This window comes from Tachyglossus aculeatus, chromosome 4 (assembly GCF_015852505.1).
Source record: "Tachyglossus aculeatus isolate mTacAcu1 chromosome 4, mTacAcu1.pri, whole genome shotgun sequence".
NCBI classification, from domain to species: Eukaryota; Metazoa; Chordata; class Mammalia; order Monotremata; family Tachyglossidae; genus Tachyglossus; species Tachyglossus aculeatus.
In genome coordinates, this window is record NC_052069.1 from 113,971,174 (window position 1) to 114,259,531 (window position 288,358).

The window sequence follows — 288,358 nt, forward strand, 5'->3', positions numbered from 1 at the left end:
CAGAGCTTAGTGCGGCAGAATCGGTGGGAGAGAGACTGAAATTCAATCGTATTTACTGAGCGCTTACTGTGTGCAGAGCACTGTACTAAGCGCTTGGGAAGTACAAGTTGGCAACATATAGAGACAGTCCCTACCCAACAGTGGGCTCACAGTCTAGAAGGAAATGAAATGAAATATTTGAGGGGCAAACAAATGGACCTTAGGTTTCACGGTGAAGGGTCCCCGGTGCAAGGGGTCCAGATGGGATGGAAGACTTGTGGGATAGCCAGAGTGGGAGCACTGAAGCCATGAGACCCAATTTCCCAACTCCGAACCTGGCACAGAATCTCTCTCCTTGAGAGACTTGGTCTGAATTCAAAGCACGTGGGCATTGAAGAGATTCAAAGTTGTGAGGGGGCTTCCTTCCTAAACATTGGAAGCATCCAGCTCCCACTCAGATGGTTGGGGTTCCTGTGTGCCCCCCGATCCCTTTTTCAGTCAGCAAGGTAAGGCCAGCTGCCTCCTACCAAGAAACTCCCCAGAATCAGAGGCAGAGGCGGGGCAGGTTCCCTGCTTTCTCCCTCTTCTGAGTGGCAGGGGGATGTGAAGGATGCAGAGGAGAGAATGAGAAGGTATCCCTCCACCCAAGATCAGAGGCATCCCCAGAAACCTCCTGTCCATCCATCAGTACAGCCATGGAAAGAAACAGACCCACAAAGGCATAGAAGCCAGGATGCCAGCCCCAGCTTGTTTCGCCACCCACTCTAAATAAATACCAGACTCTCCAGGGCAGAGTCGTCTGGTTGCAATTTCTCCAATTTCCTTCTATTTCAATTGTTTTGATGGTCCAGGGGCTGGGAGATAGCTGACTGGAAGAGACAGAGCTTCCTTCCACCTGGCTGCCGGCATTACCCTTTCCTGCCTCAGGGAACTGAAAATACCCAGAGTCCCGTCTTCCCTGGGGTGGCTTTAGCTTGGAAAAGTACTAGAAGTAGGAATCTTACCTTGGAGTCGGGAGGCCGGGCTTCATACCACTCTGTGTGATCCCAGGCAGGGCTTTTCCACTTGCCGTGCTTCACTTTTCCCTGGCTGTAACCCAGAAAGAGCTGGGTCTGTTTGGAAAGGGCATAGTGTGTCCTGGCCTTCCACTCTGCTGGTACCTGGTAAGTGAGAAGTTTAATGGATCAGTGCCTGGTCAGGAGTTAAGAGTACAGAAGGGACATCTTTGGGGCTCTGTCCCAAGCAGGCAAAGGGCAGGTAAAGTAGGGGTGCTGCCTACTGGTTAGAACAGAGCCTGCCCACTCTGCTGAGCTCAACAAATACCCCCTAGCAGGACCCCCAATCTCAGTGCCATCTCTAAGTCAAAATGTTTTGACCCTTCTTTGCCATGTTTCCTAGGGAAAGCGAACTAACAGCTGAAAGCACTTCGAGTTCTCCGCAAAGGACCCTGAGAAGCGGGACTTTATTAAGCAGGAAACACACCCTCTCATCCCTCCTCTCACTACACAAACCTCATCAAAGCCCTGGTCTTCCTCAACAAGCCTGAAGGGTATTTCCTGCCAACCTTGGGGCCAATGGTATCTGGAGGAGGATTTAAAGGAGACTTCTTTTTGGAGGCTCTATTTACTGACAGTCTTCCCCCTAGCAGGATTAAAATGCAATGGTGTTTTCCTATCAAGAACGAAAACACACATGCAAACCCCAACATTTAGATAGCAAGTGACCACATTCCCCCCAATTTAGAGCCTGGTATTAAGCAGATACTTTCACTACACCTTCTAATGAAGACCAGAGTCACCTGGAGAAGACACTAAGGCTGATGAGGAACTCCTGGGCTCCACTACATATTGGATGCAGTGCTCTCTGATAGGGGGCTCCTCAGAAAAGAACAGAGAGTGGTGGTGGTGGTAAAGAACACTGTGAATATTTACAACTTTTTTCTGCCTCCAGAGATAGTTTTTATAGCATTTGTTTTGGGGGTGGAAGTAAATGAATTTTGAGCACTGCTCCTAGCATCCTGGGCCCTAGCAACACTAGGAGGAATTTTCTCCATCCTGTCAGAGGACTCTGCCCTTCTCCTTTCTGCCTTGCCTGGTTCTGCTCAGCAGCAAAAGCCAGGTTACTGCTAACTATACAGGAGGTTTTGTACCTTTTCTCCATCTCCACCCTTCTTCGTGCCCAAGTGGGAAATACATTCATCCCTACGCTAAACCTGTTCAAGGTGACACTCCCTCACCTGCATCCCCTTCCCTCCCCTCTGCTCTGGGATGGGGAAAAGTCCGGGGAGCTGGAGTAGGAAGTCTCCCAATCAAGGAATTCAAGGTCTGCGGAACTAGCTTGTGAGTGAATGCACTCCCAGAATCCCACCCATTCTCTGCCGCCTAGTTTCTAGAATCAAACTCAAAGCCGAGGGCCGGATGAGTGACTCCTCTCCTGACCTAAAGAAGTGGGATGATGACCTGGGGGGAGGAAGCCGAGGGACAACGAGGTTGATGGGGCACCCAGTACCCAGGACTGATCGAACCGGCCCCCCGAACAGATGCTAGCTCTTGAGATCCCACTCCTGCCTCTTTGCATGCAGTACAAACTAGTTTTTTAGACTCTGGCCAAGCTGGGTCGCTGGACCAGCTGTTTCCCCTCACTTTAGCTCCCCCCACAGAGGGCACGATGGGTATGAGAGCAGCAGCCCCCTGTACTTGTGGTTTTCAAGCCAGTTAGGACCAGATTCCTGCCCGAAGACCCTGTGGCAAGAACTACCTACGGCCTGGGCAGGGGCTTAGACCTCCAGTGATGTACATTCAATTGTTGATTTGAACTACTGAACAGAGTGTGATGTTTCCTAGTACCATAAGTAGAGGTAATGTGTGATTGGTGTCAAATGCTGTTTATGTGATGCTGTCATTCCTCGGCTCCTTCAATAAAGGTACTTAATAATAATAATAATAACAATAATAATTGTATTCATTAAGAGCTTACTCTGTGTCAGGCACTATTCTAAGTGCTGAGGTAGATACAAGATAATCAGGTTGGACACAGTCCCTGTCCCACGGAGGGCTCACAGTCTTAATCCTCATTTTACAGATGAGGTAGCTGAGGCACAGAGAAGATAAGTGAATTGCCCAAAGTCATGCAGCAGACAAGTGGCGGAGAGGGGATTTCTCTTTCTCACACACATACACACAGTTTAGTTTCCAGTGGTTCAGGGCCACTGTCCCCTTCACACGTGTGTGCACACACACACACGTATTCATTCATTCAATCGTATTTATTGAGCCACTTACTGTGTGCAGAGCACTGAACTAAGTGCTTGGGAAGTACAAGTTGGCAACATATTAGAGATGGTCCCTACCCAACAGCGGGCTCCCAGTCTAGAAGGGGGAGACAGACAACAAAACAAAACATATTAACAAAATAAAATAAATAGAATAAATATGTACAAATAAAATAAATAGAGTAATAAATACGTACAGGGCCTGGCCTCATTTCAGTCCAGCCCCAGCAACCCTGAATCACCATCAGCTTCCCCCACCCCACCCCCAACGCTGAGGTGTGGTGTCTCCCAGAGCCACTGTCCCTCCAAAACCACCTCAACTGCAGCTTGGGATTGATTTTAGAGCCATGTGTTTCCCCAGTGCCTTGGTATTTTGGGGTGCCCCTCTCCCCAGACCACGTGGCTCCAAGATGGCAGATAGGGACTCAAGGTGGGCCCTCTCAGAGGAGGGACCAAGAGTGATTAAGGGGGACCATTGGAGATGGAGCGATGCCAAATTCCTGCTCAACTGCCAGTGAGAAGCCACGGAGTCTGACCAACAGCATGGGACCTAATGATGATTGGTGCCTGGTGGGATCATTCATTCATATTTATTGAGTGCTTACTGTGTGCAGAGCACTGTACTAAGCGCTTGGGAAGTACAAGATCAGGGGAGGCCAAAGGGAGATGACTGTTCAAACTCTGGCCTGGTGACCTCATGCTGAGCCCTCCTAGGAAGGAGTGGGATTGAAGATGCCTGACTTGGAGTGACTTGTTAACCCGGTGTTCTTTACCCTATGCTTTTCTGGGAGTCGTAGCAAGGATTTGTTAAGTACCCTACTAAGAACTGAGATAGATACAAAATAATCAGATTGGACCCGCTCCCTGTCCATGTAGGGGGAAGAGCACGCAGTGAATCCTCATTTTACAGATGAGGAAACTGAGGCCCAGAGAAGTTAAGCCACGTGCCCAAAGCCAAACAGCAAGTAGCGGGGCAGGGAATATCCTGCTGAATGGCAAAGGCAGCAGAGAACATGTTCTTCCTCCCTGTTTCTTCCCAGGTCCTCCCTTCTAGTGAGCAGAGATGCCACAACTGCCCCTCTCCCATCATCACCAGTGGGGATAGGCACCAAAAGCCACAGCCTGGGTGGGCCGGTAACACTTGGTACTTATTTTGAAGGCTTCTTTAAATGTTCCGCCTGACCTCTCAACGAAGGAGGCTGATAAAGTACTTCAAGCCTCCTCTCCCAGCTAACATTTGTGGCAGTATTTCTTTTAAGCCTTCCAATAGCCTGTCCCTCAAGACTCTTTCTCTTAAAAGCCTCCTTTTGGTACAAAGTGCTCAGCCTGAGCAATAAACCTTCTCGGGAATTTACCTCGACAACATTAAAAGCCCTTCCACTCCGAAACTGGCACTGAATTAATCCCCACAGCTTTCTGATTGACAAAGGCCTTTCCCTCTTCTCAATTTATTGGGAACACAACCCCTTCAGTCAGGGCCACTTTTAGGGAGGGACTTCCCAAGGGCCAAAGCTGAAGGCTGGACTCTCTCCAATGCTACTAGCCTCTACTCTACTCCAAGACCCAACACTGTGGCTGGAGGTGAGAAGACATTTAACTGCCCAAACTGGTCATATTTGGGTGCAAAATCTTTGAGCCTGGAGGCTGCTCATTTAGCTAAACTGGACAAGGATCACTGGCTAGAACAAGGCTCTGAGAGCCAAACTTTTCTGCACTAACCCTCTTCCTTCCCTCCTTTCACTCTCCCCTCACCTCCCAGGATGACAGTTCACTCCTTCCTCGCTTGGTTGCTTCGGCCTCGAGGATACACCTTTATAGGAAAGAATCCTTCAAAGAAACCCTCAATTGTCTGAATCACTGAACATAAGCATCTCTGAGGGACAATGTCTTACATGCGTTATCCATGAAAATACAGATGTGTACCCTTGCCATTTGGGTGAGCGTTGCTCAGATCCCAGTGTCGAAGAAGGACAAGATAAGTGCTTACTACAGTGCTCTGCACACAGTAAGTGTTCCATAAATACCATCGATGGATTGATTGCTACGTCACCTTGCTAACAAGACACACGCTTGTCAGTAGTGGTGATGGTTGTGCTACCTCAATTGGTTTAATTACCCAGACCACTTGCCTTAAGCAGCTCACTGCCCTCCTACAGGAAGCCTTCCTGTAGGAGGAAGGATTTCAATCCTGTAGGATGGAAATTAATTCAATCGCTCAATAAATACGATCGATTGATTGATTCCTGACTACACCAAGAAGCATGGAGGTACTCCCAGAGCCAACTGGACCATCCCTGTACCGAGGAATATTTCTCTCCTTCAGGTGGAATGCGTGCTGGATTATGCAATGGCACACTTGAACTAGAAACTCCTGGGTACCAGTGAGTCAGCTAATAGAACTGGGAGCTGCTGGGATGATACTCTAAGGGATAATGTTCCTTACTCTATACAAGTAGACCGTAGGGGAAAATCCCACCCACTGTCTTCCTCTAGTCCCTAAGATTCAAAAGGCCCTGGTTACCAGATCTTATCCTATCCCCAGTGAGCTGATGACCAGGAGGAGATTCCCTTATTTTGCAGGCTTCAGGTTGGCGGTTCAAATCTCCCTTCTAGCAGAGCTGGGAGAGGTGTGGTGCGGGGAAAAGAAAGAGAGGGGAAAAAAGAGTCCATTTTGCTTCCAGTTTAAAGGGAGTCAGGGAGGGGAGATGGGAAAAGAGGCCGAGGGTCAGAGACAGGGTATTCAGAAGGAGACATTTGCAGTAAAGAGGATTTGAGGCTCCTCTTTTTGGGTCTGGACTGGGAGAAGACAGAGAGCAAAGGGGCCTAGTGGATAGAGTATAGGCCTTGAAGTCAGAAGGGCCTGGGTTCTAATCCCCGCTTCCACCACCTGTCTGCTGTGTGACCTTGGGCCAGTCACTTCACTTCTCTGTGCCTTAGCTACCTCATCTACAAAATGGGTATTAAGACTGTGAACCCCCTGTGGGACATGGACTGTGTCCAAAGTGATTAGCTTGTATCTAACGCAGCACTTCATACAGAGCCTGGCACAAATCAATCAATGGTATTGACTGAGCACTTACTATGTGCAGAGCATTGTACTAAGCACTTGGGAGAGCACAAAACAACAGAAATAGTGGTCACATTCCCTACCCACCATGAGCTTACAGTCTAGAGGGAAAGTGCTTAACAGATACCATTAAAAAAAAAAGAAACGACTGAAGCAAAGACTAGATTAGATGCAACCATCTTAGATGATAATCACAATAATGATGGTATTTCTTAAGCACTTACTATGTGCCAAGCACTGTTCTAAGCACTGGGGTAGATACGGGATAACCAGGTTGTCCCACGTGGGGCTCACACTTTTAATCCCCATTTTACAGATGACTTAACTGAGGCACAGAGAAGTTAAGTGATTTGCCCAAGGTGTCACAGCAGACAAGCGGCAGAGCTGGGATTAGAACCCACAACCTCTGACTCCCAAGCCCAGGCTCTTTCCACTACGTCACACTGCTTCCCATTGTTCTTTCTGAGGGTATTCATTCATTCATTCAATCGTATTTATTGAGCGCTTACTGTGTGCAGAGCACTGTACTAAGCGCTTGGGAAGGACAAGTTGGCAACATATAGACCACATATAGGGGGTACACACACACATACACACATGCACAAAAAAAACCAAAACCCAAACAAATTCAGCTTTAGGAGTCATTAAATCTGAAATGGACTCCTAAGAGTATGTGTGTGGAATTTTTTCTGTGGGTGGGGGTTCATTCATTCATTCAATCATATTTATTGAGCGCTTACTGTGTGCAGAGCACTGTACTAAGCGCTTGGGAAGTCCAAGTTGGCAACATATAGAAACGGTCCCTACCCAACAGTGGGCTCACAGTCTAGAAGAAATGGTAGAAATGATCATACCCTCAAGGATCTTGCAGTCTAGAGGGGACATGGATAGAGCACGAGCATGGGAGTCGAAGGTCGTGGGTTCTAATTCCGGCTCCGCCACTTCTCTGCTGTGTGACCTTGGGCAAGTCACTTCACTTCTCCCTGCTCCGTTCCCTCATCTGTAAAATGAGTCCAAGCTGAGGTCTGTGAGCCCTGGAGTGGCCAATCCCAAACCCAGATGAAGAGCCTGTGGGGGTGTTATTGGAAGATTGGGAGAGAACTGAGTTCATGTGTCGTATGACCATGAAACTCCCCCACTTAGATTTCTAAACTCCTTGAGTATAGGGACTGTGAATTCTACTTCCACTGTGCTCCGTAAGTGTTTCTGTGGAGATGTAACCTCATAAACCTACCTGAAAAGAGCCTTCAGGAGACTGTCCATAACAAAAATCCTCCTCTGTTGCTACTTATATGCAAATTTACAAAGTTAAGAGTCACAGTTACTGGATAATGCTCCTGCACAATTTCAATTTTTTGTGATAAAAAGCACACTCTGCATTCACCCTTTTGTGGATATGAGGGCTGTAGCTATCCTTGCCTGACTAGGCATGAGAAATAGTTATCCCAGTGAGATTCGTCCCCAAGGGAAAAGGGAGGAGAGCAAATATATATATATATAGAGAGAGAGATATAGGCACTTATAGTTCTGATCCAAATGGTATACATTGTGATTTAGGAGTAGCTTTGCTCTGGGCTTCTGGCCTGGCTGGTACAGGTCTTAATTACAGCTGAGGAAGCTGAGGAGATTGGGGCAGTCTTGGTGGATTGGGATCGCTCATACATACGCCTAAAAGTGCTCAAGAGATTGTCGATCCAAATCCCTAGAAATAGTTATTTGGAACTTACTAGGAACCCCAAATGGACCAATCACCCAGATGATCCTAAAACCACTGAGGGCACCTGCCCACTCTGAATGCGGAAGGACTAGAAAAGGTGCCCTCAATCACGCCTTCCTCATTCTATTTGTTCTGACGATTTTGACACCTGTCTCCATGTTTTGGGTTGTTGTCTATCTCCCCCTTCCAGACTGTGAGCCCGTTGTTGGGTGGGGACCGTCTCTATATGTTGCCGACTTGTACTTCCCAAGTGCTCAGTACAGTGCTCTGCACACAGTAAGCACTCAATAAATATGATTGAATGAATGAATGGAGGAACAGTACAAGACACCCATCTGCCTGCATTGGATTGGGAGCAGGCCAGCCTGCAGGCTGAGGTTCCTTCCAGTGCCCGGTTTCTGGAATCCAACTGCGGATTCGTTTGGAATGGTAATGAGCCTCGGACTTCACCTCCATCCTGGCTGTGGATGAGGGCACATTCTGCCTACCATATGTTCAGCCGCCCTCGTGGGGGCTGGCTTCTCATTGCCCTGCCTCTCCTCCCCATCACCGCTTTTCTGAGGAGAAAACGGACAGACCGTTCCATGAAGAGTAGCAGAAGGTCAAGTGGTCCCACAAAGGCTCCCACAGCTTCATAATAATAATAATGATGGCATTTATTAAGCGCTTACTATGTGCAAAGCCCTGCTCTAAGCCCTGGGGAGGTTACAAGGTGATCAGGTTGTTCCTCGGGGTGCTCACAGTCTTAACCCCATTTTTACAGATGAGGTAACTGAAGCCCAGAGAAGTTAAGTGACTTGCCCAAAGTCACACAGCTGACAACTGCCGGAGACCGGATTTGAACCCATGACCTGTAGACTCTGAGCGTCATGTGAGGTGTCTTTCAGAGTCCCACAGGCTCTTCATCTGGGTTTGGGATTGGCCACTCCGGGGCTCATAGAGCTCAGCTTGGACTCATTTTACAGATGAGGGAACAGAGCAGAGAGAAGTGAAGTGACTTGCCCAAGGTCACACAGCAGAGAAGTGGTGGAGCTGGAATTGGAACCCATGACCTTTGACTCCCAGGCTCGTGCTCTATCCATGTCCCCTCTAGACTGCAAGATCCTTGAGGGTATGATCATTTCTACCAGCTCTGTCGTATTGTGCTCTTAGACTGTGAGCCCGTTGTTGGGTACGGACCGTCTCTTTATTATAATAATAATAATAATAATAATAATAATAATGATAATAATGGCATTTGTTAAGCGCTTACTATGTGCAAAGCACTGTTCTAAGCGCTGGATATTATTATTATTATTATGAGCGAAGTGAGGCACGGAGAAGTGAAGTGACTTGCCCAGAGTCACACACAAGCAGGCAACTGACAGAGCTGGGATTGGAACCCAGGTCCTTTGATTCTCAGGCCTGTGTTCTATCCACTACACCCTGAAGAAGAACATATTTCATCTTCTCCCACCCACTTCTGCACTGCCCTTGCACTTGGATTTGCATCCTTCATTCCCTGCCCTCACTCAGGCCCTCAGCACTCATGCACATATCCATAATTTACAAATTAGATCCACAAATCTACAAATCTACATCTCTGCCCCAGCTCTCTCTCCCTCCCTCCAGGCTCGCATCTCCTCCTGCCTTCAGGACATCTCCATCTGGTTGTCTGCCCACCATCTAAAACTCAACATGTCCAAGACTGAACTCCTTGTCTTCCCTCCCAAACCCTGCCCTCTCCCTGACTTTCCCATCACTGTTGACGGCACTACCATCCTTCCCGTCGCACAAGCCCGCAACCTTGGTGTCATCCTCGACTCTGCTCTCTCATTCACCCCTCACATCCAAGCCGTCACCAAAACCTGCCGGTCTCACCTCCGCAACATTGCCAAGATCCGCCCTTTCCTCTCCATCCAAACCGCTACCCTGCTCGTTCAATCTCTCATCCTATCCTGACTGGATTACTGCATCAGCCTCCTCTCTGATCTCCCATCCTCCTGTCTCTCCCCACTTCAATCCATACTTCACGCAGCTGCCCGGATAGTCTTTGTGCAGAAATGCTCTGGGCATGTTACTCCCCTCCTCAAAAATCTCCAGTTGCTACCAATCAACCTATGCATCAGGCAAAAACTCCTCACCCTGGGCTTCAAGGCTGTCCATCACCTCACCCCCTCCTACCTCACCTCCCTTTTCTCCTTCTGCAGCCCACCCCGCACCCTCCGCTCCTCTGCCGCAAACCTCTTCACCATGCCTCGTTCTCGCCTGTCCCACCGTCGACCCCCAGCCCCCGTCCTCCCCCGGCCTGGAATGCCCTCTCTCCGCACATCCGCCAAGCTAGCTCTCTTCCTCCCTTCAAAGCCCTACTGAGAGCTCACCTCCTCCAGGAGGCCTTCCCAGACTGAGCCCCCTCCTTCCTCTCCTCCTCGTCCCCCTCTTCATCCCCCCCGCCTTACCTCCTTCCCCTCCTCACAACACCTGTATACATGTATATATGTTTGTACATAGTTATTACTCTATTTTATTTGTACATATTTATTCTATTTATTTTATTTTGTTAATATATTTTGTTTTATTCTATTTATTTTATTTTGTTAATATGTTTTGTTTTGTTGTCTGTCTCTCCCTTCTAGACTGTGAGCCCACTGTTGGGTAGGGACCGTCTCTATATGTTGCCAACTTGTACTTCCCAAGCGCTTAGTACAGTGCTCTGCACACAGTAAGCGCTCAATAAATACGACTGAATGAATGAATGAAAGCTCTTTGTACAGTGCTCTGCACACAGTTAAGCGCTCAATAGATACAGCTGAATGAATGAAAGTGCTTAGTCCCCTGCCCCCCACACAATAACCGCTCAATAAATACCATTGCTTCACTGACCAACAGGAAGCCAACCTGAATGCAGAATTGGCAATAAGAGCACAGAGATGGTGGAACTGTGCTGGGGAAGGTGCGCGAGCTCAGGTTGGAGGGGGTGGGTAGACCTTGGAAGCCAGAGGTCATGGGTTCGAATCCCCGCTCCACCACTTGCCAGCTGTGGGACTTTGGGCAAGTCACTTAACTTCTCTGTGCCTCAGTTCCCTCATCTGTAAAATGGGGATGAAGACTGTGAGCCCCACGGGGGCCAACCTGATCACCTTGTATCCCACCCCCGCCAGCGCTTAGAATGGTGCTTCGCACATAGTAAGCGCTTAACAAATGCCATTATTATCAGCGCTTAGAACAGTGCTTTGCACATAGCAAGCGCTTAATAAATGCCATCATCATCACCTGATCCGTCAGGGTGCCGGGGGAGAACCGCATCTCTGCAAGCCCCCTCACTGCTTCTCTGTGACTCAATGACACAGCGTCTCCTGGACTAGCAAATTGTGGCGAGACCTGCTTTCTCCTCAAAGAACACACTCCATGTGGGCCTGTAGTCCTCGCTCCCAAAGGAATCCCAGCCTCTGGAATGTGCAGCAATCATCATCATCATCATCATCATCATCATCATCATCAATCGTATTTATTGAGCGCTTACTATGTGCAGAGCACTGTACTAAGCGCTTGGGAAGTACAAATTGGCAACATATAGAGACAGTCCCTACCCAACAGTGGGCTCACAGTCTAAAAGGGGAAGACAGAGAACAAAACCAAACATACTAACAAAATAAAATAAATAGAATAGATATGTACAAGTAAAATAAATAAATAAATAAATAGATTAATAAATATGTACAAACATATATACATATATACAGGCCGCCGGAGCGGAGTGGGAGACACACTTCAGCCCACAGGAAAGAGAAGCCCTCGAGGGCTTATTTGAAGCCAGGGAGCTGCTCACCCAGGCCGGCCCAGCCCATTTCTCCCAGGCAATACATTGGAATGGAGGGGCACAAGAATCCTCCTGAGGACAGCAATGTACGTAAGATCCCCCTCTCTTTGCCTGTCATGACACAACTCAGCCCTATACAAGCCTCCAGCACGGGTACGAAGCTGTCTGGACACTTTGCAGCTAGCCGTAGCCCAGAGTCAAGCAGGAGGCTGAGGGGACAGCTGGCTTAGCTGTCTTGAGCAGCCAAACTCTTGCCTGGACCCCAAGATTCCTCCCCCCACCTCCAAAATCCTGTCATCTTACAGTCTACCCCTCCCAGGTTTTAGATTGCTGTGGTAAAGATTCCTCTGAAGAGCAGAGTTCCTGACAGTCTTTAGGTAAAAGAGGGATTGGAGCTTGAAGGGGAAGAGAGTGAAAGCTTTCTTTCATTCATTCAATCGGATTTATTGAGCGCTTACTGTGTGCAGAGCACTGGACTAAGCGCTTGGGAAGTACAAGTTGGCAACATATAGAGACGGTCCCTACCCAACAGCGGGCTCCCAGTCTAGAAGGGGGAGACAGACAACACAAAACGTATTAATAAAATAACAAATAAAATAGAGTAATAAATACATACAAACATATATACATATATACAGGTGCTGTGGGGAGGGAAAGGAGGTAAGATGGGGGGGATGGGGAGGGGGAGGACGGGGAGAGGAAGGAGGGGGCTCAGTCTGGGCCCCTGAATGTAATTTGTGGGTCTCAGGGTTTCTAAGTATTTCCGAAAGGGGTGGGATACCCCAACCGTGGGGAACGTGTCTTATTCAGCTGCAATCACTTCTGTTTCAACCGACTGGCCCAAGAGATGGGGAAGTCCCAAGGGCAAGGAGAGTTCTATTCTCCCTCCATTCCACCTCCAGGGAAGACTCCAAAGGAGCTCTTAATTGAAAGGGGACAGTTGGCCCAGATGCAATAGTGCTTAGAGGAATTTTGATCATGTTTCAAATTCCAGGAGCTTTCTATTTCTGTTGGAAAGGTGCGCGGTTTAGTCGCTGAACTGAAGGGCATTACCCAGGCTTATTTACTGTGGAGCGGAAACCAGAGAGCGATGACGCCCTCGGAAGATGATCTAGCCCAAGAGTAGGTAATTATAGCAAAAGCCCAGTAGTCCAAACAATCCACCCTGCCAGGGTCACACGCTATCCGGCTGCATGCCACTCAACCAACCGCAGTACGGCATTCTAGCCCCAAGCTGCCAAAGCGGTGAAAGCAAAAAAAGAATGAAGTAGGATTTCAGGCTAATTGGTACAATCAACTCCTAAGCCTGCTAAGAGAATAAGAACCCTGCAGTCCAGCCTAGCAACCCTAATTAATGGCTCTTGGAAGTTGTGTTCAGCCGACAAGCCCTACCTCAAACCACAGAAGGCTAAACGCTTGGAGACATTGTTAACGGATTGTTTTGAAACTGCGTGATTTTTTGCCTACGGTCTGTAACTTTCTCCCCTCCCCAATTCCTGTGAATCAGATGAAAGCACCTTTCTCCCTGCCCTGTCTCCTCCTCCTCCTGACTCTGGATGCGTGCTTTCCTTCAGACGGCAGAAAAGAGCCTGCAGGCCCCTCCGACAGCTTTGGTTTTTGAGAAGAAGTGGCAAGGGGCAGTGGGAGACTCCCCACCGGGGTGGCCGTGGGGAGCGTCCAGGCAGAAGAAAGATCCAAAATCCCTGTTCGGCCGGGCAAAGGAGCCGCAGGGATTTGATAAAGAGCGGGCCAGCTTCGGATTCAGGTTTGGGAGGCAGGAAGAGGAAAGCCCGGGCGCCTGCTTTGTTCCGGCAAGCGGAGAGAAGCAGAGCGGCCTGCTGGGGAATCTGGCCGAGGAGCTCAACGGCTACCACAGGAAGAAAGGCGGCTTCAGTTTAAGTTTTGGGCGGTGGTGAGGGGACTGGATTCTTCTCGGAGGCAGGAAGGGCACCTCGGTTTCCCTTCAGGGATTCCTCTATCTTTGCCTCCCCCCGCCCCCAGCTTCAGTGAGAAGGTGTTTCCAGACTCTGGCCTTTTCCCCAAACTTAGAAGTAAAAGCAGCTAAGGAGCTTCTGATTTGGGGTTTTGGTTTGATTGGGGGGATTAGCTGACACAAATAGCTCTGTGCAATTTACCTGCCAAGCCTTGCTCTTTTAACTTTTCTGTGCCTCAGTTACTTCATCTGTAAAATGAGAATAAAGACTGTGCACCCCATGTGGGACAGGGACTGTGTCCAACCTGATTAGCTTGTGTCTACCCCAGTGTTTAGAACAGTGCTTGACTTATAGTAAGCGCTTAACAAATACCATCATTATTAGTCTCCTCTAATGGGCTCAGCCACAGGGGTGAAGGGGTAGGGGGCAAGAACAGGGAGTGGAATTAACGTAGATTTGACCAGGAAAAAACCCAAAAACATTGTGCTTTGATTCAAAAAGGAGACGCTCTTATTCAAACTCACTCTAGTGCTCGGGTTCTGAGTGTTTCTCCCTTCCCCTCCCCTAAACTATTCCGGGTTTGTTTGTTTTGTTTTTTTTAGCCATCCCTGTAGCAACATCACTGAGCTGAGGAGGATGGTTGGCCATGAATAAGAATAGGTAGAGCTAGCACGACCAGACTGTAAGTTGGAAGTAGGTGGGGGGCTGAGTGATTCCAGTGGGATAATCAAAGTGTTGACAGACTCCGTAGGGATCGCCTGTGGCCGACATCCAAAACGTGCCCGAGGATGCGTAGTTCCCACTGGGTACCGTGAACAGTTCTCAAAGTTTAAAAACAAGCCAAAATAAAAAAAATCTTGTTCTCCATCCCATTAACACAAAATGCCCCTGGCAGACGATGCTGCTCAGTGTCAAGACGTTATTTCCAGTGGGACTGCTGCCAAGCCAGAGTCCGCCCAAATTTTCCGACAAAAACCTTCCACCCTGGAGCACCGCGGCAGGTGCTTCCCGGACCAATAATCCGACACGAGCCTTGTCAGCCGCACGGGGTGTTTGCTGTAACAAAGCTGCAGTTTCAATTTTCAAGATCTGCTTATATGTATATGGTCTACAAATTAAATCTTCGGTCCCAGCAAATTCCCCTGAAAGAGCTCTCCTGACTTGACAGACTTGAAACGGGACCCATGAACTTACTTTTTCCGACTTGCAAATGCCTAAACCCTTTGGACATGAAAGTCACATTATATATGCAGTAGGCCTTAGCATTCGTTTAAATGGCGGCCTAGGTAATATCGGGAAACCCAGTGCAGAGTAGGTTTTTCTCCTCAACGATTTTTGGATATCTCCTGGCCAAAATAATCCACCTCCTCCTGAAAACGCCAGGCTCGAGACTGCAACTGTTACAGACCTGGGGCCGGGCTTCTCATCCTATTGCATTAGATCGTATCCCGTGGCAGATACAGTGATCTGGGACTGCACATATTCACTGATCTGCTTCATCTGCAAAGACAAGAAGCTTATATTGATGTAACTATAGCAACATTCCCCCCCATCCCTCCACCCCCAGTCCATCTCCCTTCCTTCCTTTCAAGCTGCATCTTACCTGGCTCTACGACTGAATCATTTTCTGTGGAGCTATCCCAAATAATTGACGGCTTTTTATTAATACTACACTGGGCTGAGGGCTTTTTGGCGATCGCGAATCTTCGTGATTTTTTCATTTCGTTGGTGACTTGCGTTCTCCAGTGGCAGCCCTCACTCTGGAGCAGCCAAAGAGTCATTTCATTACAGAGTGGCATCTCAGAACCATAAAAGAAATAAGCATATTTAGAATATAAAAATGTGGATAATGAGATTGGAAAGGGACACAGGAGTCGATAAATTACCCTCCTTTAGAGCAAGTCGCTTTCCACTGGTGCTTCTCACTTACTCTAATTAGCCTCTAAGCCTAATCCAGATTCAAACCCTGATGTCTGGTGGCACAGGACTCTCCGTGGACTAGGGAGGGTGGGGGTGTTTGAATGGTCCCTTTTTCCTTGGGACAACCGCAGTAGAATTGAGACGATGGCACCACAATCTGAGAAGACATAGGCTGAGCTTGTATTGGCAAATGAAAGACAAAAGATACATTTAGACCCAAATTATGTGGCTACTTTGACAGAGAAATCTGCCAAAATCATCCAATAAATTGAAGCCAAGTGCCTTTTTTCAGAATCTGGATTATCCAGATAGTTTGGGTGTGGGGTTAACATGTCTCTAGGCTACGGCAGGTCGGCATTTGAGATCTCACCGGCCCAGTTTTCTCCTAAGAAATGCATCCGAACTTCTCATTAAAAGGAAAATCTCTCCAATTATCGATTCTCCTGTGGTGACCCATCGCTTCTGTTTGTTCAGAAAAACATTGATTCCTCTGAGGCAAGCAGGTGCTGAGGAATCGGAGCAGGGCCTGAGAGGTGAGTCCGGAGAAGGCTTACGCCTCTTGGGACCTCACTCCACCCAGCGTGCGTTCCAAGAGAATGTGCACTTTCAGAGATGAAGTGCTTTACGGAACGGTTCATTTTCAGGGGTTTGGAGGAAATAAAGGGAACCTGGATGAACAATTCCCCTGCCACAGTTGCCGGTTAACGGGTGCGTCAAACTTTGCCGTCTCACCCACAAAAGGACCGAGGTAAACAGAGAAGGCTCACTGCCACAGTTAGGAGAAAAACTCTAGGGTACACTCCCCTCGCCAAGACTGTGCCCTTGGCTAGGCCCATTTCCCAGGAAGCTCCCCATATGGTCACTGATTAATAGCCCTGCACAGGACACCAACTGGCAGGCCATTGTCACAATTCTATGGGAGCCAGGTGGTTTTTGATTTTTTTCAGTATTTGCTTTTCCTTGCCAGAGATGCTGGGGATAAAGGGATGGAAGGGTATCAAAGGAGAGGGAAATACTGACATGATGCATTTGCCGTTAACCCCCCTCTCCAAAAAAGCCAAACAAAACCGGTATTCATCCAGGTGGCTTGCACATTCAAGTTTCATAGCCAAATTTGAGCAATTACACTGATCCGTTAAATCAACTGTCACCAGGCCCGGCCGATTTTAATCCTTAACCTCCTGTCTTGCGGCTCTCTCATCCCAACTGCTCTCTGCCCAAGGTCAGTAAACACTTCCGCATCCTTCCGGCTCCAAGATTCCCATCCTAAAGATATTCCTCTCCAGATTAGTGGAGGGGACAACCTTCTGAAAATATTTATTTTGGAAGCAGATTAAACTCCCCTTAGCAGCTCATTCTCCTGCCTTGCATTGCCAGTCGCCTGCCTCTCAAAGACCAAAGTCACTGAAGCATCCTGATTACAGTTGTGACTGTTAATTGTGTTTATTCGATACACAAAGAGTCTTCATTTGGGTATAACAACCTAAAACAATTTGGCTTTTGAAACCAAAGGGCAGCGCTGCGAAAGCTGCTCAGAAGGGCTGGCAGGTTTAAGTCACTTTCCGGAACTGAATCCTGAACTGTCTCCTCAGCTTTTGTCTGCACAGTACTGCCAATTATATCCCAAGGTAATGTGTATAAAGCTCATTATGCAGTTACACTTTATTTTTTAGGAATAAAAAGATTAAGAGGCCCTATCACGAGCTGTTTTTCTCCAGACAGAGTAATAATAGTCATTAGCTCTCTTCCTCCCTTCAAGGCCCTACTGAGAGCTCACCTCCTCCAGGAGGCCTTCCCAGACTGAGCCCCTTCCTTCCTCTCCCCCTCATCCCCCTCTCTATCCCCCCATCCTACCTCCTTCCCTTCCCCACAGCTCCTGTATATATGTATATATGTTTGTACATATTTATTACTCTATTTATCTTACTTGTACATATCTATTCTATTTATTTTATTTTGTTAGTATGTTTGGTTTTGTTCTCTGTCTCCCCCTTTTAGACTGTGAGCCCACTGTTGGGTACGGACTGTCTCTATATGTTGCCAACTTGTACTTCCCAAGCGCTTAGTACAGTGCTCTGCACACAGTAAGCGCTCATTAAATATGATTGATTGATTGATTATGGGACTTGTTAAGCATTTCCTATGTGCCAAGCACTGTTCTGAACACTGGGGTAGATAAAAAGGAACTGGGTTAGACAGAGTCCCTGCCCCACATGGGGCTTATACTCTTAATCCCCATTTGTGCAGATGAGGTAACTGAGGCCTGGAGAAGTGAAGTGATTTACCCAAGGTCACACTGCAGACAAGTGGCGGAGCCGGGATTAGAACCCAGGTCCGTCCGACTCCCAGGCACGTGCTCTATCCACTAAGCCACAATGTTTTTCCTAGTTTCACAGAAGTGAAACCACCATCGAGGGATCCCTAAAGCACCTGCCTCTGGATCCCAACCACCAGAGGAGGGAAAGAGAAGCGTGGATAGGGCTTCTTTCCCTCTGCCTCAGTGCTCTTTGGCTTACTTAAGCAGCACCCAAGTGGGAGGCAGTAATGGCAACATCGGACAAAGCCCTACCGAAGGTACATCTTCTCTAGGAAGCCCTCCCTGACCAAACTCTCATCTCCCCCACTGTATTGCCGAGTTGTACTTCCCAAGCGCTTAGTACAGTGCTCTACACACAGTAAGCACTCAATAAATACGATTGAATGAATTCTCCCTCCATATCCTTGGATCCGTAGGGATCCATTGGGTCCATATCCTGATATTCTGTTGCTTCCCCTACCTGTAATTTCTTTTAGTTCCTGTCTTTCCTAGTAGACTGTAAAACCCTTGAGGGCAAAGATTGTGTCTCCTTACCCTATTGCACTCTTCTTTTTAATGGTACTTTTAAGCTTGCGTTTACTAGGTGGCAGGCACTGTACTAAGCGCTGGGGTAGATACAAGGTAATCAGGTGGGACACTGTCCCTATCCCACTTGGGGCTCACAGTCTTAATTTTATAAGTGAGGTAACTGAGGTACAGAGAAGTCAAGTGACTTGTCCAAGGCCAAGCAGTAGACATGTGGTGGAGTCGGGGTTAGAACTTGGGTCTTTGGACTTTCAGGCCTGTGATCTTCCCATCGCTTTCCCTAAGGGCTTAGTACAGTGCTCTAGTAAGTGCTGAAAAAATGCCAGATTAATTCATTCATTCAATCGTATTTATTGAGCGCTTACTGTGTGCAAAGCACTGAACTAAGCACTTGGGATAGTCCAATAGAACAATAAAAACACATAGTCCCTGCCAACAGCGAGCTTGCAGTCTAGAGAGGGAGAGACAGACATTAATATGAATAATGATGTTTGGGAGCCCCTCCGTCCACTACTATGGATCCTCTCTCCAGTCCTAGGTGTCGGGACCCCTCCTGTCACCCCACCTTAATGTCTCAGCACCCCACGGGCCCCTGGCCTCGCCCCCAGATTCCCCTCTCCCTTCCACCCCGATTGGGAAGGCTGGCGATTCATCAAATTTCCCACTGGATGTTTGGTGTTCTGTTCCCCATCCACAAGGGAAGCAACCAAGTATACTTATCTAAATGTTCGGGGGTTGGAGTGAATAGCAAAGTGTCAGGGGGGATGAATGAAAGTGTAGAGATGATGCAGAAGGGCAGGAGAATAGGGTGGGGGAAGTAGGTGGTGGGTCAGGGAAGGCTTCCTGGAGGAGATGGCAGCAGGAAAGCTCAAGATCATCAGGAAGCAGAAGCAACCCCACCAGACAACCCTGCGGGGACAGCAGAGAAAGTCCCAACAGTAAATCTGTGGCCCACCTAGTTTGGTAAGTGATCCCCAATACGGCAGCCATCCAAGGATATACTCCATCCTAGAGACATGCTACTGAGGTTCAACTGTTCTTTAAGCAATTTGAATTTCTCAACTGGGTGCTGGTTCACCTCCTATTAGATATCAATCAATCAATCAATCAATCGTATTTATTGAGCGCTTACTATGTGCAGAGCACTGTACTAAGCGCTTGGGAAGTACAAATTGGCATCACATAGAGACAGTCCCTACCCGATAGTGGGCTCACAGTCTAAAAGGGGGAGACAGAGAACAGAACCAAACATACCAACAAAATAAAATAAGTAGGATAGAAATGTACAAGTAAAATAAATAAATAAATAAATAAACAGAGTAATAAATATGTACAACCATATATACATATATACAGGTGCTGTGGGGAGGGGAAGGCGGTAAGGCGGGGGGATGGAGAGGGGGACGAGGGGGAGAGGAAAGAAGGGGCTCAATCTGGGAAGGCCTCCTGGAGGAGGTGAGCTCTCAGCAGGGCCTTGAAGGGAGGAAGAGAGCTAGCTTGGCGGATGGGCAGAGGGAGGGCATTCCAGGCCCGGGGGATGACGTGGGCCGGGGGTCGATGGCGGGACAGGCGAGAGCGAGGTACAGTGAGGAGATTAGTGGTGGAGGAGCGGAGGGTGCGGGCTGGGCAGTAGAAGGAGAGAAGGGAGGTGAGGTAGGAGGGGGCGAGGTGATGGAGAGCCTTGAAGCCCAGGGTGAGGAGTTTCTGCCTGATGCGCAGATTGATCGGTAGCCATTGGAGGTTTTTGAGGAGGGGAGTGATATGTCCAGAGCGTTTCTGGACAAAGATAATCCGGGCAGCAGCATGAAGTATGGATTGAAGTGGAGAGAGACACCTCAGGAAGAGCAGTGTGCCCCAGTGGAAAGAGCAAGGGCCTAGGAATCAGAGGTCCTGCATTCTAACCCTGGCTCGGCCTTTTGTGTCACCTCGGGAAAGTCATTTCACTTCTTGGGGGCCTCAGTTTCCCCCTCTGTAAAATAAGGATTCAATCCCTATTCTCCCTCCTCCTTAGACTGTGGGAGAAGGGCTGTGTCCAACCTGATAAACTTGTATCTACCCCGGAGCTTAGAAGAGTGCTTGACACTTAGTAAGCGCTCAATAAATATCACAATTATTATTATTATTATTACGGCTGCCCGCCCACACCAGCAAGTTCAACGACCAGAAGATACTCCACAGTTACTCTGTAAAAAGCCCGGTTATACTACTTTCCCTAACCACTCCTCAGGGATGATAAGTAGAAACCAACTCTGTGATACGTAAAGAATCCCACAGGCCTACACAGAATCAAGACTGGGTAAACACTGCTCTGAGCCATTTCTGTTCATCCACTCAATCAAAAATCCAGAATAATAATAATAATAATAATGGCATTTATTAAGCGCTTACTATGTGCAAAGCACTGTTCTAAGCACTGGGGGGGCGGTTACAAGGTGATCAGGTTGTCCCACGGGGGGCTCACAGTCTTAATCCCCATTTTACAGATGAGGGAACAGAGGCACAGAGAAGTTAAGTGACTTGCCCAAAGTCACACAGCTGACAATTGGCGGAGCGGGGGTTTGAACCCATGACTTCTGACTCCAAATCCCGGGCTGTTTCCACTGAGCCACGCTGCTTCTCTCGAAGAAGAAACAGAAATGCGGCAGCCCCTGATTCATGACAATTTTTTGTCCCGTCACTCTCCTCTTCCTCTAGATCCCACCTTGGTGTTCCTTTAGCAGAGCTTCACTGAGCCGTACTTTTCTATATGCTTTGGTGAGCAGGCTAGGCATTCCTCTGACAAGTCTACTGGTTTAATAAGTATTATTATCAATGGGCTCGACCCTCTTCCCCAATTTCTACTTTACCAGCCGTCGGCCAGTGTTGCACAGAGTCCAGGCTCTTGTAATGTGCACAAGAATCAGAGTCCCACCTGACAGCCCCTGCTCTGTGGGTGGCGGGGATGGGGGTCTGCAAATGGTAACCATTACCATTTCTAATACACACAAAGACAGCACTCTGGACCGATTCAACGTTCACACGCAAAAAACCGGGACATGCCGCGTCAGATTCAGGTGAACAAAATGTGCTTCAGGACTGACAGGGAGTAGAAGAAAGTTGTTTCAAAGGCAAAGACAGAACAAAGTGAAGCCGGAGGTGAGGCCGGCCGGGAAAGTCCCATTTATTAATGCGATCTCTTCTTGTGCCCTATTGGACTGACGGCCTGAAAGTTAACACAGCTCCGTAAAGCAATCTGGCTACTCCCTTCTCAGCCTAATGCCGAAATCGGATAACAGGGGTTCGGGCTGTGTGGGGGCCAACTGGAGAGTGAGAGTGAGTTTACTCTTCCGCAAGCGGAGGGCCGGGTGGAGGACAGGGGACAGAATCCCGTCACACGGCCGATAACGGCATCGGATGAAACAGATCCCGAAGCAGAAGGGGATTCCCTCAGGATGGAGTGAACCTTGAACCCAGAAACACACGGCCAGTGGAACCCGACTTCGTCCCTGTGCCACCCGCAGGATTGGCATTCACCTTTGTTGCTGGAAAATGCGGATGCATTACAAAGGGCCCGGCCCTCTCCCCTGACTCTGGTAGACCGTATATTTAATTCCTTAATAAAACAAATCCACCAAGTAACCTGGATAAATCTGGAAAAAAAAGAAAGTTGGGTAGAGAAAATTCATCACAGACCCACGTTGATTTTGTCGACACTGATTTATTTAAAAAATACTAAGGGAGAAAGACTGGGATTAAAAAACAAAAACAAACCTCCCCTCCAACCCCCCCCCCCCCAGAACACTGAAAACATGAAGAGTGACATACAGGAACAAAATGTGTTGGACCCACCCACACCCCCCCAAAAAAAAGAAGATAAAACTGCACCATAGGTATTACAGAAAGGACAACAGGGGAAAACTATTTACACATTTATAAAAGGACACGTCTATAAAAGTGTAATACCAAGATACAAATGCTTAATATAGTGGCAAATTATGTTATCGACAAAAGAAAGAAACAGTACCTCATTAGAGAGTCCACAGTTGTGTGTGGATGTGTGTGTGTGTGTGTGTGTGTGTGTGTGTGTGTGTGTGTGTGTTGTGAGTGTGAGATTTGTTTGTCTGAAAGGCAGCTGGTGATGTTTTTACATCTTCAGAGTGTAAGTCACGGCAGTCTGTGAGGGCAAAGAGGTGATGTGAAAATATAAAAGGAATCGAGAGAGGAAACCATTTTAAAGCCATTCCTAACAGAAAAGTAAAATACACGTTAAGGTGATTAGCGTAAAAATCGTATAATGCAGGAAACGCCACAGGGTCACAGGGGTTAGAAGGAGAGGGGAGGGGAGGGCTGATTTTCTTTTGGACTCCGAACCGGTGAGGGGTTAAATGGCACCATTCAGAGTCAGGCCCGCTGTTTTTTGAGGAATGTGCCGAGCCTCAGTGAATCCCCAGCCCATTGCTCTCAGCCCTTTTCCCCAGGCTGGCAGCTGGAGTGCAAGGAAAGGTCAGAGAAAACTGCGCGTGGCTGTCTTGTGAGTCACAGCCTCAGTACTCGGTTATGTTCTTGGGCAGTCCCTGAGGAGGAATGCCCAAGACAAAGGACGGCAGCCTGCTCTTTGAAATACTTTCAGGGAGCGGTGGGGGGAGAAGGAGGGGAGGGGGGAGCGTTAATTGGGTTTATTTTTGAAACAATCCCTGACAAAACCCCAAGAGAAAGATTAGACTGATAAGTGTGGTTCACTGCAATTAAAAAAAGACATTTTTTCCAAACTCTGAGTGTGGTAGGGGTCTCGGGGCGGTCAACATCCCTCTTTTGTGCAATATACGGGGTCCCCGCCGGCTGCTTCCCTCTACCCCAGAGGCTGCTGCCCCGTCAGCCGGCAGATCCTTCAAGGAGGCCGAACGGATACGTCCGCCTAAGCGCCACACCGGAAAATGGCTTGCCACAGACTGCCCGCTCTTTTCACGTGCGTGAAAACCAACCTGAAACGAGTCAGATCTCCACCGTCTCGCTTCTCAGACTGTCACGTGGTGTTTGGAAAACAGAGCGTTAACTCCATGGAAAGGGGAGAGCCAAGAGGCGCAAGGCATCCTGTCAGCCCATCCGACAGCCCTCCGCCCTCCCCATCCCGGGGCCTTCTCTTGGGAGGGGTAGGGGGAAGGTTTGGCCACCTCAGGGGACTTCACGCCCCAATTGGAGTGGCCCTGAACTTTACTGGGAATGGCCATTCCTTCCCTCGGGACGCCCGCGGAAGGGCCGTTGGCCAAAGGTGGGGGGGTGGGAATCACCTTGTATCCTTCTCGGCCTATCCCTCCCTCAGTCGGAATCCGACCACTGACCGCCCGGATCACAACTGATATTATCCCAACGAGCCAAGAGTTCTCCTCTCTGGGAGAAGCCAGCTGAAAGGCCTCAGCCCTTGGCACACGGTTCCCAGTGGGAAGAGTGCGATCCCGGCAGGTGATGTCTCCAAGCTCCCCTCCTGCAGTGTTTTTGAACCTTATGAGTCACAAGAAAAACAAACCCATCGGTTCCCTTCGTGGGACAAGGGAGAGGTGAATGTGGACGAGGCCTTACGGGATGAACTCGGGCCTGTCAACAACGCGCAGGGCGCCGGAGGGAGGAGAAAGACAACCGCCGGACTTCCTCTGCGAGGGGAATGGGAAAACTCGAGTCCGTGTCTGCCTTTCCCGCTCCAACTTAAAGCTCGGTCCTAAAGCCCCATAAACAACAAGGCCCTCGGCCTTTTGACTCGAGGCCCCAGACGTGGGAACTCTCCGAATGGAGAGGGCTCGGGGGGCCTGGGTTCGAAAGGGAGGAAAGTGCATCTCGCTTGCTCGTCCACAGTTTAGGTAGTAATAGGGCTTGTGTTTCCCAGCGGCAAAGTCTGCAAGCCTCGGGTCCATTTCCCCGGACCAGAGGCCCCAGTCCCACTGGTCCGCTCTCAGTTTCTCCTGGCCGTTGACGGATAAGTCTCTGCAGTCCACCTGGACCGGCCCGCCGCTGGCTTTTGCTACCTCTGAACGATGTCACTGATTTCTTTGACCGAGCTGAGGAGTTTGCTAAAGTCTTGGGTGGCCGCGGGGCCCCCGCCAGCGGTGGCGGGGCAGATCTGCAGCTCCCGGAGGTTGTTTTCCAATTTGTTGATGGCCTCTCGGAAGGCGAATTTGTTTCTCATCTGCTGGATGGAGTCCACGTAGTTCACGCAGAACGTATAGAGGTTCTTGCCCGCTTCCAACACCGCGCTGTGGCTGGCCATTTGCTCGGAGTTTTTGGAGATGGCCAGGCACAAGGCGTCCGTGCTTTCCAAAACCACCCCCTTTGTGATGGTGCCGCTGGCAATCCTCTCTGGGGGCTGGCGGGTTTTCCGCAGGGACACTCGGGTGGATATGAGAGGTATGAAGGCGGTGGAAGACTGCTGGTCCCCTCCTAGAGCGGAGGAAGCGGATGGCACGGTGGAGGGCGAGGGGGCCGGAGTCGTTGAGGAAGAGAGCAACAGCTTAGCCGACGACTGCAGCTTGGGGGCCGAAGGGAGGACGGGCTTTTTGGTCCCTTCCCCTACCTGGTTTGGCTTGGCGGCTTCGCCGTTCGCCGGGTCGGCCGCCTGAGACGGCTGTTTGGATTTGGTCCCGGGCCCCGGGTCCCCTGCCGTTTCGTGGCTGAGGCTGTGGCAGTGCTTCCCGGACTTGCCCCCAGAGGATGGTGGGGGTGGCGGAGCAGGTTTGAGCTTCGATAATTTCCCCTTGTCCTTTCCCGCCGACTCCGAAGCGTGCTTGGGCCTCCTCGCCCTGGACTCCTCGGCGGAGGCTTTGCTGTTCCCTACGAAGGCGCCGGGCGAGTTCTTGCTGACTGGCGCCAGGAGGTCAGCGGTCCCGGGGGTCCCCAAGGCCGCAGGGGCCTTTCCGGGCTCGTCCTTGTGGGTCAGGCTGGAGGAAGGCGCCATCGCGATCTGCCTACGGGTGAGTTTGGGCGTCAGGCTGGGAGGACTGGAGCCGGGGCTGGACTCGGCGTCCCTGAAGACGTCGTCGGCCGCTTCTTCGTTCTTCTTCAGCAGCCGGGGCGGGGGGGTCACCGTGCCCCGGGCGGCGACTTCGGTCTTGGTCTCGCTCGTCCGCTTCCGGGGCAAGGCCGGCTTTTCGCTTTTGTGGCCGGCGAACGTGGAGGAGTCGAACTGCCGCCCGGTGGACAGATCCCGGGGCAGGGTGACGGACCGCCACTCGGTGTCCTTGGCCCCGTGGGGCACGCAGGACGCGGAACAGGACCTCAGGAAGCGTTTGCTCGAGTTGGAGTTAGTCTCTTCCTCGTTGGCCGCCAACCGGCTGTTGGTGAGCGTGCTGCACTTTTTCCATAAGTGAGGAGATCGGAAGCCCGAGTTGGCCGACACGCTCCCGTTGGGGAGGCCCGCCCCGTTGCTCGGGCTCTGGAACTTAGTCGCATCGGCCGCGTCCGAGGGAGGGCCGCTGCAGGCCCCGTTAATGAGGTCTCGGGTCTCTTCCTCCCCTCCTGCCTTGCGGTCCGCGGGGCCGTCCATCTCCCGGAAGGAACTGCTGCGTTTTGGCGGCGTCGGGGCCGTTTTCTTCTTCTTCTTGATTAAGGCGCTGAACAGGTTGGTCTTCTTGTCTTTTGGAAGGAGGCGCTCGTCTTCATTCAGCCCACTGTCCTGGGGCGTTCTTTCTTTCCGGGGGAGCAGCGGAGACACGGGAGGCTCGTGGTCCAGCGGATCTGAAACAAATCGGGAGCACCCGAATGGTTGGAGAGAAAAACTCTCCTTTTTCCCTTTCGAGTCCTTATCGTCAAGGCCTGCTACTGAGACACACGCTTCCGGGCCGGGCCAGGCTGCTAATTCATCATCAATCGTATTTATTGAGCGCTTACTATGTGCAGAGCACTGTACTAAGTGCTAATTCTGTTGTATTGGACTAAGCACTGTACTAAGCACTCTACTAAGTGCTAATTCTGTTGTATTGGACTCTCCCAAGCACTTAGTACAGTGCTCTGCACCTAGTAAGTGCTCAATAAATACGACTGATTGATGGAGGCCAGCCCAGTTCCATCCAGTTCAACCCAGCCCAGCCAGGTGATAAACAAAATCTTTTGGGAGGGGGACCACGGGCAAAATCAGCAAAGAAGTTAATAGCTGCCATTCTTACCTTTCCTAGTCCCCGTAATACAGATATCTGTCTTAGAATAATTCTGGGAGTCAAGAGGACCTGGGTTCTAATCCTGGCTCTGCCACTTGTCTGCTGTGTGACCTTGGGCAAGTCACTTTGCTTCTCTGTGCCTCAGTCAGCTCTCTGCAAAATGGGGATTAAGACTGGGAGCCCCACGTGGGATACGGATGTCCCAAGTAAGTAGCTTGAATCTACCTCAGTGCTCCATACAGTGCCTGGCATAAAGTAAGCGCTTAACAAATACCACTTAAAAAAAAAGGCTGGTCTACTTCAACAAATACATTCTTTCACATCCAGAGCTCTGCTTGTCTCAGAACACCGACCTCCTGGGTGCGAGAAGATGCACTTCTGGGTAAACTGACTAACCTCAGGGCCAATGTGTCTGTGGGGTAATTCTCAGGGTTTCTTCCCTGCACAAGCCACACTCCTCCTATGTCTGCCCCTCATTCACTTGGAATAAAGCACCACTCTATTCTTCAGACACGGTTATCTGGCCAAGTGAAAACAACTACAACGCCAGGCAGAAATTCGGAACCTATTACCCTGCGACCAGTCAGCCAGTTGAATGGCCTGAACGGTATAATTTGGGAGGAGGAGGTGCCCGTGCTATGGAGACCCGGTGACAGTGAGCTGCCTCTACTCTGGAAGGAGAGGGGGATGACCTTTTTAAATTTTTAAATGGGAGCTCTTTAAATATGAATCATGGTTTATAATAAATGTATCTGGCGTCCTCAATGTCCCCATTTTTGAATGACAGAAATCTTCACTAGCAGGAATAGGACTGCTAGCAGGAATAGGACTGCTCAGCCAGCACTCTTCAACTCAAAACAGAGGAGCCTGCAGGACAATGCAGGTGGCTCCGGGAAAGGGCAGTATCTGCTGAAATTTCAGCATGGGGGGCAGGAAGGTGGTCCTAACAAGTCATCCACGGAGTTCACTAGCAAGTTCCTTCTTACCCATCAAAATGAATGCTTTCATCAGGTGTTTAATGGCCCAACAAGAGATCTTTTGTTATTTTGTTTTGACTAAAGAAGCTCCACAGCTTTCTCTTGTTTGCTCCCCCCACCCTTTTGTGATAGCAAAAACACCACAGAGAACCACAGCAGACAAGTGGGGAGAGGTGGGGAAAACGGATGGGGCCAGGCTGGGAGGGGTGGTTTTTGTGGAGTCTGTTACTGTTCTTCGATCAATTAATTAATCGATTACTGACCCCCTCCTGAATGTGAAGCAATGCACTAAGCGCTTGGGAGGGTTATGAAAGAGGCAAAATATATTTTCCCTTCCCTCGAACAGAAAAACCTCCAGCGTCTTTGTAGGACGATAAATTCTGAAAATCACGGCTCAACTCAGAACTGCACTCAAGATCTTTTGGAATCTCAACTGTACCGATACCACAGTCCATAATCCTTGACAGGTTCAAGTAGAAAGGCATTGTTCTCTGGAGCCACCAAGACCCTCCAGGCCTGCACTGCAGGGTTTTTGTATTTTTAAGAGCTTTTTTGTTTCAGTGCTTTCTATTAATCTGCTCTTTCTTTTGGCTCAGTATTTATTATTGCTTCATCTGCTCTGAAACAGGAACCACTAACGCTTTGAATAATAGAAAAGTAGATTTTGTTTCTCGCTAAATTTTAGAATGCCTCTGCCTCCGTCTGAAGCGCAATCTGCCAAAGCCATTTTCTCTGTCGTGATTCACGCAGGGAGGCTAGGACACTGCAGTCCCTAGTTCGGTGTTCTACACAAAGCAGGCACTTCAGTCCTGTCGCCGATGATAGGGTCTCTTTCTCCACTGGAAAGTTTCCATTTTCCCGAGGCTGGGCTATCTATTTTGGCAGCGGATCCTTCTCTAGATAGAGCCCAATATATGACTTCCCCTTGTCTGCAAACCTGCCTGACCACGCCCTGTCTCTGGCCGGAAACATCCACCCTCTTCATATCCGACAGACAACGACTCTCCCCCCCAGTTCAAAGCCTTATTGGAGGCACATCTTCTCCAAGTGGCCTTCCCTAAGTGCTCCTTTCCTCTTATCCCACTCCCTTCTGCTCCCTTTATTCACCGCCACCCCCGCAAAGTCAGCCCCACAGCACTTATGTCCATATCAGCCCTTTAATTTATTTATATTCATGTCTGTCTCCCCGTCCAGATTTGTAAGCTTGCTGTGGGCAGGGAATGTGTCTGTTTAGGGTTATACTGTAGTCTCCCAAGCCCTCAGTACAGGGCTCTGCGCACAGTAAGCACTCAGTCAATACGACTAATTGACTGACCCAAGAGACTTACCACATTCTCCTGGGCCTCTGGGATTAGGGGCTTCAGGTGTTTCGTTCGCATCTCGGTTTTCGGCTGCTCTCCTGGATGTCCTGGTTTTGGTTGGCAGTTCCGGAGCCTGCAGCAAGTTACTAACCACACCTCGTATTCCTTTCTTTCCCAGCTCCTTCTCCACCTCTAACAGCATCAACAGAAAGGAAAACAAGAGGCTTACTTGAAAACAAACAAAAAATATGCAACCGTCATAACTGAAGAGGGGCTGATTTTAAACACCGAGTTTTCACATTTTTCAGCCAGCGGGACATCCTCTGCTTGGCTTCCCGAAACAAGCAGCTGGCCACCTCTTTCCTCTGGTTTCCATCATCTCAATCTCCCCTGATCACTTTGTAACCACCCCAGCGCTTAGAATAGTGCTTTGCACATAGTAAGCGCTTAATAAATGCCATCATCATCATTATTATTATTATTAGAAAGTGAAGGGAAGGGCTGTTCCACTGCCAGGGAGCAGTGGAACAAATTGGAGCATGCCCTAGCCTGCATCACCGACAAGTGGCTTTTACCGTCTGATATACTGGACTCCTGGAACATTGTTTCAAAAGCTTGGTGGATTTCAGCAAAGGAGGGTCGGTCGGAAAGACTCCACTGCCAACCTGGAATGAAAGGGGAAAAAAAAAACGAAGAAAAGTCACCGGGGATCGCTCCTCTTGGCCCAGCAGACACATGACCTTTGGACTAGAACTCTAAATGAAAAATTTGTGGAAATACTAGCAAACATTCTGTTTCTGTCACCTCAACACCACCTTTCCCAGGCAAGAATGTCATTAAAACTTCCCTTCCCTCCTACTACAAACATCAGGAACTATAAATAAAAAGAGGATAGAGATTAAAGACCCGGCAGGTGTCTGAAAACTAAGAGTTCCTTCTTACTGTGTATCATATTCGGTTTTACTCCCCCTCACTGCAATTCAACAGGAGCAGGATTTCTCTGTGATGTTCTTCAAGAAGGATTCGGCTTTGGTCAAATTCCTTTTTGGTTCGTTACTTTTGGAAAGGCCCCACCGGTCTGTTTATTATTACTGAATACATTCGGTTCTGCCACAGATGTATGTGTTTTCACTGCATGTTTTGGACAGAACGCTACTGCAGAATCAGGGGGATTACCTTACGACAACATGCCTCTGTTTGACTAGAATGTGATTTGACATTGGAAGAAGCGGTTGTACTTAAGCGTGTGGCATTGGACACAGAGATTCTTAAAGGATGCGAGCCTGGTGTTAGGGGGGCACTGGCTTGAATTCATTCTTGATATCGCCGTGGGGAGACTCACATGCTCTCATGAGTTCATAGACCTTTTCCGGGCAGCCTTCAGGACGCTCCATTCGATAGTCTTTTTCCAACAGCTCGTACACTTGTGACAGATCAATCCCAGGATAAGGGGACATGCCGTAAGTGGCGATTTCCCATAGCAACACACCAAATGCTGAATGAAAGAAAAAAAAAAAAGCCAGGAAGAGGTGGTTGAAAATTTCAATTTAATCAAGGCGAAACCAAGCAGGCCTACTGCACCAACCTTCAACAAGTTAGAACAGTGCTTTGCACATAGTACGCACTTAATAAAAGCCGTCATTATTATTATTATTAAAATAATAATTGCGGTATTTGTTAAATGCTTACTGTCAGGCACTGTACTAAGCACTGGGATAAATACAAGGTAAATGGGTTAAACACAGTCCCTGTCCCACACTGGGCTCACGGTCTTAATCCCCACTTTATAGATGAGAGAACTGAGGCACAGAGCAGTTAAGTGACTTGCCCGAGGTCAAACAACAGACAAGTGGCAGAGCCAGAATTAGAACCCGGGTCCTTCTGACTCGCACGCCCGTGCTCTGTCCACTAGACCAGGCTGCTTCCCTATCTCCTCCGACGTCTACGCTCGCCAGCACCTCAGATGCTAACGCGTTTTAGCAAGCCTCTTCCCGGCACACATCCGAGATACGACAGGGTAAGATTAGACTTTAAATTATCCACGGCCTCAAACCAGAATGCTCTGATAGAAGTAAAGAGCCTTCAAATCTTGTTAAACATATCATGAAGGGAAGTCACACTAGATTAACCAAAGCTGCCTTTGCTGGGCACGAGGTAGACTCCTTGGAACTGTGACAGACCAGCCTGCACCTCAGCTCTCTTCCGGGTTCCATGTTACCGTTACAAAATAAGTACTTTACCTCACGCTACGCTATGGGCCTCCATCGACTGTATGCATGACTTGGGAAGCAACAAGACTAGCAATGGGAGGGTGAGCCGGGAGATGTGGACGTATTCAGCTCAATCGAGAGGCAGTAGTTCTCAAATAAAAGCACGCTTCGTGCACGTGGGTCAGCCGACTCACGGGGACTTGGGAAGCAACAAGACTAGCAATGGGAGGGTGAGCCGGGAGATGTGGATGTATTCAGCTCAATCGAGAGGCAGTAGTTCTCAAATAAAAGCACGCTTCGTGCACGTGGGTCAGCCGACTCACGGGGACTTGGGAAGCAACAAGACTAGCAATGGGAGGGTGAGCCGGGAGATGTGGACGTATTCAGCTCAATCGAGAGGCAGTAGTTCTCAAATAAAAGCACGCTTCGTGCACGTGGGTCAGCCGACTCACGGGGGTGAGGAGCAAACCTGTCAGTTCTCTGCCAAAGCAAATCTGATCCCTAAATTTAGAGTGAAATGATAAAGTTGGAAAGAAGCGAGGAAAACGATCGGTACCCATTGAGAGCTCCTTGGTAAATCATTCCTTCCTTTTTTTAAAAAAATTGCATTTGTTAAGCGCTTACTATGTGCCAGGCACTAAGCGGTGGGGTAGATATACGGTAATTGAGTAGGGCACAGTCCAGGTCCCACATGGGGCTTACAGTCCTAGGCCCCATTTTACATATGAGGTAACTGAAGCACAAAGAAGTGAAGTGACTTCCCCAAGGTCATGCAGCTGACAGGTGGCGGGAGCTGGGATGAGAACCCAGGTCCATGCTCTATCTACTAAGCCACACTGCTTCTATTTGGGGGTAGAGGAGGGAAGGAGTGGGGGTGGGGGAAAAGGGTGGGGGGAGAGAGAGAGAGCACAGAGAGCCCAAGAAAGGGAATAGAGAAAGGAAAGAGGGTGGGGGAAAAGGGGGGAGAGAGAGAGAGAGGGAGAGAAAGAGCAGAGAGCCCAAGAAAAAAACAAAGTTCTCCAACTTCAATTTGACTAGTTTTAGTAGCAGACACGCAGATCCTTACCCCACACATCCGACTTAATGGAAAATTTATTGTAGGCCAGGCTTTCCGGTGCCGTCCATTTGATCGGGAACTTGGCCCCAGCGTGGGCGGTGTAGGTGTCCCCTGTCATTAATCTGCTCAAACCAAAATCTGCTACCTTCACCAAGTGGTTTTCCCCTACAAGGCAGTTTCGGGCAGCCAGATCCCTGGAAGACAACAAAGATCTGCTGGGTGAGGCCCCAAGCTGCTTTTCAGTTTTGGATGTTGCCAACGTAACTGAATCAACCACAACACTGAGAGAGAAGAATTGGGCTAGTTTGCCCTGAACTGCTTCCGACCCTCTTACCCAGATTTGACTTCAGTGAAGTTGCCCGTTTTGGAATCCCTCTGCCCCACCCAAAACGTAAAGCAAACTGCCCGTTCCTTTCTTTTCCCTCTCTCTTACTGCCGATGGGCACCTCAACTCTCCTTCCAAAAGAAACAGGCCCTCTCTCCTTAAAATCAGCCTCCTTTTTTCTACCACATTCACCCAGTGATGAGTGCCCGGCAGTCTGCCTCTTGGAAGTAAAGTATGAAATGGTCGGGCAAACCAGATAAGAGACTGCTCGTCAGCAGCAGATTAAGGAGGTGACCGTTTCTACTTAAGAGAACTCGGTCGTCAACAATCATAGAAAAATTAACTGCGGAAAGGTTGAATTTAATAGGATTTTGGAAACGCATCTTAAGTCTGACAGAACGCAGAGGGAACAAACTCAGCAGTGTAAGGCAAATCAAACGTTGAGAAATCTCAATTTACAGCATCAGAGAGTTTGCTTTCTTGACTGACGGGAGCATTTGAATCGGCCTCTCACGTGAGCCTAAGAAATATGTCATACGAGGAGCCTCTAGGATTTGACCACGATCCTCCTTTTCCTCACTATGAAATCTCATGTTCGGATTTCATACTTCAGTTAATTGGGTGGGAAAGGTCACCGCCGTGGCATGGAGAAGAACATCGGGTAGAAAACACACCAGCAAAGCCCATCAAGCCTCAATCGAAGACATGTCATTCCTCTGCTAGGAGACGGACCATTTCCAGAGGTAAGGAATGCAAAGCACCAACATAATTGCAGCACCCTTTGAAGGTCAAAACTCTTCAGCCTTTAAAACAGCAAAGATGCTTAATTCAGGGACGGAGACGATTCAGATGATAGTGTAAACATCCCCGAACCAAATGATGAGGAAATGAGCAGGGAATGAAATCACGATGAAAGGGCAAAATAACAAGCTTGGCTGCTAGGCGTGACTTTGTGTACAGGCGATGCCGAGAGCTCCGGGAAGAGGTCATTAATGCTGAACGCCGGCCTCAAAGGCACAATGGGCACTCTATTTCACGGGGAACTGTGATTATTAGGAAGGAAACCTTTTATGAGTCTTATTTAATAAGCCACTTAATCCGGAACGGCCCAGAATTGAAATATCCCTTACTCCAGGGATTAACCACTACACTGGTTCAGGGCCCAGGCCTTGCCATATTTAGACTTGGATCTGTGCCCAACAAACTATGCTAAACCAAGAAGCCAGTGCGTGTTTTGGTTTCAAGGGTCGACAACCAGCTAGGTCCCAGGGTTGGAATCTGTCTTTCACGTGGGCAGGGAATGTGTCTGTTTATTGCTATATTGTACTCTCTCAAGTGCAGCGTACAGCGCTTTGCACACCGTTTACATTACCAAGGGCCGTCGATTCGTTTCCGATTCACAGCGACTCTATGGATATATTTTCTCCAGAACGAACTGTCTTCTTCCATATTGCACATGCTGAGCGCTCAATAAATACGATTAAATGAATCCAGCCTACAGAGCTGGAGGCTTTCAGAGGGAATGTCCCGCCACGATGCTGTGACCTTTTTCTTTTTTAATGGCCTTTGTTAAGCCCCTACTATGTGCCAGGTACTGTCCTAAGCGCTGGAGTAGATACACGCTAATCAGGATGGACACAGTCCCTGTCCCACGTAGGGATCGCAGTCTTAATCCCCATTTTAAGGATAAGGAAACGGAGGTCCAGAGAAGTGACTTGTCCGAGGTCGCACAGCAGCTAGTGGTAGAGCCAGGATTAGAACCCAGGACCTTCTGAATCCCAGGCCCGGGCTCTATCCACTGGGCCATGCTGCTTCTCTAAGGGGAATTTGGGGTTCTTAGCGCAGCCAGGAGTTGGAAACTGCCTTTCATGCCTGGAGAGCTAGAGGATTACAGAGGGAATGCCCCCTCATGACGCTGAGGCTTGTGGGGATATGGGGTGCTTAGCACAGTTCATACCTGTGGATGAAGTTTTTCTTCTCCAGGTACTCCATAGCTGAGGAGATCTGAGTGGCCATATACAGTAGCACAACAGCGTTCACCTCCTGCCGGTTACACTCTCGCAGGTAATCCAACAGATTCCCATAGGTCATGAACTCGGTGATTATATAGAACGGGGGCTCCCGGGTACAGACCCCTGTGGAATGAGACATTTAAGCACTCCCCTTGGCCAACTGATTTTCCACTGAGCAACCCTAACGAAGAGGGAACGGATTCGTGGGGTCTGACTTTTGGGAATCTTTCTGAACCCCCCTCAAATTCCAACTTCTAATGTGGGGAAACCGTGTTTCAAGTAAACATTTCTAACAGGGAAATGCCACGGATAGCCGTGGCCTCCATGAGCTGCCACGGAGATCAGAAGGCAAGACCACGTCGGGAACATGTGGTCATTGGATCACATTTATGGGGAAAAAACCTCTATAAATCGATGGAAAAGAGATGTTTTCCCCATCTCTCAAGACGACTCTTGAAAACTATACTTCAATGGTTAATTTTGGATTTCCGTGCCCCGATTTTTTTCGACGCTAGCACAAGAACAGACGAACGTGCAAAAAAAAACTATGCCTCCCTCTTTCAAACGCTGTGTCTTGGGAGACATTAGCTGTCAGAATTTGAAATCTTCCCATGGTAAACAGCTTTTCTGTACCTTAATGGCACCTGTATCACCCCAGAGATTTTAATTAAAAGTTCCTCCGCTTCGAATTTCTCTCACTTACCTAGTAGTTGTACCAAGTTAGGATGCTTGATCTCTTTCATCACTGCAGCTTCTTTCAGGAACTCTTCCACCTCCATAGTGTCCTCCTGCAGGGAAGAGGAGAAAAAGTTTCAGCAAAGGAGAAGTAGAAGAGGGAAAACTGGTTTAAAGTGTCAGGCACAGCTCTGCGTTGCTTTTCTCCACAGTCACGATGCGCCGGTTTGCTAGTGGTGAGGCGCGATCTTTTGTATTTCCTTTCCCATCACTCACTCTTAGCACGAATGCCTCCTCTTCCGCCAGGCAAATCTTCTTAGGGGTGTCAGTTTGCGATGGCTGCTAGGCGCAGTGAATACGTTTCCACGACATGGCATACTGTAGAGGTCTATACCGGACGGAGGGTCACAGTAAAACTGCTCACTATTACCCTGAATCCAAGGCCCTACTACCGATTAAGGGAGAAGGCCTCAAAAAAGCCGTTTTTTATAAAAGATTTACCTATCAGTTTACAACCCGGCATGGAACTCTCTCAAGACGGGGGAAAACAGCCCTGCCTATTCTGAAAAAGTAGTGTGGGAATGAGAGAGGTGACTGGAGAAAATATGATTCAAAACAGGGCAGAAATAGGACACACGGACCTCGTGATTGTTTCATTAAAGGACTCCCTGGAGAAGCCTCTAATTCTGAAATGATCTTTAAAGTTCAATAAACAAGCCCCTTCAGACTACGGCAAACTGTTATAGATTAGACACTAATGGAGGAGATAAAGAAGTCATTAAATTCCCAAATCGCCACAGTGTTTGCATGTTTGGACCGATGTAAAGAGATTGCTACATTTTGGGCGGGTGGGCGCTATAAGTTCATTTTGTTGGTTCCCAGTAACTGCAGACCACTTTCCACTTTAAAAAAACTATTTCGGTTGGACCAGTGACGAGGTGCCAAATGTTTCATCAACGAATGGCATTCATTGAGCATTTATTGTACGCAGAGCACTGTACTAAGCGCTTGGGAAGAACAAGCAGCGTGAGCAGCATGGCTCAGTGGAAAGAGCACAGGCTTTGGAGTCAGAGGTCATGGGTTCAAATCCCTGCTCCGCCAATTGTCAGTAGCTGTGTGACTTTGGGCAAGTCACTTCACTTCTCTGTGCCTCAGTTACCTCATCTGTAAAATGGGGATTAAGACTGTCAGCCCCCCGAGGGACAACCTGATCACCTTGTAACCTCCCCAGCGCTTAGAACAGTGCTTTGCACATAGTAAGCACTTAACAAACACCACTATTATGATTATTAACAACACATGGAATTGGTATATAAGAACCCTGAGCACACGGAGCTTGCAGTCTAGAAGGATCAGCCTCCAACCCTCTTACTTCCCCCTCCTCTCAACAATATACCTTATACATATCTGCACTTACCAATTATTAAAATAATAATAATTATGCTATTTGTTAAGCGCTTACTATGTGCCGGGCGCTGTTCCATGCGCTGGGGTGGATATAAGCAAATCGGGTTGGACACAGCCCATGTCCCACTTGGGGCTCACAGTCCTAATCCCCATTTTACAGATGAGGTAACTGAGGCAGAGGGAAGTTCAATAACTTGCCCAAAGCCATAGAAACACCTCACATCCCATGCCCTCAGTTCTCCTGGATTACAACCCGCTGTGGATAGCTTTTTCTCCACCTGGAACCTCTCTGTCTCCCCCTTCTAGACTGTGAGCCCGCTGTTGGGTAGGTACCGTCTCTATATATTGCCAACTTGTACTTCCCAAGTGCTTAGTACAGTGCTCTGCACACAGTAAGCGCTCAATAAATACGATTGAATGAATGAATGAATCCCTCTTCAACTTTGCCAAGCTCTAACCCTCCCCTCCCGTGAAGCCTTCTAAAAATCCTCTAGACCGTAAGGTCATTGTGGGCAGGGAATGTGTCTATGTATTGCTGTATTGTACTCTTCCAAGCGCTTAGTACAGTGCTCGGCACACAGTTAAGTGCTCAATAAATACGACTAAATGAATGAATGAATACCATTACCACTACTACTACTATTACCACCACCACTACAGAGAAGCAGCGTGGCTCAGTGGAAAGAGCCCGGGCTTTGGAGTCAGAGGCCATGGGTTCTAATTCCGGCTCCGCCAATTGTCAGCGGTGTGACTTTGGGCAAGTCACTTCACTTCTCTGGGCCTCGGTTCCCTCATCTGTAAAATGGGGATTAAGACTGTGAGCCCCCCGGGGGACAATCTGATCACCTTGTAACCTCCCCAGTGCTTAGAACAGTGCTTTGCCCATAGTAAGTGCTTAATAAATGCTATCATTATTATTATTATTACTGAACGATGATGTCATGGGAAACCCAGCTTGACAGCCTCTCCCAGCCCTCCAGCTGAACCAGGGAAAGAGACTGTATCCCAGACACTTTTCTTTTTTTCCCCCAGTGGTATCTGTTAAGCACTTATTATTTATTTTACTTGTACCTATCTATTCTATTTATTTTATTTTGTTAGTATGTTCAGTTTCGTTCTCTGTCTCCCCCTTCTAGACTGTGAGCCCACTATTGGGTAGGGACTGTCTCTATATGTTGCCAGCTTGTACTTCCCAAGCGCTTAGTACAGTGCTCTGCACACAGTAAGCGCTCAATAAATACGATTGATTGACTGATATTATGTGCCCGGCACTGTTCTAAGCACTGGGGTAGATACAAGCTAAGCACATTGGACACAATCCATGTCCCAAATGGGGCTCCCAGGATTAATCCCCATTTTACAGATGAGGTAACCGAGGCACAGAGAAGTGAAGTGACTTGCCCAACGTCACGCAACAGACAAGTGGCAGAGCTGGGGTTACACTTCTCTTCAAATCGCCCCGAAATCTGCACTCTTCTCAGGAGGAAGGCAGAATGGATACTGACTAGTTAGAAATTCCTGACCAGTGCATGAAACAAACATCCCTGTAGCGTTACTAGAATAGATATTCTGAAAGAATTTTTTGAGAGGTTCGGTCAGTCTCCATGAAATATGCTGACATAAGCACCGAGCTGGGTACATGAGACAGAATCGCAGAGGGCCAGATCAACCTTAACTTGTCTTGTTTTGGTCTCCTGGTGTCATTTTAAACCAGTTTACTATTGAAGCGGGACCAGTGAGAACACTTGACAGTTTACTGTTACTTAGAGCAGGCCTCTGAGAGACAAGATTAGAAACTCTGTCAAAACAGTACATTAACCGTGTATATTATTATATTAATATATAATAATTACATTATATTTGTATATATTATGCTAGATATTATATTTCATCATACATCATTATATGTTATAATATATTATATAATATTATATATTAACATATATAATACATTATTTTATATATATGTACTTGTGTACATATGCTTAACATCGTTGAAACATCATTGGAAGCTCCTGTGGGATGACTTAGTAGGTAGAGAACGGGACTGGGAGTGCATTCTAATCCCGGCTCCGCCACATGTCTGCTGTGTGACCTTGGGGAAGTCACTTATCTTCTCTGCGCTCAGTTACCTCATCTGTAAAATAGGGATAAGAGTGTCAGCACCATGTGGGACAGGGACTGTGTCCAACCTGATTAACTTGTATTTACCCCTGCACTTAGAACAGTGCTTGGCACATAGTAAGCACTTAACAAATATCGTCATTATGATGATGATGATGATGGCATTTGTTAAGCGCTGCCTATGTGCAAAGCACTGTTCTAAGCACTGGGGGGATACAAGGTGATCAGATTGTCCCACGAGGGGCTCACAGTCTTAATCCCCATTTTACAGATGAGGGAACTGAGGCACAGAGAAGTGAAGTGACCTGCCCAGAGTCACACAGCTGCCAAGTGGCGGAGCAGGGATTCGAACCCATGACCTCCGACTCCAAATCAATCAATCAATCAATCAATCGTTATTTATTGAGCACTTACTGTGTGCAGAGCACTGTACTAAGCGCTTGGGAAGTACCAGTCGGCAACACATAGAGACAGTCCCTACCCAACAGCAGGCTCACAGTCTAGAAGGGGGAGACAGAGAACAAAACCAAACATACTAACAAAATAAAATAAATAGAATAGATACGTACAAGATAAATAAATAGAGTAATAAATATATATAAACATATATACAGGAGCTGTGGGGAAGGGAAGGAGGTAAGATGGGGGGGATGGAGAAGGGGACGAGGGGGAGAGGAAGGAAGGGGCTCAGTTTGGGAAGGCCTCCTGGAGGAGGTGAGCTCTCAGTAGGGCCTTGAAGGGAAAGCCCGGGCTCTTTCCACTGAGTCACACTGCTTCTCATCATTACTATGATAAAATGGACTCAGAAAAAGAATTCATTTCGGCCCCCATGTCCCTGGACCTTCAATTCTTTGGGGGAATCAACTAATTAGAACGCCCGGCAGAACATTTGGGGTTTGGGCCTAAAGTGATTTGATTTCCTGGGTTGCCACTCAAAGATCGGAGCACAAAAGCCACTGGGGTCATGGCACTCGGGGGCTCAATGCTGCGCTTCACGTACAAAACGGGTACCTCCGGGATCTTGCCTGGTCAAGACAGCTCTGCAGACTGACTTCTCAAACCGAGTCCTATTTGACGTTGGAAAAACCAAACAATAAATGAGCCACAGTGCAAAGGGTTTCGCATATTACCAGCTCCTTTTCTTTAGGCTAAAACAGCGATCTGAGGTGGCGATGAGAGAAAAATAACACAAAATGCCACAACAATGCGGGGAAATCTCTCTGGGCAACAAATATTAAATAATCCCCTAGTTTTCCTTCGGAGAATCAGTGTGGGCTTGCCTCCCCCTGCTGGTGCCAGAAACAGAGCTTTTAAAATAAGCTCTTTTTAAACCATTTTAAACCATTACGTCTCAATAGCTAATTCTTTTAAACCACTTAGTCTGAATAGCTAATTCTTTTTTTTTTTTTTGGGTATGGAAAAACATCTTTTGCTTTCGTCAGAATTTGGGGTATTTTAAGATAAAGTGATACTTTTGGTACATCAGATATTTTTCTTTTATTCACACCTCCATTTTCAGCAATTTAAGAGTTGTCTTTTTTGTCTTCTACCACTGATTTCTTTTCTGTTATAAACATACGCAACCCCCCAGACTGAACTAGTGTCACAGATGGTTACTATATGAAGTAACTGATCTGTCAACCCTGCCTCTGGATCCTAGCCAAAGCCAAAATGGTTGGAGATTTATGGTCGATAAAAAGGGCATAGAGGGCCAAACGAGGGGTCTTAGCCTATTCTGGAGAATGGAGCAAACTACCCTGTCTTCTCTTTGCATTTGTTTATTGGGAGGAGTAATTTCCTCTGGCTTCTCTAGGAATTTATTCCTGTTAAAAGACTGAACCCCTCATGGGCCAGGACTGTGTCCAACCTGATTAGCTTGCATCTAACCCACCTCTTAGAACAGTGTTTGGCACATAGTAAGCGCTTAACAAGCGCCATTATTGTTATTATTATTATTATTACTATTCCCTTTTCCCCAGCAAAATCAATCACAACCAATATCTTTCTGGATGTCCGCTCCAGCTCATAATTTGGTATTTGAAACACTCACACCCAGGAAACTGTTAAAAACTCAACAGCACCCAGGGCTAATAATAACGGCGTTATTAATTAAATGCTTACTATGTGCCAAAGTCTGCGGCTATTGAATTCTACTCTCTGCCCAGGGTGCCCACCTTAAGCAGGTTTCCTGTCATGCCAACAACGGTGGTTCATTCACTCGTCCATTCAATTGTATTTATTGAGCGCTTACTGTGTACACAGCATTGTACTAAGCGCTTGGGAGAGTACAATATAACAACAAACTTACCTGTTCCCTGCCCACAGTGGTTCAAGGGAAAACATCATTTGACCAAGTGATCACTCTTGGAGTCATTTGTCCCCCAAGAAACAACAAGTACAGGGAATGCGTCTGTTTATTGTTATAAAGGGCTCTCCAAGCGCTTAGTACAGTGCTCTGCACACAGTAAGCACTCAATAAATACGACTGAATGGATGGATTAGTGAACAAGGAGATAGGTGGGATCCATGCCCTGAACCAGGTCGGACCCAGATCTCAGTTATCACAGGAGCCAGGAAGGGAAATACTAGCCTCCCCCCATAAATTATCTTCTGAATCGTACAACCGCCTTTCTCTTTTCCAGAGTTCAAGGCACACTGCAAAAAATAACAACTGCGGTATTTGTTAGGAGCTTATTATGTGCCAAACTCTGTGCTGAGCGCTGGGGTGGGCATGATATCATCAGCTCAGACTCTCAGTCCCTGTCCCACCTAGGGCTTGCAGTCCGAGGAGGAGGGAGAACAGGTATTTAGTTTCCATTTTATAAAGGAGGAAATCGGCACAGAGAGGTTAAGTGACTTGTCCATGGTCACGCAGCAGGCAAATGGGATTAGAGACAAGGTCTCCTGACTCTCAGTCCTATGTTCTTTCCAGTAGGTCATGAGGCAAAGTTGCAAATGCTGAGCCCCTAGAAGGGACGGTGAGTTGATTTGCTGCTCCTCTGTCTTAACCAGAACTTGGTGGCATTCAAAAAAAAAGAAATTTTGTAGTTGAATCATCAGAAACAATGCCCCAGCAGTGTGTCCCAGACTGAGCCCCCTTTTTCCTCTCCTCCTCCCCATCCCCTCCGCCCCACCTCCTTCCCCGCCCCACAGCACCTGTATATATGTTTGTACAGATTTATTACTCTATTGATTTTACTTGTACATATTTACCATTCTATTTATTTTGTCAATGAGGTGCATTTAGCTTTAATTCTATTTGTTCTGACGACTTGACACCTGTCCACGTGTTTAGTTTTGTTGTCTGTCTCCCCCTTCTAGACCGTGAGCCCGCCGCTGGGTAGGGACCGTCTCTAGATGTTGCCAACTTGGACTTCCCAAGCGCTTAGTCCAGTGCTCTGCACACAGTAAGCGCTCAATAAATACGACGATGGACCCATTGCCCTCTGGGAGGGGACGTCGTCTTCCATATCGGTCTGGGGGTCTCCGCGGACGCTCGACGGGCCGCCAGGCCGTCCCCTTCCTCACCCGCACCCCATCTCGGCAAAGAAGGAGCCCCCCGGCCCGGCCGATTCGGGATCATGGGAGGATCCCAAGACGGGGGGCCGGGAAAACTTCCGGCTCAAGTGCCATCTGACCCCGATCCTGGTGACATTCCGCCCGCCAGCTCACCCTCGTCCCTCGTCCGACTAATAAACTCGCAATCTGCTCAGCTCTGCCGCTGCTCTCCCCATCCTCACCACGGACGCCGGGGTCCCTGAGCTGGACTCTGGGAGCAGTCGGGTGTGGGCGGGGGGACGCGGAGGTCTTTTTTTTTTAATGCGATGTTAAGCACTCACTATGTGCCAGGGACTGTGCTAAGCGCTGGAGGAGATATAGACTGCAAGCCCGTTGTTGGGTAGGGACCGTCTCTATAGGTTGCCAACTTGTACTTCCCAAGCGCTTAGTAATAATAATAATAATGATGATGGCATTTGTTAAGCGCTTACTATGGGCAAAGCACTGTTCTAAGCACTGGGGTGGGGGATACAAGGTGATCAGGTTGTCCCACGTGGGGCTCACAATCTTAATCCCCATTTTACAGATGAGGTAACTGAGGCTCCGAGAAGTTAAGTGACTTACCCAAGGTCACACAGCAGACATGTGGCGGAGCTGGGACTCGAACCCATGACCTCTGACTCCAAAGCCCGGGCTCTTTCCACTGAGCCACGCTGCTTCTCTACAGTGTTCTGCACAATGTAAGTGCTCAATAAATACAATTAAATGAATGAATGAATGTTACGAAGCTCTCAGAAGGACCTGGGTTCTAATGCGGTCTCTGCCAGATGTCTGCTGTGTGACCTTGGGCAAGTCACTTCACTTCTCTGGGCTTCAGGTGCCTCATCTATAAAATGGGGATTGAGACTGTGAGCCCCATGTAGGACACGGACTGCGTTCAACCTGATTAACTTGTATCTACCTCGGCGCTTAGTACAGTACCTGGCACACAATAAGCGCTTAACAAATAACATTAAAAAAAAAATTAGGTGTCCTGGGTAGGAAGTCCAACAGTCACAGCTCCCCACTTCAAAGCCCTACTGAAGGCTCACCTCCTCAGGGAGGCCTTCCCAGACTAAGCCCCCCTTTTCCTCTGTTCCCCTCCCCTCCCCATCGCCCTGACTCACTCTCTTTGCTCTACCCACTTCTCTGCCCCATAGCACTTGTCTATATATGGACATATTTATAATTCTATTGATTTACATTAATGATGTGTATATATCTATAATTTTACTTATTTATATTGATGCCTGCCTTCCACCTTCTAGACTATGAGCCTATTGTGGGCAGGGACTGTCTCTATTTGTTGCTGAATTGTACTTTCCAAGCACTTAGTACAGTGCTCTGTAAGAGCTCAATAAATACGATTGAGTGAATGAATGAACAACAAAGGGAGCAGAATAATAATAAAATAATAATAATTTTGGTATTTGTTAAGCGCTTACTATGTGCAAACCACTGTCCTAAGCACTGGGGAGGATACAAGGTGATCAGGTTGTCCCATGTGGGGCTCACAATCTTAATCCCCATTTTACAGACGCGGTAACTGAGGCCCAGAGAAGTGAAGTGACTTGCCCAAAGTCACACAGCTGACAAGTGGTGGAGCCGGGATTAGAACCCACGACCTCTGACTCCCAAGCCCGGGCTCTTTCCACTGAGCCACGCTGCAGAAGCAGGGAGTGGGATGGGTGAATAATAATGATGGTATTTGTTAAGCACTTACTATGTGCCAGGCACTCTATTAAGCCCTGGGATGGAGACAAGCAAATCGGGTTGGACACAGTCCCAGTCCCACGGGGGGCTCACAATCTCAATCCCCATTTTCCAGGTGAGGTAACTGAGGCCCAGAGGAGTAAAGTGACTTGCCCAAGGTCACACAGCAGACAAGAGGCTGAGTCAGGATTAGAACTAATAATAATAATAATAATAATAATAATAATAATGATGGCATTTGTTAAGCGCTTACTATGTGCAAAGCACTGTTCTAAGCGCTGGGGGGATACAAGGTGATCAGGTTGTTGCACGTGGGGCTCACAGTCTTAACCCCCATTTTACAGATGAGGGAACTGAGGCTTAGAGAAGTTAAGCGACTTGCCCAAGGTCACACAGCAGACATGTGGCGGAGGCGGGATTCGAACCCATGACCTCTGACTCTCAGGCCTGTGCTCTATCTACTTCACTCTGTGGAGCAGGAGTCCCATCGGGACCAATGACAGGCAGAGGGGTAAGAACAAAAGTAAGGGCATAGACTCCTAGGTGTTATTGGGTGTTTATTATTAATAATAATAATGATAATAATAATAATGGCATTTGTTAAGCGCTTACTATGTGCCAGGCACTGTACTGTTTTCGTTTGACTATTACATCCCTGCTATACTAACGCACAGACTGGGACTGAGGAGAGTCCCAGCTTTCCTCCGACCTCCAAGATGACCACAGACAAGTCTCTTCTCTGGGTTTCAGTTGCCTCATCTGTAAAATGGGTACAAGACAGATTGTCAGCCCAATTTCCCCCATCGACAATCTATTTTAACGTCTGCCTCCCCCTGCGGACAGAGAAGCAGCGTGGCTCAGTGGAAAGAGCCCGGGCTTGGGGGTCAGAGGTCATGGGTTCTAATCCCGGCTCTGCCACATGTCTGCTGTGTGACCTTGGGCAAGTCACTTCACTTCTCAGCCTCAGTTACCTCATCCGTAAAATGGGGATTCAGACTGTGAGCCCCAAATGGGACAACCTGATCGCCTTGTATCCCCCCAGCGCTTAGAACGGTGCTTTGCACATAGTAAGCGCTTAACAAATGCCATTATTATTATTATTCTTAGTGAGCTCCTTCTGCTCTGGGATCACATCTCCTAACCCTTCTGTACTGTACTTTCCCAAGTGCTCAGTACAGTGTTCACCCACAGTCAATCAATCGATCGTATTTATTGAGCACTTACTAAGTGCGGAGCGCTGTATTAAACTCGAAGCAGCACGGTGCAGTGAATGGAGCACGGGACTGGGAGACAGAGGGTCGTGGGTTCTAATCCCGGCTCTACCACTTGTCTACTGTGTGAACTTGGGCCAGTCACTTCACTTCTCTATACCTCAGTTACCTCATCTGGAAAATGGGGATTGAGACTGTGAGCCCCTATAGCTATAATTCTATTTGCTCTGACGATTTTCACACCTGTCTACCTGTTTTGTTTTGTTGTCTGTCTCCCCCTTCTAGACCGTGAGCCCGTTGTTGGGTAGGGACCGTCTCTATATGTTGCCGACTTGTACTTCCTAAGCGCTTAGTACAGTGCTCTGCACACAGAAAGCGCTCAATAAATACGATTGAATGAATTGAATGAATGAATGAATGTGGGACAGGGACTGTGTCCAACCTGATTTGCTTGTATCCATCCCAGTGCTTAGTAAAGTGCCTGGCACATAGTAAGCACTTAACAAATACCATCATTATTCATTCAATCGTATTTATTGAGCGCTTACTGTGTGCAGGGCACTGACTGTGTCCAACCTGATTTGCTTGTATCCATACCAGTGCTTAGTAAAGTGCCTGGCACATAGTAGGCACTTAACAAATACCATCATTATTCATTTAATCGTATTTATTGAGCGCTTACTGTGTGCAGGGCACTGTACTAATCAATCAATCAATCAATCAATCATATTTATTGAGTGCTTACTGTGTGCAGAGCACTGTACTAAGCGCTTGGGAAGTACAAGTTGGCAACATATAGAGACGATTCGTACCCAACAACAGGCTCGCAGTCTAGATTATTATTACTGTATGACAGAGTTGGTAAACACCCAGTAAATACCACTGATTGACTGCTCACCACTGCCTTCTTCCCTCATGTTTTGATCGGATTTTTACATTAGTAGTAATAATAATGATAATTGCAGTACTTGATAAGCTCCTACTACGTGCCAGGCACTGTATTAAGCGCAGGAGTAGATAAAACTTTATCAGGTTGGACACAGTCCCTGTCCGAGGCGGGGCTCACAGTCTCAGATGAGGTCACTGAGGCCCAGAGAAGTGAAGCGAGTTGCCCAAAGTCACACAGCTGACAACTGGCATAGCCGGGATTTGAACCCTTGACCTCTGACTCCAAAGCCTGGGTGGTAAACACATACGGCGCCGGCCAGGCATGGGTGAATTATGCGTTGGCATCAGGGGCTGCTGCCTTTCTGGCTCTTGTCGGAGCCAGCCTGCCCCGTCCTCCCTCTGGGGCTCTGTGAGGAGGGACCACTGCCCGTCTCGCTCCCGGACCCGGCAGGGGCCCGGCACCGTGGATCAGGAAATCTCAGCCGGGGCCTCATCATCATTATCATCAATTGTATTTATTGAGCGCTTACTGTGTGCAGAGCACTGTACTAAGCGCTTGGGAAGTACAAGTTGGCAACATATAGAGACAGTCCCTACCCAACAGCGGGCTCACAGTCTAAAAGGGGGAGACAGAGATCAAAACCAAACATACTAACAAAATAAAATAAATAGAATAGATATGTACAAGTAAAATAAATAAATAAATAGGGTAACAAATATGTACAAACATATATACATATATACAGGTGCTGTGGGGAAGGGAAGGAGGTAAGATGGGGGGGTGGAGAGGGGGACAAGGGGGAGAGGGGGAGCGGGGCCTCGCTTCCCCGCCAGCCACGGCCAAAAGGCCGCATCGCCAAATAGCCTTCGTGTTGCCCGATGGGGCTCCCGCTCCCGTCGGCTTCCCGGTGAGCGGAGGGGAAATTCCCTGTGGGAGGATTAGGAGCGGGATGCAACAGCTGGTTGGGGTTCGAGGCAGATGTGTCCGTGCAGCCCTGGAGAATCATCCTCCACTCCTCCCTCCTGACAGAAACCCAGAAGCAGCAGTGGACGGAGAGGAGAATCACCTCTTCCTCTCTCCCCTTCCTCCTTCTCCCCATTTTCTTCCCCTCTCTTTTCCTCCCTTCACCCCAAGCCTAATGCTTCACCCCCAGGCTCCAAATGAAAAGTGGAGCCCCTGATCAGGGTTCACCAACACCAGCTATAGGTTAAGGACTTTCAGAAATGCTTGCTTTTGCTCACCATTCATTCAGTTGTATTTACTGAGCGCTTACTGTGTGCAGAGCACTGTATTAAGCGCTTGGGAAGGACAAGTCGGCAACATAACCATGGGGAGGAGCCAGTTCTTGGAGTGGTAAGCCCTCCTTTGGTCTCTGGCCATGGCCATTGGCTGGATTTACTAGGCTTTTCCAAACTTCACCATGAATTGCCTCCCTCCATTTTCCTATATGGTTCAACCGACCTCCAATTCGGATAAAAGGAACTGAAAAATAATGCAGGTTAACACTAGGGGCCTCTCTATCCTTATAAAAAAGAAACAGGGATTCAACATCTCCAAAGTCCAACAGAAAATTAGGCAAGCCTCCCTCAGGACCTTAATTATTTCCAATAATTTCAAAAGCCGGCATTAAGGTTTGAATATTGTACACACACTGCACTGGATGAGTGGGCTAGTCAACCGTATCTACTGAGTGCTTACTGTGTGCAAAGCACTAAGCGCATGCTGGATCTGGGTGTGAAAGCCAATGGTCGGCAGTTTCTGCTTGCAGTGAAGGCAAATGGGTAGCTATTTGTGATTTTTGAGCCCCTAAACCCTTGGCTATTCGTTCCCCAGCCACCCGTAGCACTTCTTCATAAGGTATTGCTTCCCCAAATCTGTAATTTATTTTAGTGTGTCTCCCCCACTAGATTGTAAATTCCTTGAAGGCAGGAATCATGTTTACAATCAGGTTTATGAAGTGAAATGCACTCTCCCAAGCATTTAGTTCAAGGCTCTGCACAGAGTAAGCACTTGATAAATATGATACTCTAGACTGCGAGGCGGTTGTGGGCAGGGATTGTCACTGTTTACAGTTGTATCGTACTTTCCCAAGCACTCAGTACAGTGCTCTGCACACAGTAAGTGCTTAATAAATACGATTAAATGAATGAAATGAAAGGTATTTCCCTTTAAAAAAACGATTTTTTTCTGCAGCTTACGGCTTCAAAAGAATATTTTTTTCCATGCTTCTATTCCAACATGAAAGTTTTCAACCTCCTTCTATCTTTCACTCCAATTTCCCAGTACCGATCTCACAGAAGCCATTTAAAATCAGTCAAAACGTAGAAAGGAATAGCTCAGAAATATGATTTTCCCTTCTGAAAATCCTACACGATAAAACTCCACGACAGATCTTCTCGTGCAACAGAACATTCATTCGTCTCCAAAGTTTCATTTTCAGAGTGAAAAATATGGCTCAATTTTCGGGCACATATAAGGTGCAAATCTTAGCAGCAAATCTCACCTCTACCCAAGAGCGAAAGCACCCAAAAAGAACGTAAAGAGTATAGTCCTCACCCCAAAACTTGACAATACAAAGGACTGAAAAGAGCAATTAACGGGCCCAGATGAGCTGCTCGTACTCACTGAAGAGGAGACTTCTAGTAAGGCCCCCCGCCTAATGCTGCCAGGCAATTAGTAAAATTTAAATAGGGGCCCCTCAACAATTCACGCTAAATACATGGAGTGTGCAGTGCAAAGTCAGACGGTCTCTGCACTTACCTTTAAGGTTTTCACAGCCACCGTCAGGCTGTATTTCTTCCATACGCCTTCGTATACTTCTCCATACTGCCCGCCTCCTAACTTGTGCTTCATGGTGATATCTGTCCGCTCAATTTCCCACTTATCGTAGTTGGGAGACACTCCATAGATGGTGGGCTTGTTCCGCTTGGGAGCCGGGTAATGTAAAGTGGTGATCAATCCATCTGCTACCGTTGAGTGGTGGTGGACCAACTCTGCCAGAGTGTTGAAGCGACTCTCCGAGGAGACGTACAGCTGGAAGAAACCAATGAGCGGCCTTCATTCGGACCAAGACGGCACGGTAATAATCATCGTCATACTAACGGTATTTGTTAAGCGCTTACGATGGGAAAGGCACTGTACTAAACGCTGGGGTGGAGACAAGCAAATCAGGCTTGGATAAAGTCCCTGTCTCACACGGGGCTCACAGTCTCGATCCCCGCTTTCCAGATGCCCAGAGAAGCGAAGTGACTTGCCCAAGGCCACACAGCAACAAATGGCAGAGCTGGGATCAGAACCCATGGCCTTCAGACCCCCAGGCCTGAGCTCTAACCACCACACTATACTGCTTTTCAAGCACCAAGCCCTAACAAGGAGGGGTGTCCTAAAATCTCCATTTAATCATTTCAAAAGCCAACTTCTATTTCCAGTGATCTGGTACTTTAAATGTCCATTTACCTGGGCATTAACCAACCAGAACTGATTTAAATAACAAGAAAAAAAATGCATTTCACAGTCAACAGTATTTTTTGAATGCACAGCACTATACTGAGCATCTGGGAGGATAAGCAGAGGAAAGAAATGAGGAGCCAATGGAGCTTTTGGAGAATCGGAGAGAAATACGCAGAAGGACATTGTAGGAGAAAAGATTCAGGCTGTGGAGAGTAACACAGGCCGAAGATGGGAAAGGTGGGCGGTCTCTAGACTGTAAGCTCCTTGTGGGCAGGAAATGTGTCTATTTATTGTTGTTCTGTACTCTCCAATGCACTCAGTACTCTGCACATAGTAAGCGCTCAATAAATTTGATTGAATGAATAGATGAAAAAGAAACCAGAAAGAAGGCTGATAAAGCCATCTTATTGGGAGATGATGAGAACTTAAGCCAGGGAGATGGCTGTCTGGGTGGTAAGGAAGAGGAAGACTTGAGAAATGCTCTGGAGAAAGCATGAGCAAAGTTTAGCGACAAACTGAATGGGAGGAGGATTATCAGACAGCGAGGCGTCAAACATGATGCCAAGGTGGATACGGTGATGGTGTAAACAGATCCTGGGATGTGAGGAAGAGCAGATTTAGGTGGGGAAGACGAGGAGTTCAGTTTTACACATGTGCAATTTAAGATGTCACTCAGTCAGTCGTATTTATTGAATGCTTACAGTGTGCAAAGCACTGTACTAAGTGCCTGGGAGAGTTCGATCTAACAATTGACAGACATTCTGGAGATGTTCTATAGGCAAGAGGAACTCTCCATTTGGCTAACAGGTACTTGCAAATTATAAACCCAGGCCAACCCGAAGAGCAAAGGCCAAAAATACCCAATATACGAGAGATCACTTTCAATTTAGGTTCCCTGGTTTTCAGATTAACAGAAGAAACATGATCAAAAACAGATTTTTCAGACACCAGAAGTGGTAAATTGGATTCCCTGCTTAGGACCTGTAGCTGTTAACCTGGCCGGATGAGAACCTCTTAATCGACTAATCCATCAGTAGTATTTACCGCCTTTGAGCACTTTCGAAGTACAAAGCCTGTGCTAAGTGATTGTGGGCAGGAAACATGTCTACTAACTCTGTTATAGTGTACTCTCCCAAGCGTTTAGTAGAGTGCTCTGTACAGACTAGGCACTCAATAAATATTATTAATAATAATACTAAATAAATATTTATTTATTTACTGTGTGCAGAGTACTGTACTATGCATTTGGGAAAGTAAAATACAACAACATAATACACACATTTCCTGCCCACAACAAGCTTACAGTCTAGAGGGGGAGACAGACATTAAAATAAATAAATGGAATCCACAAAAGGGCGAAATCGAGAAGGGGCAGCAAGGAGATGTCTCCCTGACGCATCAAATGAATATGAAAAAATTTTTCACCCAGGAATTGGTTTTAACACAAAAACCTTTGGGGACTACAAACTTTCTAATTCAATTCTTAGGAATGGGATTCTCTCCCAGAGAGTGTGCTTGACTGAAAGCACAGAGCGAAGGTAACAAGATTCCTGTAGGGTCACCAGTTTTAGCAAGTTCATCGCTGCTGTTCTAATGGGCCATTTTCTTGGCTAGCTACATCTTTCTAATTGCTCAGAGGGGCAGTCTGGTTTAGTATACATGGCCGGCTAATTTTCTTCAAAATAGCTGCACATAAGCCTCAAAGTGAACTGCTTTAGTGATAACTCAAAGAGCCACATGTAAGGACAGATATCTAGTCCTGGAGAAGGAAAAAAAATCTTTGGGTAAAGTGGCCGCAAGATTATCTGCAAGCGCAATTTTTACTTTTAGCTATCGCTAACATTTACTAAGTACTTACAATGTGCAAAGCACCGTACTAAATCATGGGGTAGGGAAATCAAATTCAGAGTCAGTCTTTCCCACAAGGGCTCACAAGATCTCCAAGGGAAAGATGAGACAAAAATGAGATGATATTCTAATGAACAATAAAGACAGGTTCAAAATACTACTTCAAAAATATCAACAGAAAAACGTGTTAACTAAAAACTTCTTTGGAGAGGGGGGTGGTAGTCTTTGGGTAAGTCACCGCGCCAGACAAACTGTTCCTGGTGAGAAACAGCCACCAATAGCTTAAACGTTCTCATTTTTCACACATGTAATCATATTTACTTTGTGCAGAGCACTGTACTAAGCGCTTGGGAGGGTACAATACGATAATAAACAGACATATTCCCTGCATTTTTGTGACGGCAGCTTCTGCCTAACCTCCATGCCAGCAGGGACAGAGGGGGCTCATGGGCTATAGAGTCGGGATAGCAGGTTGGGGGAAACTCTGACCCTCCGACTGCTTAGGCTTCTGCCATTGCCCCCCACAATTTGGTGCCCCACTTTACCTTCCCTTGTCTTTCTCAATGGTAGCCAAGAAACAACATTAATTTAGACCTTCCCTTGTTTTCCTCAATGGTAGCCAAAAACAACATTAATTTGATTCCTCCCCTGTTTCTTCTCCCTGATCACTGGTCCCTCACCTTGCTTCTCGTTAATCTGAGGAAAGGAGACAGGAAAAGAGTTTGTTCCAACCAGATGCTCCTCAGGATATGAAAGCCTCTAGAAATATACCGCTCAGCACAGCAGGCTTTTAAAAAGCCAGTTCTTCCAAGCTCACCGGGGAAAAAAGACTCGTTGCCCCATTTCTCCAAGTGGCAGTGAAATTCTGCAGAAGAGCAGATCTCCCTTAGGTACCAGGAGATTTTAAGTCCACTCTGTCACAGAACACGAATAGTTCCCCTAAGCCCTGGTTTATAAAGAATTGGTCTTGGAATTACTTTATTCCCTTTACTTTGTTAAAGAGATTTCAGAGAGTTATGGCTGTTTCATATAATGGGCCAACTTTATTCCTCCTCAATAATTAAATTGACCATTCCTGTAACTTAGTTAATTTCTCAGCATAAAATTTACATACTGAAATGTATTAAATATTAACACAGCCCTGCTAAAAAACAGCCTGTACATTCTTTTCCTGGACTTGTTCTCATATTCAAGTCTGCTGTCTTTCTCCCTTTTCCTCACATAACAATTGATGATAATAATTGCGGTATTTGTCAAGCACTCTTCTACGCTCCGGGGAAGATACAAGATGATCAGGCCAGAAGCAGTCCCTTTCCCACCCGGGGTTCACAATCTTAAGTAGGAGGGAGAACAGGTACTGAATCCCCATTTTACAGATGAGGTGATCGAGGCAAAGAGAAGTGAAGTGACTCGCCCAGGGTCACACAGTACGCACATGATGGAGCCGGGATTAGAACCCAGGTCCTCTGACTCCTAAGCCACGCTGCTCCTCTGGGCTAGCATCGGGTTGATGGGCTGCATTCTACACCGAGAATTCACGGCATGTAAGGAGCAGAAAGTGAAATTAGCAGCTATGAATGGCATTTTATTTATGCTCTGCAGGAATTTCTATAAACATTCAGAGAGCGTTTCCAGGATGGCCTCTTTCTAATCTTTCACCCAGCCTGAAAGACACTTGTCAAATAAATTCACCAAAAATTCTCTTTAGTCCTGACGAGCAGACCCAGAGACTTAACTGAGCTTAGACTCTTGCAACCTTTGCTGACAGGATGCTGCTGTCACGCTTCTCAAAGTCTCTGTTTATGGGCTGCTTTGCTGAATGCCCATGCTCCCTCTAGGTAGTTCTTTACCACAGTGCCAAGCACTGTGCTAAGCACTGGGATGGCTACAATGCAATCATATTAGATACAATCCCCATCCAACTTGGGGCTCACGTGCCAAGGCGGCGGGAGAATGGGTATTGAATCCCCATTTGCAGCTGAGGAAACTGAGGGCCGGAGAAAATTAAATGACTTGTCCAAGGTCACCCAGCACGCAAAAAGGTGGAGCCAGAATTAGAACCCAGATCTCCTGGCTCTCAGTCCTTTGCGCCTTCCCCTAGGCCCTACTGCTTCTCTTCTGAAAAGTCATCAGGAAGTGGGGTTTTTTTGTTTGCTTTTATGGTATTTGTTGAGCGCTTACTATGTGCCAGGCACTGCACTAAGTGCAGGGGTAGATACAAGCTAATCAGTTTGGACACAGCCCCTGTCCCGCATGGGGCTCACTGTCTTAATCCCCATTTTATAGATGAGGTACCTGAGGCCCAGAGAAGTGAAGTGATTTGCCCAAGGTCCCACAGCAGACAAGTCGTGGAGTTGGAGTCAACGGTAATTATAATGTTTGTTAGGCGCTTACTATATGCCACGCACTGCTGTAAGTGCTGGGGTAGATAAAAGTTAATTAGGTTGCACACTGTCCCTGTCATTCATTCATTCATTCAATCGTATTTATTGAGCGCTTACTGTGTGCAGAGCACTGTACTAAGCGCTTGGGAAGTACAAGTTGGCAACATATAGAGACGGTCCCTACCCAACAGCGGGCTCACAGTCTAGAAGGGGGAGACAGAAAACAAAACAAAACATATTAACAAAATAAAATAAATAGAATAAATATGTACAAATAAAATAGAGTAATAAATAGGGACAAACATATATACAGGTGCTGTGGGGAGGGGAAGGAGGTAAGGCGGCGGGGGGAGAAGGAAGGAGGGGGCTCAGTCTGGGAAGACCTACTGGAGGTGAGCTCTGTCCCAAATGAGGCTCACATTCTTTATCCCCATTTTACAGATGAGGTAACTGAGGCACAGAGAAGTGAAATGACTTGCCCAAAGTCACACGGCAGGCCAGCATTAGAACCCAGATCCTTCTGACTCTCAGGCCCGTGCTTTATCCACGAAGTCACTCTGCTTTTCTGAACTCAGTTCACTACATTCTCGGCCATTTTGCCCATTCAGATTTCTTTGGGCTGTAATCCAGACTGTCTGGCCTCACCTCTCAAGGTGAATAAACTTAAAAAGCCAAGATGCTGCCGCTGACACGCTCTGTGTCCTCTAATACAGCTTTCGTTCAAATCCCGTGTGTGTCAACTCAACGTATCAGACGACTTTCACGACTAATCAAATGAAAATGGAAAGAAAGACCGTTCATCTCTCTCATGGAAAGGAAAAGAGAAAGAGTTGACAAAGCCTTGCAAAGAACTGCCGGAAAGCTGATACTCTACACCTCCCTTAACCCGGGGGGACCTGCTGCCAAAAACCCATAACCCAAAGAAAAAGAAATCAAAAAGCGATCCCCCTTCGAGTTCTACCGTGTCGCCCGAGGGTCCTAAGATTGGAAAAGAATGAAATAATAAAGAAGAACTATGTACTGATAAAGTCCCAGGGAACTGGATTTCTGTGAACTCCAAGGGTTTCGAGCAAATGGAAAAAACGGATTGCTCAATTACGTTGCGGAGCAGGGGCCTGGCCCTTCAGTGTTTTCAGCTCCGAACAACAAAAGCTCTCAGCAGCGGGCTAGTGGCCCAGATCGGTCGATTCTGGGTTGGTTGGCTGGAAAGTGTCATTTTGCAAACCCTCCTGAAACAGCCGGGGGGGAACAGAGGGGAGAGAGGAACGTGAGCCAACAGGGTGGAGGCCGGAGGAAAGTCCTCGGGGAGCTTATCTGCAGATCCGCTGTATTCCAGGGTGATTTTTTTTTAACGTTCGGCTAATACAAAAAACAAGAATAATGAAATGCCGTCAACCCCGGCCTGCCCCTCTTTCCGCCCTTAAACTTTCCTCTGGAAACTTGCAAAGGGGTGAATCAAGGCTCTGCTATGTCAGGCGCACTTTCGGGCCAACGGCAGTTGTTGCACACATTTTTGCAATACCTCTCCCCGCCGATGCTGTTTTCACTCAGTCACAGGATATGATCCCACCAAAGCCATTCATCCCGACTGCAATACTCCGAGATATTAAATTCCTCGGTCGGGCTGACTGACGGCGAGGAGCCTCCAGGCGCGCAGGAGGCTGAAGGGAGGGTCGTCGGGGAGGGAGAAAGGGAAGGGGGTTTGGTTCGGCCAGAGGCCCAATCCGTTTCCCCGGAGTACACGTCAGCAGGCCAAATCACTCCCTCGTGGGCAGCCCGGAATGAAAGGGAGCTGCCCAGTACATTGCGGATTTTCATGTGCGAAAGGGCTTGGGACTTGGCCCCGACTCCTAACGGGACTTTATTTCTGCAAACAGCCCTTTCCACCCGAACGTTTTCAGGATTTTTTTCCCCTTTGAAATCACCTGTCAGCTGGCAAGTTGACGTAGAAGAACCTGCTTGTCTGCAACTATGTCAAAGCACTGCTTAGACATCTGTGAGGAAAAGGAACTATTAAGCTGCCCAATAATGATGGCATTTATTAAGCGCTTACTGTGTGCAAACCCTAATACCCACCTGGACTGCATTCTTGATTGTTTCCTTGGGTAAATGACGCTGTTGAGAGGCAAGCTTTCAATGACAGCAAGCTAACGTAGGGCTACCCTAACCAAGGGGAGAGTTTTGTTTTTTTATGATGCTTCTTAAGTGCTTACTATGTGTCATGCACTGTTATAAGCCCTGGGGGAAGTACAAGTTAATCAGGGGGGATACAGTCCCTGTGCCAGGAGGGGGTCACAGTCTAAGCAGGAGGGAGAACATATATTGAATCCCCATTTTGTAGTAGAAGAAATTGAGGTACAAAGAAGTGAAATGATTTGCTCAAGGTCACACAAGCAGGTCCGTGGCAGAGCCAGGATTAAAACCCGATGGGAAGCAGCATGGCCTAGGGGATAGAGCAACGGCCTGGAAGCAGAAGGACCTGGGTTCTAATCCCGGCTTTGCCACTTGTTTGCTGTGTGACCTTGGGCGAGTCACTTAATATCTCCGTGCCTGTTACCTCATCTGCAAAATGGGGACTGTGAGACGGGGACTGTGTCTAGCCTGATTAGCTCGTCCCTCCCCCAGAGCTTCAAACAGTGCTCAACCCAAAGTAAGCGCTTAACAAATACCATCACTGTTATTGTTATTATTATTATGATTATTATTATTATGATTCCCCAGGTCCTCTGGCTCCCCAGGTCCAAGCTTTACCCACTAGGCCATGCTGCTTCCCTAAAAGGCGTCCTCATGGTCTGGGAGAGCTAATGCACCTCCTAAAGGACCTAACTGATTTCTAATGGAGCAACTTCCAAATTGGGAGAATTTAGTTCAGAGTTTCAGAAGGCGATCACCACCAAAAGTGGAGAGCCGTTACGCCTACAGCGCTGTCACGTGGCGCAGTGGCTCTCGGGAAAGAAAAATAATTTTGGCTTGGGTATTGCTTATTCCCTTTTCGTCATCAGGCACAGGGTAGGAAGGACTATTTCTGATTGCAAGTGAAGAGAAGTTCAGGGAGGCTAGCCTGGTGAGTAACCCAAGGGGATGACTTAGAAGCAGCACGGCGTAGTGGATAGAGCACGGGCCTGAGAGTTAGAAGGTCATGGGTTCTAATCCCAGCTCCGCCACTTGTCTGCCGTGTGACCTTGGGTAAGTCACTTCACTCCTCTGCGCCTCAGTGACCTCATCTATAAAATGGGGATTGAGACAGTGAGCCCCACATGGGACAGGGACCCAATTTGCTTGTATCCACCCCAGGGCTTAATACAGTGCCTGGCACATATTAAATGCTTAACAAACACTATAATCATTATTATTATTATGACTGTCTCCCAAGGACGAAATTGTGTTGGCACGGAGACAAAGTACCACCCTCTTCCTAGCATTAGTATCTAGGGTAATGAAAACTACCACTGATATTTCCATTCTAACCCCGGAAAAGTCTCCTTCTTCGGAAGTTTGGTGCGACATTCGTGAACAAAACTCATCAGCGGGCCCTTTGGACATCCCCTGATCCAATTGCCGACGCTTCCTGCCTCCCCTCCCGTTTTCCTACCTTTCCGTCGGATGCAGTGTTGATCCTGTAGTGGTAAACCCTTCCCTCGTATCTCAATGATATAGACCTCTGGCCTGGACTGCTCTCGCTCTCCCGCACCAGAAAACTCCCATTGATTCCGCTGCTCAGCAGGTACTCGGCTGCATTGCGGGAGACCGGTCCGTGGTACCAAGAATGTTTTTCCAAACTATTCACGGGGGTGATGTAGTTGCTGGGGACCCACCCTTGCCCGTTCTTGGTCTGGGCTTCGCACCATTCCCCGTTGTGATTGTAGCCCAGGACGCGGAGCTTTTCGCCTGGACGAGAAAGACAAGGTAGACTGCAACATACCTTCTTCAACGTACCAGTCCTCCCCCATTTATTCTTCTGGAGTTGCCAGAAGTTGATCACTCAATAGGCTTGAGTTATGTTGCCAACTTGTACTTCCCAAGCGCTTAGTACAGTGCTCTGCACACAGTAAGCGCTCAATAAATACGATTGATTGATTGATTGATTACCCATACTGGCAAAAATGATTAGATTTTATTCCTACCGCTCTGCTTGCATGTGCTAAAACTCAATGCTATGGAGTTCAATCAAAAGATTCACCCGAAAATTGATTCTCAGACGGCTGAATAATCTCGATTCTTAAATTTACGCTGAAGGAATGAAAGTACCGTGGATTGCGGTTTTCAATCATATCGGCCAGGCCGGACCACCACTTTGGGAGTCGGACCTCATTTCTGTGAACAATCTCGTATGAGACACTCGTCCGAAAGAAGCATTCTCCAGAAACCATTTCCTGCACTTTGGGACAGTTTTCAAGTCAAACATAAAGCTATTCTTTAAATGACCAGAGGGATGTTTAGTCAAGCCATAAGTCTGCCAAATTTTCTCTCTTCAAACCACCATGGGTGGCCCACACAGCTCTCTTACCTTTAGTGATGCTTAGAGTGTTGTCTCCACTGGCCACAAAATCATAGAGTGCAACAAAAAGGTTAGGGTCATTTTCACTGGGACCAGCAAGAAGATTTTCCTTAGAGTTCCAACGAGCTGCTTCACTCAGTCCTTGGGGTTCAAAATCAGATGCTACTGGCCTCTGAAGGGCTTCTGGAAGAGAAGGGAGAAAAGGGAGGGAAGAGTGAAGAGAATTGGAAGGAGAGCAAGGGACAAAAACTAGTTTAATTCCCAGTTGAAACAGAAAAACCATCTGATCTTTCCAACCTACGAGTTTCTAGTTTATTAAGTACCTTGACATGTGTAGTCCTCCTGCATGCATGAAAAAAGGCGCCAAAGCTGACTCTTCCCGAATTTTAATTTTGTGGAAAATGTTGAGCACTCTCCAAGTTTGAGCAAGCTGATTAGGTTCCTGCTCCTAAACAATCTTTCACCTTTCTAATACTGTCCGACAATCCAAAAGGAGTCATTTTAGATACATGTCAAAATAGTCAACTCTAATGGACCTATGCACTGCGCACGTGTTGCAACATGCAGAGAAAATGCCTTCCTCCTGCTCAACCCGATGGTACTTCCAAAGCAGGGACAACAAAATAATAATTAATAATAATTGTGGTACTTGTTAAGTGCTACGTGCCAAGCACCGTATTGAGTGCTGGGGCAGATACAAAAAGATCAGGTCCCACATGGGGCTCACGGTCTAAGTAGGAGGGAGAGCAGGTATTGAAACCCCGCTTTGCAGATGGGGGAACTGAGGCACAGAGAAGTTTAGTGACTTGCCCAAGGTCACACAGCAGAGAAGTGGCAGAGGTGGGATTAGAAACCAAGATGCCTGATACCCAAGCCTTGGCTCTTTCCACTAGGCAACACTACCTACTTCTCAAAGCCACCCTCAGTTATCAGGGGCCACTTCCTCATCGTGAAGCTAAGCCAACAGAGAAGCAGTGAGGCCTAGTGGAGAGGAGAGTGTGGGCCTGGAGTCGGAAAGATCTGGTTTCCAATCCCAGCTCCACCATTCTTCTGCTGTGTGACCCTGGGAAACTTACTTAACTGCTCTGTGACTCAGTTACCTCATCTGTAAAATGGGGATTAAGACTACAAGCCCCATGCGAGACATGGATATGTCCAAGCTGATTATCTCATACCTTCCCCAGCGCTTAATATAGCACCTGGCACATCATCATCATCGATCGTATTTATTGAGCGCTTACTATGTGCAGAGCACTGTACTAAGCGCTTGGGAAGTACAAATTGGCAACATATAGAGACAGTCCCTACCCAACAGTGGGCTCACAGTCTAAAAGACATGGTGAGCGCTTAACAAATACCCCCCCCCACAAAAAAAAAAAATGGGGCTTACGTTCATGTTCTGAGACTTTAGGTTTAAGATTTCATGTTCATACTTGCCCTTGTTTACTGGACTACGATGAAAAGGAAAAGTGCGCCCTCATCATTAGGCATTCTAAATTCATTCATTCATTCAATCGCACTTATTGAGCGCTTACTTTGTGCAGAGCACTGTACTAAGTGCTTGGGAAGTACAAATCGGCAACATCTAGAGACGGCCCCTACCCAACAATGGGCTCACAGTCTAGAAGGGGGAGCCAGACAACAAAGCAAAACAAGTAGACAGGTGTCAATATCATCAGAATAAATAGAATTATAGCTATATACACATTATTAATAAAATAAAATAAATAGAGTAATAACTATGTACAAATATACACAAGTGCTGTGGGGAGGGGGAGGAGGTAGGGCAGAGGGAGGGAGTAGGGGCGATGGGGAGGGGAGGAGGAGGAGCAGAGGAAAAGGGGGGGCTCAGTCTGGAAGGCCTCCTGGAGGAGGTGAGCTCTCAGTAGGGATTTGAAAGGAGGAAATGAGGTAGTTTGGCGGATGTGCGGAGGGAGGGCATTCCAGGCCAGGGGGAGGATGTGGAGATGGGAGGAATCTCTCAGCTCCCCTGAGCCCGTCATGGAAGGGGGGAGAAATTAATGTCATTTTGACCAATGGTCTTGTTATCCTTCCCTGCACAACCAGAGAAGGCCCACTCAGCTCTCGGCTAGGGTCCCCTCTTTCCGTAATCGGCCTGGATTCACCTTTGTTCCTACCGTCAACTAGAGCTGCTGGGTTCTCAGCTGGGCCCACTAGTTTCAGAACCGCTCCACCCCTCGGAAAACATGATTCTGAAATAAACTGGGGGCCGTGAGGAACGCAAACCAACTTCGGTGGAAAAAGGAAACTTTCAATTCTGGTATCTTGGTGAAGACACAAGGCCACCAATGGAAAAAAAGGGCTTAGATTATGCCTGTATCAATAGATCCTAGCACATCTATAATAAAGATGATGGTAATAACAATAATAATAATGATAATACTTGCTTAGCATTTACTCTAGACTGTAAGCACGCTATGGGCAGGCAATGTTCTGTTGCATTCCCCCCAGCGCTTAGTACAGTACAACAGAATTAGCAGACATGTTCTGTATCTGTTGTATTGTACTTTCCAAAGCGAGAAGCAGCATGGCTTAGTGGAAAGAGCACGGGCTTGGGATTCAGAGGTTGTGGGTTCCAGTCCCGGCTCCACCACTTGTCAGCTGTGTGACTTTGGGCGAATCACTTAACTTCTCTGTGCCTCAGTTCCCTCATCTGCAAAATGGGGATTGAGACTGTGAGCCCCACGTGGGACAACCTGATTACCTGGTATCTATCCCAGCACTTAGAACAGTGCTTGGCACATAGTAAGGGCTTAACGCCATCATCATCATCATCATCATTACCATCATTACAGTGTTCTGCACTGTATAAATATCAATATTTATCAATATAACCAATTTATATTAATTAATATTAATTAATTAATATATAATTAATATGTATTTTATCAATATCAATTACAAATATAATATTTATCAATATAACAATATTTATCAATATAAGCACTCAATAAATATCATTGATAGATTGATTTACTATGTGCCAAGCATGGTATTAAGCACTACGTGTCTCAGTGGAAAGAGCCCAGGCTTGGGAGTCAAGAGGTCATGGGTTCTAATCCGGCTCCGCCGCTTGTCTGAGGTGTGATTTTGGGCAAATCACTTATCTTCTCTTGGCCTCAGTTACCTCACCTGCAACTGTAAAATAAGAACTAAGACTGTGAGCCTCATGTGGGACAATTTGATTAACTTGTATCCCCCCCCGCCCCAGTGCTTAGCACAGTGCTTGGCACATAGTGAGCGTTTAACAAAAGCCATCATTATTATTATTATTATAAAATAAGCAGATAGGACACTGCCCCACATGGGATCTTGATCCAATTGGTGTGTGACAATGGAGGGGTCAAAAGAGAAAACACACTCAATACTCAACCAACAACATTCATTCATTTATTCAATCGTATTTATTGAGCGCTTACTGCGTGCAGAGCACTGTACTAAGCGCTTGGGAAGTACAAGTTGGCAACATCTTCCAGATTGTGGAATAACCTTGACGATTGTTATGGTACCTATTCCCTAAACATCCCTATTGCATAACCATTTTGAACTGCCACAGAGATGTTTGCCTTTGGCTTCTTAATGTCATGCACTAAAGGCTTATCATCATCATCATCAATCGTATTTATTGAGTGCTTACTGTGTGCGGAGCACTGTACTAAGCGCTTGGGAAGTCCAAGTTGGCAACATATAGAGACGGTCCCTACCCAACAGTGGGCTCACAGTCTAGAAGACTGTGGGATTGGGCTATTTTGGACAGGTATATGCCAACTTGGTCCGGGCTTCCAAACTTCTTATAATTATTACCTAAACTAGCGTCCATTCAAATAACCTAACCGATGGGGTCGAGTTCTGACCCGCAAGAATGGGACAGACAGAAGCGAACTCTCCAGCTTTCCATCCCGGCATTCAAATTATCTTGAAGATGGAAGCAAATTGGACTAGGGTTGGTCCCCTCGTCTTGACCCACGACAATTACTCCGTGGAAACCAATCAATCGTATGTACTGAGCGCTTATTGTGCGCAGAACAATCAATCAATCAATCAATCGTATTTATTGAGCGCTTACTGTGTGCAGAGCACTGTACTAAGCGCTTGGGAAGTACAAGTTGGCAACATAGGGAGACATACAGAGACAGACCCTACCCAATAGTGGGCTCACAGTCTAAAAGGAGGAGTTCTAAGTACTTGGGAGAGTACAACGCAACAGATCTGGTAGATACGTTCCCTGCCCACAGAGTCTAGAGGGGAAGAGAGACATTAATATAAATTATAGACGTAATAAATTATGACATAAGTAGTTATGGATGCAATGAATTATTGATACCACACTCACCAATGACCTCCTCAGCCAAAGTCTGATGGGTTCTACTCTGTCCTAATCCTTCTTGACGGCTCTGCTTTCATCAGCACTGTGGACCAACGCTCCTTGAAACACCACCAGGCTTTGACACCATGATCCTTTCCCGGTTGTCCTTCTACTTCTATGATGGCTCTTCCTCGGTCTGTTTGCCGGCTCCATTTCCACCTCCCTACCCCTAATTCTGGGAATTCCGCAAGGCTCTGCTCTGGTCCCCTACTCCTCTCTCTTCCAGGGAGTTCCACCCTCATTCTTTCAGGGAGTTTAAGCTACAATTCTAACCCCAACCGCTAATCTACAATTCCACATCCATTCTTGCTTTCAGGATATCCCCACTTGGATCAGTCCGTCATCCTTACTGAGCGCCTACTGTGTACTCTCCTAAGCGCTTGGGAGAGTACACTATAACAGCGTTGTGTACTCTGTTGGTAAACACGTCCCTGCTTAGTCTGGAGGACATCCCACCTGCACTCAAACAGCACGATCTAAAACTGATCGTTGCCCCTCGTCCTAACTTTTCCACCTCTGTTCATCATCATTTTCCCTGTCCCAGAAGCCCACAGACTTGAATAATGAATAGAGCATGGGCCTGGGAGTGAGAAGGTCACGGGTTCTAATCCCAACTCTGCCACTTCTCTGCTGTGTGACCTTGGGCAAGTCACTTCACTTCTCTGGGCCTCTGTTACCTCCCCGATGAAATGGGGATTGAGACAGGGAGCCCCACATGCGACAGGTACTGTGTCCAACCTGATTCGTCTGTATCCACCCTAGCGCTTAGTACAGTGCCTGGCACCCCTAAGCACTTAACAAATACCACACATTATTATTATTATTGGTTCATCAGTTTCTTTCAGCTCTTGCATTCATTCAGCTGCTAAACCCGGCCAGTTCTTGTGTGGTGACCTTTCCCGGATGCAATTCTTCCTCTCCTCCCAAACACTGGTCCACCTTCTCATAACACATTGCATCATTCTCCTACTCATCATCATCATCATCATCAATCGTATTTATTGAGCGCTTACTATGTGCAGAGCACTGTACTAAGCGCTTGGGAAGTACAAATTGGAAACATATAGAGACAGTCCCTACCCAACAGTGGGCTCACAGTCTAAAAGGGGGAGAACAAAACCAAACATACCAACATCTCTCAATCTCTTGCATCTCTCCCCTTCAGTCCCTCCAACGTGCCACTGTCCCAGTCATCCTCCTTGCCACGCATCTCTCTGCTCCTCAAAAACCTCCAACGGTTTCTTGGTTGTCTTTACGGCAAGCGAAAGCTCCCACCGGCTCCATCCTTATGATAGATTGGTTCTTTCCCCCCATTACTTCCCAGCTCATGCTTTTCACTCCTCCCAAGTTCATCTTCTTGTTTTCATCTCCCCCATCTTATTTCACCTGCCTTAAACTAGCGGCAGTAATGGTATTTACTATTCCCTGGGAGCGATGGTCTAAGTGCCTGAAAAAGTACAACACGAGGGATGCGCTGTGAATTCCTCTCCTCGACCGAATCCAACAAAATCTTCCCCAAATTCCACATTCGCCTGGGAAGCTGTCCCTGATTGAATCTTAACACCCCAGTCATATTGGCCCAACCCCATCCCCAGCATTTATACATCTCTTTCTTTTCCTCAGATTGATGTATCTCTGCATATTTTATTTGCTTATTTGCTTATTTATTTGGCTATTTTCATCCTGATACACCTGAACTACTTCCTATTATATCCTTGTCCTTTCTCTTGCTCCCAATATTTGTAAATAATTAGTTACCTATCTACCTCTTAAGATTGTAAGCTCCTAGCAGACAGTGAAAATGTGCCTTGCTTCTACTGTACTCTCCCAAGAGCTTACTAGAGTGCTCTTGTTATTTTTATGGTATTCATTAAGCACTAACTGCACTAAGTGTGGGGAAAGATACAAGCTAATCAGGTGGACACAGTCCATGTCCCACATGGGACTCACAATCGTAATCCCCACTTTACAGATGAGGTAATTGAGGCCCAGAGAAGTGAAGCGATTTGCCAATCTTAAATTAAATCTTAACACCCCACTCATATTGGCCCAACCCCATCCCCGGCATTTATACATCTCTTTCTTGTCCTCAGATTGATGTATCTCTGCATATTTTATTTGCTTATTTGCTTGTTTATTTGGCTATTTTCATCCTGATACACCTGAACTACTTCCTATTACATCCTTGTCAATCATCATCATCATCAATCATATTTATTGAGCGCTTACTGTGTGCACAGCACTGTACTAAGCGCTTGGGAAGTATAAGTTGGCAACATATACAGTCCCTACCCAACAGTGGGCTCACAGTCTATTGAGCGCTTACTGTGTGCACAGCACTGTACTAAGCGCTTCCTTTCTCTTGCTCCCAATATTTGTAAATAATTATAGTTACCTATCTACCTCATAAGATTGTAAGATCCTAGCGGACAGTCAAAATGTGTCTTGTTTCTACTGTACTCTCCCAAGAGCTTACTAGAGTGCTCTTCTTATTTTTACGGTATTCATTAAGCACTAACTGCACTAAGTGTGGGGAAAAAGATACAAGCTAATCAGGTGGACACAATCCATGTCAATCAATCAATCGTATTTATTGAGCGCTTACTGTGTGCAGAGCACTGTACTAAGCGCTTGGGAAGTACAAGTCAGCAACACATAGAGACAGTCCCTACCCAACAGCGGGCTCACAGTCTAGAAGGGGGAGACAGAGAACAAAACCAAACATACTAACAAAATAAAATAAATAGAATAGATATGTACAAGATAAATAAATAAATAGAGTAATAAATATGTACAAACATATATACATATATGTATATACACATATACAGTCCCACATGGGACTCACAATCTTAATCCCTACTTTACAGATGAGGTGACTGAGGCCCAGAGAAGTGAAGCGACTTGCCAAGGTCACACAGCGCACAAGTGGCAGAGCCAGGATTAGAATCCGGGTCCTCTGACTCCCAGAATTATTCTAAAACAAATATCTGTACTGCAGGGACTAGGAAGGGTAAGGATGGCAGCAGTTAACTTTTTTTGCTGATTTTGCCCGTGAGATTTTGTTTACCGCCTGGCTGGGCTGAACTGGGCTGGCTTCAATCAGTCAATCATATTTATTGAGCTCTTACTGTGCGCAGAGCACTGTACTAAGGACTTGGGAGAGTACAATACAACAGAATTAGCAGACACGTTCCCTGCCCATATAACAATCTATCCCAGGACTCTTTCCTGCTATTCAATCTTGCATTTCCTCTTGCCGCCAAGACGTATCCACTTGGACGTCTCGCCAACATCCCAAACTCACCACGCCCCAGCTGAATTCACCTTTCCGCCCAACTTTCCCACTTCTGCGGAGAACACCACCAACCTCCCTCTCCCGGAAACCTCAACCTTGATGTCATCCTCCAATCTCCCATTTTTCAGCTCTCACTCCAACTGCTAAATCCCATTCGCGCCATTTCCGGATACGTACCTTCTCCCCGCAAACCAGCCACCATCCTCGTTCAACTCTCATCATATCCCTGTTCATATATGTTCCTCATCATATATGTTGCCAACTTGTACTTCCCAAGCGCTTAGTACAGTGCTCTGCACACAGTAAGCGCTCAATAAATACGATTGATTGATTGATTGATCTGCTATGTCAATACCCTCACCCATCTCCCCACCTCTTTCTTCAGGCTACATCGTAAACTCCCACCAGGGACCCTATCCTTTCACTCAGAAACATCCCATGACTGCCCCTCTCCCTCTGCATCAAATAAAAACTAGAGCATGGCCCTGGGAGTCAGAAGGTCATGGGTTCTAATCCTGGCTCGTCCGCTTGTCTGCTGTGAGACCTTGGGCAAGTGACTTATAATAATAATAATAATAATAATAATGATGGCATTTATTAAGTGCTTACTACGTACAAAGCACTGTTCTAAGCGCTGGGGAGGTTACAAGGTGATCAGGTTGTCCCACGGGGGACTCACAGTCTTCATCCCCATTTGACAGATGAGGTAACCGAGGCCCAGAGAAGTGAAGTGACTTGCCCAAAGTCCCCCAGGTGACAGTTGGCGGAGTCGGGATTTGAACCCACGACCTCTGACTCCAAAGCCCGTGCTCTTTCCGCTGAGCCACGCTGCTTCACTTCTCTGGGCCTCAGTTCCCTCATCTGTAAAACAGGGATCGAGACTGTGAGCCCCATGTGGGACAGGGACTGTGTCCAGCCCAATTTGCTTGGATCCACACCAGTGCTTAGTATAGTGCACGTAGTGAGCGCTTAACAAATACCACAATTATTACATTATTGGCATCAAGGCTTTCCACCAGTTTTCTTTATCGGACTGCAAGCTCCTCGAGGGTCGGGGCTGTCCCTACCAGACTCTATTGTCTCCCGAGCACTTAGTACCTCGTTCTACTCACTGTACCTCGCTCTCGCCTGTCCCGCCATCGACCCCCGGCCCACGTCATCCCCTGGGCCCGGAATGCCCTCCCTCTGCCCCTCCGCCAAGCTCGCTCTCTTCCTCCCTTCAAGGCCCTGCTGAGAGCTCACCTCCTCCAGGAGGCCTTCCCACACTCAGCCCCTTCCTTCCTCTCCCCCTCGTCCCCCTCTCCATCCCCCACATCTTACCTCCTTCCCTTCCCCACAGCACCTGTATATATGTATATATGGTTGTACATATTTATTACTCTATTTATTTATTTATTTACTTGTACATTTCTATCCTATTTATTTTATTTTGTTGGTATGTTTGGTTTTGTTCTCTGTCTCCCCCTTTTAGACTGTGAGCCCACTGTTGGGTAGGGACTGTCTCTATGTGTTGCCAATTTGTACTTCCCAAGCGCTTAGTACAGTGCTCTGCACATAGTAAGCGCTCAATAAATATGATTGATTGATTGATTGATTGATTGATTGATAGTACACGCAGTAAGTGCTCAACAGATAAAACTGACTGACTGACTGGCACATTGACTCTCTCCCAGCTGGCACTCTCCACTCCTCCCAAACTTCCCAAAAGTACCCCGCTTCCCAGATAAACTGACACCACCGCCGTCCTCCAGATCCCTAAAGCCTGCAGCCCCGGAGGTATCTTGCTGCCCCTCTCTTTTTCAACTCTCCTATTCCGACTGTCACCGGATCCCTTCAACCAGGGTACCCTCTCTGCCCGCTGCTGGACTATTCCCTCCACATGCACCCACCAGGCTGGGTACGTGTGGGCCAAGGCTGGCATCAACACCTGCTGCCTGAGTTCCCTATAATTATGGCATTAGTTATTATGTGCCAAGCACTGTACTAAGCACTGGGGTGGATACAAGCAAACCGGGACGGACACAGTCCCTGTCCCACATGGGGCTCTGAGTCTCAATTCCCATTTTCCAGCTGAGGTCACTGAGGCCCGGGGAAGTGAAGCGACTTGCCCAAGGTCGCCCAGCGGACAAGTGGCAGAGTCGGGACTAGAATCAATCAATCAATCAATCAATTGCAGAGCACTGTACTAAGCGCTTGGGAAGTACAAGTACAAGTTGGCAACATATAGAGACAGTCCCTACCCAACAGTGGGCTCACAGTCTAAAAGGGGGAGACAGAGAACAAAACCAAACATACTAACAAAATAAAATAAATGATAATAATAATAATGATGGCATTTGTTAAGCATGTGCAAAGAACTGTTCTAAGCGCTGGGGGGGATACAATGTGATCAAGTTGTCCCACGTAGGGCTCACAGTCTTAATCCCCATTTTTACAGATGAGGTAACTGAGGCTCAGAGGAGTGAAGTGACTTGCCCAAGGTCACACAGCAGACTTGTGGCGGAGCCGGGCTCCGAACCCACGACCTCTGACTCCAAAGCCTGGGCTCTTCCCACTGAGCCACGCTGTAGATATGTACATGTAAAATAAATAAATAAATAGAGCAATGGCAAAATAAATAAATAAATAAATAAATAAATGAATGAATAAATAAATAAATAAATAGAGTAATAGTAAAATAAATAGGCTCTTTCCACTGAGCCATGCTGCAAGTCACTTCACTTCTCGGTGTCTGTTACCTCATCTGGAAAACGGGGACCAGGACCGTGAGCCCCACGTGGGACAACCCGACAACCTTGTATCCAACCCAGCGCTTAGAACTGTGCTGGGAACATAGTAAGCGCTTAACAAATACCATCATCATTATTATTATTATTATTATCATTATTATTATTATTATTATGTGCCAGAACCTTCTGATTCCCAGGCCCGTGCTCTAACCACTAAGCCATGCTGCTTCTGCTGCTTCCCTGTGGACTTCAGGCAGGCTGGCAGGGGAATCATATCCAAACCAGGTTAACGTCCATCTCGCTTTGGGAACTCTGTCTTCTTAGCTCCACCTTCACCCCCAACCATTTTTTCAGCACTTTCTCCCCTTGAGTGCTACTCTTCAACGCTGCCCGATCCCCCAACCCCCAAATACTTAAGTGGGTAGCCTTACACTCTGCCATCTCCCCTATCTGTAATTTCCTTTCCCCTCTGTCCACCCCACTCGACTAAGCTTCTGTGGCAGAGATCGTATTTACCAACATCCCCCAAGTGCTTCGGCCAGTGCTCTGCACACAGTAAGTGCTCAACAAATACTTGGACTGTGAGCCCCATGTGGGACGGGAACCGTGTCCAGCCTAATGAAGTTCCCTGCCCACAGTGAGCTTACGGTCTCGAGGGGGAGACAACATTAATATGAAAGAAATTACGGAGAGGTACGTACGTGCTGTGGGGCTGAGAGAGGGGTGACGAAAGGGTGTAAATCCAAGTGCAGGGGTGACACAGGGGGGAGTGGAAATGAGGGCTCGGTCGGGGAAGGCTTCTTGGACAGTGAAGGCTTTGAAGGAGGGGAGAGTTAAGCGCTTAGTACAGTGCTCTGCACACAGTAAGCGCTCAACAAATAAGATTGAATCAATGAATGACGATCTGTCAGATGTGATTTTAGACTGTGAGCTCACTGCTGGGTAGGGACTGTCTCTATATGTTACCAACTTGTACTTCCCAAGCGCTTAGTACAGTGCTCTGCACACAGTAAGCGCTCAATAAATACGATTGATGATGATGATGTGAAGAGGGAGGGGGTTCTAGGCAAGGGGCAGGGTGAGGGCGAGGCGCTGGCGACAAGATAGATGACCTCAAGGTACAACGAATAGGTTGGCAGCATAAGAGCAAAGCGTGTGGGTTGGGTTGTAGAAAGAAATTGGAGAGGTATAGGAGGGGGCAAGGTAATGGGGTGTTTTAAAGCCAATGGTAAGGAGTTTCTGCTTAATCCGAAGGTGGATTAAGAGGGCAACCACCGCAGGTTACTGTGGAGTGGAGAAACATGAACCGAATGGTTTCGCGGAAAAATGATCCAGAAGTACTCATTGAAGAAGGGGAGACAGAAGGCAGGGAGGCCAGCAATGAGGCTGATGCAGTAGTCGGGGCAGACAGGAAAAGCACTTGGAATAACATGGTAGCAATTAGGATGGAGAGGAAAGGGCAAATTTGAGTGAAGCTGTGAAGACCTAACCAAGAGGATGTGGTGATAGATTGAATATATGGGTTGAACGAGAGAGATTCGTTGACAAACTCCGAGTACGGTGCATTGCCTTCAGGAGGTGCTCAATAAATACCACCGATTGGGCTACGAAAGGTATCAGAACTATGATCCTGGTATAGCATCTTTCCCTAACATTTAGTTCACTGCTTTGCATGAAGCATGCTCTACATACTCCCATATACTCCATTTCTTGCCCTAACTCAAAGCAGTTGGCCAAAACCCTTTAAAGAGAAGCAGCGTGGCTCAGTGGAAAGAGCCCGGGCTTTGGAGTCTACAGGTCATGGGTTCAAATCCCAGCTCTGCCAATTGTCAGCTGTGTGACTCTGGGCAAGTCACTTAACTTCTCTGGGCCTCAGTTACCTCATCTGTAAAATAGGGATTAAGATTGCGAGCCCCCCGTGGGACAACCTGATCACCCTGTAACCTCCCCAGCGCTTAGAACAGTACTTTGCACATAGTAAGCGCTTAATAAATGCCATTATTATTATTATTTTAACTTTTTAAATTATTATTATTATTTTAATTATTATTATTATTTTAACTTTTATTTTATTATTATTTTAACCTTTTAGACTATAAGCCCACTGTTGGGCAGGGACTGTCTCTATATGTTGCCAACTTGTACTTCCCAAGCGCTTAGTCCAGTGCTCTGCACACAGTAAGCGCTCAATGAATACGATTGATTGATTGATTAACTCCCCTGAAAACTCACGGTTGAGAATCACTTCAGTTCGGCCCTAACATGTGCTTTCACGACACGCTTGAGCTAGAATACTGTTGGAGAATTATCACGTCTCGGTTCAGGAACCCGCGCTCATTTGGCTTCGGCGAATGGGATCTCAAGAAATGGTCTGTGTGCACTAGTGTGGCCTTGGGACACGTGTGTTTTCCTGAATGGGGACTTAAAGGGCCACAGAAATATTCAAAGGGATTAGTAATACATATTAACCCTCACATTTGCCTTTTACAGAACTACTATCCCGGCTCTGCCAACTGTCAATCAATCAATCAATCATATTTACTGAGCAATCAATCAATTGTATTTAGAGAAGCAGCGTGGCTCAGTGAGAAGAGCACGGGCTTTGGAGTCAGAGGTCGTGGGTTCGAATCCCGGCTCCGCCACAAGTCTGCTGTGTGACCTTGGGCAAGTCACTTAACTTCTCTGAGCCACAGTTACCTCATCTGTAAAAATGGGGAGTAAGACTGTGAGCCCCACGTGGGACAACTTGATCACATTGTACCCCCCCAGCGCTTAGAACAGTGCTTTGCACATAGTAAGCACTTAACAAATGCCATCATTATTATTATTATTATTTATTGAGCGCTTACTGTGTACTGTGTACTAAGCGCTTGGGAAGTACAAGTTGGCAACATACACAGTCCCTACCCAACAGTGGGCTCACAGTCCTTCTCTGTGCCTCAGTTCCCTCGTCTGTAAAATGGAGATTAAGATTGTGAGCCCCCCGCGGGACAACCTGATCTCCTTGTAACCTCCCCGGCGCTTAGAACAGTGCTTTGCACATAGTAAGCACTTAATAAATGCTATTATTATTATTATTATTATTATTATTATTATTATTACTGCAGCTTCACGTATTTAACTTGGACAGTTAATGGAGAGATTAATGACTCCAATAACAATAATAATTATGGTATTTGCTAAGTGCTGACTATGTGCCAGGCACTCTACAGAGCTCAGGCAGGAAAGCTAAAATATATAGAACGATCCAAAAACTATTGCTGCCGAGTCTGGATTTTCTCAGAAAATTCCCCAATCAGGAGAGATGGGTTGGAAAACACCTGGAATAGGCAGAATGCGAAATACAGCTGGCAGGAGATGACACACCAGGCTGATAGGACACTGCTGATGAATGAGAAGCTCACAAGGGGTTGTTCAGACGATGCGAACGTTCGGCCACAGGAAGAAAAAGGTCCCCCGCTGCTTTCTGATTCAACAGGAAGGCAGGAAATCCAAAGCCATCCTTCCCACTCCCTCCCGGACTTTGCCCCTCTCCGCAAATGTCCGGCTGAAGCCTACGGTGGAAGATCGCGCATTCCCGTCCCGGAATCAGGATGCTGGAGGTGGTGGGGGGGTCTCAGTCCGCCACCAAAATCAATTCCCCGACTGGGCTGATGTTCAAAATTAACTCAGGTTCCCGTTTCATTCCAACACACTTGCTGCTCTGGCAAACGGTAAAAATGGCCACAATTTACTAGGTAAGAGTTGCGCGGAAAATACTGTAATCCTCCTGGTCCAAAGCGCGAGTTTTCTGCAAACACCCCTAAATGAATAATGGCATTTATTAAGTGCTTACTATGTGCAAAGCACTGTTCTAAGCGCTGGGGAGGTTACAAGCTGATCAGGTTGTCCCACAGGGGGCTCACAGTCTTCATCCCCGTTTTCCCGATGAGGTCACTGAGGCCCAGAGAAATGAAGTGACTTGCCCAAGGTCACACAGCTGACAATTGGCAGAGCTGGGATTTGAACCCACGACCTCTGACTCCAAAGCCCGGGCTCTTTCCACTGATGTGTAGACATCAGTCAGTGGTAGTTGTAGAAGCAGCATGGTGTGGTGGATAGAGCACGGCCCTGGGAGTCGGAAGGTCACGGGTTCTAATCCGACGTGAGTTCCTTCTAGGGATCCCTGGGCTCGTGTGAAATAAATACGCTGCTGAACTTGTTATTATTTTTAACGTGGTTGGCTGTAATTTTCTTTCCCTTAATGCTCTCAACTCTTCAAAAATGCTTTTATTATAGTAAATAATAATGATGGCATTTCTTAAGCGCTTACTATGTGCAAAGCACTGTTCTAAGCGCTGGGGAGGTGACAAGGTGATCGGGTTGTCCCACGGGGGGCTCACAGCTTTAATCCCCATTTTACAGATGGGTAACTGAGGCCCAGAGACGTGAAGTGACTGGCCCAAAGTCACACAGCTGACAGTGGGCGGAGCCGGGATTTGAACCCATGACCTCCGACTCCAAAGCCCGGGCTCTTTCCACTGAGCCACGCTGCTTCTCCATTCACAGGTAGAGCCACTTTTAAATCGTTATGGTATATCCACCATCCTGCTACACACTGTTTTTTACACCTATGCACAGTGATGTGAATCAAGAGCCAACCGTCTAAGGTGATCATCATCATCATCATCAATCGTATTTATTGAGCGCTTACTATGTGCAGAGCACTGTACTAAGCGCTTGGGAAGTACAAGTTGGCAACATATAGAGACGGTCCCTACCCAACAGTGGGCTCACAGTCTAGAAGGGGGAGACAGACAACAAAACATATTAACAAAATAAAATAAATAGAATAAATATGTACAAATAAAATAGAGTAATAAATACGTACAAACATATATACATATATACAGGTGCTGTGGGGAGGGGGAGGAGGGGGAGAGGAAGGAGGGGGCTGTAGTAAGCTCTGGGGTGGATACAAGCAAATCGGGTTGGACACAGCCCCTGTCCCACGTGGGGATCACAGTCTCAATCCCCATTTTACAGGTGCGGTGACTGAGGCCTAGAGAAGTAAAGTTGCTTGCCCAAGGTCACACGGCAGACAAGTGGCGGAGCCGGGATTAGAGCATAAAACAAGGATTAGGACCCGAGCGCCGTGGGGCCGGGAGGGGTAATCCCGCAGAGCTGGGCAGGGTTGGCCGATAAAACTGAACACGATCCGAAGAACCATGTTTGGTGCTTTGCGGCACGGAGTTGGAACTTCTTATCTCTTGCTTACTCCTACAGTATTCCTTCCAGGTTGTTAGTCATTCTCGTAGCCGTTTCTAAAAAGTCCTCGGATGCAGAAGGTCTCGGGTCAAGACTTCCCAAACTCGCTCTATTGAACCAAGGTGCTGGGAAGGCAGGAAAATCGCATCTTTATACATTTCAATGGCTGGCGAGTTGCGGTCCCCAGGGAAGGAACGGGATCTGAATCCAACATAAACTTCCCCGACAGTTTCTCATTGGCATCCCTGATCCAGACCTTAGCCTTCCCTACATGGATGCGATTCGTGAGACTGACTGAGTACTATTTATTTTATTTTCTTAGTATGTTTGGTTTTGTTCTCTGTCTCCCCCTTTTAGACTGTGAGCCCACTGTTGGGTAGGGACTGTCTCTAGATGTTGCCAATTTGTACTTCCCAAGCGCTTAGTACAGTGCTCTGCACATAGTAAGCGCTCAATAAATACGATTGATGATGATGAATGTGCCTGCTTATTATCCTTAGTGCTTAGTACGGTGCTCTGCACCCAGGGAGCGCTCAATAAATTCCACTGATCTAGTGAGTGTAGAAGTTAGTTTGAACAATTTCTCCTTTTTTATGATATTTGTTAAGTTTTTACGATGTGCCAGGCACTGCGGGGGGATACAAGCTAGTCAGGCTGGAAACAGTCCATATGGGGCTCCTCTTTTTTATCCCCATTTTACAGATGAGGGAACTGAGGCCCAGAGAAGTGACGTGCCCAGGGTCACTTGTCTGTTGTGTGACCTTGGGCAAGTCACTTTCATTCATTCATTCAATCGTATTTATTGAGCGCTTACTGCGTGCAGAGCGCTGGACTAAGCGCTCGGGAAGTACAAGTCGGCCACCTATAGAGACGGTCCCTACCCAACAGCGGGCTCACTCTGGGCCTCAGTTACCTCATCCGCAACTGTGTCCAACCCGATTACTTTGTACCCACCCCAGGGCTTTGAACGGTGCCCGGCCCGTAGTGAGGGCTTAACAAATACCATTTAAAAGAAGTGGCGGAGCTGGGATTAGAACCCAGGTCTTTTAGACTGTGAGCCAACTGTTGGGTAGGGACCGTCTCTATATGTTGCCAACTTGTACTTCCCAAGCGCTTAGTACAGTGCTCTGCACACAGTAAGCGCTCAGTAAATACGATTGATTGATTGATTGATTGATTGATTCTGACTCTCAGCCCTGTGCTCTATCCACTAGGACACGCTGCTTCTCAGCAGTCTCCCCTAAGGTCTTCCCTAAATCGATGAAACTGTGAGATTGACTGAGGAACGTGTCAACCGGCTCTGTAGTATATTCTCTCCCAAGCGCTTAGTACAGTGCTCTGCACACAGTAAGCGCTCAATAAATACGATTGATTGATTGATTCTGACTCTCAGCCCCGTGCTCTATCCACTAGGACACGCTGCTTCTCAGCAGTCTCCCCTAACGTCTTGCCTAAATCGATGAAACTGTGAGATTGATTGAGGAACATGTCAACCGGCTCTGTAGTATATTCTCTCCCAAGCGCTTAGTACAGTGCTCTGCACACAGTGAGCGCTCAATAAATACGATTGATTGATTGATTGATTCTGACTCTCAGCCCCGTGCTCTATCCACTAGGACACGCTGCTTCTCAGCAGTCTCCCCTAAGGTCTTCCCTAAATCGATGAAACTGTGAGATTGACTGAGGAACGTGTCAACCGGCTCTGTAGTATATTCTCTCCCAAGCGCTTAGTACAGTGCTCTGCACACAGTAAGCGCTCAATAAATACGATTGATTGATTGATTGATTGATTCTGACTCTCAGCCCCGTGCTCCATCCACTAGGACACGCTGCTTCTCAGCAGTCTCCCCTAAGGTCTTCCCTAAATCGATGAAACTGTGAGATTGACTGAGGAACGTGTCAACCGGCTCTGTAGTATATTCTCTCCCAAGCGCTTAGTACAGTGCTCTGCACACAGTAAGCGCTCAATAAATACGATTGATTGATTGATTGATTGATTCTGACTCTCAGCCCCGTGCTCTATCCACTAGGACACGCTGCTTCTCAGCAGTCTCCCCTAAGGTCTTCCCTAAATCGATGAAACTGTGAGATTGATTGAGGAACGTGTCAACCGGCTCTGTAGTATATTCTCTCCCAAGCGCTTAGTACAGTGCTCTGCACACAGTAAGCGCTCAATAAATATGATTGATTGATTGATTGATTCTGACTCTCAGCCCCGTGCTCTATCCACTAGGACATGCTGCTTCTCAGCAGTCTCCCCTAACGTCTTCCCTAAATCGATGAAACTGTGAGATTGATTGAGGAACGTGTCCACCGGCTCTGTAGTATATACTCTCCCAAGTGCTTAGTACAGTGTTCCGTACCCAGTAAGCGCTCCATAGATACCACTAACTGACTGAAAAAGAGTTCGAACAATTTCTCCCTTCTCCCTTTGGTGCCCCCCTCCCCTTCCCCAGCACAAGCTTTTCAAGGATCTGGGGGAAACGGACGAGCGAACTGAACTGTCGCATTCCCTTTAGCTTTCCTCATTTGCCACTGTTATTTTCTTAGCGGTCCACTAGCTGATTCCCTCCACTTCACGGAATATCTCCATCTTAAAATCGATAAAACAGATCCTTTCCAAAGAGTAGGTGGGTTTCGTGTTTTATTTCAAACGCCGTTCCAGCGGGTGAGATCATGCTCCTACTATTCTGAAGCCAGTTTATGATGGTCTCGTATGACCGCGCCATAATATGGGCTTTAGGGTAAAACTGGAATGTCCCATAGCTCTGGGGCCTGATCCAAAAGCAATGATCATTTCATCCCTGTCACGCCTCGCCCTCTAACTCAACAGATAATTCGGAAGGGTAATAAACAGCACCCTTTTCGGGATCGCAGCTGGAGCGTTTCCAGTCATTCAACCGTATTTACCGAGCGCTTACGGTGTGCCGCGCGCCATACTAAGTGTTTGGGAGAGTATGATACAAAGTTCTCTACCAAACAATCAATCAATCAATCAATCAATCAATCGTATTGATTGAGCGCTTACTGTGTGCACAGCACTGTACTAAGCGCTTGGGAAGTACAAGCTGGCAACATATAGAGACAGTCCCTACCCAACAGTGGGCTCACAGTCTAGAAGGGGGAGACAGAGAACAAAACCAAACATACTCACAAAATAAAATCAATCAATCAATCAATCAGTCGTATTTATTGAGCGCTTACTGTGTGCAGAGCACTGTACTAAGTGCTTGGGAAGTACAAGCTGGCAACATATAGAGACGGTCCCTACTCAACAGTGGGCTCAGTCTAGTAGGGAGAGAGAGAGAACAAAACCAAATGTACTCACAAAATAAAATAAATAGAATAGATATGTACGAGTAAAATAAATAAATAGAGTAATAAATATCTCCACTATGTGTGGAACAGTCAAGTGGAGGCCTACCCATTCCACTCCTAGCTTGGGCAGTGGCTAGCGAGTGGAAGGCCATCTGCCACCAAGTCATCATCATCATCATCATCATCAATCGTATTTATTGAGCGCTTACTGTGTGCAGAGCACTGTACTAAGCGCTTGGGAAGTACAAATTGGCAACATACAGAGACAGTCCCTACCCATCAGTGGGCTCACAGTCTAAAAGGGGAAGACAGAGAACAGTGTCGGGCAGCAGTGGCATGGAAGAGGAGACTCAAGGAGATTGCCAACTTGTACTTCCCAAGCGCTTAGTACAGTGCTCTGCACACAGTAAGCGCTCAATAAATACGATTGACTGATTGATTGATTGATTGACTGGAGACTCAAGTTGACTGCACTGAAGGCGGCAACGGTGAACCACTTCCGTATTTTGACCAAGAAAACTCTTCGGAAACACTGCCAGAAAGATTGCAAGATGGAGGTGGGAAATTCTGGGAGAGATGTGTCCGTGGAGTCGCAACAGCATAAGACAAGACAATAAAAAGCACACATAAAGAACCGTAGTTTCTCACCTTGATTATAATCATAATGACTGTTTTTGTTAAGAGCTTATTATGGGTCAAGCACTGCTCTAAGCGCTGGGGTTAGATGCAAGATCATTCATTCATTCTATAGTATTTATTAAGCGCTTACTGTGTGCAGAGCACTCTCCTACTGAGAGCTCACCTCCTCCAGGAGGCCTTCCCAGACTGAGCTCCCTCCTTCCTTCCTCACAAAATAAAATAAATAGAATAGATAGGTACAAGTAAAATAAATAAATAAATAAATAGAGTAATAAATATCTCCACTATGTGTGGGACAGTCAAGTGGAGGCCTACCCATCCCCCCCGCCTTACCTCCTTCCCCTCTCCACAGAACCTGTATAAATGTATGCACATATTTATTGCTCTATTTTCCTTGTACATATTTATTCTATTCATTTTATTTTGTTAATATGTTTTGTTTTGTTGTATGTCTCCCCCTTCTAGACTGTGAGCCCACTGTTGGGTAGGGACCGTCTCTATATGTTGCCAACTTGGACTTCCCAAGCGCTTAGTACAGTGCTCTGCACACAGTAAGCGCTCAATAAATATGATTGAATGAATGAATGAATACTAAGCGCTTGGGAGAGTACAATATCATAATAAAAACAGACACAATCCCTGCCTACAATAAGCTTCAAGTCCAGAGGCTGTACACAGTCTCTGTCTCACAAGGGGCTCACAGTCTTCCTCCCCATTTTACAGATGAGGAAACTAAGGCACGGAGAAGTCAATAATAATGATGGTATTTGTTAAGCAGCGTGGCTCAGTGGAAAAGAGCATGGGCTTTGGAGTCATAAGTCGTGGGTTCAAATCCCGGCTCCGCCACTTGTCAGCTGTGTGACTTGGGGCAAGTCACTTCACTTCTCTGGGCCTCAGTTCCCTCAGCTGTAAAATGGGGATTAAGACTGTGAGCCCCCCGTGGGACAACCTGGTCACCTTGTAACCTCCCCAGCGCTTAGAACAGTGCTTTGCACATAGTAAGCGCTTAATAAATGCCATTATTATTATTATTATTATTACTAAGCGCTTACTATGTGCAAAGCGCTGTTCTAGTCAAGTGACCTGCCCCAAGTCACGCAGCCGATGAATGGTGGAGATGGGATTTAGAAGCCAGGTCCTTCTGGCTCCCAGCCCGTGCTCTATCCGCTGGGCCACACTGCTTCCCAAATCTCGCCCCATCTGTGATGGCTGTGGGCTTGCTCCTTTCCCCAAAGCGAGGCCAGCTCAGCCTGCATCTTTGCACAGCAGTCACTTCACTTCTCTGGGCCTCAGTTACCTCATCTGGAAAATGGGGATTAAGACCGTGAGCCCCCGGTGGGGCAACCTGATCACCTTGTAACCTCTCCAGTGCTTTGCACAGAGTAAGTGCTTAATAAATGCCATCCTCATCATCATGTCACAAGCTCATAAAGAGAGAACCATTCATTCATTCATTCAATCGTATTTATTGAGCGCTTACTGTGTGCAGAGCACTGTACTAAGCGCTTGGGAAGTACAAGTTGGCAACATCTAGAGCCGGTCCCTACAACAGGCTCGCGGCGTCTCTGCCTCAGAGAATTCCCTCACAGAGATAAATAAATAGCATGACCGCAGGAAGGAGCCCGGGCTTGGGAGTCGGAGCATCCGAGCCCTGATCTTGGCTCTGCCACTTAATTGCCGTGGGACCTTGGGCAAGTCGCTTAACTTCTCCGGGCCTCAGTTTCCTCATCTGTAAAATGGGGATTTAATATCTCTTCTCTCGCCTACCTAGACTGGGAGCCCCGTGTGGGACAGGGATCGTGTCCACCCTGACCAAGTTGGACCCACCCCAGCGAGAGAAGCAGCGTGGCTCAGTGGAAAGAGCCCGGGCTTTGGAGTCAGAGGTCGTGGGTTCAAATCCCGGCTCCACCACTTAATAATAATAATAATAATGATGGCATTTGTTAAGTGCTTACTATGTGCAAAGCACTGTTCTAAGCGCTGGGGAGGTTACAAGGTGTTGAGGTTGTCCCACGGAGGGCTCACAGTCTTAATCCCCATTTGACTTGTCAGCTGTGTGACTTTGGGCATGTCGCTTCACTTCTCTGGGCCTCAGTTCCCTCATCTGTAAAATGGGGTTAAGACTGTGAGCCCCCCGTGGGACAACCTGATCACCTTGTAACTCCCCAGCGCTTAGAACAGTGCTTTGAACATAGTAAGCACTTAACAAATGCCATCATTATTATTATTATTAGTGCTATGGTTGGAGGAGCAGCATAGTGTAGTGTGGAGAGAGCACGAGCCTAGGAGTCAGAAGGTCACGGGTTCTAATCCCGTCTCTGCCACCTCTCTGCTCTAATAATAATAATAATGGCATTTATTAAGCACTTACTATGTGCAAAGCCCTGTTCTAAGCACTGGGGAGGTTACAAGGTATTCAAGTTGTCCCACGTGGGGCTCACAGTCTTCATCCCCATTTTACAGAGGAGGTAACTGAGGCACAGAGAAGTGAAGTGACTTGCCCGAAGTCACACGGCTGACAATTGGCAGAGCCGGGATTTGAATCCATGACCTCTGAGTCCAAAGCCCGGGCTCTTTCCACTGAGCCACGCTGCTTCTGCTCTGTGACCTTGGTCAAGAAACTTCACTTCTCTATGCCTCAGTTACCTCATCTGGAAAATGGGGACTAAGACTGTGAGCCCCATGCGGGACAGGGACTGTGTCCAACCTGATTACCTTGTATATAATGATGGCATTTGTTAAGCGCTTACTATGTGCAAAGCACCGTTCTAAGCGCTGGGGAGGTTACAAGGTGATCAGGTTGTCCCACGAGAGGCTCACAGTCTGCATCCCCATTTTACAGATGAGGGAACTGAGGCACAGAGAAGTGAAGTGACTTGCCTAAAGTCACACAGCTGACAAGCAGAGGAGCTGGGATTTGAACCCACGACCTTGTATCAATTCTGGCGCCTGGCACATAGTAAACAAATACCACATAAATTATTATTTTTGGCACATGGTAGGCGCTTCTCAAAAACCACCATTTTGTTGAAGAAAATCTAACAGTTAAATCTTTAATTTATTCATTTTCAGTGCTCCAAACACTCTCTCACACAATATCCACATGTTTGCCTCAAGTACTCTATATCACACACCGAGCACTCACTGTCAAAACAGTCTGTAATGACAAATGGACTGCGGGCATGAAGGCAAACTCAAAATGGAAATTCAAATCTGTAGTCGTTTTTTCCTTGATTCCAAGTTCATGAAATATTATGTCAGAACTAAGAGGCCCCCGGTCAATCATTTAGCACTTACAATAAGAATACTGCATACACAGGAAAATTTACATTTCCAGTTATGAACGGAATCATTGCCAAAACAAAACTTGAGGAGAGCTCAAATAAAAGGCAGGCAAAGTGGGGCGTTTTAAAATGCCAACTGAGGCCACATTAGTAAAGCCAAATTTTGTTCAATGGAAAAATGCACTTTTCTTATTTTAAAAAGCGAGTTAGAATTAGCTCTGCATTTATTATACATAACACCTAATGGAGTGTTATTTATGAGATCATCTCGAAGTACTTTAGACCACTGGCTTGGGGAAATTAATTAAAAGCCCGTAAAATCAAATCAGCCACACAGAGAGAAATGCCCCTAAAAGGGGTAATTAACTAGTGCACGATCATATCAATCAATCAAGCTCATTTGCTGAATGCTTATTGTGTGCAGAGCATTGTACTAAGCGCTTGGGAGAGTACAATATAACAGAATTGGCTATGTTCCCTGCCTGTCTACTATATTGTCACACTATACTCTCCCAGTGCTCTACACATGCGCTCAATACATACGATTGATTGATAACGAGTTTATGGTATCATGCAGGGGGGGTGAGCTGAACTAAAACCCTGGGAAGCCTGGCTCTCAATTTTCTGTACTTGCCACTAATATCGATCAATCAATCAATCAATCAATCGTATTTATTGAGCACCTACTGTGTGCAGAGCACTGTACTAAGCGCTTGGGAAGTACAAGTTGACAACATATAGAGACAGTCCCTACCCTACAGTGGGCTCACAGTCTAAAAGGGGGAGATGGAGAACAAAACCAAACATACTAACGAAATAAAATAAATAGAATAGATATGTACAAGTAAAATAAATAAATAAATAGAGTAATAAATTAATAATGATTATAAGGATGGTACTTGTTAAGCGCTTACTTTGTGCCACGCACTGTGGGGTGGATACAAGGTAACCCGGTTGGACACAGTCCTTGCCCCACATGGGGCTCACCCACATACCCCCATCTTATAGATGAGGTAACTGAGGCCCAGAGAAGTGAAGTGACTTGCCCACGGTCACACAGCAGATTGAGCCCGCTGTTGGGTAGGGACCGTCTCTATATCATCATCAATCGCATTTACTGAGCGCTTACTTTGTGCAGAGCACTGTACTAAGCGCTTGGGAAGTCCAAGTTGGCAACATGTAGAGACAGTCCCTACCCAACAGTGGGCTCACAGTCTAAAAGTCACACTCACACAGTCACACTCTATATGTCGCCAACTTGTTGTTCCCAAGCGCTTAGTACAGTGCTCTGCACACAGTAAGCGCTCAATAAATACGACTGAATGAAAGTGGTGGAGCCGGGATTAGAACCCACATCCTTCTGACTCAGGCCCGGGCTCTATCCGTTAAGCTGCGCTGACTCTGCCTACAAAGTATTTATTGAAAAGTAGGGCATTTTTTCATTCCAGGCCACTGTAAAAGATTTAAAATCCCACCCCCTCTCTTACGTTTAGCCATATGACTGTCTGAAAGCAGTCATTATACATTTCCCGTTCTCTTTCGATGCGTCATCGTGGATGGTAAAACTGCGTCTGTTCTGATGCACTGCAATACCCACGCTGTTATCTTCGTCACATGCGACCGTTCATTCATTCATTCACTCATTCAATCGTATTTATTGAGCGCTTACTGTGTGCGGAGCACTGGACTAAGCGCTTGGGAAGTCCAAGTTGGCAACACAGAGAGACGGTCCCTACCCAACAGCGGGCTCACAGTCTAGAACGGGGGGGGACGGACAGCAAAACAAGACACATTAACAAAATAAAATGAATAAATATGTACAAATAAAATAGAGTAATAAATCCGTACAAACGTATATACATATATACGGGTGCTATGGGGAGGGGAAGGAGGGGGCTCAGTCTGGGAAGGCCCCCAATGTAAGACCACGTGAATATTTTGTTCAGTTACCTAACTAGTACTTCCACGACTCATCCAGGCACTATAATTCAGGTTCACTAGCTGAAAACCATGGAATTTCTTACCATGACTTTTCCACAAGGGCAAGCAATTCGGCCCCGGAGAACTTCTTAAGGCGCGATTATAATAATAATAATAATGTTGGTATTTGTTAAGCGCTTACTGTGTGCCAAGCACTGTTCTAAGCACTGGGGTGGGGGGGAATCTCCTTTCTCTCTCCTTTCCATGAATCATTTGACACCCCCTCCTCGTCTCCTTCCCCCCGTAAGGACCATTATTCCTGCTGGAGGTTTTTGATAATCCAGTCATGGGTTGGTTTGGTTTTTTTTATTTTATTTTTCATTGGTATTTAAGTGCCTGACTATGTGCCAGGCACTGTACTAAGCTCTTAATAGCTCTTCTAGACTGTGAGCCCACTGTTGGGTAGGGACCGTCTCTATGTGTTGCCAACTTGTACTTCCCAAGCGCTTAGTACAGTGCTCTGCACACCGTAAGTGCTCAATAAATACGATTGATTGATTGATTGTTGGGTGGGGACTGTCTCTAAATGTTGCCAACCTGTATTTCCCAAGCACTTAGTACAGTGCTCTGCACACAGTAAGCGTTCAATAAATACGATTGAATGAATGAATGAAATACAAGGTAATCAAGGTTGTCCCACGTGGGGCTTACAGTCTTCATCCCCATTTTACAGATGAGGTAACTGAGGCACAGAGAAGTGATGTGACTTGCCCAAAGTCACACAGCTGACAACTGTTGGGGCCGGGATTAGAACCCATGACCTCTGGCTCCCAAGCCTGGGCTCTTTCCACTGAGCCACGCTGCTTCTCTATGGTAGAGTGACGGTAGAGTCAACTCATGGATTCCCTTTACATTCAAATGTAAAGTTCCTTGGTAATAATGATGGCATTTGTTAAGCGCTTACTATGTGCAAAGCACTGTTCTAAGCGCTGGGGAAGTTACAAGGTGATCAGGTTGTCCCACGGGGGGCTCACAGTCTTAATCCCCATTTGACAGATGAGGGAACTGAGGCCCAGAGAAGTGAAGTGACTTGCCTAAAGCCACACAGCTGACAAGTGGTGGAGCCGGGATTTGAACCCACGACCTCTGACTCCCAAGCCTGGGCTCTTTCCACTGAGCCACCTGGTACTCAACAGAGGGAATTGTTCACCGGAATCAAAGGTTTGGGTGTTGAAAATTGCATAGGGTTGTCGGCAGGATAGCGTTGGAACAAACAGGATGACCGTAACCCTGCCAAATCCCCAAAAGAAAATTCAGTCCTTCAAAGTGGAAAACGGAAAAGCACTGGGTTCAACTCCAGTTGTTCTTGGTGGGAAATGGGGAGGGGGCAAAGTGCTTAGAGAAGCAGCCTGGCTCAGTGGAAGGAGCATGGGCTTTGGAGTCAGAGGTCATGGGTTTGAATCCCGGCTCCGCCCCACGTCTGCTGTGTGACCTTGGGCAAGTCACTTCACTTCTCTGAGCCTCAGTTCCCTCATCTGGAAAATGGGGATTAAGACTGTGAGCCCCATGTGGGACAACTTGATCAATCAATCAATCAATCGTATTTACTGAGCGCTTACTATGTGCAGAGCACTGTACTAAGCGCTTAGTACAGTGCTGATCACCCTGATCACACTGCATCCCCCCCCAGTGCTTAGAACACTGCTTTGTACATAGTAAGCGCTTAACAAATGCCATCATTATTAGTATTATTATTATTATAGATGGCACCATCATCCTTCTTGTCTCCCAAGCCTGTAAACTTGGCGCTATCCTCGACTCCTCTAGCTCATTCAACCCACATATTCGATCCATCGCTAAATCCTATCAGTTCCACCTTCACAGCATCACTAAAATCCGCCCTTTCCTCTCCATCCGAACTGCTACTACGTTAACAATAACAATAATAATTACGGTACTTGTTAAGCACTTACTGTATGTCAAGCATTGTTCTAAGCACCAGGGTAGGTATAAGTTAATCAGGTTGGACGCAGTCCCCGTCCCACATGGGGCTCACATTCTTAACCCCCATTTGACAGCTGAGGAAACTGAGGCCCAGAGAAGTAAAGTGACTTGTCCAAGTTCACGCAGCAGACACGTGGCAGAGCCGGGATTAGAGCCCGGGTCTCTGTGATTCCCAGGCTCGTGCTCTCCAATCACTAATCCTGTCCCACCTTGACTACTGTATCGCCTCCTTGCTTCTCCCCACTCCAGTCCGTATTTCGCTCTGCTTCCTGGATCATTTTTCTATAAAAACATCGGGCCACGCTTCCCCACTGTTCAAACCCCTCCAGTGGTTGCCCATCCACCTCCGCCCCGAACAGAAACCCCTCACCAGGGGCTTTAAAGCAATCACCTTGCTCCCTCCTACCTCACAACTCTACACTCCTGCTCCAACCCAGCCCACACACTTCGCTCCTCCAATAATAATAATAATAATAAGGGCATTTATTAAGCGCTTACTACGTGCAAAGCACTGTTCTAAGCGCTGGGGAGGTTTCAAGGTGATCAGGTTGTCCCCCGTGGGGCTCACAGTTTTAATCCCCATTTTACAGATGAGGGAACTGCGGCCCAGAGAAGTGAAGTGACTTGACCCAAGTCACACAGCTGACAACTGGCGGAGTCGGGATTAGAACCCGTGACCTCTGACTCCAAAGCCCGAGCTCTTACCTGTATATATGTTTGTACATATTTATTACTCTATTTATTTATTTTACTTGTACATATCTATTCTATTTATTTTATTTTGTTAGTATGTTTGGTTTTGTTCTCTGTCTCCAAAGCCCGGGCTCTTACCTGTATATATGTCTGTACATATTTATTACTCTATTTATTTTACTTGTACATATCTATTCTATTTATTTTATTTTGTCAGTATGTTTGGTTTTGTTCTCTGTCTCCCCCTTTCAGACTGTGAGCCCCCTGTTGGGTAGGGACTGTCTCTATATGTTGCCAACTTGGACTTCCCAAGCGCTTAGTACAGTGCTCTGCACACAGTAAGCACTCAATAAATATGATTGATTGATTGATTGATTGATTGATTTCCACTGAGCCACCCTGCTTCTCTATGCCTTCTCAATGTACCTCAATCTCATCTAGCTCGCCGCCAACCTCTCGCCCACGTCCTGCCTCTGGCCTGGAATCCCCTCCCTCTTCATATCTGACACACAATTACTCTCATCACTTCAAAGCTTGATTTAAGGCCCATCTCCCCTAAGAGCTCACCTCCTCCAAGAAGCCTTCCCAGACTGAGCCCCCTTTTTCCTCTCCTCCTTCCCATCCCCCCCGCCCTACCTCCCTCCCCTCCCCACAGCACCTGTATATATGTTTGTACAGATTTATTACTCTATTTATTTTACTTGTACATATTTACTATTTTGTTAATGATGTGCATAGAGCTTTAATTCTATTTGTTCTGACGTCTTGACACCTGTCCACTGGTTTTGTTTTGTTGTCTGTCTCCCCCTTCTAGACCGTGAGCCCGTTGCTGGGTAGGGACTGTCTCTATATGTTGCCAACTTGGACTTCCCAAGCGCTTAGTACAGTGCTCTGCACACAGTAAGCGCTCAATAAATACGATTGAATGAGTGAATGAATGAATAAGAGGTCTTCCCTGACGAAGCCCTCTTTTCCTTTTCTTCCATTCCCTTCTGCATCGCCCTGACTTGCTCCCTTTGTTCACCCCATCCCAGCCCCACATCACATGTACATATCTGTAATTTATTTATGTATACTAATGTCTGTCTCCCCCTCTTAGACTGTAAGCTCGTTGTGGAAAGGGAATGTGTCTGTTTATTGTGATACTGTACTCTCCAAAGTCCTTAGTACAGTGCTCTGCACACAGTAAGTGCTCAATAAATACGGTTGACCGACTGACTGACTGGTGGTGTTTTGCCTCCATTATAAAACTGAAAAAAGATATAGGCTTCTGTTGAAAACCCACCCATACCAAGGTCTTACAGGTGGGAAAAATGGGCTTCAGACAGAGCCTGGGAGTCCGAAGGACCTGGGTTCTAATCTTGGCTCCGCCACTTTTCTGCTGAGCGACCTTGGGCAAGTCACTTCACTTCTCTGGGCCTCAGTTACCGGCTCTGTAAAATGGGGATTAAGACTGTGAGCCCCAGGTGAGGCATAGACCGTGTCCAACCTGATTGGTCTGTTGCGTATTTTTTATTATTATTTCTATTTATTTATAGTAAAGTCTGCATCCTCCTCTAGACTGTAAGTTTGCCGTGGGCAGGAAATGTGTCTACCAACCCTGTTATACTGTACTCTCCCAAGCACTTAGTACAGTTCTCGACACACAGTAAGCATGCAATAAATACCACCGATTGTGTTCTCTGTCTCCCCCTTTTAGACTATGAGCCCACTGTTGGGTACGGACTGTCTCTACATGTTGCCAACTTGTACTTCCCAAGTGCTTAGTACAGTGTTCTGCACACAGTAAGCGCTCAATAAATACGACTGAATGAATGAATGAATGATCTATCCCGGCGCTTGGTACAGTGCCTGGCCCAAAGTAAGTGCATAACAAATACCATTAAAAAAAAAAAAACCCTAGCAGGCCATTAAAAAGGCAGAGACGCACAAGTGGTCAGGAGAGAGGAGAGCCTGCACGTCTCTCTCTCATTCCCTCTCTCACACACAAAAGAACCAAATTGTCTCAATTAATAAAGTAGAATAGAAGCAACCTTAAAACTCTCATTTTTCACTGCACTAAAACAAGCGCGTAACTGAGCCCTTCCAAAGTGGGCCCCAGATTTTTCCCTCTAATTACCTGGAGCTGAAACTAGTGAGATGGTTTTACTAGGCAACGATAATCAATTTACTACGGCATCTAAGCGCCAGAGTTATTTTAGAAACCGGTAGATTTTTTTAAAAAAAAATCCACTGTTCTGGGTGGGGATGTCCTCTGAGTAGGGCAATAAGAAACTGCAGGCCGGGTTTTGGTTCGCCTCAGCGTTGTGCTGAACGCTGAGTGTCCGCTGAACTTTTTTCGGGATGCTTTGACTATGTTACCCAAGCTGAACTGATTCCATTTCGCATGAGGCAGCAGTAGTCTGCCATTTTCAGTTTCCAAGCTACTGATCGGGGTGGGGGGAGTGGGGAGAGAAGAAACTGTATCAGGAGAAGGAATAGAAAATGTCAAACACTAGCCAAGTCATCACTTCCGCCCGTTCCCCTACTCGTCACCGCTCCCCAACCCCAATTAAAATATTTGCCATGGGAATATGCGGGGGTCAGAGGAAGGGAAGATATTTTCCAGCTTAAACCATGGACAGGAAGTCTTGATGATATGCATTAAATCTAGTTTGACGATTGATCGTTGCAGCAAACGAGCAAGAAAAATGAGGGAAGGAGTGCAATTCTCTCAGGTATTCAGCCACTTGAGGAAAATTTTGATGCCAACATTTTAGCAAACTCAGTACTCATTACATAAGAGTGGTTAAATAGTAACTCAAACACCCACAAATGTTTGAAAGACATTGCAAAGGGCCCTCTGCTCTTGACCAAGCGCTTAGTACAGTGCTCTGCTCACAGTAAGCGCTCAATAAATACGATTGATGATAAATACGATTGATGATTGCAACTTATAGTGGTGTCACGCTAGATTTTAAGCCCCTTAAGATGGAGTCTGTTCCTTGTACAGTAGACGAACAAAAAGCAAATTCTATTGGTTGATTTTTCCCTCTCAGTGGTGACCACACGTCTCGACATTTTATTTTTCAGCAGGGAGTGTTTCTGGTGTGGCAAATACCAAGGAAAGGAGTTAATTATTTTCCCACCAGCAAACATATAAAGGTCTTATAAAGACCTCCAAATTTGTTCAGTATGGCCTAGTGAAAAAACCATGGGGCTGGGGAGAGTCAGGAGACCCCAGATTTAGACACAGCTTGCCTATTTGCCCCCTTGGTGATCTCGGGCAAGTCCTTTAAATTTTCTGTGCCTCGGTTTCGTTTTCTGTAAAATGGGGAGAGAATACCTGTTCTGACTGTGCCTCATGTAGGACAGGGATCGTGTCAGGATCTGATTATCTTGAATCTACCGCAGGGTGCAACACAGTGCTTGGCACACAGTAAGGGCTCAACGAATGCCATCACCATCCTCAAAATCATGACGAGAACTCATACGATTGATTGATTGATTGAGCAACATCCTGACTAGAATGGAGTTCTCATCTATGAAGCCAAGACACAATACGATTGATAAAATTTTCTAAATCAAGAGTTCAAAGAATTCTGTGATCTTTGGAGCCACATAAACATTCCCCAAATATGCCAAGAATCCCCTGAAAAAGAACCTGAAAGTGGCCCCTTGAGACAACATAACATTTAAGAGGAATCCACAACACTGTGAGCTGAATACTGCAGTACTGGTATAATAATAATAATAATAATGATAGCGTTTATTAAGCACTTACTATAATAATAATAATAACAATGATGGTATTTGTTAAGCACTTCCTATGCGCAAAGCACTGTTCTAAGCGCTGGGGAGGTTACAAGGTGACCTCAGGTTGTCCCACGGGGGGCTCACAGTTTGAATCCCCATTTTACAGATGAGGTAACTGAGGCACAGAGAAGTTAAGTGACTTGCTCAAAGTCACACGGCTGACAGTTGGTGGAGTGGGATTTGAACCCATGACCTCTGACTCCAAAGCCCGGGCTCTTTCCACTGAGCCATGCTGCTTCTCTACTATACTATACTATAGTATATAGTATACTATACTATGCTTCTCTGGTATAGCATATTAAAGTACAAATGCTGTCCATTGATGGATAAATATACATTTCTACAAGCTTAAAATAGCCAGTTTAAATAACCAGCTATTTCAAAACCAAGCCAAATTTTAAAAGGGCTCCAGGAAGCTGGACATCTAAAAAGTGCCAGAGTTAATATGGCTGTGTGGTTTGGAGGTAAAGCCAAACATGAATCAGAGGAAAACTGTTGGAACTGCCTACATCTGCTCTCACCAGTTTTTCATCCCTTCTTTCTTGCTATTATTAGAGAAGCAGCGTGGCTCAGTGGAAAGAGCCCGGGCTTTGGAGTCAGAGGTCTTGGGTTCAAATCCCAGCTCTGCCAACTGTCAGCTGTGTGACTTTGGGCAAGCCACTTCATTTCTCTGGGCCTCGGTTACCTCATCTGTAAAAAATGGGGATTAAGACTGGGAGCCCCCCGTGGGACAACCTGATCACCTTGTAACCTCCCCAGCGCTTAGAACAGTGCTTTGCACATAGTAAGTGCTTAACAAATACCATTATTATTATTATTATCATTACTTTCTGATTCATAAGCCATGTGGCCTAATAGATACAGCCAGGGCCTGGATTCTAATTCCAGCTCTGCCACTCGGCTGCTGTGGGATCGTGGGCAAGTCGCTTCACTTCTCTGGGCCTCAGTTACCTCATCTGTCAAGTGGGGATTAAGAATCTGAGCCCCATGTGGGACAGGGAATGTGTCCAACCCTATTTGCTTGTATCCACCCCAGTACTTAGTACAGTGCCGGGCATGTAGAGCTTTAGAAATACCGCAATTATTATTGATATTAGGTACTACGAATAATAATGCTATTTGTTACACGCTTACTATGTGCAAAGCACTGTTCTAAGCGCTGAGGGGATACAAGGTGATCAGGTTGTCCCACGTGGGGCTCACAGTCTAAATCCCCATTTTACAGATGAGGGAACTGAGGCCCAGAGAAGTGAAGTGACTTGCCCAAAGTCACGCAGCTGACAATTGGCGGGGCTGGGATTTGAACCCATGACCTCTGACTCCAAAGCCCGGACTCCTTCCACTGAGCCACGCCGCTTAAGTTTCTATTTTGGGATTCTAAACTTACCATGTAAAATACAAGGGTAATAGTGGATTACCCCAAGCTCAGATACCACTCTGGTTTGGGGGAGAGATATCATAAAATAATCATAATAATAAAATATAGCATTTGTTAAGCACTTACTATTTGCCAAGCACTGTTCTAAGCTCTGGGATAGATACAAGGTAATCAGGCTGGACACCGTCCCCGTCCCACGTGGGGCTCACGGTCTTCATCCCATTTTACAGATGAGGGAACTGAAGCACAGAGAAGTGACTTGCCCAAGGTCACAAAGCAGACAAGTGATGGAGCTGGGATTCGAACCCATGACCTCTGACTCCCAGGCACGTGCTCTTTCCACTGAGCCAAACTGATTCCCCAAATACCATTCATTCATTCATTCATTCAATCGTATTTATTGAGCGCTTACTGTGTGCAGAGCACTGTACTAAGCGCTTGGGAAGTACAAGTTGGCAACATATAGAGACGGTCCCTACCCAGCAGTGGGCTCACAGTCTAGAAGGGGGGACGGACAACAAAATAAAACATATTAACAAAATAAAATAAATAGAATTAACATGTACAAATAAAATAAATAGTGTAATACATACGTACAAACATATGCTGTGGGGAGGGGAAGGAGGTATGGTGGGGGAGTGGGGTGAGGAAGGCGGGGGCTCAGTCTGGGAAGGACACCCCAAAACCTGATAGCCTTTGTTTAATAGCTGTATTTTGGTTCAAAAAAAAAAAATGTTGCTTCCTTAAATTGGGTTTGTATCACCTCCTCCTCTGGAGGGGCACCAGAAAAATTCACTGGCATCAGCTCTACAGGGCAATCAAGTTGGGCTCTTTTCTCTGAGACATTAGTGAAGATGAAAAGGTTAAATTCCTTGTCCAGCTGCCTGGCACTGTTTTCCCACACAATTAATGGTCCTCCATCTCTTAAGACATCAACACTTAGATCTCTTTAAAAAGTCTCAGTCAACGAAGAAAACTTATTAGCGGGGACTAGCGCAGGCCTGGGAATCAGAGGACTTTGTAGCCAATGCCGGCTCTGCCACTTACCTGCTGAGTGACCATGGAAACCGCTTAACTGCTCTGTGCCTCCGTTTCCTCAGCTGTAATTTGGGGATCAAATACCCAGTTTGTGAGCCCCAACTAAGTGGGCTGATTATCCTGACCTGATTATCTCATACATCCTCCGGCAGTTCGTACAGACACGTACCAACTGCTTCACAAAGCGCCACAATTATTAATATTATTATTCCCCTTTCTCCTTTGTATTCCCTAACAAAATGCCCTCTTGAATTATGGAAGAGTTCTGGGAGAGGAAAGAACTGCTCAACTCTTAGGCAAATGCAATGTCTCCAAAGCCCTGTTGCAACAAGAGGATTTTCCAATGTGAGTTTCTTTTTTCTAATGGCCAGGATTACACTCCAAGGACCCGCGAAATTTGCCTCCCCTCGAAAATTCCTGGTAAGTGATGTTGCATAATTTCACGTCAGAGAGCAAAACAACCAAACAAAACGCACATCACTTTGTGTTGATCAACAAGACAAGGTTTATAGTGCCAATGAGGAAGGGCAGAAGTCCAAGATCCATTAGGTGTGGGTTCCATTTTATCTTTGCCACTGACTTGCTAAGACGTACCATCTACAGTGTAGGGACAGCCATACCTAACCCAGTGCTCAAGCGCTTAGTACAGTGATCTGCACATGGGAAGTGCTCAATAAATACGATTGAATGAATGAATGAACCCATGGCTATCCCAAAAGGGATATCATGGAGGAGCTACATGTGAAAAGCTCTGCACTCCCGAGGAAATGGGCTCCAAAGGGTAACACATCTCGGCATTCAGAGTGAGGTTGAATATATGGTACAATGGATACCAGAAAGCCTGTGTAAACCACCAATCTCTGGGATTTCTACAACTTGCCACATCTGGCGGCCCCTTCTTCGAGTGCAGCAAGCGTGCAAGAACATCAAATTGGTGTGAGCGGCTGCTTGTAATGAAAATAAACAGCTTTCACCTGTCTCGCTGGAATCTATGGTTTGGATCAGCATACCTGTCACTCCAACGACCCCATCAAAGCAATGAGAAAAAGAAAAACAGCCTGGCAAAGAAATTCGATGCTTTCACCTCTACTGCACCTCTAAAAGAGAAACAACTAGGCGGGAAGTTCATAAAGAAAGAGTAAAAAAAAAAATCTCACTCTTAAAAGACCGGCCGATGGGGCAAGCGCCATTGTCTAACTCCAAAGTAGTATTAAAGACAGGCAGGGTCAAAGTCCCATTTGGGCAGCTCCGAATATGAGGACGAGTGTCCCTATTGGCTCCAACGCAACAGCATAAAGTGACTAATATCAAAGTCATCGTACTGGTCAGTTTCACAACTTTTCACCACTTACTGTCTTTGGTTGGTTTTCCCCGCTGCCCTGAGTAAAACACATAGAGAAGGGAAAGAGGGCGAGAAGGGAGCGGGGGGTGGGAAAGGCAAGGCGGCAGGAAGGGGAGAGCAAAACGCTCCTTGGCAGCGGGCCGGCCTGTAGAAAGAAACTAACACAAGAATCTTTCCGAGGGCTTTGACTCATTCAAAATTCCTTCCTGAATTCTGGGATCATTTCTTTCCCCTCCACGGGGGAAAGAAGATCCTTCTCTAGACCAAATCCACCGTCTGGAGATAGGGCTGGGATGATTTCTTTTTTTTCTGAAGAGCAGAAAGATCACTTGAAATTTTGCAACCATAAATGGTAGAGCCATGTTCTCTTTGTACAGCTACTTAATGGAAATCACATGTTTTCACAACCACGAATCCACATTTTAAACATACAGGCCCCCATTTACCATGTAATTTGGGGAAGTTAGGTTCAGTCCGACAATAAATGAGATTATAAAAGGTTCCGGTTTCATTATGTTTTTAAAGAAATCAAAACTCCTTCTAGTTTCGCAGTTTGACTGTAAGCTCCTATTAAATCGCAAACGACTACTTCGACAAGGTTGAGTGTGATTGTAGCAACTCAAATCCTCTCTCATTGTCTTTTCTAGAGAGTTGTGACTGCCTAATCCGGCTGCTCGCACAATGAGAGGCCACAGGCTTGAGAGGCCTAAGCACAAGGCTCCCGGATTTCAGGAGTCCAAGCTGGTAGGCCTCCGGGAACCCTTCCTTTCTTCGAAACCCACCTCCCAGACCGCCGAACCCGTGCCACTTACCTTCCAAATAGCAGCTGGAGGAAGAGGACAGTCCTTTCTTCGATTTGCATCCAACCAACTTCAAGCAAATCTCCAACATTTTCATTTGTTAGATAGCGTCCTTGATGTGTGCTTTCCCTCCCGCCCTGTCTTTTTGTTTTCTCAAGGGGCGAGCTTGCTCTCTCCCAAACTGATCCCGCGGGAGAGCTGGGCCTCAGCTCTCTTCAAAACCATCGGGGTGCCCCAGAAGGCAGATAATCCGCCGTGCCCATGTTGGCTGGGTCTTTACTCTAACCTTTTTCCTGTTCCCTCTGGGTTGCTCTTTGGGTGGCAGGGGAAAGGAAAAAGAACCAAAACAACACCACCCAAGTTGAAGATGGTTACGTCTTGTGGCAGGTCCGAAACAAGGCCCCTCTGCTTCACATCCTCAGCCCGCGCGAAGCCCTCTTTCTTGCAGGCTGGGAATGAGGGCTGCTCTGCTCGTATTCAACTGCCAACAAAGGGCCCCTCAGGCTTTGGCTGTCTGACTTCATGACATCAGACCAGCTAGTTACGCCCACAAATGCTCCAAGTGGGTGGATTCTTAACCCACTCCTAACTGCACATAAAGCACAAGATTTCTTCCTCTGGGGCTCTTTGAAATTGCCCTTTTTTTGGTCCCCAGTGGCATCTGTTAAGCGCTTACTATGTGCCGGGCACTGTACTAAGCGCTGGGGGAGATACAGTGATGGTGATGGCATCTGTAAAGCACTTACTATGTGCGAAGCACTGTTCCAAGCGCTGGGGGGAATACAGGGTGATCAGGTTGTCCTACGTGGCGGGGGGGAATACAAGGTGATCGGGTTGTCCTACGTGGGGCTCACAGTCTTCATCCCCATTTGACATATGAGGTAACTGAGGCACAGAGAAGTTGAGTGACTTGCCCAAAGTCACACAGCTGACAAGTGGCAGAGTCGGGATTAGAACCCATGACCTCTGGCTCCCAAGCCCATGCTCTTTCCACTGAGCCACGCTGCTTCCCAAGTTAATCAGGTAGGACCCACTCCGTGTCCCATATGGGGATCACAGTCTTAACCCTGGCTTTAGAGATGAGGGAACTGAGGCAATGGAGAAGGGCAAGAAGTGCCCAAGTGACTTAATGGCATTTATTAAGCACTTACTATGTGCAAAGCACTGTTCTAAGCGCTGGTGAGGTTACAGGGTGATCAGGTTGTCCCTCATGGGGCTCACAGTCTTAATCCCCATTTTACAGATGAGGTCACTGAAGCCCAGAGAAGTGAAGTGACTGGCCCAAAGTCACACAGCTGACAATTGGCAGAGCTGGGATTTGAACCCAGGACCTCTGACTCCAAAGCCCGGGCTCTTTCCTACTGAGCCACGCTGACTTGCCCAAGATCATACAGCAGAAAGGTGATGGAGCCGGGAACAGAACCCAGATTTTCTGACCCCTAGGCCTCTTCTGTTTCCTGTAGGCCACACTACTTTTCTACCACTTGTCTGCTGGGTGACACTGGGCAAGTCACTTCACTTTTTGATGGCATTTATTAAACGCTTACTTTGTGCAAAGCGTTGTTCTAAGCGCTGGGGAGGTTACAAGGTGATCAGGTTGGCCCACTGGGGGCTCACAGTCTTAATCTCCATTTTACAGATGAGGGAACTGAGGCCCAGAGAAGTGAAGTGACTTGCTCAAGTCACACAGCTGACAAGTGGCGGACCCAGGATTTGAACCCACGACCTCAGACTCCAAAGCCCGGGCTCTTTCCACTGAGCTACGCTGTTTCTCACTTCTCTGTGGCTCAGTCACCTTGTCTGCAAAATGGGGATTAAGTCCGTGAGCCTCAGGTAGGAACGGGTGATTGGGTCCAACCTGATTTGCCTGTATCTACCTCCAGCTCTTAGTACAGTGCCTGGCCCATGGTAAGCACTTAACAAATACCATTATTACTACAAAATTCCTAGGAAACACCTCAAAAAAAGGGCTGGGAGTCTTTGCCCAGCAGGCTGCTTTTTCCTCTGACAAAAGCTTAATTAAATGTTCTTACATTTGAAGAAAACTCCCAGATTAAGTATGTGCTAATGAAGTTGTACAATTCTCACCTCCATGGAGAGTGCCCTGGTGAGTGACAGGAATGGAAGCCAGGCCCCTCGGTTTCTTGTATTCGGGGCTCAGCCTGAGTCACCCAACTTTTTTGGCTTTTTGTAGTTACAGGCCCAGGCTCAGTAAATTACCCGTGGCTAAAGATTTTGAAAGTTTTAGAGACAAAACTGCATTCAGCGAGGACAAACCACCCTTACTGTTTCTGTTTCTGTACAGGCGTGAAAAGCCCAATTCAGCATTCAATCTCTTTTGCAAACGAAATCGGGTCTAACCAGCCCGTGGCTTTAAAAACTTGCAAGACTTTCATTATTTGGGGGTGCACAAAGAATTCCTCCAGCACTGAAAACCGAGGACACCACCGAAAGTTAACTCTCGCCAAATCCCCCATGCTTTCTCAATTCTTTTGAACCATCAGATGTTTTCTCTCCATGTCAAATGAAGGTTTCTCTAACCCTCCGCCTGGAGAATGCTGCAGCATAATGCAAAATTCCACCACAAACTCACTGCCAAGGCAAACCCTATGCCTTGAGAATGCAGTTGAATAATGCAAAAATTCTACTGGAATTCCAATGGAATTACCTAGTCTCGTCCCATCAATAGTCAGTGAGCTCATTGTGATTAAGACTAACTCACTGGATGCTAGCAGAATACATCTTATGCTCTTTCCAGACAAAGGCAACAACGCCCATTTTTTTGTCCCCACTATTACTGGTCTTGAAAAGTTTTCAGACTCTCCCATTTAGACTTGTGCAAAGGCTAAAGAAAGACTCAAGTTTACGAAGCGCGTGCATTCAATTTTTAGGTCTTTTTAGGAAAGATTTAGAAGAGGAAGGGGTGTGCGAATGATTCATATTCCGAACGGTTTTATCAACTGGACTTGGCCCAAATAAAGGGATCAACTTGCCTAAATCCCCTTCAGGCTCGTGGTGGATTTGATTACTAAGCTCCTCGAGAGCAGGAATCTTCATTTTATGTTTGGCAAAATAGGAACTGAGAGGGCCCAGGTGTTCAAGAAGGAGTTTGGGAAAACCCGGGATGCATGCATCTTAAAGACAAACCAAGGTAATAGTTTTCCAACCTAAGGATCCCCAATCCCTCGAGTTGTCACGGGGAATGAGGCTGTCAACGTCCCAAAAAACTGGCTGGTAGTGGTGGCCATGAAGATAATATTCCCTTTTCCCAGCTACCAGCTTTGTCCTTCACTCCTCTTTCAGCCTTCTAACCATAAAGTCTTTTAGCAAGCTCTCCTCTCCTGCTTGAAACAAAGAAAGGTGCTACTGTCCCTCTTACCTTGTCACAAACCGGGATTATTTTTTTTTTTAGGTGCAAGGCTGATGAGCTCAGGGGATCGGGGATAGAAAAATATGAGAAGCAACTGGCCTAATATAAAGGCACATTTTCTCTTTGCCTTAAACATCTTTCTCCAAATACCTATTTTCTTGAACAACAAAAAAAAGTTGAAGAGGGTAGAGAAGCGGTAAATCTATTTCATCCGGGGCGCAGGAATAGCGTTTTTAATTATTTTGATCAGTTCCGGCCTCTGTTTCAAAGGGCCTCTGATTGGTAGCCCACATCTTTCTGTGTTTGTGATCGATACCACAGAGCACAGCACGTCTGTGTACTTGCTTGCTGCGGATCACAGTTTTTACACTATCTTGTACAGTAATGACTAAAACTTGGAAAAAAAAAAATTCAAGGCCCTCGGCATATTAAGTAATAGGATCCTCAGTTTTGCCTGCCAAAGAAAGCACACAAAAATTCAAGACTGGATTGGATATGGTCAAGAGGGCCAAAGCCAGGGAATATCATAAAGCCTGTTATTAAGCACCGTTTCAGTCTGAAAGAGCTGGATGCCAGTCCAGTTGCTAATACGATAATTGTTCATTAGTGGGCATTTTTGTCGCAGTACAAATCCACTTCTTCTAAGGTTATTACCCTCACTTCTCCTGTAATGTGAGGGCTGGGTTTCTGAGGACTCCAAGACGGAGGAAAACTTGATCCCGCATTAAGAAAAACTCACGCTAGTGCATTCACACACACTTTTGAGCAAAGTTGAGCAAGCGCACACAACGAGTTCTTCTGACACCATCACCCTCTAGACGGAGATATGAAGTGACTTGCCCAAGGTCACACAGCAGACAAGTAGCAGAGCCGGGATTAGAACCCACATCATCTCACTCCCAGGCTCTATCCAACGAAACCATGGTGCTTCCCATATAGTTTGTACTCAATTTGCTTAAGCTCTTTGTTGGCAGGGAATGTGTCTGTTCATTGCTATACTGTACTCTCCCAAGTGCTTAGTACAAGGCTCTGGTGACTTTGGGCGAGTCACTTGACTTCTCTGTGCCTCAGTTCCCTCATCTGCAAAATGGGGATGAAGACGGTGAGCCCCACGTGGGACAACCTGGTTACCTTGTATCTAGAAGAGTGCTTGGCACAGTAAGCGTTTAACAAATACCATCACTATCACACAGTAATTGATCAATAATTACATTTGAATGAATGAACGAATGAATTGTATCCAATCAATCAATCGTATTCATTGAGCGCTTACTGTGTGCAGAGCACTGAACTAAGCACTTGGGAAGTACAAGTTGGCAACAGACAGAGACAGTCCCTACGCAGCAGTGGGCTCACAGTCTAAAAGGGGGAGACAGAGAACAAAACCAAACATACAAACAAAATAAAATAAATAGAATAGATATGTACAAGTAAAATAAATAAATAAATAGAGTAATAAATCTGTACAAACATATATACATATATACAGGTGCTGTGGGGAAGGGAAGGAGGTAAGATGGGGGGATGGAGAGGGGGACGAGGTAGATGAGTGCTGCCGGAAGAATGTTTCCTAATTCCTAGGAGCATCTCATCCAAAATGCACATAGAGCTGAATAAAATTAAATTCATCATCATCATCATCATCAATCGTATTTATTGAGCGCTTACTATGTGCAGAGCACTGGACTAAGCGCTTGGGAAGTACAAATTGGCAACATATAGAGACAGTCCCTACCCAACAGTGGGCTCACAGTCTAAAAGGGGGAGACAGAGAACAAAACCAAACATTCTAACAAAATAAAATAAATAGAATAGATATGTACAAGTAAAATAAATAAATAAATAGAGTAATAAATATGTACAAACATATATACATATATACAGGTGCTGTGGGGAAGGGAAGGAGGTAAGATGGGGGGATGGAGAGGGGGACGAGGTAGATGAGTGCTGCCGGAAGAATGTTTCCTAATTCCTAGGAGCATCTCATCCAAAATGCACATAGAGCTGAATAAACTTTAATTCGGACCCAGGTCTGCCGTTTAGTACCTATCACATTATATTATTAGTCATATTACAACGTTATTACTTCCGGGCAAGGATCGTGGCTATTGACTCTTTTGTGTTGAACTCTCCTGAGCTTTGCTCAGTGTTCTGCACATAGTAAGTGCTCAATAAATGCCACTGCTTGACTGTACTAGCGTTTGAGTACAAGCGCTTAGTACAGCGCTCTGCACACTAGACTGTGAGCTCATTGTGGGCCAGGATTGTCACTATTGTTGTATTGTACTTTCCCACGCGATTAGTACAGTGCTCTGCACACTGTAGTCGCTTAATAAGTATGACTGAATGAATGAATGCACACAGTAAGGGCTTAATAAATATGATCGAATGAATGAAAAGAGTAATTAGACAAGATCCCTGCCCTCAAGGAACTTATAATAGCTCTCTTTGGACTGTAAGCTCGTTGTGGGCAGGGAATGTGTCAGTTTCTTATGATACTGTACTCTCCCAAGCGCTTAGTACAGTGTTCTGCATATAGTAACCGCTCGATAAATGTGATTGAATGAATACAGAGCTCTGCACACAGTAAGCGCTGATTAAATACGATTGATTGATCAAATTAGAGGAAGGAGAAGCAACCAAGTATAAAGACATGGATATAAGTACTGTGGGGGCTGAGGCGGGGGTACGGACTTAAATGCATGGGTGATGAAGTAGAAAGGGAAAAGAAGATGGGGGAGATGACAGAGGAGTCAGTGAAGGCCTCCTGAAGGAGATGTGATTTTAGTAGGGCTTTGGAGATGGGGGCAGGGCAAGTCAGTTCACTTCTCTGTGCCTCAGTTACCTCATCTGTAAAATGGGGGTTAAAACTGTGAGCCCCCCCTGGGACAACCTGATCACCTTGTATCCCCCCCAGGGCTTAAAAAAATGCTTCGCACGTAGTAAGCGCTTAACAAATGCCATCATCGTTATTATTATTATTCTGTCAGATGTGAAAAGGTAAGTTTGTTGTGGGCAGGAAATCTGTTTATTGTTGTATTGTACTCTCCCAAGAGCTTAGTACAGTGCTTTGCACACAGTAAGTGCTCAATACGTACAACTGAATGAATGATGGAGTTCCAATTTATATTACTGATAGCCCCAACCCACTGATTTGGGATGAACACACACTTCTAATATTCTCCCACACAGGGGGATATTTACACATGGACATTTCTGCAGGAATTGCTCCTAGGGTCTGAGATCCACGTTTCTCCAAATGGGCCCTGGAATTAAAGGGGGTTCTCCGGGTCACCAGGGGGTCTCCCAACCCACAAGTTAATACCGGAGGATGAGGCAGGAAGGACAAGAGGTTTTCAAAACTGAAATGGTAGAGGGGAGTTATTGGGAAGGTATTCTAAGGGGAAAGGAAAGAGGAGAAAGACAACACTCAGTCACGTGCCCAAGGTTTGGTTAGGAATTACGGTCTTGAGCCAAAGCGGTGATGTTGAAGTATCATGTTATTTGATGCAATATATGTACTTTTTTTAAATGAACAAGGTCTGCATAGCAGAATGAGCATCTGGTGCTTTCTCCTCTTTCCACTGGCTATATTTGGTCATCATGCTATGCACAGTAAAAGTCGGTTGATAAATGGTGGGGCTACACATGAGGGCTTTGGAGCTCCCTGCAAACACCATTTCTCAAGTCTTGATTTTCATGCCGATGAGACTACCGGTAAACTACATTTAATTCTTAAATCCAATCACTGTACAGAACTCTCAAATTAGTAACTGAGATAAGATCAGTAATAAAGAAAATTGGTTTACAATACTGTGTTTAAAGTGGGCATGGCTAAGCACAACTCCAACGAGCCTTTTCATGTTTACATTAAGTTTCTTGGCCTCTTTAGCAAAACTTTGAAACCCAGGCCAAAAAATTTCTAAAAAAGCTCTAAGGTTTTGGATTTTTTTTGATAACATCACCCTTAAACTGTCCTTAAATGGAACAAAAAAAACCCTTTAAAAATGATACGCCTATATCGCCATTGATAAAATTCTGTATTAAAAAGTAAGTTACTTTGTCACTCCTCTCCTGATTCAGATTTTTTTAAATGGAAAGACAGTTTGGTGAGCAGAAACCCCAACCTACTCAACTAGACATAATTCAGAAACACAATCCTTTTTTTTTTTAATTTTAACAGAAGACCTTTCTATTTACAAAACTCCAGCTCGGCCCAACTATACAAAGTTGTGATGGCTTGAACTGGAGAGAAAATGGTTAACTTTTGCATTCAAGACTGGAGGAATCTGCCAAAGCAGAAGACCAGGCCTGAGAGCTCACGTTACACTGTGGGAGAAGGTGGGGGAGAAAGGCTGGAAGGGAAAAGAAAACAAGTTCTCTGAGCCTCCTCACAGTATAAGACCCAGCAGGGATTAGGCGGTCCATGGAGGAGCCAATATTTATCCAAGTTATCTCCGGGGCAGTTGAAATAGACTGTAAAAGTATACGCTCTCTTGTTATTTGGATCTTTTCAGCAGGTTCAAACTGAACCCAACATACGTAGCAAATTTCTTGGTTAATTGTACCAACAAACAAAATCCTGAAGAAGTGTTTTTGTTTCAGGTTTGTTTTTGCAAAACGTTAAATGCCAATTGGTTTTGTTGACCAGGTTTTAACGGCACAAAGAAGGACAACAGAGCCAGATTTCTTAACTCCTAGCTTGTTCAACAGCCATGTTATCCTTAGGGCAGTAGCGGCACGTAGAAATGAAACTTTCTTTTTTTTTTTAAGTGAGAGATCTGGCATTATTACACAGAGCTAAGCAACGCAAGGCTGTGGTTTACCCCGGAGGAACTGCTCATTAAGCTGAATTTTAGTGATGTCAGGAGGAAATAGCCAGATCAGTGGTCATCAAGTCACTCCCAGATAAAAACTCTACACAAATAGCTAAGGATTAAAAAAAACTCCAAAAACTTTTAAAGCTGCCTAGCAAAAGTTTCACCTCAATTGCCACTTTTTATCACCAGCTGGACCATAAGATCTACATTATTATCACAGCATCTCAAAGATTTGATTTAATAGCCAAGTGATTTTCCCATTCCCTACAGAAGCAATAATTCATGTTTAAGGCACTTCTCATGATGGCCAATCTGGAGCAGTTTTAATACTAAAATTATCTCCCCGAAAAGGGTTAAGGCAACAGTTTCATTATCTCTAGGATAAAAAAAAAAAAGGCAATTCCTTTCTCAGTTTGGTTACAAGGTACAATCGCAGCACCAAAGCACATTTTCCAAAGGTGATCTATTGAACCACGCCTAAATGATTAACATACTTATGTGGCTCTTAGGTTTAAAAATTGAATCTTTCTTTTCTTTTTTTTTTCTTTTTGTCCTTTAAAAAATTACACCCCGTACGTGAAGCTAGCATTCAAACCTACCTTAATACATTCGGAAACCAGATGAGGACTGGAAGCCTGATGTATTGTACCCTCCCAAGCGCTTAGTACAGTGCTCTGCACACAGTAAGTGCTCAACAAATACCAATGATTGATTGATTGACTGATTGAAGCCAACCACAAACACCTTAAGAGGGGTTCTGCTTTCCTTATAAATTGTCAGCAGGATCCCATTTCTCTCAGGACAGGGTCAGGATCAATCAATAATAATAATAATAATGATGGCATTTGTTAAGCGCTTACTATGTGCAAAGCACTGTTCTAAGCACTGGGGGGGGATACAAGGCAATCAGGTTGTCCCATGTAGGGCTCACAATCAATCCCCATTTTACAGATGAGGTCACTGAGGCCCAGAGAAGTTAAGTGACTTGCCCAAGGTCACACAGCAGACATGTGACAGAGCCGAATCAACTGCGTTTGTTGAGAACTTATTGTTTGCACAGCACTGTACTGAGTGCTTGGGAGAATGCAATATAGCAAAATAGCAGACACAGTTCCTGCCCACAGAGAACTTACTGTCTAGAGGGGAAGACAGATGTCAGTATAAATAAATTATAATACATATTATTTATTTATAAATAAACAATAATAAATATTATTATAATAAATAATAACGAATATAAATAACAAATAATATGATAATAAATATAAATAAATAAATAAATATTATTTATTTATGAATGAATGACATATAAATATTAAATCTCTATTATATTATAGTAAATATTATATTTATTTAAATTAAATTAATAAAATATAGGCCTTCCCAGACTGAGCCCCTTCCTTCCTCTCCCCCTCGTCCCCCTCTCCATCCCCCCATCTTACCTCCTTCCCTTCCCCACAGCACCTGTATAGATGTTTGTACATATTTATTACTCTATTTATTTATCTTACTTGTATCTATCTATTCTATTTATTTTATTTTGTCAGTATGTTTGGTTTTGTTCTCTGTCTCCCCCTTCTCAACTGTGAGCCCGCTGTTGGGTAGGGACCGTCTCTATGTGTTGCCGACTTGTACTTCCCAAGCACTTAGTACAGTGCTCTGCACACAGTAAGCGCTCAATAAATACGATTGATTGATTGATACGTACATAAGTGATGTGGGGCTGAGGAAGGGGGGAATAAAGGGTGCGAATCAGGGTGGTGCGGACGGAAAGATGTGCCTTCAATAAGGCTCTGAAGGGGAGGGAGACTGTCAGATATGAGGAGGGAAGGTGGTTACAGGCCAAAGACGGGACCGGGGAGAGAGGTTGGTGGCGAGATAAACGAGATGGAGGTCCAGTGAGGAGACTGGCGCTGGAGGAGTGAAGTGTGTGGGCTGGGTTGGAGTAAGAAAGTAACACATTTTTAGTAAGGTTGTGACAGCATCTGGCCTTTCCCCATCACTTGCGGCTTCCTCCCCCTCTAAACAACAATAATCATCATCGTCATCAATCGTATTTATTGCAGAGCACTGTACTAAGCACTTGGGAAGTACAGATTGGCAACATATAGAGACAGTCCCTACCCAACAGTGGGCTCACAGTCTAAAAGGGGGAGACAGAGAACAAAACCAAACATACTAACAAAATAAAATAAATAGAATAGATATGTACAAGTAAAATAAATAAATAAATAGAGTAACAAATATGTACAAACATACATACATATATACAGGTGCTGTGGGGAAGGGAAGGTGGTAAGATGATGGCACTTGTTAAGCGCTTACTATGTGCCAAGCACTGTTCTAAGCACTGGGGAGGTTACAAGGTGATCAGGTTGTCCCATGGGGGGGGGGGGGGGGGGGGGGGGGGGGGGGCTCACAATCTTAATCCCCATTTTACAGATGAGGTAACTGAGCCGCAGAGCAGTTAAGTGACTTGCCCAAAGTCACGCAGCTGACAAATGGCGGAGTCGGGATTTGAACCCATGACCTCTGGCTCCCAAGCCTGGGCTCTTTCCACTGAGCCACGCTGCTTCTCTAGCTAAACTGTAAGCTAGTTGTGGGTAGGGAGTGTGTCTGCTTATTGTTCTACTGTACTCTCTCCCAAGTGCTTAGTACAGTGTTCTGCATACAGTTAAGCGCTCAACAAATACGACTGAATGAATGGATTCTTCTAGACTGTGAGCCTGCTGTTGGGTAGGGACCATCCCTATATGTTGCCAACTTGGACTTCCCAAGCGCTTAGTACAGTGCTCAGCACACAGTAAGCGCTCAATAAATACGACTGAATGAATGAATGAATTCTTCGATGGACTCTGGGTTGGTCAGTGCCTTAAACTGCGCCAAGGGAGGATGTGAGCCCACTGTTGGGAAGGGACTGTCTCTATATGTTGCCAACTTGTACTTCCCAAGTGCTTAGTACAGTGCTCTGCACACAGTAAGTGCTCAATAAATACGATTGATTGATTAAATACGATTGATTGATGTAATGCCGGCAGGAAGGGAAGCTTGGTCTCTACTTCATTGCACATGAATTCCCCACTGCTTGGCCCTGTTCAAGTTCAGTTGACAACCTCACTAGCCCTCACAATCGCCCCACAACCTGTGAGCTAACTGGAAATTCACAATCCCTATTGTCCCTCTACAGAACTATAGCACTGTGTGACCTTCGAGATGTTTAGTAGAGTTGGACCAACCGCAAACACCAAATCCGTTTTTTTTGTTTTGTTTTTATGGTATTTGTTAAGCCCTCACTATGTGCTAGGCACTGGTCTTTTAAGTACTGAGGTAGATACAAGCTAATCATGTTGGACTGCACACAGTAAGCGCTCAATAAATACGATTGAATGAATGAATGAATGAATGAATGAATGAATGAATGACAGAGTCCCTGTCCCACAGGGGACTCAGTTTGAATCTCCATTTTCCAGGAGAGGTAACTGAGGACCAGAGAAGTGAAGTGACTCTCCATTAGTACAGTGCTAAGTGCTTAGTACAGTGCTAAGTGCTTAATACAGTGCTCTGCACACTGTAAGCACTCAATAAATACGACTGAATGAATGAATGAATGAATGACAGAGTCCCTGTCCCACAGGGGGCTCAGTTTGAATCTCCATTTTCCAGGCGAGGTAACTGAGGACCAGAGAAGCGAAGTGACTCTCCATTAGTACAGTGCTAAGTGCTTAGTACAGTGCTCTGCACACTGTAATCACTCAATAAATATGACTGCAAGAATGAATGGATGATTGAATGACAGAGTCCCTGTCCCACAGGGGACTCAGTTTGAATCTCCATTTTCCAGGAGAGGTAACTGAGGACCAGAGAAGTGAAGTGACTCTCCATTAGTACAGTGCTAAGTGCTTAGTACAGTGCTAAGTGCTTAATACAGTGCTCTGCACACTGTAAGCACTCAATAAATACGACTGACTGAATGAATGAATGAATGACAGAGTCCCTGTCCCACAGGGGACTCAGTTTGAATCTCCATTTTCCAGGCGAGGTAACTGAGGACCAGAGAAGTGAAGTGACTCTCCATTAGTACAGTGCTAAGTGCTTAATACAGTGCTCTGCACACTGTAAGCACTCAATAAATACGATTGAATGAATGAATGAATGAATGACAGAGTCCCTGTCCCACAGAGGGCTCAGTTTGAATCTCCATTTTCCAGGCGAGGTAACTGAGGACCAGAGAAGCAAAGTGACTCTCCATTAGTACAGTGCTAAGTGCTTAGTACAGTGCTAAGTGCTTAATACAGTGCTCTGCACACTGTAAGCACTCAATAAATGCGATTGAATGAATGAATGAATGAATGAATGACAGAGTCCCTGTGCCACAGGGGGCTCAATTTGAATCTCCATTTTCCAGGCGAGGTAACTGAGGACCAGAGAAGCGAAGTGACTCTCCATTAGTACAGTGCTAAGTGCTTAGTACAGTGCTCTGCACACTGTAATCACTCAATAAATATGACTGCAAGAATGAATGGATGATTGAATGACAGAGTCCCTGTCCCACAGGGGGCTCAGTTTGAATCTCCATTTTCCAGGCGAGGTAACCGAGGACCAGAGAAGTGAAGTGACTCTCCATTAGTACAGTGCTAAGTGCTTAGTACAGTGCTAAGTGCTTAATACAATGCTCTGCACACTGTAAGCACTCAATAAATACGATTGAATGAATGAATGAATGAATGAATGAATGACAGAGTCCCTGTCCCACAGGGGGCTCGGTTTGAATCTCCATTTTCCAGGCGAGGTAACTGAGGACCAGAGAAGTGAAGTGACTCTCCATTAGTACAGTGCTAAGTGCTTAGTACAGTGCTAAGTGCTTAGTACAGTGCTAAGTGCTTAATACAGTGCTCTGCACACTAAGCACTCAATAAATACGATTGAATGAATAAATGAATGAATGAATGAATGAATGAATGACAGAGTCCCTGTCCCACAGTGGGCTCAGTTTGAATCTCCATTTTCTAGGCGAGGTAACTGAGGACCAGAGAAGTGAAGTGACTCTCCATTAGTACAGTGCTAAGTGCTTAGTACAGTGCTAAGTGCTTAACACAGTGCTCTGCACACTGTAAGCACTTAATACGACTGCCTGACTGACTGAATGAATGAATGACAGAGTCCCTGTCCCACAGGGGGCTCAGTTTGAATCTCCATTTTCCAGGAGATGTAACTGAGGACCAGAGAAGTGAAGTGACTCTCCATTAGTACAGTGCTAAGTGCTTAGTACAGTGCTAAGTGCTTAATACAGTGCTCTACACACTGTAAGAACTCAATAAATCGATTGAATGAATGAATGCATGAATGACAGAGTCCCTGTCCCACAGGGGGCTCAGTTTGAACCTTCATTTTCCAGGGGAGGTAACTGAGGACCAGAGAAGTGAAGTGACTCTCCATTAGTACAGTGCTAAGTGCTTAATACAGTGCTCTGCACACTGTAAGCACTCAATAAATACGATTGAATGAGTGAATGAATGAATGACAGAGTCCCTGTCCCACAGAGGGCTCAGTTTGAATCTCCATTTTCCAGGCGAGGTAACTGAGGACCAGAGAAGCAAAGTGACTCTCCATTAGTACAGTGCTAAGTGCTTAGTACAGTGCTAAGTGCTTAATACAGTGCTCTGCACACTGTAAGCACTCAATAAATACGATTGAATGAATGAATGAATGAATGAATGACAGAGTCCCTGTCCCACAGGGGGCTCAGTTGGAATCTCCATTTTCCAAGCGAGGTAACTGAGGACCAGAGAAGTGAAGTGACTCTCCTTTAGTACAGTGTTAAGTGCTTTGTACAGTGCTAAGTGCTTAATACAGTGCTCTGCACACTGTAAGCACTCAATAAATACGACTGAATGAATGAATGAATGAATGAATGAATGAATGACAGAGTCCCTGTCCCACAGGGGGCTCAGTTTGAATCTCCATTTTCCAGGCGAGGTAACTGAGGACCAGAGGAGTGAAGTGACTCTCCATTAGTACAGTGCTAAGTGCTTAATACAGTGCTCTGCACACTGTAAGCACTCAATAAATACGATTGAATGAATGAATGAATTTTCCAGGCGAGGACCAGAGAAGTGAAGTGACCTGTCCCAGGGTCACACAGCAGACAAGGGACAGGATTACAACCCAGCTCCTTCTGACTCCCTGCTGCTTCATGGCCGTTTCCTTGAGCAGTCCCATTAGGGTAACCAATGGGTCACAATGATTAATACTTGCCAAGACTGGATCATAAAACAGTGCAGTTTTTACTTTTAAAACAAAGTCCACCTACTAGTTTTGAAGCTCTGCTCGCCTCGATATAACTCCACCAGGTAGAGCATTTGGGACCACTTAGCAAACTGTGATGGGGCTAGTCAATCATTCCAAACAATGAATGTAACAAAGCAAAGAGAATCAAATGCATGGTATTTATTGAGCACTTACTATACGCGGAGCATTGGACTAAGCGACTGGGAGGGTATCATACAACGGAATTGGCAGTCACGTTTCCCAGCCCATGAGGAGTTTACAGTCTAGAGGGGGAGACGGACATTAATAGAAGGGATTTTTCATCTATAATTTAAAGATACGCACCTAGGTGCCGTGGGGCGAACAACAAATGCCCAGAGGTCCCTGATCTAAGTGTGGAGATGACCCAGAAGGGAGAGGGAGTCGGGGAAAAGAGGGCTTAATCAGGGAAGGCCTCTTGGAGGAGGTATGATCTTCAGAGAACTGAGGAACCCTTTAAGAAAGCTCTCAGTACAGTGCTCCTCACGCAGTACGCTAAGTACGATTGAACGAAAGAAAGCAGCTGAACTCAGCCTTGTACAATGTGGTTCTTCAGTCTGTATTACACCCTGCAGCTCAAATATCTCCCTTAAACGACTGAGTGCGTGAGGACACAGGCCGCTCCGGCCTCCTGCACTCTTTCCTTTCTCCTTCCCTCCTCCTTTCCCATCTCCTTCCCTCCTCCTTTCCCATCTCCTTCCCTCCTCCTTTCCCATCTCCTTCCCTCCTCCTTTCCCATCTCCTTCCCTCCTCCTTCCCCATCTCCTTCCCTCCTCCTTCCCCATCTCCTTCCCTCCCCCTTCCCTCCTCCTTTCCTTTCTCCTTCCTTCCTCCTTTCCCATCTCCTTCCCTCCTTCCCCTCCTCCAGGAGGCCTTCCCAGACTGAGCCCCTTCCTTCCTCTCCCCCTCATCCCCCTCTCCATTCCCCCCATCTTACCTCCTTCCCTTCCCCACAGCACCTGTATATATGTATATATGTTTGTACGCATTTATTACTCTATTTATTTATTTATTTATTTAACTTGTACATATCTATTCTATTTATTTTATTTTGTTAGTATGTTTGGTTTTGTTCTCTGTCTCCCCCTCTTAGACTGTGAGCCCAATGTTGGGTAGGAACTGTCTCTATATGTTGCCAATTTGTACTTCCCAAGCTCTTAGTACAGTGCTCTGCACATAGTAAGCGCTCAATAAATATGATTGATTGATTGATTGATTGACTGGGTCAACTAGCTCTCCTATTCTAGAACCTCCCAGTAATTATTTATTTCCCTTTGAATCCAGAAAAAAAACCTCCTGACTTTAGGCTTCTAGGCTCTCCACTACCTCTCTGCTTTGATCGATGGTACTTATTGAGAGCTTGTTAAGTGCACAGCACTGTATTAAGCGCTTGGTAGAGTGAATACCCTCCCTACACACATCTGCCAAGCTAGCTCTCTTCCTCTTTCTTCAAAGTCCTACTGAGAGCTCACCTCCTCCAGGAGGCCTTCCCAGACTGAGCCCCCTTCTTCCTCTCCCCCTCCATCCCCCTCCCCACAGCTCCTGTATATATGTTTGTACAGATTTATTACTTTATTTATTTTACTTGTACATATTTACTATTCTATTTATTTTATTTTGTTAACGTTTTGTTTTGTTGTCCGTCTCCCCCTTCTAGACTGTGAGCCCGCTGTTGGGTAGGGACCGTCTCTAGATGTTGCCAACTTGGACTTCCCGAGCGCTTAGTCCAGTGCTCTGCACACAGTAAGCGCTCAATAAATACGATTGAAAGAATGAATGAGGAGACAGAAATTAATATAAATGAATACATTATGGGATATCATCATCATCATCAATTGTATTTATTGAGCACTTACTGTGTGCAGAGCACTGTACTAAGCGCTTGGGAAGTACAAATTGGCAACATATAGAGACAGTCCCTGGGATATGTACATAAGTGCTGTGGGTCTGAGGGAGGAGTTAATAAAGGTGCAAACTTGAGTGCAAAGGAGACGCAGAAGCGAGTGGGAGAAGAGGAAATGAGAGCTTAGTCAGGGAGGACCTCTTGGAGGAGATGTGCTTTTAATTAAACTTTGAGAGTGGGAAGAGTGGTGGTCTGGCTTACATGGAGGGGGAGGAAGTTCCAGGTCAGATGGGAGACATGGGGAAGGGGTCAATGAGATAGACGGGATCGGGGCTCAATGACCAGCTGCCGCTAGAAGAGCAAAATGTCCCGGCTGCGCTATAGCAGGAGATCAGCGAGGTAAATTAGGAGGGTGTGAGCCGATTGAGGGCTTTAATGCCCATGGAAAGGCCAAGATTACGGGTTTGAGAAATTGGGAGGATAGTGGTCGTGTCTGTAGGGATGGAAACGATGGGGATTTCTGTTTTGGACAGCATAGGAGATGTTAGTGGGACATTCAGGTAATGTCCCAAAGGGAGAAGGAGATGCAAGGCTGTGGAGAAACAGAGAGGTCAGGACTGGAAAGGTGAAATGGGGAATCATCCACTGTTTGATGCAGATGTGGATGGGCAACCAAAGGAGGATCTTGAGGAATGGGAAAACCTGGACAGAACGTTTTTGTAGAAAAATGATCTGGGATGCAGAATGAAGTACTGAGAGCTCACCTCCTCCAGGAGGGCTTCCCAGACTGAGTCCCCTCCTTCCTCTTCCCCTCCTCCCCCCTCCCCATCACCCCCGCCTTACCTCCTTCCCCTCCCCACAGCACCTGTATACATGTATATATGTTTCTATGTATTTATTACTCTATTTATTTATTTATTTATTTTATTTGTACATATTTATTCTGTTCATTTTATTTGGTTAATATGTTTTGTTTTGTTCTCTGTCTCCCCCTTCTAGACTGTGGGCCCACTGTTGGGTAGGGACCGTCTCTAGATGTTGCCAACTTGGACTTCCCAAGCGCTTAGTACAGTGCTCTGCACACGGTAAGCGCTCAATAAATACGATTGAATGAATGAATCCGCGTAGAGACGATAGTTGAAACCGTAGGAGTGTATGAGTTCTCTCCAACATGAGTGTGTTTGAAAGCAGTGAGGAAGGAGCCATTGGAAAGTACTGGAGCAGATAGTTTCTAGCTCAGTAGCCGGGCTGCCATCCAGCTCTTCATCATCATCATCAATCGTATTTATTGAGCGCTTAGTATGTGCAGAGCACTGTACTAAGCACTTGGGAAGTACAAATTGGCAACATATAGAGACAGTCCCTACCCAACAGTGGGCTCACAGTCTAAAAGGGAGAGACAGAGAACAAAACCAAACATACTAACAAAATAAAATAAATAGAATAGATATGTACAAGTAAAATAAATATAATATATAATAAATATAATATAATAACTGTGGTGTTTGTTAAGCGCTTACTGCGTGCCAGGCACTATACTAAGCGCTGCGGCAGAAACAAGAAAATCAGCACGGACCCTGTCCTGCACTGGGCTCACAGTCTCGATCCCCATTTTACAGATGGGATAACCGAGGCACAGAAAAGTGAAGTGACTTCCCCAAGGTCACACAGCAGACAGGTGGCAGTGCGGGGGTAACAGGCTGAGCAGGCCTAATTCATTCATTCAATCGTATTTATTGAGCGCTTACTGTGTGCAGAGCACTGGACTAAGCGCTTGGGAAGTCCAAGTCGGCAACATCTAGAGACGGTTTCTACCCAACAAGGGGCTCACAGTCTAGAAGGGGGAGACGGACAACAGAACAAAACATGTGGACAGGTGTCAAGTCACCAGAATAAATAGAAATAAAGCTAGATGCACATCATTAACAAAATAAATAGAATGGTAAATATGTACAAATAGACTAATAAACCTGTACAAACATATTTACAGGCGCTGTGGGGAGGGGAAGGAGGTAGGGCGGGGGGGACGGGGAGGAGGAGAGGAAAAGAGTCAGAGGTCATGGGTTCGAATCCCGGCTCCACCACGTGTCAGCTGTGGGACCTTGGGCAAGTCACTTAACTTCTCTGAGTCTCAGTTCCCTCATCTCGGGCCAACTCCTGGCCCGGCTCCATCTAGACTGTAAGCTCCTGGTGGGCAGAGAACAAGTCTACCAACTCTGAAGTGCTGTACTCTCCAAAGTGTCTAATACAGTGTTCCGCGCAAGGTAAGCGCTCAACGAATACCATGGATCGATACTCATTTGAACCTCACCAACAAAAATGTATTACTGAAACCTAAGCTTTACCCTTTAGAAAAACTGTATTTCCAAAACTTTCCATGGTCTACAATACGATTTTTTTTAAAAAGAAAAAACAAGCAATAAATGTCCAAGATTGCAAAACTGCCCGTTACTTTCCCGTACCTACCGGTTTTATGGAATATCACACACATAAATCTAAGTCCAACTCGACCAAATTCATCTTGTTGGCTCTGATCCCAAATTATCTAAAATCTATATGCCAACCCTAGGTCACTTGAAACATTAATCATGCAGCGCTGTATTTGGATCAAAAACCTGACAGTAATTTCCTGGGGAAATTTCTAATTAAATCTGCAGCCCACACCTAAATCTCCAAATTAAACGGTTTGCTTTATTAGATGTTGGCCGGACAAATATCCCATACGATTCACGTACTTATTGCATTGCGCCGCACGGGCAGCGGTAGAATTTCCTTCCCGCTGCAGCGGGGCTTGGGCCGACAAATGAGGAAATCGGAGGAAATCGCCGTAAATCCCAGCTCTCATGCCGTCTCGAGCAAATGCAAAATTTCACAACTCCTACGCTTTCAAAACCCTGGGTAAAACCGCGTAACAGCAGCAATGGGCTCTCCCATATCAGCCCATTTGCAAACCAGAAGAAACGGTGAACGGGATCCAAATTCAATCTAACATCCTCTGCAAATAAGTGTTCTTTAAAAGGTACTCTCTCTTTAAGTCAGACGTAAAGGTGGAATAGCAGTGTGCAAAATAAACACCCAGCTCAACTCCAACGAACTCAACTATCTCGCTAGGCTCGTATCCTAACCCAGCCCGCACAATTTGATCCTCTAATGCCAACCTCGATCTCATCTATCCTGTTTCCACCGTTTTTCCCGTGTCCTCCCTCTGGAATAGAGCACCCTCCCCTTTAATATCTGACAGACCACCTCGCTACACACCCAATCCCACGGCACTTATGTCCATATCCTTATACTCTCCCACTCCCCTATCCGTAATTTACATTAATCTCTGTTTCCCCGCCTAGACTTGTCTACCCAATCTGTTCCGCTGCACTCTCCTGGGCGTTTAGTCCAGTGTTCTGCACACAGTGAGCGCTCAATTAATACGATTGACTTCTCCAGAAACATCTCTGGTAACTGCCAAAGTCCACGTGAGGATTCGGGGGCAAGTTGAAAATCATCTGTCTTCAAGTAAAGTACCAAATTAGACTTGTAACTCCTTCTATCCCTCAATAAGCAGTTCCTGTGCATCAAAAGCTTCACAGAGAAGAGGGCTTTTCACAAAGTCCTTGGGTAGCAACAGATCCCTCCATAAACTGAGGGTTTGAAGATTGAGGATGATGGCACAAAGACAAATGTGAGATTCTTCCTTCTCGCCCTTTTCCTTTCCTATGTGGGAAATAGATTAAACCAATATAAGTGGATCACTGCATTTGTCTTACTGCAGTCTAAGTCATCATCAGTAACCAGGCTTTGCATTTCCGCTGGCATGGAGCCTCACGGGGCTTTCCAGCATGAGAAACAGGATACTAGTGCACATAATGGTTATAAGTGATTAGGCTTTGAAGGAGCCTAAGGAATATTTTGTAGAATACTTAGGTTTATGCCACTTGGTCACTCGTTTCCTTTCCTCTCTATTCCCCCCACTCCCCTGAATACACATACATCCTCTCCCTCTCTCTCTCTTTACCTCCCCCGACCCGAGAGGATACAGACCAGGTGAAGAGACGGTGTGAGCCATTAATTTCAGCCATTGTCAAGACAGGGATGGAGGAAAATACTCTCGCAAAAGTTAGTCACTAGCTCAGAGAATTCCTTCTTCCAAAAATAAACCTGATTCTCAATGTGAGAATGGAGGAGGAGGGAGGGGGAAGAGGGTGGAGGAAAAAGGGAGGGAGAGAAGAGGGGTCAGAGGAGGAGTAGAGAGGAGGGAGGGAAAATGGTGAGGAGCGAGGAGGAATAGAGAGGAGGGATTTAGAGAGGAGGGTGAAGAAGTAGGAGATGATGGGAGAGGGAGGAGGGAACTAACTGGAAGGAGTCAAAGAGTTATGGGAAGATGTAGCAATCCCTCTTCTTGCCCACATAAAACTGGACTTTTCCTCTGCCAGTGCTCTCTTGCTTCTTAAAGCCGCCTCCATTGACATCCCCTGGATCGGAAAAAGCAAGCTTCCAAGCCTTCAAATACCAACACATCCCCAGGAACGGAGAGAGATTGGATTGCGCTTATCAAGTTCTTGTCCGCTGCCAAGCATTTGAAGTGGTCCCCGTGGGGTTTGGCGGGGCCCAGGCCATGGGAGGATGATGGGCGGGGTCTGTTTAAACCACAACAAGAAAATGGAAAATAAACACTGGCTTCTATCGGGAAAATTGCTGCTTTCGAATCCTGACTCATATCTTTCACTTCCAGGGAGAACAAGTCATAAAACAATGTGAAAAATGGAGTGTCCGCTACATGGTATGTTGATCTTCCTGCCAATCCATTACGAGGAGATTGTGGTTTTAATCATGCTTTTTCAGGGTGTTTAAGAAACAGATATTATGAGAAGCTGCACGGCTTAGTGGAAAGAGCACAGGCCTAGGAATCAGAGGTCATGGGTTCTAATGCCGCTCCGCCACTTAATAATAATAATAATGGTGGTATTTGTTAAGCGCTTATTATGTGCCAAGCGCTGTTCTAAGCGCTAGGGGGGATACAAGGTGATCAAGGTTGTCCCACATGGGGCTCACAGTCTTAGTCCCCATTTTACAGATGAGGGAACTGAGGCCTAGAGAAGTTAAGTGACTTGCCCAAGGTCACACAGCTGACAAGTGGTGGAGCCAGGATTCGAACCCATGACCTCTGACTCCCAAGCCTGTGCTCCTTCCACTGAGCCACAAAGCTTTTCACACTTGTCCTCTGTGTGACCTTAGGCAAGCCACTTAACTTTTCCGTGCCTCAGTTACCTCACCTGTAAAATGGGGATTGAGATTGTGAGTCCCATGTGGGACATGGACTGTGTCCAACCTATTAGCTTGTATCTACCCCAGCGCTTAGTACAGTGCCTGGCACCTAGCAAATGCTTAACAAACACCATTTAAAAAACAAAAACATGGAAAATATTACTATCTTTAATATAAAAATAAGGATGGTCTAACAATTTTATATACAATTTTAATAAAAAATGGCTTTGTAACTTCAGCCCAGCTCTTAGCTAGCCTGAAAGCAGAGTTCTTTCCTTTGCGTTATGTCCTGAGTTTAGACCACACTTCCCCCAGGGTCAATAAATCCTCCAGTCCAGATGATTTTAATAATAATAATGGCATTTGTTAAGCGCTTACTATGTGTGAAGCACTGTTCTAAGCGCTGGGGGGGGGATACAAGGTGATCAGGGTGTCCCACGAGGGGCTCACAGTCTTAATCCCCATTTTACAGATGAGGTCACTGAGGCGCAGAGAAGTTAAGTGACTTGCCCAAACTCACACAGCTGACAATTGGTGGAGCCGGGATTATAACCCATGACCTCTGGCTCCCAAGCCCGTGCTCTTTCCACAGAGCCACGCTGCTTCTTTTATATCAGCTGCTTTTCATGGCTGATATAAAATGGAAAGCTTAAAATTAAAAGTAGATTGAAAAACCCTCCATCAAAAGTATAAGGATTCTACCTAAATTGTAGGTACAATTTTAAAAACCATGTCCTCTAAGATGCCCTTTAACAATTCAGATAACACGAAACCCAATGTTAAACTGGATTGACTGATCAGACCCAAGCAAACAAAAATGAAGAAATCCAGAGTTAAGAGTAAGTGCCCCATCAAACAGCAAGTCTGGATTGTTTCAGTGTTGCTGAACACAGATTTCTAGACTGGGAGCCCAGTGTTGGGTATGTTGCCAACTTGTACTTCCCAAGCGCTTAGTACAGTGCTCTGCGCACAGTAAGCGCTCAATAAATATGATTGAATGAATGAATGAATTTCGTACACTGCTTCAATTTCAAAATGACTTCTCGCGCTACCTTTTCGGAGTCAAAATTAGGATTCCTCTACTCCAAATGAAGCCCAAGTCTAGTAAGTGTGTACGGCAGTGACTACAGATAACCGATACAAAGCTGTGGCTTTTTTCAGAACCCCAACTGTCAGCTGAGCTACTTAACGAAGAACAGTGGGGGGTCTGCCCCTGCTCTCTCCCCCTCCCTCCAGGCTCGCATCTCTTCCTGCCTTCAGGACATCTCCATCTGGATGTCCGCCCACCACCTAAAGCTCAACATGTCAAAGACTGAGCTCCTTGTCTTCCCTCCCAAACCCTGCCCTCTCCCTGACTTTCCCATCTCTGTTGACGGCACTACCATCCTTCCCGTCGCACAAGCCCGCAACCTTGGTGTCATCCTCGACTCCGCTCTCTCATTCACCCCTCACATCCAAGCCGTCACCAAAACCTGCCGGTCTCAGCTCCGTAACATTGCCAAGATCCGCCCTTTCCTCTCCATCCAAACTGCTACCCTGCTCATTCAAGCTCTCATCCTATCCCATCTGGACTACTGCACCAGCCTTCTCTCTGATCTCCCATCCTCGTGGCTCTCTCCACTTCAATCCATACTTCATGCTGCTGCCCGGATTATCTTTGTCCAGAAACGCTCTGGACATATCACTCCCCTCCTCAAAAATCTCCAGTGGCTACCAATCAATCTGCGCATCAGGCAGAAACTCCTCACCCTGGGCTTCAAGGCTGTCCATCACCTCGCCCCCTCCTACCTCACCTCCCTTCTCTCCTTCTACTGCCCAGCCCGCAACCTCCGCTCCTCTACCGCTAATCTCCTCACTGTACCTCGTTCTCGCCTGTCCCGCCGTCGACCCCCGGCCCACGTCATCCCCCGGGCCTGGAATGCCCTTCCTCTGCCCATCATCCAAGCTAGCTCTCTTCTTCCCTTCAAGGCCCTGCTGAGAGCTCACCTCCTCCAGGAGGCCTTCCCACACTGAGCCCCTTCCTTCCTCTCCCCCTCGTCCCCCTCTCCATCCCCACATCTTACCTCCTTCCCTTCCCCACAGCACCTGTATATATGTATATATGTTTGTACATATTTATTACTGTATTTATTTATTTATTTTACTTGTACATATCTATTCTATTTATTTTATTTTGTTAGTATGTTTGGTTTTGTTCTCTGTCTCCCCCTTTTAGACTGTGAGCTCACTGTTGGGTAGGGACTGTCTCTATTTGTTGCCAAATTGTATTTCCCAAGCGCTTAGTACAGTGCTCGGCACATAGTAAGCGCTCAAGAAATAGGATTGATGATGACAGGGTAGGGGCCTGGGAGTCACAAGGTTTGCTGCCGTTTGTCTGCTGCATGGGGACAGAGTAGGGGCCGGGGAGTCACAAGGTTTGCTGCCATCTGGTTTTGTTCTCTGTCTCCCCCTTTTAGACTGTGAGCCCACTGTTGGGTAGGGACTGTCTCTATATGTTGCCAATTTGTACTTCCCAAGCGCTTAGTACAGTGCTATGCACATAGCAAGCGCTCAATAAATACGATTGAAGATGACAGGGTAGGGGCCTGGGAGTCACAAGGTTTGCTGCCATTTATCTGCTGCATGGGGACAGGGTAGGGGCCTGGGAGTCACAAGGTTTGCTGCCATTTGGTTTTGTTCTCTGTCTCCCCCTTTTAGACTGTGAGCCCACTGTTGGGAAGGGACTGTCTCTATATGGTCCCAATTTGTACTTCCCAAGCACTTAGTACAGTGCTCTGCACATAGTAAGCACTCAATAAATACGATTGATGATGACAGGGTAGGGACCTGGGAGTCACAAGGTTTGCTGCCATTTGGTTTGGTTCTCTGTCTCCCCCTTTTAGACTGTGAGCGCACTGTTGGGTAGGGACTGTCTCTATATGGTCCCAATTTGTACTTCCCAAGCACTTAGTATAGTGCTCTGCACATAGTAAGCGCTCAATAAATATGATCGATGATGACAGGGTAGGGGCCTGGGAGTCATAAGGTTTGCTGCTGTTTGTTTGCTGCATGGGGACAGGGTAGGGGCCTGGGAGTCACAAGGTTTGCTGCCATTTGGTTTTGTTCTCTGTCTCCCCCTTTTATACTGCGAGCCCACTGTTGCGTAGGGACTGTCTCTATATGCTGCCAATTTGTACTTCCCAAGCGCTTAGTACAGTGCTCTGCACATAGTAAGCGCTCAATAAAGACGATTGATGAATGACAGGATAGGGACCTGGGAGTCACAAGTTTTGCTGCCATTTATCTGCTGCATGGGGACAGGGTAGGGGCCTGGGAGTCACAAGGTTTGCTGCCGTTTGTCGACTGCATGGGGACAGGGTAGGGGCCTGGGAGTCACAAGGGGTGCTGCCATTTGGTTTTGTTCTCTGTCTCCCCCTTTTAGACTGTGAGCCCACTGTTGGGTAGGGACTGTCTCTATATGTTGCAGAATTGTACTTCCCAAGCACTGAGTACAGTGCTCTGCACATAGTAAGCGCTCAATAAATACGATTGATGATGACAGGGTAGGGGCCTGGGAGTCACAAGGTTTGCTGCCATTTATCTGCTGCATGGGGACAGGGTCGGGGCCTGGGAGTCACAAGGTTTGCTGCCATTTGGTTTTGTTCTCTGTCTCCCCCTTTTAGACTATGAGCCCACTGTTGGGTAGGGACTGTCTCTATATGTTGCCAATTTGTACTTCCCAAGGGCTTAGTACAGTGCTCTGCACATAGTAAGCGCTCAATAAATACGATTGATGATGACAGGGTAGGGGCCTGGGAGTCACACGGTTTGCTGCCATTTGTCTGCTGCATGGGGACAGGGTAGGGGCCTGGGAGTCACAAGGTTTGCTGCCATTTGGTTTTGTTCTCTGTCTCCCCCTTTTAGACTGTGAGCCCACTGTTGGGTAGGGACTGTCTCTATATGGTCCCAATTTGTACTTCCCAAGCACTTAGTACAGTGCTCTGCACATAGGAAACGCTCAATAATCTCAAAAATCTCCAGTGGCTACCAATCAATCTGCGCATCAGGCAGAAACTCCTCACCTTGGGCTTCAAGGCTGTCCATCACCTCGCCCCCTCCTACCTCACCTCCCTTCTCTCCTTCTACTGCCCAGCCCGCAACCTCCGCTCCTCCACCACTAATCTCCTCACTGTACCTCGTTCTCGCCTGTCCCGCCGTCGACCCCCGGCCCACGTCATCCCCCGGGCCTGGAATGCCCTTCCTCTGCCCATCATCCAAGCTAGCTCTCTTCTTCCCTTCAAGGCCCTGCTGAGAGCTCACCTCCTCCAGGAGGCCTTCCCACACTGAGCCCCTTCCTTCCTCTCCCCCTCGTCCCCCTCTCCATCCCCCCCCATCTTACCTCCTTCCCTTCCCCACAGCACCTGTATATATGTATATATGTTTGTACATATTTATTACTCTATTTATTTATTTATTTATTTTACTTGTACATTTCTATCCTATTTATTTTATTTTGTTGGTATGTTTGGTTCTGTTCTCTGTCTCCCCCTTTTAGACTGTGAGCCCACTGTTGGGTAGGGACTGTCTCTATGTGTTGCCAATTTGTACTTCCCAAGCGCTTAGTACAGTGATCTGCACATAGTAAGCGCTCAATAAATACGATTGATTGATTGATTGAAGCTATATATGCTGGGATGCACATCATTCATTCATTCAATTCTATTTATTGAGCGCTAACTGTGTGCAGAGCACGGTACTAAGCACCGGGGAGCATCCAACGATAAACAGGTACATTCCCTGCCCCCAACGAGCCCACAGTCTTGCAGGGGGAGGCAGACATCAATACAAATAAATTACAGATAAGTACGTAAGTGCTGGCCTAGTGGAAACAGCACAGGCCTGGAAGACCTGGGTTCTAATTCTGACTCTTCCACATGCCTGCTTAGACAAGTCACTTCCCTTCCCGGGAAGTTACCTCATTTGTAAAATGGGGATTTAATACCCGTTCTCTTTACTATTTCAATTGTGAGCCCTCTGTGGGACAGGAACTGTGTCTTACCTGATCATCTTGTATCTCCTCCAGTGCTTAGAACGGTACCTGCTACATAATAAGAGCTATCAAATAGCATTATTATTATTATTACAAATCTAGAATGTGCAATAGCTAGAGTGCTGATGACATCTTCAACTGTTAACTCATGGAAATTAGGGGGAAAGACAATGTTAGGGCTTTGCAGTACAATCAGCGTGAATTAAGAGCTTGTTCTAGGCCAAATCCAGGCTTACCCATTCCATTCCTAGCTCGGGCAGTGGCTAGCAAGTGGAAGGCAAACTGCTACAAGTCAAAACTCACCTGTGCTGGGCAGCAGCATCATGAGAGACAGTTGAGGGTGGAAACTCAAGTTGACTGTGCAAAGAAAGGCAATGGTAAACCACTTCTGAATTTTACCCAGAAAACTCTACGAATACAGTACCAGAACAACTGCAGACGGACAACAGGGAGAGATGTGTCCATGGAGTCACTACGGGTCGGAGACAACTCGACAGAATAAGACCTAATACTCTGCATTCCCCAAACTAGGTGCTCAGTTAATACTGCGGACGATGACGGTTCGGAGGAAAAGGATTCAGGAGGATTTGAAAGACTCGCGAGAGACTCTATCTGCTTTTCACTCGAGCAGCCGGAGAGTCTGATAGCAAAAGGGTCAATCGTTATGTCTGCTGTAAGTCATAATAACCAATCATCTTTGGGATCTGTGGGAGCCATATGGCTTTTCTAAACACTGAAACGGAGGCACATCTGGTGGAATTAATTTACATTTGCTCAGAAGAAAAAGATGTTTTGAGCATTTCATATTATCCATGCGTAAAGATTACTGGTTATTACCAACCAACAGTGGCAGATACTGAGTTTCCCTCTCCAAAATCTGGAAAGATGAGGCATCAGACAGCTTACTTACACCTTGCAGGACATTTTGGATGCCCCGGAGTCTCTGTTGTATCAGCCGAGGGCTTCTGACGACAGGAAAATGGAATGAGGAAGAAGGGTTGAAGAGACACACAGCCTTTATTCTCCTGATCCCATCAATCAATCAATCAATCAATCGTATTTATTGAGCGCTTACTATGTGCAGAGCACTGTACTAAGCGCTTGGGAAGTACAAATTGGCAACACATAGAGACAGTCCCTACCCAACAGTGGGCTCACAGTCTAAAAGGGGGGCTCACAGTCTAAAAGGGGGCTCACAGTCTAAAAGGGGATCAATGGTATTTATCAAGCACTTGTGTGTGCAGAGCACTGTACTTGGAGAGTACAATATAACAGAGTTGTTGGACACGCTCCCTGCCCACAAGAGCTTACAGTCTAGAGTGGGAGAAGATATTAGTATAAATAAATTACAGATATGTACCTAAGTATTGGGTGGCTGAGGGAAGGGTGAATTAAGGGTGCAAATCTAAGTGCCGGGGCGATGCAGAAGGGAGAAGAGGAAATGAGGGCTTAGCCAGGGAAGGTCTCTTGGAGGAAATGTGCCTTCAATAAGGCTTTGAAGGTGGGGGGAGTGATCGTCTGTCGGATATGAAGAGGGAGGGCGATCCAGGCCGGTGGCAGGACGCGGGAGAGAGATCAGGAGCGAGATAGAAGAGTTCAAGGTACAGCGAATAGAGTGGCGTTTAGAGGAGCGAAGTGTGTGGGCTGGGTTGCAGCAGGAAATCAGGGAGGTGTGATAGGAGGGGGTGAGGTGATTGAGTGCGTTAAAGCCTATGGCAAGGAATTTCTGTTTGATGTGGAGTTGGTTGGGCAACCACTTAAGAGGTCCCATGAAGGGCTTAAGCACGATGTCAGTTTCAAAACAAAATACAGATTTTAACATTCTCTCAACTCAAAAACAAAATCAAAATATAAGAGGACGACAGGCTAGAGGCCTTATTTCAAATTCCAAGCCCTCTAAAAAACACATCTGGTTGGCAAATGAAACCCTCTTAGTTCAGGGTTTGAACGTAACTTTCTCTAGACTACAGGCTAGAGGCCTCATTTCAAATTTCAAGCCCTCTAAAACATACCTCTGGTTGGCAAATGAAACCCTCCTAGTTCAGGGTTTGAATCAGCATTATATAAATTAACCACCTTTAATTTTGGAAACTGCAAGCATTATACTGCTACTAATAAATATGATTGAATGAATAATAGTAATCACTACGGTACTTGTTAAACACTTACTATATCATCATCATCATCATCAATCATATTTATTGAGCGCTTACTATGTGCAGAGCACTGTACTAAGCACTTGGGAAGTACAAATTGGCAACATCTAGAGACAGTCCCTACCCAACAGTGGGCTCACAGTCTGAAAGGGGGAGACAGAGAACAAAACCAAACATACTAACAAAATAAAATAAATAGAATAGATATGTACAAGTAAAATAAATAAATAGAGTAATAAATATGTACAAACATATATACTATATGCCAAGAACTGTTCTATGCGCTGGAGTAGATAAAAGTTCATCAGGTGGGCCACAGTCCCCGTCCCGCACGGGGTTCACAGTCTTCATCCCCATCCCCCAATTGAGGTAACTGAGGCACAGAGAAGTCAAGTGACTTGCTCAAGGTCACCCAGCAAACAAGTGGCGAAGCTGGGATTAGAACCCAGGTCCTTCAGACTCCCATGCCTGTGCTCTCTCCACTAAGCCACGCTGCTTCTCAATATAGATTTAGGTATTAACAGAGCAACTGGGGTTTTCTTTTAGGAAAGCAAATGTTTCTCAAGGAACCCTAGAATATTTTCAAAGAGATCCGGTAAAGCAGGTGGGAACACCTTGAAGTTAATGACATTCACCTGTATATATGTATATATGTTTGTACATATTTATTACTCTACTTTATTTTACTTGTACATATCTATTCTATTTATTTTATTTTGTTAGTATGTTTGGTTTTGTTCTCCGTCTCCCCCCTTTTAGACTGTGAGCCCACTGTTGGGTAGGGACTGTCTCTTTATGTTGCCAACCTGTACTTCCCAAGCGCTTAGTACAGTGCTCTGCACACAGTAAGCGCTCAATAAATACGATTGATTGATTGATTCACAAAATGGTTACAGCTGTAGACGTATTTCTACTTTGGACAAGAAGCTCTCCTCTTCTGTGTTGGCAACCAAGTTTGCACGGTAAATGAAACTGCCCACTTTCTTCTTTAGGGTATCAGAAAGGGAACATGTCAACTAAAACCCCGGCCGTACTCCCCCAGTGCTGCATAATTGAAATCAGTCACGTTCTTGCACTTACAGTATCATAAGAGAAAGCAAACAGGAACAGTCACAGGGAACAGACTATTCTGAAGCCATTTCCAGGAACAGGGTTTTGTTTAAACAAAAAAAAAAGCGTATTAAGTGAAACCAGCTGTATTACGGGTCAATACTATCACAAGTGGCCTGCTAAAACCCATCCGCTTCGTAACATCTAGATAATCGCTCTTTTATTGCGTGACCAAGAGTCTCGTTTAGAGAAGAGTGGCTACAGGACCTCGTGAAGAATGTTCTGTGTCTATGGCACAAAATCCTGTCTTCTTCTTGCAGCTTCCTGTATACAACTGCTTAAGAAAATTGCATCTCTATCAAAATGACGGGGCACCTTATATTCATTCATTCATTCAATCGTATTTATTGAGCGCTTACTGTGTGCACAGCACTGTACTAAGCGCTTGGGAAATACAAGTTGGCAACATATAGAGACGGTCCCTACCCAACAACGGGCTCACAGTCTAGAAGAGGGAGACAGACGACAAAACAAAACACATAGGAGTCAAGTCATCAGAACAAATAGAATTAAAGCTAGAATATATAGCTATACTGATGAAAGCTTTTCCTAATGTGTACACGGACCTCTCTTTAAACCGCAAGGCCTAGTGAAGAGAGCACAGGATTGGGAGTCAGGCGGACTTGGATTCTAATCCCAGCCTCAGTTCCCTCGTCTGTAAAATGGGGAGTAAGACAGTGAGCCCCATGTGGGACCCGGACAGTGTCTAATCTGATTAGCTTGATTCTACCCCAGCGCTTAGTACAGTGCCTGGAACATAGTAAGGCCTTAGCAAATAACATAAAAAAAAATACAAGGGAGTCAAGGAGAATAGGGATCAATCAATCAATAGTATTTATTGAGCGCTTACTGTGTGCAGAGCACTGTACTAAGCGCTTGGGAAGTACAAGTTGGCAACATATAGAGACAGTCCCTACCCAACAGTGGGCTCACAGTCTGGGGGATGGGGGATAATCAGATATTTGCTGACTTACTAGGATTTATGGAGAGGATATTCCTCAGGAATGGGGTGATCAGGATTCGGTATTCTGACAAAGACCCGGTTGATGTAGATCATTCAAATGATAACTTCACAATCGATCCATCAGTGATTATTTACTGAGCACTTACTGTGAGCAGAGCACTGTACTAAGCACTAGCAGAGCTGGCAGACATATTCCCTGCCCACCAGGAGTCTAGAGGAGGGGAGACAGCTATTTCGGCAAAAAGGAAACTGACACGAGACACGTGAAGAAAAATAAAACAACTTAAAAGAATGACTTTAAAAAAACTAGGCGCTGTGCTTACGATACTACAGTTATTTATTTTAATGATCTCTCCGTGTCTGAATCCGTTATTTTTCCCCCTGTATCTCTCCCCTCCCGCTTTTTATATTGTGAGTCCAACATGGGCAAGAACCATGTCTGAATTAATGTCTAGGGATTTCCTCCAAAGCAGGCGCTCTGCAAATACTTAATAAATGTGAAGGATGGATGATAAATTCCATAAAACATGGGATCGATTCTAAATGGCTAATCAACACTCATGGACTACCAAAAAGGACTTGTATTTTTTTTTCTGGCGACAACGAAAATTCTAGGACTGTCCAAGCTTGTTGTTAAGTTATGGAGGGATGGGAAGGGATGAGTGGAAAAGATTCCTCATGAGTCTCTCTGATGCTGACTGTTCATTGCGGACCTACTATTTCCTGATCACCTTTTCCATTAGCAGACGCTCTAAAAGTGGGTCCTCTGCGCTCTCTCTCAAATATGAAGCCATCACTCGGTATGGAATGTGTCTGTTACATTGTTCTATTGATGATGATGATGGCATTTGTTAAGCGCTTACTATCAATCAATCAATCAATCAATCGTATTTATGGAGCACTTACTGTGTGCAGAGCACTGTACTAAGCGCTTGGGAAGTACAAGTTGGCAACACACAGAGACGGTCCCTACCCAACAGCAGGCTCACAGTCTAGAAGGGGGAGACAGAGAACAAAACCAAACATAGTAACAAAATAAAATAAATAGAATAGATATGTACAAGTAAAATAGAGTAATAAATACGTACAAACATATATACATATGTGCAAAGCACTGTTCTAAGCGCTGGGGAGGATAAAAGGTGATCAAATTGTCCCACGTGGGGATCACAGTCTTCATCCTCATTTTACAGATGAGGGAACTGAGGCGCAGAGAAGTTAAATTCATTCAATTCATTCAATCTTATTTATTGAGCGCTTACTGTGTGCAGAGCACTGTACTAAGCACTTAAATGACTTGCCCAAAGTCCCACAGCTGACGTGGCGGAGCCGGGATCTGAACCCATGACCACTGTACTCTCCCGAGCACTTAGTACAGCGCTCTGCACACAGTAGGCGCTCAATAAATTTGACTGGCTGACTGGTATTTACTGAGTGAGCGCTGAGCACTGTAGTAGGCGCTTGGGAGAGTACAGTTCAGTAGAGTTGGTTCCACATTCCCAATCGTATTTACTGAGCACTTACTAGGTGCAGAGCACTGTAGTGAGCGCTTGGGAAAGTACGATACAGTACAGTTGATAGAAACGTTCCCTGCCCACAATCAATCATATTTATTGAGTACTCCCTATGTGCGGAGCACTGCACTAAGCGCTTGGGAGGGTACAATCTAACAGAGATGGCAGGCACGTTTTCTGCCCACAATGACCTTATGGTCTAGTTTCCTGTCCATTCATTCATTCAATCATATTTACTGAGCGCTTACTGTGTGCAGAGCACTGTACTAAGCGCTTGGGAAGTACAATCGGCAACAGATAGAGACGGTCCCTACCCAACAACGGGCTCACGGTCTAGAAGGGGAAGAGAGACAACAAAACAAAACACAGAGAGCTTAGGGTCTAGAGGGGGAGACACATTAAAAATAAACTACGGATAAGGGAAATAGCAGAATACAAAGACACGGATTCATTCATTCATTCATTCAATCGTATTTATTGAGCGCTTACTGTGTGCAGAGCACTGGACTGAGCGCTTGGGAAGTCCAAGTTGGCAACATATAGAGACGGTCCCTACCCAACAGTGGGCTCACAGTCTAGAACAGAAAGGACAAACCGAGAAAGAGAAGGAATAGTTTATGTTGAGAGAAAAAATTGTAAGAATTTTCAAACAGTTACCATCATCATCAATCGTATTTATTGAGCGCTTACTATGTGCAGAGCACTGTACTAAGCGCTTGGGAAGTACAAATTGGCAACATATAGAGACAGTCCCTACCCAACAGTGGGTTCACAGTCTAAAAGGGGGAGACAGAGAACAAAACCAAACATACTAACAAAATAAAATAAATAGAATAGATATGTAATAAATAGAATAGATATGTAATAGATATGTACCAGGCCCTTGTTCCAGAAGGAGACATCTGATCCTGCCTCGTCAGTCACAACTCCACTCCCCCGTGACTCAAGTTTTCACCCCAAAGTATCTCAGCAAACAAATCATTCAAATAACGGTATTAAACTGATGTACAATAATTTCAAATTACACGTCCCACGGACTACGTGGACCAGCCCACAAGTCCTTCATTCATTCATATTTATTGAGCGCTAAAGTCTTCGGAGCTGTTGCCGTGAGTCATCAAAAGGAAATCCAGTCGGACACTGGTTTGTGGTGACGTCAGGCTGGGGATGAAGTGACCATCAAGAGCTTAAGGAGCAAAGGTGGTGCAGAATGAAGGGCAGACGGGAGTCAGGGAAGGCCTTTTGGAGGAGGTTTGATTTTGAGTAAGGTTTTGAAGGTGAGGAAAACACTAAGATCCAGCCTCAGCCGGCAATGAGGGCCCGCCACCGAGCGTGGTGAACCAAAGCCTTAGAGCTTTTTTTCCGGGAACTTCCCAGAAACTTCCCAGGAACTGCTGGGGACTTCCACCAAGTCGGTCTCCACGGCATGGAAGATGCAGAGTCAATCACCAGTGGCCGATGACTTGGAGAAGCATTTCTGGACCATCAGCTTAAGAGGCTATACGCAAAACACTATAGCTGTGGAAATGGATGAGGAAGGGATGAGAAAAGAGGTCGTTAATCACGCTGTTCTGTAAACCAATTAGGGAACGAAGGGGGATGAGAAAGCAATGATTCACTTGTTTTCATAAAATCTGGCTCTGAAAGGCAGACTAGGGAAAAAACAACAACGTATTTTTCCAGGCTAAAGTATCTTACACCCCACCATTTTTAAGACTCTACATGAGCTCATTAAAGGTATTAATACATACACCCACCGAGTATCCAAAATGAAATGTAAATATTTTCATTTATCTAGGTTTGAGATGAGAAATAATGCCTATGGGGAGTTAAAACTCAGATTCCCTTTTAAGAGACAAATCAACAGGGCGGCAATATGCTTATGAGCTATTATTGTGATCATTTACTACATTTGTTAAGCATGTATCTTTCCTAAAACACTACACTAAACGCTCGGAAAAGGTTGTGAGCTTGTTATGGGCAGGAAGTGTGACTGCCAACTCTGTCATACTGTACTCTCCCAAGCGCTTAGTACAGGGTTCTGCACACAGTAAGTGCTCAATAAATATAACTGATTGATCGCATCAGCAAAGGCTTGGTGGACAAAAGGATCTGGGTCCTTATTCCGGCTCTGCCGCTTGTCTGCTGTGTGACCATGGGTAAGTCACTTCACTTCTCCGAGTCTCAGTTATCTCATCCGTAAAACGGACTAAGACTGTGGCCAACCTGATTAGCTTGAATCTACCTCAGCACTTTGTACAGTGCCTGGCCTGGACACAGTAAGTGCTTAACAACAACAAAAAAAGTAGCCTCCCAAATCTGTGTGAAGAATTCCCATGGCTCCAAATTCTTAGAGTCGGGAAGTAGGTCAAAAATGACTGAGAGAATAGAGGACTGCATAGTATTTTCGATGCTAAAAGCCCTACATCCAGCCAGAGGAACGACCGAAAGTGCCTTTTGGAAGGTAGTGAATCGCGAATAAAATGAGGAAAAGCATTCCCTAGGAGACTTCCTTTTTGACCCTGCTCTAAAATGACATCGAACATAAGCGCTACCATGAAAAACTCTGAATTATCTGCTTCTCTCACAAAAGGCAACAGTCCATCTTCAAGTCCTATCCTTGTAAACTACTTTCAACTTCTGTGGGGCCTCTCATCCAAGGATCTGAGATTATATTCTCCCGAGAGCTCAGTACAGTGCTCTGCACACGGTAAACCCTCAATCAATACCATCGATTGCTTTTTACACAGACGAGGAACCACTCTGAAGCTGAGGAGCGCAGAGAACAAAAATGGTAAATGGACCAAATTAAACTGAAAGTCGACTCTTCACTGGAAATGCAAAACATTGCCAGGCTCAATAAAACAGCATATTCTAGACTGGGAGCCCACTGTTGGGTAGGGACTGTCTCTATATGTTGCCGACTTGTACTTCCCAAGCGCTTAGTACAGTGCTCTTGCACACAGTAAGCGCTCAATAAATACGATTGATTGATTGATATCTGGAAGCTGAGAGGCTCAACTGAAATAATAACAATAATAATAGCATTTGTTAAGTGCTATGTGTCAAGCACTGTTCTAAGCGTTGGCGGGGGATGCAAGGTGCTTGTCCCACATGGGGCTCACACTCTTAATCCCCATTTTCCCGATGAGGTAACTGAGGCACAGAGAAGTTAAGTGACTTGCCCCAAGTCACACAGCTGACAAATGGCAGAGCCGGGATTAGAATCCATGACCTCGGACTCAAGCCCGGGCTCTTTCCACTGAGCCAGGCTGAATGCTGCGTGACATCACTTGGCTTCTCTATGCCTCAGTCACCTCATCTGTAAAATGGGGATTAAGACAACTCTCAGAGCTATGTGGGATAAGGGATTGAGTCCACCTGATTAGCCGGTACCTACCCCATCGCTGAGAACAAGCGCTGGGGAAATATCATTTAAATATGTCATCATCATCAGTCGTATTTATTGAGCGCTTACTATGTGCAGAGCACTGTACTAAGCGCTTGGGAAGTACAAACTGGCAACATATAGAGACGGTCCCTACCCAACAGTGGGCTCACAGTCTAAAAGGGGGAGACGGAGAACAAAACCAAACATACTACCAAAATAAAATAAATAGAATAGATATGTACGTAAATATGTCGAAGATCACGTTGCAATCGGGAAATTCCCCAGGATAGGCAAAATGGGCAATTGTTGCGAATGGAACAAAAATCATTTCAACAGTGCCCTCCCGTCGTCTTCCCCGAGCCAGCTGGGCTAAAGCAGAAGTGGGCGGGAGGGGTCCGGGGAAAGAACAATTCCATATGTTTTCGAGCGCCTCGTCAAATCCTCGCTTTCTGCGCCTCAAATCGCCCCGCGACTCACCAACGCGGGGGAGCGCGGGGCCCTGTGTCTTTAAACCCAGTTCTCATTTCCATTCCAGGTTTCTGTTTGAGCCCGTTACTGCTCCCCCGGGACGGCGTGGACTTGCTGCCTTTTCAGGATGACGCAAGTGTGCTCTTCTGCACAGCTTCAAAACAGATTGCGAACATTTCCAGGCGAGAGCTGGCTCCAGGGCGACGAGGTCTCTGCGCGGCCCTCCTCCTTAGCGCGCTCTCTCACCATGGGGCAGGTAACGGGGCAAGGTTCGCTTCTGCTCTTTCGCTTCGACATTAGGAGGCCTTTTTCGGTAGCCTTTTTTTCAAGCCCTTCATTTCCAAGTCGCTCTGCCAGTTTCCCGAGTGCCTGACTTGGTCCGTCCGCTTTCCCCGACCTCACGGCCGCCTATTTCACTGTCCGCCCGGGGCCCAGTCACCGCTCTCAAATGGAGTCGCGTGGAAGGGAATTGTAGTTCAGGTGTCACTTGTGATGGATACCTCGCACCACAAATCTGAAACTTTCTCCCCATCTCTCTTTGCTTAGAAAGACTGAGCGAAGAATCATCATCAATCGCATTTATTGAGCGCTGACTGTGTGCAGGGCACTGTACTAAGCGCTTGGGAAGTACAAGTTGGCAACATATAGAGACGGTCCCTACCCAACAGTGGGCTCACAGTCTAAAAGAATCTATTTAGGGGGAATAGAGGAAGATAATTCTCTCACCAATTTAGAGAGGATCCTTCCTCTCCCCCTCCTCCCCGCCTTACCTCCTTCCCCTCCCCACAGCCCCTAAATATATATGCTTGTACATATTTATTACTCTACTTATTTTACTAGTACATATTTATTCTATTTTAATATGTTTTGTTTTTTCTGTCTCCCCCTTCTAGACTGTGAGCCCGCTGTTGGATAGGGACCGTCCCTATATGTTGCCAACTTGTAATAATAATAATAATGATGATGGCATTTATTAAGCGCTTACTATGTGCAAAGCACTGTTCTAAGCGCTGGGGAGGTTACAAGGTGATCAGGTTGTCCCACGGGGGGCTCACAGTCATAATCCCCATTTTACAGATGAGGTAACTGAGGCACAGAGAAGTGAAGTGACTTGCCCAAAGTCGCACAGCCGACAGTTGGAGGAGGCAGGATTTGAACCCATGACCTCTGACTCCAAAGCCCGTGCTCTTTCCACTAAGCCTTCCCAAGCGCTTGGTACAGTGCTCTGCACACAGTAAGCGCTCAATAAATACGATTGAATGAATAACTGAATGAATGAAATAGATTATTCTGACATTTGCTCACACATAGAAGCCGTGTGGCCTACAGGGATTAGAGCCTGGGAGTCAAAAGGATCTGGGTTCTAATTCCGGCTCCGTTGCTTGTCTCCTGTGTGTTTATTCTGACATTTGCTCACACATAGAAGCAGTATGGCCCAGAGGGATTAGAGCCTGGGAGTCAAAAGGATCTGGGTTCTAATTCCGGCTCCGTCGCTTGTCTCCTGTGTGACTTGGGGCAAGTCACTTCACTTCTCTGTGCCTCAGTTCCCTCATCTGTAAAATAGGAATTGAGACCGTGAGCCCCATGTGGGACAGGAACTAAGTCCAACCTGATTAGCTTGTATCTACCCCAGTGCTTAGTACAGGTGCCTGGAACATAGTAAGTGCTTATGTTACCATTAAAATAAATAAATATTTAGCAAAAAGGTGGGGGAACTTCACTCACTCTCACACACAATCACGCTTATGTTAGCATACTCCCTAAGCAGCTAATAAATCAATGAATAGTATTTACTGAGCACTTACTGTGTGCAGTGCTCCCAACTAAGTGCTTGGGAGTCAATAGGCATTTATTGCTCATTTACTGTGTGCAGAGCACTGTACTAAGCGCTTGGGAGAGAACGATATAAAAGAGTTGGTAGACATGTTCCCTTCCCACAACGAGCTTACGGTCTAGAGGGGAAAATCATCTGCAAAGAGATGGTAGTTGAAGCCATGGGAGTGAATGAGACTAAGAGGGTAGGTTGGTGCTTATTTATTAATGGCATTTATTGAGTGCTTACTATGTGCAAAGCACTGTTCTAAGCGCTGGGGAGGTTACAAAGTGATCAGATTGTCCCACAGGGGGCTCACAGTCTTAATGCCTATTTTACAGATGAGGGAACTGAGGCCCAGAGAAGTTAAGTGACTTGCCCAGAGTCACACAGCTGACAATTGGCGGAGCCGGGATTTGAACCCATGACCTCTGACTCCAAACCCCGGGCTCTTTCCACTGATCCACACTGCTTCTGGGAAGTGTACTGTGGCAAGTTGCTAAAGACTGCATTCCTCAGGAGAGGCAAAATTGCAGTGGGAGATCAGCGAGGTTAGGTAGGAGAGGGAGAGAGCTGACTGAGTGCCTTCAATCAATCAATCAATAAATCGTATTTATTGAGCGCTTACTGTGTGCAGAGCACTGTACTAAGCGCTTGGGAAGTACAAGCTGGCAACATATAGAGACGGTCCCTACCCAGCAGTGGGCTCACGGTCTAGAAGGGGGAGACAGAGAACAAAACCAAACATACTAACAAAATAAAATAAATAGAATAGATAGGTACAAGTAAAATAAATAAATAAATAAATAAATAAATAAATAAATAAATAAACAAACAAACAAATAAATAAATAAATAAGAAGTCAATGGGAAAGAGTTTCTGTTAGATGGGTAGGTGGATGGGCAACTACTGAGGGTTTTGAGGAGTGGAAGGATGCGGACCGAATGGTTTTTCAGAAAAATTGCCTGGGCAGCCAAGTGAGGCATGGACTGGAGAGAGAAGAGACAGGATGCAAGGAGGTTAGTGAGGAGGCCAATGCAGTATCCAGGTGGGAAATGAGCGGATCAGAGCGGCTGCTGTTTGGATAGAAGGAAGGATGGATTCTAGAGATACTATGAAGGTAGAACAAACTGGACTTCATGAGAGACCGAATAGGTGGACTGAAGGAGATGGATGAGTGGAGGCAAATAACCAAGCTAAGGGCTTGTGAGACAGGGACGACGGGGTGCTGTCTACAGTAACTGGGGAGATCAGGGGGAGAGGAGGGTTCCGGTTCGGTTTGAGACATGTTATGCTTGAGGGGTCGCCAAGACAGCCAAGCGGAGATGTCCTGAAGGCGGGAGGAAATGCGAGACTGCGGAGGAGGAGAGAGATCGGGGCTGGAGAGGTAGATTCGGGAATCATCTGCGAAGAGACGGCAGCTGAAGTCACGGGAGTGAATTTCATTCTCCGTCATCATCATCATCATCATCATCAATCGTATTTATTGAGCGCTTACTATGTGCAGAGCACTGTACTAAGCGCTTGGGAAGTACAAATTGGCAACATATAGAGACAGTCCCGACCCAACAGTGGGCTCACAGTCTAAAAGGGGGAGACGGAGAACAAAACCAAACATACTAACAAAATAAAATAAATAGAATAGATATGTACAAGTAAAATAAATAGAGTAATAAATACGTACAAACATATATACATATATACAGGTGCTGTGGGGAAGGGAAGGAGGTAAGAAGGGGGGGACGGAGAGGGGGACGAGGGGGAGAGGAACGAAGGGGCTCAGTCTGGGAAGGCCTCCTGGAGGAGGTGACCTCTCCATAGGGCCTTGAAGGGATCGGCTAGCTCGGCGGATGGGCAGAGGGAGGGCATTCCAGGCCCGGGGGATGACGTGGGCCGGGGGTCGGGTGTAGACGGAGGGGATCCAGAATTGAATCTTGGGGCACCCCCGTAGTGGGAGGATGGGGGGCAGGGGAGGAGCCTGTGAAAGAGACGGCCAAGGAGTGGCGAGGAAAACAGGAAGAGAACCAGGAGGGGTCCGTGTCGATGAAGCCAAGGTTAGACAATTTTCCAAGCTCAAAAAGCGTGTTTTTGTTGGCGATGATAATTATGCATATTTGATACTGCTACTTCATTCATTCATTCATTCATTCAATCAATCGTATTTATTGAGCGCTTACTGTGTGCAGAGCACTGGACTAAGCGCTTGGGAAGTACAAATGGGCAACATATAGAGACGGTCCCTACCCAACGCGGGCTCAAGATTTGAGTTAACCGAGCCTCAAAAACTGATCTTAATTGTGCCGTGAAATAATAATCACCTGCAGGCAATTTTTGATATCTCAAAGCCTGACTGTTCCTGCTAAGGATTAATTGGAATTTATTCCTCCTCCTACTCCCTTTTGACTTCCTCATCACTCATTAGCGCATCCACCCAAGCGTGGGCATAAAAAAGGAAAGGAGTTGAAACTCGAGTGATTTTTGCTTATAAGCAGTTCTATTAAGAAGGTTTGGTAGAGAAGGAGGTTGAAGATTTATTTTAAAAATTTTTTTTGGATCACATACACGTTTCAATTATTCATGCTTCCACTGACACAGATCACTGAAAACTCACTGTTTTTTCCCCCACCTCAAATGCTTCTTATTCACTGACCGGCAAACCCTCTATAATAGTACAGATCTGAATTTGGCTACAAACGCTGTAATGCCATTTTCAGTCAATGCCAAATATGAAAAAAAAAATCAGCAGCTCTGCTAAGAAAGTTTGGGAGGGAAGGAAGTATAAACTTTCTTTAAAAATTAGTTTTTTGGATTACCTATACATTTCAATTATTCATGCTTCCACTGACATGGATCACTGAAAAGTCACTGAATTGTGTTTTGCTTTTATTTCCTCAGACGCTTCTAATTCAAAGACTGGAAAACCCTATACATTCATACAGATTTGAACTTGGCTACGAACATTGAAATGACATTTGCAGTCAATGCCAAAAATGAAAAAAAAAAATAGGTGGTTCTACTAAGAAAATCTGGTAGGGAAGGAGGTAGAAATTTTATTTTAAAATTAGTTTTTTGGGTTACTTATACATTTCAATTATTTCATGCCTCCACTGACCCGGATCACTGAAAAGTCACTGATTTCTTTTCTTTTTCCTCAGATGCTTATTTAATGACTGGCCAACCGTATAGAGAAGCAGCGTGGCTCAGTGGAAAGAGCACGGGCTTGGGAGTCGGAGGTCATGGGTTCAAATCCCAGCTCCGCCAATTGTCAGCTGTGTGACTTTGGGCAAGTCACTTCACTTCTCTGAGCCTCAGTGATCTGGAATATAGGGATTAAGACTGTGAGCCCCCCGTGGGACAACCTGATCACCTTGTATCCTCCCCCAGCGCTTAGAACAGTGCTTTGCACACAGTAAGCGCTTAACAAATGCCATCATCATTATTAGTAGTATTATTATTAGTATTATTATTATTGTCAGCTGTGTGACTTTGGGCAAGTCACTTAACTTCTCTGTGCCTCAATTCCCTCATCTGTAAATGGGGATTAAGACCGTGATCGCCGAGTGGGACAACCTGATCACCTTGTATCCTCCCCAGCGCTTAGAACAGTGCTTTGCACATAGTAGGTGTTTAACAAATGCCATCATCATCATCATCATTATGGGACAACCTGATCACCTTGTATCCTCCCCAGCGCCTAGAACAGTGCTTTGCACATAGTAGGCGTTTAACAAATGCCATTATTATTATTATTATTATTATTATTATTATTATTATTATTATTATTATTATTATTCATGCCTCCACTAACCCAGATCACTGAAATGTCCCCGATTTTTTTTTTCCTCAGATGCTTCTTATTTAATGACTGGCAAACCCTATACATTCACACAGATCTGAATTTGGCTACAAATGTTGTAATACCATTTGCAGCTAATGCCAAAAATGAAAGAAAGAAGAAAAATTGACAGTTTCGGCAGGGCTACCCTTTCGAGTCGGGAGGGGTGGGGAGGAGGAGGAGAGGAGGAAGACGGGCTAAACTTTGATTTTCCAAACCTACCCCCTCCAACTGAGACTCCTCCACTGTGGGGACACATCTGGGCATCTGCCCTAACCTGCCTTTCCACGTTTCCATTACTTTGTTATTTTCAGGATTCTTGCTGGGCTCACCTACCATGCAAGACCCTCTAGGTGTCTTAAGGTTCTTTTTTAAAGGTATTTGTTAATAATAATAATAATAATAATAATAATGATGGCATTTATTAAGCGCTTACTATGTGCAAAGCACTGTTCTAAGCACTGGGGAGGCTACAATGTGATCAGGTTGTCCCACAGGGCCTCACAGTCTTCATCCCCATTTTACAGATGAGGTCACTGAGCACAGAGAAGTGAAGTGACTTGCCCGAAGTCACACAGCTGACAACTGGCGGAGCCGGGATTTGAACCCGTGACCTCCGACTCCAAAGTCCGGGCTATTTCCACCGAGCCACGCTGCTTCTCTGTTAAGTGTTAAGTGCTTACTATGTTCCAGGCACTGTACTAAGAGCTGGGAGAGAAACAAAGCTAATCAAGTTGGATGCAGTCCCTGTTCCTAATAATAATAATAATAATAATAATAATAATAATAATAATAATAATAATAATAATAATAGTAATAGTATTTGTTAAGTACTTACTATGTGCCAGCCACTGTACTAAGTGCTGGGAGAGAAACAAGCTAATCAAGTTGGACGTAGTCCCTGCCCCACATAATGATAATAATGACGGAATTTGTTAAGCGCTTACTATGTGCCAGGCACTGTACTGAGCACTGGGATAGAAACAAGACAATTAGGTTGGACACAGTCCCTGGCTCCCGTTCCCGTTCCCATGCATTCAATCGTATTTACTGAGCGCTTACTGTGTGCAGAGCACTGTACTAAGCGCTTGGGAAGTACAAGTCGGCAACATTAGTACAGTGCTCTGCACACAGTAAGCGCTCAATAAATGCGATTGAATGGATGAGTTGCAGATTTCAAAAGGCTATTTTCTCCATCACTACCAAAAGCAGGTCCATTCATTCATTCAATCGTATTTATTGAGCACTTACTGTGTGCAGAGCACTGTACTAAGCGCTTGGGAAGTACAAGTCGGCAACATTAGTACAGTGCTCTGCACACAGTAAGCGCTCAATAAATGTGATTGAATGGATGAACTGCAGATTTCAAAAGGCTATTTTCTCCATCAGTACCAAAAGTAGATCCATTCATTCATGCATTCATTCAATCGTATTTATTGAGCGCTTACTATGTGCAGAGCACCGTACTAAGCGCTTGGGAAGTACAAGTCAGCAACATATAGAGATGGTCCCTACCTAACCACGGGCTCACTCACAGTCTAGAAGGGGGAGACAGACAACAAAAACAAAACATGTAGACAGGTGTCAAAATCAGTACTTCCCAAGCGCTTAGTCCAGTGCTCTGCACACAGTAAGCGCTCAATAAATACGATTGATGATGATGATGATGATCAGAACAAATAGAGAAGCAGTGTGGCTCAGTGGAAAGAGCCCGGGCTTTGGAGTCAGAGGTCAGGAGTTCAAATCCCGGCTCCGCCAAATGTCAGCTGTGTGACTTTGGGCAAGTCACTGAACTTCTCTGTGCCTCAGTTAACTAATCTGTAAAATGGGGATTAAGATTGTGAGCCCCACGTGGGACAACTTGATCGCCTTGTATCCCCCCAGCGCTTAGAACAGTGCTTTGCACATAGTAAGTGCTTAACAAATACCATCATTATTATTATTATTAAATAGAATTGAAGCTATATGCACATCATTAACAAAATAAAATAGATCCAGAGCACTTGTTGCCTGCAAAATACTGTATTGGACCCTTAGGGATCAATCAGAGATAGTACAGGATTCGATCGCTGTTCTCGGAGAACTTAACTGCCAAAAGGACATTAACAAATATAGCATAGTTAGAAGAATATAAAATAAATGCATAACTGCGTAGTGGGTCTGAGATAGGTGCAGGGCTGGAAGACATAACAAGGGACTGAGTGCTTACTGTGTGCTGAGCACTGTACTAAGCGTTTGGGAGAGGACAATATAACAGCGTTGGTAGACACGTTCCTTGTCCATGAGGACCTTCCAGTCTAGAGGGCAGAGAACATGTCTACCCATGCTGTAATAATAATAATAATAATAACAATAATAATAATAATAATAATAATGGCATTTATTAAGTGCTTACTATGTGCAAAGCACTGTTCTAAGTGCTGGGGAGGTTACAAGGTGATCAGGTTGTCCCATGGGGGTGCTCACAGTATTCATCCCCATTTTACAGATGAGGTAACTGAGGCACAGAGAAGTGACTTGCCCAAAGTCACACAGCTGACAACTGCCGGAGTCGGGATTTGAACCCATGACCTCTGACTCCAAAGCCCGAGCTCTTTCCATTGAGCCACGCTGCTTCACGCTGTACTCTCCCAAGCGTTTAGTATAGAGCTCTGCACAGAGGAAGGGTTCAATAAAAATGACTGATTGATAGAGGGGGAGTCGGACATTGAAATAAATTATTGGTGTGCTGAGGGTGGGATGAAAAAAAGGGTATGAATCCAAGTAGAATGCATTTTGAATTCCCAGCAGAATTCTTGTACTTCCTAAGCGCTTAGTACAGTGCTCTGCACACAGTAAGTGCTCAATAAGTACAATTGAATGAATGAATGCAATCTTAGAGGCCGTCAGTGCGGAGTTATTATACGGGGATGGTTTCCCCCTAGAAGCCCCCTCCCAAACATGCAGGTGGCTGCAAACTATTTTGTTGATTAAGTTAATAGTGCTTTGCACATAGTAAGCGCTTAACAAATACCATTTTTATTATTATTAATGCAACTTTTTAGATCGATGGTAATTCTGAAGGAAACCGAGAGAAATTATCGGCCGGCAGTAGGGGAACCCTACACTCCAGCTACAGATCTTTATCCCAGCGTGGAACTGAATGCGGTCAGAAAATTCAGTTATCCAAACAACGCACCGTCCAATTCTGCAGTGATAGATAAGAGAGAAGGAAACACAATTTTAAAAGGTCAGCATACCATTGGGAAGACTTTTAGACTGTGAGCCCACTGTTGGGTAGGGACTGTCTCTATATGTTGCCAACTTGTACTTCCCAAGCGCTTAGTACAGTGCTCTGCACACAGTAAGCGCTCAATAAATACGATTGATTGATTGATTTTGAATACAGACAGTGGCATTCATGTCACCCCCCAGGCTTCAGGACAAATTGAGGTTGTACAGAGCTGGATTGCTGTCTTACCTATATGATTGTGAGCCCTGGATCCCCAGTATAATATACAGCACGGGCCTGGGAGTTGGAAGGAACAGGGTTTTTGTCCTGGCTCTGCCACTTGTCTGCTGTGTGACCTCACACAAGTCGCTTCACTTCTCTGTGCCTCTGTGACCTCATCTGCAAAATGAGGACTAAGACTGTGAGTCCCATGTGGACATGGACTGTGTCCGACCTACCTTGAATCTACCCCAAAGCCAAGGGAGCCCACTGTTGGGTAGGGACCATCTCTATATGTTGCCAACTTGTACTTCCCAAGCGCTTAGTACAGTGCTCTGCACATGGTAAGCGCTCAATAAATACGACTGAATGAATGAATGAATGAAAGGATAGCGCCTGGCCCATAGTAAGCGCTTAACAAGTAATAACAATAATAACAATGGCATTTATTAAGCGCTTACTATGTGCAAAGCACTGCTCTAAGCTCTGGGGAGGTTACAAGGCGATGAGGTTGTCCCACGGGGGCCTCACAGTCTTAATCCCCATTTTACAGATGAGGGAACTGAGGCACAGAGAAGTGAAGTGACTGGCTCAAAGTCACACAGCTGACAATTGGCGGAGCCGGGATTTGAATCCATGAACTCTGAGTCCAAAGCCCGGGCTCTTTCCACTGAGCCACGCTGCTTCTCAAGTACCATAACAAAAAAATAGACACACTACGTTTGGCACGTGAGCGGTTTCATCTCCACGTCAGGTGGCAGGGCAGAAATCCCAAACGAAAAGGAGTTGGCACAAAGCTTCGCTGAGTGGGATGTGGTGAAGAGAACGGGTGATGGAGAGACCAAGGCTCGGCTAATAGTTGCCGCGTGGTCGGCTGAAACGAGATGACCAAAGGTGACCAAGAGAAGGGGGTGCGGGGGGGGTTTCACGTAATCAATCAATCAATCATATTTATTGAGCGCTTACTATGTGCAGAGCACTGTACTAAGCGCTTGGGAAGTACAAATTGGCAACACATAGAGACAGTCCCTACCCAACAGTGGGCTCACAGTCTAAAAGGGGGAGACAGAGAACAAAACCAAACATACCAACAAAATAAAATAAATAGGATAGAAATGTACAAGCAAAATGTAATACAACATGACAGCTGACCCTTGCTAGGGAAGGGAGAGGGGAGGAATGATGGCAGGCCGCAGCCTGGTAACTGTTCCACTGTACTCTCCCAAGTGCTTAGTACAGTGTCCTGTATGCAGTAAGTGCCCAGCAACGTAGTTGTGTGGGGGGCGGCGGGGCCGGCGGAGGGACGGAGGAAGCAGCGGGGCTCAGTGGAAAGAGCCCGGGCTTTGGAGTCAGAGGTCATGGCTTCAAATCCCGGCTCCGCCACTTGTCAGCTGGGTGACTCGGGGCAAGTCACTTCACTTCTCTGGGCCTCCGTCCCCTCATCTGTACAATGGGGATGAAGACTGGGAGCCCCATGTGGGACAACCTGATCACCCTGTAACCTCCCCAGTGCTTAGAACAGTGCTTTGCACATAGTAAGCTCTTAATAAATGCCATTATTATTATGTGAGCCCCAAGTGGGACAACCTGATCACCTTGTAACCTCCCCAGTGCTTAGAACAGTACTTTGCACATAGTAAGCTCTTAATAAATGCCATTATCATTATTATTATTATTAAATACCACTGACCGACTGATGGATTGAGAAGCTTTGAGAGGATCCTGAGACTGAAAAGAATAGCCAGGTGCTACGAAAAATATACGTGGGTCAGTCAGGTCAATGGGGGATGGCCTTTGTGTACGCATAGGGCAGGCAGGGCGATCATTCTTGCATTAGCTTCTTCCCAGCAATGGATACATTTCCCTCCTAACAGCACCGTCTTTAAATCAGAAGGATAACAATAATAATAATAATGGCATTTACTAAGTGCTTACTATGTGCAAAGCACTGTTCTAAGTGCTCGAATGATGCTCTCGTTCACTTTCTCCTATGCAGGAGAGGGATGAGATTTGGCAAAGCTAAGGGGAGAGGGTAATCCCAGATGTGCACTTCCCAGAGGGAAATGAACAGCTTTCCTCAATCCGCTATCTCCAAGGCTTTCCACTTTATTTTTGCCTTTCTGTTGCCTTTCCATTTTTTTTAATGGTATTTGTCAAGCACTTACTATGGACCAGGCACTGTACTAAGAGCTGGAGCAGATACAAGGTAATCGGGCTGGACACAGCCCAGGTCCCACTTGGGGGGTCACAGTTTTAATCCCCATTTTACAGATGAGAGAACTGAGGCCCAGAGAAGTGAAGTGACTTGCTCAAGGTCACACGGCAGACAAGGGGCAGGGCCAGGATTAGAACCCGAAGCCCGCTCTCCATCCACTAGACCACACTGCTTCTCACTAGGCCATCTCTGTCCCAGTCTTTCCATCTAGCCTTATTATCATTATTAGTAGTAGTGGTACTAGTATTACTATTAGGCTTCGGTTCCTCACGTTAAGTCACCTTCTAGTCGTGATTCCTTCTGAGCTGGCTTCTTGTTCGTGCCCTGGTTATTTTTTATTTCATCCATTTATTTTCATTTCCGCACTACCGGAATTGCTCTCCTTCCAGTACAGCCAATTCTCCAACAATGTAGGGGACGAACCCCGGGGGATGCGCAAGTTGCAATACAGAATGAGGGCCATGACCGATGCTAGGGGGCATGATGTTTTCCACCATCACATCACGGTCTAGCCAGAGAGTCATGCACTCGATCATATGTACTGAGTGCTATGTGCAAAGCACTGTACTAAGCGCTTGGGAGAGTACAATACAACAAACACACTCCTTGTCCACAACAAGCTCACAGTCTGGTGGAGGGGGCGGGGGGAAGACATTTATATACCTAAATAAATACAGATCCCTCCCCTTTAACATCTAACAGATCACTATTCTCCTCACCTTCAAAGCCCTTTTGAAGTTACATCTCCTCCAGGAGGCCTTCCCTGATTGATCTCTTATCTCCCCTGCTATTTCCACCTCTTCTGCCACTTTCATTCATTCATTCATTCAGCTGTATTTATTGAGTGCTTACTGTTTGCAGAACACTGTACTAAGCACTTGGGAGAGGACAATATAACAATAATCAGACACATCCCTGCCCACAAAGAGCTTACAGACCAGAGGGGGAGACAGGCATTAATATAAATAAATAAATTACAAATACAAACATAAATGCTGTGGGGCTGGGGGGAACCGAATAAAGGGAGCAAGTCAGGGTGACGCCAAAACAACGTCCCCTATTCAAAACACATGTTACGGGACAGCTCATTCTATTGGACTCAGTGGCCTTTGTTTAACTTCGTCTTAGCCTAACTTTTCTTAAACCCAAGGACCTAAAACCCAATGCTAAGGGAAGCTTATTGGGTGAAACTTAAAGGGGCCCGACAAGCAACCCCAAACTACAAAGGTGAGGAAATTGATAGCTGCTTGAGAGCTGGGATCAAATCTCGTGTTTCTGAGGAACTCTTTTCAGCTATTAGTACAACACCTTGAGCACAGTAGATGTTCGATAAATACCTCCGACTGACAGATGAGACAAGGCGCTGTGTCTTACAGCTGATGACCTCCTCCATGTGACCCAGCCCGTTAAACCGCACCAATTCTCCAAAGACCGCTCGCTAAGAAAATCCGGTAACGACTGCACACAAGACATCTTTTTTTAAAGGGAGTTTAAATGGGGGACTGATCGACTTTACGGAGCAGTCTTTCAGGGGAACACTCATGCTCTAAAATGTTAAGTGATGCCCGCAGCGAGTCCCGATAATACAAGAGCAACGGCTTTAAATAAGCAAACTTCCAGGAAACAAGCTAAGTGGCATACTCTGTGGCCTAATTATGGACCCTCAGAATCAAAACCGAGATATTCTTCCCCTCCCCGCCGCATCTGCTGAGGATTAAGACTGTGAGCCTCATGTGGGACAACCTGATTACCTTGTATCTCCTCCAGTGCTTAAAACAGTGCTTGGCACGTAGTCAGTGCTGAACAAATATCGTCTTTATTATTACTATTCTGATGCTTAACAAATATCGTCTTGATTATTACTATTCTGACCTATAAGGTTACAGTCCAAGCTGGAGAAGTTCATAAGATAAATTGTAAGCTCCTTGAGGGCCGGGATATTGTCAACCAACTCTCCTGTACTCTCAAGTAATCAATCAATGGTATTTAGACTGTGAGCCCCTTTTAGACTGTGAGCCCACTGTTGGGTAGGGACTGTCTCTATATGTTGCCAACTTGTACTTCCCAAGCGCTTAGTACAGTGCTCTGCACACAGTAAGCGCTCAATAAATACGACTGATTGATTGATTGAGTGCTCACTTTGTGCAGGGCACTGTATTAAGTGCTTGGAAGAGTATACTACAATTTGGTAGACACGATCCCTGCCCCTAAGGAGCATACAGTCGAATGGGGGAGACACGTATTAAAGTTCTCCTAAGCACTTAGTAAAGTGCTCTGCACCCAAAAAATGCTCAATAAATACCACTGATGGAGTAATTTGAGTGACTGCTAGATAGTTCTGGGGTTATCATTTTTTAAACCCTTCCACAGCCTCTCAAAGGTATCAGGTATTGACACATGTCTACTGGTATTGACATCTGTCTACTTGTTTCGTTGTCTGTCTCCCCCTTCTAGACTGTGAGCCCGTTGGTGGGTAGGGACCGACACTGTACGTTGCCGACTTGGAGTTCCCAAGCGCTTAGTATAGTGCTCCGCACTCAGTAAGCGCTCAATAAATACGATTGAACTGAATTGACTATCAGGAGATATTTTGGGGAAAGGAGAAAGGTTCACATTTGCCTCTCTTAGGGGATGTCGTTATCGATCCCAAATATTTATTCGATTCCTGCTGCCTGTATTGCGCTGACCTAGGCCCTTCTAGAAACTGCCGCCAAAGTTCTCTCTTTAATCAATCAATCAATCAATCGCATTTATTGAGAGCTTACTATGTGCAGAGCACTGTACTAAGCACTTGGGAAGTACAAATTGGCAACACATAGAGACAGTCCCTACCCAACAGTGGGCTCACAGTTTAAAACGATCACCCATTCCATCGTACGCTAGCGGTCCCAGGACTGCGAGACAGGACGCCTGGGCTCTAGTCCCCACCTCTGGCACAAGTGTGACCTCGGGTAAGTTTCAGCTTCTCTGGGCTTGGTACAGTGCTCTGCACACAGTAAGCGCTCAATCAATACGATTGATTGATTGGACTTGGATTTCCTCAACCGAAAAGCGGGGATAAGAAATCTACTCTCCTCCCCTCTTAGACGGTGAGCCCCATATGGGACTGAAACCGCCTCTCGGCCGATGATCCTTAAAAACTACCTCGGTGCTTAGCATTTCTTAACTCGATGTGATGAGGAAAAACATCTCAAGTGGAGAAGTGCTTCATTTCTCCAATGCTACCTCCGCTCCCACCATTCTCGGTATAAAAGTGCCAACGGTGTCAGATCACATGAAGTTGCTTTGTGGCTTCAACCGGGGACTTTGGGAGATTGCATTGCAGGAATCCACGGGCCAGCCAACTCTGACATAAACACAGCAAAAATGGTGGGGGAGGGCCATAGGCAAAGGAAGATGGAATTTTTATAGTAAACAACTCCGCTGTTGTGAATAACGACTGTTATTAAAATGAGCTGCTGCTTTTCCAGGATCTTTCTCTCTGTTGCTCCCCATCGCCATGGCTACCATTTGAATCATCTTCCCAAATTGCATACACATGTCGCCGGCAACGTTATTTCCACTCGGGAGACTCCAGATCGGCTTTCGCTCACCTGGCAGCGGCTCGGGCCAGATGCTGTCATCTCGGTCCCGACAACGGGGACTGCATTTTTGGAGCGAGTCCTGAAATTAGGAATCAATTCGGAAGGTCCGATTTTAAGGCTGCTCGGGTTCACTTCGATATCTTCGATATTTTAGGAGGGGGGAAAGGTCCGATTTTAAGGCCGCTCGGGTTCGCTTCGATATCTGCAGAGCGACGCGAGGGGGGAGGCGACCAGTTCCGCCCAGGGGCGATCCCAGTGTGACTTTAACTTGCCGCAAGGGATGTGTCGGGAATTCGACGACCGGCGTTCGTGAACCCCTTCTTCTAACACGCTCCGCCAAAGCTCCCAGGCCAAGGAAGCCTTCCAGGCTCTGGCGTGTTTCTGAAAGGCATTAGGTTACGGTTGCGCACGCAGGGTTGGTGAGCATACCTCCCCATACGTACTTCCTGAAAGAGCCACTTATTCATTCCTTCAATGGGATTTATTGAGCGCTTACTGTACATGCAGAACGCTGTACTAAGCACTTGGGAGAGCACAATATAACAACGGACACATGCCCTGCCCACGATGAGCTTGTAGTCTAGAGGGGGGAGACCGTCATTAATATAAGTTCCAGATATCGACATCAATATAAATAAATTACAGATATTTACAGAATGACAGAAGTCTGCCTCCAGGCCAGCTGTTAACGTGGGCTGAAGATTGTGCCACTCTCCTCACACTGCACTGGGCCGCCACTGCACGCACTCGAGGGATTGTCCTGAGATCGCCGGGAGGGCGGCCGGGTGGGTGGGCTCGGTTGCATTATTCTCACCCAGTGAATCCATCTGCGTGGATCCTGGGGCCACAAAGTGAACTGCCGCTTATTGAGAGAACGGTCCCGATATTGGAAAGCGGACTGATTCCAGAGCCCTGAATTCTGCAGAGATGAAAATAAAGCGCAGTGAGTGACATCTGTGCTGACGGACGGGAGTCGGATTGGGGGGAAGGGGCTCCCCCCTTTTCTTGATCTTCAGGGCCCCCGCTATCGACATTTCTTTTCTCTCCTGCTCCAACCTTGTACCCGTACGATTTTCCTTAGCCCTTCCCCCAAAACTATGCTTTTCCGCTTCTTGCCTCTCTTGCCCAGCATATGCAATTGGGAAGGGGAGGGAGAAGCGTTTTCCTTCTCTTTCCTCAGCCCACAGCCAGCCCTCTGGGTTTTTTTTCCAAACAACCTAGAGGCTTTTACTTATTAGTAATAATAATAATAATAATAATGGTATTTGTTAAGCGTTCACTATGTGCCAAGCACTTTTCGAAACACTGGGATAGACACAAGTTAATTAGGTGAGCCCACTGTTGGGTAGGGACTGTCTCTATATGTTGCCAACTTGCACTTCCCAAGCGCTTAGTACAGTGCTCTGCACACAGTAAGCGCTCAATAAATACGATTGATTGATTGATTGATTGATCAGGTGGGGCACAGTCCCCGTCCCACATGGGGCTCACACTCATCCCCATTTTACAGAACTGAGGCACAGAGAAGTGACTTACTCAAGGTCACACAGCAGACAACAACAATAATAATAATGACTTGACACCTGTCCATATGTTTTGTTTTGGTGTCTGTCTCCCCTTCTAGACTGTGAGCCCGTTGTTGGGTAGGGACCGTCTCTAGATGTTGCCAGCTTGAACTTCCCAAGCGCTTAGTACAGTGCTCTGCACACAGTAAGCGCTCAATATGACTGACTGAATAATAATGATAACTGTGGTATTCGTTAGGTGCTTACTGTGTGGATACAAGTAAATCAGGTTGGACCCATTCCCTGTCCCACAGGGCTCCCCATCTTGAGCCCCATTTTGGAGTTGAGGTAACTGAGGCCCAGAGAAATGACGCGACTTGCCCAAGGTCACACAACGCACACGTGGCAGAGCCGGGATTAGAACCCAGGTCCTTCGGAATCCCAGGCCTCTGCTCTATCCACTAAGCCACACTGCTCTGGGCGCCTCTCCTCCACCACAGTCCCTCCGAGCACGGTCTAGAGAACTGCCCCTGCCACTACTCAGGTACTAGAGGGAGGACTGCAGTTTGATGCCCTGCAGGATTGGAGCTAGCCATGGAGGCCCCTGAGTGCGAGTAATAATAATAACAATAATAATAATGCTAATAATACTACTACTAATAATAATAATAATGGCATTTATTAAGCGCTTACTATGTGCAAAGCACTGTTCTAAGCGCTGGGGAGGATACAAGGTGATCAGGTTGTCCCACGCAGGGCTAACAGTCTTCAACCCCATTTTACAGATGAGGGAACTGAGGCACAGAGAAGTTAAGTGACTTGCCCAAATCAATCAATCAATCGTATTTATTGAGCGTTTACTGTGTGCAGAGCACGGTACTAAGCGCTTAGGAAGTACAAGTAGGCAACAAATAGAGACAGTCCCTACCCAACAGTGGGCTCACGGTCTAGAAGGGGGAGACAGAGAACAAAACCAAACATATTAACAAAATAAAATAGAATAGAATAGACATGTACAAGTAAAATAAACAGAGTAATAAATCTGTACAAACATATATACGTATATACAGGTGCTGTGGGGAAGGGAAGGAGGTAAGACGGTGGGGATGGAGAGGGGGATGAGGGGGAGAGGAAGGAGGGGGCACAGCGGATAACTGGGGGAGCCGGGATTTGAACCGATGACTTTGGACTCCAAAGCCCGCTCTCTTTCCACTGAGCCAAGCTGCTTCAAGCCTGGTGGAAAGGGAATCAGAGAACCTGAGTTCTAAACCTGGCTCTGCCAGCTGCTTGCTATTCGACCCTGGGCGAGTCACTTAACTCTTCGGCCTCACTTCTGTTCTCCCTCCTACTTAAACTGAGGGTCTGATGCGGGAGAGGGACTGTCTCCACCCTAATTAGCCTCGGTCTACCCCGGCACTTTTCCCTCTCAGAGTTTCCAATACTCTATCCGTCCCGACTGCAGGAGGGAGAGTCAAGCAGAGGTCTACCTTTTCCATTCCTCGCTGCGGCAGTGACTAGCGAGTAGAAGGCAACCTGCTACAAGTCAAAACTCACCTGTGCTGGGCAGCAACAGCGTGGGACAGAGTCGAGGGCGGAGACTCAAGTTTATAGCAGGGAAGGAGGCACTTCTGGATTTTTACCAAGAAAACACTATGGCTACACTACCGGAATGACTGCGGATGGAGGTGAGGCGTTGCGGGAGAGATGAGTCCACGCTGTTGCTGTGGGTCGGAGACGACTCGACAGCATAAGACAAGACCCCGGAGCTTAGAACGGTGTTTGAGGCCTAATAAGCACTTAACAAATCCCATAAAAATAAAATAAAATAAAAAGGAAGCCCCTAGTGAGCAGGAGACATGGGCTTTGCTTCTGGCGTACCTTCCGAAGAGCTTAGAAGAGTGTTTCTTACTTGGTAGCACTCAATACTAGATTAATTGTACAAGTGTCCCTACAGCAATCTCTAGAGCCCAGGTCCTGACTCCCAAGGCTACTCACTAGCCACTAGGCCACGGTCCTTCTGTAAAATAATAATAATAATGATAATGATAATGATAATAATAATAATAATAATAATAATAATAACATTTGTTAAGCGCTTACTATGTGCAAAGTACTGTTCTAAGCGCTGGGGAGGCTACAAGGTGATCAGGTTGTCCCACAGGGGGCTGACAGTCAATCCCCATTTGACAGATGAGGTAACTGAGGCACAGAGAAGTTAAGTGACTTGCCCAAAGTCACACAGCTGGCAATTGGCTGTACCTGTATATATGTGTGTATATATACATATATATATATATGTATATATATTGCACCTGTATATATGTACATATGTTTGTACATATTTATTACTCTATTTATTTATTTATTTTACTCGTACATATCTATTCTATTTATTTTATTTTGTTAGTATGTTTGGTTTTGTTCTGTCTCCCCCTTTTAGACTGTGAGCCCACTGTTGGGTAAGGACTGTCTCTATATGTTGCCAACTTGCACTTCCCAAGCGCTTAGTACAGTGCTCTGCACACAGTAAGCGCTCAATAAATACGATTGATTGATTGATTGAATTGGCGGAGCCGGGATTTGAACCCATGACCATGGACTCCAAAGCCCGGGCTCTTTCCATTGAGCCACGCTGCTAAATAGGGGTTAAGGCTGTGAGCCTCTCATGGGATAGAAACTGTGTCCAACCTGACTGGCTTGCATCTACCCCAGCTCTTAGTATAATGCCTAGCATATAGTAAGCACTTAAATACCATTTTAAAAAAACTTTGTTTTGACGTATCTTGGACAGTTGACTCTCATGGCTCAGTGGAGTCAGAGGTCACGGGTTCAAATCCCGGCTCCGCCAATTGTCAACTGTGTGACTTTGGGCAAGTCACTTCTCTGGGCCTCAGTTCCCTCATCTGTAAAATGGGGGTTAAGACTGGGAGCCCCCCGTGGGACAACCTGATCAACTCCCCAGCACTTAGAACAGTGCTTTGCACCTAATAAGCACTTAATAAATGCCATTATTATTATTATTGCTGCTTGGTTTTCCACAGGTCTTGTGTCTGCTTATTCTTGTGGGTCGGTCCTACTACTTTCTCCCAGCCAGTCACCTTGCACTGGGATGGTTAAATAACTTAGATGTAGCATATTTTAAAGAACAATAATTGCGGTAATCGTAAGTGCCAAAAACTATACAAAGCGCTAGGGTAGGTACAACATAATCACGTCCTTCAAGGGGCTCGCAGTCTAAGTCAGAGGGAGAACAGGGACTGAATCCCCATTCTGCAGATGAGGGAACCGAGGCACAAAGAAGTGGAGGGACTTGCCCAAGGTCACACAGAAGTTAACGGTGGAGCCGGGATTAGAACCCAGGTCCGTGCTCTTTCCATTAGGCCTTGCCACAAGGGTTGTTTTCCCTACAGTCCCACCTTGGCTGAAATGGTGACAGCATAGTGCCAGTGTTATGCCAGAGCACCATGGCCCAGCAGGTTGTTGCCCCAGTAGCCCCTGCCATCTTATTAAAAATAATAATAATTATAATTATAGTATTTGTTAAGCGCTACTGTGTACCAGGTACTACACTAAGCAGTGGGGTGGATACAAGCAAATAGGGTTGGACACAGCTCCTGTCCCAAAGGGGGCTCACCGTCTCAATTCCCATTTTACAGATGAGTTAACTGAAGCCCAGAGAAGTGACTGTCCCAAAGGGGTCATGGGATTAGAACCCATGACCTTCTGACTTTTCAGTATACCAGGTAATAATAATAATAATAATAATGATAGCATTTATTAAGTGCTTACTATGTGCAAAGCACTGTTCTAAGCACTGCGGAGGTTACAAGGTGATGAGGTTGCCCCACGGGGGGCTCACAGTCTTCATCCCCATTTGACAGATGAGGGAACTGAGGCCCAGAGAAGTGAAGTGACCTGCCCAAAGTCACCCAGCTGACCAGTGGCGGAGCCGGGATTTGAACCCGTGACCTCTGACTCCAAAGCCCGGGCTCTTTCCACTGAGCCACGCTGCTTCTCCAAGTACTTTTCAGGATTTCGGCTGCTCCTATCCATCCCACTGAACGCCCTAGGTAGTGCTTTGATCAGAAACCTTAATCCTCACCCTAATTATTTCTCTTTTTTCCTCCCTCTTCCCCCCTGCCCCACCCCAAGTTGGGAATAAAGGCTAGAGCCCAGCTCTCCAGATTCCAGGAGCCATGCTCTTTCCCCGGAGCCAACGAAAGGATTTACCGGATACAGACCCTGGGACTATGTATAAACACCATTACAACTAGTTCAATGTCGACTGTGGGGTTGATACGGTTAGATATCTGGAATGGGGGGAGGTGGTTGGGTTTAGGAATTTTTCAGAAGATAAATCAAGAAGAAAATATTCATTCATTCATTTAATCGTATTTATTGAGCGCTTACTATGCGCAGAGCACTGGACTAAGCGCTTGGGAAGTCCAAGTTGGCAACATCTAGAGACGGTCCCTACCCAACAGCGGGCTCACAGTCTAGAAGGGGGAGACAGAGAACAAAACAAAACACATTAGCAAAATGAAATAGAATAAATATGTACAAATAAAATAGAGTAATAATAATAATAATAATAATAATAGACTGGGTGCTGTGGATCTGATGAAAGGGCCCTCATCGGGATTAACTGAGGGGTGTTTGAGGACTAACACCCGACAGATCTAAAAACACTAGTCTTGTCTACATGGGACAATCCCTGCCAATGCTAATTTAGTGCATATGATAGGTTTGGCCTCTGCAAATTTTGAACAAATAATTTTTTTTTTAATTTTCCACAGCGAACGTGCGTCATTAGGCTCTGCACCGAGTAAGTGCTCAATATTGACTGATTGAGCAGGCACAGCCGGTGTGAATTTTTTCTTAATTTTATAAGGTTAAAAAATTGGGATCCAAAAAATTAGGATTTAGGGAGAGTTTATAATGTGTGAAATGAATTTACCAACAATTAAGGTGAAGAGAAAGCAATCAATGGTGTTTATTGAGCGCTTACTGCGTGGAGAGTGCTGTATTAAGGGCTTGGGGAAGTACAATACAACAGAGTCGGTAGATAAATTCCCTGCCTACAATGAGTTTACAGTCTAGAGAGAAGGTGGAAAGATAAAAGGAAAATGGGAAACAATCCTTTACGAGATAAGGCCATGTTAAAGCAGTCAGGTATATAAAAACATCCCCAACGCCTAAGGGAAATTAAACAAGTGAATTGGAAGTAAAAATTTTTAAAGAATAAATAAATTCACCTTCCAAAACAAACTACCGTAGTGGATAAAGCCTAGACCCGAGAGTCTTAAGGCTGTGGGTTCTAATCCCGGCTCCGCCACTTGTCTGCTGTATGACCTTGGGCAAGTCACTTCTCTGGGCCTCAGTTACCTCAACTGTAAAATGGGGATTGAGACCAAGAGCCCCACAAGGGACAGGGACTGTGTCTAATAACCTGATTTGCTTGTCTCTCAGTGCCTGGCATATAGTAGGCGTTGAACAAATACCACAATTATTATTATTATTCTTTTTCATGATTCTGGGTGTGTGATTTGGCAGTTGGTAACTACAGATGTTTCTTTTAGAGATATGGCTAGGCGATACAGCGAAGCCAGATTGGGAGAGAGGGCTGTCTTGGGATAAGTGGGTGGAATCGGGAGAATTTTGTTGGCTGATGACTTTTCTTTTCTTGCAGGCCCAAAGATTTCGCTGATCTCTCTGAAAGGTCATGTTGGAGTAATACACAAGAATCTGGCTATGGCCCACTGAATTTAAAGGGACCAGGGGAAGAATACTTTCTCAGTGAAAGGGAAATCAAAACCCAGGTTCACAACACTTGTCCTTGTATCTTTCGCTTGGAATTACATATTTCACAAGGACAGTATATTTTTAAGGTCTCTACGCTGCTTGCTAATAAAACTAGAAACTGGAGCTTTTCAAAAGTACATTTACTACAGCACTCAACCGGCAGCAAATCTCAGGCATCGTTCATTCATTCGATCGCATTTATTGAGCGCGTACTGTGTGCAGAGCACTGGACTAAGCGCTTGGGAAGTCCAAGTTGGCAACATATAGAGACGGTCCCTACCCAACAACGGGCTCACAGTCTAGGAGACGGGCTCACAGTCTAGAAGTCTAGAAGCATTCGATTGACTTCTTCAAAAGAAGTCCATTAAATCTATTGATTGAGTGCTTACTGTGTGCAGAGCACTGTGTTAAGCACTGCAGAGAGCACCATACAACAGAACTGGTAGACAGGCCCTGTCGTGCTTACCAATCTAGAGGGGATGAGCTAGTTCTTGGTACCATTTAGGCTTTGCTCCAAAGAGCAACTCTAGCGCTCAATAAATACGATTGATGATTGATTGAATCCAGATAAACACCCCTGGAAAAATCCTGTCTGCCTGGTTGCTCCTAAGAACGCACTATTACTTCTGTTCAATCACAGACAGCCCCGAAGTTTCTAGGGCAAAAACTACTTTGAGCGGTCAAAATAAAGTGAGGCAGGAATATTCTTATTAGGTGGCTCATTCTAACCCAAAAGGCTTCTATCACTATCCTGGAATTTACAGCTTCTGGGGCCGTCGGGATGAAAACACCTTGCTTTCGGGGTTTTCCCCGACTGCCCCGTGTAGAGAATATGTACCTGGATAATTGTGCAGCCGACAGTCATTCGGGACTGTGCAACTCGGGTGTACCACAGGTATCCCATAACACGTGCAACCACAAATAGGAGCTGCACTGTTTGCTGATGCCCTCCAAGATCAGTGAATTCCACCCCTGATTTATGTCCAGTCACTGCAGGTAAAAATCACTTCCACATCCTCTCTTGCCCCTCTCTTGGAGGAGTAGCGTGGCTCAGCGGATGGAGCACGGGCCTGCGGAAGGCCCTGGCTTCTAAACCTGCCTCCATCACGTGTCTGCCTTGTGGCCTTGGACAAGTCACTTCACTTCTCGGGGCCTCAGTTCCCTCATCGGTCAAAAATGGGGATTAAGAGTGTGAGCCCACTGGGGGAGAGGCATTGTGTCCAACCTGATTAACATGCATCCACCCCAGTGCCCCAGAACGGTGCTTGGCACATAGTAAGCACTTAATAAATACGATTGAATGAATGACTTGTACTACCCAAGCAATTAGTACAGTGCTCTGCACACAGTAAGCGCTCAATAAATACGATTGAATGAATGAATGACTTGTACTACCCAAGCAATTAGTACAGTGCTCTGCACACAGTAAGCGCTCAATAAATACGATTGAATGAATGACTTGTACTACCCAAGCAATTAGTACAGTGCTCTGCACACAGTAAACGCTCAATAAATACGACTGAATGAATGACTTGTACTACCCAAGCAATCAGTACAGTGCTCTGCACACAGTAAGCGCTCAATAAATACGACTGAATGAATGACTTGTACTACCCAAGCAATTAGTGCAGTGCTCTGCACACAGTAAGCGCTCAATAAATACGATTGAATGAATGAATGACTTGTACTACCCAAGCAATTAGTACAGTGCTCTGCACACAGTAAGCGCTCAATAAATACGATTGAATGAATGACTTGTACTACCCAAGCAATTAGTACAGTGCTCTGCACACAGTAAGCGCTCAATAAATACGACTGAATGAATGACTTGTACTACCCAAGCAATTAGTACAGTGCTCTGCACACAGTAAACGCTCAATAAATACGACTGAATGAATGACTTGTACTACCCAAGCAATCAGTACAGTGCTCTGCACACAGTAAGCGCTCAATAAATACGATTGAATGAATGACTTGTACTACCCAAGCAATTAGTACAGTGCTCTGCACACAGTAAGTGCTCAATAAATACGATTGAATGAATGACTTGTACTACCCAAGCAATTAGTACAGTGCTCTGCACACAGTAAGCGCTCAATAAATACGATTAAATGAATGACTTGTACTACCCAAGTAATTAGTACAGTGCTCTGCACACAGTAAGCGCTCAATAAATACGATTGAATGAATGACTTGCACTACCCAAGCAATTAGTACAGTGCTCTGCACACAGTAAGTGCTCAATAAATACGATTAAATGAATGACTTGTACTACCCAAGTAATTAGTACAGTGCTCTGCACACAGTAAGCGCTCAATAAATACGAATGAATGAATGAATGACTTGTACTACCCAAGCAATTAGTACAGTGCTCTGCACACAGTAAGCGCTCAATAAATACGATTGAATGAATGACTTGTACTACCCAAGCAATTAGTCCAGTGCTCTGCACACAGTAAGCGCTCAATAAATACGATTAAATGAATGACTTGTACTACCCAAGTAATTAGTACAGTGCTCTGCACACAGTAAGCGCTCAATAAATACGATTGAATGAATGACTTGTACTACCCAAGTAATTAGTATAGTGCTCTGCACACAGTAAGCGCTCAATAAATACGATTGAATGAATGACTTGTACTACCCAAGCAATTAGTCCAGTGCTCTGCACACAGTAAGCGCTCAATAAATACGATTAAATGAATGACTTGTACTACCCAAGCAATTAGTACAGTGCTCTGCACACAGTAAGCGCTCAATAAATACGACTGAATGAATGAATCCCCTTGTAACCTCCCCGGCGCTTAGAACAGTGCTTGGCACATAGTAAGCGCTTAATAAGTGCCATTATTGTTATTATGACATATAGGATTCTGGGGGAAATGCACTTCACGATACGGCCACTGCTAATACAGCCAAATTCTGGAAGCGTATAATCCCACGGCACAAAGGGACAGAATTCCCTGAGAATTGAATTTGACTGTCTCCCGCACGCTTTATTATTGAAGGACTGCCATCAGGTGGTGAAGCCGTACAGCGGATCCCTTCACCGTGCGTACGCCGTCGGGAACCATCGCACCTTCCCAAACTGGGCAAACTGATAACAACCGGTGGCATTTGCTACGTGCTCTTCCATGTACAACGACCCTAATCTGACACCACCTCTAGCACAGTAAAGAAAATCCCTATTTGTTATGTGCTCCTCCATTTACAAATACCCTAATTTGACACCACCTCTAGCACAGTAAAGAAAATCCAAGTTGCGATAAAGTGTATTTAGTCCTTTTAGACTGTGAGCCCACTGTTGGGTAGGGACTGTCTCTATATGTTGGTTTTTTTTTTTATTAAATGGCATTTGTTAAGCGCTTACGATGTGCAGAGCACTGTTCTAAGCGCTGGGGGGGGATACAAGGTGATCAAGTTGTCCCACATGGGGCTCACAGTCTTAATCCCCATTTTACAGATGAGGTAACTGAGGCTCAGAGAAGTTAAGTGACTTGCCCAAGGTCACACAGCAGACATGCGGCAGAGTGGGATTCGAACCCATGACCTCTGACTCCAAAGCCCGTGCTCTTCTCCACGGAGCCATGCTGCTCTTCAACTTGTTGCCAGCTTGTACTTCCCAAGCGCTTAGTACAGTGCTCTGCACACAGTAAGCGCTCAATAAATACGATTGATGATGGATGGACGTTCAGGCAGGGAGCGGCACATTTCGAAGCCACTGACCCCGCTGACAGAAAGCTTTGCAAACCAAAATACGAAATCCTTTTACGAGTAGGAAGACATTTCAACCCTCAAATATTCCTAGCGGGGGGAAGGGAGGTGACAAGTTATTGTCCTGTTTTACGGTTGGAAAAAATGAGGCAAGCAAATATAGCGCGGCACTTTTTATATTCCAAGAGGTGGCCATTAGGTCTGATGTTCCGACTTGTACTTCCCAAGCACTTAGCACAGTGCTCTGCACACGGTAAGCGCTCAATAAATACGAATGAATGCATGAATGTTCCAAGTATTCAGCTGATAACTATTTTTGAAGGCAAGAAGGTGCACACTAGCACATAATTAAAAAAAAGGGGGGGGGGGGTATTGGACTTTATGTACAGGACTTATTCATACCTTTAAATTATATATTATAAATCATTTATTCATATTAATGTCTGTCTCCCCCTTCAGACCTTAAACTCATTATGGGCAAGGAATGGATCTGCTAATTCAGTTGTACTGTACCCTCCAAACACTTAGTATAGTGTTCTGTACATAGTAAGTGTTTTTTCATAATGGCATTTATTAAGCGCTTATTATGTGCAAAGCACCGTTCTAAGCGCAGGGGAGGTTACAAGGTGATCAGGTTGTCCCACAGGGGGCTCACAGTCAATCCCCATTTTGCAGATGAGGTAACTGAGGCACAGAGAAGTGAAGTGACTTGCCCAAAGTCACACAGCTGACAATTGGCAGAGCGGGGATTTGAACCCATGACCACTGACTCCAAAGCCCAGGCTCCTTCCACTGAGCCACGCTGCTTCACTATATAATCAATACAATACAATCAATACAATCAATAAGTGTTCAATATATACCATTGATGGATTGCTCTTTTCTTCTCTTACATGCTACAATCTACCTCCAATAATTAATTCAGTTCGTGCGCAGTTTTCTTAGAGTTTTCCAGAGGAATCTGGAGGTTTACAGAGATGTCAGGTGCCTTCCTTCAGGAGACAGCCAGTGAGTCACCCTGAGGTCACAGTTTCAAGGTGGTTTGCTCTAGTTGCTGGTTCACCCGTTTTAAGATTATCGACTTTGAAACAATTTAGCAGCAGTGGTAGAAACTTATTTTGACAAAGATCACTTTTTCCCTAATTAGAACATCTGATGCAAGGTATATTTTGCTATTAAACTTTCAGCTCCTCTTTTTTTCAAAAACAAAAAACGGTCTTTGTTAAGCACTTCCTATGTATCAAGCACTTTACTAAGCACTGCGGTAGATGCAAGCTAATCAGGTTGGGCACAGTCCATATCCTACGTGGGGCTCAGTCTTAAATCCCATTTTACATGCGTTCATTCAGTCGCATTTATGGAGCGCTTACGGTGTGCGGAGCACTGTACTAAGCGCTTGGGAAGTACAAGTCGGCAACATAGAGAGACGGTCCCTACTCAACAACGGGCTCACAGTCTAGAAGTGAGGTTGCTTCACAGATGAGGTAACTGAGGCCCAGGGAAGTTAAGTGGCTTCGCAGCAGACACGTGGCGGAGCCGGGATTAGAACCCGGATGATTTCCAGGTCTGTGCTCTTTCCACTTGGGCCACGCCGGTCTTTGTGGGCGGTGATCAAATCCACAAACTCTACTGTAGTAAACTTTCCCAATTAGCACCGTGCACACGGAAAGCACTCAATAAATACCACTGATTGATTACTAGGCAATGAAATGGATTAAGAAGGAGCGTGGTAAAATCTCTTCCCCTAGAAACCTTGAAAAATAGGCTAGCTCGAATCAGACTGAGGTGGCTCTAAGAGTAGGTCTGTTTAAAGGCAAGGGAAGACTGATGGAAAGCTCAGTCTATTTGAATCCACTATCAATCAATAAATCGTATTTATTGAGCGCTTACTGTGTGCAGAGCACTGTACTAAGCGCTTGGGAAGTACAAGTTGGCAACATATAGAGACAGTCCCTACCCAACAGTGGGCTCACAGTCTAGAAGGGGGAGACAGGGAACAAAACCAAACATATTAACAAAATAAAATAAATAGAATAGATATGTACAAGTAAAATAAATAGAGTAATAAATATGTACAAACATATATACAGGTGCTGTGGGGAAGGGAAGGAGGTAAGACGGGGGGGATGGAGAGAGGGATGAGGGGGAGAGAAAGGAGGGGGCTCAGTCTGGGAAGGCCTCAGTACCTTCTCCAAAGGAAGAAAGTTAAAAGATGCTGGCTCCCAATTTCAAAGACAACGAACAACAATTACTAAAATATAAGGCAATTAATATAGGGTGATTCAAAAAGAGTTAAGCACTTTTAAAAATGCATTACTCAGTACCGAGGTTTATTCTATATATGACACGTAGTCAAAAGCAACTAATACATTTTTGAGTGTTCAATTCTTTTTGAATCACCTTGCGGAATCATTTTTCACACCCCACTTGCTAAATCTGGGGGTGAACACTTCCTCTGCACAAGGGAAGCACCAGAGGAAGTTTCTTCAGGAAAAACCAACTCCATTTTAAGAAGATTTAGGAAGCATGTGTACGTTTGGAGACGTTTCTTCTGGACCAAATTTTCACTGACTGCTTCGCATAGACAATTAGCAAAATTAGTCAAACAATCAAGTGAGTTTCTGGCTTCGTTTGAAGCATGTGTACGTTCGGAGACGTTTCTTCTGGACCGAACTTTCACTGTCTGCTTCGCTTTAGACAATTAGCAAAACTAGTCAAACAATCAAGTGAGTTTTTGGCTTCATCTGTGCCTCATTTCTACCATTGTTTTTGCAGAACTCTACTTATAAACTCACCTCTTTCATCGAATTTATAAGTTAACAGCATTTACTGGGATCTGTTGTGTGCAGAGCAATACAGAGGACAATATAGGGAATCATGCAGAAGACAAGAGGGAATCAGGAACAAAGAAAATATTCACAAGCCCACAAGCTGCTTACACTCCAATGCCCTGGTTGGGCAAAGAGCTAAGTGCTCGGCTGAAGCAGTGGGGCCTGGTGGATACAGCTCGGGCCCGGGAATCATCATCATCATCATCAATCGTATTTATTGAGCGCTTACTATGTGCAGAGCACTGTGCTAAGCGCTTGGGAAGTACAAATTGGCAACATATAGAATCAGAATCAGAAGGACCTCGGTTCTAATCCCGGCTCCGCCGCTTGTCCTGCTGGGTGATCTCGGGAAAGTGGCTTCACTTCCTCTGCGCCTCAGTCACCTCATCTGTAAAAGGAGGATTAAGACTGGTAGCCCCATATTTAAGCTTGGAAAAAACGAAGCAAGCAAATATAGGGCGGCACTCGTTTATATTCAAATAGGTTGCCAAGTATTCGGCTGATAGCTATTTTTGAAGGCAAGAAGCTGCACCCTGGCACATAATTCCAAGACATTATGATTGGAATTACATCATAATCATTGGAATTACATTACAATAAACAGGGAATGTCACTATTGTATTGGACTTTCCCAAAGGCTTACAACAGTGCTCTGCACACAGTAAACGCTCAATAGATATGATTGAACGAATGCTCTGCACACAGTAAATGCACAATAAACACCACTGACTGATTTTTCAAAAACTTATAAGCTTCTCATGGGCAGGGAAAACATCTTGTGTTTTTGATATACGTTCCCGGGTGCCTTAATACGGTTCACTCATTGCCTGCACTAGTGGAAAGAGCATGGTCCTGGGAATTGGGCATTGATGTACAGGACTTATTCATACCTTTAAAGTATATATTATATTTCTTTTATATTCTGCGTCCAACATGACTAGCGGGTATCTACCCCAGCGCTTAGCACAGTGACCGGCACAGAATGAGCGCATAACAAATGCCCTAAAGAAAAAAAAAAAAGGAATTTGGTCAGGTTTTCCATGGGGTGCCCATGTTGGTTGCCATGGTTAGGAAACATGACCGTGAACAAGCTAGGGAGAAAGGGAAGGCCAAGTGTGCTTGGTATGTGTATGCGGAATGCGAAAGGGGTCGCATTCCTCAGCGAGCACCAACGCATGCCACGCGTTCCGATGTCTTTGCCTTCTGAGACTCCTGGAGAGAGGTTCCTCGGAAAGCCTGGGAAACTTGCAGTAGGCGATGACCTGCACCCCCTTGGCCTTCGCAATCCGCTCAATGCGTTGCCAAATGCGATTGGAAGAATTAGCTCGATTCTTTACCGCCCCTTTTCTTTCGGGGACAACAACTTTCCACGCGACTGCGACCGGCGTCCCGTTCTCCGGCAATTTCTCCTGATCGCCGCCTCGCCTAATTCTGCTGCCGAGCGAGAATACTAATTACTAGCCTTCCCAATGCAAACGCTCTAAAAAAGCCCCTCCGACTGTACACTGCCTGGAGGTTTGCCGGGTCCTTGAGAAGAACTGTTGGAGAGAGTACAACGACGTGGCGCTTGAAAGTGGTCCACCTCAATTACCAGGTTATTGCTACCATTCATTGCAGATGAGAGTGGAAAGTTTCGTTTATAAAGAAAGGCGGCACTTATAAATTGCTCTGGACTGTAATCGCGTTGTGGGCAGGGAGTGCGTCTCCCAACTCTGCTGTGGCGTCTCCCCCGTCTAGACCGTGAGCTCGTCGTGGGCAGGGAATGTCACTATTGCATTGTACTTTCCCAAAGGCTTACAACAGTGCTCTGCACACAGTAAATGCTCAATAAATATGACTGAACGAATGCTCTGCACACAGTAAATGCACAATAAACACCACTGACTGATTGATTTTTCAAAAACCTATAAGCTCCTCATGGGCAGGGAAAACATCTTGTGTTTTTGATATACCTTCCCAGGCGCCTTAATACGGTTCACTCATTGCCTGCACTAGTGGAAAGAGCACGGTCCTGGGAATCAGGGGACCTGGGTTCTAATCTCAGCTCTGCCCTTTGCTTGCGGTGTGACCTCGGGCAAGTCCCTTAATTTCCCCGAAACCTCGGCTACCTCAGCTGTAAAATGGGGATTCAATGCCTGTTCTCCCCCCAATTTAGGGAAGCTGTAGTGGATACAGCACAGGCTGAGTGACATTGAGCACTCCTCTCCCCCTCTCCATCCTTTCCCCTCCCCACAGCACCTGTATATATGTATATGTGTTTGTATGTATTTATTACTCTATTTTATTTGTATATATTTATTCTATTTATTTTATTCTGTTAATGTGTTTTGTTTTGTTCTCTGTCTCCCCCTTCTAGACTGTGAGCCCACGGTTGGGTAGGGACCGTCTCTACATGTTGCCAACTTGTACTTCCCAAGTGCTTAGTACAGTGCTCTGCACACAGTAAGTGCTCAATAAATACAATTGATTGAATGAATGACATTGAGGAAGTTATTTGGCTTCTCTGTGCCTCTGTCACCTCACCCGTAAATCTTAATATCTGTCGGACTGTGAGCGTCTTGCGGGACACGGACTGTGTCCAATCTGACTAACCTGCACTTACCCCGGAGTTAGTACAATGCCTGGCACATAGTAAGCGCTTAAATACCATTAAAAAAAATTAAAAAATCCTTAAGACTTAGAAGCCCCATGTAGGACCAGAATTATGTCTAACCTGATTATCTAATAGCTAACCCGGAGTTTAGTTTGACGCTTGGCACGTAGTAAGCACTTAAATACCATAATTACTATTAAGAGCAGGAGACTTCACAGTTTGGTGTTTGAGTCCTTTAGGCTCCAAGTAAGCTCCCTGTGGGCAGGGAACATGTCTCCCAAATCTCTCATACTGTGCTCTCCCAAGTGCTTAGTTCAGTGCTCTACACACAGTACGGGCTCAATAATGGGGAGGTGAAAAGAGAATAACCTGAGAGTCCGATGAATCTGGGTTCTAATTCTGCCTCCACGACTTGTCTTTTATGTAACCTTGGGCAAGTCCGTGCCTCAGTTATCTCATCTGCAAAATGGGGATTTTTGTGGGCCCCGCGTGGGATGTGGATTGTATCCAACCTGATCAGCCTGCCCCAGTGTTTAGTACAGTGCCTGGCACAGAGTAAGCGCTTAATACCATAAAAACATAAAAAACAATCGATTAAGTTATCTCAGAACAACCAGGTCGTTCATTCAATCGTATTTATTGAGCGCTTACTGTGTGTTGAGCACTGTACTAAGTGCTTGGAAGGTACAATGCAGCAATAAAGACAGAGAATCCCTGCCCACAACGGGGTTACAGTCTAGAGGGAAAAGTTCAACCGCGTTGGCCGCGAATCGAACCCGGGTCAACTGCCTGGAAGGCGCTACGCTAACCACTATTCCGCCAACGCCACATAGTGTGGTTGTGATGCCACACACGTCAATCATCCTGAGCAATAATTCCTGGAGGTATAAAATCCTAAACCATTTGAAAGATAATTCGCTAAAGATATCAGTATTTGCTTTTGATCCATGTCAAAAAATGTTTCCAGTATAATTTAGGCAGTTCCACAAAATGCTCACCTATAATGTCAGCCTTGTTAGTAATAGCAATAATAGTCGAAGTAGCATGGCTCAGTGAAGCAGCATGACTCGGTGGAAAGAGCCCGGGCTTTGGAGTCAGAGGTCATGGGTTCGAATCCCAGCTCCGCCACATGTCTGCTGTGTGACCTTGGGCAAGTCGCTTAACTGCTCTGAGCCTCAGTTACCTCCATCTGTAAAATGGGGATTACGACTGTGAGCCCCACGTGGGACAACCTGATCACCTTGTATCCCCCCAGCACTTAGTGCTTTGAACATAGTAAGCGCTTAACAAATGCCATCATTATTATTATTATTATTATTATTATTATTGTAATGGTATTTGTTAAGTGCTTACTATATGCCAAATACTGTTCTAAGCAATGGAGCAGATACAAGGTAATCAGGTTGTCCCACATGGGGCTCACAGTCTTAATCCCCATTTTGCAGATGAGGTGACTGAGGCACAGAGAAGTGATTTGCCCAAGGTCACATGGCAGACAAGTGGCGGAGCAGGAATTAGAACCCACAGCCTTCTGACTCCAGGCCTGTGCTTTATCCCATATGCCATGCTGCTTCTCAGAGAAACAGTGCAGTAGGTTTTAATAATAATAATAATAATAATAATAATAGTATTTGTTAAGCACTTATTATGTGCCAAGCACTATACTAAGCTCTGGGGTAGATACGGATAATCAGGTCCCAAATGGGGCGCACAGTCTAAGTAGGAGGGAAAACAGGCATTGAATCCCCATTTTGCAGATGAGGGGACTGAGGCCCAGTGAAGTGAAGTTACTTGTCCAAGGTCACACAGCAGGTAAGTAGCAGAGCCAGGATTAGAACCCAGGTCCTGTCACTCCCAGACCCATGCTCTTCCCATTAGGCTGTGCTTTTCTTTTCTCTTTAGTACTTTAGGCTAGGAATTACAAGCAACTGCTGAACGGTTCAACAGAGATCCAAAACCCGGCTCTTAATTTCTTCAGGGCACCAAATGGACAGCTCTGGAGAAATCAATGACAAGCTTTGGGGCCCAAAGCAAACTTTTCCCATTTCACTGCAATTAAAAAGTTATTTGAAAAAGCAACAAAAATCACCGCTTTGGACATTTGCTCTAGCCCAGCAGCTTGGTATGCCTTGAGGAAGCAAATCAGGAAAATTAGCAAATAAACAAAGACTCAATTTTGCTGGAAGCCTTTGAAAATACAAGCTAATCAAAAGCTAATGTCAGCAACGACGAAAAAAACACACTTGACCTTAAAGACAACGAGCAAAACCAAAACAAAGCCAAGAATGAATGAGAAATGCGTTCACATTTTCCAAACCCAGGATACATAACTACAAAAAACTTACAAATTATCACAAAAAACTCTTCAATTAGCTCACCACTCTCCTCACCTTCAAGGCCTTATTAAAACACCATTTCCTCCAAGAGGCCTCTTTTCCCCTACTCCCTTCACCCTCAGTGTCGCCTGTGCACTTGAATATGCACCCTTAATTAATAATAATAATTATAATTATGGTATTCATTAAGTGCTTACTGTGTGCTAAGCACTGTTCTAACAAATGCCATCATTATTATTATTATTATTATTATTATTCTAAGCGCTGGGGTAGATGCAAGGTCATGAGGTTGCCCCACGTGGGGCTCACAGTCTTCATCCCCATTTTACAGACGAGGTAACTGAGGGGGCTCACAGTCTTCATCCCCATTCTACAGATGAGGTAACTGAGGCACGGTGAAGTTAAGTGGCTTGCCCAAGGTCACCCAACAGACAATAATAATAATAATAATAATAATGTTGGTATTTGTTAAGCACTTGCTATGTGCCAGGCACTGTTCTGAGCACTGGGGGAGATACCAGGGAAATCAGGTTGTTCCACGTGGGGCTCACAGTCTTCATCCCCATTTGACAGATGAGGTCACTGAGGCAGAGATAAATTAAGTGATTTTGGAGAAATCACACTGGAGAAGCAGCGTGGCTCAGTGGAAAGAGCCCGGGCTTTGGAGTCAGAGGTCATGGGTTCAAATCCCAGCTCCGCCAATTGTCAGTGGTGTGACTTTGGGCAAGTCACTTCATTTCTCTGGGCCTCAGTTACCTCATCTGGAAAATGGGGATTAAGACCGTCAGCCCCCCGTGGGACAACCTGCTCACCTTTTGACCTCCCCAGCGCTTAGAACAGTGCTTTGCACATAATAAGGGCTTAATAAATGCCATTATTATTATTATTATTATTACCGCCACAAATTATTTGAACAAAAAAGTATAAAATGGAAAGCCTCCACACACATTCTAAGAATGGAGCTTCGGCACTGCAGAATGACGAAAAAAGTTCAAAGCAAAGTCCCAAAGTCCCTAAGTCCCAAATGTTCAACTTCACACAAGGGTCCTGCCTTCAAACAACTCGATGAGCTCCAACTCCAGAGTTTATAGGTACGGCGGAACCAAAATGGTTGGTGTACTTTTGTCAAAAAAAAAAATCTTATGAGAAAGCCCTCGCTTTGGAGAATGTCCTCAGAAGCCTGAAGCCCACTGGAATACAAGTAGCAAGAAATTCACAAAAGCCCCAGCCCGGCAGAAATGTCAGTTGAAAAGAAACGACCTGGAAGAAAAGTGCTTGAATGGTAATATATTTATATGGGTGTGGAAAACCTTTCGGAATTATGGAATGACAGTCCCCTTAACACCTTATAAATGAACACTTTTATGTAAGTAGACTTCTGGAACTCCAGGTGAGTTGGATTACACATGGTTTGGGTTGCCTACCATTTGAATGTGATTCTTCATAATTATATATACAATACAAACCGCTCTATAATGAATCTAAAGGGAACAATTTTGGGGGGCTTGGCTCCAAAGTTCTTTGTGTAAAAGGACTCTTAGAAATCAATTTAATTACTCAGTGGATTGTCAGAGCCAGTAAAAACCATGGTCAGTTGGGGGTTTTTATAATAAAGAGGCTTTACTCTGATCAACAGACAGGGAAATGCGTCTTAGAAATATGTACTTTTTAAATGCCTATACGTGAATAAAGATCAACTCCAGGGCAAAAAAAAATAGCTAAATATGCAAATACATTATAACTAAATCCAACTTTTTTGGAAAAAGTACTATCAGAGGGAACTTTTTGATCTCTTAATTGGTCAAACAGCAACATTTTAAGGCAGTATGAAAGAAACAGAAACTGTAACATACTTATTAAGATAAGTAAGTCTTTTTCGACTAAATTTACTACCAGAGATTTCACCACCTTTTTAGTACTAATGGACCACTGTAAATCATGACGGCTTTTTAAAGGAATTTCAGTTGGTTAAAGTTGTACTATTGTTTACCAGTATTCAGGTTTCTGATTCCCTTCCCAATCCACTGGACTCATCAATATGGAAAAGAAGTTTTCGGTCTCTTTGAGTGCCTACTCCCTAAGGTTTTACTCTACAGAAAAAGAATGCTAAGAAGTAAGACCCGATGTCTGCAAACCAAGACTGCAGTAATATGAAGAAAGATAATCCATTCACTGTACTGGCTAAAAGCAAATTAACAACAGTTTACCTACATAACTAAGGTTCGATTTGGAAAGTGAGCCAACAGAACAAAAGCTAAAACTCTCTTTGATATAGTCACATTTTCAAATCAGAGACAATGGTTTCTGATCAATCAATGGTATTTATTGAGCGCTTACTATGTGGAGTACTGTACTAAGTGCTTGGGAGAGTACAATACAGCAGAATTAGCATATATCATCATCATCATCATCAATCGTATTTATTGAGCGCTTACTATGTGCAGAGCACTGTACTAAGCGCTTGGGAAGTACAAATTGGCAACATATAGAGACAGTCCCTACCCAACAGTGGGCTCACAGTCTAAAAGGGGGAGACAGAGAACAAAACCAAACATACTGACAAAATAAAATAAATAGAATAGATATGTACAAGCAAAATAAATAAATAAATAAATAGAGTAATAAATATGTACAAACATATATACAGGTGCTGTGGGGAAGGGAAGGAGGTAAGATGTGGGGGATGGAGAGGGGGACAAGGGGGAGAGGAAGGAAGGGGCTCAGTCTGGGAAGGCCCTATCACGAAATAAAAATAATAATAATAATTCTGGTATTTGTTAAGTGCTTACTAAGTGCTTGGCACTGTACTAAGTGCTGGGGTGGATAAAAGCAAATTGGGTTGGACATAGTCCCTGTCCCAAGTGGGGCTCACAATCTCAATCCCCATTTTACAGATGGGGATTTTACATTCATTCATTCATTCATTCAATCCCCACAGAGAAGTTAAATGACTTGCCCAAGGTCACACCGCAGGCAAGTAGTGGAGCCAGAATTAGAACGCATAACCTTCCGATTCCCAAGCCCGTGCCCTATAATAATAATAATAATAATGTTGGCATTTGTTAAGCGCTTACTATGTGCAAAGCACTGCTCTATGTTCTCCCCTCATAGTGAGCTTACAGTCTAGAAGGGGAAGAACAGAGGGCAGAAGTACAATGGCTTATAATCCCTTTTAAGTACACAATTTTGCTCAAAGATACCGTACAGGTCTTCCTAAACAAACTGATTACCAGACTACTAAGGCAATTCCAGAATATTTCCTGGATTGTGTCAGCTCTCCAAGTTGACTGCCCATGTGTCATCCAAACAAGAGACAGAGAGGCAAAGAACTCCATTAATGAGCTGCCATTTGCCTCGGGTGCCTATACTTCAAATCAAGCGACAGAACGCAAGGTTTATGTTACATAGCCAGGAGAGGAGGCCATCTAATTGATGATGATGCAGTTTTCAAGTGTGGGTTGTCCAAATTCTGATGTGCAAACAGGACTTCGAGCCTCAAAAAGCAGCCAAACAAGTAGCATCAGTCCAGAATTCTGACAACGAAACAAGTGACTCCCGATGTAACTGGGATGGTTGGCAAGGTACTCAAATAACTGCCGTAATAACAACAATAATGATGATACCACTTGTGGTACTTGTTAAGTGCTTACTATGTGCCATGCACTGTACTAAGCGCCGGGATAGGCCAAACATCGCTGTGGGGCTCACAGTCTGGAACAGAGCAAGGTATTGAATCCCCATTTTTTAGTTGGGGGAACCGAAGCACAGAGAAGTTAAGTGACTTGCCCAGAGTCGCACAACACTCAAATGGCAGAGCTGGGATTAGACGCCCAGATCCGTGCTCTTTCCACTAGACCACACTGCCAATCAAGTGATGATATTTATTGAGCTCTTACTGTGTGCAGGGCCCTATATTAAGCGCTCAGAAAAGTACATGACAGCAGCGTTGGTAGACACCATCCCTGCCCACAAAGAATTTGCAGTCTTCAGAAAAGGAGAGAGAGAGACATTAGACTGGATTACGCTTAGGGGAGACAGTAGAGTAAAAGAATACTTGCATAAGTACTCGAGGACAGGATAAATAATGTCAACTAATTACAAAATATTTGAACAAAGTCAATCCATCTGCTATGGACAAGAAATTGATTTAGGAGCTAGCAAAAGTGGGCATTAGTAGATTTTGATACAATGTAAGTAAATGGCAACCAACAAGTTATTTGGGGTCTGTCTTCAAACTGGAATATAACTATCTGTGGAAAAAACATCCTCTTCTGCCTAACTTCTCCATTCCTCCATCTCCTCCATGTTGGTATTGTTTAAAATAACACTACCAACTGAGAAGCAGCGTGACCTGGTGGGTAGAGCACGGGCCTGGGAATCAGAAGGACCTGCTTCGAATCCCAGCTCTGCCACTTGTCAACTGTGTGACCCTGGGCAAGTCACTTCACTGTGCCTCCGTTACCTCATCTATAAAATGGGGATTAAGGCTGTGAGCCCCATGGGAGACGGGCACTGTATCCAACTTTCTTTAGTACAGTGCCTGGCAGATAGTAACCACTTAACAAATACCATAAAAAAACCCGCTTCAAACAACGCTGAACAAACAAGTAATAACAAATATGGTAGTGTAATGTCCACATTACGCATTCAGGATCCCATTTGTTTTGAACAACAGGGTAAGTTGCCTAAGAGACAGAATAAATTTCAAGTGTCCTGAAGAACGAAATGACTGGTATCAGTTAACGGCATTAAAAGCCTATAGGTTGTTGAAACACTGAACAGCACAGGGAAATGAAAGATAAGGAAACCCCTTGGGAAAGGAGGAAACACAAAGCACTCTTTGAAGCTGCCTCTAATATTCAACCAGCTTCTTTCCGTCTGACCAAAAATTAACTGAAATAATCAATTAATTAATTGAAATAATCAAAATGTAGGTCTTCCACTTACCTCAAACTACATCTCCCTTCAAGGCGGGTGATGGCAATAGCGAACCATCTTTCACCTGGTCCGATTCATCAAAAAGGAAAAGAATGGGCATCGAACAAAGATCCTGAGTACCTCTTCCAGGCCCAAATTGCTTCTAAATACTTATCCATAGCTATTGAAATGAATTATCAGCCCAAATCTACGGCTAACCCATTCCTTCTTTGTGCACAGCTGTCTGCCTGGAAAAGAAACCATCATTTACATTTTCTGCTACTTTTTCTTTAACGGGTGAGTAGGCTTTTATAGTTGAAGACTGTTGATGGGGAAGGCTCCAATACGACTTGTAGGTAATGGAGAAAGGGATGCGATTTATTCGGTGTTCCCATAAAACTCTTGAAAGTGATTGTAGCAGTAGTGATAGTGCTAGTAGTAATAATGTTTACTAATTGCCTGTGCGCAAAGCACTGTATTATGAGCCGAGGGGGATAAAATACACAGATGGGCTATAGATATGGTCCCTGGCTCACAAGGGGTTCATCATTTCATGTCCCCCATTTAGACTATCAACTCCTTGCAGGAATGACTCAGTTTACCAATGCTTCCAAATGCTTAGTAACGTGCTCTGCACATGGTCAGCGCTCAATAAATATGAATGAATGAATGAATGAATGAATGAATGAATGAATGAAGAGGGAGAACAGGTATTTAAGGGCAAGTCACTTCACTTCTGGAAGGGGTAGGGGGTGAAAGGGACAGGCCGGCCTATTCCTCCTGGGGTCTTGGGTGGAAAATCCATTGCTGGAGTAGCTTGGGACCAAGGGTCACTGGAATTAACTTTCACTTTGAACTTCCTCATTATTTATTCTGTGTTCGTGTATCAGTCTACATATCTGTGATATGACTGCCTACGTAATTGTTAGCCTGAGACTACACACTCCAAAAAGAGGCTCCAGGCGGACTGAATTTCTGCTAATTCCGTTGTACTGCACTCTCCCGAGTGCTTAGTACAGTGCTCTGCACATAGTAAGCGCTCAGTAATGACCACTGATGGACCGATGGATTGAATTTACATTTGATGATGACTGTGATGAAACTCTGACATCTTCTTTGGGCCATTACACTGCTCCCCGAAGGCCAAGAAGCCCCTGGAAGGCAGGGCAGTTGCCTCCTGCAGGCTCTAAAGTCCCCGACTGTCCCTGCCGTGCCTTAGTTACCTCATCTGGAAAATGGGGATTAAGAGTGTGGTTAAGAGGTATTTAATCTCCAGTTTTAGATGAGGAAACTGAATCCCAGTTGACCTGAAATGACTTGCCCAAGATCACCCAACGGGCCAGCGGGGAATCCAGGATTAGAACTCAATCTCCGACTCCCAAGCTCATGCTCACTCCACTAGCCCCCTGCTGCTGCTGTTTGAGTCAATCAATCAATCAATCAATCGTATTTATTGAGTGCTTACTGTGTGCAGAGCACTGTACTAAGCGCTTGGGAAGTACAAGTTGGCAACATATCGAGACAGTCCCTACCCAACAGTGGGCTCCTTCCCAGGCTCTCAGAAGTGCTTAGTACAGTGCCTGGCACCAAGTAAGCACTTAAATACCATTATTATTATTATTACGAATGAACTGAGGCATTGATTCCCAAGCAGGGAGCCGGGTCGGATCCGGCACTGAAACCCTGTAATGAAAACTGCTCAATCTATTGGACTAAGCAAGATGCTAATTGGAAATTTCACCTGGCTATCACTTGCCTGCCACTCTTCAAATTCCCTCCAGACTGGACTCCGTCCTTTTCCGTGACTGCTCAACTCCTGCTGCGGCGGGTGGGACTGGACAAGCCAGGTAGAATAATGATGGCATTTATTAAGCACATTTGAGAAGCAGCACGGTGTAGTGGACAGATATTAAGCGCATTTGAGAAGCAGCATGGCACAGCAGACAGAGCTCCGGCTTGGGAGCCAGAGGTCGTGGGTTCTAATCCCGGCTCTGCCACTTGTCTGCTGTGTGACACTGGGCAAGTCACTTAACTTCTCTGGGCCTTAGTTACCTCAACTGTAAAAAGGGGATTGAGAGTGGGAGCCCCAAGTAGGACAGGGACCGTGTCCAAGCCCATTTCCTTGTATCCACCCCAACGGAGGATACAGTGCCTGGCATATAGTAAATGCTTAACAAATGCCACAATATTATTAGGTCCTGGGTGCTATCTCTTTCACAGTAATAATAATAATGGCATTTATTAAGTGCTTACTATGTGCAAGGCATTGTTCTAAGCACTGAGGAGGTTACAAGGTGATCAGGTTGTCCCACGGGGGGCTCATAGTCTTCATTCCCATTTTACAGATGAGGTAACTGAGGCCCAGAGAAGTGAAGTGACTGGCCCAAAGTCACACAGCTGACAATTGGCAGAGACGGAATTCGAACCCATGACCCATGACTCCAAAGCCCGTGCTCTTTCCACTGAGCCACGCTGCTTCTAGCAGCTTGGCCTAGTGGATAGAGCACGGGCCTGAGAGTCAGAAGGACATGGGTGCCAATCCTAGCTCTTCTGCTTGTCTGACGTGTGACCTTGGGCGTATCACTTCACTGTGCTTCAGTTCCCTCATTCATTCAATCGTATTTATTGAGCGCTTACTGTGTGCAGAGCACTGTACTAAGAACTTGGGAAGTACAAGCTGGTAAGTACAACTTCCCTGAGGTAAAATGGGGATTAAGACTGTGAGCCCCAAGTGGGACGTGGATTGTATCCAACCTGATTAGCTTGTATCTACCTTAGTACTTAGTAAACTGCCCGGCACATGGTAAGTGCTTAACAAATTACTGCTACCTCGATTACTGCATCAGCCTCCTCTCCGATCTCCCATCCTTCTGTCTCTCCCCACTTCAATCCATACTTCACGCTGCTGCCCGGATTGTCTCTGTGCAGAAACGCTCTGGGCATGTTACTCCCCTCCTCAAAAATCTCCAATGGCTACCGATCAATCTGCGCATCAGGCAGAAACTCCTCACCCTGGGCTTCAAGGCTGTCCATCCCCTCGCCCCCTCCTACCTCACCTCCCTTCTCTCCTTCTCCAGCCCAGCCCGCACCCTCCGCTCCTCCGCCGCTAATCTCCTCACTGTACCTCGCTCTCGCCTGTCCCGCCATCGACCCCCGGCCCACGTCATCCCCCGGGCCTGGAATGCCCTCCCTCCGCCCATCCGCCAAGCTAGCTCTCTTCCTCCCTTCAAGGCCCTACTGAGAGCTCACCTCCTCCAGGAGGCCTTCCCACACTGAACCCCCCATTCCTCTCCCCCTCCCAATCCCCCCCACCCTGCCTCCTTCCCCTCCCCACAGCACCTATATATATGTATATATGTTTGTATGTATTTATTACCCTATTTTAATTGTACATATTTATTCTATTTATTTTATTTTGTTAATATGTTTTGTTTTGTTCTCTGTCTCCCCCTTCTAGACTGTAAGCCCGCTGCTGGGTAGGGACTGTCTCTATATGTTGCCAACTTGTACTTCCCAAGCGCTTAGTACAGTGCTCTGCACACAGTAAGCGCTTAATAAATACGACAATGAATGAACAAATACATAAAAAGAAAAAACAAAGCTGGCTGAAGCCTGCCTGGTGACAGCCTGGTGACAGGAGGAAGGAGAACGGGGCATTCAGATGGAAGGCCTCAGGGTCATGCGGTATTCTTGCCCAGTACAAACACAGCAAGCACACTGTCTGGTCTATTTAATTAATCTGGCTTTTGTTTGAGTTAAGCAGGGAGGCTAAGTTTGTTTCTGTTTTTCCCCTCAACTTGGAGAAAAGTGAATAAGGGTCCACTATAATTACATGTCCCTGGAATCAACGTTTTAGTAAAAACCTGAATACGCAACTGCATGAAGGATGCATGCTTGAAAGTACGAAAAAGAAATGACATGTACAGTCCCTCGAAGATCGCTGTGGGGTTGGAAGGAGGTGGAAAAAAAATCACTGTATATTCTTGTTGTATAAACTATAGTTTAGACCATAAACCCCACTAAGTTCACAGTGTCAAGCCAGCTCTGCAAACACTAAAACGCGAGTGTGCTAGTTTCCAGCTCCAGGTCGAAAGAGGACCTTTGACCCAGACATCATTGAGCAAGCCTACTAATCTTTCCTGGCATAACTGATTTCACCTTTGCACAGTTTCTTCTGCAGAATGTAGAAAACGTGACTCAGGCGCTGCATTAATTCAGAATGCGTCCAATCCTGGCTGTTACTTCCAGTTACTTTAAGCAAAAATAAGAAAAATCTGCTCTTTACTTCATTTGAGCTTCGTGTCAGGTTTTCCTCTACCGAAACTGCCATCGGGCTCATACAATTTTTAAAAGAAAAATGCAACATCTAAACCTCTATATGCCAATTTAAGATGTCGAACTGTAGCTCTCAGGATTTTTTTTTTCCAAGTTGGATGACAAGATTGCTCGTGGACATTACTATGGGAATGTGGGGTCCCTGAACTGCCAATTTAGCAGGTGAAATATCGGTCTTTCAGTAGTATTTACTGAGTGCGCACAGCACTGTAGTAAACACTTGGCAGAGTACAATACAACAATAAACACAATCCCCGCCCACAGCAAGCATAAAGTCTAGAGGGGGAGACGGACATTACTATAAATAAATTAATTACAGATAAGTACATAAGTGCGGGGAGGTTGGGAGGGGGGATGAATAAAGGGAGCAAGTCAGGGTGATGCAGAAGGGAGTAGAAGAGGAAAGGGGGAGCTTAGGCAGGGAAGACCTCTTGGAGGAGATGTGCCTTCAATAAGGCTTTGAAGTGGGGGAGAGAATTATTATTGTCTGTCATCATCAATCGTATTTATTGAGTGCTTACTATGTGCAGAGCACTGTACTAAGTGCTTGGGAAGTACAAACTGGCAACATATAGAGACAGTCCCTACCCAACAATGGGCTCATTTGAGGAGGGAACATTTTCCAGGCCAGAGGCAGGACGTCGGCAAGGAGTCGGTGGCGAGATAGGCGAGATGGAGGCACAGTGAGAAAGTTAGCGTACGAGGAGTGAAGTGTGCGACCTGGGTTGTAGCAGGAGAGTAAAAAGGGGAGGTCAGAGGGGGCAAAGTGATCGACTGTTTTAAAGCCAGTGGTGAGGAGTTTTTATTTGATGAGGAGGTGGGTGGGCAACCACTGGAGCTTCTTGAGGAGTGGGGAAACTCAGCCTCAACGTTTCTGAAGAAAAATGATCCGGGCAGCCGAGTGAAGTATGGACTGGAGTGGGGAGAGACAGGAGGCTGGGAGAGGTCAGCAAGGAGGCTGATGCAGTAATCAAGGCGGGACAGGATAAGTGATTGCATTTACATGGCAGCAGTTTGGACGGAGAGGAAAGGGCGGATTCTGGTGATGCTGCGGAGGTGGAACAAACAGGACTTGGTGATGGATTGATCTGAATCAGTCATCAATAAACCAGTGGTATTTACTGAGGGCTTACTGTGTGCAGGGCACCGCACTAAGCAATTGGGAGAGTACAACAGAATTGGGATACAACGTTCCCTATCCTCAGTCTAGAGGGGAAGACAGACATTAATGTAAATAATTTCTAATATATAACCTATAGATTTAAGGACTGAGTGCTGCGGTGAGTACCAAATCCCCAAAGACCACGGATCCAACTGCACAGATGACACAGAGAGGAGAGGGAGTCAGAGAAACGGGGTTTAATCAAGGAAGGCCTCTTGGAGGAGATGTGACCTGAATAAGACACGGAAGGTACCTCCTTCCCTTCCCCACGGCACCTGTATATATGTATATATGTTTGTACATATTTATTACTCTATTTATTTTACTTGTACTTATCTATTCTATTTATTTTATTTTGTTAGTATGTTTGGTTTTGTTCTCTGTCTCCCCCTTTTAGACTGTGAGCCCACTGTTGGGTAGGGACTGTCTCTATATGTTGCCAAGCGCTTAGTACAGTGCTCTGAACACAGTAAGCGCTCAATAAATATGATTGATTGATTGACTGATTGATTGAGAGCAGTGGTCTGGCATATGTGGAAGAGGAGAGAGCTCCAGGCCAGAGGAAGGTCATGGGCAACGGGTCGTTGGCGGCGAGTTAGATGCGACTGGGGTAGATAGCACCCAGGGTGGCTTAGTGGATAGAGCATGCACGTGGGAGCCTGCAGGACCTGGGTTCTAATCCTGACTCTGCCACTTGTCTGCTGCGTGACCTCGGGCAAGTCACTTAACGTCTCTGTGCCTCGGTTCCCCCAACTGTAAAGTGGGGATTAAGACCGTGAGCGCCATGTGGGACAGGGACTGCGTCCACCCTGATTAGCTTGTATCTACCCTTGCTCTTAAGAACAGTGTGTGACACGAGTACTATATGATGATTATTATTATCCACACGCTATTATATTCACACTTTTCTAATACCCCCTTGCGATGCTGAGGGGAACGGACGAATGGACTCTCGCCGAGGGTCTCTGCAGAGACGGTGAGGGTACTCTGGCTCAACAAATTGAACTCCCCCGATACACAACGGCAAATCCTCCCTGATAAGCAATGTCACGGTGGAGCTGGTTTGGGAAAATTCAGCAGCGCTGCTCCCAATTCTAGGCCTGCTTCATGGTTAGAGATTTTCAATCTCCAGGGATATTAATTCAGTGCCTCTTGCTTGCACTAAATAAAAAAAAATTAATTTTCAAAAAATTAGCTGAACAAAATACTGTGAAGATCTTTCATTTGTTTTGCTACAGTTCATTATTCCACTCTGCTGCACCTTCCTGCGGCGAGGTTATTAATTCTCAAATAATAGCCACCAGAACTAATTTAATTCCCCTTAACGATGGTGTGAGAGCTCGAGCAACGGAAGCTATTACGTAGAACTTAATAAAGCGCGGGAAGGAATGTAGCAGAACTTATTGCTAAAGGCTGCAGCCTACGGATAAAATAAAAAGGCAATTGCTTGGAACAGCAGAGGAAAAATGATTAAATGGTCCTAAACATGATGTACAACAGCGTTAAGCCGGGATGAACTGACGGTTCAAAGCGAGAAAAATGGTGAGCTCCCTTTATACTTACAGGAGGTCGGGTGTTAAATGCTTTTCATTTTAATTAGTCATTTGGCAGGGACAAAGCATAATCTCAGAAAAAAATCATTCAAATTTCTGGTATTGAAATATATCCAAAGGAGTCATCTCCAGAATAAGAATGCATCAAATCATTAACCTGGATAACACAATACGAAAAGATGAAACACACAAAATGGATGGGATTTAGGGAGCTGAAGAATGTACTATTTCACTATCTAGATAACAGTGCTGATACTCAAAATTTCAGTGCATGACGAAGGTATCTTCTCGAGCTACCAATCGATCAATCAATCAATGGCATTTCTTGAGCCCTTACTGTGAGCAAAGCACTGTCCTAAGCACTTGGGAGAGTACAACACGGTTGGAGAACTGTTCCCTGCCCCCAAGAAGCATATAGTTGAGAGGGGGACCCAAACATGCAGGTCAGAAGGTCGTGGGTTCTAATCCTGGCTCTGCCACTTGTCTGTTGTGTGACCTTGGGCAAGTCCCTTCACTTCTCTGGGCCTCAGTTACTTCATCGGTAAAATGGGGATTGAAACCGTGAGCCCCATTTGGGACAGGGCCCCAGACTGAGCCCCCTTTCTCCTCTCCTGCTCCCCATCCCCCCGGCCCTACCTCCTTCCCCACAGCACCTGTATATATGTATATATGTTTGTACGTATTTATTACTCATTTATTTATTTTACTTGTACATATCTATTCTATTTATTTTGTTAGTATGTTTGGTTTTGTTTTCTGTCTCCCCCGTTTAGACTGTGAGCCCACTGTTGGGTAGGGACCGTCTCTATATGTTGCCAACTTGCACTTCCCAAGCACTTAGTACAGTGCTCTGCACACAGTAAGCGCTCAATAAATACGATTGATTGATTGATTCCCCTCCCCACAGCACCTGTATATAGGTGTTTGTACAGATTTATTACTCTATTTTACTTGTACATATTTACTATTCTATTTATTGTTAATGATGTGCATCTAGCTTTATTTATATTTATTCTAATGACTTGACACCTGTCCACATGTTTTGTTTTGTTCTCTGTGAACATGTTCTTGTTCTTGTTTTGTTCCCTTCTAGACTGTGAGCCCGTTGTTGGGTAGGGACCATCTCTATATGTTCCCAACTTGTTCTTCCCAAGCGCTTAGTACAGTGCTCTGCACACAGTAAGTGCTCAATAAAAACGATTGACTGACTGACTGACAGTAAGCGCTCAATAAATACGATTGAAAGAATGAATGAATGTGAGCCCATTGTTGGGTAGGGACCAATCTCTATATGTTGCCAACTTGTACTTCCCAAGTGCTTAGTACAGTGCTCTGCACACAGCAAGCCCTCAATAAATATGAATGAATGACAGCGACTATGTGCAGCCTGATTTGCTCGTACCCAGTCCAGCGCTTAGTACAGTGTCTGGCACCCAGGAAGCACTTACTACATACCACAATTATTATTAGTGCGAAATCAATTATAGATATGAATCAATCAACTGCATTTGAGCGCTTACTGTGGGCAAAACACTGTACTAAGCGCTTGGGAAGTACAAGTTGGCAACATATAGAGACAGTCCCTACCCAACAGCGGGCTCACAGTCTAGAAGGGGGAGACAGAGAACAAAACCGAACATATTAACAAAATAAAATAAATAGAATAGATATGTACAAGTAAAATAAATAAATAAATAAATAAATAAATAAATAAATAAATAAATAAATAAATAAAGTAATAAATATGTTCAAACATATATACATATATACAGGTGCTGTGGGGAAGGGAAGGAGGTAAGACGGGGGGATGGGGGGCGGGCGAGGGGGACAGAAAGTCCTGCGGAGCTGAGGGTGGATTGACTATTACCTCACAATTACTAAGTGCTTTAAGGGTACGAATCCAAGTGCCAAGGCAACAAAGAGGAGAGCGGGAGCAGGGGAAATGAGGGATTTTAGACTGTGAGCCCACTATTGGGTAGGGACCGTCTCTATATGTTGCCAACTTGTACTTCCCAAGCGCTTAGTCCAGTGCTCTGCACACAGTAAGCGCTCAATAAATACGATTGATGATGATTGATGATGATTAGCCGGGAAGACCTCTTGGAGGAGATGGGATTTTCGAAAGGCTGTGAAGGTGGGGAGAGTGGCGAGCCGTGGTAGGGGAAGGGGGAAGGCGTTTCAGGCCAGATCAGAGGCAGCACATGAGAAAGAGGTTGGCGGCGGGACGGATGAGATCAAGGTGCAGTGAGTAGGTTGGCGTTAGGGGAATGAAGTGTGCCGGCTGGATTGAATTAGGAGAGCAGAATGGTAAGACGGGTGCCAACTTGTACTTCCCAAGTGCTTAGTCCAGTGCTCTGCACACAGTAAGCGCTCAATACGACTGAATGAGTGAATGAATGAATGAGCCGGGAGAGAGCTGATTGAGCGCTTTAAATAATAATAATTATGAGAAGCAGCGTGGCTCAGTGGAAAGAGCCCGGGCTTTGGGTTCAAATCCCGGCTGCGCCACTTGTCAGCTGCGTGACTTTGGGCAAGTCACTTCACTTCTCTGGGCCTCAGTGACCTCACCTGGAAAACGGGGGTGAAGACTGGGAGCCCCCCGTGGGCCAACCTGATCACCTTGTAACCTCCCCAGCGCTTAGAGCAGTGCTTTGCACAGAGTAAGCACTTAATAAATGCCATTAATAATAATAACTGCGGTATTTGTGGTCACTGTTGTATTTGTCTTTCTCTCCCTCTAGACTTTATGCTCCTTGTGGGTCTACCAACTCTGTTACATCGTACTTTCCCGGAAGCTTAGTTCCATGTTCTGCACACAATAAGTGCTCAATAAATACGATTGAACAATCATCCCACCCCTTGATCCCCTGCCCCGGTCCTTCCTCTGGCCCAGAACTCCCTCCCCTTTCACAGCTGGAAAAGCACCATCCTCCCCACCTTCAAGGCCAACCTAAAATGACATCTCCTCCAAGAGGCCCACCCCGACTAAGCCCTTATTTCCCAACTCGCTCTCCATTCTGCGACAGCCAACCCTCCCTCAGCCCCCACACCGCTTACGTGCATATCTTTATACCCTGCCATTTCCCCTATCATTAATGTATTTTAACGTCTGTCTCCCACTCTAGACCCTTATATCTCCTGGTGGGCAGGGACTGTGTCTCCCCAGGATGGTTAAGGGGACAGAGCACGGACCTGGGGGTAAGAACGTCATGGGTTCTAATCCCGGCTCTGCCACATTCATTCATTAAATCGCATTTATTGAGCGCTTACTGCGTGCAGAGCACTGGACTAGGCGCTTGGGAAGTACAAGTCGGCAACATATAGAGACGGTCCCTACCCAACAACGGGCTCACAGTCTAGAAGGGGGACGGACAACCAAACAAAACATGTACAGAGGTGTCAAAGTCGTCGGAACAAATAGAATTATAGCTATAATTCTGTCTATATATACATGTCTGTTGTGTGACCTTGGGTAAGTCACTTCCCTTCTCTGGGCCTCAGTTCCGTCAGCTGTAAATCGGGGATTAAGAGTGTGAGCCACATATGGTAGAGGGACTGTGTCCAAACTAACTTGAATCTACCCCAGCGCTTAGAACAGTGTTTGGCATGTAGTAATAATAATGATGGCATTTGTTAAGCGCTTACTATGTGCCAAGCACTGTTCTAAGCACCGGGGAGGATACAGGGTGATCAGGTTGTCCCACGTGGGGCTCACAGTCCGTTTTACAGATGAGGTAACAGGCACAGAGAAGTTAAGTGACTGGCCCAAAGTCACACAGCTGACAAGCAGCGGAGCCAGGATTTGAACCCATGATCAATCAATCGTATTTATTGAGCGCTTACTGTGTGCAGAGCACTGTACTAAGCGCTTGGGAAGTACAAGTTGGCAACTTATAGAGACAGTCCCTACCCAACAGTGGGCTCACAGTCTAGAACCTTGGACTCCCAAGCCTGTGCTCTTTCCACCGAGCCATGACAGATACCGCAATAATTATTATATCGCACTCTTCCAAGTGCTCAGTAAGTAGTAAGCGCTCAATAAGTATTGTTGCTTGATTGATCTTGGGTTTCTCCTTCTGGCACATCCTCATGGAGCACCCTAACTGCCTGCCCCTCCCAAAAGCTGTGGGTGAAGCTATTGGCTTTTCCCCCATACTGTCAGCTCTCTTCCTCCCTTCAAGGCCCTGCTGAGAGCTCACCTCCTCCAGGAGGCCTTCCCAGACTGAGTCCCTTCCTTCTTCTCCCTCTCGTCCCGCTCTCCATCCCCCCCATCTTACCTCCTTCCTTTCCCCACAGCATCTGTATATATGTATATATGTTTATACATATTTATTACCCTATTTATTTATTTATTTATTTTACTTGTGCATGTCTATCCTATTTATTTTATTTTGTTAGTATGTTTGGTTTTGTTCTCTGTCTCCCCCCTTTTAGACTGTGAGCCCACTGTTGGGTAGGGACTGTCTCTATATGTTGCCAATTTGTACTTCCCAGGCGCTTAGTACAGTGCTCTGCACATAGTAAGCGCTCAATAAATACGACTGATGATGATGATGATGATGTCAGTCCCGTGGGACCGTGGCTTCCCTCAGCCCCCAAGAAGTTGGCACATCAGGGACTGAAGTGCAAAATGGACTGGTCTAAAAATTAACATCTGCTTTATGGCTAGTAATGGTGCTAGTGAACAAATAAATGTCCAGAATAAGGGAAGCAGCCAGAGGTGGGGGGAAAAAAATACTATCAGAGGCCTAGAAAATCCACAAATAGAGGACCTGGAAAATAATCTGTCCTGTTCTGATGCCGACACGCCGACAGTAGCACAAATCTGAGAGACCAATAAATGCTGCCCAACCAGTCTTCTCAGGTCAACCTTGCTCACTGGAATCTGAGGAGGAGAAGCAGAGTTTGCCTTTTCACCAGGTCACTGACTTTGAGAATTTTGTATATAAGAGAAAGTCAGCTTCTTCATACCCAGAGGCAGTGGGGTTTGCTAAGTAAACATTAAGAAATGTTTTAGATGTTACCTCAAGTCTCTTTATAGGTTGCCACGCATGCGAACCACCACTCAATGCATGTCCCTAAATAAAACAAAGACTTTAGCTATGACAAAATACAACTATTCCTTTACAGGAGGCAAGAGCCGCCAGAAATCTCTGCAGGACCTGTTTGGAGAACACCGACTGGTGCTGTGTACACCAACAAAAAAAGCACCACAGATTAATGCTAATAACAGTAATGATGGTATTTGTCAAGCACTTACTGTGTGCCAAGCACTGTATTCATTCATTCATTTAATCGTATTTATTGAGTGCTTACTGTGTGCAGAGCACTGTACTAAGCGCTTGGGAAGTACAAGTTGGCAACGTATAGAGATGGTCCTTACCCAACAGCGGGCTCACAGTCTAGAAGGGGGAGACAGACAACAAAACAAAACATACTAACAAAATAAAATAAATATAATAAATATGCACAAGTAAAATAAATACAGTATTAAACATGTACAAGATAATCAGGTCCCACATGGGCTCAGCAAACCCTTCATTCATTTCCCCTCACGCAAAACTTTAAGACCATGTCCTCAATCAATTTTCAGGAATGTGACATCTCTGACTCTTTAGGAACATGAAAACTCACTCTCTTCTGAACTAATCACACAGTTCTAGAGATCCAGATTACAGATATCCCACATATTGACCTCCATAACCCCATTATATTCCCCTGGGTTTTTTTTTAAAGCATTGTTGAACTAGATAGAAGCAGAATTTGAACAAAGGAAAGAGGTTTTAGAATGAAAAGCATAAATGTGAAAGTGATTTTTTTTCCAGCAGTTTCCATTTCCTATCGTGGGGTTTGGAATGTGTGGGAAGAATAGAGGGAGGGAAAAAAAAGAAGTCACTGAGGCTTTGCGATTGTTTTTTATCTGAGGAACACAGAGTATCAAAATAATAGGGAACTCTAATCCTGCAGACCAGCTCCTAGCTAACCACACAATGCATAAAGGGAGAATGGCTCTGGAGAAAACACAGAACCCCACGATATTTTTTTTTCACTTCCCTGTGATCCTTTGTGATTAATTTTAAACGTCTCCTCATATTTTTTTTTTTTTTTGGTAAAAATACGTTTCAGAATAGATTTAACATAAGAGTCATGACCCAGATGCGAATCAGAATTTTGGTAGAGATTTGATCATCAGAGTCCCATTCTTCAATATACCGAATAGCTCTCTCCACTACAAGAGCAGGAGACCCCGTGGGAGAAGCAGAGGTTTTAGTTTTCCATATCTGGAGAGAAATCTGACAGGAATGGCCAACTAAATATTTCCTATTGTCTCAAACCCGTCCGGGGCAAAACCAACTAATCAGTTTGGCATGAGAGCTTGAATGCTAGAAAGTCAAGAAAGGGCTACAGTCATGATTTAAGTACTGCTGCTGATGCAGGGGGAAAAACTGTGTATTCAGAACAGAAGCCTGTTTTTTGCCATCAAGATCTTTATGATGCTTTAGATTTAGAAAGAACCAAATTTACATGCAGCCAGCACCCTTTAAAAAAAAACTACAGTAAAACTTTAAGCCGTTTTTCAACGTACCAGCTATTAAAAACTTCTTAACCAGGAAAACTTCCTAGAAGGACTTGGAAAATAGTGGTCATAAACAGAACCTAAAAACGGGAATGCATCCTATGGGAAAGCTTATGGGAACTCTTAAAAAGGTTTTACTGTAATTGATAAACCCTAACACCAGGATCTAAGCCCTTTCCAATATAAAAGACTATTATATAGTATTACGCTGGCAAGAAGGGACCTAAAGGGAATTTCTACTAACAGAAGCCTACAGTGAAAGCCCCAGGAGTACAGCAATAAACAGTCTAGTAATAGCTAGTGCTTCCCTCAGGATGGGGAAATACGTTTCAGAAGAGGACTAAGACACCTTTATTATGTCAATGGCTGCATATATTAGGGAGTAGTTTAAAATTAGCTACTGGCAGGTCTCATTCGAGCGCATAAAAAAAGTCCCAGATTGGATTGAGATGAGAACGGCTGTGCTCCTGTCTAATTCTCCGTGGTTCACCCTTTTATTATAATGACATCCACCGCTGTCAAGCGCATGGTATAACCGGCGTCAAATGTCCAGAACTACGATTTCAGCGGTTAAAAGCATCATTGTGCCTCTCCACCTGCCATCACCTGACCTTCAGCTACAGCTGAGGGCACTCGGGGAATCATCATCAATCGTATTTACTGAGCGCTTACTATGTGCAGAGCACTGTACTAAGCGCTTAGTACAGTGAAGGGCAAGGAAGCATCACAACGGTGAGGGCTGGCCTTCGCCCGGCCTAAGTCACGGCCAGCTTGGTAACTTCATTCATTCATTCATTCGATCGCATTTATTGAGCGCTTACTGTGTGCACAGCACTGGACTAAGCGCTTGGGAAGTACAAGTCGGCAACGTATAGAGGCGGTCCCTACCCAACAACGGGCTCACAATCTAGAAGGGGGAGACGGACGACAAAATAAAACACGTGGACAGGTGTCACGTCATCAGGGTAAATAGAAATAAAGCTAGACGCGCGTCATTAACAAAATAAGTAGAATAGTACATATGTACAAGTAAAATAGAGTAATAAATCTGTCCATATATGCAGGTGCTGTGGGGAGGGGAAGGAGGTAGGGCCGGGGGGATGGGAGGGAGGAGAGGAAAAAGGGGGCTCAGTCTGGGAAGGCCTCCTGGAGGAGGTGAGCTTTCAGTAGGGCTTAGGCCCAAGCCCAAGGTCCATATTCCCTGCTCGATCTCCTTATCTTTAAAAAGCGGAGACCATGCCTGGTGGTGAACTTTGAACTACCGACCTGAGATGAAAGATAAAGGAGCAGCCGACCTAGAGGCAGGAAATAGATACTCTGGTGAGGTAATTCCCGGCTAGTGCTTCCATATTAGCACGTTCTGGGCGGGGAATGTCCCTACCAACTCAGTTGGGACTGTCCTCTTCCAAGCACTTAGTACAGTGCTCTGCACACAATAAGCGCTCAGGAAGGGCTACCGTTCGACAGCCCCGGTGCGGATTCATTGCATATTAACGCCGAGTTCGCTAACTTACTTCCAGTTCCCTCGGTTCCCTCTCTACTAATCTGCGGCGAAGATGTCTCGGTTCCCTCGAAATGCCGCCTCTTGACTCAGCAGGGTCAGTGTGGGGATCCATCCTGATAAACCAGTGATTCAAACTGAGGGCCGGCCAAAAGAAAAAAATATCATACTGTGAGCCCACTGTTGGGTAGAGACTGTCTCTATATGTTGCCAACTTGTACTTCCCAAGTGCTTAGTACAGTGCTCTGCACACAGTAAGCACTCAATAAATACGATTGATTGATTGATCATGCCAGGCGCTCCATCTCATCACATTAGGTTAGAAAAGTCCATCCCAACCCGACGATGACTAACTTAGTCGTCCACTAAGTTTTATTATAATAGCTCAAATTCATTCTTGAAAATATTCTCAAGTCCTCCATACCCTTTACCTCAGTTACATTTTTAAGGGAGCATTTGGTCCTCTAATTGAAATCTTTTTGGCCAAAATTAAATATTCTTCTCTTCTAAAACTCTAAGATAAAACAGAATATGGCACAAGAAATTTTTAAAATCCTTTTAAGGCCACATCTGACACTAATGTGCGTTTCTGCAAGAAATCCCACAATTCTGCCACTGTGTTCCACCCAAAAACACACAGCTGACCACTCACACTGTATAAGAACTGACCGCATCACAAATCAGCCTTTAAAAGCCCCACTGCCGGATTGGGAAAAGTCTCTCAAAATCACCACCGTATTCAGGAAGGGAAGCGCTTCTCTGAGGATGCAATGTAACGTAACGGTAGCAGCAGGCACCATTTTTCGGAGTCTGCGTTAAGCCAAACCTGGAGCGTTTCTCCGGAGAGATCCCGGGCCCCTTCCCATGTGTTCCAGGAACTTTCCTCCCCTGGAATATGGGCGCCACTTCTGAATTGTGGGACTCGGTGGCAGCAGTTGGGGAAAAGGTATGCTGCATGCTTAAAATGAAAGAACAGGGCATAAAACTATCCAGTAATGTATCCCTACTGGGCAGGGTGCAGACCAGCTGAAAACCAAACCACCTCATATAGGACTGGACAGCGGAGTTACACAGCATTTATCCGGGGGGGAAAAGGGGCTGGAATCCAAGGCAGATGGACAAGCAAGCTGAAATCAGGCCAGAAATGAGTCTGGGCCAGGAGTAAGGTCCAGGTTAAGATGGAGGGACTCGTCTCTAGTCCATTTTCTCCGCAGAACATGGGGTGGAGGGGAGAGGAGGGCTGCAGAATGGCCCAGAAGAGGGCTGTTGGAGTCCTGGGCCACAAGAAAGCTAGCAGAGACCCCCTCATCCCTGCCTGAAGCTACTACAAGCCTTGCAGAAAGTACCGCAGGGCATGATAGAAAAAATAATAATAATATAGTGTGCTCATTTTTCTCATTCACGAGCAGCTGGCAAGAAAAAAATGGCAAGCGTCTTGGAAAAATGACAAAAGCTAGAAATGTAGAGATGCTATCCTTGCCTGCCCTGATATTGGCATGTTACTTAAATCAAGCGTCTACTGGGAATCTGCTGTGAGCTTTATTATCTGGGTGGCAATCTTTGGCATTAACACTTAGAGCTGTCAAACTTTGGGAGTTCTTAAACCGATTTAACACTATAGTACATGTTTCTATGGACAATGTAAATACTTGAATCCCCCAGAGCTTATCACAGTGCTTGGCATAAAGCATACACATACCACAATTATTATTATTATTATTGCTATTAATCAGAAGCTTTCTCCATGGCACTGAATCCACCACAGCCAGGCTTTATTCCCGCTGCTTCCCTCATGTCTGCCCTCTCTTTCCGCGAAATATCGACAACAAGCAGGCTCTGCATACCGGCCCAAATCTTCTCCTGAGCTCTTGGCTTCTTCTGTTGCAGAACCAGGTGCTCTCGAAACTCCAAACCATGCGCTCTCTATGTACGTAAGGAGTCTTAAACTGCTTGGATTTTCATTTCTGGCTGGAATTTGAACCCTGGGGTGAAAAAGCAGGCTTGGATATATATTGAAAATGATGGTTCAACCAGGCAGAAAACACGAAACTGAACTGGCTGTGATGCTGGGAGGTACATCGTATGTCTAAACTGGAACTTTAGAGTCTCAGATTATCTCGGTTTTCGAACCAAACATCTTCCTGCACTACAGGGAATCTCCTTTTGCCCTGATCTCTTGTTCGTTTGTTCGTTCAATCGTATTTATTGAGCGCTTACTGTGTGCAGAGCACTGCACTAAGCCCTCGGGAAGTACAAGTTGGCAACATATAGAGACGGTCCCTTCCCAACAACGGGCTCACGGCCTAGAAGGGGGAGACAGACAACAAAACAAAACATGTGGACAGGGGTCAAGTCCCGAGAAGAGGCAAGGTGATCGGCTTTGAAGCCGATAGTGAGGAGTTTTGGTTGGATGCGACTCAGGTGATTCAGCAAGCACTCCGCCGCCCTGGGCCGCAGCCCTCCGGCCAGCCGACTGGCCCAGCTTCCTCAGGAATCTCCCAGAACCCGTCCGGGAACACGTCGGAACCACCGTATCCCCGGCACTCAGCCGAGGCCACGGCTGTAGGACGCTTCCCGCTGCTCGGGTTTGTCTCCGACCCCAATCAGATGCCCCCAAGAGAGACACAGGAAGAACATCCAGAGAATAATTTAATAAAAATGTCTTAACCCTGATCGGAAACCTGTCGATGGTCTCCCACGGGGTCTCCGTGGGTTCTGCCGGGGAAAGGACAGGAGGCGCGTTCACTACAAAGATTTTTCCATGTCAACGGAGGGGGTCTACAACATTCTTCCTTGAGCAGGGAGGGTAAGCGGGGGGCCTGCTTGTGGATCCTTTGACATCAACTTTTCATCACACTTACGAACGAAATGAAAACTCCTCTAGGTACACTCTACTTTTCATTCCCAAGAATAATGTAATATAATAATAAAAGCTCTTTTCTTGTAGCATTGTTCGGCGCTTACTGTGTGCCAAGCACTGGACTGACTGTACAAAATAATCAAATCGGACGCAGATTCTATCTTTATAATCTGTAGTTTCCAAAAGCCATGTAAGACAATCGATGAATAACTCTCCTCATTTTAACTGTGCAGCTACGACTTTAGAATCGTAAGATTTTTGCACAGTACGTACTCCCTCCGAAGTCCAATCTAACCGTCAAGAAGACAGTCAAGTATTTACACTGTACACAGAAACAAGTACTATAGAGTTAAATCATTTTAAGAATTCCAAAAATTTGACAACTCTAAATATTAATGCCAAAGACTGCCACCTAGATAATGAAGCTCATGACAGTTTCACAATAGATGCTTGATTTAAAGTAATATGCCAATATCGGGACAGTCAAGATTACCTCCATAATTCTAAGTTTTTGTCATTTTTCTAGGATGCTTGCCATTTTTTCTTGCCGAATGCTCTTGAAGGAGAAAAATGAGTGTACTGTATCATTATTTTCTGTTCTGCAGAGGACCTGCTGCAAGATTTGCACTTAGAAAAGCACCAGTCCTGGTGGCCCCTACAGCATGTTACAAGGTTTTTTTAAAAAATTATGAATAATTTAAAGTGGCAAAATAGTTTAAATCAGCAGGATATGCAACACATACATAGAGACAAAACTGCTACAAGGCTAAATGAAGCTAAATCAAATTTAAAAAACACACACTAAAATAACAATAATCGTTGACGAAGCTTACCCACCAAACCGGTCTTTCTAAAACATCTGGCTATGCTGCCGATTCTAAAAGAAAAACTTGCATTAAAGAAATCGGCTGGTCACTGCCTGTATTGCCACCTTCCGCCTTCCAATAATCAAAAATACAGAATTATTCGTTAGCACTGTCTACTGACTGCAGAACACTAAGTCCTTTGGAAGAAAACAATAAAAGTAAAGATGCAATCCTCATCCTCAGGAATTTATCTAAAGCATCCGGGTGGATGCAAATTATTTACAAATAATGGAAGCAAACAAAAGAACAAATTACTTTAATATTGCCCTAGTAAAAGCCACTAGTAATCCCTGTTTACCTAGAGCTAACTCTTCCCTAGCAGATCCATAGCAGGTGCAATACATTGATGAAATCAATCATATTTATTGAATGCTTACTGTGTGCAAAGGCCCGTACTAAGTGCTTGGGAGAGTACAACATAACAGAGTAGGCAGACACGCTCCCTGCCCGCAATGAGCTTATGGTCTAGAGGACACCTTAATGGAAAATCTGGTCTTTGATAACCCGGATAGAAAGAATTCTCGTAGCCAACTTCCTTGAGGAAACAGGTAATAATAATAATATTGATGGCATTTATTAAGCCAGCCTTCTAGACTGTGAGCCCACTGTTGGGTAGGGACCATCTCTATATGTTGCCAACTTGGACTTCCCAAGCGCTTAGTACAGTGCTCTGCACACAGTAAGCGCTCAATAAATACGATTGAATGAATGAATGAATGAAGTGCTATGTGCCAAGCACTATTCTAAGCGCTGGGGAGGTTACAAGGTGATCAGGTTGTCCCATGGGGAGCTCACAGTCTTAACCCATTTTACAGATGAGGGAACTGAGGCCCAGAGAAGTGAAGTGACTTGCCCAAAGTCACCCAGCTGACAATCGGCGGAGCCGGGATTTGAACCCATGACCTCTGACTCCCAAGCCCGGGCTCTTTCCACTGAGCCACGCTGCTTCTCTAGTGTGGTCCTGATCATTTACTGCAGTATATCTTTGTGGCAACCAAAGATACTCCCCAAAGAGAAGAAATCAGAAGCTCAAGTTAGAGAACTCAGGTGAAATCTGAAACATTTTGAAAGAATAATAATGATTGTGGCATTGTTACGTGCTAGGCACCGTATTAAGCGCTGGGGTAGATTCAAGCTAATCGGGTTGGACTCGGTCCCTGCCCCGTATGAGGTTTACAGTCTTAATCCTCGTTTTACAGATGAGGCACAGAGAAGTGAAATGATTTGTCCAAGGTCACACAGCAGACAAGTGGCAGAGCCCGGATTAGAACCCACGTCTTTCCGGCTCCCAGGCTCTGTGCTCTATCCACTAGGACCATGGTGCTTCGTGGAATGGGAGCTGGAGAACTATACTAGAGGGGAAAAAAGCAAAAATAAAGGAATGGAAAGAGGGTTCCACCTTCCCCAAGTTTAAACTGAACTATTTTTCGGCAGCGTGGCTCAGGGGAAAGAGCCCGGGCTTGGGAGTCAGAGGTTGTGGGTTCTAAACCCGGCTCCGCCACATGTCTGCTGTGTGACTCTGGGCAAGTCACAACTTCTCTGTGCCTCAGTTACCTCATCTGTAAAAGGGGGATTGAGACTGTGAGCCTCACATGGGACAACCTGATTACCTTCAAGCGCTTAGTACAGTGCTCTGCACATAGTAAGCGCTCAATAAATACGATTGATTGATTACCCTAGTGCTTAAAACAGCACTCAGCATATAGTAAGCACTTAACAAATACCAACATTATTATTATTATTATTATTTATGCATCCAATTGAATGGTACACACTAAACAGGTGTTAAAGCAGTTGTTGACTAACAAAGGTACCGCATGGCATAAAAAACTTGTAAATAGGAGCAGAAATTGCCATCACACTCCCAGATACGAAGAAACAGAACAGACAGGAGGCAAAACAGACTGCAGAAAGGCAACTTCTGCTAAAGAATGGCTTTCTTCATTTCTTAGAAGTCGGACCAACACAGACAGATTATTTAGTCTACCACGAAGAGTTAGGAAGTGAAAGTCCACTTCCCTCACCATTCTTCGAAACTCTGTTCGTCTTTTATCCTGAGTTAAAGTTGTAAAACGAAAATACCTCTCTCTCTATCTGACAGCACACCAAGGATAGAATTGTGCTAATGTGTGGAATGATCAAATAAGCATTTTCTATACAGGGAAAACTTTCCCATTCTATTCAAGCAATGGAGTGTTGAATGTCATTTCAACTGACTGGCCCATCTAAGAGGCAAAAAAAAACCCCAAACCAACAGATGGGAATGAGTAACAGAAATACGGATTTTACTGAGAAGTAACACTACCCAATGCTGCACGTGATAATAATAGTATTTGCTAAGCACTTACAGCGTGCCAGACACAGTACTGGGCTCTAGGGTACATAAAAAGCAATCAGGTTGGACACAATTCCGGAACTACACGGGGTTCACAATCTAAGGAGAAGGGAGAACAGGTATTTAATCCCCATTTTATAGATGAGAAAAACGAGTCCTAGAGAAGTCAAGTGACTTGTCCAAGGTTATCCAGGAGACAAGAGGGGGAGGGCCAGGATTAAAACCCCGGTCCAGTGATTCCCAGACCCGCGTTCTTTCATCATCAATCATATTTATTGAGCGTTTACTGTGTGCAGAGCACTGTACTAAGCGCTTGGGAAGTACAAGTTGGCAACATATAGAGACAGTCCCTACCCAGCAGTGGGCTCACAGTCTAAAAGGTTCAACTAGGCCACGTTGCTTCTCTTGACAAAGCTAAAATCCGACCCACCTTTCGTCAAGAGACTCTCCATTTTACCGCGTTGGCTCGCAGGCTGGCAATATGCCTAGAACCCCCAACAACGATATTCTCTAACAATAATGCCGAGTAAAAGACAGCCACCTTGAACTTTAACGTTAAGGCTCAATGTCTAATGCAGGCCCGGTCGCGCAGTGTTTCTCTGGATATAAGAAATTGCTTATAATATACTCAACAAAGTGTAATACCCAATTAATCAACAGTATTTATTGGCCACCTATTGATTGCAAAGCACTGGTCAAAGTGCCTGGGATAGTACAAACGAGTGAGACATAATCCCTGCCCTCAAGGAGTGGACAATCTAACAGAGGAGACTACAAACGCAAGTCACAAGAGCTGGAGAAGCAAAAAGTATCATTATGGTTGTTGACAACGGAAGTCTGGAACATGATAATAATACTAGTAAAAACAAAAATACTAACTGTGGTATTTGTTAAGTACTTCCTATGTGCCTTTACAAAGCGCTGGGATAGATACCCGATCATCAGGTTGGACGGAGTCCCTGACCCACATAGGGCTCACGGGTCTATGTAGGAAGGAGAAAAGGTACTGAATCCCCATTTTACAGAGGAGGCAACTGAGGCCCAGAGAAGTGAAGTGATCTGCCCAAGGTCACCCAGCAGACAAGCGGGAGAGAACCTATGATCTTTTGACACTCAGGCTCGCGCCCTATCCACTAAGCCATGCTGCTATTAAAATCATATCTCCTCCATTCTTTAAATCGTATTTATTGAGTGCTTCCTGTGTGCAGAGCACTGTGCTAAGTGCTTGGGAAAGTACAACACAACAATAAACGATAACATTCCCTCCCCACAAGAAGCTTACTCCCAAACAATAGGCCTTCCTGAGTAACCTCTCATCTCCACACTTTAGTCTCCATCCCTTCGGCATCACCTATGCACTTGGATTTGCATTATTATTATTAGTAGTAGTAGTAGTATTAATAATAATCATAACTACGGTACTTGTAAAGCGCTATGATGTGCAAGCACTGTTCTAAACACTGAAGTAGATACAAGTTAATCAATCAATCAATCGTATTTATTGAGCGCTTACTGTGTGCAGAGCACTGTACTAAGCGCTTGGGAAGTACAAGCTGGCAACGTATAGAGACGGTCCCTACCCAACAGTGGGCTCACAGTCTAGAAGGGGGAGACAGAGAACAAAACAGAACATATTAACAAAATAAAATAAATAGGATAGATATGTACAAGCAAAATAAATAAATAAATACATAAATAAATAGAGTAATAAATACATACAAATAAATATGTAATCAGGTTGGGCACAGTTCCTGTCCCACATGGGGCTCACACTCCTAATCCCCTTTTTACAGATGAGGTCACTGAGGCCCAGAGATGTTAAGTGACCTGCCCAAGGTCACACAGCAGGCATGTGTTACCTTCGGGCTCCCCAGCCGGTGCTTTATCCACTAAGTCACGCTGCTTCTTTACTACGTGTCAAGCACTGACCTAAGCACTGTGGGAGATGCAGGTTATCGGGCTGGGCACAGCCCCTGTCCCTCATGGGGCTCGCCATCTAAATAGGAGGGAGAACAGGTACTGAATCCCCATTTTACAGGTGAGGAAACTGAGGCACAGAGAAGTTCGGCGGCTTACCTAGGGTCACACAGCCGGGAACTGGCAGAGCTAGGATTAGAACCCAGGTCCTCGGCCTCCAAGGCTCGGGCTCTTACCACCAGACCACCCTGTGGCCCCTAAACTCTTGAGTACTTCACCCCACCCCTAATATCACAGCATCATCATCATCCTCAATCGTATTTATTGAGCGCTTACTATGTGCAGAGCACTGTACTAAGCGCTTGGGAAGTACAAATGTATGTATATATCCATATCCCCATATTCGACTGTTTCCCCTAACTCTCGTTTAAACGCCTATATACCCCACTAGGCTGTAAGGGGCTCTTCCCACCTTACTGCTTAATAAACGCCACTGCTTACTCAGTAGGTGTGAAAAGGAGTCTCAAATTCCTAAGACGTTTTTTGTATAAATTTAGACACAATTCAGTATTTATGCAAAACCGTCAACTGACAAGTCCCGAACACTTTTTAGCTCACTTTGACAGGCGACGAAATGTATTAACAAATCAACTGATTAGGAAACTTGAAAAATAAAAGAGATAAGAAAAGTAACAGCAGAATGAGCAAAGGATTCCCAGAGAATAGCTGTTATTTCTATTTAAGAAGTTACAGGGAATCAATCAATCACATTTATTGAGCGCTTACTGTGTGCAGAGCACTGTACTAAATGTCTTACTCCTGTCAACCAGGAATACAATTTCAACTGGGGAAGCAGTATAGCCTGGAGAAACAGCTTGGCCTAGCGAAAAGAGCACTGGCCTGGGAATCAGAGGACCTGGGTTCTAATCCCGGCTCTGCCAAATGCCTGCTGAGTGACCTTGGGCAAGTAATTTATCTTTGCCTCACTGTATCTGTAAAATGGGGATTAAATCCTTCCCTCTCCAGTTTAGATTGTGAACTCCATGTGGGACAGGAACTTGGTCTAATGTGATTATCTTGTATAATAATAATAATAATAATAGCATTTGTTAAGTGCTTACCCAGACTGAGCCCTCTTTTTCCTCTCCTCCTCCCCTCCCCATGGCCTCCCATCCCTTACCTCCTTCCCCTCCCCAAAGCACTTGCATATATTTGTATAAATTTATTAATCTATTTTACTTGTATGTGTTTACCACTCTATTTTATTAATGATGTGCATATAGCTATAATTCTATTTATTCTGACGGTTTTGACACCGGTCTACACGTTTTGTTTTGTTGTCTGTCTCCCCCTTCTAGACTGTGAGCCCGTTGTTGGGTAGGGACCGTCTCTCTATGTTGCCGACTTGCACTTCCCAAGCGCTTAGTACAGTGCTCTGCACACAGTAAGCGCTCAATAAATACGATTGAATGAATGAATGAATGAATGTGCCGAGCACTGTTCTACGCACTCACACTTTAAATCCCCATTTTACAGATGAGGTAACTGAGGCCCAGAGAAGTTAAGCAACTTGTCCAAGGTCACACAGAAAACATGTGGCAGAGTCAGGATTAGAATTCAGGTCCTTCGGACCGCCAGGCCCGTGTTCTATTCACTAAGCCACGCTGATCCTCACTAAGCCACCCTGTACCTTCAGAGAAGCAGTGTGGCTCAGTGGAAACAGCCCGGGCTTTGGAGTCAGAGGTCATGGGTTCAAATCCAGGCTCCGCCAATTGTCAGCTGTGTGACTTTGGGAAAGTCACTTGACTTCTCTGTGCCTCAGTTACCTCATCTGTAAAATGGGGATGAAGACTGTGAGCCCCACGTGGGACAACCTGATCACCTTGTAACCTCCCCAGTGCTTAGAACAGTGCTTTGCACATAGTAAACACTTAATAAATGCCATCATTATTATTACCTACCGGAGCACTTTGTTTAAAAACGGTATTTGTTAGGCGCTTACTACAGTGCTTGACACAGTAAGCACGTAACAAATATGAAATAAAAATTTTCAAATGCTGAAGTTATTCCAACAAACACAAAGAACCGTGTAAAAATTAGAGCCTCTTTGTTGGTTTATTTTCTTTGGTCCTTGTTGAGCCCTTACTATGTGTCAGTCTTCTAAGCGCTGGGGTACGAACTAGTCAAAGTTGGACACGGTCCCTGTCCCGCATGGGGCTCACAGCCTTCAGTAGGAGGGAGTACTGAATCCCCATTTTACAGTGAGGAAACTGAGGCACAGTGAAGCTGTGACTTGCCCAAGGTCACACGGCCAGCAACTGGTAGAGCCAGGATTAGAACCCAGGTTCTCTTGGAATTTAATTAGTATACGGAAAGAGAAGCAGCGTGGCTCAGTGGACCGAGCCCAGGCTTTGCAGTCAGAGGTCATGGGTTCAAATCCCGGCTCCGGCAACTGTCAGCTGTGTGACTTTGGCCAAGTCACTTCCCTTCTCTGTTCCTCAGTTACCTCGTCTGTAAAATGGGGAATAAAACTGTGAGCCCCCCGTGGGACAACCTGATCGCTTTGTAACCTCCCCAGCGCTTAGAACAGTGCATTGCACATAGTAAACACTTAACAAATACCATCATCATTATTATTATTATTATTATTCTCTCTCAGGCCCGTGCTCCTTCCACTATGCCACGCCGCTTCTCTTTCTGTATACTCATTAAATTACAAGTCCTCGGGGGCCACCAGACATTTGAGAGTTTGCCGAATTTGCTTGCTCCGCTTCAACTCGACACCATCATCATCATCAATCGTATTTATTGAGCGCTTACTGTGTGCAGAGCACTGTACTAAGCGCTTGGGAAGTACAAATTGGCAACATAACATTGACACCACCTTCAAATGAACTTTCTAAGAGGGAACACGGTTACCTTACACTCCAGCAGTGTTTCGGAAGACAAAAAAAAATCAAAAGCGGATCAACGCGCCCTAGGATCGCTTCAACACAGTCTTGAATTCAGCAGCACTCTAGGTTAAGTAACTTCAAGGCATGCGAGAACTGATAACTTGGTCTCCAAATGCCTTTGCTCTACTAAGGCCGGAAAAAAAAAATAGGGAAAACAGTTGTGGCCGAGTGGAGGAGAACGGCAACATATAATTTCCATGGATCAGTTTCATTCCCTTGTTCTGTTGGCACGTGTTAGTGAGGGGAGGCCGGAGGAAAGGAGAAAAAGAGAGTACATTCAAGGGGTTGAGAGGAAACGAAATATCAATTCTCCATAATGGCACGCTTAAGGGAAGGAGGAAGTAGAAAAAAATACATATGTTCAAGCATTCAGGAAAGAATAAATGTCAGGACCCAATTGCTGAAGAGCCTTACAATAAAAAAAGGCTTATTTAGCTACTTATTTTAGGCTCTTTCATTGGGAGTAGGGGTAGAACTTAAAAAGGTGGGTCTTTTGGTTTTCTTGTTCCTTTTTATGGTATTTGTTAAGCTCTTACGATGGGCTAGGCATTCTTCTAAGCGCAGTACTGTACTAAAGGTTAAGTGTCCTCTAAATAAAGGTAGTTCTGGTTATGGCAAACAGCCCTTATTCTCGGCGTGCGCTCTGTTTCATCTTTACAACCCATCACTTTCGATCTTACGACATACGCCGCCCTTATGGCATTTGCTCCATGGGCACAGGAAATAATTTCTAAAGCGGCAATGGGAGAAGGAAGATATAAAATGCAAGTGTAAAGAGGGGCAAGGCGTGGAGGGGGAGAGGCCAGAGATCTGGGTGGTTCCGATCTTACACCTCGACTTTAAGGCACAGTTTTCAGAAACCAGTCGCGTCAAAAGTCCAAGGACTGCCTGTATCTAGCTTTCGCGAGACATTTTCAATGTCTTTTTAGACTGTGAGCCCAATGTTGGGTAGGGACTGTCTCTATATGTTGCCAATTTGTACTTCCCAAGCGCTTAGTACAGTGCTCTGCACATAGTAAGCGCTCAGTAAATACGACTGATGATGATTTTCAATGCCTAACCTAAAGGCCCAGAGGGAATTCTTCGCTATTGCGACCCAATCAGTTCTCCACACACTTCTTTCGGATAGACTTGATGGGATGCCCTAAATTTATCGTACAAATAATACGAATACTACTACCACCCACTATTATTACTATACAATTGAATAATAATAATAATGGTAGTAGTATTTGTTAAGTGCTTACTTAACACATAGCTTAATATGCTGAGCACTGAACTAAGCACTTGGGTAAGATGCACGTGTGGCCCACAGTCTAAATAAGAGGGAGAACAGGTACTGAATCCCCATTTTGCAGATCATCATCATCATCAATCGTATTTATTGAGCGCTTACTATGCTGAAGCCCAGAGAATCGTAGTGACTTGCCCAGGGTTACACGGCAAGTAAGTGGCAGAGTCAGGATCAGAACCCAGGTCCTCGGACTTCCAGAACCAAGCTCTTTCCGCTAGGCCATGATGCCTCAGGTGGCCTTGGTGGAAATTTTAGCGGGGTGAAATGCCCAAATCTGCGCGCTAAGTACACCTTCCTTGACAATGTTTCCACTTTTAAAATGCTACAGTTCTCTCAGGACTGACAGTACTCTAAAGTCCCACACGACTGGCTTCAAAAGGAATTAAATCAGAAATCAGATACTTGGTAGCTCAGGTGAGATGTTTTGCTTTGACTGGAAAATGTAAATACGGTGAATTAACGTAAGGCCCGACTGAGAGCTCACCTCCTCCAAGGGGCCTTCCCAGACTGAGCCCCCTTTTTCCTCTCCTCCTCCCCATCCCCCCCGCCCTACCTCCTTCCCCTCCCCACAGCACCTCTATATATGTTTGTACAGATTACTCTATTTTACTTGTCCATATTTACTATTCTATTTATTTTGTTAATGATGTGCACCTAGCTTTATTTCTATTTATTCTGATGACTTGACACCTGTCCGCGAGTTTTGTTCTGTTGTCTGTCTCCCCCTTCTAGACTGTGAGCCCGTCGTTGGGAAAGGACCGCCTCTATATGCTGCCAACCTGTACTTCCCGAGTGCTTAGTACAGTGCTCTGCACACAGTAAGCGCTCAATAAATTCGACTGAATGAATGAAAAAAAGGATGTTATGAAATATAAAAACCTGTTATTAAAAGCTTGAAAGTTTTTAAGAATGAAGCTTTTAGAAATGAAAATATTAATTCTCCAAAGGGGGAAAAAAACACACTAAGGCACAATGTGTAAAAAAGTTTAAAAGAGAGAAGCCAAATATAAAAAAGCAAAAATAGTCTTTGAATAAGAGTACTGATAACTGTGGCAATTGTTAAGCATTTACTATAGGCTGAGGTCTTTGAATTAAGTGCTGGGGTAATGTTGGTATTTGTTAAGTGCTTACTATGTGCCAAGCGCTGGTTCTAAGCACTGGGGCAAATCGCCTTGTAACCTCCCCAGCGCTTAGAACAGTGCTTTGCACATAGTAAGCACTTAACAAATACCATCATCATTATTATTATCAGGTTGTCCCACATGGGGCTCACAGTCCTAATCCCCATTTTACAGATGAGGTCACTGAGGCACCGAACAGCGAAGCGACTTGCCCAAAGTCACAGAGCTGCCAAGTGGCGGAGCCAGGATTAGAACCCACGACCTCATCATCATCATCCTCAATCGTATTTATTGAGCGCTTACTATGTGCAGAGCACTGTACGAAGCGCTTGGGAAGTACAAATTGGCAACATATAAATTTTCAAATTTTCCACGAAGCCACGCAGCTTCTCTGGCTCTTTCCACTAAAAGCCGCGCAGCTTCTCGGATACGAGATAGGGAGATACAAGATAATCAGGTCGGACAATTCTGGTCCCTCGTGGGACTCAAGTAGGAGGGACAGCAGGTCCTGAATCCCCTTTTTACAGATGGGGAAACTGAGGTTCAGAGACATTAAGTCACTAGTCCAAGTTCACACAGCAGGCAAGTGGCAGAGCTGGGAGGAGTGTCCCTATCAACTGCATGAATGCAAAGGTATTAGCATGGAATTTTAAAATGCTACAGTTCTCTTGGGACTGACAGTAATCTAAAGTCCCACACGACTGGCTTCAAAAGGAATTAAATCAGCAATCAGATACTTGGTAGTTCAGGTGAGATGTTCTGCTTCGACTGGAGGATGTAAAATACGGTGAATTAACTCTAACTTATGGACCAGAAGTTTGTGATCAATCAATCAATCAATCAATCGTATTTATTGAGCGCTTACTATGTGCAGAGCACTGTACTAAGCGCTTGGGAAGTACAAATTGGCAACACATAGAGACAGTCCCTACCCAACAGTGGGCTCACAGTCTAAAAGGGGGAGACAGAGAACAGAACCAAACATACCAACAAAATAAAATAAATAGGATAGAAATGTACAAGTAAAATAAATAAATAAATAAATAGAGTAATAAATATGTACAACCATTGTGATCTACCGGTAACCGACCTGCAGCTGTCCCAGAGGAGGGACTGGGGTGGGGGAGTGGGGGGACAGGCCGAGCAAGAGCAGGCCAAGAGCTGGCTTACAGAAAAAGAGCCCGGGCTCGGGAGTCAGAGGATGTGGGTTCTAATCCTGGCTCCGCCACGCATCTGCTGTGTGACCCTGGACAGGTCACTTCACTTCTCTGAGCCTCAGTTCCCTCATCTGTAAAATGGGGGTGAAGACGGTGAGCCCCACGTGGGACAAGCTGGTGACCTTGTATCTACCCCGGTGCTAAGAACACTGCTTGGCACATAGTAAGTGCTTAACAAATACAACAACAACAACAACAACAACAACAATAATAATAATAATAATAATAATAATAATAATAATAATAATAATAATAATAGAACTTCAGGAAGGAGCAACAAGGGAGAGGTGCAGCCAAGAAGTGTCAGATGGAGACCAGTCTCTCTCCCCGTCAGCCAGGAGGAGCCGGGAAGAGGTCATCGGCAGAAGCAGCGTGGCTCCGTGGAAAGAGCCCGGGCTTGGGAGTCAGAGGTCATGGGTTCTAATCCCGACTCTGCCACATGTCTGCTGTGTGACCTTGGGCAAGTCACTTCACTTCTCTGAGCCTCAGTTCCCTCATCTGTAAAATTGGGATTAAGACTGTGAGCCCCCCGTGGGACAACCTGATCACCTTGTATCCCCCCCCCCCAGCACCTAGAACAGTGCTTCGCACATAGTAAGCGCTTAACAAATGCCACTATTATTATTATTATCAGAGCCGGGCTCCTCTTGATCAGGTCTCATGCCAATCTTCCTGTCTCTCTTCTAGACTGTAGGCTCACTGGGCAGGGAACAAGTCTACCAACTCTGTTACACTGCAATAATAATAATAATGGCATTTGTTAAGCGCTTACTATGTGCAAAGCACTGTTCTAAGCGCTGGGGGGGATACGAGGTAATCAGGTTGTCCCACGTGGGGCTCACAGACTTAATCCCCATTTTACAGATGAGGTACCTGAGGCCCAGAGAAGTTAAGTGACTTGGCCAAGGCCACACGGCTGACAATTGGCGGAGCCGGATTAGAACCCATGACCTCTGACTCCCAAGCCCGGGCTCTTTCCACTGAGCCACGCTGCTTCTCTCCCAAGTGCTCCGTACGGTGCTCTGCGCCCAGTAAGCTCTCCATCATCATCATCATCAATTGTATTTATTGAGCGCTTACTATGTGCAGAGCACTGTACTAAGCGCTTGGGAAGTACAAGTTGGCAACATATAGAGACAGTCCCTACCCAACAGTGGGCTCGCAGTCTAAAAGGGGGAGACAGAGAACAAAACCGAACATACTAACAAAATAAAATAGCATTGACCGATTGATCACGATAAATACCATTGATTGATTGATCACCTCACTCAAGTACCCCTTCTTTGCCTTCTCTCGCAATATCTTCTGCCTTGGTTATCGCCGCTCCCGTAGTTCCTCACGCTCACCCCGTCCCTCCCTCCCAACATCTGACGGGGTTTTTAGCCTTGCCCAAGACAAAATTTTGCCTGTGGGACTGTATTCCTGCAAATCTTTCAAAGCTTCATACGAAAAAGTCCAAACCTTATAAAACCTTGACCCAATACCACCCAAATGCCACTTTTCAGATTTGAAGGAAGGTTTTAAATAAATACGTTCACGGAACACTTTCCTATCCAAAACGAAACCACTACTCTTGAAATGATATTATTTTGGTCATCACTGATGTCTCTGGCTGAACATATAGAGTGTGTGATAGACTGTGAGCCCGCTGTTGGGTAGGGACTGTCTCTATATGTTGCCAACTTGGACTTCCCAAGCGCTTAGTACAGTGCTCTGCACACAGTAAGCGCTCAATACGATTGAATGAAAGAATGAATGTCACAGTTTCCAATTTTCCTTGCATATACGTGCCTTGTCCTCTTGATCCCAAGTCATTCTAGCAAAAAGTTACCATCTGCCCATTCCTGTAAGATCAACTGTCAGATAGCTGCACGATCCCTGATTTATCCATCATTCCAGCCCACTCTGTCTTCCTGCCGCAAAACGTTCATTGATTTTTCTTTTCAAATTTCAAATTTTCCTATTTGATGATCCAAAAACATTAAATTTCATGATCGGGAGTAGAGCGGTCACCCAAAAACCTCCGCCTAGAAGACGGAACTGAAACTTCAGAAATTCTACCTATTCTTCACAGAGTTTCTTGGCTAGAAGTACTTTTGTCCCGGAAGAAGGCAACCCTAAAACTTATTTTGTCTGTGTCGCCACTAACGCTGTGACTGCAAGTATTAAAATCAGTTTGGGGAGTCACACTGAACGAGAACCTTTTAAACCTTTGCCGCCGTTTGAAACTAGTCCTAAAAACCTTATTAAGTTTTAGGGGGTCTTTAACATGCAGCTTGGCTTAGTGGAAAGCGCCCGGGCTTGGGAGCCAGAGGATGTGGGTTCTAATTCCGCCTCGGCCACATGTCGGCTGTGTGACCTTGGCTAAGTCACTTTCATTCATTCATTCAATCGTATTTATTGAGCGCTTACTGTGTGCAGAGCACTGGACTAAGCGCTTGGGAAGTCCAAGTTGGCAATGTATAGAGACGGTCCCTACCCAACAGCGGGCTCACAGTCTAGAAGGGGGAGACAGACAACGAAACGTATTAACAAAATAAAATAAGTAGAATAAATATGTCCAAGTAAAATAAACAGAGTAATAAATCCGTACAAACATATAATAATAATAATAATAATGGCATTTATTAAGCGCTTACTATGCGCAGAGCACTGTTCTAAGCGCTGGGGAATTTACAAGGTGATCAGGTTGTCCCCCGTGGGGCTCACAGTGTTCATCCCCATTTTACAGATGAGGGAACTGAGGCCCAGAGAAGTGAAGTGACTTGCCCAAAGTCACACAGCTGACAAGTGGCGGAGCCAGGATTTGAACCCATGACCTCTGACTCCAAAGCCCGGGCTCTTTCCACTGAGCCACGCTGCTTCTCATGTTGAATATGAAACATATATACATATATACAGGTGCTGTGGGGAAGGGAAGGAGCTAAGGTCGGGGGGATGGAGGGACTTCACTGCTCTGGACCTCAGTTACCTCACCTGTAAAATGGGAATTAAAAGTGCGAGCCCCACGTGGGACAACCGATCACCCTGTGTCTACTCTAGCGCTTAGGACAGTGCTTGGAACATAGTAAGCACTTAACAAATACCATCATTATTATCCAGGAGAATTCTCGGCTGTTTATCACAGGAGAAATCGGGGGGTGGGAGACGGGTCGGCCTCAGGGTAAGCTCCAGCTTATTCTCAGCCCTATTTGTCTGCTCTCTTCACCTCCTCACCATACATCCCCGAACCCCAAAACTACTGGAAACCATCTTCTGCTGGAAAGCGCACTATGGAAATAAATTCACATGGTAAGTAGAACTGCCAGAGAGTGGGATTGTGTTCTTGCGGAACCCAGCATTTAAAGAAAATTCGGGGTGCGGTACCCCGCGTCCAACACCGCCCACGAACGCACACCTGTTATTCAGCGCAAAGTGGTGTCAGAAGACCACATACTAACTTTTTTTTTTTGATGGCATTTGTTAAGCGCTTACTTTGTGCAGAGCACTGTTCTAAGCGCTGGGAGGATACATGGTGATCAAATTGTCCCACGTGGGGCTCATAGTCTTAATCCCCATTTTACAGGTGAGGGAACTGAGGCTCGGGGAAGTTAACTAACTCTGCTGTCATAGTCTCCACAAACTAGCCTGTGCTCTAGAAGAAGTACAGTTTCATTTGTGAATAACTGCAGAATTTGAAGTGGGGTAAAAGTCATACCAATAATAATAATAATGATGGCATGTATTAAGCACTTACTCTGTGCAAAGCACTGTTCTAAGCGCTGGGGTAGATACAAGGCAATCAAGTTGTCCCACGTGGGGGCTCACAGACTTAAACCCCATTTTCCAGGCGAGGGAACTGAGGCCCAGAGAAGTGAAGTGACTTGCCCAAAGTCACCCAGCTGACAAGTGGCGGAGCCGGGATTCGAACCCATGACCTCTGACTCCAAAGCCCGGGCTCTTTCCACTGAGCCACGCAGAAATCACCTTTCCTTTTCACACGCAGTATTCCGTAGCGTGGAAGATAGTTTCAGGGATATGAAAACCCTTATCGATCATGTAACGTAAACAATTATAAACGGTCGCGTTCCTGACGTCCAAAGTCTCAGCATTTGTCCAAGACCAACATGAAGATGAACATCCTCTAAATAGCCTCAACTAGGGCTTGAACAAACCCATTTCTCTTTAATCAAAGCCTTCCCAATGTTTTAAAACATAGGCGCTACAGGAATTTGCACGTAAGGTGCCACGCTACCAGTTTTACTTTGTCCTGAACTTAAATCTCGACATTAATCCGGGGCAACCGTGAAAAGCACTTACTGTGTTCCACAAAAAAGGAGTGCCACACTTCCATTTCTACTTGGTCCTGAATTTACAATCTGGGCATTAATCCGGAGCATCGGTGAAGGGCACTTACCGTGTTCCACAAAAAAGGGGTGCCACACTCCCGTTTCTACTTGGTCCTGAATTTACAGTCTGGGCATCAGGAAAGCCACTTAACTTCTCCGTGCCTCAGTTACCTCATCTGTAAAATGGGGATTAAGACTGTGAGCCCCACATGGGACAACCTGGTCACCTTGCATCTTCCCCAGCGCTTAGAACAGTGCTTCGCACATAGTAAGCGCTTAACAAATACCACCATTATTATTAATCCGGAGCATCAGTGAAGGGCACTTACTGTGTTCCACAAAAAAGGGGTGCCACACTTCCATTTGTACTTTGGCCTGAATTTACCATCTTGATGGAAGGAAGCATCAGTGAAGGGCACTTAACGTGTTCCACAAAAAAAGGGGTGCCATACTCCCATTTCAACTTTGTAATGAATTTACCATCATGACGGAAAGCATCAGTGAAGGGCGCTTACCGTGTTCCACAAAAAAAGGGGTGCCACACTCCCATTTCTACTTTGTCCTGAATTTACCATCATGACGGAAAGCATCAGTGAAGGGCACTTACCGTGTTCCACAAAAAAAAAGGGGTGTCACACTCCCATTTCTACTTTGTCCTGAATTTACCATCTTGACGGAAGGAAGCATCAGTGAAGGGCACTTACCGTGTTCCACAAAAAAAGGGGTGCCACACTCCCATTTCTACTTTATCCTGAATTTACCATCATGACGGAAAGCATCAGTGAAAGGCACTTACCGTGTTCCACAAAAAACGGGTGCCACACTCCCATTTCTACTTTGTCCTGAATTTACCATCTTGCCGGAAGGCATCAGTGAAGGGCAGTTATCGCGTTCCACAAAAAAAGGGGTGTCACACTACCATTTCTACTTTGTCCTGAATTTACCAACATGACGGAAAGCATCAGTGAAGGGCACTTACCGTGTTCCACTAAAAAAGGGGTGCCACACTCCCATTTCTACTTTGTCCTGAATTTACCATCTTGACCGAAGGAAGCATCAGTGAAGGGCACTTACCGTGTTCCACAAAAGAAAGGGATGCCACACTCCCATTTCTACTTTGTCCTGAATTTACCATCTCGACATTAATTGGGCACAAGAGTGAAAGGCACTTACCATGTTCCACAAAGACATTGCAGGGTGGACCTCCGTGCCTCGATGGCTCCTTCTTCCCCGCTCCTTTGATAAAGTGCAGGGCGGGCAAACTTGGTCGCCTCTGGTCCCCAAGAACTTTTCCAGGCTGTTGCCCCATAAAGTACCGATGGGCCGCCCTTTCCAAGAAGAGGGTCGCGGATCTTCCAAAACCTTCGGGGAGCCCAGGAGGAGAAGGGTGCTTTAGTCTCTGGTTCACGGCATTTGCAGGACGAATTCACCGGACCGTCTCCGCCCTCGTTAAAGCTGGATCTACCCCAGTGCTTGACACAGAGTGGGCGCTTAACAAATACCATTTAAAAAAAAAATTACTTACGGAGGTCAGTCATAAAATGAATTCACCGGACCGTCTCCGCCCTCAAAGCTGGAGCTATCCCAGTGCTTGACACAGAGTGGACGCTTAACAAATACCACTTAAAAAAAAATTGCTTACAGAGGTCAGTCATGCAATGAATGCACCGGACAGTCTCTGCCCTCAAAGCTGGAGCTACCCCAGTGCTTGACAGAGTGGGCGCTTAACAAATACCATTAAAAAAAAAATTGCTTACGGAGGTCAGTCATAAAATGAATACCATTTTTAAAAAATTGCTTACGGAGGTCAGTCATGCAATGAATGCACCGGACAGTCTCTGCCCTCAAAGCTGGAGCTACCCCAGTGCTTGACACAGAGTGGAAGCTTAACAAATACCATTTTTTAAAAAAATTGCTTATGGAAGTCAGTCATAAAATGAATACCATTTAAAAAAAATTACTTACAGAGGTCAGTCATAAAATAAATTCACCGGACAGTCTCTGCCCTCGTTAAAGTTGGAGCTACCCCAGTGCTTGACACAGAGTGGGCGCTTAACAAATACCATTTAAAAAAAAATTACTTACGGAGGTCAGTCATAAAACGAATTCACCGGACAGTCTCTGCCCTAGTTAAAGCTGGAGCTACCCCAGTGCTTGACACAGAGTGGGCGCTTAATACCATTTAAAAAAAAATTGCTAACGGAGGTCAGTCATAAAATGAATACCATTTAAAAAAAATTACTTATGGAGGTCAGTCATAAAATGAATTCACCGGACAGTCTCCTCCCTCAAAGCTGGAGCTACCCCAGTGCTTGACACAGAGTGGGTGCTTAACAAATACCATTAAAAAAAAAATATTGCTTATGGAGGTCAGTCATAAAATGAATTCACCGGACCGTCTCTGCCCTCAAAGCTGGAGCTACCCCAGTGCTTGACACAGAGTGGGCGCTTAACAAATACCATTTAAAAAAAAATTACTTACGGAGGTCAGTCATCATCATCATCAATCGTATTTATTGAGTGTTTACTGTGTGCAGAGCACTGTACTAAGCGCTTGGGAAGTACAAGTTGGCAACATATAGAGACAGTCCCTACCCCTTCATAAAATGAATTCACCGGACAGTCTCTGTACTCGTTAAAGTTGGAGCTACCCCAGTGCTTGACACATACTGGGCGCTTAACAAGTACCATTTAAAAAAAAATTGCTTACGGAGGTCAGTCATCAAATGAATACCATTTAAAAAAAATTACTTACAGAGGTCAGTCATAAAATGAATTCACCAGACAGTCTCTGCCTTCAAAGCTGGAGCTACCCCAGTGCTTGGCACGGAGTGGGCGCTTAACAAATGCCATTTAAAAAAAAAATTAATTACGGAGGTCAGTCATAAAATGAATTCACCGGACAGTCTCTGCCCTCGTTAAAGTTGGAGCTACCCCAGTGCTTGACACAGAGTGGGAGCTTAACAGATACCATTTAAGAAAAAATTGCTTATGGAGGTCAGTCATCAAATGAATACCATTTAAAAAAAATTACTTACAGAGGTCAGTCATAAAATGAATTCACCGGACCGTCTCTGTCCTCAAAGCTGGAGCTACCCCAGTGCTTGACACATAGTGGGCGCTTAACAGATGCCATTTAGAGTAAAAAAAAATCACTTACGGAGGTCAGTCATAAAATGAATGCACCGGACCGTCTCTGCCCTCAAAGCTGGAGCTACCCCAGTGCTTGACACAGAGTGGGCGCTTAACAGATACCATTTAGAGTAAAAAAAATCACTTACGGAGGTCAGTCATAAAATGAATTCACCGGACAGTCTCTACCCTCAAAGCTGGAGCTACCCCAGTGCTTGACACAGAGTGGGCGCTTAACAGATACTATTAAAAAAAAATTACTTACGGAGGTCAGTCATGAAATGAATTCACCGGACAGTCTCTGCCCTCAGCTACCCCAGTGCTTGACACAGAGTGGGCGCTTAACAGATACCATTTAAAATTTTTAAAGAGTCACTTACGGAGGTCAGTCATAAACTGAATTGTCCCCCAACAGGGGGAAAAAAATGTGGCTTTCGAGCCGACTCAAGGGAAAGGTGAGTTCCCACCACTTTGATCTAAAGCATCTCCAGGGCGATCCGAGTTTGGAGTTCTTTGTCTTTTCCTGAAGAGGACCTGGATTTTCCCGGGGGGGAAAATAATAATCACAAAGCAATGAATGGAGCGGTTGGTCATAAAATAAGTTGTCCCCCAACAGGGGGAAAAAAAATGTGGCTTTCAAGCCGACTCAAGGGAAAGGTGAGTTCCCATCACTTTGACCTAAAGCATCTCCGGGGCGATCCGAGTTTGGAGTTCTTTGTCTTTTCCTGAAGAGGACCTGGATTTTCCCGGGAAAAAAAATAATCATACAGCAATTAATGGAGCGGTCAGTCATTAAGTGAATTGTCCCCCAACAGGGGGGGAAAAAAATGTGGCTTTCAAGCCGACTCAAGGGAAAGGTGAGTTCCCATCGCTTTAACCTAAAGCATCTCCGGGGCGATCCGAGTTTGGAGTTCTTTGTCTTTTCCTGAAGAGGACCTGGATTTTCCCGGGAAAAAAAAATAATCATAAAGCAATGAATGGGGCGGTCAGTCATAAACTGAATTGTCCCCCAACGGGGGGGAAAAAAAAATGTGGTTTTCAAGCCGACTCAAGGGAAACGTGAGTTCCCGTCACTTTGACCTAAAGCATCTCCGGGGCGATCCGAGTTTGGAGTTCTTTGTCTTTTCCTGAAGAGGACCTGGATTTTCCCGGGAAAAAAAAATAATCATAAAGCAATGAATGGGGCGGTCAGTCATAAACTGAATTGTCCCCCAACGGGGGGGAAAAAAAATGTGGTTTTCAAGCCGACTCAAGGGAAACGTGAGTTCCCGTCACTTTGACCTAAAGCATCTCCGGGGCGATCCGAGTTTGGAGTTCTTTGTCTTTTCCTGAAGAGGACCTGGATTTTCCCGGGAAAAAAAATAATCATACAGCAATTAATGGAGCGGTCAGTCATTAAGTGAATTGTCCCCCAACAGGGGGGGAAAAAAATGTGGCTTTCAAGCCGACTCAAGGGAAAGGTGAGTTCCCATCGCTTTAACCTAAAGCATCTCCGGGGCGATCCGAGTTTGGAGTTCTTTGTCTTTTCCCGGTTTTCCCGGGGAGGAAAATAATAATAATAATCATGAAGCAATGAATGGAGGGAGCCCGGCTGCACCGGGACGGACTGTTGTTGGCGGAGCTTTGAGAAGTCGGTGGGGCTTCAAGCGTCGGGTCCGAGGGCCGGGGAGAGACACGCAGCGCTTGGCACAGGGCTTGGCACGTAGTAGGCGCTTCCCAGGCGGCATTACTGTCCTTGAAACCGGACGGCTGGGGAGCTCGGGGGGCGGGACAATCCGTTCAACCGGGTCTTCTCTTTGGGCCCCCCAAATTGGAGGTGTGTTGAGGGGGACGGACGGACGGACGGACGGACGGGGTCTTCCGCAGTCCTTCATGCGGTGGGGCGTATTTGGGGAGTGCGGGGCACCGTGCTAAGCGCCCAGGGGCGGCGATCCGGTAGCAGGAGGGGGGGGGGAAGGAGGCACCGTCACGGATCGATCGACGGGAGATCGATGGGCGATGATCGATGGGCCGCGGGCCCCCCCCCCCGCCGCCATCACGGGCCGGACAGGCCCTCCGCACGCCCCCCCCCCCGTCGCGCCAGACGCACGGCACGCACGGGGCCGGGACACGCCCCCCCCACGCACGGCACGCACGCAGCGAGGCCACGCCCCCTCGACGCCCCGCCCACGTTACGTAGGCGGTGACGCCGCGCCCCCTCTGGACCCCACGTGCGAGCCCAGGCCACGCCCCCTGCACGCCCTTCCACGCACGGCACCTGCGCGGCGAGGCCACGCCCCACGCAAGCGGCGAGGCCACTCCCCCTCCACGCCCCGCGCACGGCACGCACGCGGCGAGGCCACGCCCCCTCCACGCCCCGCGCAGGCACGTACGCGGTGAGGCCACGCCCCGCCCCCGACACGCGCGCGGTGACGCCACGCCCCCTCTGGACCCCACGTGCGAGCCTAGGCCACGCCCCCCGTACGCCCCTCCACGCACGGCGCGTACTCGGCGAGGCCACGCCCCTCCACGCCCCACGCACGAGGCGGGGCCACTCCCCCTCCACGCCCCGCCCACGGCACGTGCGCGGTGAGGCCACGCCCCTTCACGCCCCCGCACGCGGCGAGGCCACGCCCCCTACGCGGCGAGGCCACGCCCTCTACGCCCACGCACGGCACGCACGCGGCGAGGCGCGCCCCAATGACGGCACGTACGAGGTGAGGCCACGCCCCCTTCGAGCCCCGCGCCCAGCACGTACGCGGCGAGGCCACGCCCCTCCGCGACCCGCACGCGGCGACGCCACGCCCCCGCTGAACCTCACGTGCCATCCTAGGCCACGCCCCCCCCTCCCCACCGACGCACGGCACGTACGGGCCGAGGCCACGCCCCCACCGCGCCCCGCGCACGGCACGTACGAGGCGAGGCCACGCCCCACGTACGGCACATCATCATCATCATCATCATCATAATAATGACAGCACTTTATTAAGCGCTTATAATAATAATAATAATAATGTTGGTATTTGTTAAACGCTTACTATGTGCAAAGCACTGTTCTAAGCGCTTACTATGTGCAAAGCACTGTTCTAAGTGCCGGGGAGGTTACAAGGTGATGAGGTTGTCCCACCGGGGGCTCACAGTCATCACCATCATCAATCGTACTTATTGAGCGCTTACTGTGTGCAGAGCACTGTACTAAGCGCCTGGGAAGTACAAGTTGACAACATATACAGACAGTCCCTACCCAACAGTGGGCTCACAGTCTAAAAGGTCTTCACCCCTATTTTCCAGATGAGGAAACTGAGGCCCAGAGACGTGAAGTGACTTGCCCAAAGTCACCCAGCTGACAAGTGGCGGAGCCGGGATTTGAACCCATGACCTCTGACTCCAAAGCCCGGGCTCTTTCCACTGAGCCACACTGCTTTTCTGATCACCTTGTATCCCCCCCAGCGCTTAGAACAGTGCTTGGCACATAGTAGGTGCTTAACAAATACCATCATTATGATTATTATTACCTCAGCTCCCGCTACTCCGCAGGTCCCCAGGAAGCGGTCGTCCTCACCTACTGGCTGCTGGGCCCGTCCCGAGGGGCTCTGGGAGTGGCACATAATGATAATAATAATAATAATAATAATAATGGTATTTGTTAAGTGCTTACTATGTGCAAAGCACTGTTTTAAGCGCTGGGGGGAATACAAGGTGATCAGGTTGTCCCACGTGGGGCTCAGTCTTCATCCCCATTTTACAGATGGGGTAACTGAGGCCCAGAGAAGTAAAGTGGCTTGCCCAAGGTCACACAGCTGACAAGTGGTGGAGTGGGGATCCGAACCCATGAACTCTGACTCCCAAGCCTGTGCTGTGCTCTTTCCACGGAGCCACACTAGACTGAGCCCCTTCCTTCCTCTCCCCCTCGTCCCCCTCTCCATCCCCCCCATCTTACCTCCTTCCCTTCCCCACAGCACCTGTATATATGTTTGTACAGATTTATTACTCTATTAATTTATTTATTTTACTTGTACATATCTATTCTATTTATTTTATTTTGTTAGTATGTTTGGTTTTGTTCTCTGTCTCCCCCTTCTAGACTGCTGGGTAGGGACCGTCTCTATATGTTGCCAATTTGTACTTCCCAAGCGCTTAGTACAGTGCTCTGCACATAGTAAGCGCTCAATAAATACGATTGATTGAATTCTCCTCAGTGAGACCTCGACCTTCTATCTACCCCTTTTAAAATCCCTGGCTGGTCATCATAATACTACTACTAACAATACTTGTTCATTCATTAAATGAATGAATTAAATAAATACGATTGATGATGATGATGATTCATTCATGTATTCAATCATATTTACTGAGCGCTGTGTGCAGAGCACTGTACTAAGCGCTTGGGAAAGTACACTTCAGTAATAAAGAGAGACAATCCCTGCCCACACCGGGCTTGTTTGGCCCTTACTGTGTGCCCAACACTGTTCTATGGTGATCGGGTTGTCCCACGTGGAGCTCACGGTCTTAATCCCCATTTTACCGATGACATTACTGAGGCACAGAGAAGTTATTATTAACAATAATAACAGTACTTTTTAAACGCTTACTGTGTGCCAAGCACTGTTCTAAGTGCTGGGGCAGATACAAGGTAATCAAGTTGTCCCACGTGAGGCTCAGTCTTAATCCCCATTTGACAGATGAGGTAACTGAGGCACAGAGAAGTGAATAATAACAATAATAATAGTACTTGCTAAGTGCTTACAGTGTGCCGAGCACTGTTCTAAGCACCGGGGTAGATACAAGGTAATCAGGTTGTCCCACGTGGGGCTCACTGTCTTAATCCCTATTTTATAGCACTTAGAACAGTGCTTTGCATATACTAAGCGCTTAATAAATGCCATCATTATTGCTCTTATTACAGCTGAGATAACAGACCCAGAGACGTTAAGTGACTTGCCCAAGGTCACGCAACAGACAAGCGGCAGAGACGGGATTAGAATCCACATCCTCCGACTCCCAAGCCCATGTTCTTTCCCTGAAACCTCGCTCCTTCTCTAATGTAGTCCAGTCCCTGCCTAGAAGCAGGGGATTGATAAGCTTCCGCGTGACAGATTCCTCACCCTCTTTTGCGTGGATGTTCCAGAGTTTTCACATGGTGAATTTTTCTCCTTTGTAATTCTTTTCGTAACTCTCAAAATCCACCCCCCTCCATGGGCACGTCCGACCCCATCCTTTCACGTCTTCTCAAAACGCTTGCCGCCTCCCTTTCCTCCCTAAACCACCATCTTCAACTGTTCGCTCTCCATTGGTTTCTTCCCCACTGCCTTCAAACGTGTCCATGTCTCCCCCATCCTAAAAAAACCCTCCCTTTACCCACCCACCCACCCGGCCATCTCCCTCCTACCAATCCTCTCTACCAAACCTCTCCAAACTCGTTGAGTATGTGATCTGCACCCTCGGTCTCAATTCTCTCCTTGACCCCCTCCAATCTGGCTTCCGTCCCCTACACTTCACGGAGACCGCCATCTCAAAGGTCCCAAATGAGCTCCTTCTTACCAAATCGAATGGCCTCTACTCCATCCTAATTCTCCTCAACCTCTCAGCTGTCAACGTTGTCAACTGCCCACTTCTCCTGGAAACGTTACCCAACCTTGGCTTTACCGACACTGTCCTTTTCTGGTCCTCCTATCTCTCTGGCCTCTCATTCTCAGTCTCTTTTGCTGATTCCACCTCTGCCTCCAATCCTCAAACCTCCCTCAAGGTTCAGGCCTGGGTCCCCTTTTATTCTCCATCTACACCCATTTCCTTGGAGAACTCATTCACTCAGTCTTCTCGACTGTGAGCCCGCTGTGGAGTAGGGACCGTCTCTATATGTTGCCAACTTGGACTTCCCAAGTGCTCAGTACAGTGCTCTGCACACAGTAAGCGCTCAGTAAATACGATTGAATGAATGAATTCACTCACTGTCTCTATATGTTGCCAATTTGTACTTCCCAAGCGCTTAGTACAGTGCTCTGCACACAGTAAGCGCTCAATAAATACGATTGATGATGATGAATTACCTCTCTGTGGATGATCCCCCAATCTTCATCTCCAGCCCTGAGCGCTCTCCCTCTCTGCAGTCTCACATTTCCTCCTGCCTTCAGGGTATCTCTGTTTGGATGTCCAGCCATCACCTCAAACAACATCAAAAACAGAATTTACCTTCCCACCCAAACCCCGTCCTCCTCCTGACTTCCCCGCCAAGGTAGACGGCACCGCCATCCTTCCTGTGGCACAAGCCCGTAACCTTGGCATTATCCTTGACTCCTCTCTCACATTCAACCCTCGTATTTAAAACTACCACTAAATCCTCTCAGTTCAACCTCCTCGACACCGCTAAAATCGGTCCTGTCCTCGCCATCCGAACCACTACCGCCATAATCCCAGCACTCATCCTATCCCGCCTTGATTACTATATCAGCCTCCTCGCTCCCCACTCTGGTCCATACTTCATTCTGCTTCCCAGATCATTTTTCTACAAAAAGGTTCAGTCCAGGCTTTCCCACTCCTCAAGATCCTCCTTTGGTTGCCCATCCACCTCTGCATCAGACGGAAACTCCTTACCATCGGCTTTAAAGCACTCCACCTTGTCCCCGCTCCCTGTTTCTCATCATCATCATCAACATCAATCGTATTTATTGAGCGCTTACTGTGTGCAGAGCACTGTACTAAGCGCTTGGGAAGTACAAGTTGGCAACATATAGAGACAGTCCCTACCCAGCAGTGGGCTCACAGTCTAAAAGGGGGAGACGGAGAACAAAACCAAACATACTAACAAAATAAAATAAATAGAATAGATATGTACAAGTAAAATAGAGTAATAAATATGTACAAACATATATACAGGTGCTGCTCTCACCCACGTCCCCCCTCTGGCCTTCGTACCCACTATCACCTGTTAATAAATAAGGTACTCGTTAAGCATTTACTATTGTGCCCAGCGCTGCCAAGCTGGGGGTAGATACAACTATGAGGTAGGAAACATTCCCGGTCCCACACGAGGCTCACAGTCCAACTAGGAGGGAATACCATTTAACCTCCATTTTACAGATGAGGATGCCGAGGCACGGAGCAGATGTGGGCAGTTGCTTGGTGAAGTCAGAAACCAGTGCTGGAACCCAGATCTCCCAACTCCCCATCTGTTAATCAGAGAGGTTTTTTAGTGGGAAATTCTTCCAGGACCCAAACCGGCACTTGGCAAATCAGGGGCCGGCCAACGCTTGCGGGGAGAGCGCTGGGCAGGCGTGGGGACCGATTCAACGCCAACCCTGGAAATCAATGTCACCTTTTTAGACAGGGCAGCTGGGTGTGTGGGGAGGGGATGGAGAAACGTGAAATCCTAACGCGTTGGGAAGCAACTACTGGTCGGCAACTGGGAGGCCCCGAGGAAGGTGACCCCCACAGCCGAAATTCCACATCTACCTAGCGCTTAGAACAGTGCTTTGCACATAGTAAGCGCTTAACAAATGCCATCATCATTATTATTATTATTACCTAAGCTGATTCCAAATACGACACACCAAAAACGGATGGGCAAAATGCACCTGAAGGTGAAAGGGAAGGCTCTACCCGCACCGTATACATAAAACGCTCTGGAGCCGAGGACAGCCGATAAGCTGTGTTTGAGGCGAACTAAACTGTGCAGAAAACCCGAAGAGGATGCCACCGGTTGAGGTTGGATAAGTGCTTGAGGGGGAAAAAAAAATTGGTAGATTTGGTAGTACTGCTGCGTATAGACTGTGAGCCCGCTGTTGGGTAGGGACCGTCTCTATATGTTGCCAACTTGGACTTCCCAAGCGCTTAGTACAGCGCTCTGCACACAGTAAGCGCTCAATAAATACGACTGAATGAATGAACGAATATAAGGATTTAAAAACAGCAGTAACAGTGATATTTGTTAAGGGCTTACTGTGTGTCAAGCACTGTTCTAAAGCGCTGGGGGAGATCAAGGATGATGAGGTCAGACCCAATCTGTCCCCCACACAGGGCTCATACGGAACAAGAAACAAGTGTTAGGAATGGACGTGATTTCCTCGGGACTTCGGCTAGCACGACGCTTAACTTGTGCCCGGGAGTTAACGGGAGGCTCGAAGGTACCGGAATCTGATTCTGCCCATTTCCCCCATCTCAAATAACCCTTCTTGACTGCGAGCCCACTGTTGGGTAGGGACCGTCTCTATATGTTGCCAACTTGTACTTCCCAAGCGCTTAGTCCAGTGCTCTGCGCACAGTAAGCGCTCAATAAATATGATTGATTGAAGTGCTAGAGCTATTCAGTTGCTAAAACTACTAGTTACGCAGGATCGCCGAGAAGGAAACATTAAAATATCTGAACGGGTACCTTTTTACACACTGGTAGGAAGGATAGCATAGGCTTTTCTTCTCCGGCACGGTGGCTGGGTGCATCTTCTGAAAGAAATACTTCTGATGGACGGTGAATCAACCTAAGCTGTTATCTGTCAACGGGAATAAGTCAGCGGGAAATGGAACAGAGTAGTGCTGAATCCGCAGAAGTACGGGCTAATATGACCAGACGCAAACCAAAAATTCTGCCAAAGCCTCCCACGGAGGCTTTATTTAATCATCATCGTATTTATTGAGCGCTTACTGTGTGCACAGCACTGTACTAAGCGCTTGGGAAGTACAAGTTTAATGAGCACTTACCATTCGTGAGCTGAGCATAAGACACAATCCAAAGACTAGAAATCTTTGAGTCAGTCCTCCAACCTGACTCCTACACCTTCCACTGGTCTTATCCAGATCATTGCTGAGATTCCTCTTTATTTTGACCCTGCTTTTCCTCCGTCCTAGTCATGGCTGAATCACTTCCTCTCTCAACTGTACACGTGATTTTAAGTCTTTTATCTATTTCGGCTAAAAATGTTGCGGCCAACGTTTCCTCCGAAAGGCAGGATCGGGGCAGCCTCGTCTCTGAAATCTGCGACCGTTTCAGTCAGATTATCGGCTCCAAAGAGCAGACCCGCTCCACGCTGACCTCGGACTCACGTCTGCCCAGGGCTAAGCTAATGTCAGTGGAAGAAAATATATCGGTGCCTCCCTGCCTCAACTGCGCTTGGCTTGTTAGCCAATGAAAGTTAGAAAAAATGGCTACTAGCCCTTTTTGGCAGCATCCCACCAAGGTTATTTATTGGGAAGCACTCAAAATAGAGAAGCGGCGTGGTCCAGTGGACAGGAGTCGGGCCTAGGTGTCGGAAGGACCTGGGTTCTAATCCCAGCTCGGTTACTTGCCTGCTGTGTGACCTTGGGTAAGTCACTTCACCTCCTCTTTGACTCAGTTACCTCATCTGAGACTGTGAGCCCACTGTTGGGTAGGGACTGTCTCTATATGTTGCCAATTTGTACTTCCCAAGCGCTTAGTACAGTGCTCTGCACACAGTAAGCGCTCAATAAATACGATTAATGATGATGATGATGGGGATTAAGACTAAGCCCCATGGGGGGGACGGACTGTGAATTTAGGACTGTGCCTGGCTCAAGAGGTTGGGGAAGCAGCGTGGGTCAGTGGAAAGAGCCCGGGCTTTGGAGCCAGAGGTCATGGGTTCAAATCCCGGCTCCGCCACTTGTCAGCTGTGTGACTTTGGGCAAGTCGCTTCACTTCTCTGGGCCTCAGTTCCCTCATCTGTAAAATGGGGATGACGACTGCGAAAATGGGGATAAGGACTGTGAGCCCCCCATGGGACAACCTGATCACCTTGTAACCTCCCCAGCGCTTAGAACAGTGCTGTGCACATAGTAAGCGCTTAATAAATGCTATCATTATTATTATAACCTGATCATCTTGTAAACTCCCCAGTGCTTAGTAAGCGCTTAATAAATGCCACCATCATCATCATCATCATCATCATCATTTCAAACAGGCAGGGAGTTTTTGCTGTGGGAGTCGGTACGTCTTTAGCTGCTCTCCACCCATGGCTCAATCATCATCATCATCAATCGTATTTATTGAGCGCTTACTGTGTGCAGAGCACTGTACTAAGCACTTGGGAAGTACAAGTTGGCAACATATAGAGACAGTCCCTACCCAACATCACAGTCTAAAAGGGGGATTTCCCTAAATTTCCCTAAATGAGGGAAATCAGTAAGGCTGGCTTGGAGGAAGCTTTCACAAGACAAATCATATCTGAAATTCCTTAACTTCCACTTCACTACCCCCTTCAGACCTCCCAAGAATGCAGAACAGAAGCGATTTAAAATATTTTCACATTCAGATGCTGAAATAATATAACTAGATGGCCCAAAGTTTTAGATTCATGAGATAAAAAAAAAATGGAAACCAGAACTACACCTGGAGAGAAAACAGCCAGTTCAACTGTACACCTGTCACACTAATGTTTAGATTAGTGCAGATAGTTTAAGGTGAAGTCACATCCAATAACAACACGAGGGAATCGATCAACTTTTTCTTAAAAATAGAAGGCAGATGATGAAATTGCACTTAATTCTGAACGAATTCAGATAGGTCCTATCGATTCCATGTTTTGCTTAGTCAACACTTTCCTCACGGCTTCTTCCAACTCCCCTGTACAAAAAGCGCTCAGAACGAGCGCTTGTACGTCCTGTTTAACTTCCGACATGTCAGTGGACCATTCCCTTTTACCCTCATCTATCCCGCTGATCGGTGTCGGACTTCCTATCGTCAGAGAAGGAGGGGTCCAGTACAGGGTTCACAAATCCAGCAGACTCCGAGTTGCCGTTGTCATCCATTTCGGCACTCACAAAATCAATCTTCCTCCTGCATGAACTCAGAGGTCTGTCCTGAAGCCACCTAAGGAAGCGTCTTGGGGAGAAAGGACAGAAGAGACAAGGGCCAAGGTTCGAAACACCCTTGGCTAATCGGGTCAGTGGGAATGCCATCTCGGGGCTCATGGCTTCTAATGGCTAAAACGTCGGCAAAAAACAGTCCCCCATGAGCCCTGCCTTCATTAAACCTAGTTTAGTATTAGATTTGCCTCAGGCAGATTTTTTTTTTTGCCTCAAGCTGTTATTTTTTCAGTTGTCATCCTGTCTGTGTTAGTCCTGTTTCATCACTGTTCTTCCTCCTGCTTCCACTAACTGTCGGCAATTTTTGTCCGTCCCCCCCGTGAAACTGTAGGCTCCTAGATGCCGGAAAATGTGTCTGGCCACTGTAGTACTCTCCTGAATGATTAGTACGGAGCCTAGCGCTCAATAACCCCGATTGAGACCAAGGATTTTCCTACTAAAAGAATGATCTTTCTAAGAAAAACCCAAAGAACCAAAAATGCAAACTTGCCCCATGCAGGCATATCCCACAGAGTCCACCCCAACCTCAATCCTCACTTACTCTTGAAGCTTTTAAATCCCCCTTCAAAAATTAATTTTTCATTTTATGGAAAGCACAGCCCAATATAATAAAGCAGCATCTTTTAGTATTATGGATTCTGGCATAAGTGAATTTCATTTATCCCACTACAGACTCCTTAATTCTAACAGAGACATGATTGTAAATTCCTATCGAGTATGTTAGTATAAATATCTATAAATTACATATCATAAATTATTTATCTATATTAATGTCTGTCTCCCCCTTTAGACAGTAAGCATTTGTGGGAAACGAAGGCATGGGACGGGAAGCTGGATTCTGATCCCGCCTCCACCGCTTGTCTGCTGTGGGAACTTCGCCAAGTCACTTCACATCTCTGTGCCTCAGTTCCCTCACCTGTAAAATGGGGGTTAAGACTGTGAGCCCAAAGGGGGACATGGACTACATCCAAACTGATTAACTTGTATGTCTATCCCAGCGCTTACACAGTTCCTGGCAAACAGAAAGTGCTTAAACACCATAAAAAAAGAAGAAATACCTAATGCCACTTGTATTCCACTCTCCCAAGGGCTTAGAACAGTGCTCTGCACACAGTAAGTGTTCAATAAATACCACCGACGATGGATAATGGTCCCACCGGAATTATTTCTATATACCCTGACCTTCTAGAAATTTGTTTTAAAAGTTCTGCTCCTACGGAGCCAGGACACCAGCTGTGAAATTCCTTTTACAGCAGAAATCAATAAGTACCACATACACCTTATATTATATTATATGCTTTTTAGGCATATGTTCACAATTTAGAATGTTATGGGGTTCTCTAACTAGCATCCCATGGGGATGACACTTTTCTTTTAACTGCTGTTACTTTCTGGCTTGCTTATTACTCTATTTACTTATTTATTTATTTTACTTGTACATATCTATTCTATTTATTTTATTTTGTTAGTATGTTTGGTTTTGTTCTCCGTCTCCCCCTTTTAGACTGTGAGCCCACTGTTGGGTAGGGACTGTCTCTATATGTTGCCAACTTGTACTTCCCAAGCGCTTAGTCCAGTGCTCTGCACACAGTAAGCGCTCAATAAATACGATTGATTGATTGATTGATTTAGAGAAGCAGCATGGCTCAGTGGAAAGGGCCCGGGCTTTGGAGTCAGAGGTCACGGGTTCAAATCCCAGCTCCGCCAATTGTCAGCTGTGACTTGGGCAAGTCACTTCACTTCTCTGGGCCTCAGTTCCCTCATCTGTAAAATGGGGATTACGACTATGAGCCCCCCGTGGGACAACCTGATCACCTTGTAACCTCCCCAGTACTTAGAACACTGCTTTGCCCATAGTAAGCGCTTAATAAATGCCATCATTGTTATTTTTATTATTCTTTCATTACGGATGCCTGTCACCTCGAATTCACTTTTACTCTATATTGGGGACGTGTTTCCCAACTCTGCTATACTGTACTCTCCCGAGTGTTTCGTACCATGCTCTGCACACCCTAACCCTTCAATAAATGATTGATTTGAACCAAAGAGGTGCCTGCTAGTTTTAGTGCCTGCTACAGAACTATGTAAAAACATCTAACTGCTACCTTCACAATTCCTTGAGAATTAACCACAGTGAGCATCACTTCAATCGTATCCATTGAGCACAGAACTCCAGTACTACAGAACTATGTAAAAGCATCTACTTGCTACCTTCACAATTCCTGGTAGTGAGCCATCGCTTCATTCAATCATATCCATTGAGCACCTACTGTGTGCACAGCACTGTACTAAGCACTTGGGTGAATACAATATAACAACAAACAGACACATTCCCTGCCCACAACGAGCTCACAGCCCTCACAGCTACATTCACCTGCAATTAACAGAGCCTTAAAGCAGGACCTGGCATCCCACACACCCAGGGCACGGCATAATGGCCAGACGGGCCTGGTTCTAATCCCAGTTCTGCCCCTTGTCCGCTGTGTGACCATGGGCAAGTCACTTCACTGGGGATTAAAACTGGGAGTCCCAGATTGCGTCCAACCTGACTAGCTTGTATGAACCCCAGAGCTCAGAACGGTGTCTGGCACATATTTTTAAAAAAAAGTTGGGGGGGATGAACCTGGGCGGCAGAAGACCAGGGTTTTAACAATCAGTCAATCAATCAATCGTATTTATTGAGCGCTTACTGTGTGCAGAGCACTGTACTAAGCGCTTGGGAAGTACAAGTCGGCAACACAACAGCTGACTCTACCTGCTCTGTGTCTTTGGGCAAGTCACTTGACTTCTCTGCGCCTCAGTTCCTCCATCTGCAAAGTGCGGATTGGATACCTGTTCTTCCTCCTACTCCTATGAGCCCCACGTGGGGCCTGATTATCTCGTACCTACCCAATGCTTGGCACAAAGCAATGACTTAAACACCATAATCTTTTCCCCTCTAGTTACCCAATTTGATTTCTTCCCCATGAATTCAGCCAAACCCCACTTGAACCTACTTAAAAAAGTGAAAGAAACAAAAAACCCCCAAAAACAAGAGGGATCTCTTTCTAAATCAACTTGCAAAGTCTCCTCCAGCCACTGCCCCCGAAGGATTAAGAGCTAGGGAAACATTCTTCTAAAAGAAGGAGAACGGGGAACCATAAAGTCAAAGCAGATGGCCCCAACTTAGAATCGCCACTCTCGTGTCTCTGCAAACTCACTCAAGCGGAACAGGTGACACGAATGTGGGATGGAAGAAATGAAACGGATTGGCAATGAGCAGTTTCACAGGAAAACGCCGATGCATTATTCCAGGAAAAATGCCCAGTGTATATTTCAGAATTGTCAAATACAGCGTCTTGAGGCGACCACAGAACTGACACATTTCCCTTTCGGACTCAGTCCCCCCCGTCCTTTAAATCACATTTGGTTGGCTTGGCTAGCGCACTTAGGATCCACTTATCAGCTGTTCAGATGACCTCCTTTGCCTTCACCCAATCTGCCACGTAAGCTACACATGTAGGAACCAGACTTTCAAGATTTGATTTCAGTTGGGGAGGGTTCACATTAAAAAAAAAAAAAAAAAGCAGAAAAATAAACCCATCCAAGAACAAGGCCTAGAAGTTTCAGAAAGCTTTGAAAAATGGATTTCTCACAACAGCAGTAGCACACATTGCACCAGCTTTACTTCGAGATGCAACGTATCTCAGGGGAAAGAACCCGGGCCTAGGTGTCAGAGGATCTGGTTTCCAGGCCCGGCTCTGGCATTTGTCTACTCTGTGACTTTGGGCAAGTCACTTAATTTATCTGAGCCTGTTTTCTCTTCTGTAAAATGGGGATATCAGAAGCAGCGTGGCTCAGTGGAAAGAGCATGGGCTTTGGAGTCAGAGGTCATAGGTCCCGGCTCTGCTCATTGTCAGCTGTGTGACTTTGGGCATGTCACTTAACTTCTCTGTGCCTCAGTTACCTCATCTGTAAAATGGGGATTAAGACTGTGAGCACCCCGTGGGACAACCTGATCACCTTGTAACCTCCCCAGTGCTTTGCACATAGTAAGCGCTTAATAAATGCTATTATTATTATTATTATTCTCCCTTCTACTTAGACTGAGTGGAACAGGGACTCTGTCTGCCCCAATTAACCTGCATTTACCCCAGCCCTTAGAATAGTGCTTGACACCCAGTAAGTGCTTAAAACACCATACTTACTATTATTCCTTATGAAGCAAAGACAATACCCACTGTGTAAGGATTTAGACACCCTCAGTGAAGAGGATAATTTGTCCTTATCTTTATCACTATGCACTAAAGCAGAAGGGGCCAGAAAACTGCTCTCCCCAATCACAGGCCTAAGCAAGACCACAAACCCTTGATGGAAATTCAAACACCCTACACGCTACTCACGGGACCAGCAGACCGGCATTTGTCTCTCCTGAAGTTGGGGTAAAAAAATAATAGTCTGCCACCCCCTCCCAGTCCATTAGATAGCATTATGTGGCTAGAGCACGGCCCTGGGAGTCAAGAGACCTGGGTTCTACTCTCAGCTGTGCCACTTGTCTACTTGCTGTGTGATGACCTTGGGCAAGTCACTTTTTTAACATAGCAACCGCTTCTATTCCATTAGCATTCATTCAATCGTATTTATTGAGCGTTTACTGTGTGCAGAGCACTGTACTACGCACTTGGGAAGCACAAGTTGGCAACATAGAGAGACGGTCCCTACCCAACAGCGGGCTCACAGTCTAGAAGTCTAGAAGCATTCGATCGACTTCTTCAAAAGAAATCCATTAAATCCATCAAAGGTATTGATTGAGTGCTTGTGTGCAGAGCACTGTGTTAAGCACTGCAGAAGGTACGATAATAATAATAATAATTTGGGTATTTGTTAAGCACTTATTATGTGCAAAGCACTGTTCTAAGCGCTGGGGAGGATACAAGGTGATCAGTTGTCCCATGTGGGGCTCACAATCTTAATCCCCATTTTACAGGTGAGGTAACTGAGGCCCAGAGAAGTGACTTGCCCAAAGTCACCCAGCTGACAAGCGGCGGAGCCAGGATTTGAACCCATGACCTCTGACTCCAAAGCCCGGGCTCTTTCCACTGGGCCACGCTGCTTCCCCAACGATACAACAGAGCTGGTAGACAGGCTGGCGCTTACCAGTCTGGAGGGGATGAGCTAGTTCTTGGTACCACTTAGGCTTTGTTCCAAAAAGCAACTTTGCATCCGTCTACTGCAAACCAGGTTCACGCGCCTGGTCACAAGAACAGGAAGAGCATCAGGTCCTCTTTAGGGATAAATGGCCAGGATACATCGATTTACTCCGGATTGTTACATTTGATCGAAGAGTTAAAAGCGGAGGATTTGTGGCACCAGGTCACGGGGCTGGTATTTTACAAGTTTTTATATGCACTGAAGCTGCCCAGCTAGTGCTCGGATTGACGACAATATGTTCCACCTAAATATTCCTCAGGGCTTTGGTGAGAATCACGGGACGGGATTTATGTCTCATGTCATCGAACGATGACACTCGTGGCAAAAATCTAGCCTGTAAGCTCACCGTGTACGCAGGGAACGTGCATACCGACGCCGCTGAAGCGACGCTCCCAAGTGCTTAGTACAGTGCTCTGCACACGGTAAGCACTCAATAAATACTACTGACGGATAATCAAGAGGGATGAGGCATTTTGAGACACTCAAAGCACTTTACAGATACTCTTCTCCTCTTTACTCGCCCAGATTAGCAACCTTAACAGATTTCTTTTTATTCTTAAAAATCTAATCACTATGACTGCTCCAAATATCTGACATTTTATTGTTAAAAAAGGAATTGATTCATTACAAATTAAGAGACTGAGAAAATAGTTAAACAGCAAGCTGTATTCAATCCCCAAAGGTCCCGGCTCACAGATTCTTAACTAACGCTAGGCCGTTTGCAAAAATGTATAACAATACCTTCCTTTCTGGGTGTTCTCACTCATGAGGATCCAAAAGAGGCAAGATGGCTTGATAAAGTCGCTGGACTACGGGTCTTCATTCATAATCCTGAGCTGTAAGTGTCTTCTCTTGAAACCCACTTCAATAAGATCCTATCTGAAAACCAGTTAATTTTTCTACTGTGCACAGTGAGGAATCCTGGAAAGCAAAGGAATTTAAGGCTGTGGAATGGAGCAAGAAATGAGACATGGAAATAAAGAATGGAGAGCGAGACCAATGTAATGGAAGATCACACTTTCTGGGTAAAATCCCAGGTAAAGGGGAGCCTTTCACGTCGTCCACTTAAAAACAAAAACAAACCACAACAACAACAAAAAACATGGCAAGTGAGAGGCTTGGGACTTAACAAGGAATAAGTTACCTCTGGCCTTAAGGGGCTTATAATTTAATGGGGACACCAGTGAGAAACTCCTAATTCAGAACTTTCAATTTAAAAAATGAGCGCCTGGCACATAGTACAAAAATGAGAGCAATTAGAAGAAGGCCTGGCACATAGTACAAAATGGGTAGTTCCAAGGCTTTGCACTGTCATCCAACCCCTTGATCCGTGGAATATATGCTTCGGCAGCATTGTTTTGATATTTTTTGAAGGCTTGCTTATACGTGCTCTGCTGGTCTATGTGGATGGGGCTTTATGTCCCAATAATGGGGGCGAGGGGGACTAGGAGACCAAAAACTGGCAACCTCTGTTCTAAGCAATGATTACAGTCTTTCCTATCTTCCTATCCCTCCAGCTCCATAAGTCTCTGGCGAGTTTCCATTGTAATCTCCTCCATGACTTCTGGCTTTAAGATGTCCTTGATCTGCAAAAACAGAAAAACTGTAAGGCCAAGTTGCACAGAGGAAAAACCTAGAGCCCCCGACCACAAAATGTGCAGGGCAAATACCTAGATACAGGGTCACTGCAACCAAAAGGCCTCAGATTTCAGCCCAGGCTAGTAAGCTTCTTTCTGCAAGCCCTGACCGGCATCAGTTTAATTCAGAGAGGCATTCTGGGGTGCCGACAACTACAAACGATTTCTGCATTCACGAAAATATATAACTGAAGTCAGGGGCAAAAAGTCTGAAGGCCGGAAGGCCTGGGAGTTATTTAAAATTAGATCTCCTACAGAACAGTGTGAAATCCACACGGCTGAGAAGGGTACTCAGTGCTGGAGAATATTATCGCACCATCTCACTCCATTGGACCGCCTGGAGAATGGACTTTACAACTTTTTGTGTTCATTCTACATATTCATATATCTCATCAGCAAATCCAGTCACAGTGCATAAACACGACTGAAGGAGTTTTAAGTCAAGGGCTGGAATCCCTAGATGTAACAGACACAAAATGGCTATCACCCCACCACGTACTCATGAAAGAGCAATGTAACCTAGAGGATAGAGCCATAGGCCTTGGGAGTCAGAAGGACCTGGGTTCTAATCCCGGCTCTGCCACTTTTCTGCTTGGCAAGTCACTTCACTTCTCTGCGCCTCAGTTATCTCATCTGCAGAATGGGGATTATGACTGTGAGCCCCATGTGGACACAGACTGCATCCAGCCTGATACCCCAGCAATTAGAAGAGGGCCTGGCACATAGTAAGCGCTTAACAACTATATAAAAAAAAAAGGAATAGCAAAGTAAAGCGGAGCAACTGATTTAAATACCTGATGGGGAAGAGACGCTTCATAACAGTAGAGGATACTTGTGTCATATAACATCACCTTCTGAGAAACCAGACACATGATGCAATTCCGCAGCCTGGATATCACCTCACGATCTGTCATGGAGATGGGCTGTAAGGGGAGGGAAGATAGAGAGATAAGGGGTGACAAGGGAATTAAGGGAGGGTGGGGGAGAGAGAGACAGAAAAAGAAAAAAAGAGATTAGTCAGGACAAAATCAGAGACTGCTATCAGGAAATGGAAAGCTCTCTAGGTGGATTCAAAACTATTCCTCACCCAAGACCCAAATCCATATGCTAAACTAGATCAATTATGTCAAAGAGATGGTGCCGGCGGAGAGAGGCAGGTTCTCAATAAGTGCTCTTAATGTTATGATGAGTAAAGATGATTTCGACTCATCTAATACCCAGAGAGTCTCTGGCTCCCTAAGACATCGCCTCCCCTGTTGATTCTGCTAATATGGAGATCAATTCAGTCTTTCCCGTACTGAGTGCGGTGTCCTGCCCATTAGCAGCTCCCAGTGGAAATTGGGCCTGCCGTTCACATCCTCCCGAGAGCACGTCTAGTTCTCTTTTGTCGTCGACAGGCTCCCTTCCCTCTCCCGCCGACACCGATGCTCACTGTCTCCTCACCTCCAGATTGGCGATAAAACCCCCCACCTCCTCTTCTTTTTGCTCAGATGTTGGATAGATCCAGATGAAGCCATTGTTGCCCAGAATTACCGAAGCGCCACAGGGCAAGTCGTGGAAGTGAGTCTTCTGCCGTTTCACCAAAGAAGGGGAAACCTGGGCCAGGACGCCCTGCCCAAGCTGAATAAAAAAAACATAAAATTAGGAGTCGCGGGGTGGCATAAGAGGGAAAGGGGGAGTATAAAAATCTTTTTCTATCATCACTATACAGCAAATTCCATTCCCTTTGGGATCTGTAGGGCTTGAATCATTCTAAATTCAAAGTCAGTATCATCATCATCATCATCATCATCAATCGTATTTATTGAGCGCTTACTATGTGCAGAGCACTGTACTAAGTGCTTGGGAAGTACAAATTGGCAACATATAGAGACAGTCCCTACCCAACAGTGGGCTCACAGTCTAAAAGGGGGAGACAGAGAACAAAACCAAACATACTAACAAAATAAAATAAATAGAATAGCTATGTACAAGTAAAATAAATAAATATATATATAATAAATAAATAGAGTAATAAATATGTACAAACATATATACATATATACAGGATCACTACGTAAAACACTATGTATCACTACGTAAAACACAGAGACTAGGAAAAAAGAAAGGCGGGGGGTGAGGGAGAGAGGGGATTTTTAGTTTTTCTTTAGTTTAAAAAGGATCAATAAAAATTGCTCCCGGAAGACTGAAACCCAAGAAGAGCCAAATGCTTTTTTTAGTGAAATCAGGTTCCATTTTGAAAACGTGAAAGGGTCACGCCAAATTCTGTCAGCGAAGATACTCTTTTCAGTTTTTCAAGCGCGCAGATCTCATTTCATTCTGAGGGAGCCTGTTTTTTTCTTCCCTGCTAAATCTATATCCCCTGAGCAGGAATAGCAATTGCACCGTGTTCATGAACTAAAACCAAAAGTGATTCTGACTTGATTATATAGCGACTAGAGTGGAACTTGTCCTTCATGGAGGATAAGGCAACATACCCCAGCATTTCCAAAGCCACCGGTCCAGGCGGATGCCAGTGAACAAACACCAACACTATTTTTTTAGATGGCATTTATTAAGCGCTTACTATGTGCAAAGCACTGCCCCACCTCTACGAGCCCAGCGGACAAGAGGTTGCTCAAGTCTTCTCACCACTTCCAGAAAAAGCTCTAAATTCTGAAGATTATTAATCCACCTTATTTGAGAGTTTACCGTGTGCAGAGCACTGTACTAAGCGTTTGGGAGAGTCCTACAACAGAACTGGTAGACACGTTCCCTGCGCACAATGAATTTACAGTCTAGAGGGGGAGACAGATATTATTATTAATAAATTACGACTAATTTATTACATATGGCTAAGGGTAGGGTGAACAAAGGGTGAAAATCCAGGGGTGATGGAGAAAGGAGTGGGAGAAGAGGAAGTGAGGGCTGTCGGAAAGCCTCTTGGAAGAGGTGCTTTTAATAAGGTTTTGAAGGTGGGAAAAGTGATCGTTGGTGAGATGTGAAAGGGGAGGGACTTCCAGGCCAGAGGCAGAAAAAGGGTGAGGGGTCAGTGGCAAGATAGATGAGATTGAGGTACAATAAGTAGACTGGCATTAGAGGAGTGAACTGTGTCGACTGGATTGTATCAGGAAATCAGAGAGGTAAGGTAGGAAGGGAAAAGGCGATTGTACACTTTAAAGCCAATAAGTAACAGTATTACTATTAGTACTACCACCGGCAAAGTGGATTCCCCCCCTTTTAGACTGTGAGCCCACTGTTGGGTAGGGACTCTCTCTATATGTTGCCAATTTGTACTTCCCAAGCACTTAGTACAGTGCTCTGCACATAGTAAGCGCTCAATAAATACGATTGATGATGATGATGATGATGATGATTAGAGTCAGGCCTTCTTCGCTCTCCGTCAAGCCCCTCGCTCTCTCCCTTTTTACCTCTCACCCACACCCAAAAACAAGCCACCAGAACTCAATAACCTGGAAGTGTTTTGTTTTTTATGGTTTGTTAAGCGCTTACTATGTGCCAGGAATTGTACTAAGCGCTGGGACAGATACAGGCTACTCAGGCTCACAGTCTTAATCCCCATTTTACAGGCGAGGCCCAGAGAAGTGACTAGCCCAAGGTCACCCAGCAGGCAAATGGCAGAGGTGGGTTTAGAACTCGGGTCCTAGGCTGAGTCCACTAAGGCATGATGCTTCTCTTCGGGGTGTGTACACATCCTCAAAATTTAAGGAGCCGTAATGTTGTACCGTACTCTCCCAAGCGCTTAGTGCGGTGCTCTGCACACAATCAGTACTCGATAAGTATGACTGAATGAATGAATACTAGTAATAATAATAATGATGACGACCAAAGAGACCTAGCAATAAAAGTTGAAGCCTCATTCCAAGGTGGATTTTTTTTAAAAAGTGCCAAAAACCCCTACTTACTTTGCCGTATTTCAGACTCCGAGTGTGCAGAGACACGGCGCCGTCAGAAAACACCGCCTGGACCTCAGCCTGTTAGAGCTGATGAAGGTAATAACGGATTGCGGACATCAATTCCTCCCACTCCCTCAACCCAGCCTTGTATTACCCCTCAAAGCCCTCCTCCAAACCCAGTACTCTTACTCTGCTTTTCCACATCCGGAATACCCACGGGCTTGGGTTTGCCTCCCAAATTTCTCTCCGATTTCTAATCCCCACCTTGTTCTAAATAGCACATTTTCCCAGCCCAAGAACAAACTAACTTCAACCATGAAACACATCCTCTACTCTGGCAGAGTGCACTGCGGTTATGCCCCGCAGTCACAAGAGCCACAAAACAAAACAGTACGTGAGCTGAATTAAATCGGAACTGAAAACACGAAGGCCTCCTGGGAGGTCGGAGCTACGACAATGTGAACACCCCAACTTGACAATTCACAAAAAACACAAGGATACACTGATCAGGTCCCCCTCCTGCAAGAAGTCCCTCATTGCAAGTTCATCCTCTGCTGATCTTCGTCTCTGATGTGCACAGGAAATGGAAGCCGATTAAAAATAAAATAAAAGAAAATCCCAGAGTAAACAAGCTTTCTTATTAGAGTACCTAACACCTTCCTCCAAAGTGCTCCATTAGTATTTTGTTATAATGTGTAGTATTTGTTTTTTTCCAACACGTTCTCTCCATACCTTTTTTTAACCTCACATCTCCTCTGTGAAGGACAGAGAACCAAGTACTACCATCCCATTTACAGATGAGGACACTAAGGCAGGAAGAATTAAGTGACTTGCCCAAGATCACCACAGGCCAGTGGCCCAGGTGGGTCTTCTTCTGCCACCTGACGCGGGCTCTTTCTTCTAGGCCATCCTGACTTTCAAAGAACCTTGAATTCACAAATTTTGGCTTAAATCACATAAAGGATGGGAATAGAAAGATTAACATTCATTCATTCATTCATTCAATCGTATTTATTGAGCGCTTACTGTGTGCAGAGCACTGGACTAAGCGCTTGGGAAGTCCAGGTTGGCAACATACAGAGCTGGTCCCTACCCAACAGTGGGCTCACAGTCTAGAACAGAAAGGACAAACTGAGAAAGAGAAGGAATAGTTTATGTTGAGAGAAAAAATTGTGTAAGAATTTTCAAACTGTTTCCAGGCCCTGGTTCCAGAAGGAGACATCTGATCCTGCCTCGTCGGTAACAACTCCACTCCCCCGTGACTCAAGTTTTCACCCCAAAGTATCTCAGCAAACAAATCACATTCAAATAATGGTATTAAACCGATGTAACAATAATTTCAAATTACACGTCCCACAGCCTACGTGGATTAGCCCACAGGTCTTTCATTCATTCGTTCATTCAATCGTATTTATTGAGCGCTAAAGTCTTCGGAGCTGTTGCAGTGAGCCATCAGAAGGAAATCCAGTCGGACACTGGTTTGTGGTTCTACTCACCAATTCTCCTCCCGGGAGATTCATGGAGGAGAGAAGTAAGACTGAGTCAAGCCTGGAATTGGTCTCCACCTTCCACCGCTTCTGCTGAACCTACCAGAAGAGAAACCCCCTGATTATGTACTCTGAAAGAACAAAAGCCTATACCTTAAATTAATCAAAAATAATAATTACACTCCAGATTCCTGCAAGAAACAAGGGGAACTAACAGCGTACATATATGGATATACACACACATATATATGTATATAATATATACAATATATAATTTATTTATGTATATTAATGTCTGCCTCCCCCTCTAGACTGTGAGCTCATTGTGGGCAGGGAACGTGTCTGCTGTACTGTACTTTCCCCAAGTGCTTAGTACAAAGCTTTGCAATCAATCAATCGTATTTATTGAGCGCTTACTATGTGCAGAGCACTGTACTAAGCGCTTGGGAAGTACAAGTTGGCAACATATAGAGACAGTCCCTACCCAACAGTGGGCTCACAGTCTAGAAGGGGGAGACAGAGAACAAAACAAAATGTATTAACAAAATAAAATAAACAGAATAGATATGGACAAGTAAAATAAATAAATACGTGCAAACATATATACAGGTGCATATGCGCACACAGTAAGCACTCGATAAATATGATTAAATGAAGCAACAAACATTGGCAAAGTAAACACCTGTTTTATGGGGATAAATGACATAAAACAGATATCTAATCACCCCCGTCCCTATTCTCTTTAAAACAAGTAACAGATCTAATGGGGAATTTAGCAGCCATTAGAAGACCAAGGAGCTTTTAATCAATCAATCAATCGTATTTATTGAGCACTTACTGTGTGCAGAGCACTGTACTAAGCACTTGGGAAGTACAAGTTGGCAATATATAGAGACGGTCCCTACCCAACAGTGGGCTCACAGTCTAGAAGGGGGAGACAGAGAACAAAACGGAACGTATTAACAAAATAAAATAAATAGAATAGATATGGACAAGTAAAATAAATACGTGCAAACATATATACAGGTGCATATGTGCACACAGTAAGCACTCGATAAATATGACTAAATGAAGGAACAAACATTGGCAAAGTAAACACCTGTTTTATGGGGATAAATGACATAAAACAGATATCTAATCACCCCCGTCCTTATTCTCTTTAAAACAAGTAACAGATCTAATGGGGAATTTAGCAGCCATTAGAAGACCAAGGAGCTTTTAATCAATCAATCCATCAATCGTATTTATTGAGCACTTACTGCGTGCAGAGCACTGTACTAAGCGCTTGGGAAGTACAAGTTGGCAACATATAGAGACGGTCCCTACCCAACAGTGGGCTCACAGTCTAAAAGGGGGAGACAGAGAACAAAACGAAACATACTAACAAAATAAAATAAATAGAATAGATATGTACAAGTAAAATAAATAAATAAATACGTGCAAACATATATACAGGTGCATATGTGCACACAGTAAGCACTCGATAAATATGATTAAATGAAGGAACAAACATTGGCAAAGTAAACACCTGTTATATGGGGATAAATGACATAAAACAGATATCTAATCACCCCCGTCCTTATTCTCTTTATAACAAGTACCAGATCTAATGGGGAATTTAGCAGGCATTAGAAGACCAAGGAGCTTTTAAAAACAACCTTATGAAAAGAAATCGCAAGATCCAGGACTATCCCGAACTTTACCTCTGTAATTCTTCCCACCACGATATCTCCAACTTCACCATTGTATCTGGAAAAGATATATATATTTAAAAAAAAATTAACTACGGTTAACTTCACTAGAAATACCACTTGGGGAGGAGGAATCAAGGTAGCCAGGTCAGATCCGGTCCCTGTCTGACACGGGGCTCCCAGTTTTAAGTACTGAATCCCCATTTTACAGTGGAGAAAGTTAGGTGACTTGCCCAGGGTCACCCGGCGGGCAAATGGCAGAGGTACGTTTAGAGCCCAGATCCTCTGATTCCTAGGACCGTGCTTTAAGCCACCTTTTCATTCATTCATTCATTCATTCAATCGCATTTATTGAGCGCTTACTGTACTAAGTGCTTGGGAAGTCCAAGTTGGCAACATCTAGAGACGGTCCCCACCCACCAGTGGGCTCACAGTCTAGAAGGGGGAGACAGACAACAGGACAGAACATATTAACAAAATAAAACAATTAGAATAAATATGTACAGATAAAATAGAGTAATAGATACGTACAAACATATATACAGGTGCTGTATTTATTACTCTATTTATTGATTTATTTTACTTGGGCATATCTATTCTATTTATTTTATTTTGTTAGTATGTTTGGTTTTGTTCTCTGTCTCCCCCTTTTAGACTGTGAGCCCACTGGTGGGTATGTGTTGCCAACTTGTACTTCCCAAACGCTTAGTACAGTGCTCTGCACACAGTAAGCGCTCAATAAATTCGATTGATGATGATGATGCCGATGGCAGAGGTGGGTTTGGAGCCCAGGTCACAAAGTCCCACCAGCACAGGGGACAGCGGGCCACTGGCAAGGCCACCGGAGAGGAGCGGACTTACCAGCTGCCTTCTGTGGCATCGTTCTTCGGGCCCGCCCCGTGCCCCCGGGGTGCCCCAGGAGCTTTGGGCAACTGTGCCATCTCCCCCAGGATCCTCTGTCGCCCAGGGAGACGGCTCCGTCACAGGGACTACCACTTTTGGGGGGCAACTCCATGACCTTCTCATGGCACCACTTCGAGGTTATTTGCCCGTTGGGGGCTCCGCAAAGACCCCCTTGGGAATGAGCGGGGGCGATTTTTGGAGGAAAAAGGTAGTCGGCGAATTCAAGCTATCACAACCTGGGAGCAGCATCCCCGACCCACGTCCCACTGAGCGCTCCCTCTCTCTTCTAGATCGCCCGCTAGCCCAAGAGAAGCAGTGTGGCTCAGTGGAAAGAGCACGGGCTTTGGAGTCAGTGTGGTCGTGGGCTCATATCCCGGTTCTGCCAATTGTCAGCTGTGTGACCTTGGGCAAGTCACTTAACTTCCCTGGGCCTCAGTTCCCTCATCTGTCAAATGGGGGTTGACTGTGAGCCCACCGTGGGACAACCTGATCACCTTGTAACCCCCCCAGCGCTTAGAACAGTGCTTTGCACATAGTAAGCGCTTAATAAATGCCATTATTAAAAAAAAAAAAAGAGGTGGCCCACACCCATTAAAACCACCTTTTTCTTTGAGGAAGTTGAGGAACCTGTTCCCCGCAGAACCTCCATTATAACCAGCCCCTTAAATAAATTTTCTTCTAGGAGCACTCCAGCTTTAAATTCAAGATACTTGGCAAGAGGTATAAAATTAAAGTCGATTTTAACTTGAGTCGGGCAAATGCAGTATTTTGCTTAAGGTTAATCCCTTATAATTTACATTTTATATACAGAGTTCTTACCGAAGAGGTGCACTAATTAACAGTAGTTAAATACTCCTTTCCCAGAGAATAAAGATACAGCAAACTGGAATAAGAGATCACCAACTACAACCATCACTCTCCAGAAGTCTTATATTCAGTCCTTGTCTAATTTCCCCCCCTGGCCATTTCCTTCCATCTTAGTTACTATTTAGGTTATTAGAAGCAGCGTGGCTCAGTGGAAAGAGCTCGGGCTTTGGAGTCAGAGGTCATGGGTTCAAATCCCGGCTCCACCAACTGCCGGCTGTGTGACTCTGGGCAAGTCACTTAATCAATCGAATTTACTGAGCGCTTACTGTGTGCAGAGCACTGTACTAAGCGCTTGGGAAGTACAGGTTGGCAACATAGAGAGACGGTCCCTGCTCACAGTCTAGAACTCAACTTCTCTGTGCCTCAGTTTACCTCATCTGTAAAATGGGGATTAAAATTGTGAGCCCCCCCGGGGGGACAACCTGATCACCTTGTAACCTCCCCAGCGCTTAGAACAGTGCTTTGCACATAGTAAGCGCTTAACAAATACCAACATTATTATTATTATTACAAGGAAAAAAAATAAGAATTTAATCTCAACCCAATCCCTCAAGTTCTCCCAACTTTTAGGGCCCATACTGATTACCATTAGCTGATTCAATCACCTCTGCCTCTGTTCTGGTCCTCACACAGCATTTTCCACTGGTTCACTCACCTTGTCTTCAAAGCTTTCACACAGATCAGTTTGTTTACTCTCTCCACACAGCCCATCACAGAGGCGATGAGCTTCTCATTTTCCATGTAGGTCCCATGACCTCTGTCAAAACAATCACACGCATTAACCACCGGGCATCATAATTTGTGGGGGCTATACCGCCTATCTAGCTCTCTCCAGGGCGTTGAGAAAGAACATTTAAGAGGACACTGCCATGTCTCCGCACTGCTCAATTCAGCTGGATCCGAGCTATCCTTTATTTTTTTTTAAATGGTGTTTGTTAAGCACTTACTATAATAATAATGACATTTATTAAGTGCTTGCTATGCGCAAAGCATGAGTCAAGCACTCTCAAATGATAAGGCAGAATCAAGGTAACCAGGTCAGAGACAGGCCCTGTCTCAAACGGGGCTCCCAGTTTTAAGTACTGAATCCCCATTTTACAGTGGAGAAAGTTAGGTGACTTGCCCAAGGTCACCCGGCAGGCAAATGGCAGAGGTACGTTTAGAGCCCAGATCCTCTGATTCCTAGGGCCGTGCTCTAAGCCACCTTTTCATCATCATCATCAATCGTATTTATTGAGCGCTTACTATGTGCAGAGCACTGTACTAAGCGCTTGGGAAGTACAAATTGGCAACACATAGAGACAGTCCCTACCCAACAGTGGGCTCACAGTCTAAAAGGGGGACACAGAGAACAAAACCAAACATTTTCATTCATTCATTCATTCATTCAATCGTATTTATTGAGCAATTACTGTACCAAGTGCTTGGGAAGTCCAAGTTGGCAACACCTAGAGACAGTCCCTACCCACCAGTGGGCTCACAGTCTAGAAGGGGGAGACAGACAACAAACCAAAACATATTAACAAAATAAAATAATGAGAATAAATATGTACAAATAAAATAAAGAGTAATAGATACGTACAAACATATATACAGGTGCTGTGGGGAGGGGAAGGAGGTAAGGCGGGGGTGCTATGAAGAAGGTTCGCATTAGCAGAGCTGAGAAACAGCTTCTCTTACTGGAAACAGTTTGGGACTGGGAGTCAGGAGACCTGGGTTTTACCTGTCTAGTTGTTTTGTTGTCTGTCTCAATCAATCAATCGTATTTATTGAACGCTTACTGTGTGCAGAGCACTGTACTAAGCGCTTGGGAAGTCCAAGTTGGCAACATATAGAGACAGTCCCTACCCAACAGTGGGCTCACAGTCTAAAAGGGGGAGACGGAGAACAAAACCAAACATACTAACAAAATAAAATAGTCTCCCCCTTTTGACTGTCAGCCCGTTGCTGGGTAGGGATTGTCTGTATCTGTTGCCGAATTATACTTTCCAAGCGCTTAGTACAGTGCTCTGCACACAGTAAGTGCTCAATAAATATGAACGAATGAACGCCACTCCTCAGGTTGCCTACCGTATGACAGAGGGCAAGACGCAATTTCTGTGTGCCAACCTTTCCTGATCTGTAAAAATGAGGATAAAATATCTGTTCGTCCTCCCGCTCTGCCTGTGAGTCCTCGTGGGGCACAGGTGTTACATATTGTATCTACCCCAGCATTGCCCAGATCATTCATTCATTCAATCGTATTTATTGAGCACTTACTGTGTGCAGAGCACTGGACTAAGCGCTTGGGAAGTCCAAGTTGGCAACATATAGAGACGGTCCCTACCCAACAGTGGGCTCACAGTCTAAAAGGGGGGAGACGGAGAACAAAACCAAACATACTAGCAAAATAAAATAAATAGAATAGATATGAGATGATGATGATGGAATTTGTTAAGCGCTTACTATGTGCAAAGCACCGTTCTAAGCGCTGGGGCAGATACAGGGGGACCAGGTTGCCCCACAGGGGGATCATATTTCTTAAATATTGTATCTACCCCAGCACTGAGTAGAAGAGTTTGGCACATCAGACACAAATATGATAACCAGGTAGACATCAGGCTGTACTTTTTTTGTTGTTGGATTACGAGAAGGCATGCTGCGTGTTCCTTTTTTTGTCGGTACCAACTTGTACTTCCCAAGCGCTTAGTACAGTGCTCTGCACACAGTAAGCACTCAATAAATACGATTGAATGAATGGTGAGACAGGTTATATACAGTGTCAGAGGTCCCAGCAACTAAACACCTCAACAAATTCCAGTACAATAAAACCCATTGTTGGGTAGGGACCGTCTCTATATCAATCAATCAAGCGTATTTATTGAGCGCTTACTGTGTGCAGAGCACTGTACTAAGCGCTTGGGAAGTACAAGTTGGCAACGTATAGAGACGGTCCCTACCCAACAGTGGGTTCACAGTCTAAAAGGGGGAGACAGAGAACAAAACCAAACATACTAACAAAATAAAATAAATAGAATAGATATGTATGTTGCTAACTTGTGCTTCCCAAGTGCTTAGTCCAGTGCTCTGCACACAGTAGGTGCTCAATAAATACGATTCATTCATCCATTCATTCAATCGTATTTATTGAGCGCTTACTGTGTGCAGAGCACTGGACTTAACCGCTTGGGAAGTCCAAGTTGGCAACATATGGAGACGGTCCCTACCCAACAGTGGGCTCAGTCTAGAAGGGGGAGACAGACAACAAAACATATTAACAAAATAAAATAAGTAGAATAAATATGTACAAGTAAAATAAATAGAGTAAATAAATAAGAGTAATAGAACGATTGAATGAATGAATGAAAACAGAGTGGGGGGAACAAAAAAAAAAAAGGAGATGAGCACACGAAGCCAGGTAGAAGAAAAGTCTGGCTGCAAATAAGCAGACCATGAAGGATGGGAGAGGTGCAACCCGCTCCTTTGGAGAGGGAGGGAGTCTACTGTTTTATCGGACTCTCCAAGCGCTTAGTACAGTGCTTTGCACACAGTAAGCACTCAATAAATACTGAGTGAATGAAAGGCGGTAGGCCAACCCCACGCAGGAAGGGTAGGGAATGAACCGCTAAGAAGCAGCGTGGCCGAGTCCAAAGAGCCAGGCCTAGGGGTCCGAGGACCTGGGTTCTAATCCCGCCTCTGCCAACTGCTTTGTGACTTGGGGCAAATGACAACATCTCTGTTCTCCATCCCCCACCCGCGCCTTACCTCCTTCCCTTCCCCACAGCACCTGTATATATGTATGTATGTTTGTACCTATTTATTACTCTATTTATTTCACTTGTACCTATCTATTCTATTTATTTTATTTTGTTAACATGTTTTGTTTCGTTGTCTGTCTCCCCCTTCTAGACTGTGAGCCCACTGTTGGGTAGGGACCCTCTCTAGATGTTGCCAACTTGGACTTCCCAAGCGCTTAGTCCAGCGCTCTGCACACAGGAAGCGCTCAATAAATACGACTGATTGATTGATTCATATCTATAATTGAATGAATGAAATGCCATCATTATTGTTATTAAGCGCTTAATACATAAGCAGATATTTATTACTCTATTTATTTATTTATTTTACTTGTACATTTCTATCCTACTTATTTTATTTTGTTGGTATGTTTGGTTTTGTTCTCCGTCTCCCCCTTTTAGACTGTGAGCCCACTGTTGGGTAGGGACTGTCTCTACGTGATGCCAATTTGTACTTCCCAAGCGCTTAGTACAGTGCTCTGCACAGAGTAAGCGCTCAATAAATACGATTGATTGATTGATTGATTGATTAATAAAGGCCATTATTATTATCATTATTATTAAACTCGTCGTGTATCGAACTTGTATCGATCCCAGCGCTTAGGACGACGTTTGGCAGATTGTGGGCGCTGACTAGACAGCGTTTGTGAGGAGGCTAAGCACAAGATGGGTGATGCCAAGGGCAAACCGGAAGTGACGCTGCAGGTAGGCCAAGGCGGGTGGCCAGGCCTCAGGGGGCCTCCAACCCCCGCAGGCCCGGCCCCTCCCCGCAGTCCCCTCCACTCCCCCGCCTCACCTCATGAAGCCGGGGTCCGTGGTGATCGTATCCCCCGGCACCACCAAGTGCCTCTGGCCGTCGCCATCCACGTGGTCGCTGAAAGGCTTGCGGGCCTTGGGGAGGCGCATCTCCACCGCCATCTTGGCACCAGCCAACGCTGGGCCGCCCTCGCTCTTTGAAGATGCCGGCGTGGGTGGGTGGGGCGCCTACGTCGTCTCCTGGCAACCGGGGGGGCGTGGCTTCGGACTGCGCACGCGCCCGCCACCTCCGTGCGGGGCGTCTGCGTCGTCTCGAGGCAACCGCCTGGGGGCGTGGCCTCCGCCAGTTTAGCGTCAGACTGCGCACGCGCCGCGGCTGCTCTTAAACTGCGTCGTCTCCAAGCAACCGCCGGGGGGCGTGGCCTACGCCAGTTTAGCGTCAAACTGCGCACGCGCCGCGGATGCTCTTAAACTGTCGGCGTGCGGGTCGTCTCCTGGCAACCACCTGGGGGGCGTGGCCACCGCCAGTTTAGCGTCAGACTGCGCACGCGCCACGGTCGGTCTTCCATAGCCGGCGTGCGGGGCGTCTGCGTCGTCTCCAGGCAACCGCCTGGGAGCGTGGCCTCCGCCAGTTTAGCATCAGACTGCGCATGCGCCAGGGTCGCTCTTAAACTGCCGGCGTGCGGGGCGTCTGCGTCGTCTCCTGGCAACCGTAGGGGGCGTGACCACCGCCAGTTTAGCGTCAGACTGCGCACGCGCCGCGGCTGCTCTTAAACTGTCGGCGTGGGGGGCGTCTGCGTCGTCTCCTGGCAACCGCCTGGGGGCGTGGCCTCCGCCAGTTTGGCGTCAGACGGCGCACGCGCCACAGTCGCTTTTCAATAGACGGCGTGCGGGACGTCTGCGACGTCTCCGGGCAACCGCCGGGGGGCGTGGCCTCCGCTAGTTTAGCGCCAGGCTGCGCACGCGCCGAGGCTGCTCTTAAGCTGCGTCGTCTCCAGGCAACCATAGGGGGCGTGGCCTCCGCCAGTTTAGCGTCAAACTGCGCACGCGCTGCGACTGCTCTTAAACCGTCGGCGTGCGGGGCGTCTGCGTCGTCTCCAGGCAACCGCCGGGGGGGCGTGGCCACCGCCAGTTTAGCGTCAGACTGCGCACGCGCCACGGTCGCTCTTCAATAGCCGACGTGCGGGGCGTCTGCGTCGTCTCCAGGCAACCGCCTGGGGCCGTGGCCTCCGCCAGTTTAGCGTCAAACTGCGCACGCGCCGCGGCTGCTCTTAAACTGTCGGCGTGCGGGGCGCCTGTGTCGTCTCCTGGCAATAGCCGGGGGGGCGTGGCCACCGCCATCATCATCATCAATCGTATTTATTGAGCTCTTACTGTGCGCAGAGCACTGTACTAAGCGCTTGGGAAGTACAATTTGGGAACATATAGAGACAGTCCCTACCCAATAGTGGGTAGCGTCGGTTTACTGCCAGTTTAGCGTCAGACTGCGCACGCGCCACGGTCGCTCTTCAATAGCCGGTGTGCGGGACGTCTGCGTCGTCTCCTGGCAACCGCCTGGGGGGCGTGGCCACCGCCAGTTTAGCGTCAGACTGCGCACGCGCCCCGGTCGCTCTTCACTAACCGGCGTGCGGGGCGTCTGCGTCGTCTCCTGGCAACCGCCTGGGGCGTGGCCTCCGCCACTTTAGCGTCAGACTGCGCACGTGCCCCGGTCGCCCTTAAACAGTCTGCGTCATCTCCAGGCAACCGCCGGGGGGCGTGGCCTCCGCTAGCTTAGCGTCAGACTGCGCACGCGCCGAGGCTGCTCTTAAACTGCGTCGTCTCCAGGCAACCATAGGGGGCGTGGCCTCCGCCAGTTGAGCATCAGACTGCGCACGCGCCACGGTCGCTCTTCTATAGCCGGCGTGCGGGGCGTCTGCGTCGTCTCCAGGCAACCGCCTAGGGGGGCGTGGCCTCCCCCAGTGTAGCGTCAAACTGCGCACGCGCCGCGGCTGCTCTTAAACTGTCTGCGTCGTCTCCAGGCAACCATAGGGGGCGTGGCCTCCGCCAGTTGAGCATCAGACTGCGCACGCGCCACGGTCGCTCTTCTATAGCCGGCGTGCGGGGCGTCTGCGTCGTCTCCAGGCAACCGCCTAGGGGGGCGTGGCCTCCGCCAGTGTAGCGTCAAACTACGCACGCGCCGCGGCTGCTCTTAAACTGTCTGCGTCGTCTCCAGGCAACCGCCAGGGGGGCGTGGCCACCGCCAGCTTAGCGTCAGACTGCGCACGCGCCGCGGCTGCTCTTAAACTGTCGGCGTGCGGGGCGTCTGCGTCGTCTCCTGGCAACCGCTTGGGGGCGTGGCCACCGCCAGTTTAGCGTCAGACTGCGCACGCGCCACAGTCGCTCTTCAATAGACGGCGTGCGGGGCTTCTGCGTCGTCTCCTGGCAACCATAGGGGGCGTGGCCTCCGCCAGTTTAAAGTCAGACTAAGCACGCGCCCCGGCTGCTCTTAAATGCCGGCGTGCGTCATTTATTCATTCATATTTATTAAGCGTTTACTGTGTGCAGAGCACTGTACTAAGCTCTTGGGAAGTACAAGTTGGGAGCATATAGAGACGGTCCCTACCCAACCGTGGGCTCACAGTCTAGAAGGGGGGAGACAGACAACAAAACATATTAACAAAATAAAATAAACAGAATAAATATGTACAAATAAAATAAATAAATAAATAGAGTAATAAATATGTACAAACATATACATATATACAGGTGCTGTGGGGAGGGGAAGGAGGAAAGGCGGGGTGGTCTACGTCGTCTCCTGGCAACCTCCGGGGGGCGTGGCCTCCGCCAGCTTAGCGTCAGACTGCGCACGCGCCACGGCTGCTCTTAAACCGCCGGCGAGCGGGGCGTCTGCGTCGTTTCCAGGCAACCGCCTGGGGGGCGTGGCCTCCGCCAGCTAGCGTCAGACTGCGCAGGCGCCACGGTCGCTGTTAAATTGCCGGCATGCGAGGCGTCTGCGTCGTCTCCTGGCAACCGCACGGGGCGTGGCCTCCGCCAGTTAGCGTCAGACTGCGCACGCGCCCCGGTCGCTGTTAAATTGCCGGCATGCGAGGCGTCTGCGTCGTCTCCTGGCAACCGCCTAGGGGGCGTGGCCTCCGCCAGCTTAGCGTCACATTGCGCACGCGCCACGGTCGCCCTCAAAGCGACGGCGGGCGTGGCGTCTACGTCGTCTCCTAGCAACCGCCGGGGGCGTGGCCTCCGACATCCATTCATTCAAGTCAATCAGGGATAGTCTGGTGCCATTCATTTCATTCATTCAATCGTATTTATTGAGCGCTTACTGTGTACCGAGCACTGTACTAAGCGCTTGGGAAGTCCAAGTTGGCAACATAGAGAGACGGTCCCTACCCAACAGTGGGCTCACAGTCTAGAAGGGGGAGACACACAACAAAGCAGAACAAGTAGACAGGTGTCAATACCATCAGAATAAATAGAATTATAGCTATAGACACATCATTAATAAAATAGAGGAATAATAATAACGGCATTTGTTAAGCGCTTACTATGTGCCAAGCACTGTTCTAAGCGCTGGGGGGGGAATACAAGGTAATTGGGTTGTCCCACGTGGGGCTCACAGTCTTAATAGTAACAATAGTAATAATGATGTCATTTATTAAGCGCTTACTATGTGCAAAGCACTGTTCTAAGCGCTGGGGAGGTTACAAGGTGATCAGGTGAATCACCTGGTCTCTTACCCCATTTTATAATAATAATAATAATAATGGTATTTGTTAAGCTCTTACTATGTGCCAAGCACTGTTCTAAGTACTGGGGGGATACAAGGTAAACAGGTTGTCCCAGGTGGGGCTCACAGTCTTCATCCCCATTTTACGGATGAGGGAACTGAGGCTCAGAGAATATAATTATAATAGTAATAATAATGGCATTTATTAAGCGCTTACTAATAAATTCTATGTATTACAATGTCAAGCACTGTTGTAAGCGCTTTCATTGGCTTACTATGTGCCAAGCACTGTTGTAAGCGCTTTCATTGCCTTACTAATGTGCCAAGCACTGTTCTAAGCGCTGGGGAAGTTACAAGGTGATCAGGTTGTCCCCTGGAGGGGCTCACATTCTTAATCTCCATTTTACAGATGAGGTCACTGAGGCACGGAGAAGCTAAGTGACTTGCCCAAAGTCACACAGCTGACACTTGGCGGAGCCGGGATTTGAACCCATGAGAAGTTAAGTGACTTGCCCAAGGTCACACGGCAGACATGTGGGGGAGTCGGAATTAGAACCCATCATCAATCATCATCAATCATATTTATTGAGCGCTTACTGTGTGCAGAGCACTGTACTAAGCGCTTGGGAAGTACAAATTGGCAACATATAGAGACGGTCCCTACCCAACAGTGGGCTCACAGTCTAAAAGGGGGAGACAGAGAACAAAACCAAACACACTAACAAAATAAAATAAATAGAATAGATATGCACAAATCATCATCATCATCAATCGTATTTATTGAGCGCTTACTGTGCGCAGAGCACTGTACTAAGCGCTTGGGAAGTACAAATTGGCAACATATAGAGACGGTCCCTACCCAACAGTGGGCTCACAGTCTAAAAGGGGGAGACAGAGAACAAAACCAAACATACTAACAAAATAAAATAAATAGAATAGATATGTGCAAGTAAAATAAATAAATTAATAAATAGAGTAATAAATATGTACAAACATATATACATATACACAGGCCATGACCCATGACCGCTGACTCTCATACCTGGGCTCTTTCCAATCAATCAATCAATCAATCGTATTTATTGAGCGCTTACTGTGTGCAGAGCACTGTACTAAGCGCTTGGGAAGTACAAGTTGGCGAGCCACACTGTTTCTCTGTAATAAATATGTACAACTATAGACCAGTGTTGTGGGGAGGAGAAGGGGGGAGGGTAGAGGGAGGGAAGGGAGGAGGAGGAGGAGGAGAGGAAGAAGGCCGGGGCTCAGCCTGGGAAGACCTCCTAACTCTCCCATCTTCTCCGAGGGACTCAGAGTGGCTTCGGAGTCCTCCAAGTGGAGCGACCATGTTGAGTGTGGTCATTCATTCATTCAATCATTCATTCAATCGTATTTATTGAGCGCTTACTGTGTGCAGAGCACTGTACTAAGCGCTTGGGAAGTACAAGTTGGTCACTTAGGCAGTGAGGAGGTATTGGCCTGTTATCATCATTCATCCATTCATTCGATTTTATTGAGCGCTTACTGTGTCGAGCCATCTATTAAATCAATCGATAGCACTGAGCATCTTCCGTGTGCAGAACACTAGGCTAGGCCTTGCGAGACTACAATAAACTTAGTAAACGTGATCCTCGAGGTAGAGAAGCAGCGTGGCTCAGTGGAAAAGAGCATGGGCTTTTGGAGTCAGAGGTCGTGGGTTCAAATCCCGGCTCCGCCACTTGTCAGCTGTGTGACTTTGGGCAAGTCACTTCACTTCTCTGGGCCTCAGTTACCTCATCTGTAAAATGGGGATTAAGACTGTGAGCCCCACGTGGGACAACCTGGTCATCTTGTAACCTCCCCAGCGCTTAGAACAGTGCTTTGCACATAGTAAGCGCTTAATAAATGCCATCATTATTATTTATATGTTGCCAACTTGGACTTCCCAAGCGCTTAGTCCAGTGCTCTGCACACAGTAAGCGCTCAATAAATACGATTGAATGAATGAATGAATATAGAGACGGTCCCTACCCATTTATTTATTTACCTTATTAATTTATGTTAAAGTCCGTCACCCCCTCTAGGCTAATATGTTTTGTTTTGTTGTCTGTCTCCCCCTTATAGACCGTGAGCCCGCTGTTGGGTAGGGACCATCTCTAGATGTGGCCACTTTGGACTTCCCAAGCGCTTAGTCCAGTGCTCTGCACTCAGTAAGCGCTCAATAAATACGATTGAATGAATGAATGAATGAATACAGAGACGGTCCCTACCCATTTATTTATTTATCTTATTAATTTATATTAAAGTCCGTCACCCCCTCTAAGCTGTTAATATGTTTTGATTTGTTGTCTGTCTCCCCCTTATAGACAGTGAGCCCGCTGTTGGGTAGGGACCGTCTCTAGATGTGGCCAACTTGGACTTACCAAGCGCTTAGTCCAGTGCTCTGCACACAGTAAGCGCTCAATAAATACGACTGAATGAATGCGCGTAAGCTCGTTGTGGCCTTGTCATTGTTCCAGTGTAGTCTCCCAAGCACTTAGTACAGTGCTTTGCATGCAGTAAGCATTCAATAAATATGCAGAGAAGCAGCGTGGCTCAGTGGAAAGAGCCAGGGCGTTGGAGTCAGTGGTCATGGGTTCAAATCCTGGCTCCGCCAATTGTCAGCTGGGTGACTTTGGTCAAGTCACTTCACTTCTCTGGGCCTCAGTGACCTCATCTGGAAAATGGGGATTGACTGTGAGCCCCCCGTGGGACCCCTTGATTACCTTGTATCTACCCCAGCGCTCAGAACAGTGCTTTGCACATAGTAAGCGCTTAATAAATGCCATTATTATTATTATTATTGAATGCACGAATGACTGATGGGGGTGGGGGGGAGTATACATACGGGTAGAGCACGGGCCTGGGAACCAGAAGGACCTGGGTTCTAATTCCGGCTCCTCCGCCTGTCTGCTGAGTGGAAAAGTCAAGTTTAGCTGCAGATAGCACAATAAATTGCTTTTCTCTCCCTCTGAGCCAGTAGAAGGGTGAGATTTGCCATCAGATGGCAGCAATGCCGCGCTGACCGCTGAGCCCAAAGGGATTCATCATCCTGCTCTAAGAGCCCTGCTGAACTGAAACCTGAGGTTCAAAAGTCCAGCTAGAAAGTCCTTAATAATAATAATAATAATAATAATAATAGCATGTATTAAGCGCTTACTAGGTGCAAAGCACTGTTCTAAGCGCTGGGGAGGTTAACAAGGTGATCAGGTTGTCCCACGGGGGGCTCACAGTCTTCATCCTCATTATTATTATTATTATTATTATTATTGTTATTATTATTATTATTATGGTATTTGTTAAGCACTTACTAGCTGCAGAGCACTGTTCTAAGCTCTGGGGAGGTTAACAAGGTGATCAGGTTGTCCCACGGGGGGCTCACAGTCTTCATCCCCATCATTATTATTATTATTATGGTATTTGTTAAGCGCTTACTATGTGCAAAGCACTGTTCTAAGCGCTGGGGAGGTTAACAAGGTGATCAGGTTGTCCCACGGGGGGCTCACAGTCTTCATCCCCATTATTATAATTATTATTATTATTATTATTGTATTTGTTAATAAAATAAATAGAATAATTAATATGTACATATATGCACAAGTGCTGTGGGGCGGGGAGGGGGGTAGATCAGAGGGAGGGAGTCGGGGCGATGGGGAGGGGAGGAGGAGCAGAAGAAAAGGGGGGCTCAGTCTGGGTAGGCCTCCTGGAGGAGGTGAGCTTTCAGTAGGGCTTTGACGGGGGGGAAGCGTGCTAGTTAACAAATACCATTATTATTCCCCTCTCCAGAAGACTAATCGTCTGCCCTTCTGAATACAAATTTGGACTCTGTATAATTGGGCCTGGTTTGAGGCAATCTGAGTGAGAGTTCGGGAACGGCGTATTGGGCCCTGGCAAAATAAGTGAGAACACGAAGAAGAGGGAACATTCCGGCATTGAAGAATGCCTTCCTAAGGTGAAGTGGGCTTCTGCCTCCCCCTTCATTGATTTCTTTGGAGTGAGAGTTACAGGGAAATTGTAAAATTTACGACTCTAGACAACACTGGCTGACAGTCAACTCCTAGGCTGGCTTGTTTGAGACGTACAAGGCTGTGGGTTTTCAAATTCAACAGCAAAATGCTGACTAGAAGCATAATTCATCATCATCATCAATCGTATTTATTGAGCGCTTACTATGTGCAGAGCACTGTACTAAGCGCTTGGGAAGTACAAATTGGCAACATATAGAGACAGTCCCTACCCAACAGTGGGCTCACAGTCTAAAAGGGGGAGACAGCATTAGTTAAGTGCTTGCTATGTGCCAAGCCCAGTACTATAAGCTCCGGGTTATACAACAATCAGTGGTATTTACTGAGTGCTTACGGTGTGCAGAGCACTGTACTAAGTGCTTGGGAGAGTACAACATAACAGAGTTGCTAGACACAGTCCCTGACCATAATGAGTTTACAGTCTAAAGGCGGAGACAGGCATTGTTATAAACAAATTTACTATTTATATAAACAAGCACATAAACAAATAAATATAATAAAACAAGATAATCAGCCCACTCACAGTCCCTGTCCTACATGGGGCTCACAGGTTGAGTTAGGTGGAGAAGAGGGATCGAACCCCCATTTTACAGATGAGCTCAACGAGGCCCAGAAGAGTTAAGCTACTTGTCCAAGGTTACACGGCAAGCCAGTTGTGGAGCCGAGATTCAAACCTAGGTCCTCTTCCTCTAGTCCGAGCTGCTTCTAATCATCCATAACATCACCGGGGGATCCTTCCCGAAACTCCGGCCATACCTCCCGCCCCAGCACAGTTCCAGAGTTGGAAACTGCCTTTATCATCATCATCAATCGTATTTATTGAGCGCTTACTTTGTGCAGAGCACTGTACTAAGCGCTTGGGAAGTACAAATTGGCAACATATAGAGACGGTCCCTACCCAACAGTGGGCTCACAGTCTAAAAGGGGGAGACAGAGAACAAAACCAAACATACTAACAAAATAAAATAAATAGAATAGATATGCACAAATAAAATAAATAAATAAATAGAGTAAAAAATAAATAAATAAATAGAGTAAAAAATAGAGTAAAAAATAATGCCTAGAAAGTTGGAGGTTTTCAGAAGGAATGACCTGTCGTGATCAATCAATCGTATTTATTGAGATCTTACCGCATGCAGAGGATTATACTAAGCACTTGGGAGAGCTTAGTATAGAACTAAGTGCTTTACACATAGTAAGCGCTTAATAAATGCCATTATTATTATTATTATTATTATATAGCAGTGTTGGAAGACACAGTTCCCTGCCCACAAAAAATCTTACAGTCTAGAGGAGGAGAAAAAGATTAAAATAAACTGCAGAAACTTACCTGCAAGTCAGTTAACTTCTCTGTGCCTCAGTTCCCTCATCTGTAAAATGGGGATTAAGATCGTGAGCCCCACGTGGGACAGGGACTGTGTCCAACCTGATTAACTTGCATCTACCCCAGAGCTTAGAAGACTGTCTGGCACATAGCAAGCGCTTAACAAGTATCATAATCATTATTATTATTACATAAGTGCTGAAGGCCTGAGGGGAGGGTGACTAACGGGTACAAATCCAAATCCAAAGAATCTAAAATTCTTTTAGACTGTGAGCCCACTGTTGGGTAGGGACTGTCTCTATATGTTGCCAACTTGTACTTCCCAAGCGCTTAGTACAGTGCTCTGCACACAGTAAGCGCTCAATAAATATGATTGATGATGAAATCCATGTGTAAGGAAGATGCAGAAGGGAAAAGGAACGGGGGAAATGAGGGCTTAGTCAAGGAAGACATTTTGGAACTTCGCTCTCAGGAAACTCACACTTAAAGCCTCTAGACTGTAAATTTGTTGTGAGCAGGGAATGTGTCAGTTATACTGTTATATTTTGTACTCTCCCAAGCACTTAGTAAAGTGCTCCGTATACAGTAAGAGCTCAGTCCTTGTGAGCCCGCTGTTGGGTAGGGACCGTCTCTATATGTTGCCAACTTGTACTTCCCAAGCACTTAGAACAGTGCTCTGCACACAATAAGCGCTCAAAAAATGTGATTGAATGAATGAACGAGTGAATAAATACGATTGACTGTCTGTCGGAGACTGATTGAAGAGAGGTACGTCTTCTGCTCTATCCCCAACTTCCAACTTGGGTACGGCTGCCGAATGCTATAGTGCACTAGAGGTCATCCTTATCAAGCGCTTAGTACAGTGCTCTGCACACAGTAAGCGCTCAATAAATATGACAGTGAATGAATGGAGAGCTAACCCCCTCTTATGAAGCCCCCTATATCATGGGCTGTGACTCCGCTTTTGCCTAGGGTCCCCTAAGAAACGTTGACAGTTACTTTAGCACCTGGGCTTGTGCAGTGTTAAATCATCAATCGTATTTATTGAGCGCTTACTATGTGCAGAGCACTGTACTAAGCGCTTGGGAAGTACAAATTGGCAACATATAGAGACAGTCCCTACCCAACAGTGGGCTCACAGTCTAAAAATGTCAACACATTCCAAGTCGAGGTGGACAGGGAGTGGGATAGAGGGAGAAAGAGGAATTCCAGGCTTCAAAAAAGAGGGCATTCACAAAATTAAGGAAGGCATGTGGTTGTGAGCGGGATATAATCTTCTTAATGCCTGCAAGTCATTTCAGAACTCGGAATGGCGAGTGTGATTACTTGTGTTCCTGCGTCCTTGAGCTTAGGTGAGCCCACCGTACTACAGGTACTAGCCACATCCTCTTCTCTGCCCTTGAGGAGCTGGCCTCAATCAATCAATGGTATTTATTGGGTGCTTACTATGTGAAGAGCGCTGTATTAAGCATTTGGGAAGCTCTGCAGAGGCTAGAGAGGAAGCAGCTGATCTCCCCCAAACCTGAGAGGCAGAGCCAGAAATTCTAACTACCAGAGGCTAGCAAGGCCCAGCGGAGGCAATTAGTGAGCTGTTTCAAGTGTAGCTCTTTGGTTTTTCATTTCCTTCTTGAAAATACTGATAGTGGGGTCATCTTTAGCATCTCCACAGAGTTTCACACGTTGAGGAAAACCTGGTCCGTATTTAAGCAGAGACTCCTGTCCTGCCTGTAGATCAGTCAATCAATCAGTGGTATTTATTGAGCACTTAATGTGTGCAGAGCACTGTACTGAGAGCTTGGATTAACAGCATGACCTAGTGGAAATAATAATAATAATAATAATAATAATAATAATAATAATAATAATAATGGTATTTGTTCAGCACTTCCTATGTGCCAAGCAGTGTTCTAAGTACTGGGGTAGATAGAGAGAGGGTAATCAGGTTGTCCCACAAGGGGCTCACACTTTTAATCCCCATTTTGCAGATGAGGTAACAATCACAGAGAAGTTCTTCTAGACTGTGAGCCCACTGTTGGGTAGGGACCGTTTCTGTATGTTGCCAACTTGTACTTCCCAAGCGCTTAGTCCAGTGCTCTGCACACAGTAAGCGCTCAGTAAATACGATTGAATGAATTCGGGAGAGTACAATACAACAGAGTTGACATGGGAGAGGTGTCCTTTTCCCCTCCTCATAGGGGCTGTAATCTCCAGCAACACAGAAGTGATCCCGCTGGAGGGTTAGGGCTGGGAAACAAAACCAGGCTCGCACATCCAGCCGTCTCTGAGACTGGGGTTTGACATCGCCTCACGTAGCGTTTCTCTCAGTGCCAAAGCCGAGGGAACAGATGGAGTCTTCGGTAAGGAATGACAGATGAGCCTCAGACTTCAGGGTAGAGAATCTGCTCAGAAGAATGAATTATGGAGCTAGCGGCTCTCCTAAAACACATCACACTCTCTCCTCCCTGCCATTCCGAGATGTTGGGATGCAATGGGAGAGTAGTGGTCTTCACCCCCATTAGGAAACTTCAGCTGGAACTAGAACCCAGAACCCCCGAGGCATCTTCCCCCTGGCCCACTAGCAGGGCTAAACTGAGGGAAATGGAGATGGATGAGCTTCCCCTCAAGAATAGAATCAGTTATACAATGCTCTCCACATGGTAAGCGCTCAATAAATGCAGTTGATTGATTATTAAACATGAATTGATTGATTGCAATAGCCCTCTCCTTCTCAAGGGCACCGAATCAATCAATCAATCAATCAATCAATCATATTTATTGAGCACTTACTGTGTGCAGAGCACTGTATTAAGCGCTTGGGAAGTACAAATTGGCAACCTATAGAGACAGTCCCTACCCAACAGTGGGCTCACAGTCTAAAAGGGGGAGACAGAGAACAAAAACAAATGGCAGCAAACCCTGTGACTCCCAGGCCCCTACCCTGTCCCCATGCAGCAGACAAACGGCAGCAAACCTTGTGACTCCCAGGCCCCTACCCTGTCATCATCAATCCTATTTATTGAGCGCTTACTATGTGCAGAGCACTGTACTAAGCGCTTGGGAAGTACAAATTGGCAACATAGAGAGACAGTCCCTACCCAACAGTGGGCTCACAGTCTAAAAGGGGGAGACAGAGAACAAAACCATAATGGCAGCAAACCTTGTGACTCCCAGGCCCCTACCCTGTCATCATCAATCGTATTTATTGAGCGCTTACTATGTGCTGAGCACTGTACTAAGCGCTTGGGAAGTACAAATTGGCAACATATAGAGACAGTCCCTACCCAACAGTGGGCTCACAGTCTAAAAGGGGGAGACAGAGAACACAACCAAATGGCAGCAAACCTTGTGACTCCCAGGCCCCTACCCTGTCCCCACGCAGCAGACAAACGGCAGCAAACCTTGTGACTCCCAGGCCCCTACCCTGTCATCATCAATCGTATTTGAGCGCTTACTATGTGCAGAGCACTGTACTAAGCGCTTGGGAAGTACAAATTGGCAACATATAGAGACAGTCCCTACCCACCAGTGGGCTCACAGTCTAAAAGGGGGAGACAGAGAACAAAACCAAATGGCAGCAAACCTTGTGACTCCCAGGCCCCTACCCTGTCCCCATGCAGCAGACAAACGGCAGCAAACCTTGTGACTCCCAGGCCCCTACCCTGTCATCATCAATCGTATTTATTGAGCGCTTACTATGTGCAGAGCACTGTACTAAGCGCTTGGGAAGTACAAATTGGCAACATATAGAGACAGTCCCTACCCAACAGTGGGCTCACAGTCTAAAAGGGGGAGACAGAGAACAAAACCAAATGGCAGCAAACCTTGTGACTCCCAGGCCCCTACCCTGTCCGTACACAGCAGACAAACGGCAGCAAACCGTGTGACTCCCAGGCCCCTACCCTGTCATCAATCGTATTTATTGAGCGCCTACTATGTGCAGAGCACTGTACTAAGCGCTTGGGAAGTACAAATTGGCAACATATAGAGACAGTCCCTACCCAACAGTGGGCTCACAGTCTAAAAGGGGGAGACAGAGAACAAAACCAAATGGCAGCAAACCTTGTGACTCCCAGGCCCCTACCCTGTCATCATCAATCGTATTTATTGAGCGCTTACTATGTGCTGAGCACTGTACTAAGCGCTTGGGAAGTACAAATTGGCAACATATAGAGACAGTCCCTACCCAACAGTGGGCTCACAGTCTAAAAGGGGGAGACAGAGAACACAACCAAATGGCAGCAAACCTTGTGACTCCCAGGCCCCTACCCTGTCCCCACGCAGCAGACAAACGGCAGCAAACCTTGTGACTCCCAGGCCCCTACCCTGTCATCATCAATCGTATTTGAGCGCTTACTATGTGCAGAGCACTGTACTAAGCGCTTGGGAAGTACAAATTGGCAACATATAGAGACAGTCCCTACCCACCAGTGGGCTCACAGTCTAAAAGGGGGAGACAGAGAACAAAACCAAATGGCAGCAAACCTTGTGACTCCCAGGCCCCTACCCTGTCCCCATGCAGCAGACAAATGGCAGCAAACCTTGTGACTCCCAGGTCCCTACCCTGTCATCATCAATCGTATTTATTGAGCGCCTACTATGTGCAGAGCACTGTACTAAGCGCTTGGGAAGTACAAATTGGCAACATATAGAGACAGTCCCTACCCACCAGTGGGCTCACAGTCTAAAAGGGGGAGACAGAGAACAAAACCAAATGGCAGCAAACCTTGTGACTCCCAGGCCCCTACCCTGTCCCCATGCAGCAGAAAAACGGCAGCAAACCTTGTGACTCCCAGGTCCCTACCCTGTCATCATCAATCGTTTTTCTTGAGCGCTTACTATGTGCAGAGCACTGTACTAAGCGCTTGGGAAGTACAAATTGGCAACATGTAGAGACAGTCCCTACCCAACAGTGGGCTCACAGTCTAAAAGGGGGAGACAGAGAACAAAACCAAACATACTAACAAAATAGAATAAATAGAATAGATATGTACAAGTAAAACAAATAAATAAATAGAGTAATAAATATGTACAAACATATATACATGTATACAGGTGCTGTGGGGAAGGGAAGGAGGTAAGATGGTGCAGAATCACACACCCGTAAGGAAGACGCCAGGTCTTTCACTTGCTAAATGATAAATGTTCCAAGTAATTTTTATTTTAGAATACAAGAGAGAGGTACAAATGTATTTACAGCCGTACATATACAATCAAATAATATATAATATCAAAGTTTTGTAAATATCATCTTCGATAAATATTTACAGAGTTAAAGTGACAGTTTTCTGGAAGCTGAACACGGTTCGTGAAAACGCTATACATTTTATACTTATAATTAATATTATCATAGTTTCTCTATTTTACACAACACCCCGCTTTCTTGGGTTACCAAGCGTGTGGCCAGAGGAGGACACAAGAGGGTGCTTAATACTGACGTTTGGGTGCGTCTTAGGAAAGATGGAAGGTCAGGGTTTGGTAGCTAGGGGATAGCAGGAGGTACAAGCGATGAACGAGTCACCTTCCTCGCTTATGTGGGTTGTCTGGAATCTTTGGGAAAACTCTCAGCTCAGGGGATCCGCCTGAGAATTTGTATGGGGACCTAGAGCTCCAGGAGGGATGGTGTCCAGTAACAGAAACCCCGACATCCCACAATCTGGGGTCTGCCCAAAGCCCGCCCTTGGAAGAGCCAGTCACTCACACATTCTGCATCTTTGTCTAAAGGGGTACTCTGCAATATTTTGTCCGTTATCACCGAGCTTGGATAGCAGGTGCCTAAAATACAAGAGTTCGTCTGAATTAAGCCAAGAATTCCAAGAGGAAAACCTGGCTGTGAAGTTCGAATATCTGTGCCTCCCCTGATGGGGGGCAGAGCTCAAAGCCAGAGCGTGCGTTGAGGTGGATCGCTGGAGTCCCCATTTCCTGAGACGGCTGGGGCCTGCCGGGACAGGAGAGAGCGAGAGGACGCTCAGCCTAAATGGCTTCCTTTCCTCCAGCCTGTGATCCCCCCCACCCCGGGCCCAAGCTGAATCTTCAGCCCAGGCAGGGAGAACAGCAGTTTCCCATCGATGGGCTCACGCTCCTATGTTTCCTGCGGCAGCCTGGCCCATTTCAGAGCCTTGCTTGCTTTCTTGTCTTACCGTGCCGCGCATCAACCTTGCTCAGAGCCCACTGGTGCTCCCTCCATCCCGCCCCAGTGTTGCTGATTTTCCCACCCTCCGACCCCTTCCCTGAGAACGGCCCGAGCCCACGTAGTGGCTAACAGCCAGCCAGGGGGGACATGTGGAAGGAGGTACAGAGCCAATAAGATGGTGTTTTAAATCCCGCTTCATGCCCCTTTGCAGGCCTCCCAAGCCCCCCAACTACCCGAGGGAGGGTGGCAGTTCTGGAAGAGGGGAGGAACTGAATAAAGAGGAGGGCACTTCCTTTGCTCTATTACGATGATATTTTCCAACCAGCTTCTTTCCCGGGGTCCCCTCGGCCCCCTTGGGATCGGTTGGCCCCGGCTGACACCCGAGGGGGCAGGGAGTGGGGAAAAGGAGCCCGAGATCAGTCTCTGCCACCGTCGCGACGTCGGGGAGGGACTCACAGAACCATGGTGGGTATGTGGTGGGCGAGGGAGGTGGGGTGGGGGACGGGGAGGGCCGGCGAGTGGGCCTGGAGGGAGGCGTTGGGGGGACGGTGGCGGGCGCTCTTTTGGTGGGCCCGCAGGCCGGCCAGCTGGGAGTAGGCACTCTGGCAAACCTGACACTTGTACGGGCGCTCACCCGTGTGCAGGCGGACGTGGTTGCGGAGGGTCGAGGACTGGCTGAACCGGCGGTTGCAGAAGCGGCAGACGAACGGCTTGTCCAGAGTGTGGATGCGCATGTGGGAGCGCAGGTTGCTGCGGGAGTTGAAGCCGCGGTGGCAGATGACGCAGCGCATGCGGCCTGCGGTGTTGGCCGCCGCGTCCGCCGGGTGGAAGTCCTCTGTCGGGGAACAAGAGAGCAGAGCGGCCGTGTTAAAACGTGGGTGACCCGCCTGATCGTCCATCAACTCCAACCATCCATCAGTTGAACTTATTGAGCGCTTAACTGTGCACAGAACACTGGACTAAACCCTTGGGACAATACACCTTTGGAGAAGCAGCTTGGCTCAGTGGAAAGAGCCCGGGCTTTGGAGTCCGAGGTCACGGGTTCAAATCCCAGCTCCGCCAATTGTCAGCTGTGTGACTTTGGGCAAGTCATTTCACTTCTCTGGGCCTCAGTGACCTCATCTGTCAAATGGGGATTAAGACTGTGAGCCCCCCGTGGGACAAGCTGATCACCTTGTAACCTCTCCAGCGCTTAGAACAGTGCTTTGCACATAGTAAGCGCTTAATAAATGTTATCATTATTATTATTACACGCCAGCAGGGTTAGGAGACACATTCCCTGCTCAAAACGAGCTTACAGTCTTGTCGTCATCCCTCCATCTGTGCCCGGGAGGCTGCTCCATTGACTTGAGGATAACCAAGGATCAGAGGCATTACGGGGGTGATCAGAGAGGTTGTGATGAAGAAGGAACAGGTGAGAATCTGAAGCCAAGGTACTTTTGAAAATGGAATTAGGGTCACCTTCCCCCTCCCAGAAGTGGCTTTCCTTCCTTGTGGGCAGGGATGGTGTCTAACTACTCTTTCTTTTTTTTGGCATTTTTTAAGCACTTATTATGTGCCAGGCGCTGTTCTAAGCACTGGGGTAGATACAAGGTAACCAGGCCCTACATGGGGCTCAGAGTCTTAATCCCCATTTGACAGATGAAGTAACTGAGTCACAGAGAAGTTAAGTGACTTGTCCAAGGTCACACAGAAGAGCTGGGATTAGAACCTACGTCCTTCTAACTCCCATCCCATGCTCCAGCCATTAAGCCACACTGCTTTTCTTAACTCTGTTGTATCGCACTTTCCCAAGTGCTTAGTACAGTGCACTGCACACAGTAAGCACTCAATAAATGCCATTGATTGACTGACTGGTGGATTCTTGACCTACCATTTCTCTACAATTTCCTCCCTGCTCTTTTTTCCCTGTCCACTTAAGTATCAGTTCAAGCAGGGTTCTGAATCAGTCAATTTAACATCATTTATTGAGCATCTGCTGGGTGCAAAGAACTGTACTAAGCGCTTGGGAGAGTTCAGAAGACCCGATCCCCGACCTGAAGGAGTTTACGATATGGTGAGGTAAGAAGGGTGATAGAGCATATAAGGTATGTACGTAAATACTATTGGTATGGTGTTCCTTTAATAATAATAATAATGATGATGATGGCATTTATTAAGCACTTACTATGTGCAAAGCACTGTTCTAAGTGCTGGGGAGGTTACAAGGTGATCAGGTTGTCCCACATAGGGCTCACAGTCTTAATCCCCATTCTACAGATGAGGCAACTGAGGCACAGAGAAGTGAAGTGGCTTGCCCAAAGTCACACAGCCGACAAGTGGTGGAGCGGGGATTTGAACCCATGACCTCTGACTCCAAAGCCCAGGCTCTTTCCACTGAGCCACGCTGCTTCTCTTTAAGGGCTTAGGTGAAGCAGAACTAGCATGGCCTAGGGGATAGAACATGGGCCTGAGTGTCAGAAGGACTGGGTTCTAATCCCAGCCCCACCACTTTTCTGCTCTGTGACCTTGGGCAAGCCACTTAACTTCTCTGTGCCTCAGTTACATTTTATGTAAAATGGGGATTAAAACTGTAAGCCCTATGTGGAACTGGGACTGTGTCCAACCTGATTAACTTGTATTCATTCATTCAATCATATTTATTGAGCGCTTACTGTGTGCAGAGCCCTGTACTAAGCGCTTGGGAAGTACAAGTTGGCAACATGTAGTGATGGCCCCTACCCAACAACAGGCTCACAGTCTAGAATCTACCCCAGAGCTTAGTACAGTGCCCAGCACATAGCAAGCACTTAACAGGGACCATTACAAAAAGCACTGAAATGACAGTCAGAGAGTACAAGGAGAGGATATTCGAGATTACTCGGGGAAGGCCTCTTAATAATAATAATAATAATAATAATGGCATTTATTAAGCGCTTACTATGTGCAAAGCACTGTTCTAAGCGCTGGGGAGGTTACAAGGTGATCAGGTTGTCCCACGGGGGGCTCACAGTCTTAATCCCCCTTTTACAAATGAGGTAACTGAGGCACAGAGAAGTTAAGTGACTTGCCCAAAGTCATACAGCTGACAAGTGGTGAAGCCGGGATTAGAACCCATGACTTCTGACTCCCAAGCCCGGGCTCTTTCCACTGAGCCACACTGCTTCTCTTGGAGATGTTCTCTTAGAAGGGTTTTTCAAGATGGGGGAAAAGAGCGGCCTGTTGGATAGGAAGGAGGAGGGAGTTCCAAGAAGTGGAGAAGGTGGTGACTAAAAGGTCAGTGGCATGAGAGACTAGAATGAAGCACAGCTTGAGAGAAGCAAAGATCGTGAGCTGGGATGTAGAGGGAGAAAAGAGCGGAAAAATAGGAGGGAGATAGCTGATTGAGTCCCTTACAGTCAGTAGTCAGGAGTTTCTGCTTGATGAGGAGAGGAATTGGCAACCGTTGGAGGATTTGGAGGAATGGGAAGCTGTGAGCCCTGTGACGATTTAGAAAAATGAGCTGGCAGCAGAATGAAGAATGGAATGGAGAGGGGCTGCACTAAAGGCAGGGAGACCAAGGAGAGGAGGATGCAGAAGCCAAGCTGGGATATGGCAAGTACCTGGGCCAGCTTGGTAACTATTTGAAGGGATAGGAAGGATGGATTCTGGAAACATCGTGGAGGAAAAACCAAGAGGATTTGACAACAGTCTGAATATGGGTGTTGAAAGAGAGGAAGGAGTTAAGATAAGGCCTAGGTCATGGGCAGGAGAGATGGGGAGGACGGTGGTGATGTCAACTGTGAGGAGAAGCTTTAGGAAGGAAAGTGAGAAGTTCAGTTCTAGACATATTGAATTCTGGATGAATGCGCTTCTGGGTTGTCTGACATTCCTCAGCTTCCCTCCTTGACAAGAGATGGACAACCCAAAAGCCTCCGCTCTGCCCCTGGATGGCTAAGGCCTAGTGGGAGCCAAGTGATGGAGTCTATTAATAATAATAATAATCATTATTATTATTATTGTGGTACTTGTTAAGCACTTACTATGTGCCAAGCGTTGTTCTAAGCACTGGGGTTGATACAAGTTAATCAGGTTGGACACAGTCCCTGTCCCACATAGGGCTCACGCTCTTAGTCCCCATTTTACAGGTAACTGAGGCACAAAAAAGTGAAGTGAATTGCCCAAGGTCACACAGCAGATAAGAGGAAGGGCCAGGATTAGAACCCCGGTCTTTCTGGCTCCCAGGCCCGTGGTGCTCTATACACTAAGCCACGACTTCCCTAAGCCTGCAGCCCCTTTTGATCAGAGTGCCGAGCGGCGCTTCCCCTCTTCCCTAATCGACGGCCTTCTCACCCTGTGGGGCAACTTCCACCCCCTAGTCCCCATGCGAGGGGACACCGTAGAGGGGAATCGAGCCAGAGGACGGCGGCAAATATTTCAAGTTCTTCACTCAAACGGAGGTTAGCCGTGCCCTCCGCTGGCCTGCTGCTGTGAGAGGGAGAGCCAGAGAAGCTGTGATCGCGTCGGCAGCCTCATCCCGGCAGACCAGAAGAGGAATCCAGAGCCCCAGAAGACAGCAGAGTCACGGGAGCTCAGCAGGGCCAGACAGGCCCCCCTCCAGCAAGAGGGTGGATATTGGGGGGCCAGGCTTGCCAGGGAGGGCTTCTCCCTCTTTATCTGCTTTGCCTCGAGGCGGGGCACACAAAAAGGCCAACGGGACTTAAATGGGAGAGGGTATTTGCCTCTCCTCCTCCCCACTGAGCGATAACCATCACTGCCCCTAGTCAGGAAGGAAGCAGCAGGACAAAAGCCCACATTGGTCCCCTATAATTACTGCCCACCGAACCTTCCCTACCATGTTTGTTCTTCTTCTGCTCCTCTTCCAGCCCTGGGACTCCGGGGATCCCCAGGAAGGTGTTGTGGGAATTCCCATACCAAACCAGGAGCTCTTGATCAGGAGGAATCATCTGTAAGAAGGGAAGACCAAGAGTTAGTCATCTGGAAATCTGAGTCATTTTAAATCCATGAATCTGGATTCTGTTAATCTTTCATTCATTCATTGTTGTATTTATTGAGAGCTTACTGCGTGCAGAGCACTGTACTAAGCGCTTCAGAAGTACAAGTTGGCAACATATAGTGACGGTCCCTATCATCATCATCATCAATCGTATTTATTGAGCGCTTACTGTGTGCAGAGCACTGTACTAAGTGCTTCAGAAGTACAAGTTGGCAACATATAGAGACGGTCCCTACCCAACAGTGGGCTCACAGTCTAGAAGGAGGAGACAGAGAACAAAACAAAACATAGTAACAGAATAAAATAAATAGAATAAATATGTACAAGTAAAATAAATAAATAAAGAGTAATAAATATGTACAAACATATATACATATATACTGGTGCTGTGGGGAAGGGAAGGAGGTAAGGCCGGGGGGATGGAGAGGGGGAGAGGAAGGATTATTAACAGAATTATTCTGTTATTATTGTTGAATACATATTGAGCCCTGATGCCTGAATAACAGGGGAATTAAGATGTGCAACACTCTGGAACTTTTTTTTTTAAATGATATTTAAGTACTTACTTTATGCCAGACACACTGGGTTAGATGAAAGCTAATCAAGTTGGACACTGTCCATGTCTTACATGGGTCTCACAGTCTAAATCCCCATTTTAAAGATGAGGTAACTGAGGTCCGGAGGAGTGAAGTGATTTGCCCAAGGTCACCTAGCAGGCAACTGGGGGAGCTGGGATGAAAATAATAATAATAATGGTATGTATTAAGTACTTACAATGTGCCAGGCACTGTTCTACGCACTGGGGGAGATACAGCCCAGGCACTAACCAGGCTGGAGAGAATTAGGAATTATCATCTTAGGTTCCTGTTTGCCCCAAGTCCAAGAAAACTGCCTGCAGGTCAATGAATCTGCCATTGTCCCAAGTTCTTCATGGTGGTCTGGCCTTCCCAGGCACTGCAGAATGACAAGCTCAGCTAAGAAGCAGCATGGCCTAGTGGAAAGACTACAGACCCAGGAATCAGAAGGACCTGGATTCTAATCCTGGCTCTGTCACTTGCCTGCTGTGTGATCTTGGGCAAGTCACTTCATTTCTTGGTGCTTCAGTTACCCCATCTGTAAAATGGGGATTAATACTTTGAGGTCCCAAATGGGACAGGGACTATGTCTAATCTGATTAGTTTAGGTCTACCCGGCACTTAGTACAGTGCCTGACCCAAAGGAAGAGCTTAACAAATACCATAAAAAGAAACAAGGATCTCTCCACTGAAAACTCACAGCACTATTGACAGTGTCCTTAAGAGCCTCTGAGAAGCGACCCAAAAAAATAATAATAATAATGCTCCAGTGGTATCATCAACCAATCAAAGGAATTCATTAAGCATGTACTATGTGCAGAGGACTGTACTAAGAGCTTCTGAGAGTAAAGTGCAATAAAGTTGGTAGACATGAACCCGGCTCCCGAGGAGCTTACTTACAGTCTATAGTGGGAGACAGGCATTAAAATACAATACAGAAAAGGTAAATGGCAGAGTATAAGGATAGGCACAAAAATGCCATGAGACTGGGGTGAAGATCAAGAACTTGTTGTCGACTTGTACTTCCCAAGCGCTTAGTACAGTGCTCTGCACACAGTAAGTGCTCAATAAATACGATTGATTGATTGATCAAGAACTTAGGGAGTACCCACCCGAGTGCACAGTGAAGAAGAAGGAAGAGCAAATAAGAAGGAGCGGCAATAGGGGAAATGAGGTATTAGGTAAGGCCTCTTGGAAGAGGTGATTTTAGTAAGACTTTGAAGTTGGGGAGACTGGTGGTCTGTAGGATCTGAAGGCCAGAGTAAAATAATGCGCGTTAAGGGGTCGGTGGGAGAGCCGAGAAGATTGAGGTAGAGTAAGTTTGTGTTAGAGGAGCAAAGCGTGTGGGCTGGGTTGTAGTCGCAAGGTGAGGCAGGAGGGGGAGAGTTGATAAAGTGCCTTAAAGCCGACGGTAAGAAGTTTCTGACTGGTGCAGAGGCGACCAGTGGAGATTCTTGAGAAGTGGGGAAACATGGACTGAGCGGTTTCTGAGAAAAAATAATCCGGTCAGTAGAGTGAAATACAGACTAGAATGGAGAGGAACAAGAGGCAGGTAGGTTCATAAGGAGCATCGTATTACTGAGCCCTCCCCATCGACCCGCCTTACATCCTTCCCCTCTCCACAGCACCTATATATATGTATATATGTTTGTACATATTTATTACTCTATTTATTTTACTTGTACATATTTATTCTATTTATTTTATTTTGTTAATATGTTTTGTTTTGTTGTCTGTCTCCCCACTTCTAGACTGAGAGCCCGCTGTTGGGTAGGGACCGTCTTTATATGTTGCCAACTTGTACTTCCCAAGCGCTTAGTCCAGTGCTCTGCACACAGTAAGCGCTCAATAAATACAATTGAATGAATGAATGAATGAGCTTCTCTTCCCTCCCCATCTTCAAAGCCGTATTAAAATCGCAACTCTTCCAAGAGGCCTGCCCTGACTAACCTCTCATTTTCCCACCCTATTCACTTGGGACTGCACCCTTTAAGCATTTGCTAGTCACTCCACTCCAGGCCCACAACACTTCTATACATATCTCTCTACTCTGCCGCCTCCCCCATCTATATTTTATTTTAAGGTTTCCCTCCCCTATTGGACTGTAACTTCCTTGAAGGCAGAAATCAAGTCTACCAATTCTCTTGCATTATACTCCCCCAGGTGCTCGGTATCAGTTAGTCAGTCAATCATATTTATTGAGCGCTTGCTTATTGCTTGCTGAGCACTGTACTAAGCCCTTGGGAGAGTACAATATAACAATATAACAGACCTATTCCCTGCCTACAATGAGTTTACAGTGCTCTGCGCACAGTACGTGCTCAATAAATATCACTGATTCATTGATTGACTTCCAAGCATCAACCCAATCTCACTTAATAGCGGTAAACCCAGTCTCATAACCTCAAACTGAGACACTGTCAGAAAGAGGAAACAGAACCCAGGGATCCTTCCACCCAGGACACCACTTTAATCACAGTCTTTATCCCCATTTTACAGATGGGGTAACTGAGGCCCGGAGAAGTGATTTGCCCAAGGTCACCTAGCAGGCAATGTGGGGAGCTGGAATTAGAATAATAATAGATTAGAGAAACAGCGTGGCTCAGTGGAAAGAGCCCGGGCTTTGGAGTCAGAGGTCATGGGTTCAAATCCCCGCTCTGCCAATTGCCAGCTGCGTGACTTTGGTCAAGTCACTTCACTTCTCTGGGCCTCATTTACCTCATCTGTAAAATGGGGATGAAGATTGTGAGCCCCCCGTGAGACAACCTGATCACCTTGTAACCTCCCCAGCGCTTAGAACAGTGCTTTGCACATAGTAAGCACTTAATAAATGCTATCATTATTATTATTATAGTATTTGTTAAGCACTTACTAGGTGCCAGGAATAATAATAGTATTATTTAGTAAGTATTATTACTTACTAGGTGCCAGGCACAGCTCTAAGCCTGGAGAAGATAAAGCACTTTTCCCTATGGGGATTACAGAATTATTGCTTTCTAATCGGCTGCATAACCAAGAGGAGAAATCGAGGGAAGGGGAAAGTGGAAGGTGGTATGGAATCGGGAGGGTCTGGGGGGACACACAAAAATGAGAGAGATAAGAGTGTGTTCTAGTCTGAATTGATTGAATGGAGATGGGATCAATCAATCAATCAATCGTATTTATTGAGCGCTTACTGTGTGCAGAGCACTGTCCTAGTTAGCACTGATCTAATTAGAGCAAAGTTATTTATTGCACAACCTGGCAGTCCAACAGAGGAGAGGAAAATGAAAATTACAGCAAAAGGAAAAATACCTAGCTCTCTCTGCTATATAAAGCCAAACTCTATTCCTTTTCCCAAATCAGAGTATCCTGGCCAACACGTTTAAGACCCGTGTGTTTAGATGTGTGGCTCCTGGCTACCAACTAAGAAGGAGCATGGCCTAGAGGATAGAGCCCAGGCCCGGGAGTCAGAAGGTCATGGGTTCAAATCCTGCCTCCGCCACTTGTCAGCTGTGTGACCTTGGGCAAGTCACTTCACTTCTCCGGGCCTCAGGTCCCTCGTCTGTAAAATGAGGATTAAGGCTGTGAGTCACATGTGGGACATGGACTGTGTCCAACCTGATTAGCTTGTATCTACCCCAGCGCTTAGTACAGTACCTAGCATAAGGTAAGCACTTGGCAAATACCATTAACAGCAAAAATTAAAAAGAAAAAAGAAGAAAACTGGTTAACGGGGGAGCTGTTCTCGACCAAACGTAGCCGTGTCCCAGCTGCAACCTTGTTCTCTCGGGGCCTTCACAGACTTCATCTCAGGAAATAGGGGGGATGCCAGGCAGGAGAAGAGTTACAGCTGTTGAAAGCCTGGCAATGGTTATAAATGTGCAGGAGACAGGTAAAAAGAGAATAATGCAAGACTTGAACAACTTGAATCTGCAAGTCTACGATGCACTCCTTAAACCCTGCTAATTAACAATAATAATAATTGTGGTAATTGTTAAGTGCTTACTGTGTGCCAGGCACTGTACTAAGCGCTGGGGTAGATACAAGCAAATCAGGTTGGACACAGTCCCTGTCCCACATGGAGCTACCAGTCTCAATCCCCATTTTATAGATGAGGTAACTGAGGCCCAGAGAAGTGAAGCGACTTGGCCAAGGTCACACAGCAGACAAGTGACAGAGCCGGAACCCTCGACCTTTTGATTCCCGGGCCTCTGCTCTAGCCACTACGCCACCAGGTCAGGGCCTGAAAGAAATTAGACCAGGCAGAAAAAGATCTCAGGAGACAGGTTAGTGAGGATTAGAGCGCAATTTTAAAACTCAGCCCATCACCATACTGTATTTCTTCAAGCTTCCGATGTACGTTGCCTCCAGAGGCAAAAAAAAAAAGGGGAAGGAGATGCACATTTGGGAGCCTGATAAAGATGTTTGTGGACTGGTAGTATTTTGGATTTCTCTGAAAGGTTTGTCTGTAGAGTTGATAGCCTTATTGATTCAAGTTAACTCTGCTGCTGGGAATTTGGTGTTTTTTCCTCCAGAGGAGGAGGAGGAGGATGGCGTTTGTTAAGCGCTTCCTTTCATTCATTCATTCATTCAATCGTATTTATTGAGCGCTTACTGTGTGCAGAACACTGTACTAAGCGCTTGGGAAGTCCAAGTTGGCAACATATAGAGACAGTCCCTACCCAACAACGGGCTCACAGTCTAGAAGAGGGAGGCAAACAACAAAACTTATTAACAAAATAAAATAAATAGAATAGTAAATATGTCCAAGCACTGTTCTAAGCACTGGGGGAGGGGGATACAAGGTAATCAGGTTGTCCCACATGGGGCTCACAGTCTTAATCCCCATATAACAGATGAGGTAACAGAGGCACAGAGAAGTTAAGTGACTTGCCCAAAGGAAGCAAGGCTAGACAGAAGAGACTCAAATTTGGGCAGAAATAATAAGAATAATAATAATAATAATGGCATTTGTTAAGCACCTACTCTGTGCAAAGCACTGTTCTAAGCACTGGGATGGATACAAGGTGATCAGGTTGTCCCACGTGGGGCTCACAGTCTTCATCCACATTTTACAGATGAGGTCACTGAGGCACAGAGAAGTGAAGTGACTTGCCCAAAGTCACACAGAAAGTGAACCCCAGATCCTTTATTCACCAAGTGGCTCTGACACATTTGTCTATCACTGGCTTCAGGCTTGAATGTGGCAGAATTTTTAGTTATCTCTGTACTCATTTTTTTTAAAGTGGATAACTTTTATATTCTCGGCATTCCCTCTTTTTCTTGCTCCTTCTCAGTCTCTTGGGTTGCAGATGAAGCAGTTTTTGGAATACTGGGCTCAGGACCCCCTTCCCCCAATGAGCCGGGCTTTTTTTTAGCATTAGTAAAGAGGGTTTGTATTTGCTGGCCGACATTTATCAAAGCTAATACAGTGACATAACCTCACAAAAGGAGTCACAAAGTTGTCTGGAAGCCACACCCCATCCCTATTTTCCATTTCTGTTTCCAGGAGAAATGTCGATTTTGATGCTTAGGGCATCCAAGACAAAAAATTCCTCCACCTCAAAACACTATACGCTGCAGCATTGCCGGAAAGCTAGTCAAAGGCAACATTTACCTTTTTAAAATTCTAACTGTTTTCAATCAATCAATCAATCGTATTTATTGAGCTCTTACTGTGTGCAGAGCACTGTACTAAGTGCTTAGGAAGTACAAGTTGGCAACAACACTTCAGTGTCTGGCTAGAGGACTGGGTGAGATATGGATTCTTTTAAACCAGGCCCACAGTAAGGAAATTTGTAAGTCTACCGTGCTTTTCTGCATGCCTAACCTGAAAGTGACTTTGATTTTAAGGAAAAAACATAAGATTTAGTGTTTCTTTTAGAAAAAGGGCCTCTTATTTAAATAAGGGCCTCTCTCCCCACCAAAAAAGACTACCCAGTAGAACAGAGTGGTCTAATGGATAGAGCACAGGCCTGGGGGTCAGAAGGATCTGGGTTCTAATCCTGAATCTGCCACCTGTCTGCTGTGTGATCTCGGGCACCTCACTTCACTACTCTGTGCCTCAGTTACCTCATCTGTAAAGTGGGGTATTCCCCCCACCCCCCCCATCTTACCTCCTTCCCTTCCCCACAGCACCTGTATATATGTTTGTACATATTTGTTACTCTATTTATTTATTTTACTTGTACATATCTATTCTATTTATTTTATTATGTTAGTATGTTTGGCTTTGTTCTCTGTCTCCCCCTTTTAGACTGTGAGCCCACTGTTGGGTAGGGACTGTCTCTATATGTTGCCAACTTGTACTTCCCAAGCACTTAGTACAGTGCTCTGCACACAGTAGGCGCTCAATAAATACGATAGATGATGATGATGATGATGGGGGTTAAGACTGTGAGCCCTGTGTGTGACATGGACTATGTCCAACCCGATTACTTTGTATTTACCCCGGCACTTGGTACAGTGCCTGGCACTTAAAAACACCATCTAAAAAAACCAAAACAAAAATCCAAGAATTAAAACCTAGATTTAGAATGCCACTGGGGGTGACATCTCCATTCATTCATTCACTCAATTGTATTTATTGAGCGTTTACTGCGTGCAGAGCACTGGACTAAGCGCTTATCTCCAGAGGAGCTGCCCACAGCTGGGGGCTCTCAAAAGGAATTAGAAACAATTATAGCTTATGCCAAGATTCCTGTCCTGCATATCTACTTTGGCGCTTATGCTTACATCTCAGAACACCCAAAGACATCACCAACAGAACAGCCACCAACGTGGATATTCCAGCATTCCTTTCTTTTTAACTTGCTGTAACATAATAATAATAATAATAATAATAATAATAATAATAATAATAATAGCATTTGTTAAGCACTTACTATGTGCAAAGCACTGTTCTAAGTGCTGGGGGGGGATACAAGGTGATCAGGTTGTCCCACGTGGGGCTCACAGTTAAGTGACTTGCCCAAGGTCACAGAGCAGACAGGTGGTGGAGCCGGGATTCGAACCCATGAGCTCTGACTCCAAAACCCGGGCTCTTTCCACTGAGCCATGCTGCATGTTTTCAGAATTGATTTAGAGAAGCAGCCTAGCCTAGTGGAAGTCAGAAGGACCTGGGTTCTAACCCCGGCTCTGCCGTTTGTCTGGTCTGTAAGTTAAATCACTTAACTTCTCCGTGCCTCAGTTACCTCATCTGTAAAATGTGGATTAAGTCTGTGAGCCCCATGTGGGACATGGACACCTGATTACTTTGTATCTACCCCAGAGCTTAGAACAGTGCCTGGCACATAGTTAAGCAATTATCAAATATCATCAAAAATAAAATAAAGTTTCCTCAGCCTTCCCCTGTTATAGCTGGTAAGCCAGAACATAGAATTTCACCAACTTAATCCAAATAGCCTGATAAAGTCACCCCTGTCCTTAGCTCTCCAGCAGTGAGCCTTTAAGAAACATACGGAATAGTTTGTATTTTAGGGTGAGATATGAAAGGATATTTTATGTTCAGAATATATTTTAAAAGAGAAATAGATGTTCTGCTGAGAGGGAGCACTGATAAAAGTGAAACTATGATCAAATAGAATGAGCAATTGATTTGTTCAGGGAACAGCAATGTGCAGGTCACTTGGGAATGCAATATTACCGCTGAAGGAATTCTCTTTATTTTTTTCCAAATCAAAAGCATAGTGCACTTTGCTTTGCTTTGCATTTTTGGTATTGTACATCCAGTGTCCTGCTTTTCTTTATGCCAGTTTACTCTTTATTTGGATGGAAGGGGCTGTATGCATCAATCTCTCCTAGAGATGCAAATCGACACCTGTCAGATGGCTGGAAAACTAGAAATGTAAGTAACTCAGATTATTGCTAAATCACGACTGCCGGGAAGTTAATCTGGGAGTGGGGGAGGATGCAGGGATGGGGCAGAATCTCCCTCTAAATCATACTAAAAGGTATGAAGAGAGGGTGAAATCTGACTTTGATTTCTCTACCTCCCAATTATGACATCTTGAAATCTAAACAATGATTTGAGGTACATTTTTTTAAAAGAATGACCAAAGTTTTAAAGCACCGCACGGTCATAAATAAAAAGTATACACATCATATGCATTTAAAAGCTAACCAGACTATTCAAGTATATAAACAGGAACATGTAATGGTGATACAAGCACTTAGTACAGTGCTCAAGCGCTTAGTACAGTGCTCTGCCCACAGTAAGCACTCAATAAATACGATTGATGATGATACAATGGATTGTTTTCTAAAAGGCAATCTGCATATTACGTATATTTGCTTAGTGCCTAGTTAATGCGTTGCTTTTTCACAATTGCAATTGTGCAATTATTGCAATTGCCGTTCTTCATCTCCTGCTGCAGAATTAAAGTTACTGTGTTTCTCTTATTAAAAATAAATAAAGATAATTCTGGATCCACAAGGCACAAAATGGGCAACCGTGCCCACCATACTGTCATATGACACTAGCTTATCCGACTCATAAAATTAATTTATTTTTCGTCTCTCACTTCGGATTTCCACCCTAGGTGAGCTGTGTTAAAAAAAATGTATGTCATCAAGTTATTCCAAGGTAAGCACTTTTATTCTGCCCTCAGAAGCAGATTTTCCCCCTTCTATCTCCCTGATCGTCCACACCACCTCCCCGGACTTGGGCCCGAGAAGCGACTCCCTGTAAATCTAGAGGATCAAGTCTTTGACGCAAGAATTCCAACTACAGAGGCACTTCACCTTTCAGATTTGCACTAGAGGGGGATCAGGGCGTGAGTGTGTGTGCGTTTGGTTCTAGGAACAAGATTAGAATCAGACCAGGGCTAATATCAGGTAGTCGAACAAGAATTTCTAGCATCCAAGCCAATGATCTGAGTAAAAATAAGAATGATTCTTTCCCCAGGCGCTGAAGGTCAATCCATCCAGACTTCCACCCACGGGGAGAACAGAGTCCCTCTCCCACCTTGAACCCCAAACTGAGTCTTTTGATTTAACCTTCCATGCCCTTCTTTCCCCCTGTGCGAGGCACTCGGGAATCTGGCGGGGTGATCCAGAGAATCTTCCTTCCCTCATAGGGCCCACTGTCTAAGGAATTATCCTTCCCTTCGGAAGCGCCAGAGCTTATCGGGGCAGATTCTGGGTCAGGCCAAAGGCCATTCTTGTTTCCTCTTTCGTTTCTATCTGTTATGTGGAGGCAGGATATGATTTGGAGAGCTCTGGGTTATTCGGAGGAATTTTATGCCAATTCAGGAAATCCCTGGGTCACTGGGCCCTGTTGCCTTTCGACAAGTTTGTTTCCAGCGGCGCTAATGACCTCCAAGCCTTGAGGAAGCGCGTCATACAAATGAAAACTGGCTGTAACTAACCTTTGCCCACTCCCTTCACCAGGCCACCTGGTCTCAGTGGTACTTCTGTTGTCTCTGCTCATCCTTACAATCTCTCCGGCTCTTTTAGCATTCACCAGGATAATAATTACGGTACTTGTTGAGTGCTTACTATGCACGTTCTAAGTGCTGGGATAGAAACCAATTAATCAGGATCTCTTTCGACCCTCTCCTTGCAGCCCATAGAGGCACAGTCGGTCCCCCCAAAACACGCCATGGCCCATTTGGAACCACCCTGACCCTTTGGGGTAACCCTGCTGTAAGACAGGAGGCCATATTTACCTCCCCACACAGGTTACTTTATCCAAGGAGGCATAACTCGAGTTGGAATGGGAGCACTGGCCGTGGCTTAGTGGAACGAGCACGGGTCTGGGAGTTGGAGGACCTGGATTCTAATCCTGACTCTGCCAATTGCTTGCTGTGCCATTTGGGCAAGTCTTTTAACTTCTCTATGCCTCAGTTTCATCAAAGTAAAATGGAGATTAAAAACCTGTTTGCAGTCCTGCTTTAGACTGTGAGCCCTGTGTGGGATAGGGACTGTGTCCAACCTAATTAACTTGTACCTACCCTAGTGCTTAGAACAGTGTCTGACACATAGTAAACGCTTAACAAATACTATTAAAAAAAATAAGAAACCAGATTCAAGCTTGGAACATTCACTGTTTAAGTTTCATTTTCCCAGCGGCAAACTGGTTCACCATGCATATGAGAACGGGTCAAATTTCTAAGCTCTCTCTAATCTTCAATTTTCCCACATTTTCCTCCTAGGGACATTCTTAGTTTTCATGACTAGATACTTATTCCGTATTCCACTTTGAAAAACTCCGTTAAGGCGTCCTACGTATATGGAGCTCTCCCATTCTCTTTTTACTTTTCTTCGGCATTCTTATATTTTTTTATGTGGATATTACCTGTTTTCTAATCCTTACCCCAGGTTATAGATCCCACAAAACCTCCTCTGCCTGGATGGGCTATGAGGTTGCCTACACCTTTTTCAGTTTCGTTGTTCAAAGAGCAAAGTGGAATGGGGAAAAAAATCCTTTCTCTCTTCATTCCCTTAAAATAAACTTTAGGATGGAACATATACATTGGTTTAAAATAAAACTGAAAATCCTGGTACTCAGCTCCCTGCTGCTCTGGGAGGTTTCCGTTGCCGGTATAGAATTCTGTTGTCTATCCCTCACTATGATGTACGCACTGCCCATCCCACTGGTGTCTGAATGAAGTCCCGTAAAGTGGTGCTCTCTTCCCCCTTCTAGACTGTGAGCCCATTAGGTATTTGTGAGCCCGTTGTTGGGTAGGGACCATCTCTATATGTTGCCAACTTGTACTTCCCAAGCGCTTAGTACGGTGCTCTGCTCACAGTAAGCCCTCAATAATTATGATTGAATGAATGAATGTTGTCGAATTGTCACTTAGAACAGTGGTTTGCACATAGTAAGTGCTTAATAAATGCCATTATTATTATTATTATTACTTTCCAAGTGCTCTGCACAAAGTAAACTCTCAATAAATACGACTGAATGAATAACTGAATCCATCCCTATGAACTATGAACTGTCCATCCCACTGGTGTCTGTTAGAAATCCTATAAAGTGGTGCCACTCCAAGGAGGAAAAAAAAAATCTCAGCCCCTCCTCTCACCTCGATGGCCTTGTAGAAGATGCTGTTGCCTATCTGGACCACTTCCAGGTTCTGTTCCTGCTCGTTCCGGGCACACTTGATGTAAGTCATCCAGCTGCGGTGGTCCTCCTGACTGGCGTCAATGAAGTAGCGCACGGTACCGTCTTCGTTGAAAACCTGGGCGTCGGGAGGAAGGGGAAAGGGAACAACGGTGTGAAAACCCAGAAACCGGGAACGGACGGTGGATCCAACCCGTTCCAACTCCATCACGCACTGCTCCCCTGGGGAGGACAGGAGATCTAGCCTCATCATCCCTCTAACAGCTGGCCTCTGCTGCCAATCAATCAATCAGTCCATCAGTGGTATTTAATGAGTGCTTAGCACTGTACTAAATGCCTAGGAGAATGTAATACAATGGAGTTCCCTTGGCAGTGTGGGGAAGGGGTGGGGAGCAATTGAGGTTAGAGAGGAAACACCTAGGTTCTTTGCTCCTGAACTGCGCAGTAACAACAATAATAGTAATGATGGCATTTATTAAACGCTTACTATGTGCAAAGCACCGTTCTAAGCACTGGGGAGGTTACAAGGTGATCAGGTTGGCCCACGGGGGACTCACAGTCTTAATCCCCATTTTACAGATGAGGTAACTGAGACACAGAGAAGTTAAGTGACTTGCCCAAAGTCACCCAGCCGACAATTGGCGGAGCCAGGATTAGAGCAGGTACATACCGCTCTACATCTCTCTCAGTTCCCCTGCCTGAAAAATGGGTAGAATAATCTGGATTTTCCCCAGGAGAAGTGGTACTCTACCTTTGGCAAACCTGGTAGACTGGTCTCTTCTATGGACTTCCCTACCCACCAAAGAAATCTCTCTCATTACAATGTCCATCTTGATCTTTTATAGCTAGTGATCTCTTTATGAGAACTATATGCCACTTATGAATTTGGCCTGGGGAAAAGAGTGTATGTTCTGGCCAATCATCAAGAGAAGCCCGATGGCAGCAAGATGGGTTGGTCTGGGTTCGGGAGTTCTGAAAAGAGGATAGATTCGGGAACTTCGAAAAACAGAATGGACAGGTTCCATCCTGGAGCCACACAAGAGGGAAGCGGCAGATGGAAAACACAATCAGAGCTCCACGGAACCAAGTGTGGATTTTAAACCTGTGTGTATGTGTGCACACACGCCCAGGAGGCAGTGTGAGAGAAAGTAAGTAATAGGAATTGGTTATTCCTTTCCACGAGAAACTGCGCGGGCATAAAAATATTGATAGCGTTCGAGACGGGTTGAAATTAATTCATGGGTGACAGATCCTCATCGAGTTACTAGAGGGAAAAGTTAGCAATGGTCAGGGAGAAATACAATGTCAGCTGGAAGGTTTGGGAAGAATTCGAATAGACTCACAGACAATAGGCTCCTGAGGAATTACGAGAGGGAAAGTGTGGGATGTCGTTGGGTAGGGACCGTCTCTATCTGTTGCCGACTCGAACTTCCCAAGCGCTTAGTACAGTGCTCTGCACACAGTAAGCGCTCAATAAATAAATTGATTGATTTGGGAAGATTCACAGATGTTAGGCCCCTGATAGGGGGTCAGTTAGGGCCAGTTTGGGATGGTCCATCCCTTTGTGTGGCTCGTCAAGGAGGGAAACGATCACACGGAAGCTTGAAGCATCCTGCTGCCGCTTTCAGGGGCAGAATCCTGAGTTGGGTGCACCATTGATCTAACCTAATATTCATTCACTCAATCGTATTAATTGAGCGCTTACTGTGTGCAGAGCACTGGACTAAGCGCTTTAGCATGGCACTACTCGTGGTCTTCAGTATGCAGCTGCCAGCGTGTCACCCTCTCTCTCAATCTCTCTCACTAAACACAGACACACACTTTTTAGAGGGTTGAAGGAGATTTGAGGGGCAGGGGAGAGGCCTGAAGCCTGGGAAGACTCTCCTCAGCAGGTCTGAACCAAGGTCTCCGTCTGGAGTGGCAAGAGCTTTGGGGAGGCTGGGAGAAAGACACAAGGTTGCAGGCAGAGCCCGTCTTCCTCCCCACCTCAATAGTGGCTGCCTTTCCGGGCAAATTGTCCTTAGAGCCCACGGGTCCCAATGCTGGGGTTCGGAGCTTTCTCCGCTCCGAGGGTGGCGGCCAACCCCGCCGGCTGATCCCTTCCACTTGCAAGCAACGCTGGAGGAGGGGAGGGAATGGGTTTCATTTTTTTTTGGAGGGGGGTGGAATCTGCCCACTGTTGGGTAGGGACCGTCTCTATATGTTGCCAACTTGTACTTCCCAAGCGCTCAGTACAGTGCTCTCCACACAGTAAGCGCTCAATAAATACGATTGATTGATTGATTGATTCTCTCCAGGGGCAAGCAACGCTGGAGGAGAAGGGGGTTGGGGTTTCTGGGGTTGGGGGGATCTTCTCAGCTAGGAGACAGGTGTGCAATGGATGGGCTCCCAAGGAGTTTGGGTCTCGGGTCCCCGGGCGGGGCGACCCCCGCCTCCCTACACACACACATATTCACAGAAGCGCACACATATACACACATGCACACAAGCACACACACATATACACACATGCACACAGGTACACATGCCCAAACACACACACATACACTCATGCACAGAAGCACAAACGCATACGTACACAAGCACACACATGCATCACCATCAATCGTATTTATTGAGCACTTACTGTGTGCAGAGCACTGTACTAAGCGCTTGGGAACACACATACACTCATGCACACAAGCCCCCCCCCACGCACACACTCATGCACACAAGCGCACACACATACACTCGTGCACACAAGCCTCCACACATGCACACACACATAAGCATACACAAACACACACGGGCACACAAGCCCACACACATACACAAACATGCACACAAGCCCCCCACACATACACTCATGCACACAAGCCCACACACGTACATAAACACGCACACATATGCACACAAGCACAAACACACACACACGCACGCACACAAGCCCACACACATACACAAGCCTCCCCCACACACATCCCCTCATGCTCGCAAGCCCACACGCATACGCAAGCACGCACCCATATTCATTCATTCATTCAATCGTATTGATGGAGCGCTTACTGTGTGCAGAGCACTGTACGAAGCGCTTGGGAAGTCCAAGCTGGCAACACATAGAGACGGTCCCTACCCAACGGTGGGCTCACAGTCTAGAAGGGGGAGACAGACGACAAAGCAAGACGTAGTAACAAAATAAAATAAATAGAATAAACATTGTTGGATAGGGACCGTCTCTATATGTACTTCTCAAGCACTTAGAACGGTGCTCTGCACGCAGTAAGCGCTCAATAAATACAATTGAATGAATGAATGAATATGTACAAATAAAATAAATAGAGTAAACATATACACACACACACATGCACGCACACATCCCTCACCCATGGGATCAGGTGGCAGGGCCCCGGTTGCTCCTGCGGGAGCCCAGGACGCCCGGAGCCCAGTCCCCGGCTTTCCCCCGGCCTTACCTCCCACATGAGGTTGTTGTTCTTGCAGATGTCCACGTGCTCCGGGGAGATGACCCGGCCGGTGAAGGGCCCCATCTCGGTGCCGGCTTTGATCCAGGTTTTGGAGAAGATGCCGAGGCCTTCTCCCGGGATGGAGCTCTGGGCGATGATCACCTCGGACGGCAGCACCAGGCTGGACAGCTTCTGCACCTCTGCGGCGGGGAGGAGGAGGAGGAGGAGGAGGAGTGAGAAATGGGGGGCCGGTGGGTGGGAGAAGGGGTGAACCCCTCTTTGACGCCCCAGCCCGGGCCTGGAGGGTTGGAAAAAAAGCCCCACGGGGGATGGAGTTTTCTAAACTTCCAGGAGCCCCCAGATCAATCAATCAAATCTTTTAGACTGTGAGCCCACTGTTGAGTAGGGACTGTCTCTATATGTTGCCAATTTGTACTTCCCAAGTGCTTAGTACAGTGCTCTGCACATAGTAAGCGCTCAGTAAATACGATTGATGATGATGATTTATTGAGCGCTTACTGTGTGCAGAGCACTGGACTAAGCGCTTGGGCAGTACAAGTTGGCAACATATAGAGACGGTCCCTACCCAACAGTGGGCTCACAGTCTAAAAGATGACCCAAATGACAGGCGAGCTCTGCAGCTTGGGGAGGGGCCGGTGACCGCCCCCCAATTTGGGGCAGGGAATCAATCAATCGATCGTATTTATTGAGCGCTTACTGTGTGCAGAGCACTGTACTAAGCGCTTGGGAAGTCCAAGTTGGCAACATATAGAGACGGTCCCTACCCAACAGTGGGCTCACAGTCTAGAAGGGGGAGACAGAGAACAAAACAAAACATATTAACAAAATAAAATAAATAGAATAGATATGTACAAGTAGAATAAATAGAGTAATGAATACGTACAAACATATACACATATATACAGGTGCTGTGGGAAAGGGAAGGAGGTAAGGCGGGGGGATTGGGGGGGGGAGAGGAAGGAGGGGGCTCAGTGTGGGAAGGCCTCCTGGAGGAGGTGAGCTCTCAGTAGGGCCTTGAGAAGCCCCCAAAATATCTGGTAGTGGAGACCAAACATTTCCCTCCCCCTTTCCTACAAAGAGCTAAGACCCGCAAAGGGAAGGGAAGAGAGGTCCCAATCCAACCCTAACCCCAGTCCTCGCATCAAAGAATAATAATAATAATAGCATTTGTTAGGCACTTACTATGGGCCAAACACTGTTCTAAGCGCTGGGGTAGATACAAGGTGATTGGGTTGTCCCACGTGGGGCTCACAGTCTTCACCCATTTGACAGATGAGGGAACTGAGTCCCAGAGAAGTCACAGTCTTCATCCCCATTTGACAGATGAGGGAACTGAGGCCCAGAGAAGTGAAGTGGCTTGCCCAAGGTCACACAGCAGACCAGTGGCGGAGGCGGGATTAGAATCCACATCCTCTGACTCCCAAGCCAACATGTTGCCAACTTGTACTTACGTTGCCAATTTGTACTTCCCAAGCGCTTCAGTGCTCTGCACACGGTAAGCACTCAATAAATACGATTGAATGAATGAAAAGACCGCGCTCTTGCCACTAAGCCACGCTGCTTCTGTATAATGATGGTATTTGGTAAGCGCTTACTAGGGGCCCAGCACTGTTCTAAGCGCTGGGGGAGAGACAAGGTGATCAGGTCTCTGTTTCTCTTTCTGTCTCTGCCTGTTTGTCTCTCTCTCTGTCTCTCTGCCCTTTCTCTCTCTCCATTTCTCTATTTCTTCCTCTCTTTCTCTGTCTGTTTCTCTGCCCCCTCTCTGTTTCTCTCTCTCTCCATTCCTCTATTTCTTCCTCTCTGTCTCTCTGTTTCTCTGCCCCCTCTCTGTTTCCCTCTCTCCATTTCTATTGATTTTATTTTGTTAATATGTTTGGTTTTGTTCTCTGTCTCCCCCTTCTAGACTGTGAGCCCGCTGTTGGGTAGGGACGGTCTCTATATATTGCCAACTTGGGCTTCCCAAGCGCTTAGTACAGTGCTCTGCACACAGTAAGTGCTCAATAAATACGATTGATTGATTGATTGATTGATCAGGTGGTCCCACGCGGGGCTCACGATCTCCCTCCCCATTTGACAGATGAGGTGACCGAGGCCCAGAGATGTGAAGCGGCTTGCCTGGGGTCACACAGCAGACAAGTGGCGGGATTAGAACTCAGGTCTTCTGACTCACAGGCCCGGGCTGTTGCCACTAAACCATGTTGCTTCCCTACAGAGCAGCTGGGGATGCGATCACCCTTCCCGCCCTCCTCCGCTGGGATCCTAACGTGTCTCACAAGGTTCCCTTCTAAACTACCTGGGAAAAAGGGGGGGAAAAATATGAGAGCGCCCAGCCTGAGAAAGAGGGGTTAAATGGTGTCTATTTCAGCCCTTCCAGCTATTAGTCATGCTGCTAAAGTGATCTGCATTCATTAGGCTCAACTAGAAAGAAATTGCTAATTCTAAATTCATTAGCCCTTTAAGAATGCTGTAGCAATAAATTTGGCCTCAATGCGGAGAGAACTTGTTTAAAAGAGGCCGAGGAATTCCCCTTACAAAATGGGGGAGATTAGATGGTTGACATAATGTGAATAGAAATGGAATTAGTCTTCATGGTACATTAAGAGAGGAACAGAAATCTAAAAGGGGGAAAAGAGCGGGGGACGCCCATAGATGCCAGCGAAGGGGAAAGATATTGTTTGCAGATTGATGAATGAGGAATAAGAACTTGAGACGTCTTAAAGAAAAGAAACTTTTTCTCTTTCCCTCTCCCCCCTTTTCTCCTCCCCACCCCACTCCCCTCCTCCCCGCTCCCTTTTAAAGTTCTTGGTTTAAGTGGGAACTTTCGCAGGTCAAGCCAAAGTTAACTAAATTAATTTAAAATCCCTTCTTTTTGAGTCAACTGCTATTACACGCCTAATAAGAGCCTAAATGCCCCGGACTTGGATCTCAAAGGGGCGAGGGGAGGGCGGTGGGATGGAGATAAATGCCGAGCTGGGAGAGACTGGGAAGAAAAGGGGTTTGGGGGGGGAGAAAAGGCGCAAGTGAGAAAGTCAAAAGGAGTCTGAGAAGGAGAATTAGGGGGAGTTGGGTGTCTCAAACAGCTCGGGGGCGGCTACACAGGAGGAAACCTCTCCCCTCTTTCGTCGCCCCTTCCCCATATATGTTTGTACAGATATATTACTCTATTTTACTTGTCCATATTTACTATTCTATTTATTTCATTTCGTTGATGTGTTTGGTTTTGTTGTCTGTCTCCCCTTCCTAGGCCGTGAGCCCGTTGTTGGGTAGGGACTGTCCCTAGATGTTGCCGACTTGTCCATATTTACTATTCTATTTATTTCATTTTGTTGATGTGTTTGGTTTTGTCGTCTGTCTCCCCTTTCTAGGCCGTGAGCCCGTTGTTGGGTAGGGACCGTCCCTAGATGATGCCGACTTACTTGTCCATATTTACTATTCTATTTATTTTATTTTGTTAATGTGTTTTGTTGTCTATCTCCCCTTTCTAGACCGTTGTTGGGTAGGGGCCGTCTCTAGATGTTGCCGACTTGGACTGCCCAAGCGCTTAGGCCAGTGCTCTGCACACAGTAAGCGCTCAATAAATCCGATTGAATGACTGAATGAATATGCACACACAGTGGTGTTTTCTTCCCTTTTCTTCTTCCCCCCCATGCGAGCCCGTCGTGGACAGGGATCAATCAATCAATCGTATTTATTGAGCACTTACTGTGTGCAGAGCACTGGACTAAGCGCTTGGGAAGTACAAGTTGGCAACGTATAGAGACGGTCCCTGCCCAACAGTGGGCTCACAGTCTTTGTCTCTCTTTATTGCTAAGCGCTCAGTACAGTGCTCTGTACCCAGGAAGCGCTCAATACATACCATTCAAAGAATGAATGAACTTTGGGACAAAGAGCAGGAGGTCGCAGCCCCCAGAGCCCTTCAACATAGCCTGGGGTGCCCTTTTCCCCCCTTGTGAGCAGGGATTTGTCCCTCTTTATTGCTGCATTGCACTTTCCAGGCGCTCAGTACAGGTGCTCCGCATCCAGTAAGCGCTCAATACATACCATTCAAAGAATGAACAAATGAATGGGACAAAGAGCAGGATGAGAGTGCCTCTTCGCAGCCCCCAGAGCCCTTCAGCATAGGCGGGGGTCCCCTTTTTCCCCCATGTGAGCCCCTCGTGGGCAGGGATTTGTCTCTATTGCTGCACTGTACTTTCTAGGCGCTCAGTACTGCGCTCTGCATCCAGTAAGCGCTCAATAAATACCATTCAAAGAATGAATGAACTCTGGGACAAAGGTTTGGGGAGAGAGCCTCTTCGCAGCCCCCAGAGCCCTTCAACAACAAGAATAATAAAAATAATGGCATCTGTTAAGCGCTTACTACTACTACTAATAATGATGGTGTTTGTTAAGCGCTTACTATGTGCAAAGCACTGTTCTAAGCGCTGGGGGATGCAAGGTGATGAGATTGTCCCACGGGGGGCTCACAGTCTTCAACCCCATTTTACAGATGAGGTAACTGAGGCCCAGAGAAGTTAAGTGACTCACCCAAAGTCCCACAGCTAAGTGGCGGAGCCGGGATTTGAACCCATGACCTCTGACTCCAAAGCCCGGGCTTTTTCCACTGAGCCACGCTCCCCCGTGAGGAAGCAGCGTGGCTCAGTGGAAAGAGCCTGGGCTTGGGAGTTGGAGGTCATGGGTTCAAATCCCACTCTGCCACTTGTTTGCTGTGTGACCCTTGGCAAGTCACTTATCTTCTCTGGACCTCAGTTGCCTCATCTGTAAAATGGGGATGAAGACTGTGAGCCCCATGTGGGACAACCTGATCACCTTGTGTCCACCCCAGAGCTTAGAACAGTGTTTGGCACATAGTAAGCGTTTAACAAATGCCACCACCTTCATCATCATCTCCCCCTTCTAGACTGTGAGCCCACTGTTGGGTAGGGACCGTCTCTATATGTTGCCAACTTGGACTTCCCAAGCGCTTAGTACAGTGCTCTGCACACAGTAAGCGCTCAATAAATACGATTGATTGATTGATTGATTGATCGATCATCATGTGAGCCCGTCGTGGGCAGGGATGGTCTCTCTTTATTGCTGCCTTGTACTCTCCAAGCGCTCAGTACGGCGCCCTGCAGCCAGGAAGCGCTCAATAAATACGACTCAAAGAATGAATGAACTTTGGGACAAAGGACTGGAGGAGAGAAACTCCTCGCGGTGTGGGTGGGGGCCCGTTGTTGGGTAAGGACCATCCCTATCTGTTGCCGATCTGTACTTCCCCAGCGTTTAGTACAGTGTTCTGCACACAGTCAGCGCTCAATAAATACCACTGAATGGATGGATGGGTGAACGTAAATGGGTGAAAACCCAATTCTTACCCCAGGTTCCCTTTCCTAGCCCCTTTCACCCACCCTCCCACCGGTCCTTGGGTAGGGAGAGCATTCATTCAATCGTATTTATTGAGCGCTTACTGTGTGCAGAGCACTGTACTAAGCGCTTGGGAAGTTCGAGTCGGCAACAGATAGAGACGGTCCCTACCCAACAACGGGCTCCCCGTCTAGAAGGGGGAGACGGACGACAAAACCAAACACAGAGACAGGTGTCAAAATCGTCAGAACAAATAGAATTAAAGCTCTGCGCACATCATTAACAAAATAAATAGTAAATATGTGCAAGTAAAATAAATAGAGTAATCAATCTGTACAAATTCATTCATTCAATCGTATTTATTGAGCGCTTACTGTGCGCAGAGCACTGGACTAAGCGCTTGGGAAGTCCAAGTTGGCAACATATAGAGACGGTCCCTACCCAACAGTGGGTACAAATACATATATACAGGTGCTGTGGGGAGGGGAAGGAGGTAGGGCGGGGGGGGGGGGGGGGGGGGGTGATTCAGTCATTCATTCAATCGTATTTATTGAGCGCTTCCTGTGTGCAGAGCACTGTACTAAGTGCTTGGGAAGTCCAAGTTGGCAACATACAGAGACGGTCCTTAGCACTGTACTAAGCTCTTGGGAAGTCCAAGTTGGCAACATATAGAGACGGTCCCTACCCAACAGCGGGCTCACGGTCTAGGAGGGGGAGACAGACAAGAAGACAAAACATATTAACAAACTGAAATAAATAGAATAAATATGTACAAATAAATAAATAAATAGAATAGTAAATAAATAAATAAATAAATAGAGTATCCTTACCCAGCAGTGGGCTCACAGTCTAGAAGGGGGAGACAGACAACAAGACAAAACATATTAACAAACTGAAATAAATAGAATAAACATGTACAAATAGAGTAATAAATAAATAAATAGAGTATCCCTACCCAACAGTGGGCTCCCACTCTAGAAGGGGGAGACAGACAACAAGACAAAACATTAACTGAAATAAATAGAATAAATATGTACAAATAAAAATAGAGTGCCCCTACCCAGCAGTGGGCTCACAGTCTAGAAGGGGGAGACAGACCACAAGACAAAACATATTAACAAACTGAAATAGAATAAATATGCACAAATAAATAAATAAATAGAGTGCCCCTACCCAGCAGTGGGCTCACATTCTAGAAGGGGGAGACAGACCACAAGACAAAACATATTAACAAACTGAAATAAATGGAATAAATATGTACAAATAAATCAATAGAGTAATAAATAAATAAATAAATAGAGTATCCCTACCCAGCAGCGGGCTCACAGCCTAGAAGGGGGAGACAGACAACAAGACAAAACATATTAACAAACTGAAATAAATAGAACAAATATGTACAAATAAATAGAGTAATAACTAGAGTATCCCTACCCAGCAGTGGGCTCACAGTCTAGAAGGGGGTGACAGACAACAAGACAAAACATATTAACAAACTGAAATAAATAGAATGAACATGTACAAATAGAGTAATAAATAAATAAATAAATAGAGTATCCCTACACAACAGCGGGCTCACAGTCTAGAAGGGGGAGACAGACAACAAGACAAAACATATTAACAAACTGAAATAAATAGAATGAACATGTACAAATAGAGTAATAAGTAAATAAATAAATAGAGTATCCCTACCCAACAGCGGGCTCACAGTCTAGAAGGGGGAGACAGACAACAAGACAAAACATACTAAGAAACTAAAATAAATAGAATAAATATGTACCAGTGAAATAAACCAATAGGGCAATAAATCAATAGAGTAATAGAGTAATAAATGAGTAACAGAGTAATAAATCAATAGAGTAATAAATCAATTGAGTAATAAATCAATAAATAGAGTAATTTCTGATGGGGTGATGGGGAGGAGGCGAGGAAAAAGGGAAAGGGGGCTCAGCAAGGACTCACCTCCAGAAAAGGATTGTGCCAGCACCTCGGCGGTGAAGGCCGTCTTGGGGTTGGCATGGTGGGTCTTCTCCTCGAAGAGCTGTTCGCCCAGTACGTTCCTCCAGCGGCCGTAGAGGAAGCTGTGGAGGATGTCGGAGGTGATCACCTCTGCCAGGGACAGTCCTTGCTGCTTCAGACCCGTCTTCAGCACCAGGGCCTCCGCCGGGAGCACTGAGCCCATCATGCAGGGAGCACCCCGGCTGGGGAGCACCTCCACACCGGAGAGGGAGGCCGGGGGGAGGAGGAGGAGGAGGAAAAAAGGAGGAGGGAGTGGGGAGCAGCAGGGGCGTTGAAGGAAATGGGGGTGAAAAAAAAAAAAGAGAAGGGCCAAATCAGCGGGGAGGTGGTTTTGGAAAAAAAAAAAAGAAAGAAGAGAATGGATCTGAGGGGTCCGGGGGAGGTGGGCTTTCGGGCCGGCTTTCCCCTCTTGCAACACTAAACCTGAGTCTCCCACTTGGCAAATTCTCAGCCCCTTTATAGGAGCCGCACTGACCCTCCTAATTGGTTATTAATGACCCCCCTGACGTTGTCAGATAGACTTGTGCTGCTACAGAGACAAACGTTCAGTGGGAGAAAGAGCAAAGAGGGAGAGGGGGCCAGAGGGAGACCCCTTGCCTCTCCTCCCCTCCTCCTCCCCCTCCTCTTCATCTTCCTCCTCCTCCCTCACCACCCTCCTCTTCCTCCCCTCTTTCCCCCTTAGGCTGGGAATATCCATTCATTCATCCACCCAAGCGTATTGAGTGAGCGCTTGCTGTGCGCAGAGCACTGCACTAAGCGCTTGGGAAGCCCAAGTTGGCCACATCTAGAGACGGCCCCCTACCCAACAGCGGGCTCACAGTCTAGAAGGGGGAGACAGAGAACAAAACATATTAACAAAAGAATTAGAATAAATATGTACAAATAAAATAGAGTAATACGTACAAGCCCAACAGCGGGCTCGCAGTCGAGAAGGGGGAGACAGACAACCAAACAAAACATAGTCACAAAATAATTGGAATAAATACGTACAAATAAAATAGAGTAATAATCAGTCAATCAGTCGTATTTCTTGAGCGCTTGCTGTGCGCAGAGCACTGCACTAAGCTCTTGGGAAGTCCAAGTTGGCCACGTCTAGAGGCGGTCCCCTACCCAACAGTGGGCACACAGTCTAGAAGGGGGAGGCAGAGTACAAAACATAGTAACAAAATAAAAGAATTAGAATAAATATGTACAAATAAAATAGAGTACTAATCAATCAATCGTATTCATTGAGCGCTTACTGTGCGCAGAGCACTGCCCTAAGCGCTTGGGAAGTCCAAGTTGGCCACATCTAGAGACGGTCCCTACCCAACAGTGGGCTCACAGTCTAGAAGGGGGGGACAGAGAACAAAACAAAACATATTAACAAACTAAAAGAATTAGAATAAATATGTACAGAGTAATATGTACAAACATGTATGCAGTAATAATAATAATAGTGGCATTTATTAAGCGTTTACTATGTGCTCCCCCTTCTAGACTGTGAGCCCGCTGTTGGGTCGGGACCGTCGCTATATGTTGCCAACTTGGACTTCCCAAGCGCTTAGTACAGTGCTCTGCACACAGTAAGCGCTCAATAAATACGATTGAATGAATGAATGAAGCTAAGCTCTGGGGAGGTTACAAGGACATCAGGTTGTCCCGTCTTCATCCCCTTTTTACAGATGAGGGAAACTGAGGCACGGAGAAGTGAAGTGACTTGCCCAAAGTCACCCAGCTGACAAGCGGCCGAGTCGGTATTCGAACCCATGACCCCGGACTCCCAAGCCTGGGCTCTTTCCACTGAGCCACGTTGCTTCTCTTGGGATGGAGGCAGGGAGAAGTGGGAATAACGAAATGGAGAGCTGTCCCGGGACGAGCTTTCCTGGGAAGGGGAGGGAGTGAGCCCGTTGTTGGGCAGGGACCGTCTCTATAGGTTGCCGACTTGGACTTCCCAAGCGCTTAGTACAGTGCTCTGCACACAGGAAGCGCTCAGTAAATACGATTGGATGAATGAATCCGCTACAGCCACCAGCCCGAAGACAGAAACACCCTTCTTCATCCCCAATCCCTACACACCCCAGTGGCACACACACAAACACACACTGCAACACACCCGGCCCCGACGTTCATTCTTTCCTTCAGTCGTGCTTATTGAGCGCTTCCTGGGTGCAGAGCACTGTACTAAGCGCTGGGGAAGTACAAATCGGCAACCTATAGAGACGGTTATTCCTTCAGTGGTATTTATTGAGCGCTTTCTGTGTGCAGAGAGCTGGGGACGTATAAATCGGCAACATATAGAGACGGTCGTTTTCTTCAGTCGTATTTATTGAGCGCTTCCTGGGTGCAGAGCACTGTACTAAGCGCTGGGGAAGTACAAATCGGCAACCTATAGAGACCCAACAACGGGCTCACAGTCTAGACTTTGACTCGAGTTCATCCAAAGGCACGGATCCAGTCATTCACTCCCTCAGTCAATCGTATTTATTGAGCGCTTACTATGTGCAGGGCACTGTACTAAGCGCTTGGGAAGTACCAGATAGAGACCATCCCTGCCCACAACGGGCTCACAGTCTGGGGGGGGGCGGGGGGGGAGAGACGGACACCAAAACGAGTCAATAGGCACCCGGTAGCATCATTATAAATAAAAAGAATTGTAGATAAATTATAGGTAAATAAAAAGAATTATAGCTCAATTATAGCTAGATACACCTCAATTAATAGAAATAACTGGAATTATCATTAGAAATACGTCCATATATATCCCAGAGCTGTGGGGAGGGGGAGCAGAGGAAAAGGAGGGGGTTTAGTCTGGGGTTGTGTGTCCCAGAGAAAGGGTCTGTGTCTGCTACCCGGGGGAATCAATCAATCAATCGATCAATCAATCGTATTTATTGAGCGCTTACTGTGTGCAGAGCACTGTACTAAGCGCTTGGGAAGGACAAGTCGGCAACACAGAGAGACAGTCCCTACCCAACAGCGGGCTCAAGTCACCCCCAGATCAGACACCCTCAAGTTCTCCGGGTGCGGGGGGGGGGGGGCTGTGTGTGTGTGTTTGTGTGTGTGTGTGTGTGTGTGTCTTTGTGTGTCTGCGTGTGTGTGTGTGCGTGTGTCTGTGCTTGTGTGTGTATGTATTGGGGGGAAAGGGGGAGGATATCCTCAAGTCCTCAAGATAGTACAATAATAATTATTATTATGGAATTTATTAAGCGCTTACAATGTGCAAAGCACTGTTCTAAGCGCTGGGGAGGTTACAAGGTGATCGGGTTGTCCCACGGGGGGGCTCCCAGTCTTCATCCCCATTTTACAGAGGAGGGAACTGAGGCCCAGAGAAGTGAAGTGACTCGCCCAAAGTCACAGAGCTGACAATTGACAGAGGCGGGATTGGAACCCATGACCTCTGACTCCAAAGCCCGGGCTGTTTTCCACTCCGGGGACAAGGCAGGTCCCCCCACCCCAAGCCCCTTCCCCAGACCTTTTCTTGCCCCCCGACGAAGTCCGGGCCTCAGCCTCCATCCCCCCGAACCGCGCTAACGAGGCCACCAGGGGTCCCCTCATCCGCGCTAAAGAAACCGGGGGCCCCTGATCCGCGCTAACTAAACCGGGATCCCCTAATCCGCGCTAACTACACCGGGATCCCCTAATCCGCGCTAACGAGGCCCGGACCACCTTGATCCGCGCTAAAGAAACCGGGGGCCCCTGATCCGCGCTAAAGAAACTGGGCACCCCCTGATTCGTGCTAACTAAACCGGGATCCCCTAATCCGCGCTAACGAGGCCCGGACCACCTTGATCCCCGCTAAAGTGAGACCCCCCCTGACCCGCGCTAACGAAACCGGGACCCCCTGAACCGCGCTAACGAAACCGGGACCCCCTGAACCGCGCTAACGAAACCGGGACCCCCCGATCCTCGCTAACGAGGCCTGGACCCCCTGATCCGCGCTAAAGAAACCGGGACCCTCTGATCCGCGCTAAAGAAACCGGGACCCCCAGATCCGCGCTAAAGAAACCGGACCCCCTGATCCGCGCTAACTAAACTGGGACCCCCTGATCCGCGCTAAAGAAACCGAGGATTCCCCTGATCCGCGCTAACGAAACTAGGGACCCCCCCTGATCCGCGCTAACGAAACTAGGGACCCCCCTGATCCGCGCTAACGAAACGGAGGACCCCCTGATCCGCGCTAACGAAACCTGGACTCCCTGAATCGCGCTAACGAAACGGGGGACCCCGTGAACCGCGCTAACGAAACCGGGGACCCCCCTCTTTCCTCCCTTCCAACTCTCCGTTCGGGGAAGACGGGACGGCGGAAAGGGGAGACCCCCTCCGGGGCTCTCGGGTCCGCGGGGGGCTTTTTCGATTCGATTTAATTCGATTCGATTCGATCCGTTCCCACCCCCTATTATTCCTCCGGGCCAGTGCGGGGAAAACAAACTGGGGGGTGGTCGGGGTCGAGAAGCAGCGTGGCTCAGTGCAAAGAGCCCGGGCTTTGGAGTCAGAAGTCATGGGTTCAAATCCCGGCTCTGCCACTTGTCAGCTGTGTGACTTTGGGCAAGTCACTTCACTTCTCTGGGCCTCAGTTCCCTCATCTGTAAAAATGGGGAGGAAGACTGTGAGCCCCCCGTGGGACAACCTGATCACCTTGTAACCTACCCAGCGCTTAGAACAGTGCTTTGCACATAGTAAGCGCTTAATAAATATCATCAGTATTATTATTATGGAGAAGGCGGGTCTCCTCTGGTCAGTGTCCGGCCCGGGGGGAGGGGGCTCCCCTGGCTCTTCTTCCTCCACTCTGCCCCCCCTTGCCCCCCATCCCCGGGTTTGGGGTCCGGCCTGGGGGGGCGAAGGGCAAATTTGGGGGTCCCTCGAGGCCCGCCCTTCGTGAACCCCGCAAATCCAACCCCAAACAGGGGCGGGAGGGACCCCGTGGGACGTGAACCCCCAAAATCAAATCTGGAGTGGGAGGGAGAGGGAGGGGGTCCTGGGTGAAGGGATGGGGGCGTTTCCGTCCGTCCAGCGCTTAGAACAGTGCTTGCACATAGCAAGCGCTTAACAAATACTGTGAGCCCATTGTTGGGTAGGGATTGCCTCTATCTGTTGCCGACTTGTACTTCCCCAGCGCTTAGTACAGTGCTCTGCACACAGTAAGCGCTCAATAAATACGATTGAATGAGTGATTGAAAATACCATCATCATTATTATTAGTAGTATTATTCGGACGCGCCTCGGGGGAGGCCAGGCCCCTGATCTCCCACTCCGAGGCTCCTCCTGGCAACCCTGGGCCTCCCCCGGGCTGGGGCTAATGATAATAATACTAATTATGATTCATTCAGTCGTATTTATTGAGCGCTGACTGTGTGCAGAGCACTGTACTAAACGCATGGGAAGTACAAATCGGCAACATATAGAGACGATCCCGACCCGGCAAAATAATAATAATAATGGTATTTGTTAAGCGCTTACTGTGTGCCAAGCACTGTTTTAAGCGCTGAGCACTGTTCTAAGCGCTGGAGAAATGTCAACTGTTGTCCCGGCCCACCCGACGCCCCTCTCGTCCAGATCCCTCAGTCCGAGAACGAGGGACGGGGGAGAGCGAGGGGTGAGACAGGCTCCCACACAAGAGAAAGAGAGAGACACAGAGGGGGATTGGGAAGAGACTGTCCTCTGGCCAAGAGCGGGGGACGGGGGAGAGTGGGGGAGAGCCACCCTCCATCTATCCTGGAGCAGGAATGGGGGAGCCAGTCCTCTAGACAAAAGTGGGGGACAGGACAGGGTGGGGGAGAGCCACATCCCCAAAGTGGGGGAGCGGGGGAGAGCCAGTCCTCTAGACAAGAGCGGGGGACAGAGAGAGCCAGCCCCCTGGCCAAAATCGGGGGACGGGGGGGAGAGGGGGAGAGCCACCTCCCAGCCAAAAGTGGGGGAATGGGGGAGAGCCAGTCCCCTAGACAAGAGCAGGGGACAGAGAGAGCCGGTCCCCTGGCCAAAATCGGGGGACAGGGGAGAGCCAGTCCTCTGGACAAGAGCAGGGGACAGAGAGAGCCAGTCCCCTGGCCAAAATTGGGGGACGGGGGAGAGCCACCTCCCAGCCCAAAGTGGGGGAGCGGGGGACAGCCAGTCCTCTAGACAAGAGGGGTGGGACGGGGGAGAGCCACCTCCCAGCCCAAAGTGGGGGAGAGCCAGTCCTCTAGAACAAGAGCGGGGGACAGAGAGAGCCAGTCCCCTGGTCAAAATCGGGGGACGGGGGGGAGCCACCTCCCAGCCCAAAGTGGGGGAGCGGGGGAGAGCCAGTCCTCTAGACAAGAGCGGGGGACAGAGAGAGCCAGTCCCCTGGCCAAAATCGGGGGACGGGGGGGAGCGGGGGAGAGCCACCTCCCAGCCCAAAGTGGGGGAGCGGGGGATAGCCAGTCCTCTAGACAAGAGCGGTGGGGCGGGGGAGAGCCACCTCCCAGCCCAAAGTGGGGGAGCGCCAGTCCTCTGGACAAGAGCAGGGGACGGAGAGAGCCAGTCCTCTAGACAAGAGCAGGGGACAGAGAGAGCCGGTCCTCTAGACAAGAGCAGGGGCAGAGAGAGCCGGTCCTCTAGACAAGAGCAGGGGACAGAGGGAGCCGGTCCCCCAGGCAAAATCGGGGGACGGGGGACAGCAGGGGAAAGCCACCTCCCAGCCAAAAGTGGGGGAACAGGGGAGAACCAGTCCCCTAGACAAGAGCGGGGGACAGAGAGAGCCGGTCCCCTGGCCAAAATCGGGGGACGGGGGGGGGGGAGAGGGGGAGAGCCACCTCCCAGCCCAAAATGGGGGACAGCCAGTCCTCTAGCCAAAATCGGGTGACGGGGGAGAGCCGGGGAGAGCCACCGCCCAGCCAAAAGTGGCGGAACAGAGGAGAGCCAGTCCCCTAGACAAGAGCGAGGGACAGGGGAGAGCCAGTCCCCTAGCCAAAAGTGGGGGAAAGGGGGGAGCAGGGGAGAGCAGGTCCCCTGGCCAAAATCAGGGGACGGGGGAGAGCCAGCCCTCTAGAAAAAAGCGGGGGACTGGGGAGAGCCAGTCCCCTAGACAAGAGCAGGGGGACGGGGGAGAGCCACCTCCCAGCCCAAAATAGGGGAACGGGGGAGAGTCAGTCCCCTAGACAAGAGCCGGGGACGGAGAGAGCCAGTCCTCTAGACAAGAGCCGGGAGACTGGGGAGAGCCAGCTCATAACCAAGAGAGAGGGACAGGGAGAGCCAGCCCCCTAGCCCAAAGTGGGGGACGGAGAGAGACAGTCCCCTAGACAAGAGCGGGGAGACAGGGGAGAGAGGGGGAGAGCCACCCTCCATCCAAAAGCGGGGGTCGGGGGAGAGCCGGGGAGAGACAGTCAAGAGCGAGTTCCCACCCTGCGAATGAGCGTTCAGGGGGAAACCAGAAAGAGCTCGCTCCGGGGGAAGAGACAAGCTGCTCCACCTGGGTTCGAGCCCCCAGAGGCCCGCTAGGAACATAGAGCAGAAGACCCCAGCCTCACCCCCCACCCCCCCCGCCCCACCAGCCCAGCTGGGGGCATCGCCCAACCCCAGTCCCCCCCTTACCCCGGCCCGAAGATTGGCCCTGGGACACAGCAGGGGTGAACCCAGAGTTCAAACCGAGACAGAAGGCTCCCAGAGCCCCCTTCTCCCAAGCCCCAGGCTCTGGGGCTGGGGAGTCACCCGACTGATAGGAGCATCCCTACCTGCTGCCCTCAGAACAGCCTCGCCCCTGCTCTGCCCGGAGATGATGGGGCATAGCAGGGAGAAGCTTTGGTTCAACAGCCCGGGAGGGCACAGTGTGAGACCCGAGCTTTCCACTCCAGACTGAAAATTCCGTTCCATGACTCTTTGAATAAGCCTGGTAGAATCTCCTGGGATGAAGCGGGTGGGGGGAGGACGCCTCGACCTACCGGAAGGAGAAATCTCTGGCCCTGTTCCTGGCTCCACCATACTTCCTTACCTGACTTTCATCCTCCCTTGCTTTTTGGCTGGTTTGTTTTTTTAAAATGATGTTTTCTTAAGCACTTACTATGTGCCAGGTACTGTACTAAGCACTGAGGTAGGTACGAGCTAATCAGGTTGGACACAGTTCCTGCCCCATATAGGGCTCACATTCATAATCCCCAACTGAAAAATGAGGTAACTGAGGCACAGAGAAATGAAATGACTCTGACATACAGCGGACAAGTGGCTGAGCCAGGATTAGAACCCAATCAGTCAATCGTATTTGAGTCCTTACTATGTGCAGAGCACTGTACTAAGCACTTAGGAGACTATAGCACAACAGAATTAGCAGACACGTACCCCGCCCATCACGAGTTCCCAGGCCTGTGCTCTATTCGCTAGGCAACACTGCTTCTAGGCCGGAAAAGGCCTGTGAGGAGATCTCAGGAAATGTTCCCACAGGGCTCCACCTCTATTCATTCAGTCGTACTTATTGAGCACTTACTGTGTGCAAAGCACTGCACTAAGCTCCTGGGAGAGCACGATATAACAGTAAACAGACACATTCCCTGCCTGCATCGAGCTTGCCACGGCCCCCACAATTTCCAACAGCCCTCTTAGATTTTCAGGCTTGGCCCTTGCATTTTGTGGGGGGTCTTGGGTTTAGGGAAAGGATGGGTGGGATAATTACCTGGGTTAACTGTCTCCCATCAACCCTCAGG

The 288,358-nt window shown here is 46.3% G+C and overlaps 4 protein-coding genes across 10 annotated transcripts; 1 reads left to right on the forward strand and 3 right to left on the reverse strand.

Annotated features, from left to right (window-relative positions):
* Positions 1 to 13,340: 13,340 nt before the first annotated feature.
* LOC119927131 (pyroglutamylated RFamide peptide) lies at positions 13,341 to 14,421 on the forward strand. The gene is made up of 3 exons (XM_038745675.1): positions 13,341 to 13,393; positions 13,515 to 13,745; positions 14,370 to 14,421. Exons 1-3 carry the CDS (start codon positions 13,341 to 13,343, stop codon positions 14,419 to 14,421), a joined length of 336 nt encoding a protein of 111 aa, XP_038601603.1.
* A 10,086-nt stretch (positions 14,422 to 24,507) lies between these two features.
* Positions 24,508 to 208,072, reverse strand: ABL1 (ABL proto-oncogene 1, non-receptor tyrosine kinase). 5 transcript variants are annotated; one of them, XM_038746022.1, is made up of 12 exons: positions 206,477 to 208,072; positions 204,138 to 204,326; positions 58,277 to 58,450; positions 57,362 to 57,657; positions 48,848 to 49,120; positions 35,235 to 35,319; positions 34,477 to 34,654; positions 32,204 to 32,388; positions 30,270 to 30,422; positions 29,503 to 29,592; positions 28,955 to 29,119; positions 24,508 to 26,230 (listed from the first exon to the last, which is right to left on the reverse strand). In XM_038746022.1, exons 1-12 carry the CDS (start codon positions 206,487 to 206,489, stop codon positions 24,522 to 24,524), a joined length of 3,510 nt encoding a protein of 1,169 aa, XP_038601950.1. In that variant the 5' UTR covers positions 206,490 to 208,072; the 3' UTR covers positions 24,508 to 24,521. The 5 variants fall into 5 exon arrangements, with proteins under 5 accessions (XP_038601950.1, XP_038601952.1, XP_038601953.1 ...); XM_038746024.1 differs by lacking the exon at positions 206,477 to 208,072 and adding an exon at positions 205,838 to 205,955; XM_038746025.1 differs by lacking the exon at positions 206,477 to 208,072 and adding an exon at positions 204,767 to 204,776 and having other exon boundaries at positions 204,138 to 204,454.
* A 14,580-nt stretch (positions 208,073 to 222,652) lies between these two features.
* EXOSC2 (exosome component 2) lies at positions 222,653 to 237,400 on the reverse strand. Of its 3 annotated transcripts, XM_038745585.1 has the most exons (10): positions 237,128 to 237,392; positions 233,211 to 233,312; positions 230,798 to 230,843; positions 229,104 to 229,193; positions 228,109 to 228,174; positions 227,617 to 227,685; positions 225,155 to 225,331; positions 224,506 to 224,634; positions 223,542 to 223,660; positions 222,653 to 222,995 (listed from the first exon to the last, which is right to left on the reverse strand). In XM_038745585.1, the coding sequence occupies exons 1-9, from the start codon at positions 237,247 to 237,249 to the stop codon at positions 223,580 to 223,582; spliced, it is 882 nt and encodes a 293-aa protein (XP_038601513.1). In that variant the 5' UTR covers positions 237,250 to 237,392; the 3' UTR covers positions 222,653 to 222,995; positions 223,542 to 223,579. The 3 variants fall into 3 exon arrangements, with proteins under 3 accessions (XP_038601513.1, XP_038601514.1, XP_038601515.1); XM_038745586.1 differs by having other exon boundaries at positions 222,653 to 223,660; positions 225,245 to 225,331; positions 237,128 to 237,397; XM_038745587.1 differs by lacking the exon at positions 233,211 to 233,312 and having other exon boundaries at positions 222,653 to 223,660; positions 237,128 to 237,400.
* A 15,354-nt stretch (positions 237,401 to 252,754) lies between these two features.
* PRDM12 (PR/SET domain 12) lies at positions 252,755 to 279,891 on the reverse strand. The gene is made up of 5 exons (XM_038746027.1): positions 279,669 to 279,891; positions 272,352 to 272,542; positions 268,865 to 269,020; positions 257,116 to 257,227; positions 252,755 to 253,137 (listed from the first exon to the last, which is right to left on the reverse strand). The coding sequence occupies exons 1-5, from the start codon at positions 279,889 to 279,891 to the stop codon at positions 252,755 to 252,757; spliced, it is 1,065 nt and encodes a 354-aa protein (XP_038601955.1).
* Positions 279,892 to 288,358: the final 8,467 nt, after the last annotated feature.

Excerpts from the sequence above, each read along its gene's own strand:
- LOC119927131 (XM_038745675.1), top strand. The coding sequence starts at position 13,341 with ATGAAAGCACCTTTCTCCCTGCCCTGTCTCCTCCTCCTCCTGACTCTG. Across the intron at positions 13,394-13,514 it reads CTCCTCCTGACTCTGGATGC|GCAGAAGAAAGATCCAAAAT; the intron begins GTGCTTTCCTTC and ends GGGAGCGTCCAG. Across the intron at positions 13,746-14,369 it reads AGTTTAAGTTTTGGGCGGTG|CCATCCCTGTAGCAACATCA; the intron begins GTGAGGGGACTG and ends TGTTTTTTTTAG.
- ABL1 (XM_038746022.1), bottom strand. Across the intron at positions 49,121-57,361 it reads ACACTGCATCCGACGGAAAG|CTGTACGTCTCCTCGGAGAG; the intron begins GTAGGAAAACGG and ends GGTTTCTTCCAG. Across the intron at positions 26,231-28,954 it reads CAGAGGCCCAGGAGAATGTG|ATCCGCTGGACCACGAGCCT; the intron begins GTAAGTCTCTTG and ends GATTTGTTTCAG.
- EXOSC2 (XM_038745585.1), bottom strand. The coding sequence starts at position 237,249 with ATGGCGGTGGAGATGCGCCTCCCCAAGGCCCGCAAGCCTTTCAGCGAC. Across the intron at positions 233,313-237,127 it reads ACGGACCCCGGCTTCATGAG|AGGTCATGGGACCTACATGG; the intron begins GTGAGGCGGGGG and ends TTGTTTTGACAG. Across the intron at positions 223,661-224,505 it reads AAGCGTCTCTTCCCCATCAG|ATCAAGGACATCTTAAAGCC; the intron begins GTATTTAAATCA and ends CTGTTTTTGCAG.
- PRDM12 (XM_038746027.1), bottom strand. The coding sequence starts at position 279,891 with ATGATGGGCTCAGTGCTCCCGGCGGAGGCCCTGGTGCTGAAGACGGGT. Across the intron at positions 272,543-279,668 it reads GGCACAATCCTTTTCTGGAG|AGGTGCAGAAGCTGTCCAGC; the intron begins GTGAGTCCTTGC and ends TCCCCGCCGCAG. Across the intron at positions 253,138-257,115 it reads GCAGAAGAAGAACAAACATG|AGGACTTCCACCCGGCGGAC; the intron begins GTAGGGAAGGTT and ends GTTCCCCGACAG.